The following is a 288,358-nucleotide window of genomic DNA, read 5'->3' on the forward strand; positions in this document are numbered from 1 at the left end:
GCTGCATAAGGTTTTCGTGCGTTATGGTCACTTCGCCGAGCATTCAAATGCTTTGACAAGGAAATGTTTCAAATTTTATATCCTACCTATGTAAGACCACACTTAGAGTACTGTATTCAAGCAGCTAGTCCATGTCTGATAAAAGACACCAACTCACTTGACCGTGTTCAGCCTGTGAGAACAGAATTAGTGAAGGATCTTCCTAAACTCCTTACTATGAGCGCTTAAAACGCCTAAACGTTTCCCCTTATCGTACCGTAGGACGCGATGTGATCTTGTACTGGCATTTCGTATCTTTAATTATGATTTGGGTGTCAATATGTCTTATCTGTTTTCTCCCTCCAGCACTAATAATCTTCGAGGTCATAGCAAGAAGGTTCTCATCGAGTAGTCAATGACTGCAACGCTTTACCTAAACAAGTAATATCAGCTCCATCACTGAATATTTTCAAAGAGAAGCTGAATTTTCACTGGAAGGCAATCTGTAATTATTAACAAAGGTTCACCAACCTATTATTCTTACAACTGAAGACTAAAAATCTTGGATTTTGGCGTAAAATTCACTCACCCATTTGGCCAGATAGCGTCTTGGCATCTTAGCTAATGTCAGTTCGTGATAAGAAAACTTAAATCGAATTCCTAACCCTAACCATCCGCTGTGAATCATAATCTTCATTCTTCAAACTGCTTTGCTTCCCTGGTTTAGTCCTTATTAATAGGTAGACACTCTCAAGTTCATTTTGGCGTCGCTCAAAGGTCGTCCATAAATTTCAGTCTCACTAATTTGTTAAGTTGATACCAACTAATGACAGTTTGAACGACAAAATACACCCTTTTAAACTGTTTATATACTCTTTTACTGTTTGTGTTGTCGGTTTACAGAATAAACATGTCAAACAGGAAAATTTTGTTTGACACATTCTTCACAGATTCGTCAACTCGGACGGACAATCAAGGAAAATAAGAGGAGAGAACAAAATAATCTGCCCAATTCAGTCGAAACATCACCTTACTTTTGTGAGCGTGAAAACATTAATAAGAGTATAGACAAATGCTATTGTACATACATCGCAAAGTCACTTGTTTGAATAAAAAATGACTGGAGAGGTCAGAATAATTCATCCGTTCTACAAATGAAGTAAGCAGTATTGGCATTTGATAAAATAAAAGCCGTTACACTCAGAATACGTTTTTCGCCACAATTAACATAGGACTTCAGATCATGGGATGCCGAAACTCCTAGATGGAGACCTCTTTAGTGAAGTCTAACAGGTCGCATGCTCAGTTTACAACATATCTCAGATTAACTGATCTACGCTTCAAAGCGTCAGAAGTGAGACAGTAGTAATAAAACCGCCTTTGAAGTCTGGCCAAGTTATCCTGAAGTGATAGCTTGACATACTTCCTGCAAAGTTCTTAATTTTGACATCTTTCACGGAAAGTAATAATTCAGAGGATGCTTGCTGAGTAATGACGTTTAAATAAATTAAAAAGAAGAGGCCCTGTTACTTAAACTTGGAAGGGTCTTAGCAGGTTATTCTATAGCCTGAAATACAAAGGGTTTATTCTAATCACGAGACTGATTATTTAAATGTAACGCAAACCATTCTATTGGGTGAGACTTGATACTTATATACTTGTGCTTGTTTATGGAACACATGATTGACGCCATTAAATGCTTTCGAAAAATCGGGTCATATTACACCCTATTTCTTCCCACAATCGAGTGTGATAGTCCACTTACCTACCGCCCTATGGCGACTGACAGTGCAGCAGTGGCCTATAGTCTCCATGCTTCTTAACTATACGAACTTTGTGGCCAAGCATATGACAGACGAGAATTCACTAACTGATACATCTGGTTGTCACTATGGAACGGATCAGTACAGACGATGATATGACTTATATGTAAGGTCTGATAGATAAGGTAGTCACCTTATGATAGGTCTTTAATTTTGTATTAGGTTTATTATTTTAGTGGCAAACATAAATGCACCATAACAATCGTGATATTAACCACACAGAGCTTTCCTTAAACCGTGCCTTCCATGCAAAAAGCAATTATAGATAAAACGATGTCACACAGTCCGTCGTATATCAGAGATTCCACAACCTACGAGGCTACTGAAAGAAGTGTTATTGACTGTTAGTCAGAAACTTCATTTGACCGATCAACTTTGAAAACCAATATGATGTTCATTTGCGAGACTCTTGTCTAGCAGCGGGTGGAAGGCTCTTTGACTCGGATTGTCTGCGATAGTTAAAATGTTTGGGAGAATTGCTTTACCATGAGCTCTGTGGTTCTGTGGCTAGATAATTACAACATGAAGGCTGGGAAACCGCGGTTTTAGCTTGTCGAAGAATACCTAACTGTCGGAATATGCTTTTAGAGTCTGGGACGAAATTGTTGATCGGATTAATCCTATAATATGGCCTATCTTTTCTTGGAGCCTCTTTAGGTTAGCCCCTTGTTTGTTTGAGCTGCCTGCATGTTATGTGTCACTGGTTCGTCTGTGATCCGCCCAGTTGTATCTTTCGAATTTCGACATTGAAAGAGTACTATTCTCCATATTTTAGGACCACTTGTGACTCATGAGGTTCTTTTGTTGGACGCATGTATTTATAGCAAATACGATTTTGCAGTAAGGACGTTTAGTGAGCATCCAAATAAAACAGAAAGTGAGTGTTCCAATCTACCTGCTTTGAATCATCCTTTGAAGCCGATAGATCCAACCACATAGAATCCCAACGTCTGTTACCAACAATATATTTTAATTCAGTTTAACAAATGTTAGATCCCGGTAAGAATAATGAATACTAACTTTTGGGATCCATTTATGGACCAATACTATGCGTATATTTTTATCGTGTAATTGTTAAGTAACTCAACTGTTCATATACATGTCCATCTCATTGTGAGCTTTATTTTGACCTATGAACTATTATTGTACGATTTGCCATTCCCGAATTATGCCATGTCTATTAATTACTACCTCCCACACTCAGCCACATTTGGCTAATTCTTGTACAAATGTTGTTTTATATTTTATGGAACGATGTGGTCTGTTTGGTTGATATATAAACCCAGTATGCCTGAAATAATCTGTTCGTATTGCAAAGGCTGAGAGTGGTGTTCTGAACTTAACTGGCTGGGCTAGGCGGAAAGCATGACTAATAAGGACTCCAGATTGCTCGTATGGGCATTATGCGTCACTGGTCCGGCCGATAATTCACTGCTCTCTAATTGGCGGTATCGTTACGTTATACACTAAACAGGGCACACAGATCACAAGTTATAACAACAAAAGAAACTGAAATTTATGGTAGTGTGACCAAATTTTCTTAGGAAAGTCATGATTGACAGGTCATAAATAAATATTTTATGAAATACCATCCTAACTTACAGTTTTGTCACCGAAAAACTGACCTTACATTTACAGACAACCATAGCTCTTTAATGAGGGTGAGGAACCGAACTTCAGTAGATTCATCACCTCCAGTATACACGTTTTCAGAGAAGTTGACTTCGGGATATCTAACTATTCAAAAGACTAGAATATGAGTATATACAAAATGAATGAAGTGAGTTAATTCTTTCAGCACCTGGTTGTCATACTAGTTGTTAGCTGTAGATGTTTTGTAGTCAGCTCCAACTAGATATCTCGAGGTGTTATACAATCTCACTGATCACTGATGAGGCACATCAAGATCAATAAACTCTTCATTGTAAATTTGATGTGCTAACAATCGGAAGTGGTAGCTGAAGGTCCCATTCCGAGTTTTCTCTCGTCAAGAGACAGACACACCCTTAGTGTTGTCAGCTCCTGATTCGTAATTTAAGACAGTGCCCATGTTTAATATACTCCAATCAGTTGAATATTTGTTTCACTTAATTCCCTCAGCTCATCTGTTATGTTTTGGGAACTTGAGATGTTCGCGTATAAACAGGTGATGTTTTTTATTTCAACTGCACGTATCAGTACCATGTTGATTCAGATTGACTTTATGGAGCCTACCAACTGAGCGCCCTCCTAATATGGAATCCCCATCCTTTCCAATTAATTCGGTTTTTGGCGTTTCAAAAGTGCATTGATGGGTTCCAATTGGTTTTTGTGCTCTGTTTCTGCTATAATCTGGCCTGTCCATATAGGTGCAGATTTTTTGTCTATCCGAGTTTGTAAGCTTAAAATGCATCCAGAGTTAGATCCATCAGTTTTGATGAAGGACTAGTATCCTCGTTGTAACGAACGAACTACCAATTTTCTATTTGGACTCAGAACTAACGAACCGAGATTTATTCGATTAGACCTGACTACGTTCTTCTGTATAGTGTACGAAGCGTTTTTGAGTTACTCGTATTAAATTATATCAAAACCCAAGCTCTGTGCTCAATTTAAACGGTTCTCTAGAAGGAACACTTACTGATTCAACAGCAAAATTGTCAATCACAGAACAGTAGATGAATAATGCAGAAAATGTGCAATAGTGACTTGATAAATAGTAAACGAACACCTGATAACCTGGGAACACCATGCTGTAGGAAAAGACAAAGAAATGTTTCAAAAATACGCACTCAACTATCCATAACGACAGACTTTCCAAGGATTGAAAACTCAATCCGTATAAACTGGTGATTTTTTGTACTTGATGACCGCCTGATTTCAAATTCTAAATATTATACGTTCGTGTGTGCTCATCTAGTTCTGTTTGGTTTATATTGTGTTATTTCAGGGATTCCTAGTTCCTATACTAGTTTAAATACTTCTAATCATCACATCAGGGATAGATTCAGTCAGCTGGATGAAATGATACCAATCAAAAGGACGACAAACTTAGTAACTCAAAATGTTCAGTAGAATAAGGATGAAATTATTTTCAGAATCCTAACAACATCCAAAAGTTGACTGTACTCCAGAAAATGAGAACAGGTAAATACTAAAAAATTCATAGGTACAATCAATAACAGAAAGAATGGGAGATATAAACAGTGAACAAATAGATAAACAAGAGGTTTAAGGCATACCGTGAGAGATTTACCCATGCACTTTCAATTCGTGAAGTGCGCGACAATCGCCTTATGGGAAACAATTTTATTTTTAACAGCTTGTAACAGAAAACTGAGTATTTGATGTTAATCCTCGTGCCAAATAACCTTTTCGACTCATGTTTGTAAACTTAAATTGGTTTCATTCCCCACAGAGAAATCCCCTTGTAAGCTAAACTACACAGTTAAGTTAAGGGAGGTGTTTCGTGCCTTAAGGTAACCCTCGTGCTATTGATAGAAGAAACCAGACAAGTAGTGAATAGGTTTTTATTTCGATCTTCGCGCAGTCACAGTGGGGCGTGGGGTTATTTAATTAGACAAACAAAGCCTCTCAACATCCAATATAAGATAATGGGAAATAAAACGCTTATACAAATTAAGGAAGTGAAAAAATATTTGAACTATATTGTTTTGGCACATGCTTGGTTGTTTGAAGTCGACTCTTAACCAACCAACCTAAGCTGTTACATTACCTTCCCCTTAGAATTGACTTCCGTAGGAACGTCCGTTCGATTAATGTATCTTATTTCCTCCGTCCTTTTTTAATAGCAAGAACTATTCGAACGGCCAGAATTTGTTTCATACACTCTTGTCTATGTAAGAAAAGCGGTTATTCTCCTTCTCATCCAGCGTGAAGAGTAAACGATATTTTATATATAGACCCACAATGGTAATCAACAGTAATACTGTTGGATTAATAACGCACATCACATGATTGTCTACCCCAAACATCCCTATCGTGTTAGTTAAGGGAGACGTTGCGTAAAAATTACGAAGAGCTAACTTAAAATTATCCATGAAACGGCACATCTTATGTAAAGACGAAAGTTTACACACTGATTACATCTGGGTGCTTGGGCTATGTTGTCTTGATTATGTCCCTCACCAAACCTTATTGCACTCCGTTATATTACATTTACCATTCAACGTCCATCGCAAATCTTCCTAATAGGTGTACATCCAGCTTGAAGTATTATGGAGTGAGGTATCAGTGTTATTCGCTTGTGACTATAAAACTTCCAACTCGTGTCTCCCTGGTGATGCTAGTATTATACATTCTCCCACAAATAAAAATTTGAATGTTACAGTACTTGTCACTGTATATATCGTTTTATGAACCTTTCGCATCTAATAAAAGAAATTCTATCACAATTTTTTATCCTTGAAGCACGAAGTAATCGGTGAACAGTGAAACACCGTCCTGAGTTCACCATTAAGAATTAATTTTCGCAATACGTGTTCATTATTTTCGGTCATATCAGAAAGGATGACTTTACGGAAACTAATTTGGAGAAGGGTAACTGATAAATCGCTTAGACCCAGAATTAAGTCGTGCTCTGTTAGCCGTAAATCATTTAATTTTCAGTACACTTAGTTCACAAGCATAACAGTATATTTGGGTTCTTGGTTGTTCAAAACTCTTGCCATGGAACATAGTATGTTTAACTAATGGATTCATTGTCAGTAAATAAAGCTCCCTAGTTTCAAACGCAATAAGAGAGAAACGGAAGTTCATAAGGCACCTTCAAACACCAACGTACTCAAAAACAAAAAATAACTACATCGACTATGAATGTAAAATTTGATGCTTTTTAAGCGACACACCGCATCTATGAGTCAGCTAAAAGTAGCACAAGTTTTTGGTGTAAAATTCTTCAGACACTTGTGTTCGGTTATCAAAGATCCGGTTATAACAATTTCAAAAGACGTTCCTACACTAACTTTAGCCTGATCGTTATTGTAGGAGATAACACAAGGTGTTTCACATTCTTCAAGAATATATAAGGTATTAGAACTCACCCTATCTACAAATCTACCTCTTAAGACGCAAAATTTAAATTCCAAATAACAAACGGTCTTTTCTGATGCACGGAGGGAAGAAACTTCAAACTTGGCAACACCGCTTAGCGTGATGTTCTCACATTTGCTAAGCTGAGGCACACTACCAGAAATTTGTAAGCTGACTCACATCACATCGATTTTCAAAGGGGGTAAACGCTTTAGGATCCAAACCACGTTTGGACTGCTGGACAGATGCCTGGATAAGTTGGATACGCGCCCTCGCCCGTTTGAAACCAAAACAAGGTAATTGGGTAAGATAGCGGTTCTATAATCTATCATAAATTTAAGTATACATTATTACCTAAACAAATATAACCACACAGCTATCCAACCAGTAATTGTTTAATTGATCAAATCTAAACTACAATAAATAAGAAAGTTGATAAAGAATGCAAGAAAATTACCAATCACCACAAATAAATGTTATTCTATCCTGTCTGGATAGATCACGTACAGATTCGTTCAAAAGGTAATAATTGGTCGCTCTATAACACAGAGTGTTTTCAATTCTGGAAGAGTGCTTCAATTCACAACCAAAATGCACAACTCCAGTCAACACAGGTCAAGCAATCAAAAGCAGGAACCAACCAAAATGGCTGCCGCTCAGACTTAGTATAAGGTAAAACAACATAAGTGCAGTTCGGGAAGAAACATGGGGAATTAGTGAAGGTGTGGTAAAAACAAAAACTATAATAAAATACAAAGATTAACAATTCAAATGTAGTCCAAAAGTTAACAATGTACAACTAAGAAGATCAATAGGAACAAAGTGCAAGTATATACATGGAGGGATTTTCACAAACACACAAGGCATTCAAAATGGATCTTACAAACGCAACGAACCTTCAAGCAGCTGACCGGTAGCACTTCTCTCTGTACTCTCAATAATCCCTGATAGAGGGCGGTATGCACGACTATTTATTACCTTAAACTTCTTTTCAACTCAACAGAACGGTTTCAAAAAATGTTTTCCTCGCATAGCCGAACTGCTGACTATGGTGAAGAGATGGACAATCCTCCTTGATCTCAAGGAGAAGGTTGACGTCATTTATCTCGACTTCTCAAAAGCTTTTGATGGGGTCAACCAAACGATTAGGTATCAAACCATCTTTAACCGATTGATTCACTTCACATCTAAAAATCGATAGTTTAAGGTTACGGTTAACTTTTTAGTGGCTCGTGGATCTGACTTTATTTTAGATCGTACGAATGTTCGTTATCACCTATCCTCGAACACAATTATCGACTTAATTCAAGTTAGTCAATAACAGAATTTAGACAAGTCAATTAATGGGAATGGTCGTTGAATACATATATTTTGTATGTAAAGTGAAAGCGATAGAACAAAGCGAAATGACGCGCAGAGGAGATGGCTGGTAAGCCGACTCATTTTTAGCCAGGCGTTAATCAATATTTATAGGCAGACAAAAATAAGCTACAGACATGTGATGAGTCATGGGATGTGATGTGTACACACATATACACTCAAATAAAAACAATCAAGACTGATAAGCGAATAATTAACGAGGTCAACACATATAACTCAAATAGAATGAGTAGATTGGTTTGTCCAGAAACTAGAATAAGGTATATGGGCTCCAAATAATGACCGACACTACAACTTCACCTTCTCTCATGTTATGGAATGTTATAGTGTGGTCACGTTCAAGAGCCTTTCCTCCCTTGATTTATGCGAACGATCTTCCACAGCAGGTATCGTCTGACTTATTACTTTTTGCTGATGATGTGAAACTTTGGAGAGAGTGATACGCAACCAAGAGGATAAACTGGCAGTTCAGGAGGATCTGACTCGAATTCAAAGTTGGGCAGATGATGACGGACTTACCGTTAATACTTCAAAGTGTAAAGTAGTCCATCTCAGACATGTTGCGGACTATAGTTACAACTTAGAAGACTCTTCTCTAGAAGTATCTGAAGTTGAAGATGATTTAGGAGTGCTGGTACCCTACGATTTGAAGTCTTACGCTAACTGTGACAAAAATGCCGTCCGAGTAAACCTTGCAGTGATAACGTTGAGGCGCATTTTCGGTCAGTTCGACGGAGGAAATTTCCACATAATCTCCAGCAGTTTTATTCATCCTTATTTAGAGCAAGAAAACATAGTATTCCTCCTTCACCCCGAAAGGATAAAGACACTCTGGAACGCACCCAACAGGAGGCCACGAAATCAGTTGGGGCACTCAAATTCAAGTCTCGTGAAGTGTCTCCAATCACTGAACCAATACCCGTTAGAGTACAGGCGTCCTAGAGGTGATCCTCTAATGGCTTACAGCATCCTTGACACTTCTGGAAATCCGCTTAAACACCTGCTTGAGCTTAGTTCTAATACAAACCTTGAGGGTAACGCCTAGAATCTGGAGACAACTCAGGAGAATTGACTGTAGACAAAAATTCTACTCCTTCAGAGTAGTCAAACACTGGAATTCGCTGCCAGATGAGCTAGCCCAAGCGACTTCCCAGGAGTTCTTTGAGAGGAAACTTAGCATACTTTTAAGGACCAAGGACAATATCCCACTATGATTTAACAACCTTTTTTCTCTTTCCTTTTTCATCGTTAACATACCTACGTTCCTGTCTAGAGGTGTCTGTGATTCACTGCTATTAGATACGGAAGCTAGTTAAGCGAAAGCTTCTTATATTCCGTCCAGAACCATCTAAACCATTTGGTACCAAACTATTAGAAAAATGTACATCGAAAAGGCAGATTATTTGAGGGCTACGTTGTGGTAATTTGCTACACACATGTCTGATCAGCTAAGGTCGTGAGGGATTTGATCATTTCACCGTATTATGTATTTCGTGCCTCCCCAGCAGTCTAGTATTACAAGTGAATTTGCCATGTTAGATTTAGATGATAGATAAATTACACTGAGTACTGTATAACATACGTTATCCAATCTAGATTGTATACTATAACAGGATCAAATTCTAAATTTTATGCAAAAGTTAGAATTTGACCCTGTTATATTATTGCTGAATAAGTAGTTTATGGATATGTTTTTATGTATAGCACATAATTTCACTGTTTTCAGACCTCAGCAACAACCACGGTAGGCTAATATCCATGGTAACGTTCCCAGTGTTCGTTGTAAAAATAAAATTTCTCCGTCTAATCATTCACTGGTAACGCTGATGTCTATTCTTTTGATAGAGCGTTCCAGTAGTTAATTAACTGATTGGGAACACGGATTCTTAACTTAGGTCAAGATCCGCTGATCTTGTTTGATCGTATTTTTCTGATATCTATTTCTGTAGTAGCTTTAGATTATGGTATCTGAAGAGCAAACAGATTAAATACGTTGATACAGAGTAGTAATGTCATGCTGTTTATCATTCTAGTATGTTATGGATAAAAGGGCTCTAATGATCCAATTATTGGTCACCACTTACCATAGGACTGAATCTACTTAGGTCGAAGGCTCCGGATGTGGCCCCCCAAGAAACCCATCTGCTTCGGTTTGGGCACCCGGTTACTTTCACAGCCCACACACAAACCATGTGACTTGTGCGGCGCGTGTGTATTCGGTGCCCCTATGTAGTAATATTTGTGTGTTTAAAAAACCGACAAGTGCTCGTTCGAATCCAATGAGAATTTAGATCCACATACCTGTCTAGAAACACTATGTTCTCCACTGTAATGCAAATTTTCAGAAGCTATGGTCTAGTTTAATGTGTGCTGGCATTCCGTGAGCAGATAAATCCTAACTACTTTCAAGATGTTGCTCTAAACATAATCACTGGCCTTCTGACAAAAAAACATGTCTGTGAGAAATTAAACTGACAATTCCACTGACTTAACACCAGAAGGCTCTATTCGTTCATCTGTTGTCCTCAATATGTCACTTGTGTGTAAATAAATTGTTAGTTATAAAGTTCGGCCAAGGTCTGTAAAGTAAGTAAACCGGTCACTAAATGGAGTAATAAACACTTTTTGACTCTAGTTGTGATGACTTATTGTTCATTTTGAACTACCGACTTACTGAGTTACTGCAGAAATTCCAAAACAAAAATCTTCGTCATTAAATGAAGACTTCTTAACAATCTACGAAATTTGTCGATGTTGATTTTATGTAGAAAGCTATTAAGGGGGAGAAAGCCCTGATACAGCTGAGGGTCGAGATTTTACGACCTCTCTAAGGTAGTTACTGCGTTCAAATCAATAGGATGTCGCCTACGAAAATTAGAAGGGAAAAACAGGCGTCTGTCCTGAGCCTACGTTAACAATCACTATGCAGTGTCCCGTCAGAAGTGACTGAAAAATTTGTATCGGAGTAGTTCTATGGATGCTGATAGTGGTGTGACAGATGAAATCAATTTACAAATAGTGAAAGCGTAAGTGGCTTATGCTAGTATGGCCTATCTTTGAGACCGTCATGATGTTAACCTGCTTTGAAAGGTCGGATCAACAATGTGTCAGTGAGGGAAGTTCTACTCTGCGCTTACAGAACCTGGTCTCCCCCTGTTCAGTTTGTTTAACTATTCGCTGTGTTAGATCATCGTTGGTGACATCCAGTGCCAACACATCATGTGTGTAATTCTGAAGTACGTCAATATCTGTTTAAGCACGGTGACGACGATCCAGTTGGTGTCACCATTAAAGCACTGACTGTATTCTTTCTTTTATCCCATCCCCCCTCCGTCTCTTCTTTCTTCAAAACTATTTCTTTTGATTTGTGTGGCTCAGTTTATTTTTCGGTGCTAGGTTTTACCAGATTCTATGTGAAGTAAGTAGTTGATAACTGAGGTTTTCAGGATGTTTTAAATTAAAGAGCTAAAACACATATGCAATCATAAAATTGATAAGAATGACAGATTTATGCATTCAATAACTGTAAATTATTTCTTATTTACTCATGTTGCTGCGATTGGCTCTGACAATTATTTTCGTTTTCATACTCTCTTAAAATGCAATGACATTTAAGTTGTTATGAATGTCTGAAGCTTTTGAACTCTTACCCTAACATACATTTTTTAAATATTTGTTAGGACATTAAAAATATTCAGGTCTAAATGATATTTATTTTGTACACTGCCGAATAACTTGATTAACTTATTTTGTGGTTATTAGTAACTGAATTGCAGTTATTCTTTATTATGTTATACATTGATTTCTCAATCACCTCATATCAGTTTTGTTCTGGAAAAGCTTTTGATAAACCTGTTTGCTTATTCAAATTTCAGGTAGCGGTTGGTATTCAGAAGATTATATTCATTCACAATCATGGTATTTGTTAGTAAGTTATCCACTCAAATTTTACTTGTATTTAAGGTTGGGCCAGTGATGGACTGAGGATATACGAGTTAGATGAAAATAAAGGGATTATTCAATTGGAATAGTATGTTTGAATATTTTCCATAAAGATATTTTAGCAAATCATCTACAACTGTGAAATGTTTATCTATCGCAAAGTCAAGCATGTGGATGGGTTACCTTGATGAAACTAGGTAAGGATTATTTAGTTTTGCTTTATACGTCACAGTGTAGTTATGCTTGACGTCAATGATCGATCTGTCGTTTCCACTATCCCTGTTGAGCCAGCTTCACGGATTCAACTATCACCGTGTGGAAAATTTGGATTCATCTACACGTCATTTAAAAGTAAGTTTTATTCCTTAGTTTATAAACTTGATTTTAATGAATAATAGTCGACAATGAACATCCATCTGGTTCGCCAAATATATTTGTATATGACATGATCAATAGAACAAAGCTCAAAGAGTATATTTTCCGAAGAGGTGATGGATGGTAAGCTTTTATTATTGATACGAATGATTCGCATTATTCAGTTAACTGAAAACAATCTTCCCATCCTTTATCACAAATAAAATTACAGCCAGTAGTTAATGTTTCCTTTTTGGACTGTTATGATTAGATAGGCTATAACACTTTGTTTGACATTCTTCTTACATATAATCAGTCATCAAGCAACCTTTATGCATTAACGTAATTAGATTACTAATAATTAAAATTTATATATGACACTATTGTTAACTAAAAAATGTAATTACCTTCACTCGTGTATGTTTAACACATTGTAACAAACTTTATTTCTAGTTATATTTAAACATCTCAACTGAGTTATAGATCACACATTTTTTGGATGAATGTTTATACTTAGCCTACATGTTTACATATAAATAGGATGGTAGAGTTAAAGCCTTTCAGCAAATAAACAAAAGTTATTTACTACTCCATCCCATTCGGAATTTGTGTGTGAAATTGTAGATGTTTGTCACGTTATAAAAAGTTTACTAAACAATCAGCCATAAACAACGTAAAAATTAATATATATGTGCATCGGTTTAAGTTGGCACACTCTATAAACACATTGAGACGAAATTGTCAATTCAAATCTCAGGGTAATAGATGTAGCAATAATACTAGTGGTAATGAAAGTGTTTGGGGACAAGAATATATTCCGATGAAAATATGGATAAGTGAGATAATAAAGTTTTTGTCATGTAATTTAGAAACTTGAAATCTGAGCAAAGGTAACCCGATCGTTGTTGATACCTTGACATGGTGGTCGGGCTTGCCTATCGTGATGAAACAACCGAGCTTTACTGGATGAAACAACCGTTCCTCAAGGTCCTACCATGTCAGACAGGTCGGTTGAAGAGCGGTAAGACTAAAAGCAACAAACCCAAGGTCCATCATTTTCATTATATTCTGCTCTATGCTTGTGAAACCGGGCCTCTCCGAGTTGAGGACGTTAGACGACTCTCTGTGTTCGATCATCGATGTTTCCGAAGGATTGCTGACATTCAGTGGCAACACCATGTCAGTAATGCAGAGGTTCGGCATCGTGTGTTCGGGCACAGAGATGATAATTCAATTGGTGTCACCATCTTGAAACACCGACTTCGGTGGCTTGGACATGTTCTCCGAATGTCGTCCCAGAGAATTCCACGTCGTGCATTATTTGCCGACTCTGGGACTGGTTGGAAGAAGCGGAGAGGTGGTCAATGCATGACATGGTGTCGTGGTATGAAAGAAAGCTACAAAGGACTGGCTTCTGTCGGTCCTTCATGACTCCCTGGTTGGGGTCTGAGAGATGGTGCAACACAGTGGCTAGAGAGGTTATCAGATATGGCTCAGAATAGAAACCAGTGGCGATCCTTCTGTAACCTTCTTTTACTTTCTTCATAAAAAGTGGTTGTGTCTCCCTTACCTGAAAGATTTCTGATTGTACCTTTGCGTTCCGTCATTACTACCACTCTACCTTACACCAATCTCTTCGTTATTGTTCTCTTTTTTTAGCGCTCAGCTTTTTTTTCTTTTCTATCTCTCTTCGAATTCTCATTGTTTTGTGTGGCGCATATATATTGGCGCTCTCTTGTACCAATATTTATGTGTTGAAATAAATAAACGGCTCCGTAAGAACTCGGAAGGATAGGGACACACGTCGTTGCCTTTTTGTCGTTTCTGCCTACGCTCCCACCGACTGCAGCTCAGATGAAATGAAAGATGAATTTTACAGAGAGCTATCTGAACTCCTTCAGAAAGCTAAACGTTCAGACATAGTACTCGTAGCAGGTGACTTTAATTCCCAGATAGGTAGTTTAAATCAAACAGAAAGGCATTTAGGTGGGTATTTTAGTATTCCGGCACAACGAACAGATAATGGTGATCGTCTGCTACAACTATGCTCAGACAATCGTTTATGTTTAGCAAACACAAATTTTAAGCATAAGGAGAGACATCGTCTAACACGGTGACCCCTACACCAAACCAACGATGGACTCAAATAGACCATATTGCCATTAGCCTTCGTTGGAGAGGGTCGGTAGAAGATTGTCGCTCATTCTGGAGTACCTGCTTGGACTCCGACCACGCCCTAATACGGGCACGCATCTGCTTGCGCCTCACTGGACGCAAAAAAGCCACAGTAAAAAGACCCATTAGAATTGAATTGTCCTGTTTGTTGAAGGCGCTGATAAAATGCAGTCTTTTGGTAGCACTGAGCAACAATGCCAGAATGTTTGGAATGCGCTTTTCCTCCTCTAAATGCAAGTTATTTCTTCAGGACTGGCCTGCATCAACACATGAACTAAGGACAGACAGTGAAGTAGTCGGAAGCATCCACAACTTCACTTATCTTGGAAGCCTGACCAACCCTAATGGGTTAATGTCTGGCAAAATCTGTACGCGGATTCAAAAAGTTCTTTTGGCTTTTGTTAACTTACATCACCTATGGCGAAGGCGAGATATCCGTCTATCAATTAAGGGACGAGTATACTGTGCGGCAGTCCATTCTTTTCTACTTTACGGTTGCGAAAAGTGGCCATTAATAGTAGATATTCGTGAGTTACTAGTATTCGACCACAGATGCCTTAGACCATAGATGCCTTGCTCGCATCTTCTGGGATCACTCGGTAAGTAATAGTTAGGTTAGACGTAGGGTATTAGGGAATGATGGTAAACCAGTTAATGAGGTTATAAATCAACATCGACTGAGATGGTTCGGCCACGTGTTGCGTATGCCTGAACACCGATTATCACGATGCGCAATGCTAACCGGTGTTGGGGATGGTTGAAAGAAATTTCGGAGCGGCCAAACCAGAATGTGGCATCAGTGCTTGAAGTCACTAACTTCTAGTCTGAGCCATGTCGGTAGATGCAGACTACTTGGTTGGGGTCCACGTGACTATCTTAACCAATGGTTGGAGACTCTTGGTGACATGGCTCAGAATCGATCACAATGGCGTCGGTGTATACACTTTCTGTCTTTCCTTAAACTAAGAGATTAAAATCACTTCATATCTTTCTTTCTGCTAACTAATTCTTTCTTCCTGTACTATATCCTTATACACAATCTTTCTTTTATATATTACCACCATTGACTTAACCACTCCTTTGAATCTGGTGTTCATCTTGCTGTGCTAATGATGTATGGCAAGGTGGACCGATGCATATATGTGCTTGGTCCTACGTTGTAGCTGACTGACTGTTTGAGCAAAGGTAAAAGGCCGCTTCACCTGCCCTATTTCAGGTAACTCTGAACTGTGTCACTTAATGTCTCTGATAATGTGCTACGATAATCGCGCGGACCCTAACTAGGTAGTCTGAAGTCCTTATCTAGTACTTTGCGTCCAACTTCAGACTTGCTAATTCAATAATCTCAACATGTGCGAGTAATGCTTCTAAGTCATCTGTAGTCAACTTTTAGCAACCCGCAAACATCTTCTTAAAACTTCCATGTTGACAGAAGTATTGTTTTCAAATATTCTAATTAGAGTTTCATTTGCTCTGATCTTTTGTTATTCCAGTTTTTATTGCATGCCAATATATATTGTTTCTTTATTGTAACATAAACTGAATTGCTTTTATTGGTATGATTTCACTAAGCTATTTATAAACTAAGTAATTCAAATATGTAAATTAAACGAATCATGCGAACCTTTGTTGATTAGGCTACAATTTTTCGGGAAGGTATGTTGACCAAGAGCGGACCTTGGTGTCATAACCAACCTAAATGTTCGCATGATAACCACACTGTCTTTGATGCGATTCCTTAATTCTCTCATATATTAAATTTACTAGGCAACCACAATGGAATTCTGATTCATCCTTTTGCTCGATTTTTGTCAATGGAGAAATTCATATGTATACAAACAATCTATTTTGTGAGTTTCCATGTGAAAATTGTACTTAATTTTGCTAAATCACTTAGCTTTTGCAGAAGAAAATGAGAGTAGTCCCTTATCCTTTGAACGAATAATGACCATATGTTTACTAGTGATTGATTTTGAGAGTAGCTTCTCAGACTTTGAGTGAGAAACTGTTACTCACCAACAGCATTGTATAATGGTTGCACAGTTTCCCAAATTGGTTGGATTTAAAAGTGTAAACCTTTGGATGTCGACTTGGTAGTCTGAAAACTAAGTGTGGTTGGGTCATGCATTCATACTGCTGAGGAGTTTCATACTGGAAAGAAAACCTGACCTGTGTTTACTGGGTCTTGGTGGTTGTCTAAGTTCAGTTCGTGATGTAACCTACAAATTTCAAAAATCTCCATAAACCACCATATTAATCAGGCGTACTTATAATTTTATTCATTATATCTATCATCTTACTTACTTACTTACACCTGTTACTCCCAATAGTGGATAGGCCGCCGACCAGCATTCTCCAACCCACTCTATCCTGGGCCTTCTTTTCTAGTTCCATACAATTCTTGTTCATTTTTCTCATGTCTATTTCCATTTCTCGGCATAATGTGTTCTTTGGTCTAACTCTTTCCCTTTGGCCTTGGGGATTCCATATGAGGGCTTGTCTTGTGACGCAGTTGGATGCCTTCCTCAACGTGTGTCCTATCCACTTCCAGCGCTTCTTCCTAATTTCTTCCTCCGCTAGGATCTGGTTTGTTCTCTCCCATAGTAGGCTGTAACTGATAGTGTCCGGCCAACGGATCCGAAGTATTTTACGTAGACAACTGTTAGTAAACACCTGTATTTTCTGGATGATGGCTTTCGTAGTTCTCCAGGTTTCCGCCCCATACAGTAGGATTGCCTTGACATTTGTATTGAAAATCCTGACCTTGGTGTTGGTTGAACATTGCAATATACGGTCCTTAATTAATCCAAATGTAAAAATATTTTATTTTTCTTTGCAACCTAACTGAGGTTCAATATTTGTCGGCTACACTTTCGAATTCTTTATCAAATGTCCCATGTTTTTGAAGCATTAAATTAAATACCAGAGCTTCACTCGAATGGCTAGAAGCGGTATAAAGTAACTTGCTAATTTTATTTTACGATAATAGTTTTTTGTTTTAAAGTATTCTCTCGATTTAAAAGTTTTTGTAAAATCGTGATTATTTACCTGAAAATAATGTCGAAGATTTCTCTAGACAACGGCTATTTTGATGTTTATTGCTAATGTTTCAGGCTATTGGTTTAGTCTTGATTTAATCATAGTTGTAGCGTTGCTTTCGGTCTTCACGGACAAGTATTGAATGTTTATGAGCTAATTTAGATTAGCTTTCAAACCATTGTGTTTTTTTCAATTCGGTAAAAATTTCCAATCAAAATTCTCACGTTGTTTTGTCTGTTCTGTGTGCCATCAATTTATTTTTAGTTAAACTGATTACATTACTAGCGAGTAGCATAACGTTTTACATGGTGATTTGTTAACCGGAATAGTACCCTGAAACACTCATAAAATTTTGTCGAAAATAGAGTAATCAATACTTGATTGATGATTTCTTATGTTTCATTGAATTGCGTTCCAAATATTTTCGTCTAATATATAAGTGTAGTGAATTATAGTAATGTATAACTCATAATGACTTTTATGGACGAAAAGGCTTTTATATGAACATTTGCCTATGGAATTTTTGGTTTATATTTGTCTTTTTAGAAAGATTTCGTCTACATAATATGATAGAGAAATATCTCAACTATCGTCTCATACGCCAGAGCAGAATTTGGTTGATAGGTGGCTTTTTAAAATCGTTCACCTTAAAGCAGTTACTTGTCCCATTCATAGAATATTACTGTAATCCAGTTAAAACTGTAAAAGGCGATTACAACTGATGATCCTAATCTACGTTTTGTATGCACATTTGATTGATTAGTATATAGGTCTACTAGATTGCTTGGGATATGTGTCTGATTTGCTGCTACTACGTTAAATCCATCCATGTTGGTGCAATCTCTGATATTTTTGACGTAATCATTTTGTTTGTACGTCTATAAAGAGTTATTCAGAAACTGGAAAAATATAACGGGTTCCATCCCTTTAATTATACCTTTGTAAAATCAGTCTTTAATAAATGATTTATACTTTCCACTACTGATTCTCAAATTTTGTTTATTATTCCCCTCATTCATGATCTTCATCATTTTGCCAATTTAAATCATTCTAGCTACCCTTACTTTCTTTCTTTTTCTAGTTTTGCAATGTCGAGGTTTTCTCTAGATAATTATGTAATTACTATCTATTTTTGTAAGCAAACATATATTTTTTTTAAACAGAATCTACTTATCCTAACAGCTTAGGTGTAGTGTAGTGTTACTACATTAATTTCATTGGTTTTGATCATTGTTTACCAATCACCTCTATTTTATTTCATTCTTCATCTCAGTTGTTAATTTATCAATAGCATTATTTTATACTTAATTATCTGGTCGTAGTGTTCTAAAAATATAGTTAAGAATATTCTTTGGTGTAGTTAGCGTATGGAGATTCGCTCAATTTATAGGTGACATTCATCACAGATTAACCTCAGTTGATATTTAACTAGTTCAATATTTCTTCAAATCAGTGGGTTAGTAATTCTGGTGATGAGAACACTCGGATATGAACTAAATCATATTCTATCTATTATTAGGTCAGTATATAGTACTACTAGACCTCGTGGAAAATTTGTAGCTCAGAGTTTACTGGGTTACGTTATATTAGTCTTGGAATCGCGAAAAATACTGAACTCATGAATAATGCTGTCTTTGTGACTATCCAAAATCAATAATTTAAAAGAAAATAATATTTTAACTGTTTTCACATAATTTCCTTCGAATTATTTTCATACAAACACCTGGTAATATTTATTGCCATTTTGTCTCCATCACTAAATCTCTAATTCCACAAACCGTATTCATGGTCAACTTTCCCATATATCCAATTGGAAGATCACAAGTTCAAATGAATAGTCCCAAGCACATACTATTAACATTCATGATTTACATGATTATATCTAAGTAAATTTTCAAAGTAAAGAATAACTCAATGTATGAATTTTATTAAATACATAACAAGAACGCTTAGACTGCACATTTAACTGACTGTAAATATCAGTGGATAAAAGATATTAAAATAATTACTGCAGGTTACAATTATCACTGTATATAAATATCATCATTCAGTTACTAAAATAATCACCATTAGAAATATACAGATTAATTCTTATCAGAAAATATGTTCATGTGTTTCATGCTTCTTTTCTTTTCCTTTTTTTCCAACAATCAAACAAATAATAGTTTTAAACTAGTTTATGTGTACTCTTATTTCATTTTTGATGGATCTTAGTTCTCTGAGCTGGATGCTTACATTCCTCAACGAATTTTCACTTATTTTAAAGAAAGTTTATTATATTTTATATTCTTGTCTTCTTTAAGGTAATAGATATTTATAAGCTAATAGAAGTGTTTTATGGAGTCACAAATTTTATACATATCCAACTTATTCAAAATTCATATCCATCAAATCAGGTGTCGCCGATAAAGTAGAAAAAATAAATACAGCTTCTGTAGTAAAATTAGATTAATTTTACTGTAAGCCTTGAATACATGTTTCATTGTAGACTTCTCTGATTCCCAATCAATTTAAATTTTTCATTAAGGTTTATTAACTGAGATCTTTTGAGCTGATGGCGAATATTTGTAATTCAGATGGATAAAGTTTGTGCCGATTATGTTGTTCAGAAGAACAATGAAAGACCCATGATCAAATCCATCCAGCTTAGAAAACGGAACTCCACGAAAAACTGAAATCTTTTACATAAGAGTTCTTAATATGTGTTAAACTTCAAGTAGGAATTTCGAATGCTATGTATAATTCTACTTATTTAATTTGAAAATGTCCTTGTACATTTAACGTGTTCAATTTAAACTTCTTTTTTTCAGCTGAAAAACCGTATACTAAATTATCACTAAAAGGTATCCGCCATTTTTCTATGAGTACTTCAAGTCAACCAAATCTTGCAGTGTATATACCCGGGGAAAAGGTAAATAACAAAACGAGGCGTTTATATGCAATCTACTTTTCCTTAAATAAGATGGCTTCTAAACAACCAAATTATCCATATTTTAATGTATTCAAGGTGTTCAGTAAATAATTTCTTAAAAGAATCTTGCATAGGGTATTCCTTTATCACCTTCGCTTCCGTTGGTACCGGTGTAATTTCTTGAGAATCTATTACGTATCTGAGGGATTTTAATGATTTTTTTTCGAGTTTGATCACTATAACATATTCACTCAAACTTTCAAATAACTATGTGAGGTTTTGCATAGGTTCCTCAGCCATTTTGCTTATTACTAATAAATCCGAATACGGACCTCGCCAGTAAATCGCTAAAATGTATGCACTTCAGTGGCGTTGTCGATCGGTATTCTGAAAAAAAATTGTGTAGGTCAGACGGGATTGTGATTGCTGTCTTCGGGATATTGGGTGATATCGGAATATGATAGTACTGTGGTATATGCTACTTATATTGACGTAAGTAGTATATTATGTTAGTCGTAAACAGGTCTGGCAGCAGAGAGATCGAAAGATAATGCAATTTGTATGAAAATGCAAGAACAATGAAGTCTGAGTCATTTTGAGACAATTGATGGACATTTCGCAAATTGAGCATTTACTTTATGATTGTTAGATTTTATTAACAAGTCCTGTAATTTTGTGTTAAATACATTCGATTGTCCCCACCCGTGTTCTGTTCACTACAGCACGCCCAAACTAATCTACTTTTGGAGAATATACGAGTTACGTGCATGTCGCTATTGAAATTGTCGATATGTGATGTAGAATATCTGTCCGCTATTGTGCGATAATCGCCATATGACCGAATGTTTTCCACTCTACAGCTCCATATGCAATGGAGAAGACCATAGGCTGCTCGAAAGACGTATTCTACCCATTTTCAGTAGCTTACCCAATTCTTCTTTATGTGCAGCCTCTTCGGACCTAATCTAAGTGGTTTAGCATTAACAAGTGGACCTTTCGTATTAATGTTGTAAGTAACAAGGTGTTAAACGTCTGAATTGAACTACATAGCTTTATCTACCTTCGGAAACCTTTCTAGTAGTTTAAAAAAAGAGTCTTGATATCTATTTGTTTTTATAAAAGTCATGAATATCGATTCGGTCATATGACTTCATTAATTATTGCTTCTCTTTTAGAAGTTACTAACTGGTTACACTTAGGACTTACTATTAAATTGACATGCAAAATATCTCTCTCGATGGTGGTTATAGAGATATCTTATGCCATATGCTTTCACCGGAACGATTTACGAAGAACAAGATTCAATATCAACTGTCTTGTTTTATTATTCGGTTCGCTTACAGGACACAAAGCTACTGTTGACTCAAGGCTATGTTTTTCCCCCTTGATGAGTGTCACAGCACTACAGAAAATTGTGCACCCGTTGCTTGTTAAAGAGTGCCTATTTCGTTCATCACTCCTCTCTATCCTACTCTGTGTCTGTAAGGCACGAAGTTAAATGTTGTAGTTATCTAGTCATGGATACCTTTTTAGGACTTCTATTGTATAGTGGGACCATAAAGAAAACAATCTTAAGTTTCTGTCCTGTTTCAATCAAACTTGATTAGTCATTCGGTGAAGTTGTAAAAATGTACTAAGTGAATAGCATTACTGGATGGTAAAGCTCTACGCTGAAATACATCTATGAATGATGAAACCGTACCATGATATTATTTCTTTTGGTCATTAACTATCGATCTTAGTTATATAAAGATATAAAGGCTTTAAAGATAAAGTCACAGATTGGTAGGAATCAGTGAATAGTTTGATCTCTTAGAGTCATGGTTCTAGATAATCATTCATCATTGGGTAGTCACCAGCTATTACCAGAATTTGTCCCTTTTCAGTGTAGTGGACGCTACCCACAAGATTGTTTATAAGTAATATGTTGCAGAACGTGACCTTAAAGTTGTAGGACGGAGTGAAGAGTTTCAGTACAGTGAAAGCACGGCATTGACAGAACAATTGGAGATCAGATGCGAAGGCAGCTCAGCTTTGTAACTTCACAATAAATATGGATTTCTTCTTTAAATAAATATTTAATCTAGAGCTTAGAATCCTGGGTAGTTTGAACTGCATGTTTGCTAGGAAATATATCTTATATTAGCATTTAATGCACCTTCAATATTTTAATATTTTGTTTTTTCATTGTTTTTTCCTATAGAACCAACCTTCTTTTGTCAGAGTTTATCAGTGCCGTGATAATCAACTGATTCATATTGCAAATAAATCGTTTTTCCGTGCTGATACAGTCCGACTATTATGGAATGATAAAGGAACTGATTTACTCATACTTACTTCAACAAAAGTAGTTCATATTATATGTGTTATTATAACTATTCGTACCTTTTTCACATGCCATATTGTTTGGTTATTTAACTTTTAATATGTAAGGGGTTCATGAAAATTATGGAGCTTCCTAGTTTACATCACAAATTGGCTTATATTATTAATAATAATCATGTCCTCATTAATAACTAATTCTAAGAGATGTTCTTCGGAGTTTGGATGAGACACTATGATCAACGATAGCTGGGGAATGTCGAAAATTAATCGAGCCTATAAATGTAAACCAGTATATCTTGACTCAATATTCCAAAGATGAACTACTTACCGTGAAATTCTAAGGTCATGGTTTCGATCCCGGTATGATCGTGGTTGTTCACTTACGAGAAATTGTATGGTAGAATATGGCGGCTGTTCAGTGTTTATTGAATTTCAATGGTTTTCTAACTAACGGCAAGCTGTGGTATGTTAACCCTTTTTTTCACGAATTTTTCTCATATATGTGCTCACTTTTAATTATTCTGGATTTACTTCCTTCTAGATTAGTGACCGAAGGTAATTTTTATCCTAGCACGCAACCCTAGCCGATAAAACTTTAATTCCCAAATAAAAATTATCGATTTACTTATATTCTCTCTAACTCAACTGGTTTATTTTACTTATCTGGTATGTCTACCGAACTGGTAATGTCTTGCGTATTAAATTGCCTTAAGTTTAAATCTACTATCCGCTGCAAATTTAATAAGTTTTATCATCTAGCCTTAACAGAATAACATACATGATTTTTAGTGGTTTGAACCACCGTGTTGTTGATAGGTCGACCGAATTTTGGCCAGTCTTAGTTTATGTGCATCATGTGCAAACTGCCTCAATTTAGCTTTCATGATACACGTTTATGTAGAAAAGATGAAATGTGGCTACCAGCGGTATCCAGGTACATTCAACTGATAAATCTCAAGCGGGACGAAACGTTTTTTCTGGGTTCTACTGCTAGCAATATTCCGTCCATTCGACATAGATGATTCCACTGCTGGTTAAGTATTAGTTCGGCAACTAAATACCCCTTCATTTTCTAAATAAAGATTTACTCTTAAAATTTTACCTATTCAATCATCAGCGGAATTTCTTACGGATTTTTCGTAAGTGATTCTATAAACCACAAAAGGTTCTTCAAGTTGAATTGAAATAATTTATTGAGGCAACAATCTGATTTTGTAACATTTGATTTCTATGGTATATTTTTATTTATATATGGTATTCGTCAGGACAAAAGTCAGAGAAACTATGAGAACCAGGAAGTACTGAAGGGACTGTACTTTCCTGGTACGGAAATCACCAATGTGAATACACAACCCTGCCGAGAATCAGAACCATGACCTTCAGATCTCGTGACAAACCCTTAACCTTTTGGTCACTGATTTGGAATCTAGTGGTTCATATTCAAGCTTCGATTTTGGGTTTAATGTCCTGGATGTAAAACTGTTGAGAATACCTATATCAAAATTTTCAAAGATGACTAGCTTTTCATTAGGTTATTGTTTATTGTCAAGAGATATCCACAAGCGAAAAACCTATATACATCATCATATTCGGTAGTTATAACTACGTTTTCAATCTCAATTATCATGTTAAGTTACTGTTTATTCATGGTACTTCTGATAGTCTAGATCAGTGTTAGTATCTAGCATACTTCATTTCTTTATTATAACATTCTGCTATCTACTAACTATTATTTTCAATGTATCGATTACTATCCACCATCAGTAAACAGTTACATGAAACTTGGGATCCATAAATTTTTCAGCATTTTATTTAATTTTCTTGTTGAAGCATTGTATGTTTTGATATCCAAGCATTAAGAATTTATTCTACGTGTCTTGTTTACAGGTTACTGACTTTCCGTCCACGGTCATATGATATCAAGGTTACAGAGCTTAATAATGGTCACATGTTTTAATGACAGTATACAAATATAAGTATTATTGCATTTGTAATTATCATGTACATAGTTGGTTATAAACCCTTTATTTAGTCAGATATTCAAGCATTGTCCATAGTAACTTTATTTGTTCTTACTTTTAAATAGAGTCATTGGGCCTCGTACTAAACACACCACTTTGTACACAATCATTACATATTACCACAAAGCCTAAACGTTTCAATTTTCATACTATCTACCGTCATAGTTGTACACTCTCAAGAAATCCTGCAAAAATAAATTTTAAACGATACAGCTAACCAGTGATTCTTGATTTTAATGGTTCTCCCACTGATTTCTATTTGTTGCAGAGTAGTTCACCCACTAAACTGTATGTTGTATCTAGTTTTCTCTCATTTTCTCATTGCGTTTTCTTCATTTCTTTTCTAAGCTTAGTGATGAAAGTTATTATGGGGATCAAGGTCTTTATTTTATATCAGCTAGTCGATCCGGTGATAGTGCGATTGTTCCAATGCCACGTAAAGGTCCAATTTATCAAATAGCTTTTCAACCAACAAATTATTCATCTTCTATGGTGAAAAAGAATAAAAATAAAAAAATTGAAGAATATTTTGTTGTTTGTTATGGATGTAAGTGATTCTTTTTCTTTTCAAACATGTACTACTGGGTTGTTTACATTAACGATTATTTATTTACAGAATGGACAGCGAATATGGAGTTGTACATCTACCTTCTTACTTTGACCTGTTACCACCCCTCTTGAGAGAGTTATAGGCGCTGTATCACATATCTCTAAACAACTCTCTTCCGGTCTCTTGTTTCCAGCTATCACCAACTACAATTAATGTTCTGTCTCCAATGCCCAACACCATGTGTTCTTCGGTCTGTCTGTTTTCCTTTAGCCTTGAGGATTCCAAATTAGAGCTTGCCTTACTATACAGTTTGACCGTTTCCGTAAACTATGTCCTACCCACCTCCACTACCTTTTTTAACTTCCTCCTCAACTCCCAGATTCTCTCCCATAGTCAGTTGTTGCTAGTGATATCCGTTCAATTGACATTAGGTATCTTGCGTAGACAATTATTTATCAATACCTGTACCTTTTTGATGATGCTTGTAGTAGTTATCCAAGCTTCAGCGACGTACAACAATACTGTTTCTGATATTTGTATTGAAAATTCTGATTTTGATGTTGTCAGACAGTTGTTTTGAGTTCCAGATGTTCTTCGATTGTAGAAACGCTGTACTCGCCTTGTCAGTCTGTGCCTCCACATCTGGATCAGATCCACGTTACTTATCAATAATGCCGGTCAAGTACATGACAGTTCCCACCTGTTACAGAGCTCCTCCATCAAGTGTGATGTGGTTGGTGTTCTCTGTGTTGTATTTCAGGACCTTGCTGTTTCCTTTGTGCATGTTGAGGGCCCAGTGGAGCTGGTCTATCCTCTCACATCTTGTTTTCTTTCAGCTTTTTATGCTTTCATTACTAGGTCCTCCACATATTTTTGCTTATCACCTGTAATGCTGTTCATCCTGTTGTAACGGGTGAGACTGCAGGTTTTGATAAGCAGCGTTTATTTATCGATCGATCACAGTGACAGGTAAACACGTAGTGGACGACCTAGTGCCTTCGTTGGTCCTGCTTCCCTGTCTATCCCAGCCAGTTGAGTCAAGAACGCAAGTCACGGCCTCTGAGTTATGAATCATTATATTCCGAACATACTTTGTTTATATACCAATCAAGCATACCACATCGTACCATAAAAATAGAAAACAACATTTTGTACAATATTCAACAAGTGAACAGATATCGACCAATAGAAAATGTCCATTTAAGGTCCAAGGACACCATTGGACTTAACATCATAATTATTGGTCTATTCCTTCGCATCCACAACACCTCCCCTTTTTTTGAAGATCCGGATTTTGAAATTTTCTGGGTTCATCCTCCCCCACGAAATAATGTTGGGTCCTCATATCCCCAAGTTAAAATTAATTTGACTTTATTTAACACATAATTGTCACATGGAACAGAGAAGTCACTAAAAGTGATTAAGTAGTGTGGACCAACGTCGCTTGATATGAGGTCATCAACGTTTGATTCTTCTGGAACATTATCATAGAATTCCTTGAAAAACTCATTTGTGGACAGTTGATCAGTGGGATAATTAACATCTATCAAAATTGTATTAAACTTCTGATCATCATTTGGTGCATCTAACACATTTTCTGGTACAAGAGGATCTAGATAATAAGATTCATCAGAATCTCCTGTTGTTGACTGATGAGGACCGTTTGGAGCAGCTAGACTCAGTATACTGCACGATTTGTTTCCTGTTTCCTAGTGAGAGGGTACAACACATCCATATGTTTGCTTCTGTATATTCGGCCTGTACCTTGAATTTCTCTCCTGTTTTTCTTGTTGATTACTGTCTCCTTGTTATGTTTTTATTTCTTGCATCTTACTTAAGATAACTAAAGAGATCCACTCTTTATGATGGTGCTTCTTATTTACCGGATCCTTCAGCCATGTCGAAGCTAGTTCTTCTTTAATCTCTCTCTAGTTGTTCTTCTGGTAGATTGTGTAATGCTTGGGACTTGCTTTTTCAAGTTTAATTGGTTTCTTCTGATTAGAAATTTTGTTTAGGAGCTTTTTTGGTAGGTGTGGATGCTAACTCCGTCTTCAACCCTCCCTCTTTACACTGGCCTAGGACTGGAAGTAGCCGTAGAGGCGTTCCATACTCACTTACTTACTTTCACTATGAACCGTCATAATTCTTCTAAATGAAGATCGTTAAACTCGGAGGACGGAGTTTAAATAATTTAATTTGTTTATTCTGGTTAGTGTTTTTTTTTTAGCAAATTTGTTTTCTACGGGATTGGGTTGCTTACCCCATGCCCAACCCTCCTCCTTTAATCGAGCTTGGTACCATCAGTAACCCCATAAGAGCTACAGGTGGAGTTCGAGGAGCTCCATACGTAGTTATTTAATAGTCATAGAGGTTTACATTTGAGATAATTTAGCTATTACTGCAGTATAATCTACTCATTCAACAGACACAGATCTCTTCTTTTCTTGTTTGATGTAACTTTACAATCAAAATGAATATGGTGTCTAGAAACTATTGTATAAGCTGATTGTATCTATCCGTAATGAAATTCTTAACATTCTCTATCAAATCAATGTACTTATCATGTGACCATTAATTAATAGATTTGATAACCTGGTAAATCTAGTTATATTGTAACTAATTTTTTTTTTAATATTAAGAATCATAATTAAATCAGTTGTCAGTTGTTGTTGATTCTAATCAATTGGTTATTGTGAAATGAAGTCATTAACGTTTATTGTATTCGTCAAAAATCGATTGACATAAATTTCTTTTAAGACATATTCATGATTGTTTCTAGTTGTTACACTAGTATAGTGTGGCAAAAAGAAACACCAAGTGTTATTTGTTACAAGTAAGTTAATGTATGAATTAGTGAAATCATTGATGTTTGGTTTGAATTGTTTAAAAAAGAATAAGTATTATTTAAGCTACGATTTTTATTACAATCATTATTCGTTGAAAAATTCCCATTATATTAAAACACAATTGTATGAACGAAGAATATTCTTTTCAATTAATAATCCATAAGATTGGCCAAGTTTAAGACAAAGTATATCATTTAAAATTATAATTTGTGAACCAAAGATTCTTTGTCGTTTAAAATAGGCACTTCTTCTTACCAAATTTGTCTGATGGCCATCCTGATATTTTCGGTCGTTGGTGAAGTGACAGCTATGGGAAGGGTTGTGTGTGCTGCTTTGATATCTAATGGGTTCAGTAGGTCCGGTCTATTTAAGAGTTCGAATTGCTCTACTCGTCGGCTTCACTGTTCTTAAATCTCAGTGACCGGCTTGCCTTCTTTGTCCTTGACTGGTCTACTATATTTCCCTGCCAGTTTATTTATTATATCATATAATTGTCTGATATTAACTTCTCTTGCAGCTTTTTCCACTCTTGTTGCTAGGTCGTTAATGTTGGGGTGATTAATATGAACTGTTAACTTAAATAAGTTTATACGTCAAATGAAATTGTGAGATATGTTATCAGAATAAATATGCTCAACATGGGATGAGCGAGTGAACAATGTAGTTACAAACCAGAAATTACGTAATAGGTAAAATAATGTGAATTGAGTACGAATTAGTAGATAAGGGTGGATGTTGGATAAATTTCTCGAAAATGTTGGCGAGTTTTATAATAATCATAATAATAACAATGATAAGATATATGGATAAGATATAAAAATGGACATTAATCAACTTCCATCATATCAGAAAATTGATTATTAACTAAATAGGCCCTGAAGTTGGCTAAAATAGAAGGAGTGGTTGAACGTAAAGCTCTGGCTTTTTGATCCGAATAGCAATTGCTTTAGCCGTCTGCAGGATTCTCAGTCTGACGGATTTAGGCAGACTGCTGTTAACATGATATATTACGGTGAAAGATTGCTCCATGTTGGCTGTATAGTCCGTTTGAACTAAATGAGCTAAAATGGAGCTGCTTAGCTACGCTGGGAGGTGCTCGCGAGCCCGAAAATATAAGTACCTAGAACATCTACCAATAGAACTTACTCCACAGGAGCAGTTGAATTGATGGATATAGAAAGAATTAACTAATCTAGGCAAGTTATCTTTCCATCTCGGAGTGATCATCGAATGTGTAGAAAACATTAATTAAAACATAAATATACGATCGTTTCATTGGTCCCGATCCAAATTATTATTTCATCTAACTCAGTAACCGATGTTAGATTTTATTTTTTATATTGCAAATTCTGCTAATTAGATCTTTCCTATCTAGAAATGAAAACCCAATGTTTTTATCACTGGTAAATGTTATAAACCTTCACACAGTAGATACTGTTCATAATTTTTAATTTATCGATCTCAGTAATTAACCATTGTGTATTGAAACTAGTTTTTTTTTCTATACGACTAGTTATTAAATTCATTATGAACATTTCAATTAATAAATATAATCTGATCAGTAGTTCCATCAAATAATTCTATTATTATTTTATTCTTCTCTATTCAACGTTTTAGTTACACCAGCATCTGTAACAATATTCAATTTGAACTGTGAACCAGTTCATGATTTTGGAACAGGTTCATGGAATGAAATTCATTTCAATCCTCATGGGAATCATATCCTTTATTTGATGATTAGTTTTGTGAATAAATTTACTTTCATGTTTATGTGTACATTGTAAATGTAATTACAGTTCTTTTTCTACAGAAAATTGTTTTAGACAATGGGAAACGATATCACAATAATTTTTATCTGGTTATCTTACATTGTTGAAAAACAATTTATAATTTTTGTTTATATAAATTAATAAGGAAATGAGTTCGAAATTTTTTTCATAGATACAATTTGGACTTTTCAGATGACTTAGCTCTTATATCTCTTACATAACAACAAAGACAATCGAAGACAGCCAGTTTAGCAGAATTAAGCCCTCAGCATACACAAGGGAAAGAGCGAGGTCCTGAAATGTAGTACAGAGAATACCAACCAAATCACGCTTGATGGAGGAACTCTGTAACAGGTGGGAACTTCCATGTGTTTGACCGGCATTATTGATAAGTAACATGGATCTGATCCAGATGTGAAGTTAAGGACTGTCAAAGCGAGTACAGCATTCCAGCTAAAATATTATGCTACTGTCGGTCTTTTATTCCCCGTATGATTGTTCAAATAACCCAATTTTATAGAGTAAATTCAGGTAGTAAGAAACAGTAATGAAAGTCTCTGCTTTCACCTTAACCGTCTCATTATTTATTTTTCTTATAGTTTACTATTGTTATTAGCTGGGCTAGGTAATTTGTCAGGCGATATGTGTGTTTGGGATTTTTCAACTCATGAACGTTTATCTTCATTTAAAACAACTGATGTGACAAGTGTTCAATGGTTACCAGATGGTGAACATTTAATATTTGCTACAACAACTCCAAGATTACGTGTAAATAATGGGTTAGTTGCATTTTTGTAGTATGTTTTCTTTTTGATACTCGAAGAATTTTTCGATTCTTGATTGTATGAAATACCGAAAGTCTCCCATTTTCGATGTTGCTTTATCAGACTGACTGTCTTTATACTTCTAAGTCTTCAAGACTTCCCCTAATCTCGTTCCTTTTCTTCAGGTACCTCAGGAAGAAAATTTTTTCCAAGATGTTGGCAGCTAGGAAGTGACAGTCACTCCCATCCAGCTAATAGCACTCTGGATCACCTCGTTCATAATCAAATCCCATCTTCATTACCTAGCTTTTCTTCCAGCTTTAACTTTTTTTACACCTACCTTCAATGGACTGTGACAAATCGCCCTTGTTATTGAAACTCTGTTGTTTAGAACTGGGATATGGTAGTTAGGTTACGATATATCCTTGTACAAACTAGATCAGTTGTGTTAGATCATCAACCGCTAATCCATCAAACTGACGAGATGTATCATTTTGTGATTTTTTCATTTTAATTTGTCGTTTTTATGTACTGTCGCCTTTTTTCCTTACTAGTTCTGATGTCGTTTTACGCCACTCATCTCTTCGCCCTTTATCATTCTTGTTGTGGTTGTACTACCTCATTCGCCAAATTAGAGATTTTCACTATAATAATAGAGGTTCTAGGTATTCATTGTTTTGTCCGGATTTATATAAGCAACTTTTATCATTCATTCCTAAATGTAACCATTCAGGATGAGCATTACATGATTATCATCTCTCCAATCCATATTCGATTCCAGAACATTCTCTATTGAATTCATTGTAGCATAAATCTAACATGAACTTTCTGAACGGAAAGTTTCCGTCAATCATAATAGCTTCCGTCTTAGTGGACAACAATTAATGTGCTTCGTCGTTAGTCCATCAACATCATTATCATTCTGTTTTTATTTTATGAGACTGCATAATTTTCTCTGCTCAATTTTTCAATCGATGATTTGTTTCACAGTCGCCTGTCCTTTATATTCAAATCCATTTGTTTAGTTTTGATTTTAATTCGCATCAAATATTTATTTATCATGTTCGGAAACTGTAAAATCGGAATTCTATCAAATCGATTAATTTTGTTTGTTTATCTATTTAAATTCATTTACTCATCGTGAAAATTGTGTGATTTTGTGTATTGTATTGATTAATTATTGACCACTGGCACCTTTGAAAGTTATTCACTAAAAGAAAAAGAAAACATCGGCGTTAAAATGTTCACCTTGCAACTAATGAATCATGGATTCGTTTATACTCCTCATGATATACTTCGGTCTGTATGGTCACCTAACACATTTGACCTTCGTGAAATAAGTTTGACTCAAAGAACCCATACGTTGTTACGTTATGTAATCAAATAAATTTTATAATAACGTCAGCATAGCTTATTCTTCCAGCCCTATTGATAGTTTGTCTTGTTACTAGATGATTCAAAATATAGTCAGAATATTTTCAGCTTGATGTGGAATCACTGTATACCAATAAACTTATTATTCTTATTATGATATTTTAGTTAATTTTTAAGTTAACCTTATTGTCTTAACTTTCATAGATTTGGGATATGGCATTATAGTGGTAAACAATTATCCTATCGACCAGTTGAACGACGTGCCATTCCTAGAGCAGCTACACCAGATTTACCCGCTGCAGTTGATCATGAATTATATCAAGTTTCAGTTATATTTCCAACAAAACTGGAATCTGCTCCTGAACCGAGAAAGTTTGAGTCTGTAAGTTTTCGAATTGTTTTAATTATGTTAAGAACTTTACTTTTTATTCACAAAATGAAACAGCATAAAGGTGAATAAACAAGGCTGTATTATTTTAGATGAATTACTTTAGTAACAGATTATTTATTTCTCTGAATACCAAACTTTACTTAATCGTCAGTCAATTGAGATAACAGTTAAAAACATCGGTAAGCAGAGAGAACAGTTGTCGTACTTGATATGGCGTCTAAAATTATATCTACCCTCTAAGTGTTGATAGCGCTTTCTAAGCAAGTTTTTTTTTCACATGATGAGGTTGCTAACCCCATGCCCAACCGTCATCCTTTACCTGGTCATGTGACCGACAGTAACCCTAGAAGAGCTACGGGCGGAGGCCGATCACTGAGATTCAAGAACAGAGGAACTGGTGGATGGAAGTCTTTGAAGAACTTTTGAATAGACCATTGAATCCATCAGACATCGCACCAGTACCTACAGATGTAACTACCAACGATCGAAGTAATCAGAGTGGCCATCAGAAGAATCAAGAGTAGGCAAGCAACAGGACCTGACAATTTACAACCTGAACTTAAGTTTATTGAAGTCAACCCAAATTCACTTATTCAACCATAACTGAACGATTGTATTGAATAATGATATATAGAATATATCGATTGTGAGTTCAAATCTCATTAATAAAAACAACATACATATCTATCTATTTGATGAAATGAACACTTTGAGATATGCTTCAATAACTATTATACTGCAGAATGCTAAGTGAATAACGCGATGACTCTCAAAGCGAACTGTGTTCGAGTTGCGGAGTGAACATCAACTCTGAGATGCAAGTACATCCAGCTGACGAGTCCCAAATAGAATGAAACGTTTGTCCTGGATCCCACTGCTGGCGATCATCCATCTTTGCTTGTAATCTTTGTGACTCATTAGCACCATCATATATTTTATACTCAAACATTTTGTTTACATAACGATATATTCTTATTTCTGTTTTATTGTATATAACAATCATTATTCCTTTCCCTTGTTAAAGGTTAATGTAGATTCAGTAAATAAGCGTTCTTCGGCTTACGTACCTCCGGTTCTTCGTAATCGTTCTGCAGTAGCTGTGCAATCATTGAAAGCATCCAATATGATTGATCATGGTAAAATTTCTACCCGCTCTTTTAGCAATAATAATTCTAACATTGGAAAATTGAATCCAAGCAAAAGTATGTTGGTTGTCCAATAACATTTCATTCTTTTTGATATGTTATAAAAACATAGTATTCTGATAAATCACTTATTATCGGAATAGGGTTTGTGAAGATTGTATTAAGTTTAGTAGTTGATTTTATGAATCGATTTAAGCTAGACCACCATTTAAATCTTGGAAACACTGGATAGCCATGTCGTCCTATTACGGGACTACTCAGCAGTGCACATCCACGATCTCACATGTGGGACTCGAACCCAGGACCTTTGGTGTCGCGCGCGAATGCTTAACCTCTAGACCACTGAGACGATATCCAATGGTGTTAATGTCTAACTTCAATCGATCCATGATCTTGTGCAACTATTCATCAATTGTATGGGGTAGATATATGTTTCTCCTCAACATGGATTGGATTCCACCGGTTACGGCTTCTCACTAGAACTCCAGGTTTTCAATGGTGATTTAGCTTAGATTGACTCATGAATTCAACTATTAATATTTCATATTATCTATTTTAATCCGAAATCTTTCCATGATATTAATTGGAAATAAATTATAACCTAAGCATATATTGATTATGTATGGTTAACCATCTTGTTTTGATACTCATGAATTAACTTATGTTGTGAACATTAAAAAAACACGTATATAGTGGACTTAATTCTGGAATAATTAGAAATCTTTGAATGAAAGTGCAAAGCGTTTTTTTTTTCATTTCATTAATCCTGGCTGAAAGTGTTAAAGTTCACTGAAATGATTTTTCCTATTTGTGTTAATCTATTTATTACTTTAAGGGTTGTTTTTCATATAAATCAAAAAATAATAACTATTTTATTGTTTGAAACAAAATCGGACATAAACACATTCTAATCCAACTAAGCCTCTTATTAAAAGTAAATAAAAATAATCAATAATTCTCATATACAACTGATTTTCCATGTATTAAAAGTCATAACCAACTAAATGACCTCAAATGTGTGTATATTGTCTAATATTAGTCATCGTAAACAAAGCATGTGACCTAGACCAATAAGTCTGTTTACAACATTTAGTACAATAATAGAAGGTCATACTGATATTTAGAAAAAAAATCCAACTAGGATTGGTTAAACGGATCATTGAATTTTTTTTACAGTTAACTGTAATGATTAGTAAAACCTTGGCAGTTGTAAAACATGTTTTAAGTCACTTTGTATGTATAACATGGAATTGATGCTTACAAATTCCATTGAACTGTTTAAATGTCAGTCAAAAAATTTAAACATCAAATCGAACTGTATGCATGAATAGTAATATATGGTTTCAAAATTCAAACTAAATGATTCGAACAAGAGTAGGTAGCATTAGACCGTTGTTTCATCCTACTATGTACATTCATATCATTAGGGGTTCAACCCAAGACATGTTTAGACTTGATGCTAATGTATTCACTATTTCGATCGAAAAATCAATTATGCCAATCAAGATTTCTAGTCACTAAATAACAGTCTCATAAAACAAATGCTATTCATTGCGTCCTGTACTAGTATGTATCTGTGAAACGTAGATGACACGTAGACTAGAAGTGTTTGGTCATGGGTGTCTCTGAATCTAACCAATGATGGCATATCGATTAATGAGGTTGTGATTTACCACTAATTTAGATGGTAGCGTCATTTGTTACTTGAACTGAACCACCACCTAAGTAGGTATACGATGCTGGCCTGGTTAGATTGGTATCCTTAAAGACATTTATTGTCGAATTGGGCCATCATGACTGATGTAAATTACATGGTTCCAATCACCCATGACAGAAGCGACCAGTAGGTGAATTCACTACGATACATAATTCAGCACCGATCATTGATACAATCTGTTTCCCTCCAAAGATGTCACGGATACGCAACGTTTAACAACACTACTGTCCGCAATCTCTTCTTACGTAATGATTTCGAAGTCAGTCAAGCAAACCAAAAGTCAAGGTTGATGTAACGCAAAAGCACGTGAGTCATATGATGTAATGTCTCAAAGTTTAAAATGTAAGCTTAGTTATCGTAAAAAATGCACAGCACTGGGTGCTCAAAGGTAATTGGGTGCAAATTCTTGACCGAGTACCTTCAATCATGGACGTATTCAAATAAACCAGTGTTGAAAACTTACAAAGCCATTTGTTGTAAGGAACATATTCGCCCCTTTATTTCTAAAAATTTTATCATCAATTCGCATTTCTTAAACTCGAACTCATCTCTTGTTTTCGAACATACTCATTATAATATTAAGCCTTTCCCATTATTAAAACGAAGACTACTTCGACTCAATTTGATGTTCACAACTTTCTAACTTCGTGTTGCCGTACTGATTTAGTTGTGGAAATTGGACCGCCACTCCAGTGGTCAGGAGACTAAGCGTTTGCGGCCGATACTGGATGTTTCGGTGGCGCACTCGTGAACAGAATCAGTTGTTGTCTTAGTTTGAAATCTCAATAACGACCATACTTTGTGCTCAAACTACGTAATAATAAACACCAACTAGTTTTTTTGTGATATAACCACGGAGTCTCTCAAGCTTACTTGCTTATGAAACATGGGTTTACTGTCCAGTACTAGACTTATTATGGTTCACCTTTCATCCCTGTGTGGAACTTGGTCCGCTAATTCACCTCAATTATTTTGACTACCTGACACTTTTTATTTCTACTCCATAAAGTCATGGGACTTAAGTGATGTCGAGTTCAATGAACTCTTTAAACCTAAAACTTCGTATTAGTTCTTTAATGAATGATATAAAATTAAGACATGATAAAATCACGTTTCGTAGAACTCGCTAGCTTATTTTGAATCTTGTTTAGCTAATGGTTCAAATCAGAAAACCGCATTATCTTCAAATAAACCTGCCCAGACTGGTGTTACGGATCCAACTTCATCCAATAATAAATGCGCTCACCCAGCTGCATCAGACCCAAAAAACCAAAAGCAAGTCAATCAGATATATAAAGTGAGTTCATTGTCGCATTCTATCCAATCTCTATATTTACATATGTTTGGTATTATGCCTACTACAACGTCACGGCCCCTTGCATTCTATCATTACTCCTACTGGCGCTTTCAGATAGACTGTAAATTAATATATTGATACTTTTGTTTTCACGACTTCAAACGATAAGTTCTTTTTAGTCAGCTAACAGTTTTTGCGCCCATTATATTCTTCTTTGGAGGTGGTATTCGTCACTGATGTGAATGTCAGTTGACATTTCTACAAAAACCAGTGCATAGTTTGGCTATGGCGGGTGTTACTATCGCTAATCATAACATTGTATTGACGGTAGTTAGTGAACGTTTAGCTTAAAATTATTCACTACTTCTAAGGCTTGTACTGTCCGCAACCTAAAAGCTGAACAATGTCTCATACATTCTTTTCGTACCAGAACAGACGTGATCGACAAAAGAAACTAGCACAAAGATAGCTGCAAATGATGAGTGACAGTAGTATCCTTGAGGCTTGGACAAACCAGTGTATTGTGATTGATTGCGGAGTGTCACTCGCGACTTCAAACTATTGATTCACATGCTTTACCTTATACATAACCCTTATCAATCGTTATTATACTTATGGATGTGAATTGACTCAGTGACCTCGATTAGTGTAGCTGTTTACCTACTAACTTCTATCCCTGGCTTATTAAATACACGACGTGTTTCATATACATGTGCTTGAATGACAGTGACACATTAGTTCGTGAAAAGAAAAGTAGAAAGCAAATTTAATCTCACGATTTAACTTTATACATCGACTCTACTCTAATCGATCTTACAACATGAAAGAATCTCCAGTCGTCTTAACATCGCCTAATAGAATTACTAACTATAAAAAATGGTAAAAGTCAAGTTGGATTACAAATTATAACAGTATATATCTACATTAAACCTTGGCGTAGTTATACTTCGCATTATTTCTCCTTGCTTAATAACAGAAACTGACGCAGATTGAGAAACTAAAAACAGAACAAGCATCCGGAAAAGCTTTGGCATATAACCAACTGGACAAAATTACGAGTGAGAAACAACTCCGGGATGAATTAGCTAAACTATGCTTATAAAGACCATGTTGAGTTTTTATTAAATTTTTCACGTATTTATTTGGAGTACATTTGCGTCGTTGTTCTTAACTGTGAAGATTAATAAGGTAAACAACCTAAGTGATCTAATACGAAGTTTTCACCATGAAAATTGTTACCCGAAGAGAATATAGCACGATTCTATATGAGTGCCGTTACATAATAAATCTGGCAATAGATCACCACAAAAGCTGTGGTGTAGTGAGCATTATTACCAGCATCTATGAAGAACGCCCACTAAAATGAGTCTGGAATCATGTGCAAGCATATCAACTCAACACTAATTGAGGGCTAAAATATCCACAGTTAAATGGTATCCATTAGCGGGAGACTGATTCAGACGCTTAAAATATGCTCTGAAACAATCACCTTACAATCCAGACCACATTGTTAAATTACACTTTCTAGTAAGTTGTTCAACATAATATCAGGTACGTTGAGGACTAAACGGAAGCAGTTAACAACATGCACATGATGCAATAACTTACTAGTATTTTAACCCTAGCTTCCTAAATTAAAGAGGGCACAGCACGCACGCGTTTATTTCGCCATCAAACGATTAGAGCCCCGTAAAGCAAATATACTGATGAATCTATTTAGCTTAACATATACGCCTGCCGCAGAGAACCTGCACACGATTAATGCATAGCGCGATTTAAAGTCAAACCAGTGCTTGGCGAATGAGGTAATTTGGCACTGATTGTGTATATTCTACGAATTATTTGCAAGAGAATATCCTGACCCAACGACTCATCGAATGGATTTTACCCAACACTACGTTGATGCAAAAGCATTTCTCGAGTTTAAAGGCTCGCAGGACAGTTTTTCTAAAAAACCAAGTTATTTTTTATTTAAAACAGATTATAGGACAAATTCGGAGTAAAAACACATGCTATAAGCGAAGCTTACTCGGACTGGGAGCAGTCACTAAATTTTTAATTTCCAACGAAAATTTATTTTAGATACATATAAATGCATATATCGTGATATCCACAGAAAAATGACTCTCAGCTAGAACAAGGTATTACGAGATAAAATGTACAAATTAGACATTAAAAATGCAATATGTACAACATAGATTGAAATTAATATGGGCTGGAGTAATAACCACCATTGTCCCTCACACCATATCCTCGACTACGATCCCGTTGATTGCGTTCTTCAAACCTCCTTGAGAAATCACCACCAGCCTAATAGCCAATTATAAAAAAACGAATATTAGTCTCTCTGAACAATATGCTTTCGAAGTAGTGTAAATCAATTAGAAAACGAAAGTATGGACTGTCAGACGATGTTTTGGTAACTTACCAACAATATGATCACTATGTACGTTGGCTCACAAAAACCCCACAACACGACCCCATTATCATTACGATAAGCTGCTAATATATCACTAATTGAGACCGTAAGGTATCCCAGCTAAGTGCACTATTGTATGTTCTATACCCATCACATCAACACAAATATAATAAACTAGCTACACGTGGAGTGAAAATAATATTAAGTCCCATGATATTATAAACGCAATTCGTATAAACGTGCGTACAAATTTGAACGATGGAAAATACAGTGACTTAGCGTGATTAGCATCAGAACGAAGAAAGAATGCATTTATAAAATCTCAAAACTTTGCAAATCTACATGGCTCGGACGTGTTGCGTTTGTCGAATTTCTTTGATGTATAACCTAGTCAGTATAATGTATATTGACATGCTGCCTTAGCATGTTTTTATGAACTTGAAAAATACCACTTTTATATGCACACCAGTTTAGCAGATTCTAGCATGTTGCAATTGAACGATAACCATTTCATCCCTGATACGAGGCATGTTAGGTATCTTGTTACCAAATACAACCACTTGCAAAATACTTATTCCATTAGTCGATATCAATGTGGAAGTCAGACTTCTGTTTGAAAATTGTTCAAGAATTTTAATCGCACTTTGTAAGACAGTGTAGTCATTCATAATTAACTTGGAGTCTACTGCTTATACGTTGGTCCAGGTGGCTACACATCATTGGTACGGAGATTGGATTTAGTCAGATGAGTGCTTAGGAGAGTTATGTGGCAGTAATGATACTGGTTAAGAAGGAACATTAGGAATGATACTTCAAGTGAGATTTACAAAATGCGTATGGAAGTGCACTAATACCAGTGTAGTCAAAGCAAGCAGTTTCCGTGACTTGACGCTGTACGTAACGTAGATAGGAACTAAACTGTGGTATGAACAATCTAACTGGCATTCACACTGACAGTATGACAAACACTACTGATACACCTTACTTATCTTTCAGATAATCAGATCAAGCCCTAGCTATGCAAAAACTCATTGATATGCGTGATACGACATTACTAACTCCTTCAGACATCATTACCAAAGCCTCAGAGTAAACCAAACATTTATTATTATACCCAACAGTACTGACCCTGGCCCCGTCGCGACCTCTACCTCTTCCACGATACGAACCAAACCCATTACTTCTATAACCATTTGAGTCATTTCTATCACCGCGCGCTCCATACTCCCTGGGACTTCGCCCGTAAGGACGATCCGCAGCATACGCACTACCCTGTGAATTTTGAGAATGCCTGATATACAAAACGTACCTTCACCGGCCTTCTGTCAGGCCCAGTGACATCGGAGGCCTCTACACCTTTGTCCCCCTCGACAACAAAAAATTCAACTTCTTCATTTTCCTGAAGGGAGCGCTGCATTTTCCCTGGGTTATTTCTCGAAATAGCTGTTTGATGCACGAATATGTCGGATGAGGTATCAGACCGAGTAATGAAGCCATATCCAGCCTTGACGTTAAACCATTTGACAACTCCTCTAACCCTGTCATCGGTCATTTCGCGAGCTGCATTGCGACTCTTTCTATCGCTCATATTAAACTAACCAAATGTCCTAGAGAAGCCCTTGTCGTCGGACTTCAAAAACAGCGGCTGAATGGACTGTCTGTGTCACTTTCATGTTTGGAGGCCATTTAAACAAGTGAATGAAGAGTGTGTGATTTAATGTGGCTGATGAGTGAATATAATGCCTCTTCTGAACTTATCAGCACTAAACTACTAGTTTATTAGGTTAATATGTTGGATCCTTGAGCTATTAGAAAGTAAATGGCACTAGTTCAGTTGCAATATGGGGAACTAAGATACACCAGTTAATGATTTAACCCTGAAGTATCAATATCTAGATATGTTATTGCTTTTCTAGTATGCTTCTGTGAGTGTCCAGTTTTCTCTTGAATCATTCGATTGAAGGAACTGATAGGTTCCAAAAATTGATGACTTGGTGTGAAATCCTGTATGGCACGAGGATATTGTTCGTCCTTGGTTTTTCTACTCGCCTGCTATGTCCTCTGAGATGCTATTGGAAGAAACAGAGAGAACATATTAGGTTTAAAATCACTTCTCATTATTCTATACATCAAAGTTAGGTCACCTCTTAGTCTGTGATAGGTCAGTGTAAAGAAGTCTAGCTTTTCAAACCGCTGTTTTTATGGTAACACCGAAATTCTGGAATTGCATGGATGGCCGCACCCTGTACTTTCTCCAGGATACCCAAGTCACCTTTTAAACAGAAGTTTGCAGCCTGGACGCATTTCTCATGTTTAGTTCTCACCGAGGTTGTGTTCACTATATTGAAAATGACAGTATCTAACTCGGTGGATGTCCGTCTTAAAGCCCAGAGTGTTCTGATCCTCTAGCTGCATCCCCCCGGCAATAAACCATGGCCTTAAGATCACGACTCACTGTCACCCTGTGATCCTTATGAGACCGTACTGCGGGTACAGGCACTTACCTTGTGCTGTGCCTTTTTCTCTTTGCATCGCGAAACTACATGTGGACTCATTTTGGCGCGTTGATAAGTATCAGCCACTCTTTAAACCGGTTAATCACATTATTTAAGTCTATCTGAAGTGCGCACGCACTTACTACTCGCCATATTTTTACATTGTCAACATTGGGGACTGCACTACACTTGGAAGATCATTTACATACAGTATAAAAAGTAAAGGACCTAAGACAGAACCTTGAGGTACTCTACTATGTACTGGTTTCCAGTTCGAGCACTTGGAATTTATTTTTATATTTCGTATTCAACTTACTAGAAAATCCTTAAGCCATATGAGGAGAGGTCCGTATACCAAGATTTTCCAACTTCAATAGCAGTCTATTTGTTGACACCTTGTCATATGCCTTACTGAAGTCTATGTAGACAACATCCACTGAGTTTCCGTTGTCTAGCGCCCTTATTCAATGCTCCTTTTCTATGAAGGGGTTTGTTGTGCAAGATAAGCCTCCTCTAAATTCATGTTGTTCGCTGCTTAACAAGTTGTTGGTTCCCACGAATGTCATCAGGTCTAAATTTTTCTTACTGTTGGTTACCACTGTTTTCATATGTTTGAACAAGAGAACATTAGGCTGACTTATCAGTTTTTTGACTTGATGCTTCAAACTCAATAAACGTTCCTCCTTTTAAACTGTAATTATAAATTCTGTAAACAAAATACAATTGTCGTGTAACGGTAAATATATCCTCAAAATAGTTCCCTAAGTACTCTACATTGATACTGACCTCTTTAGTTTTACGAAACACACCCAGCTGAAGGCGTTCAGCCACGCATTTGGACCATATCACTACTGTGCATCCGTTGCAACTATCAGCCATCTGAGGCTAAACACCTCCAGATACATTGACGGACTTCCAAATATATCTTCAAACCACTGCATTTTCGACTTCTGTTCACATTGAGTTTACACTCCTTGGTTATAAATGTGTTACATGTGAGGTCCTTGTCAAACTTCGAATAGCTGTGGCATCTCTAAAAGTGAGACCAATGTGATCTGTACACCAAATGACAAATTCTGTGTGTGTAAGATATCATCTTTCGATTTTTTTACATGTAGCTATATTGTTTCGATATTTTCGGATATTTCCCACTTATTTATATATCTCATCTTCGTCACGACGGAAAAACACTCAAGCTATTAAAGATTTGGACTCCCCTATCTATTTTTCAACTCATGCTACTCTGGTTCGAAAATATATAGGCTTGGTTCTGCTAAGCAGATGCTGACTACGTCGAGCGTGACATGGCAGACCCATGTATACAGTCGTCGCAGTATTGGAGGTATACCACGTCTAAGGCGCTTACTAGTGATGGTTCGAAACCCTACGACATTTAAAGAAATCTTTACTCAAACGTGAGTTCGTAACCAACAGACAGAGTAAGACCAAATTTTCCGCAACATCGAATTGCAACACTACTCAGCGACAAAGATGTGGCTACGTATACGAAAGGCCAGTGGTTGATCGGCCTTTGATGAAGACTTGTTACGACAACTCTTCTTGCCCCAGCTTCCTAAATACGTGCGATCAGTCCTTGTCACTTTTCAAAATAACTCTGCAGACGAACGGGCTGCATCTGACGACCAGAGTTTTGAGATCAGCAGAATCTCCAGTACCGAGGTTTTTATGTCAAAAAAGCTTCAACTAACTCTATATGACATCAAAAAACCTATGTCACACACACTAGTTATCTTAATACTCATCATAATCACAGACGCTCCGAAACGCCCTGAAGAAGTAAGTTGCAGTGCTCAAAGTGTTTCTAAACCACCTCAAATAATCTTAGAAACAGTTATTTATTTGTCTACTTGAATGGGGTTTCTGTGTGTCGGTTTCTGACTGAAATTCATTGATGAGAGCTAATGAAAACCCACAATTTAACTACTTCAGAGAAAAATGGATCAGACAACTTATTACTATGTCGAGGATTTCATCCACTTAGTTTGCAATGGAGTATTGCCCACAGGTTAGTTACCGACCCAAAGTCGCTGAACCAGTAATGCCACAAAGGCGACGTTAATTTGCCCTGTCGATCTGCATTAGGTTCCCCAACACTGGTTACACATTCATAAATTGTCATAATAAACCTGCGTATTTTTACAGAAGTTCCCAGATTTTCAGACATTTTGCTCCCATAAGATGACGTTAGTTTTATGAGTGAGGGGAGTGTGGTCATCGCATATATACTGACCTGACTCCACACACCGTGGAAGATATAACAGTCGCTGCGACACTTGTAGGTGATGTTCATACGAACTGCAGTAAGATGACTATCGGAATCCATAGATGATCACGTTTGTGATTTCTTTTAAAATCCTGACACACATGCTGTGTTTCGCCAGACTGAAGCGTGTCTGAAGGAATTGCTTGTTGTTAGTTTTATGGCGGTTAAGAGAAACTGTTCACGAGGTTCTACGACACATTTAGTAAAAGAGCTTTGTCTTGCGAAGCATTGTTTTCTAGATACAGATAACACAGGCTAACTAGTATGGTACTTGGTCACAGAAGTGAACTATGGTCCTCGCTTTGACTTCTATCATTGTGTTTTTATAAACGTCCTAGTGGTACATGAATTAACGTGGGTTATTTGCTCGAAAATACTCTCCTAAATAGTACCGACCGACTGGTTATCTGAACTTCAAACACATAGTGTAGGTTTATATGTGCTAGGGAAAGCGGATATGATTGGCCGCTGGGCGTGAACGCACAGGTGCTCAGTTAACTGATTCTTAAACGTTTAATTTTTTACCTGAAATCGACTTTTATTCTTGTCTAAATGTGAGGGACTGGTTGAAATTGTGTGGAATGATTCATTATTTAGAGTCTAACATGGTTCCCTATTATTAATTGTGGATCGAGTATCTGATATAACATGATCCATTCTATGAATCGCATTTCAATGGATTATCTAACCTAGCTGCAATATAAACCGGATAAGTCTAATTTGCAGGCGTTGTTTGAAACCTAGTTCAATGTTTTTCCGTGGATTTTTATACGTAATCATCATATTTGCTGAAATCGTTAGAAATAACCATTGAAGTTAGTGATCACATGAAAACTTTCTTTTGTAAAGCATAAACGCTCATTTAAACATATTCGATGGTGAAACGCTGCACTCAGTGGTAGAATGACAGTACTGCCAGTGCGATGAGTTACTGAAGAATATAAACCAGAACACTGGTTTTGTGCAGAAGGTTTTAGTTGCCCAAGATTTTCAACACTTAAGGGTTGGAAAACACTGTGATGTTTAAATAAGCATTTGATGCTATTTCATTCTTGTCTGTAATACACAGAGAAATAACGAATTAATGGGAAATAATGGGTCATTGATGAAGACAATTTGAGTTTTCGTTCATAGACGTTTCTATTTTGGGAACTGATATCTAACCAGTTAAGTTCATATTCCACTGATTTAACTTACAGTCGATTTTGAAAAGGCTTATGTTTGCGCTTTCTATATAGGCTATACCTCAGAAGCTGCATCAGAGATACAAAGATTCCGGGATCAGTTCGTAAGTTGTGACAGCCTTTTATAAAATTTAGTATATCAGAGATTGTTTGAGATGTCTTTCTGAATCCCACGAAAGCTGCTCTATGTGTGGACACATGAACCAACCATCATTTATACCTTAAATGCAACTACAAGCGATTCCCTGTAAGCAGAGTTTAAAGTCAACAGATTTTGTTGGGGTTTCTGTGTTCTCAGTAGCAAAGTGCAATCTATCCCGAAAATCAAATAACACCAGTGATGGATTTTGCGAACCAGGCTTTCATTCAAAAAACGTTTCTAAATTGTCCTTTGCAAATACTGTACGCTTTGCATGGAACTGTGGGCTGTAGTAGAGTACATTTTCAGGTTACCACATTAACCATTGGTCTGTCTACTATTAGAATGGAAATGTTACATATTTCGGTGACGAAATAATGGCTAACCCTGGTGTCTGCTTATAGAATACTGTTAAGAAAAGTTCGAATTCTACGTGAATTTTGACCTGAATGTGAACAAATGTGGGCTTATTTACATTGGCCACAGCCTTAAGCTAGACCTAGCTATATACGAACACAGTGAAACTTCTCAGCACTGTTCATAATTTGCGTTTTAGGTATAGCACCAGTCTGAACTTTTTCGTGTATATCACATCTCAAGTATCCAAACAAGAAAGCTAACTGGATGAGTAATAACAAATTTCAGTAACATCTAGTCGAGATTATTACTTTACAAAATGTGATATCCTAGTTTCCAGTAGTTGCCGACATAGTGACTCGAGGAGATTTGAGAAAACCCAAGATGGTTTATTCACAACACTTATGTATCGATAAGCTGTTTGTGAATAGTAATCGTTTAGGCAGCTGATTCAGTTCAACGTTTGGCTGATCACACGCTATGAGCCGAAAAGCTATTTAGAACAAATTGTTTATGGAACTAAAAATTTCCTTTTATATTTATTCTATTTATAGCAGCAAGACGAAGTAGATTACAATCACTAAGTGGTTCAGGTACTTGTCGCCTTACATTTTATTGAGCATTCCCTCAAGCACTGTTTTCTAAATGAGGGATATTAGAGATCTTTATTGACGTTCAGCCAAACATCCATTATTATACAGGAATGGGATACTACTGATTTTGATATAGCTTAATTTTCGTAGAAGCCTGTTATGTGTAACTCTGTAGTGGTATTGATTTGTATTCACATTATTTTTGAAGCCGATCATATTACTGTGGTGATTTATATTCAACATGTAACACACAGCAGCCAACAATGGTGAATTCGGAAACAAATGAATGGAGATAATACGGCGGGACCATGCACGCAGGTTCAACATATATAATCTCTTGAATTCGGCATTGATTATGTTTCACTCCACTAAAATCAAATGTGTTCTTAAGACATATTAGAAGTCGTGTTCCTGATTGTCAGGATAAGACGGGTTGCTAAGTAATATGATATGTAGGTGGTTGGTTGTTTGTTTGGTCAGACTAGTAAATAATCTGAAAGTGTTGGATGATTTATACACTCTCCTACCCTCATTATTATTGTCTTGTCGTCGGATTTCGCTGTGGGAATATACATACGTTCTAGTTAGGCCAGTCACGTATTCTTGATCTGAATTATACTGAAGTGATGAAGAACAGATATTGCAAGGGTATCTAGTGTAGATATTCGTATGAGGCACGTTTACTTCGCGCTCGTTTGTGTGGGCATGCGGAGCCATATATCATTTATTTTTTCACGTCAGTACAAATCTTTACTTTTAGAATTAGGTCTACTTTTAAGGTAGCAAATCTAAGCATACTAATAACGAACTATACCATACTTCTTTATTTTTATGATACACCTTTCTGTGTTCAATGAAGCCTACATCCATTATTTGCCTCAGTTTCTGTAGATCACAACAATTTTCTAGCGCTACTGTCACATTCGTGAGACGCGAATACCTTGTTTCATAATCATTATGGATTTCAGAGAGAATCGATGATCGTATTCCACCGATTCATTTTAAAACTTTTCTTTTTTCATGATGATTTCAAAATATTAAATGAGAAAGATTAGTTCAGCGAAGAGTTCTCTTTTCGGCGAATTCATTTTCAAAGCTGTACAATCGCAAATATATATACTTATTTTTACAGGATGATAATAATACTTATAATAAACTTGTTATTTAACCTCACTATCACCATGTATAACAAATTTATTATCAGTATTATTATCATCCTGTAAAAATAAGTATATATGTTTGCGATTGTACAGCTTTGAAAATGAATACGCCGAAAAGAGAACTCTTCGTTGAACTAATCTTTCTTATTTAATGTCTTAATGGGTGTATTCCCTTTATTAAAAGATTTCAGAATAGTTAACTCGATTCAATCTTCTACCAGTGAAAGCTACATATATGTAGTAATCCAACAAAAAATCACCAAGCAATGCGAATGAACGGCGTAATGGGATCTGAAAACGCACAGACTATTTTAATATGTAGGTGGGAAAAGTAAGGAATCCATCAGGGCTCAAACGAACGCTTCCAAGCGGCCAACTCCTAACTGCAAACCAGATTTACACCTCTTTGCAACTGAATAAGACTTACATTGACATTGAGACTTAGAATCATCAGCAGTTGTATTAGGACAGAAGCAACACTGTCAATAGAATATCCAGTCAAATGTTAGAATTCGCTGCCGGCCGAGCTAGTCTAAGAGACTTCCCAGGAGTCCTCTAAGAGGCAACTTGATCTATACTTAAGGTCTGAGGATAATATCATACTATGATTTACCGATTTCTTTTTCCTCTTTTATCGTCAACATACCTAGGTTCATGCCTCGAGTCATTCGTGGTCCCTTGCTACTAGACACGGAAGCCTGTTAAGCGAATGCTTCTTCTATTCCATCCACAACCATTTGAACCATTTGGTGAACAGTCGCGATTACGTTGTATCATTGGAGATTCGTTTTGTATCTTGTATCAATACGATGGCATCACTTCCTCTACTTGAAGGTTGGGGGTTATAAGACATGGTGTGAATGGACCCAAATAAACTTAATAATTGTCTTGATTAGACCGCTTCTGCAAGACGTCACGATTTGTCGAAGTGACCCATGAATTGTTTTGCGTCACTTCAACCTTCCAGCTCTCAGTAACCTTCATCGGTAAACTATGCTACTGGATCGTCTTCTGGTTTCGATCTGAGGCTTGTGTTATTGATGGTTGTTGTCTATTGCTTTTAATAGTAAATGTACGTGCATTGTGTACGACCACTGGGTCTTCCATCCACCTTCCCTTTTGATCTCATTCACAGTTCTCAAGCCACTCCGCATGCTGTCCTGATACACAAAGTGCCTTCCCCTTATACGTAAACGCATGCAAAGGTCATCAGTAGCGCTGTATTTAAAAAAGTGAGATCACCTGGTTACTTGATTAATCCACATCAATCTAGGTAAACACATTTTCTAATCTTAGATTGTGTGTCCTCGTCGTAGTGTTAAAAAGACGGTTGCCATCTTGTCGCAGCTAACTCTATTTAAAGTTAACTGTAACAAATATGGTGGATTGAGACTGATGGTTGTGCTGGAAAGTTGATTTTGGCAGAATTTGATTATTTATGTCAGGGCTTATTGTTGTGAATCTGGAGAATGCCGAAATCACAATCGAGCCAGAGTAATGTGAATTCATAGTTTCTTGTTGGCTGTTTATAATCATATTTACCTTAATTGTTGTTCTTGCTTCACTCATAGCGTGGAAATCGACAATTTTCGTACGAAAAACGGGAATGTGATATTAATGCACTTCATTAGTGGGAGACTTGGATGAATCGATCAAATGTGAACAACAAATTGTCGCGACCAATAGGCCCTTATACTAAGTCGTATTTTTATCGTAGTTGCCGATTTAGTTAGGGGAATAACATCCCTAAGTTCATGTTGATTAATATTCTCTTGTCCACTACAGATTGATGGAAATTAGTTTTTTACTGAACGGTCAGTGCATTTCGTAAGCGAAAATGCCACTAGTTTGGTGGTCATACTTGTTAATTCTCCAGTTATTTCGTTGGTTACTGTTTTATCGTCTATGTTTGGGACCGTCATTGTAGTGATGCAATGGATTAAAAGCAAAATGCATGTATTAAGATTATATCCGTTGAAATTCGGTTTCCTAAACCAGAAAACGAGGTTTAAGTATGTCTCTTAAACGGGTATCAGGACTAAATCCGTAGTCCCAAGAGCTTTTTGGACGGGAACGTAGGTGTTTGGAATTCCATTTGAACTAGTGAAGCAAATAAGCCAGGGCCTAATCTTTGATTCTTGGCTTTATCGCAATTATTGATATAGATATGTGACAAAGTCCCGAAAGTGATTTGCTGTTTAGTTTAGCCTGTCTTCGAGGGGCTTGGTTACTGGGTTACGTTTTTTGATCTGCAGTGATTTTATTTGTGGTGTGATCAGGGGAAAGTGGAAAGTACTGAGTGCTAGTGAAACATAACACCAAATCACTTTAATTATTTTCAACAGTGTGGTTAAATGTAGGTTGGTAAAGTGATGCGGAGACCTAGTGAACGATAAAGCTCAGTAATTAATTTTTAGACGTTTTACTCAACACTTCTGCATTTACATAGTTGTTCCTCAGATCCTATTTCGTAGAACCGTAACCTCACCATATTTTTTCACCTTTTTACTTTAGGTGCAAAGAACAATCATCAATACTCATGGACTTTCGTCAGAAACCTATATTTCACAAACTAAAGTCTTGTAGGTTTCTTTTTCGGGAAGTAAAATATAAAAATGTTCCACTTCATTGTTTTCTTCATGTTTCTTATTATTTACAGACTCCATGTTGTTTTTGACATGGGCTTTTCACAACATCTAAGCAAAACAATTTTTTATTTGATTATGTGTTGCTCAGTGTGTCCATTTAATCAAACTAACAAATTTCGGAATTTGTCTGGTAACTTCAAAGTCATGACTTTGAATGCCGCCTGACCTATCTCAGTCTGCAAATCCACACTTATTATTCTACTATACATCACATTTCAATCGCACAATTTTTAATTTAAATACTACCTTGTCAAAGAATTTTTAAATCGAATTTTAAAACCCACGTTAAATATTGCGTCTAGTGTTTATTCATTATATACATGTTCAAGCACTACTTTCCATTTGATATGCTTGATATATTAACTGGAGTAAGCTTCTAGAAATCTCTATAATAAAATCTGATTGTTTTGATCTGTAGCCCTATCTTAATAGATATAACTGAATAATAATGGTAGTTTTTAGTAAGACTAAAATTGATTGATTATTTATTTATTTTAATACATAAATATCGGTACAAGAGGGCACCAAATATATATGCGCCACAAAAAACAATGAAAATTTGGAGAGAAGGAAAGAAAAGGTAAGGAGCGTAAAAAAAGAACAATAACGAACAGATTAGTGTAAGGTAGTGTAATAATAATAATGGGGGAAACAGAAACGTACAATCAGAACAGATCTTTCAGTTAAGGAAGAAGCAACCACTTTTTATGATGAAAGTAAAATAAGGTTACAGCAGGATCGCCACTGGATTCTGTTCTGAGCCATATCTGATAACGTTTCTACTCGAGAACGTTTATATAGAGCCGAATTTCCACCATAGGCGAGCTGCTGTATAAGTCGAAAAACAAGGATAGACAGAGTGGGAATAAAAGAGAGTGAATAAATGACATAGTAAATAATAATAATAGTAACAATAGTAATAATAATGTGGATCGTTTGATTGTTAATTGAAGCAAGAAAGTATTTTCCAGAATTATCGACAGTTCATCATATTTGTATGTGGGCTGTGATACTGCCCGGGTGCCCAGACCGAAGCAAATGGTTTTCTTAGGGGGCCACACTCCGAGCCTTTGACCTAAAGGTCTAACCCACAAGACAGTGGAGCATCGTAAGGAGATGCAGTCCCATGGTAGCCGGTGACCAACGATTGGTTCATACGCCATTTGTTCCTTCAGGATACTGGAGCCCATGTGCACCATTGGTTTGTGATCCGGTTAAAGCGCCGGACATTCGCTTTTCGTCCTCTCATTTTCGTAAACGACCCCCGCCACGAGAAGGCAGTGAGTAGGACTTCCCTGGCAGAGGCTGTATACGTGTGGCCGTGTGAGAGTATTTCGAGAGGGAGGGCGGACTCCCCCACTCTCGGCCATACCAGGGCATTTGGGGGCAAGACTAAAATAACAATGTTGTTTCAAATATGCTTCTAGAACAGGTTAGAAAAGGAACACGATGATATAGAGAGTTGGTGAACAAAAAGAAGTAATTTAGCTAGTATTTTTTATCTCCGACTTCTCTTATTAGTTCAGGAATTTTCATGGATTAAACCAAACGGTTCTGATTTGTAATTGTTAAAGCATAGACAGACACCAAAACTTGTCTAGAAATATCAATAACTAAGGTTCGAGTTAGTTTATTGCATACGGTACACTATGTTTGGTCCGTTCATGTATAAATAAACTAGATATACTTTTCGTCCGGTTTCAAAATCTTTAATTCTATGTTATCTTAACATGTGAGCAGAGCTCTGAAAATGATGATCAAATGTCTGCCATCTTTAAATTTTACCCGACATTATCTTTCTCATGGGCAATATATTACTCCCATGATATAGGTGTTTATGAATTATTAGTAGTACATTGGTCGTAATGTTGAGATTGACAACCCAGCTTCTTTTACCGATGTGACTACCGTATATTAGATTCTCAGGACTAATGCAACTATCCAGATAATAGGTTTTTTATACATCAACGAGCTTATCAAAGTAAGTCTCTTGTGATTGAAGTTGATTTACATTGGTTGTTGCTATCAACATGGGAACCACTGAAAACCAGGGGTCGCTAAATATATATTTGTTTTTGGCATAAAACTCTGATTGTATTTTGTGGATATTTCAGCTCATATACACCAACTTGAGTGAGTATCAAGGTGCTTATTAGTTGCACCAGCATAAATTTACTGTAACACAATCATATATAAGTGCACACTTTTCGATCAAGACTGATTTCTTTTTTCCCTTATGATTGGCATCTTGAATGCTTAGAAAACGCTTTTTTAGTAACCTAACTATTACCAAGTGTATAATTTCTGATTTATTACCTGCTAGCATTTCAATCTTGAAACTGCCTTTTTTTTTCTAACAAAATCTAGCTGGATGGGACTATATCAAATGGTATGCAGATTCAACAAAGTTAGTTCCTGGTTGTACAAATCCTTTGATTTTAGCAGCACAACAATGCCCAAACATGGACGTAATCAAATTAAAAGTGGCTGTTCTCCTAATGATACCTTTAATAGATTTTTCCAATAAAACATTTGATTTCTCAAGTCTACACAGTATGATAGAAACTGTTGAACAAAACCGTGATGGCTTTTTAAAGGAAGTTTTTCATGAATACAGATCGTTTTCGAATTTTGATATTTATGATTCTAAAACGACCTCGTTCAGGTAAGATAATATATTTTAGCAACCTATGGATCTTTAAAATTAATTGGGTTTAGTACTCAGCACAGGCTTTTGGTGTGCTTTCTAACTATAGATTTATTCCACTGTACAACTAGTATTATGATATGATGTTAAATGTTGGTTCATTTGAACATTTCAGCTAATTTACGGCTTTTTTATAGTTGTTAAAACACCTTAATTTTTGAGCTTCAGTATTATATACCAGTGATTAATGCTAAAAAAGGAGAATATTAAGAGCGGTCATATGAATAAACAACAAAGATGGAGTAACCTAGTTGATAATAACAATGCTAGGGAACTGTATTTCTTTCACAGCATCGAACATCCTATATAATATTATAATTTGATTGGTAATGGATAAATCTAAACAGGTTTCTCTGTTTTGTTGTTGCACTTCTGTATCCTTCTTCAAAACTATCCTGAATAAAATTATGAGGTGAAATATTAATAAGACTTATGAGTAGTAACCCTAAATGTTTGTATTCCTATTTGCACCAATATTGTCCAGAAGATTATACTCCAAAAATATTGATGTTGAACTTTACTTATTACATATTCACTGTTAATCTGTCCTAGTTAGTATTAAGTTTATTGTGTAATTTAGTAAATATCACTTTTCCAACAGGTACAAGTTTGTACACTCGGCTTTAAGTCACTATTTATTTAAAGACAAAAAAAACAACACAGCCCCTAAATGGGAGAACATAAAGCAGAACTGTGATCTAGTTGAAGTTTAAGTGCTGAAACTACTAGACCATCACATCCTAACATTTTCGTTATATGCCAGTTTCTAATATAATCAGACGAACAAATGGCATGTTGATATATCCAGATTGTACCAGTTTTTCAATTATGATGTCTCCATGATTTATCCTATCTTCTCAATGAAATTGTTATCTCAATCTTTTCAGTTATTCTGAAAGCTCATACTTAATCTTATCAAATATTCACGTGCTAACCATAAGCATTTATTTATTTATTTGAACACACAAATATTGGTACGAAGAATCACCGAGTACATATGCGCCCCCGAATGCCCTGGTACGGCCGAGAGTGGGGGAGTCCGCTCTTCCCCTCGAAATACTCCCACACGGCCACACGTATACAGCCTCTGCCAGGGAAGTCCTACTCACTGTCTTCTCGTGGCGGGGGTGTTGTTTACGAAAATGAGAGGACGAAAAGCGAATGTCCGGCGCTTTAACCGGATCACAAACCAATGGTGCACATGGGCTCCAGTATCCTGAAGGAACAAATGGCGTATGAACCAATCGTTGGTCACCGGCTACCATGGGACTGCATCTCCTTACGATGCTCCACTGCCTTGTGGGTTAGACCTTTAGGTCAAAGGCTCGGGGAGTGGCCCCCTAAGATAACCACCTGCTTCAGTTTGGGCACCCGGACAATATCACAGCCCTCACACAAGTCAAGTGAGATTTGTGTGGCGCATATATATCTGGTGCCCCCTTGTACCAGTATATATGTGTTCAAATCAAAATCAAATCAATCACCTCTATGGATTTTAATTCATTTTTGTGTTTGAGTCCTAATGTGAACATTAGATTTGACATTCAAGCACATACAGCTGATAAGTACCAAGTGTGGAGAAACACTGATCCAAAATCTGACTGCAAGCTAATATCTTCCTCTGCTCAATATTAATCAAATCGCCATTCAAACTGGCTGCCTTCAACGTTCGCACATTTATGCAGGTCGGACAACAGATAGGGCTAGCTATGTCTTTGGAAAGTCTTAATATTGATGTTTGTTGTTTATTCGAGACTCGTATTCAAGACTCTGGCGAAGTACTACAAATTCGATCTCCATCTGTCGCTTCAAAAAGCTTGTTTTACGTGCGCTTATCCGGGGACCCTGTGGCATCTTCGTCTGGTCTTGTTGGCGTTGGTGTCGCACTAAGCGCTAGAGCTGAGGCAGCACTAGTCGATTGGATCCCCATTAACAGTCGGTTATGTGCTGTTAGATTAGAAAGTTCCATCAAAGTGAGAAGAAATCGGCGTGAGAAACGATGTCTTTTCGTCATCTCCACCTATGCCCCGACAGATTGCAGCCCGGATGCAATCAAGGATGAGTTTTACCACCAGTTGTCTGTTCTTCTCCAGAAAGTGCGTTCGACAGATATTGTAGTACTAGCCGGAGACTTGAATGCTCAGGTCGGGCGTCTAGGCACAGAAGAGAGTCGTTTAGGTGGCCGATGGGGACTCTTTGGTCGCAGGTCAGATAACGGGGACCGTCTACTGCAACTTTGCACAGACCACAACCTATTTCTGGCTAGCACTAACTTTCGGCACAGTCATCGCCGATGTGCCACCTGGCGTCCTCCCTCTGCATCTCAAGCCTGGACTCAGATTGTTCACATCGCGATGAGCTACCACTGGCGTGGTTGTGTACAAGACTGCCGCTCCTTTTGGAGTACCTATCTGGACTCTGACCATGCCTTGGTCTGCGCAAATCTTGCCTTACTTTTCAGTGGACAACGAAGTGACCGCCATCAACGGATTGATATTAGCAATCTGGTTGCAACTTCTGTTGCAAGTAAGTATCGAACCGAGCTAGCCTCTAGGCTAGCTACCACTCCACCGAAAAGTATAGATGAGCATTAGTTGCAATTGCATGACGCCATGAAAATGGCGGGTACAGTCAGTTGTGGGTTCGCGAAACATCCCGCTTATAAGCACTGGGTTTCTTCTGGTTCCTTACAACTCATTGAAGCCCGTCGATCTACTCCGGGTGACCGTGAGTTTGACCATAAACGAAGGATGTTACGTAAGGAAATTGGGCAAAGCTTGCGTAAGGACCGAGAAGCCTGGTGGTCGAAGCGTGCTAATGAGCTGGAAGCAGCAGCTGCATCTGGTAATTACCGGAAGCTCTTCCAACTCATCCGAGCCACTGGCAGTAAGAAGTCTGGTGTGAGCGAAACTATCTGCGAGGATGATGGGATACCAATCACTAACATCTATCGACGTCTTGGACGATGGGCAGAATTTTTCGAAGGGCAGTTCAACTGGCCTGCTGCTCCAGCAACATCGGTCAAACTGTCCTGCCCTCCATGGCCGGTGACGACTGATCCACCAAACGAGGAGGAAGTCTGCAAGGAACTCCAACTCTTGAAGCGTTACAAATCACCTGGCCCAGATGACTTACCTCCGGCTCTTTTTAAAGATGGTGGTGACTTTTTGACTAAGGAATTGACGACGTTGTTTACAAAGGTTTGGGAACTAGAGATTGTACCAACGTCATGGAATGAGTCGATAGTTGTCCCTATCTTTAAAAGGGTTCACGTCGTTCCTGTAACAACTATCGGGGATAAGTCTACTTCCGATTGCGTCCAAGCTATTGGCTTCCGTCATTCTTCGTAGGTTGTTCAAAACCCGAGAAAGATTGACTCGCGAGGAGCAGGATGGGTTTCGTTCTGGTCGAGGATGTATTGATCATATCTTCACCCTCCGCCAAATGTTAGAACACCGCCATATTTATCACAGGCCAACAATCGTAGTGTTTCTTGACATTAGGGCTGACTTTGATTAGTTGGACAGGACTGTTCTCTGGGATTGTCTATCGTAGGAGGGTGTGCCTGAGAAGTTTATTAACATCCTAAAAGCCCTATATACAAACACCTCAGGCAGAGTGAGGGCATACAACCACCTCTCTCCACTGTTCCATTCGAGCAGTGGGGTTAGGCAGGGTTGCCCAATCTCACCATTCCTCTTCAACTTTGCCATCGACGACATTCTGGAAACAGCTCTGATGGATGTAAGTAATGGCGGTGTGGATCTGTTGCCTGGAGAAAGACTTCTTGACCTTGAGTATGCGGACGATATTGTCTTACTGTGCGATAATGCCCAAGGCATGCAATCCGCACTTAATCAGTTGGCAATCAGTGTCCGTAGGTATAGTATGTGCTTTGCACCTTCAAAGTGCAAAGTACTTCTACAAGACTGGCAGGATTCCAATCCTGTACTCACTCTGGATGGTGAGCAGATAGAAGTAGTCGAGAAGTTCGTGTCTCTGGGTAGCTGCATAAGTGCTGATGGGGTTGTGAGTGATGAGATCAATGCACGTATAGTGAAAGCCAGAGCGGCTTATGCCAATCTGGGCCATCTTTGGCGCCTTCGTGATGTTAGTCTGGCTGTAAAAGGTCGGATCTACAACGCGTCGGTGAGAGCAGTTCTGCTCTATGCTTGTGAAACCTGGTCTCTCCGAGTTGAGGACGTTAGACGACTCTCTGTGTTCGATCATCGCTGTCTCCGAAGGATTGCTGACGTCCAGTGGCAACACCATGTCAGTAATGCAGAGGTTCGGCATCGTGTGTTCGGGCACAGAGATGATAATTCAATTGGTGTCACCATCTTGAAACACCGACTTCGGTGGCTTGGACATGTTCTCCGAATGTCGTCCCAGAGAATTCCACGTCGTGCATTATTTGCCGACTCTGGGACTGGTTGGAAGAAGCGGAGAAGTGGTCAGTGCATGACATAGTGTCGTGGTATGAAAGAAAGCTGCAAAGGGCTGGCTTCTGTCGGTCCTTCACGACTCCCTGGTTGGGGTCTGAGAGATGGTGCAACACAGTGGCTAGAGAGGTTATCAGATATGGCTCAGAATAGAAGCCAGTGGCGATCCTTCTGTAACCTTCTTTTACTTTCTTCATAAAAAGTGGTTGTGTCTCCCTTACGTGAAAGATTTCTTCTGATTGTACCTTTTCGTTCCCTCGTTACTACCACACTACCTTACACCAATCTCTTCGTTATTGTTCTCTTTTTTTAGCGCTCAGCTTTTTTTTCTTTTCTATCTCTCTTCGAATTCTCATTGTTTTGTGTGGCGCATATATATTGGCGCTCTCTTGTACCAATATTCATGTGTTCGAATTAGTAAATAAATAACATATGCGCCACACAAGTCACTTGATTTGTGTGTGGGCTGTGATGCTCCCTGGGTGCCCAAACCGAAGCAGGTTGTTTCCTTAGAAAAACACTCTTCGAGCCTTTGACGCAGAGGTCTAGTTCACAAGGCAGTGGAGCAACGAAAGGAGATGCAGTCGCATGGTAGCCGGTGATTAACGATTGGTTCATACGCCATTTGTTTACTCAGGATCCCGGAGCCCATGTGCACTAATGATTTGGAATCAAGGTTTCCCAACTTCCCTAGGTAGATCCTCGATATCCACCGACCCGGTTAAAGACATTCGTTTTTTGTCCTCTCAATTTTGTGAACGACACCCGCCGCGAGAAGGCAGTGAGTAGGACATTACTGGCAGGGCTATATACGCGTGGCTATTTGAGAGCATTTCGAGGAGAGCTGACTTTCGCCACTCTCGTCCGTACCAGGGTATTGGGTGGCTTTTCCTTCGTTTACATAACTGTCTGCTTAGAACTGAATGTGTAAAATAAACTTATCCTCATTATATCTCTTGTTTTGACGTTCTAACGTTATGTGCCGATGGAATGTTACGAAAGTAAGTATGAAATACATGAAAGCTAAACTGAAGTTAGATACGTGTATTAAAAAGTAGCCATCTAGCAGTATAATAACCAACAAATTATGTCGTATTAACCAGTAAAATGTTATCGAATAAAAATAACATCTGACAAACTAACTCATTAATTAAGTACACACTAATATACCTCGACTTGCACCACATCATTTATAAGATCTATCTGGCTTTCCGAAGTAAAAATATGACTTCAAATGATTTGAAAACATATGTGTCGTCCTAATATTCTATTTTACATGTTTCTGTTGTATTTAAAGTGTAAAATTAGGTTGTTATGAAAACGACGGAATGTTTATGCTAATTAATGCTTCATCTGGTCTCTCATCCGATCTTAGTTGAAATCGGTGGATTAGGTGAGTATCGCACAAATATTATAAATTATGTGTTGTATATTTCTTTTCCATTTCTTTGTCACTGTCCAAAGTTAAATGTATTTCGGTTTTTGACTTCCTCATCATCCAGTCTCAAACTTTATTGTGAATGTATATTAGGAAAGGGTTTTTATGTAAAACTGACTTGTATGTCCTACAGTTTAGTGGAAAAATTGTAGTCCGATATTGATATAATATTTATTATTCACCTAATATCATTGGACACAATATAATGTTTCTAGACTATATTCGTGGGTTCTTATTGATATGTAAAGGGACGTTGTATTGTCTCGAGTTTTTCAACAGACACTAAACTTTATTCCTTGAATCTAGTCGGTATCACGATTCCGTCATGAATTGTTTATAAGTAGTACTGAAATATTTGATTTTTATAGGGTTGGGATGAGCTTGTTTTAACATTTACTCTGTACGAGATGACCAATTAGAATTGTTTCAATCAACGTACATTCTTCAGGTTTCTCAATGACATTTGTGCATTGGTCTATTACATATGACTTTATTCTATAGTAAACGAACCTTACTTAATTGAACTTCCTACCTCCCGACCGTTGTTGCTACCTTGACGTGGTGGTCGGGCTTGCCTATCGTGATGAAGCAAACGAGCTATACTGACTGGAACAACTGTTCCTCAAGGTCCTACCACGTCAGAAAGGTCGGTTGAAGAGCGGTAAGACTAAAAGCAACAAACCCAAGCTCCGAAGGCGAAGTCGTACTCCTGACTGTACAGAGGTGTGACAGCAGTAAGGTGTTTCCTTCAGACAACCAGCATGACAGCGATGCTGCCTTCCCACAAGGAGGGGTGGGGTTAGAAAAGGTCGACCCTAAAAATGCACACCTCGCCTCATCCCACGGATATCCGTCTCCGGCGGTAAGGTCTCAACAAGTACGGAGCTAACACAAAAATTGCCCATAAAAAGGTCGTGTGTGACCGACCTCAAGCAGTTGTCCCTTGGGCACTGCGGTCACGCTCCCAGGTCACTAAGACCACCTCTAACTCTATTTCCTTTTCAGGTACCTTCAGAACAACCCTTCCACGGTGTGGGCAACCGGGAAGTGATAACCGCCCTCATGCCTCTACCAGCACTCAAGACCACTGTATTCATAATCAACCTCCCTCCTCAATTCCTATTATTCCTCCTACATCGACTTTCACCTCTAAACTTCCTTTTTCGGCTTCCCCCTCAAGTGTCACCATAGCCAACGGTTCTAGTGCTCAAAACACTGTCCCAGGTCTACTGAAACCTCACTCCAAACTACACATTGGAGCCTTCAACGTACGCACTCTATGTCAAATCGGTCAACAGGCTTCCTTGGCTAGAACCCTAGAATCTCGTACCATTGATGTATGCTGTGTCTCTGAAACACGCATACAGGATCCCAGTGTGGTCATTCACTTGACCTCACCTTGGCAAAACGGAGAGCCAACGAGATCCACCCTCCGTGTATCTGGTGACCCGACGGCCAGTTCTCGTGGACTGGCAGGAGTAGGGATAGCACTAAGCATGAGGGCGGAACAAGCACTGTTAGAGTGGATCCCCGTTAACAGTCGTTTATGTGCTGTTCGGCTAAACGGCTCCGTAAGAACTCGGAAGGATAGGGACACACGTCGTTGCCTTTTTGTCGTTTCTGCCTACGCTCCCACCGACTGCAGCTCAGATGAAGTGAAAGATGAATTTTACAGAGAGCTATCTGAACTTCTTCAGAAAGCTAAACGTCCAGACAAAGTACTCGTAGCAGGTGACTTTAATGCCCAGATAGGTAGTTTAAATCAAACAGAAAGGCATTTAGGTGGGTATTTTAGTATTCCGGCACAACGAACAGATAATGGTGATCGTCTGCTACAACTATGCTCAGACAATCGTTTATGTTTAGCAAACACAAATTTTAAGCATAAGGAAAGACATCGTCTAACATGGAGACCCTTTACACCAAACCAACGATGGACTCAAATAGACCATATTGCCATTAGTCATCGTTGTAGAGGGTCGGTAGAAGATTGTCGCTCATTCTGGAGTACCTGCTTGGACTCCGACCACGCCCTAATACGGGCACGCATCTGCTTGCGCCTCACTGGACGCAAGAAAGCCACAGTAAAAAGACCCATTAGAATTGAATTGAATAGCAAGAAAACGAAAAGTAGGTTCCAGGAACAACTGAGGTCACAATTAAGTAGTTCTGAAAACGAGGTTGACCCAGATGTTGCTTGGAAAGATATACAAACAGCTGTGGAAACAGCAGTGACATCTATCAGTGATTTAAACCACAGAGTTTTAAAGAACCAGTGGATTTCTTCAAAATCTATCACACTGATGGATTCTCGCAAACTTGTCCCATCAGGTTCCGAACATGATGAAGATCGACAACAAATCAGATCTAGGTTAAGAAAAAGTCTAAGAAACGACCGTGAGCAGTGGTGGGCAATGAAAGCAAAAGAGATGGAAAAGGCGGCGACTATAGGGAACACAAGACAGCTTTATATACTAATAAAGGAAACTGGAACTAATAAGTCAAGTGTAAGTGAGATTATTACGGAAAAAGACGATACTCTCATCTACTCCCAGTCCAGACGTTTAGAACGATGGGCGGAACACTTTAGGGAACAGTCCAGCTGTCCTTCAGCGACTCTACAACTACCCTCCATTCCCAGACAGTGTGAATGGAACATTGAAGTAGGTCCCCCAACTCTAGCAGAAGTTCAAAAGGCTATAGTTAATCTGAAACGAGGAAGGGCAGCTGGTCCAGATGGATTGGCTCCAGAGGTCTTTAAGGATGGTGGTCCAATATTAGGGATTAGGTTGACTAATATTTTATCTAAGATCTGGGAGTTGGACGTTATCCCATCTGACTGGTCACAATCACTTATCGTCCTAATATATAAGAGTGGGTCAAAATCATCCTGTGACAACCATAGAGGGATTAGTTTAACTAATATAGTATCTAAAATACTAGCCTCGATAATTATCAGACGCTGAACTAAGACTCGTGAACTGCAAACACGAGAGACTCAAGCTGCCTTCAGACCTGGTCGTGGCTGCATCGACTACATATTCACCATTCGTCAGGTTCTAGAACACAGGCATACTTATCGACGTCCGACAATGGTGTTCTTTCTTGACTTAAAAGCAGGATTTGACTCTGTAGACCGCGAGATTCTGTGGCAGTGTCTGTCATTGAAAGGCGTACCTCAGAAGTACATAAACCTTGTGAAGGCTCTTTACTTGGACATTACCAGTCGAGTCAGAGCTTATGGCGAAATGTCATCTGCTTTTGCAACCTCAAGTGGTGTCCGTCAAGGCTGTCCACTTTCTCCATTTTTGTTTAACTTCATCATAGACCTACTGATGGAAATAACATTCTCGTCGACTGAATTCCCGGGTATTGATCTCCTTCCAGGAGGTCCACTTATAGACTTAGAGTACGCAGTTGATATAATCCTGTTTGGTGAAGACGCTGACAAAATGCAGAGTCTTGATAGCACTAAGCAACAATGCCAGAATGTTTGGAATGCGCTTCTCACCCTCTAAATGCAAGTTGTTGCTTCAGGACTGGCCTGCGTCAACACCTGAACTAAGGATAGGGAGTGAAGTGGTCGAACGCGTCGACAACTTCACTTGTCTTGGAAGTCTGATCAGCCGTAATGGGCTGGTATCGGACGAAATCTCAGCACGGATTCGAAAAGCTCGTTTGGCTTTTGCCAACTTACGTCACCTTTGGCGAAGGCGAGATATCCGTCTATCAATAAAAGGACGAGTATACTGCGCGGCAGTCCGTTCTGTTTTACTTTACGGCAGCGAAGCATGGCCTTTAGGAGTAGAAGAAACTCGTAAGCTACTAGTATTTGACCACAGATGCCTTAGAAATATTGCTGGCGTCTTTTGGGATCACCGGGTAAGTAATAGTGAGGTTAGACGCAGGGTATTAGATAATGATGGTAAATCAATTGGTGAGGTTGTTAATCTTCATCGACTGAGATGGTTGGGTCACGTGTTGTGTATGCCTGAACACCGATTACCACGTCGTGCAATGCTAACGAGTGTTAGAGATGGTTGGAAGAGAATTAGGGGCGGCCAAACCAAAACGTGGCATCAGTGCTTGAAGTCATTAACTTCTAGTCTGAGCCATGTCGGTAGATGCAGACTACTTGGTTGGGGTCCACGTGACTATCTTAACCAATGGTTGGAGACTCTTGGTGACATGGCTCAGAATCGATCACAATGGCGTCGGTGTATACACTTTCTGTCTTTCCTTAAACTAAGAGATTAAAATCACTTCATATCTTTCTTTCTGCTAACTAATTCTTTCTTCCTGTACTATATTCTTATACACAATCTTTCTTTTATATATTACCACCATTGACCTAACCACTACTTTGAATCCGGTGTTCATCTTGCTGTGCTAATGATGTATGGCGACTTGGACCGATGCATATATGTGCATGGTCTTACGTTGTAGCTGACTGACCGTTTCAAAATGTGTACAAATACATATAACAACTTCAAGAAGTCTGCTGATCATCACTGTACATGTTAAACTGATCAGCGCTGATATGTCTATGAACACTTGTAATCTATTGCATATCTAATTTTTAATTTGTTTGTTACAGTTGGAATTGTCTGGTCTCATTGCAACAATGCAGACATTCGAATATATCTATGTTTGGGAACGTAAATCATATTTTATTTATTGTTAATTCGCCTACACGTTGGGTTTTATGTTGTTTGTATCATTGGTTGTTAAAACAAAAGTTACAAATATTATTCATGAGTTGGTATGCAAAAACTGCGAAGCAAAAACACAATTTTCAAAATGAGTGCTTTCTTTTTTTTATACATATTTCAAATCTTCTACACACTTTTAATTAAAAAATTTTACATAAACTTATTTTGATTGAAACATTGTTTTAACGATTGTACATCAGAATTTTCTAACATTGATTATACATAGCTTATATTTGTATATAAATCTACTTGTCAATTAATTTCTTGTCTTTTAACTACTTCTTTATTTGTGATTTACTGTCTGCGTCGACCAGACTGCTTTCATTTTTTTGTTTCACCGATATGCGGCTTAGAGTAAAAATATTGGAGTATAAGTATTGTTTAAATAAGACTATGTCATTTCAATGCAGTTGGTTAATTCGGTATTTTTCGACGACTGTAAAATCATCAACAATAGTGCATGGAGGTTACACATTAAAATTTTTCTATCTGTTCGAAATCTACTTATTTACTTGTTTTCTTACTTAGATAGTTGACGACCCTTTTCATTGTAGAGCAAAAACAGCTCTATTTAACCTACCACAAAATTAATAAATACACTATTGTAAACTACTGTCGTAGAATATACATCTTTCTGCTTTTAAGTGCAGTAATGACAAATTACTTACTTAAAAATTTAGTAGGATGTAATATTTGAAGAAGCTGTAGCCTAATGAAAGAGCTGTAATCACTTTGTCAATAAATGTTCTATAGAAAGCTTAAAGTATACAAAATTTAGATGGAAATAACCCGTAGGTGAAATTCTTGATAATATGATGAAAATACAAAGAAAATCGCTCGAACTCATTAAACTACAGTAAAATGAGTTAAGCTATGCCATCGAGCTATATAAATAATAATAATATGCTGTTGATAATTCTAGCTCAAAGTTTTTAAAACGAAAGAGATTTATTATAGGGCTTAAGGTGAAAAGTTTTATTGATATCTAAGGAAGGTTTCCAGTGAGTTGTTAATACAATTACTATATATATATATGTATGATTGGCGAAATTTTCGTACGTCAATAATCAGTGAAACAAAGTTAATTTAGCTTTGCTAAACAACACAAGAATTGTTTTTTGAGAATACATGTAATAAAGAAGGCCGCGTATGACTTTAAACATTCTATACTACTCATGTTGTAAGCTCTTTAGAGATAAGTGTGAACTTGACTAAAAATTTGTCAATTATCTATAAAACAGACTAAATACAGGTGATGGTGGTCAATGTGGAGCGATTCATTATGGAATTACTCGATATCTGGTTTAAGATTCCTTTAGAAAATACAGAGGCTGAAGCTTCCGAAAATAATAAAATGTGAGTGTTACTAGTGTCGTTGAACGACGAAACAGTCGACTTGTCTTGTTAACGATGTGCAGCAGCTCGTATTTATGGTTCGTCAACTATCTGGTAACTGTAAACAATCCCTCGACCAGACGAGCATGAATAAGTGACTTGCATCTACATCCACTAGCTTGCCTAATTTGTTAGTTACATGATATTTGGCGAAACATGTCTTCGTGTTAATGAGGATGTTGTCGGTCGCTGCAAATGTCTTTTAATTTCGCACTTGTATTTATTGTAAAAATCACGACGGCTATCACCGATAATAAAATGACAGGAAGTTTCAGTTTGATATTTTGTCAGCTGTCTGACAAACTCTTCTTTATTTGAAAATCAAACATCTCTTTGAAAATGTTCTCAACCTTGCTGTTTAAAAATAAGGATCGTAATTTGGTACTGACAGTTTTATTCATCCAGAAATGTACTCCGATGGACGGTCGGAACTATTTTTCTGACTGGTCGATCTGTTAAGAGCAGAAGAGTATACAGAAACAATTTTACACTTAAGAACTTGGTTTTAGTCAACTAAATATCATCCGTAATTAACGTGCTAAGGCGGTTGCAACACTACTCACGTTTGTTAACGATGCCAAAATCTTACTAGAAATGATAAACGCAAGTCCCAACTAGCATTTTACCGATATCTTTTTTGTGTCCTAAAAATCATTCGTCCAATGAAGTTTCTGATTACTGTTGTTTTAAGAGGGATATACAGTGAGAGGGTAATTAGTGGACTCAAGTTTCCTGGTAATTATTTGCAAGAATAATTTAGCCACTTTAAGCAGTGGTTTTGAAAGTAGTCACTGACACGGAATGTGTGTTCCAGGCAAATAATGTGTATATTGATATGAACGAGGTGCGGAGTATTACGCTATACTCCAATTTTACATAACGTCCTTGAATGGATTCTGTGAATGAAGATAATTTGTAATAGTTTTTCTTTGTCACTCTTGATCAAATTTATTTGCTTGTTGGTTTCCCGTATGTACCTGAAAGGCACAAAACCAACAATTAAAACTCGGTGTGATTTTTTCTCTAAGAGTACCAATATCTATTACATACATCTGTTGTGATACTTCTGCCCTCTAATTCCGATTCCTACTATTCTTCAAGCAATAATGAATATCCGAACTCTCATCATCTTTCATGTTAAATACATCTAACTCTTAACCTCATTAAAAGGAAGTAACCGTCCAAATTTAAATGAAATATTAGAGGGTGCGATTGGAGGTTATTCAATTGTTCTTAAGTGTGATGCCTACAAAAAATGTGGATAGTTGAGAAAAATTTGTAATCTAAACTGATATGCATTAGTTCTTAAAATTGCTTTTCAATTATCGAAAAATCAGCTTCCTCATTTCATCTGTGTATGTGGGAGATTAACCATTATCAAAGCGGTATAACATGGAAAATAACCTGCCATTTTATTCATACGGTAATTGGAAGATGAAGGACAGGCCACTTAAGAATAATTTGAACTTTTAGTGTTATTGCGACTTCACTGTTGCTACAAACTGACGAAATTATGTACTTGTATTTTACATTGCATTTAAGGTCTTTCTGTATTTGTGAATCGAGTGCTGTTGGCACACAATTAGGATTATGTTATATCCCGATGAGAATAATGAATGGTAACTTTTGGGACCCATTTATGAACCAATACTATACGTATATTTTTATCGTATAATTATTCTAGTAGCGTATCTGAAATTTCACATTTTCATTCATAAGTAATTAGCTAGCAGATTTTAACATTGCTACTTCTAATACTAGTGAATCTATGATGATCAGTTATTTAATAAATATCCATTACATAAGAGTAGTTTTCTGAACAGTACTTACACTTGGCTTATTGTAATATGTGATGATGATAAACTGTGAATATGAGACGTACAGGTATCCTACAGTACAAAACTAGAAGTTTTTATCCTCATAACTTATTTATAAGCACGTGAATATTCGCCATACTCTATCAGTGGTTTATCCATCATTTAATAATAAGAAACACGTTAATTATCATGCGCCTTTGCCTATATTCGCTTAGGTGTGAAATACAATACGCAGTAGAATGTACCATATCATAGCCCGTTTTAAACCTTCAAATGTCAGGATTCAACATAAGTCAAACAAAAAGAGAATACTTTGTGACTTTTGTCGCTAACCGATATCATCATAAGGATTATTTAAATACCATGAAGTAATTGACAGCTGTTTCGTACTTTCTCGTGACCCCTCAGATATTTCCACTAACGTCACTCGGAACATTTATTATTTGTGATGAACACGATGAATTCCGTTTAGGTTTCATAATAGTTGATTTTCGATAAAACTTGGTTTTCATTCAATATAATCCTTAAGTTAATGTTTCATTGGAGACTTTGCTGACTCTGTACGTTACACTTCCCATTAATAATAATAATAATCTTACTTTTCGACTACAATTCATATTAGTTTAAACAATCGATAGCACAAATCTGATGATTATTTTTCATAACTTTAATGAATAGTTGGCAGTACATCTAAACACCAGTTATGTTGTGTATGTATGGTAGAATACTGTTTTCAAAGTCGTTTACTAAAATCACATAAATTCGAAACATTGTTAGCTGATGATATGATGGGAGAGAAATAAGAAAAGACTACTGACTACCTACTGGGACCCGTAGTAAGAAAAATAGAGTATTTTGAATAACGTTGAAATTGTATCCGATGTCTAGTATTTATCTACACGAGACGATTCAGTCATAATCATTGATCTTGAGAAAGACTAAACATAAGGAAATATGGTTTTAAAGAAAGTTCTTTTGAAGGACAAAAACTACGAAACAATATTAAAGCTCAATATTTCAAAACATGATGGAATGTAAATGAATCACTTCCCGACCGAGTCCGTCAAGGCTGTCCACTTTCTCCATTTTTGTTTAACTTCATCATAGACCTACTGATGGAAATAACATTCTCGTCGACTGAATTCTCGGGTATTGATCTCCTTCCAGGAGGTCCACTTATAGACTTAGAATACGCAGTTGATATAATCCTGTTTGGTGAAGACGCTGACAAAATGCAGAGTCTTGATAGCACTAAGCAACAATGCCAGAATGTTTGGAATGCGCTTCTCACCCTCTAAATGCAAGTTGTTGCTTCAGGACTGGCCTGCGTCAACACCTGAACTAAGGATAGGGAGTGAAGTGGTCGAACGCGTCGACAACTTCACTTGTCTTGGAAGTCTGATCAGCCGTAATGGGCTGGTATCGGACGAAATCTCAGCACGGATTCGAAAAGCTCGTTTGGCTTTTATTTATTTATTTATTTGAACACGTGAATATTGGTACAAGAGTGCGCCACATATATATGCGCCGCACAAAACAATGAGAATTTCAAGAGAAGGAAAAAGAAAAAAAGTAAGAAGGGTAAAAAAAGAACAATAAGGAAGAGATTGGTGTAAGGTAGTGTGGTAGTAACGAGGGAACGAAAAGGTACAATCAGAAGAAATCTTTCACGTAAGGGAGACACAACCACTTTTTATGAAGAAAGTAAAAGAAGGTTACAGAAGGATCGCCACTGGCTTCTATTCTGAGCCATATCTGATAACCTCTCTAGCCACTGTGTTGCACCATCTCTCAGACCCCAACCAGGGAGTCGTGAAGGACCGACAGAAGCCAGCCCTTTGCAGCTTTCTTTCATACCACGACACTATGTCATGCACTGACCACTTCTCCGCTTCTTCCAACCAGTCCCAGAGTCGGCAAATAATGCACGACGTGGAATTCTCTGGGACGACATTCGGAGAACATGTCCAAGCCACCGAAGTCGGTGTTTCAAGATGGTGACACCAATTGAATTATCATCTCTGTGCCCGAACACACGATGCCGAACCTCTGCATTACTGACATGGTGTTGCCACTGGACGTCAGCAATCCTTCGGGGACAGCGATGATCGAACACAGAGAGTCGTCTAACGTCCTCAACTCGGAGAGACCAGGTTTCACAAGCATAGAGCAGAACTGCTCTCACCGACGCGTTGTAGATCCGACCTTTTACAGCCAGACTAACATCACGAAGGCGCCAAAGATGGCCCAGATTGGCATAAGCCGCTCTGGCTTTCACTATACGTGCATTGATCTCATCACTCACAACCCCATCAGCACTTATGCAGCTACCCAGAGACACGAACTTCTCGACTACTTCTATCTGCTCACCATCCAGAGTGAGCACAGGATTGGAATCCTGCCAGTCTTGTAGAAGTACTTTGCACTTTGAAGGTGCAAAGCACATACTATACCTACGGACACTGATTGCCAACTGATTAAGTGCGGATTGCATGCCTTGGGCATTATCGCACAGTAAGACAATATCGTCCGCATATTCAAGGTCAAGAAGTCTTTCTCCAGGCAACAGATCCACACCGCCATTACTTACATCCATCAGAGCTGTTTCCAGAATGTCGTCGATGGCAAAGTTGAAGAGGAATGGTGAGATTGGGCAACCCTGCCTAACCCCACTGCTCGAATGGAACAGTGGAGAGAGGTGGTTGTATGCCCTCACTCTGCCTGAGGTGTTTGTATATAGGGCTTTTAGGATGTTAATAAACTTCTCAGGCACACCTCCTACGATAGACAATCCCAGAGAACAGTCCTGTCCAACTAATCAAAGTCAGCCCTGATGTCAAGAAACACTACGATTGTTGGCCTGTGATAAATATGGCGGTGTTCTAACATTTGGCGGAGGGTGAAGATATGATCAATACATCCTCGACCAGAACGAAACCCATCCTGCTCCTCGCGAGTCAATCTTTCTCGGGTTTTGAACAACCTACGAAGAATGACGGAAGCCAATAGCTTGGACGCAATCGGAAGTAGACTTATCCCCCGATAGTTGTTACAGGAACGACGTGAACCCTTTTTAAAGATAGGGACAACTATCGACTCATTCCATGACGTTGGTACAATCTCTAGTTCCCAAACCTTTGTAAACAACGTCGTCAATTCCTTAGTCAAAAAGTCACCACCATCTTTAAAAAGAGCCGGAGGTAAGTCATCTGGGCCAGGTGATTTGTAACGCTTCAAGAGTTGGAGTTCCTTGCAGACTTCCTCCTCGTTTGGTGGATCAGTCGTCACCGGCCATGGAGGGCAGGACAGTGTGATCGATGTTGCCGGAGCAGCAGGCCAGTTGCGTTTGGCTTTTGCCAACTTACGTCACCTTTGGCGAAGGCGAGATATCCGTCTATCAATAAAAGGACGAGTATACTGCGCGGCAGTCCGTTCTGTTTTACTTTACGGCAGCGAAGCATGGCCTTTAGGAGTAGAAGAAACTCGTAAGCTACTAGTATTTGACCACAGATGCCTTAGAAATATTGCTGGCGTCTTTTGGGATCACCGGGTAAGTAATAGTGAGGTTAGACGCAGGGTATTAGATAATGATGGTAAATCAATTGGTGAGGTTGTTAATCTTCATCGACTGAGATGGTTGGGTCACGTGTTGCGTATGCCTGAACACCGATTACCACGTCGTGCAATGCTAACGAGTGTTAGAGATGGTTGGAAGAGAATTAGGGGCGGCCAAACCAAAACGTGGCATCAGTGCTTGTAGTCATTAACTTCTAGTCTGAGCCATGTCGGTAGATGCAGACTACTTGGTTGGGGTCCACGTGACTATCTTAACCAATGGTTGGAGACTCTTGGTGACATGGCTCAGAATCGATCACAATGGCGTCGGTGTATACACTTTCTGTCTTTCCTTAAACTAAGAGATTAAAATCACTTCATATCTTTCTTTCTGCTAACTAATTCTTTCTTCCTGTACTATATTCTTATACACAATCTTTCTGTTATATATTACCACCTCTGAATTAACTACTTTTAGGAATCCGGTGTCCATCTTGTTGTGTTAATGAGGTATGGCAACTTGGACCGATGCATATATGTGCCTGGTCCTACGTTGTGGCTGACTGACTGTAAATGAATCACTTAAACCGATTTTGAGACACACCAACTATCTGCAACGACTGATCACGACGATCCCAAACAGTCAACGACTTTGTGGATTGATACGTCATTTTTAGGAAAAGTAAAGAGCCGCTTCAAAATGAAGACAGTAAAGAAGAGATATGAAACAAACAAATGATAGAAAGACTAAGCAGTATCGTACCCTAGATTTTCCGAGGTTTGTCAGCTTGAATCCCTACAGTGTTCGCTTTCATTATGAGGTGAGGACGAACCCCATCCCGGAAATTTGATGACTGACTTACTACGTGATCATTATCGACTAGTTGTGACAGTATTAAGTCACGCATTGCCTCTGATAGACCCTGTACAAATCAAGAAGTTAGGTGCTCACTAGTTGTGTGGTCCTACTCTAGATATAGCACTTTTCACAGAGCAACTGAGTTGGTAACTACACATAAAAGAAGCGAAACCAGGTAACTTGTAGTATCGGTTGCTATGTTATGCCTATATAGCTTATTCTAGCTTCCAGACAAGCCAATTTACTCATTTTCTCTGACTCACATTTTCGCTCATTAACCTTGACTGTTTTTATATGAGCGTATGTGTGCACTTCTTACCCTATTCATCGCGTATCTGTAGCTTGCTTTTGTTCGGCTACAAATATCGATTAACTCTTGATTAAATATAGTTGGGTCATACGCCTTCTACACTGTGCATCATTTCACTCCGTTTCTTCGATTGTTTGTATCGATTAACAATTGTACGAAATACACGTATTCAAAATTCACTCTCGTATTTGACTTATTTAATTCCGTTATGCACTAACGCGAGTTAAGTCGATGACTATATACGAGAATAGTCAGGATGTATATTTGGACAGCAATTATTTGATAATAATCAGAAACTATCCATATGGAGTCAGATATAAGGCCACTAAAAACTTATCCTTTAGCTCAAGCATTACTTTTAGTTGACTACAAAAGATAGACTGAGACTACTTTTTCACTGCTCTCATTGATTTAGAATGTAGCACATTGCTAGTTATAGCTTCGTTACAACGAATCCTCATAAAGAGAGATTTACAAACAGTCTATATATATATATATATATATATATATATATATATATATATATATATATACCATCCCGTACACTGTATACAAGTCAGTATAAATTTTACCAAATTTAGTTACTTGTTTGTGGTGTTGCCTGAGAATATATTTCTAGCTCCTTGTGAGTATCGGGTTAAGTTTTTCCTGTAATCAATGGATAAGAAGTTAAGACGTTTATATTGAGATATAGGTGAACTTTTTATATATACACTTATACTGACAGATCCACCTTCTTTTCTGTTTGGAAAAAATTTCGGGAAAATAAAATTTGTCAAGTGCCTCCTCATAAATGAAGTTAACTTTCAAGTGTACACTGTTATATTACCCTAGAAGTTCTTATGTAAAAATCTGATGAATGTTGCAGCAGCAAAAATCAAGCTTATCAATTGGCTTAAGGGTCTCATTTCCTGATTTTGTAAAATATCTATTGAGATAGGGTTTGAACGTGAACTTTCTATTCACTCCGCCTGTTTATTGTGTGTTATTAAAGACGAGATGAGCGTTCAGTATACATCTTGGAAGTAATTCCTTAGGATTAATAATGGGAATTCTGATGTTGATTTGCTTTTTTGATGGTTGCTAGCACAAAATGCTAACCATCTCAGTGAATGATAAATTGATGGACAAAGAAGTAATATATAGAGATATATGCTTCCTCTCTAAATGAATATATTAAAACCTGGAAATGAAATCGAAAGCTTCCCTGACGTTTTTGTTAACATAAGACCACGAAGATTCCGGGGTGCGTCTCAGAGAATGAATTATATCCGCATTTTACGGAATAGATAATTAATATAGAACAACTCGATAAATGCTTTGACACAGGTTGATTTCACGTTGATTGTCATTATCAGTTGGCATCATAAAACAACCCACTTATCCACAAAATTATTCAATCTAGTTGTGAAATACATAAGAAAATGTAAGTTAGATAGTCACTTTGTCAAATATTGAAAGTCGTAAGTGAAGATGTTCGTATGGATATTCGAGATTGATTATAATAACAAGAACCCTTTACTAGTTAACTGGTATAATTTAAGGCATACCAAACTTATTGCTGAATATAGTTGTTAGCCGGATATACATTAAGGGTAACGAAAAGGTTCAGAAAACTAATATTGTAAGAATACTTCCAAAGTCCATGATGACTCAAAACCACTCATATCTAGCGTGAGGCCTGCCACGTATGTGCATATGTCCAGTTTGCCACTACACATGACAGCAAGATACCAGAGTTGTATAAATAATAACAGTATTAATAGAAGAGATTAGACGTAGAAGATATGTTTGGGAAAACATAGGTTCGTGGAATAAGAAAACCAAGAAACTTACTATGTAAAGGCAGATAAAGACTGAATACATCTGCGCTACGGAGAACTATTCAGAACCTTGTCACCCAAAGTCTCTAACCACAACTGGCCCCCTTTATATAGAAGTGAATGAGATAGGTACTATCAATACACTCCAAACTTATAAAACACGTGCTCTCAGAAGTGTATTAGTTGTTATCACTTCTCAACCAAAGCTATTTTCAAAGCTTCCAAGTGTTAAAAGCTATAAACTTGAGTACTTTCAAATAATTGGAAAGATGTTAACTGGTAAGTACACTGTTGTAAAAGCTTCGTTACATAATTTTTAAATAACTTTAGAAAACAAATAAGTTGTTTTCAAAATAATATTTAATATTCTAGATAATTTGAAAAAGATAAACAAACTCGAGGGAGTAAAATAAATTATGAACTAAAGAAAAGCATTTTGTTTTCAGAGAAGAACGAGGAATAGAGGAGGGATCGGTCAAATAAGCATTGATTCAATCTGGAGGTTTTAAGTTATATTTACATGAATTATTCATAAATTGATTAGTTACGCTGTCATTAGTAGAACTTTTGGAAATGAAGTTGGTTGATTCTTTTGTTACACAATTTGTAAGTATTTCTGACGAACCATTGTTTGTATTGACATTAAAAAACCCCATTAAATAAGGATTACACGAGTTTGAAGTTGGTGTATTTAGTGAGCTATTTAATACATTTCCTGAAGATGATGTAACATAATGAACTGAATTTAGCTGTGGAACTAAAAGTAATCGATTTGTGGCCATTTGTGCAGTTAAAAGAAGGCTAGAGGATAACGGAGTTAATGAGAGAACATTTTGTGATGGAGATACACTAACTGGAACATATACCACTTTTTTACATTCAGATGAGTTGGAAATGTTAGTTGCCTGAGAAATATTATTACAAAACGCTTCATTATTTAACGACACAGTATGACCATTTTGACCAGAATCTATAATTGTACTTGGGATGATATCAATACGATGCTCCAATTCATCAACATGATTCCGATTTAACAATTTAGGAACTGCGTCATTTTGTAACATTGAGTTCACTTTACTATTTTTATTGGATACATTTTTTAAATCACTAACGTATTCCTTTTTACCAAATGTATCACTGTTAACAATAACTGTACTATCTTCCTTCTTGCAACTTTTCCGACTATTTACATTTTTATTAACTTGCGAACTGTTTAAATCTGGCTGATCACTTTTCATCGATGAATTGTTTGGATTCACAGATGAACTTAGACAAGTCTGTATTAACTTTTTGCCACATTCCAATTCAATAATACCTTTTAATCTTTGTGTTGCAAACGTATAAACATGATTTGTTTCTGAAGCAACAAGTAATAATACTTCTGCACCGGTTAATTCCGCCAATTCCACAGCCTTTTTCATAAGTCCAGTTTTACGTTTTGAAAAAGTAGAATATCTCTTAGTACGATCAGAAATAAATTCAATAGGTATCTTTTGTTTTCCTTTGGTAAGTTTTTCACAAGAGTTACGTTCGTCTGTGAAACAAGGCTGTCGGGCAATCATATCAGTGATACCATTAACGTTGGCACATAATCTGCGCTTACTACCGGGTGGATGAATATCAGAAAACGATGTATCATCATTAACTTCAGAAATATTAATCAATTGAACGCTATTATTTCCTAATTGTGAGTCTAATTCACTGTCACTAGTAAAATTATAACTGTTATCTCCGCTGTTTGACAAATTTTCTGGGCATTCAGTGATGAATTTGTAAACATGAGGTGATGACTCTGTAAAATATATCCCATTATTGACCGAATGAGCAACACTTTCCATAGTTTCCATACTTTTCCTAGTAAAAAAATAAGCTGAATGCTGATTTAGAAAAAAGTTTATATAAATATCTAGACCATACATAACATGTTGAAGCAGGTTATATTGTTAATTGATGTGAAAATTTTAGAACATATTCGGAATGTTAGTTGTGAAATGGAATTTCAGATTAAGTGAAGATTAATATATGACACTTGTTAAATAAACAGATATTAACGAAGTAAAGTCTCACACGTATCAGACTGGCTCTCTGGTCACCAGAACATAGCGGCCAATGACTATCTATATAGGTACTTAACGCTTCAACATTATTTCATTTCTAATTTCAAATAAGGTGTTGATACCAATAGGTTTTGATAACCCCTTATTAAATTAAGTTTATACAAATCTCGAGAATTTCGAGATTCCTGTCAAAGATATTGACAAATTTCGGGATTTTTGTTCTAAATAGTCTCCGGGTTAACAAACCTATGGGAAATCGGACATACTCGAATTATATCTGCTAGATTGATAAAAGTAATGAGAATTTAATAAAAGCCGAGATATTTGCTAATATATAACAGCCTGTCATATATTCTTAGATCATAAAATGAGCAAGAATTTTTTATAACCATCGAATGCTTTATAGCTCTACCATTCCACCGAAAAGAATGGATGAGCATTAGTTGCAATTGCATGACGCCATGAAAATGGCGGGTACAGTCAGTTGTGGGTTCGCGAAACATCCCGCTTATAAGCACTGGGTTTCTTCTGGTTCCTTACAACTCATTGAAGCCCGTCGATCTACTCCGGGTGACCGTGAGTTTGACCATAAACGAAGGATGTTACGTAAGGAAATTGGGCAAAGCTTGCGTAAGGACCGAGAAGCCTGGTGGTCGAAGCGTGCTAATGAGCTGGAAGCAGCAGCTGCATCTGGTAATTACCGGAAGCTCTTCCAACTCATCCGAGCCACTGGCAGTAAGAAGTCTGGTGTGAGCGAAACTATCTGCGAGGATGATGGGATGCCAATCACTAACATCTATCGACGTCTTGGACGATGGGCAGAATTTTTCGAAGGGCAGTTCAACTGGCCTGCTGCTCCAGCAACATCGGTCAAACTGTCCTGCCCTCCATGGCCGGTGACGACTGATCCACCAAATGAGGCGGAAGTCCGCAAGGAACTCCAACTCTCTGGTCGAGGATGTATTGATCATATCTTCACCCTCCGCCAAATGTTAGAACACCGCCATATTTATCACAGGCCAACAATCGTAGTGTTTCTTGACATCAGGGCTGCCTTCGATTCGTTGGATAGGACTGTTCTCTGGGATTGTCTATTGAAGAAGGGTGTGCCTGAGAAGTTTATTAACATCCTAAAAGCCCTATATACAAACACCTCAGGCAGAGTGAGGGCATACAACCACCTCTCTCCACTGTTCCATTCGAGCAGTGGGGTTAGGCAGGGTTGCCCAATCTCGCCATTCCTCTTCAACTTTGCCATCGATGACATTCTGGAAACAGCTCTGATGGATGTAAGTAATGGCGGTGTGGATCTGTTGCCTGGAGAAAGACTTCTCGACCTTGAATATGCGGACGATATTGTCTTACTGTGCGATAATGCCCAAGGCATGCAATCCGCACTTAATCAGTTGGCAATCAGTGTCCGTAGGTATAGTATGTGCTTTGCACCTTCAAAGTGCAAAGTACTTCTACAAGACTGGCAGGATTCCAATCCTGTACTCATCCTGGATGGTGAGCAGATAGAAGTAGTCGAGAAGTTCGTGTCTCTGGGTAGCTGCATAAGTGCTGATGGGGTTGTGAGTGATGAGATCAATGCACGTATAGTGAAAGCCAGAGCGGCTCATGCCAATCTGGGCCATCTTTGGCGCCTTCGTGATGTTAGTCTGGCTGTAAAAGGTCGGATCTACAACGCGTCGGTGAGAGCAGTTCTGCTCTATGCTTGTGAAACCTGGTCTCTCCGAGTTGAGGACGTTAGACGACTCTCTGTGTTCGATCATCGCTGTCCCCGAAGGATTGCTGACGTCCAGTGGCAACACCATGTCAGTAATGCAGAGGTTCGGCATCGTGTGTTCGGGCACAGAGATGATAATTCAATTGGTGTCACCATCTTGAAACACCGACTTCGGTGGCTTGGACATGTTCTCCGAATGTCGTCCCAGAGAATTCCACGTCGTGCATTATTTGCCGACTCTGGGACTGGTTGGAAGAAGCGGAGAAGTGGTCAGTGCATGACATAGTGTCGTGGTATGAAAGAAAGCTGCAAAGGGCTGGCTTCTGTCGGTCCTTCACGACTCCCTGGTTGGGGTCTGAGAGATGGTGCAACACAGTGGCTAGAGAGGTTATCAGATATGGCTCAGAATAGAAGCCAGTGGCGATCCTTCTGTAACCTTCTTTTACTTTCTTCATAAAAAGTGGTTGTGTCCCACTTACCTGAAAGATTTCTTCTGATTGTACCTTTCCGTTCCCCCATTATTACCACTATTATTATTACACTACCTTACACCAATCTCTTCCTTATTGTTCTTTTTTTACCCTTCTTACTTTTTTTCTTTTTCCTTCTCTTGAAATTCTCATTGTTTTGTGCGGCGCATATATATGTGGCGCACTCTTGTACCAATATGTATGTGTTCAAATATATAAATAAATAAATAACCAAAATGATCACCTAAGGTGTAATGAACCATCAAATGTCAGTTTAACACAAACACTCCTTGCTTTAAGCCACGTTTCAGTAATCTAATAATCACGCAATCTTTACCACAAAGTCCAGTAATAATAAATAGCAATTAGTACGTAGGCCGTTCGGACGGTATGGGCATGTGTGAGTCAATAAAATTAGCTTTAAATTCGAAGGATCATTTGCAAAGAAAATCACGCTTATGAGATATTGCCACTGAGTGCGAGGAATGTTTAAAAAATAACGATTATCAAACTAAGAGAGAGCTGTTGAACATAGTTTAAAGAGATCAGACTTGGCTAACACTGTCGCACGTTAGCCGAAACATTTAGTGTCAGGTGTACTTTAGGATGAAATCGACAACATCCTGAAGTTTCTCGTGATGCTTTGGTTTTTACAACCAAAAGTAACATATTTTATACATCCGTTATCATACAACTATGAACAAAAATGATGTTCCAAATATTTGTTACAGCCTAATACCTATGGTACGTAAAGAAAATTCCTTAGTTTTTCAGAATTATCCTGCACTTTGACGAAGCCCAAAATACCAGGACTTTACGAACATTTATAGGTGATTGAGTGCCATATGACTAACCGGCATGTACTCATAATGAGACTATACCAATCATGGGCAAAATGTTAAAAGTTGGTCCTGAGTAATAAGTAAACAACACTAGTAAGCATACCATTTAAGGTTATCTACAAATTATCAGAAGGTAAGTAGAAATAATGGGAGAATATCCTATTATATTGATGTTTTGAAAATCGATAATTTGAAAAGGCCAAAATTCATATTGAAACACAGTATCTAGCGGAAGATAAAGAGCGGACACATATGTGCTACCTAAGTTACAACATGCGACGACTAGTGAGTAGCAAAACATGATAGTAAGCACACCGTGAAATTTTGATACTGAGAATAGGAAGTTAGGTGTCATAACGGGTAATTCATAATATGAACACACGAACCAAGATAAACCAGTTATGAAGATGTCATTTATTATTTTGAATTCACAACCCTTATGAAACTGACATTCGAAACTACATCAGTAGAGGGTGTATGTAGTCACCGCAAGTGTAAAAGAACTATTGGAGAAAAACAAAGTAAAAATAAATAAAACATTTTTAAGCACAAAGGGTTTCTCTACATAATTGCGATGCAAATACCCAGTCTGAATTTGCGTGCACTTTAACGTACGCGGATTTGGAGCTTTACTTATTAGATAGTTGACCACATATATCCTAAAAATTACTATATGCATATAGTAATGAAATCCCGCAACATCACTTCATAACTAAGTGACAAATTGTTAAAACTCCAAAGAATCTACACAGTAATACTTCAAATAAGATAAAGATATTTCGAAGTCTGAGATCCTAATGTAAACAATATTAAATTGACTATATTAAGGCACATTAGAATCGAGTTTATATCCTAGTAGAGGGGACCTGTCACCTATGCACTAAGATAAATGTAAAAATATCAACTTTTATCGACAGATAGAGATGATAAACGCATTCCGTTACAATAAATGCAAATTACAAACCTTTACGACACGAGAAACAAACTAATCCGCAACACTCAAAACATGCTCCTCAATCCAATATTCAATATCATGGGGACGAACAAGTACCTTCATTTCAATTTTTCTCTCTATTGTCTTAGTGTTAAGGAGTGGTCTCAGATACTCATCAGGTTCTATAAGATTTAGTTACAATTGTTTCGGCTGGTGAGTAGAGTCCGTAGACGAGTATTTGATGTTGCTTTGATCATATATTCCAGTATTGTTGGGAAGCTATCTCTTTATGTGCAACTGCTAAATTTCGAAAAATAATCAGGATGCATCCATGCTTTGTTCTTACCACTCAGCCTCGAAAATAATAACAGTAGTGACTTCTTAGCTCATTTCTTATATTTCAATGGAAGTGAAGCCTATAGTCATTCGAAGTACAGGCATGGCCATTATTATTAATAATGGCTTTGCTATTGAGAACTCAATGAGTTCTGGTCAAGCCACCTATCATACTGGACTTTTTATACGTTACATGACTGATCAGTTCATCGTACAGCTTCAAAGTCAGGAACGACCAACACGAACTAATAAATTGCACGCTGAGTTGTGCCGTGTTTCAGTGATTCCATTATGGGTTCACTAATCTGTGCTTACTTCTGTGCAGTCATCGAACGGGCCAAAGCACTCGTATACCACAAAAGATTATCCACGCTAGTGATTAACCGCGATTAGTAGACCTGACGCAAACCAGGACACACCAATCCTGTTCAATGTGATGAGTGACTTGTGTTATTCCTGGCTGTATAAGTTTCTCAGATAGTCTGACTGCGTTTTAAAACCATTGATGGATAGAGCTCCAAATTTTTAATGTCGCTGATAATCCGTGGGGATGTCTTATATCAGCTGACAGAATTTTTCAGACTGTCCCTGCAAACTTTCCAGATAAATCACAGTGTAAAGACGGCTTTTGGCGACCTTGAGAGTCTCTAAGCTGTTGAGGATACGGTCGTCATGTGGAAATAATTTGTTGTGAAATAATTTACTGAGTATAACCAGTTTTACATTATTGATGAACTCGTAGAATTATAGTCTACGTTATTATTAATGTCATTATAATAATAGACCTTGTCTTCAAATTGTAGAGTTGCCATGATGTGACTACCCAATCTATAAGGTCTTACGTGGAAGTCACATCTTTGTCTACACTGACTCGTCCTACTTCGGGAGAACACATTTCGGCTGGAAATAGAGTAATATATGTAATGTGAGTAAGAGAAATAAGCTACACAAGCATGCTCATGCCTAAAATGCTGAGCCATGCCAACCGACTGAATTCAAATGAACTCCCCCACCTTTATTGTTAAAATTCTCTTCGTATCAGTTGTTGAAAAAAAATCTTTTCGGCAATTATACGCTCGGCTTCAAATGTCGTGTGGTTAGGATTTAATGCCACGATAAACTCAGGTTCCCAGGAGGAGTTTGAACACTATACGTCTAGCATGTTACCATGCTCATATGGCTCGACATCATCTCACCTGTAGATTTATATAATGTCGAAAATTTCTCAGTCTAGACCGTTTAGCTTCTATTTTGTTAATGCGTAAACCAGTTGTCTGATCCACAATATGCCATTTATAAACGACGACATGACGGAGATTTCCAAGTCTGCAAAGACACTGACACGCTCTCCAATAGGCTGTGTAAAGTGATGTTCCTGATTTACATATTATTTAATTATTGGGAGGATAGTCGAGGTGTTTTTAATTCGAACATTCTGAAAATATCGTTTCCTCATTGCTCAATCCTGAATTCCGGGAGACCTACCACTGAGACTGAGAAAAATGTTGCTCGTTCAATCTGCCGTCGTACGTCTGTCCACTTTTGCTTCCTCTTCCTAACAATAGTTTTCCAGTTTGCCCATCCTTTACAACACCTCCAAAAGATACGTTCGGAATAATTAGAATTTCAAAACAGATATTTCAACAGTTTGGATACATTTGTATTACAATGGCTTTTGTTACATTTATAAGAACAGTTGCTTGCTATAATAGCGCTTCCTGAATCCACTGAGCAACGAATAGTCTGATTCGTTTCGAAGTGATTTTAGAACTATAAATAAGCAAACCATATTTTTTTGGTACTTCATTCCAGAAATATTGGCGCCCGAAAACTGACATATCCCATGACTCTGTGATGACAGTAGTTCCTAAGCACGTGATCTTTAAGGCTGAATATATAATTACTGGGACATTTATGCTCATAACAGTTTGAGAAGGTCGAAGACTGGAGACGTGCGAACTGTAATCGAAGTTGTGTGTCGATGCAGGCATGGTCACACTGTGTAGCCTCAAACCTTTGTATCGGATGTATTACTATCTTTTTACTTGAAATGTGTTCTTCAGAAGAGCTTGGTATCATACTGATGACTGTTGTGACAGGGGGCAGCCTAGACTACGACGTTACTTCCATATGAGATCTTTTGGATTAGGTAGACACATCATGACAACTCCGCAATTTTCGGGTTAGGTCTATTATTATGGTAATAAAGACGAATGTACTAATGACGAACTAGACAGTAATTTTAAAACTCTGTCCTGTTTTCATATCCATTTCGTGTGCAATGTGAAACATCTTACTCACCTGTACTAGCTTTATGATTCTCCAAGTCTGCATATAAAAAAATATATTTGGTCTTCCAAACATTACCGCCTTCGTCATCTCCTATCTCAACATAAATTCGCTTCCAAGCACCCGAAAACCAGTGTTGCCTTATTACGAAGAATTCGGTTGTTGAGTGAGGCAGAGTACTGGAAACATTGGCTCCCGATTGACTGTCTCAAATTGTGTTTAGTTAACACAAACGCATTGATTTCGGTCAGTCGCTGGAAATAAGATTTTAACTGACGCTTGTACATTATTTACGGTAAATGAAGATACAGCGTGCGAGTCATGAGAATTCGATTAAAAATTTTAATAACTAATTTGTTACTTTCCTGACATTTGTACGACCGTTTATGCTGACAGTAGCATTATTTCATCTGGTTGGTGATTATCGTCGTCACTTAGTAATGCTATTGCGATGAAGTTCCGAATTAGTCAGTTTGATCAAATCATGATGATTTGATGGGTATTGTGTAGTTACTCACTCTACGCATCTATAAAGTGCCATATTCACAGGGCCAGCAATGATATCAATACGTATGCAGCAGTGGTGATTTAAGTCCCGATGACAGCAACCTACGTAAGATGTATCCACGTATAAAGGCAAGTCTATAGCGTCACAAATATTGTAACGGGGACATAGAGGGAGAAAATGGACAATCTGATGTGTCATAAGAAAAACACTTTCTGAGAAGTGAAACCCTATGCAAAATTTGAGATCGCCTTTTGTCCTTCCACAATGAAACATCATCTAGTACCGAAATGGAAGAATATGTCATCCTCATACAGGTAAAATCGCATACAAATTAAAAGTGTCCCGTAAGATATCACTACTACCACACTCAAGATCTTGGACATAGACTTCTGGCCGGGGACTTGATTCTGGAACGAAAACTCACACAGGACACAGTTCGTTAAAAAGCTAACAGGTGCCATGAAAACGCACAAACTGATTTAATATATAGGTGGAAGAAGGAAGGAATCCATCAGGGCTCGAACGAACGCTTTCAAGCGAACAACACCTAACTGAATACCAGATTTACACCTCTTTGCAACTGAATAAGACTTACATTGACACTGGAACTTAAAATCATCAGCAGTTGTATTAGGACAGAAGCAACACTGTCAATAGAATATCCAGCAATGTTATTGTGATAGAATAAATTAAGGATTGCATCTGATTGGTCTAATCTTCGTTGTATCAAGATGAATACAAACTGTCCGGAATGTCAAACAGTCAGCATATCTCGTGTTTATGGATTAATAAAATAATATAATAGGAACAATAGATAAACAATTAAATATAGAGAGATAGATGAAAGAAAACTAGAAGGATTCAAGTGCGAGTCACTCGAATTAATCACACAACCTAGAGCAGACTAACCAATAGATTTGAACTAGTGGATTGACAGTCACATGCTGGCTTGGATATCGTATTCCGAAATTACCACATGATTATGTTCATTTAGCATGTTTGTATGAAATAGCATATTGAAGTGTTGTACAGGGAAGTTACTTAGGGCAGAAAGAAGGATCTGACACAAACAAAAGCTCTGGTTGAGGTACTTTGACGAAATGAGAGGACGATCTTTCTAGCTGAGTTCACCAACACACGTTAAGCTAGCTACAAATACCTGTATGAGTTCACAGGTCAACATAAGCCTTCTAACCCGCAGCCTTGTGCTATATAAGAGACTAGTGTCGAAGAACTTACCAGCCCTGAAATTTCAGATACTTTAAATGTCCGATTCGCTACGTAACTAAACGAGTCACTTATCCAATATAAACCCTCTACCACCCCAATTCCGAATGAAGGCTTTAGATATGTTGGAATAACTCCTGAGATAATATCAACCAAACGGCAGTTCATGCATCCAGTTGAACAATCAGTCTGTAATAATATCTGCCACAAAGTTACAAAGTCTTGGTCATTGCAGTTTAACTGGGTTTATGTGAGTGGTGCATACGCCTTGCTGAAACAGTCGCATAGTGCACGACATACGTCTGGGACTATGGATTACTAATAATTGTGAGTGATCATCTCCATACAGTTCTCTGACTCCACATACCTTCTTCGTCTTCTTATATGTGCATGAAAGTGGTCGTTTAGGACTTTATATCCTCCAAGGCCTTCACTTCATACCTTCTTCTGAAGGTCTTTAGAGCCAGTGAAAATATTTTTAGCTTTCCAGTGGTCCCAAGTTCTCTAGTTTCCAATGAAGTGAATTAATGGATTCTTTTTGCCGGGCCATAATAGATCATTTCTTGATGTAAGTGGTAGTGTCCAGGATACATACAATTCAAAGATGTAGAATGTATTTGCTAAACGTCAGCAAAAGAATTCGAATTAAATCCAACGTTTCTCCTGGCAATCTGGTTCAAGTTTTTTAAAGGAGATATAATCAAACATCAAAAATGTCGATTTGTTTATTCATTTGGATAAATCCTTCTGTCGTTCTCGCTTCAACATACCGATCTAGTGGGAAAGAAGGGTAATAAGTGAATGGGTAAGTTTTGTTTGGCTGGCACAGACGAATTGCTGACACCAGTCATGAAAGAGAGGTATAATATCCTTTGATACTTTTATGGAGGTGTGACATGATGTGGTGTTCTGTGACACCCACGAGGTAAGTGAACTTGAGACCTATCAACTATGACCCTGAACTCGGATCACACCTTGTTACTTATTTAACATGCGTCACTGGATGAAGTGTTGTCACTAAGTCTATCAAGCATTGTTATGATAGGTTTCTGACAACTCAGACCCTATATTCGTGCAGTATAAGGGTGGTGGCAGAATTCAGATGTCTGTCATTAGAAAGCCATTTGTTAGGATTGTGTGGCAAAAATAAGTTCTCTTCACGACAAATTTGTAAATCGAGCTTTTCGATAGCTCTTGCCTCTTGATTAATCCACATCAAGCTAAGTAATCACATTTTGTAATCTTAGATTGTGTGTCCTCGTCGTAGTGTTAAAAAGACGGTTGCCATCTTGTCGCAGCTAACTCTATTTAAAGTTAACTGTAACAAATATGGTGGATTGAGACTGATGGTTGTGCTGGAAAGTTGATTTTGGCAGAATTTGATTATTTATGTCAGGGCTTATTGTTGTGAATCTGGAGAATGCCGAAATCACAATCGAGCCAGAGTAATGTGAATTCATAGTTTCTTGTTGGCTGTTTATAATCATATTTACCTTAATTGTTGTTCTTGCTTCACTCATAGCGTGGAAATCGACAATTTTCGTACGAAAAACGGGAATGTGATATTAATGCACTTCATTAGTGGGAGACTTGGATGAATCGATCAAATGTGAACAACAAATTGTCGCGACCAATAGGCCCTTATACTAAGTCGTATTTTTATCGTAGTTGCCGATTTAGTTAGGGGAATAACATCCCTAAGTTCATGTTGATTAATATTCTCTTGTCCACTACAGATTGATGGAAATTAGTTTTTTACTGAACGGTCAGTGCATTTCGTAAGCGAAAATGCCACTAGTTTGGTGGTCATACTTGTTAATTCTCCAGTTATTTCGTTGGTTACTGTTTTATCGTCTATGTTTGGGACCGTCATTGTAGTGATGCAATGGATTAAAAGCAAAATGCATGTATTAAGATTATATCCGTTGAAATTCGGTTTCCTAAACCAGAAAACGAGGTTTAAGTATGTCTCTTAAACGGGTATCAGGACTAAATCCGTAGTCCCAAAAGCTTTTTGGACGGGAACGTAGGTGTTTGGAATTCCATTTGAACTAGTGAAGCAAATAAGCCAGGGCCTAATCTTTGATTCTTGGCTTTATCGCAATTATTGATATAGATATGTGACAAAGTCCCGAAAGTGATTTGCTGTTTAGTTTAGCCTGTCTTCGAGGGGCTTGGTTACTGGGTTACGTTTTTTGATCTGCAGTGATTTTATTTGTGGTGTGATCAGGGGAAAGTGGAAAGTACTGAGTGCTAGTGAAACATAACACCAAATCACTTTAATTATTTTCAACAGTGTGGTTAAATGTAGGTTGGTAAAGTGATGCGGAGACCTAGTGAACGATAAAGCTCAGTAATTAATTTTTAGACGTTTTACTCAACACTTCTGCATTTACATAGTTGTTCCTCAGATCCTATTTCGTAGAACCGTAACCTCACCATATTTTTTCACCTTTTTACTTTAGGTGCAAAGAACAATCATGAGTGACACTTTTTAACTTATGTAACGTGCATCGCTAGAATAAAGGTTATTGATATACCTGTTAAATTTTGCCACAATGTGTTTTTTCATTACTCACCGTGACATTAATTTATTATTATTTCTCTTTTTCACAAACATCTTACGGTACATAAGTGTTATGAAGAAACACTTTCGGGTTTCTTCGAAAATGTAATAATACGCAATTCTCAATAATGTTGGCATTATATTTGCCATATTTGGAAAAATGAGTAATAATAATTGAATAAAAATATATCAGGTTCTGTGTAATTGAGAATATTGAATTGAGTTTAAATAAGGAACGGAGGAAAATAGGGGGATAGAACTAAATGAGACGTGAAGTATGCAAGTAGTTTATTAGGCGTGTTTATGAACACAGAACAAGAATGAAAGGTTATGTATGTATCGTCAAATTAGTAACGAAAATAAAATAGAAAATAGTTAGGGAAAAAGGACTTATTATTGCAGTGAGATATGACGCTAGAATAAATGTTTTTGCAGTCATAGTTTGGAGTGATGCTATGAAAGTCTCAATTAAGTGAGAATGATAACGAAATATCAATATGTATGAGTCATACATGTGTAGTGAAAATAAAATGAGTCTGGGAAGTTAATTTAAGTGTAACACAAGTTATTGCCCTAAATAAAAACTTCGTAATGTTAAGAATAATATTTATTAAGAAGGAAAAAAGAGAGGGAAAATAAGTGAAAACCTAGTGAAAGGGTTAAACCATGATAATAATAATAATAATGGTAATTGTTTAATGAGTATCGACCTCTAAAGCAAACCAACAATTTAGAAAAGTAAAATAAAAATCCTTTAGTGAACTCGGATAAATACATGTAGATTTATGTAATAGTGTACAGAGTGAAAATCACGATTAATTGCAAAGGATAATCAAATATAAATTTCTATGTGTTAAATTTATTTGGTGATCATAAAATGAATCTGAGAAGTTAATCTGTTTAGGTGTACCGTGAGATAACTTGTTCCTAGTTATAGACTTTGAATATTTAGGAATAATATATGTTTAGAAGGATGAAAAGAATATCTTATGTGTCGAGGGATCAATAATGATATTCATAAAAGTAATACTTATAGATACATACATAAACAGACTTCATATATTAAGATGAACAGAGGGAAAATAAATTAAAATAGACGTTCAAAGTTTCAAAAGTTACGTTTTGCTTTTCAATCAGTCAGATGGATGACGGACCTTGGTTGCATAAATCATTATTAAAAACATTGATATTCAATAGATGACACAATCCACCTTCAAAAATAAAATCATCAAGAAGACTTCTGAACCGGTTGTAGTTTCACTGCAACGGAGGTCTATCCAATATATATTCATTAAGTTCGATTTAAAATCCAAAATACATAAGAGTACCAAGCAGCTTTTTGATCTAATCAGGAAGATATCGAAAGGAATGCTGTATATTAGAGTTATCGTTCAGCAACTATTAAAGTTTACTGTTCATTAAATTTCACGTTCAGAGGAACGGATGGGTATTATTCATGAAAAGATCAATACCAATAGCACAGCCTGAAGTTAAATTAGCACGCAGACTTGTTTCTACTGATGATTGCCTGACATCTATGCAAAAAGTTGATAAGACCATCAAACAAATCAAGGATTGCGAAGAAATAGGACTAGGCACATTCCAGCCGATGCATCGAGGCAAGATATAGATGTGACTGCAAAGTTGCTGTACCTCATCGTCAGAGAATTTCAGGGTTTAAGAACAGTTGCCAGCGCACTGGAAATCCACACCTCGTGAAAATACCGAATAAAGGAGACCCATGTTTCGTGACCTCGAAGGCTCTTTCTACCATCAATATCATAGAAAGTTTCTCAACATAGTGTTGCTGAAATAACTGAAAGATCCGATATACGCATGATTTCGTGACTAACAAATGGAGTTTCATGGGGACCGATCAAGTGCTAATCGAATCGCGACACAGACGACAAAATTTAGGAAGCAAATCAAATGGAACTTATCACTACACATCAAAGTCCTTGATTACGGGAAAGCATTCGACAGTATGGATATGAATCCCTTTTGGAACCGTCTTCAGCACCAGAGAGTAACCGGGATCGCCACTGTCATATGGAATTCTTAAGATAGACCAAACTGCAGGTTTATACATAGAGGTCACTTCAAACATGCAATTCAACTGAAGACTGAATTCACACGAACTTGCTTATTCTCACTATTCCTCCATCTGTAAATTGTTGACTCGATTATGAGGGACTCTGCATCTTAGGATAAGCCCCAAATGAATGTTGCAACGTGGATATCTTGGACGGTTCAAAATTTGTGTGTGATCTAGCAATTTCATTTCATAAACATAAACAGATGCAGGAAGTTGACGTCAACATTTACAAGGGAAGAGACAACATGCATGTGCACAACATAATGAATATCGACCAAGTAACACTTTGATAGATCTCATTGAGATTCAGTACAAGCCTACGATGCTCATGGATCTAGGAACAAAAACAATTAAGCTGCTTTAATGCAATCGGTTTTTTTCAAATCAGCAACAGTCATTTACACACAACACATCAAAATCCTTGACGGCTTGCACGACAAGACGAATTACTGGGAACTTGATATTCAAGGTAGAACAAACAACGCGAAAAGAATCGGTACAACTGATCATGCTATAGTAGAAAAATATAACCCTTAAACGCAGAAATTTAGCGAGCTGAAAACAAAAACAACAAGTTATAGAGCAAGCGTCATGAGCGAAATCAAATTCAAAAGAATTTGTTGAACGGTTGTCGCTTGTGAAGAGATGTTAGTAATGCTAATAGAAAGTTGATCACTCTTGTGAACGCCTTATCATACCTGATGACGATGTTCTGAAAGAGTTGGAAACCCGTACATATGTGAACCACTTCACTGATAAACGAAGTTAATCTGAGGTGGGTATGAATGCATGAATTGGCAAGTTAAGTGAAGTGAAAGACCTGTTAGTCATTGTCAAACTCATAACTTTCGTCACTAACGTTAAAACAGTCCCTCTGTACTAGGCCTAAATTCATTTAAATACAAAAATAATCTCTAAATGTATGCATGTATTTATGAACACCCGCCTACCTAAGATACTCTTGATCAATCGACCTGCAACCAACAACAATAATATACTGTGACGGGGAAGAAACCGGTTTCCAGCTGAAAGAGAAGTAAGGAGGGAATATTGAAGGTACGTAGGAAACGTTTTGTATAGATTATCGAACAACATCACAAACTAACCTCTAACTTGAAATATTCAAGGTAAAAAGGAAAGAAGCATACACAAAAACACATGTGTAGTGAATATTCTTGACATTAAGTGTACAGTTATTCAATATTTGTTGTGTTTAAACCTACCATAATTATGAACACACAATTTCATACTACCTACTTTGAATGTGGGTTCTGGATTATGTCTTGTTGAAGTTGCAGGCCTAATGGGAACAATACATTTCGTTGTGTTATTTCAAATTCATTACAGAGAACTGAGAATTTTTGAAAGACAGTCATAGGATTAATAGTACTTGGGAACAAGCCAAAAGAGGCTTTCAGGATAGAATTACTAGTAGATCCCTGGTCCGTAACACAGACACAATGAGTAGAAGAAGGATTATGCAAATAAGTGAACAGGAAAGTTATTTGGGGGGCTTTTCAGATTCGTTGTTTTGCTGGTAACAATAGAATTGCGTAGGAATACAAGAAAAGAAAGAACTTCAAAGACTGGGGCCATATGAATAGTTTAAAGTGGCATGAAAAAGGGACATTTAAGTTTCACAGACTTTCAAATCTATGAGGGATATTAAAACCTATCCGGAAGACACACCGAAGGAAAGGTGATGGGATCCTAAAGCACGACATCTCCTACAACCACTAATCAGCTTGTATTGATCACTTCATGACATATCAATAGCTTATCAAACATATCTTCGAATCTCTTCGTTTCTGAATCCTTATTTGTCTGGGTTGGCATATTTTGGTTATAAAATGTGTTGCTGGTTAAGGCACTGTCAGACTCCAAACACTTATGGCATCTTTATGTCTATCCTAACTTGTCAGGAAGCAGGCAGACATTTAATAGTTTCTGAGCTTAAAGTAATCAATCCGCGTTGTAGGCATTATTGCTGAACCACTTGCCAAGTTATTAAGCCGTTTTATTTTTTCGGTTGTCTCGTTCAGAGTTCCGTGTAAACGTCTAAATTGGTTTTTTCTCAGAGCAGAAGTATACGGATATAAACAAATGCTTTCTTGCTGTTCCGAGAAGTATAAGCAACAAGAATTCGAATAAAATAATTCAGGGAAAGCACAATGAAGCACGAAGTACCAAATTCACGGAGGCATGATCTTCGTTGTATGAGTCTTGACTTAATGAATTTCCTGTTATGCTCATCGCGGAACGATTGGATTGATCAAGAATTATAAAATCAAAACTTTCAAGTTCGCATGTAGGAAATTGAGTCAACTTGCATGTACCGTTGTAACCAACGAAAAAAGCACTGTAGTATTTAACAAACTCAGTTGTACTGAAGTGATATTAACGTAAGATTAATATCGGAAACAAATGTCTTATTTTATTTGTATTGAGACGCACTGGAAGCACCGTCAGTTGAATTACAATGAAGAATTCCATGACTGTAGCGGAGATGTATAGTTTATATTTTATTGAAATAACTTCACTGTATCGATTAGTCAGTGTATTTCAAATATTTGCCAGTCAACACAATAATGTAGTGTGATAAATCGACGGGTGGTTAGACAGGGAAAGGTATACTACAGGGATATAAAAACAAGACATTAAAGACAAACAGCTAAGCATAAGTTAGACAACAGAATTGAAGTAATACAGTTGGCTTTAACATGTCCTGTCAGGTAACTTTTTCCAAAATAGGTATACATTTGCGTGGACTCAGTATGTCTATACTAAATATTCAACTGCCTCATTGTTAAAAGATTTCAGAGTAATACAATATAGTGACTTGTTCATCTAAGTAGCGTATCACGATTTCAGTGAAGATTTTGACAGGCCATTTCATGTAGGACTTATGAGAATACTTACTGATTCCGCTATACCAAGACTATCACAAGCTTGGAAATAAAGCGAGAATAAACGAGATTCCGTATAACGTAGTGGTATGGGAAGCAGAGAGCCTTCACGTACCTTAGAGGTGACATATATGAACTTTTAGACTCCGATACAAACAGTTACATTTCAACAGCTAATCCACTTTCACTGAAGATGACAATACACTCGACCATTTCGAATGAGCACGTATCTAGTTGATGACGAAACATATCAATTTCTCATGCAAGAGCTGGATCTTCACATATATTTTCGCCTCAAAATTGATAAATGGTAAATGGTCTCATTAGTTTACATTGAATACTGCAAAGCCAAGGTCATTGAATTTACGCGCTTTTGAGAAGTTAATGCGATGGAATCTATTGATGTCTTGAAGAAGAACTTGGAACTTGCTAAAGAGCAGTTAAAAATAGTTGACAATGATATAAAAAGAATTACAGGACGAGACCCATCTGATAGACGTATAGGAGAAGCGAATTCCAAGCGTATACGTGCGCGGATAGCTGGAGTCAACCAATTAAGGTTTGTTCTTCGTTTCGTCGTATAATGGAAATAGGCCAGATTCTTCGGATAAAGTAAATGATGACAAAATGTAGGTTCTTATTGCTTACGTTAATTGTTTGAAAATAGCCTTCAGGATATTAAGCGACCTATTGATGATGATTTACGAGTGAGTTTAAAGTTGCATACGTTCATGTCATCTTGCAATTATTTTGTCTAAAAACTGTCGTAATTTATGCTTAGTAACAAATGTCTTTAAGATCTAACTAATCACACTCGACGTTCTCTAGGGTTTCCTGTGGTTTAGCATTTACTAATGAAGCACCGTGTAACCTTGGAAAACTGTTTGGTATTGACTTGAAGTACTTATATGATGGTCTTGTTTTAAAAACTGCTGACAAAGCGTGCTCTTTCTGTTGATATTGGGTTTAGTTTAAGAATTTTGCATTAGTTTTCTGTTTGAGTAGAGAACCTTGAGTTACGGCTGTTACGCAAGATTGTAGTTTTGATTGTAAGCATGTGGTGGGTGAGTGCAGAAACTAAATACTTTGTTGATCTTCTCGGCCTTAACCCGAATATGTTTGTAGCTAACAAATTTCCACCTTTAACAGAACATATGTTCGGTAAGGTTTCACCAATTTGCGCCATCAGTGGTACCGGCGAAATATGTCGATCTGTCATAGTAAACTTAATGTTGTTTAGCAGTTGGCTATCTATTAACTTATGAGTACGAAGCATGGATGTCGTCCTCCAGAAACCTTGTCAGTTGCTTTCATTTAATCACCAATGTATTTGAGGTACGTTCTGCTTATTGTAAAACCGTGTGTAAATGGTGCTGAGGGTTGATGTATAGTGCTAAATAGAAATCGTTAGTCTACTTATAAGTATGAACCATGTCATAAAATTCAGATCACGTGGTCGGGGTCCTCAGATATATATTTAAAAGCAAATTACAAGGACTGTTGCTCAGCTATTTTGATGGTTTTGCCCTTGACAAAGAGTGAATACATACATTCTGATTTTATACTAACAATGATGAGATTAATTTGTCTGGTTATTTTAGAAAACAGCCTTTTGAGCTCGACACTTACTTACCCCTCTTACCCCTCATCGAGGAGCATAGGTCGCCCTATTTAAATTGTCAGTGTGTGAGAATTGTTCTTAGATGTTAGTGTAATGAACCAAAATAATGTTATATTTCTCATGAGTTTATGAGGGAGTGATAGTTGCTTATCTCCATGGAATCCCCAGTAACAAAATCACATTCCACTCCATAAGTCAAACCAGTCATTAGTTATTTCCAACACAGAAGCTATTTAGCATAATTCTAGTTCAGTAACCGTCAAGTATGCCATTCGACTGCAATTCAGTGCACATTATTCGGCTTCACTAAATATGTTTAGCTCTCAGCTCCAAAAAGCAACAAATTACTACATGGCTAACTTCGTCACTAAAGGTAAAGTGGAGAAACTGATGATTCATAATACACAGTATGGTCAAAACACTTCTGGCAATTGTTGGAATTACTGAATAAATACTACTGTTAGGTAAATAATTGTTGCGGATTAGATCGTAAACCTACATTAAATAAAGTAGCTATGATGTATAAGGTCCTAATATTAATCCGAGTTGTGTAGTGGTGTATTATTTACGGCTTGGACCAAAGAACTAAGTTAATGCTTCGAAATTTATTACAACGATGAAAATGAATCCACACTCTATTCTTAAACTTGAATATCATTGACCCAAACCTTTATTCCCCTTCTCTATTTATTATCACCAGCTTTTTATTGTTAGTTTCTGTGCTTGAATCTCTGAGTACTCTTAACTTATTTAACTCTGTGGCAAGTTTTAACACTTTTCGCATAGTCTTGTGATGGAAATATGAGTGAATAACCAACAACCAAACACTTCGTTTCTCGTTTGAACAAATAATCTAAGTAGACCTGAGTTCTATAAACATGACGGATCACGAAACTATGTAGTGTGGTACTTATGTCTATGATTGTAACATAAATGACACTGTTGATCTTTCTTCACAGTCATATAATTTCACCATCGATCGAAGAATATTTCCATTTATTTATTTTTCTCCATCCGAATAGGTTTCTGTTGCATCCTCTGTTGTTCGTGTTACTGATACTCGTTCTAGGGAAGATGCAGCCAAAGAATTAAAAAAGTCAGACAAAGAAAGGTAAACATACAACTGTAGTCGTATAAATACTACATCATTTCATTTTTTCATCTGCGGTTTAATCTATGTAGTGAAGTGGTAGCCGATTAGTTAAAATACTTGACCTCCGTCCAGTATGTCGTAAGTTTAAACTCTGTCCTACCTACTTATTATTTATTTATTTGAACACAAATCTTGGTACAAAGGGGTACCAAACAAATGTACGCCACACAACAACAATAAGGCTGTGAAGAAATCAAGAATGTAAAGTGCATATAAAATATGGTGAACAATGAACAGAAATTAGTGTATAAGAGTGAAATAAAAATGGGAGAGGCAGTTCTGTTAGCAAAAGTACAACCAGAATTAATCCTTTCAGTTAAAGAAGTTACGTTCGTTTTCTATGAAGAAAGCAAAAGAAAGTTACGGCAGGATCATCACTGGCTTCTATTCTGACGTCATAAAGGCGCCAAAGATGGCCTAGACTGTAATAAGCCACTCTGGCTTTCACTATACGTGAATCGATCTCATCACTCACTCCACCATCAGCATTTATGCAGCTACCCGGATACACGAACTTCTCGACTACTTCTATCTGCTCATTACCTAGGGTGAGTGCAGGGTCAGAGTACTGCCAGTCTTGTAAAAGTACTCTGCACTTGGAAGGTACAAAGCACATACCATACCTACGGCCACCTGATTAGGTGCGGATTGCATGGCCTGGGTATCATCGCTTGGTAAGACAATATCATCCGTATACTCAAGGTCGAGAAGTCTTTCCCCAGGCAACAGATCCACACCACCATTACCTACATTCATCCAAGCTGTTTCCAGAATATCATCGATAGCAAAGTTGAGTAGGATTGATGAGATTGGGCAACCCTGCCTAACTCTACTGTTTGAATGGAACAATGAAGCGATGTGGTTGTATTTTCTCACTGCCTGAGGTGTTTGTATGTATGGCTTTTAAAATGTTAATAAACTTCTCAGGCACACCCTTCTTCAATAGACAATCCCAGAGAACAGCCCTGTCCAACGAACCGAAGGCAGCCCTGATGTCAAGAAACACTAAGATTGTTGGCGACTTGATGATTATGACAGTGTGCTAACATTTGGTGGGAAGTAAAAATATGACCAATATATCCTCGACCTGGACGGCAACCAGCCTGCTCCTCGTTGGTCAATGTTTCTCTGGTTTTGAACAATCTACGAAGTATGACGAAAGCCAATAGTTTGGACGCAATCAAGAGTAGACTTATCTCCCGATAGTTGTCGGATGTGTGACGTGAACACTTTAAAGGTAGGAACAACTACCAAATCATTTCACAATGTTGAAATGCTCTCTAATTGTCAAACCCTTATGAACAACGTAGTCAGTTCCCTAACCAGAAGGTTGCCACCATTTTTAGAAAGGACCGCAGGTAAGTTTTCTGGACCTGGTGATTTATAGCGCTTCAAGAGTTGGAGTTTCTTGCAGACTGCAGTCTCGTTAGGTAGATCAGTCGTCACAGGCCATGAAGAGTAGGACAGTCTGATCGATGTCTACTGGGCAGCAGATCAGTTGGACTGCCCCTCGGAAAACTCTGCCTATCGTCCAAGACGTCGATAGATATTAGTGATTGACATCCCGTTATCTTCATGGATTATTTCACTCACACCAGACCTCTCAGTGCCAGTGACTCGGATGAGTTGAAAGAGCTCCCGGCAATTATCAGATGCAACTGCTGCTTCCATCTCATTGGACCACAAGACTTCTCGGTCCTTACGTAATGAATGTTATCAAGTGAATCTGATATATCTGAACGTTAATTATATCAAGAATAATATTTTCAGTAGTAGTTGTCATTTGATTTCTGTGTGGGCCGTGATACTACCCGGGCACTGAGACCGAAGCAGGTGGTTCTATTAAGGGGCCACACCCGGAATCTTCGATCTAAAGGTATGATCCACGAGGCAGTGATGCGACGTAAGGAGATGTAGTCCCATGGTAGCCGGTGACCAACAATAGGTTCGTGCACCATTTGTTCCTTCAGGACACTGGAGCCTATTTGCACTATTGATTTGAAATCAGGGTTTTCCAACTCCTCTAGGTAAACCCTCCGTGTCCACTAATCCGGTTTAAGCACTGAACCTACCTAATTTGTATAACTAATGCTTACACAAAAAGGCCATCATCAAAGCCGAGTAATTAGACTTGTACTCGGCAAATTAGTTACATTCCTATTTATTTCCAAATGTTTGTTGTCATTTAACTGGATTCGGATGTGCATTTGGAATTAAATTACATTGAGCATTCTGAAAGCCAACATATCTGTAAATATACTAACAAATCAGTACTAGGTATATTTTGAAAATGTCGTAAACATATCTGTCACTTATTTCACCATCCTAACCCAACCTTTGGTACAGTTTTTACTGATCCTTATTGCTAAATGGAGCAGTTTTATACATCCTAATATGTATGAACTCTTTCAATCGAAGCTTCACGATTCACTCTATTTTTACGCTTAAGATCAATAGGACACTATAAGAACGTTTACATTGTATATCATTTTTCCTTTATTTGAATAGAGGACGCCGTATGCTTGGGATTCTTCAGGGTACATTGAAGCAGTTCCAAGCTGAATCTGCAGCTGCAATCAAAAAACCTCAAATGGAAAAACGACGTTTAGTTGATGCTAAGTTGGAAGCTCGAGCAAAAGAAGAAAAAGAAAACTTACGTCGTGAACGCGCAGAACTATTTCGTACTCGACGAGAACATCACGTTGAAGTTAGCATTCTACAACAAAAAATGAGATTATTGAAAAAGGTTTGTGTACTTCAAACGATCTTTTACATTATTAGAGTCATATCAGTAGTAAAAGAACATGATTATCTGTAAAAATCACCACGTATGTTACATAATGTGATTAGCTTGCCATTAGTAAGTGTCTGTTTACTCGGTTATAATTTCCTGAAGTAGGCATTGTTAATTATTATAAACAGTTAGGACTTATGCAAATCGCCAGCATATCTTTACTCATACCTTTACTGTCTTCGGAGTTCATTTCACAACATAACTTATAGATGTCAAATCGGAAGCAAAATACACAATATACTATATAATTATAAACACCTACTACTGAAGTTATTAGCTTTGGCGTAACCGTCTCATCACTATTTCCAAGTGTGTAGTCCCTAAACATTTCATTTGTACCAAAAACTGAATTTTCAGTCTTACTCTCATTTTCTTGATTTTAATTCCTTATATTTACAACAATTAAACGAGTCAGTGTTCTAAAGTGGCACACAAAACTAAAATGACTATAGCATTAAAAATAACATTGTATAACTTACGACACGGATTAAACCAACTGAAATTGTTTTATCCTTAAAGATTGGACATTTATTCTAAATAACACAAAAGTATGTGTGGTATGTTCTCAGTTACTTACGACCTACTAATTGACAAATTATGGATTTTAGAGCTTAGTGTTGACCACAGTATCAAATGCTATCACAATTCTGCCTAATTCATTTAAGAAATCTACTTTTATCATATTTCTGCATAGTAGATTTGGCTTCCACCATATTGTTATCATGTGAAACTTTTTTTTAATCTCATGTCTCAATAGGTAATCCTCTAAAAACCATACCTAAGATTTTTGAATGTTATAGATGATAATGTTGCAAATCTAAGCCTAACTAACTAACATTATTGACTTTTTTATACTGAAAATATTTCTTAGTTTGAGATATGGAAGGAGCAACAGGAAAAAATGAAAGGTTTTTGTCGTACTTCAAAACCACCATATATATTTTATCGCCCGAAAATCCACAATGAAGAGTCAAAATGGCGTATAGAAGTAACGGTTCGCGCTATAGACGGTTGGTTTTTATTTTTACACTGTCATTTATAAGAAACACGATACGCTATTGATTTTTGTTTATGAATTACATAAATACCTAATTCTAAATTCATTGTCATAAGATCAACATTCAGTTCACCTATGGCTGTTTACACTACTCTGCTAATTGAAATGATTCGCCTTTTTATTCCATCCATTCTCGTATTGTTATTACATTTTATTGATTAGATATAACAAGGCATGTTCTATTCATATGCAAGTTACGAAAAACGACCAACATAATCACAGGTCATTTTTAAGTAGTTCCTAAACTACTATCTCATAGTTACACCCTTCGGAGAAATTAGAGATTAACTCTTGTAAAGTGAAGTATGTGTTATGTCTTTCGTGCATGTTCATTTGTAATCTATTTTGACGTACTAAATTAAAAAATTCTGGACAAGATATATAACCACTTAATAGTTAAAGAACAAAATATTGTTAATCCGACTTGAGTATCACTTTGTCTATTGTTTAAATGATCTAAATTCAATATGTGAAAATTTTTGCCAATCGTACTCATCTTGATTATATTTTACTTTGTGCTGTTGTAAAATCTCTCAACATTCAACTTTAAGTTCACTAGACTTCTTAACAATAATCACTGGCGTTTTCTATATGCATATTGATTAATTATCTCAATCAAGGCGCAAACTCACTACACACGAAATAGTTTTATTCTATAACATAACAACAAAGCTGTTCCTTATTGATTAGCCCAAAACATCAGGATTACTAAAATGTATTTATAATCAAACATCTTCGTTCCAAGATTTTGTACTTTTCATACGACACTAGCTATTAGGTATAATAAACTTGCAACTATAAATTCGTTATAAGTTTGTATACTTGATGTGAAATTATAGTTACTGTTTGATTAATATAAGTATTACCCTTGGTACCGAAAACAAAGTGAGAGAAACCAATTTCAAACATACAACTCGAGTGTTGTTTGCAAGCGTATCCTACTTTTATTATCGGTGTTTCAGTTAGTGTCCTATTTTCAAAGTTAATGAAACTTTACTTCCGTATTATTTTTCTTATTCTTCTCCAAATATTGTGGAAGAAAAATTAGTTTTTTTCATACTCCAGTTTTCATGGTCAACTGCATAACTTGCTGAAAGGATAGATATTACAGTTAACAGTTTCTTTGTGATACCTTTGGTCTTGTTGTTGTTGTTAATCTTATTGTGTTAATATGCTATGGAAACACATCTGTGCCAGGCTATGCGTTAGTGTCAACTGACTGGTAACTGACTCTTGTAATCCACAATTGTTAACCCTTACAAGGTTGGTGTTTCACTTTTGTTTATTTTTTTTGGATGCCTACTTTTCCAGCTCTCATTGCTCGGCGTCGGAAAAAGCTCGAAACAGAATTTGAAGAAAATTTACAAGCGCGGCGTCGTATGGCTTCAATTAATAGTGATCCATCGGATAATAAAGTAAACAAAACTGAGGATTCTGACAAGAAGAATTATGATAGGGATGAACATGGAAAAAGCGATGAGCGATGGTCTTCATTAAATGATATTTCCAGCGAAGCTAAGTTTAACAGTTCTACGATTTCTACAAATCAACATCGTGGTCCCAGTTACACTTCACCGCGTTCATCGAATACTTTTACGAGCAAAAACTTCCATAATTCTCATCGTCAAGAATTAGAAGCTGGTGAACTATCGGATGGTAGCGAGACATTCGCTTTAGGAGATGAACCTCAACTAATGGAGGAAGACCAGCATCATTCTATGTATACAGAATCTCCAAATCGTGCAAAAAAACAAAACACATCTCCTTTATTATCATCTAAACGATCCAGTAGTCATCTATCATCACACAGTAGCCCAGTACGTTGTCAACCTCTGACTCAAAAACGTAAGTTATCCTCTGTTGGTGAATCTCATCCATCTGATAATGTGATTAAAGAAAAAGAAACAAACTAGACAGAACTCCACTGGAACTGAATAATTTCCAGTGTTCTCAATTACTCTAAACTCTTCAGCGAAATTATTTCCTGTTTTTATTTCTCTCACCATCCATCATCCACATACATGATCATTGTCATAGCTTTCTTTAAAAAAAAAGAAAAGAAATTGTGTTCCCACATCTTGTTTTCCTAATAAGGAATACAATGTATTTATTGTATGTATGTACGTATTAATGTCTCCACACTAGTAAACATTTTACTACTTTATTTTTTGTAAGCCTGTATTTCGCAAACACGTTGAAGTAATATAGAGTAATGTTATTACGTAATTTCCTTTTTGTTCTCGATTGTTTGCCAGCTGTCCTGTTGGTTTTTACATGATGTGCTTACAATCCTTAAATTACATGTTGTACTAGTAGATACTTTTGTAGTTCCGGGCTTTGTATTGGCTTGATTTAGCGTTTTCTTTTCATAGATAGGGATCGTGTGGTACTAACCTAGACATCAATTTCATTATAACGAAGAGAGTAATTTCTCGTGAGGAGGATATTGTTTCGTCGTAATTCTATGCACTTCTTGATAAGTTAGCATAAAACATCTTGATTATTGGACCTTTGGCTCTTTATATTATAAAAGAAAACACTAATGTTTGAGTTTGAAGCCCCATATGTTCTAATCAACTGAAATAAACAGTAATGTTATACAGGAGCTATCGGTTCAAATTGTCACCACTTAGAATCGAAGCTGTTCATGATATGATTAATGGGACAGAGATGGTTGTTACTTCAAAATTCACAACAAGTTGTCGGCTCAGTTGTTTAAATGTTAAGCGTTTGCGTACGAGACCGACAGGTCCTGGGTTCGAGTCTCGCGGGATGGGATCGTGGATGCGCACTGCTGAACTCAAATACTAAATTACTATAATATCCACAAAAACCCTTTTCTGAGAACTATTAAATCACCAGTTTGTTCTATCTCGCAGGCTTTCTAAATGATAGAATCGACCGATTCATGTTATTCTTTGAGACAAAAAGCAGCTTGTAACATTTTGTAGGTTGATATCTTTTAATCTAACATCTCAGTAGCTTCAAGCCACAGATTTCTTTTGAGTGATTTCAGCGTCTAAGTTGATTAATTTGAATGAAATTCAATTCATATAAATGAATGTTCCTAAGATCCCTACCCACCTTCGTTATCATTGTGATCAAAATGTGTCACTAATCAAATGATTGTAATAGTAGGACCTATCATATGATGAAATGGGCTTTTTTATCATCTCTCTAAGTCATATCCTTTTTTATGAAATCAAACTAGCTAGCCGACTTATGTGACACATGAATGTGAAGTTTGATATCGTGCATCCAAAACTGTACACACACGAACCACGGTAGTGTAATAACCAGCTTGTACATCCACAAGTGGTTAAGGATTCCGAAGCACTTAATGTTCAACTTTTGGGTTACGGGTTATAACTCGCACTAAAGTATGAAATGGTTTTGTAACGGTTTTTAATCGAGGAAAGAGGATAACAATATACAATGGTATTTATAGTATTGTAGATAGACATTTATTCATAAAACAGCTGTATCAAGAATTTTATCAATGTCCAAATATATTTGTTAGGACAAAATTCCCTAATTTACATGTTAATTAGCGGCCTTACGGATTTCCTCATTTGTTTTGGACTCTTGAAGGAAATTAAGAATGGATTCTTTTGCTCCCGTCAGTTTCCTTAATTTATAAACCTTAGCCAGTACTCAATAAAAAACAAAATCAGCGACTGTTATGTAAAATGTGTCTTCAATCTGTCAATTTTAGCAAAACCCTAAACATTTTTAACAGTCTTATAAATGCATGTTAATCTAAATAAAATATCCTGTGTCACCACTAATGATAATGTAGTGAACATTTTTCCTGCACACAATTTACCAGATGCTGTAGTGTTTTTGTTTCCTCAAAGGTCGTCAGAAGTTTGGGAATTCTTCTAAATTTTGTAATTCCTTTTCTCTATTTGAATGGGTACACTATTGGCATGCTCAAATGCCGAAGTTATGGATATTGCCATTTTTATGAAAGCGATACTTGTAAACTAGTTCGTGAAAACGATTTGTTTTCGGTGTCGCTTGCTAAGGTTTGAGTTATCTGATTTACACTGTTGCTGTAGGTAAATTAGTTTGGCTAGCGTAGTGCTTTTAATACTATCCTCAATAATCATCCAGAGCTTTACTAGAGCTTGTGAACAACAAACTAAGGAAAACTAGGCTCTATCTAGACCTGGATGTGTATATGTAAAACCAATGTTCGCTCTTAGAATGTACGGACATTTAGCCACACTCGAATATAGTTTTGTTTCTAAACCTTAATGCAGTATTCGAACCTTTTGATTGAGTGGTTCTGTGGTAGTTTTTATCGTCCAGATGCCTACCAAAAAAGCACATATACCTTGTGACGGCTCTACTCGACCGCTATTGGTCTAATCACAGATTATAGCGAGCCTCGGTCGAAATTGTGAACTTTTAGTGGTGTTCATCGGTGTCGTCCGCTGTCCCTGTTTTATTTGGTTTTGTCATGGGAAGCACAAGCTGTTCATCTAATTTTTCAGGAATTAATCTACAAGGAGGTTTGCTCATCTACTTAGAATCCACAGTTAACATGGTTCTACTTGTTATTCCATTTATTATTGTTTCTGCGATAACGATCATAATGATAGTTTCATTCACTACTATGAATTAGGTCAAAGTGAGGGATTCTCAACATCAACTATGCAATATTGCAATAAATTTCCCCTCAACACATATCTAATTGTAATTATTCAGAAAAAATATTTTATATGTGCTTCCCAGTAGTTACCTTCCATTCATCAATGCTGAAAATTTACTATCAGTTTTCTGGTGCTACATCTATTTTCCTCACCCATTAGGTATGAAGTTCATGAATCCCAATATATATTAATCTCTCGATTTTTTTAACAGGGTAGAAAAAGAGGGGAATATACCGACAAATGCAGTGTTTCAGTTTAAGATATTCAGCATTTAGCATCGTGATAGGTTGTAAGTTATTCATAGTACCGTAAAAGTACACTGATGCGATTCGTAATTATTTTATTTAAATAAATCCAAAACAAGGGTTTATTGCAATATTTGCTTAGTTGGAAAATGGATAGTCCAAACGTTTGAGCAGATTAATCATACCAAGACTTGATATTAGTCCATGAAGTCTGTCTCACTTGATCTGAGTGTTATTGCCAAGTGCAGATTTCGTTGTTTGAGTTCGCCAAATATTTACTAATCATTATTGGGAACCAAATTAATCTTCACTGCCAGGGATGCATTCATCTTCCATTTTGCCATAAATCTTTAATTTCATTTCATAATAGTCATTCTCGGGTCTTGTTTATTCCGTTTACCTTTTAGTTTTTCGTTACCATTAGTGTTATTCCTGCTCCTTTGTTTCATCTTATATATTCCACTTATACATACTCTTTTATGTTAAAGCAACTTGAGGGTTAATGCATATTTATCTTACGCTATTTGTGTTTGACCGACATTCAGTGACCTCTGTGTTCTAGATATTGGTGCATAGCCGTTGGCAGTTAGTTATCTTTTCAGAGTAGGTACAATAGAATGAACGTTATTAATTTTTTAAATTCGAGTTTCCATTTATATTTACTTTTAAAATGCTTTCTTCTGGTTAATTTTTTAACAATACTTCTCTGTTATGTGGCCGTACTTTTATTCCAGAACAATATACAACCCTAATCATCTATCTGTGTATTCCCAGTCCATATTAACTTTGAAAAAGAATTATGAAGTAGTATACCCAAAAAGATCAATGTATTACGAATGTTTGTGTGCATTTAAAAGGATCATGACTTAACGAAAAGAGTTTCGTATCGACTACATGTATAGAGCTCACTGTTTAAAACTGAAACCTTATTGAAAGTGCACAAATTAAAAATTGTACAAAAGTATATTGAACTATCGATTTTATCTAATAGATGGTAACTTAATAGTCAAGCCGCTTGACTTTTTAACATTAACCGTAATTTCAAGAGACGTTCCACTTATTCGAGTTTGACTACATTGATTAATATCAGCGACACACACAAGTTGTTTGACCCGAAGTCAAATGTGTGAATTCGCCCCTTGTTACTAAGCTGTCTTTTTATTCTGTTATCGTTTTAAGTGGCATAGAGTAGAATTGAAAATGATGTTCGCTAGTGCATCGATATATTATGTATTACTCATTGTTTTAGAAGAAATACCTCACATTTTGGAACATAATACACTGTGAATAATGAATTCTAATCAGAAATCTTCAGAAAATAGAAGTTTTCCATTAAATGTCAGTAATAATCGTCAAACTGTATTAAATCGTTTAAATGAACGTCATACACAGAGTCAAGTTGTTAATAGTCAACGAAAAAATGTTGATTCATTTGGTAATGGAAATATTCATGAGAATTTTTTACAACATTTCATTCAATACAAATTAGCTATTGTTACAGATTTAGAAGATATGACCAAAAAAGTACAAGGATATAATTTACCAATAAATGAACGTACTCAGGTTAGTATTCATTTATATCATGTGCTATCTGTAGTTAAAAGTGTTGTTTTATTAATTGGGTGGTGTTAAATACAAAATCATTTTTTAAAAAATCTTATCTGTTAAATTCAGTATTTTCTTTTCCATATTGTTGTAGAATACAACAGTCTACTGTAATATATTCGCTGAAATTTGTCACCAAATATCAGAAATGTTATTGTAGATTGTTATCTTGGAAACATGTTAGCGTGTAATACAGGTTATAAAATTCCCTGAGTAATTAATGTCTCTTCCTACTGGTACTCATACTCAAATGACCAAGTAAGACATAAAAGCTACCCAGTATTCTCTTTATGTATAGGGATATAATTGTGTCAGCAAACTGTCGTTTGTTAGTTATTCGATTTATTCAATCGTATTAGATTCACTCTCTTATCAATAGTATCGTGGTTTATGCTACTTATGTTGACAGTAGTAGCGTTAATCGGAAGTGGAACGTATGTCTGAAGAAAATTGGATAAATTCAACTGACGAAAACAGAAAGTCAATGTAATAATAAGAGTTGAAAGAATCATGAAGCATATAAAGGACAGCTGAAGGAAGATATGCAAATTACATATTTGATGTATGGTTTTCATATTATACGAAAGCTCTGTTATTTTGCATTAAATAATAAATTGGTTTTCCCCACCTGAATGTACGTTCACTACGGTATCCTCGGATATGTTGCTTTGGATGTAGGAAGTCATTCATAAATATATGGGGACCCAATCAGTGAATACTTGAACACCGCCGGTTAAGTCACAGCTTATAGGGAACTGTCATCCGAATTGATAAAATCGAATGGTATTCGTCAGGTTTATCCCCTTTCTCCATTTTTATTCGGTTTTTTTTTCAGGGACCTTCTTTTGAAGATAATGCTCTCTTATGAATTTTCAGGCATTAATCTCCTACTATCATATTCTCGTGTGTTGATTTCGATGTAGATGACAGTTCTGTTCAATGAAGATGCTGATCACTTCGAGCGATCCATTCAAGTTGGTGTTTAATGAAATTTCGTTTCACTTTTGCTGACACATGTCCTATGTATCGCCGGCGATATATTCGTCTGATAGTCAAAGGGCGAGTATACTGCTAAACAGTTCTCTCTTTTTTATTTGTGATAGTCCTATGTGGCATTTACAAATTGTGAACATTCGTAGGTTGCTTGTATCTGACTATGTATGTCTTGGAATCGTTGCTCGTGTATGTTAGGATCACTGACCGTGAAGTGCAAATGTCAGATGTAGAATACTAGATAAGCATGGCAATTCGATTGACGAGGTAGTGAATCTTCATCAACTGAGGTTGTCGCAATATTTGTTATGTATGGCTAACGACAGCCTACCTTGACGCACGATGGTGGCTGGTGTAGAAGTAAGTTGGGATACAGGTAAGGGTGGTCAATCCAGTATTATGACATAAGCCATTGAAGCCATTTTCTGCTGAATTGAGCCGTGTTCATAGGTCTAAAGCATTGGAGTCCATGCGATTATCAGGACTATTTGGTCAGAGAATTTGGGTTACATGGATCAGAATCGCTTTGATTTGCTTAATCATCTCTTTTCTTCCTAATCTTTTCTACTACTATAAATACTGTTTCTACATATACTAATCTTACATTTCACTGTGCTGTATTATGGCATGTTGAATGATATACATATGTGCTAAGTTCTTCGTTGCGTACGACTAACGATTCACATTATTCACTGTGACTAACGTTATATGTGCAATGTCTAATCGTTTATATTTCACTTTCCTACCCTTTAGTTTGTGGATGACATTTTAGCTCGTTTAGAACATATGCAGAATTGGTTGAATGAAGCGTCAATGTATCTTACTTCATTCGATAATGAACAAGCACGTTTAGAGTTAAAGGTTAGTTTTTGACTATATGTTTATGCTGTTCCATTTGAAAGTTGTAACAGTAACTTAGTAATAATAGCACTTATATTTCAACCACCCGATCATATACTGGAATACTGCTCCACTATTTTTTGGCTTTAGGCAACCATTATTTATTTATTTATTTGAACACAAAAATTGGTACGAGGATGCACCAAACAGATACGTGCCACATAGTTCATTCGATTTGTGTGAGGGCTGGGATACTACCCGGGGTCGTAATATGGGCCCTCAGTGAGCGTGTAGCATCCAAACTATTGAGTTAGAATATGGTCGTTTGGATTCCTAACCTTAGTTAATTAGTGATCTTGCTCGATCGTCATCTGTCGCCATAGTTTCCATCTCGTGTTTCCTTATTTTCAGCAGTTGTCCAAACAAAGTCAGTCTATGATGTGAAAATTCACATTTAACAACTCTCCACAGCATCCTATAGTAATAATTGCTTTAGTTTAACAGCTTCGAACATGTTCATGTGTATTAATCTCTTGTTTTTTTTTTACTTATTTAGAGCTTAAATGATCTATTTCAAGAGAAAAGAACAGAATTGTTACCTAGTAAGAAATTTGGTTTTTCACGTCAACAGACAACTAAGAAACAGGAAAATGGAAATAAAAATGAATCTCATCCAGAATCTTCAATTTGTAAATCGTCATCTATTGTCGCCCCAAAAAATAATGACTCAATAATTTATGATGAGCGTTTCAGTTTAATCAATATTACTGGCCCTAAACATTTTATTATACCAAATATCAATTGTTCATCGGATTCATTTATTTCACAAACTGTTTACTTGATTGATTTAATAGATTGTACAATTGAAATATGTCATGTATTTGGTAGTTTAATTGGTCGTCGTTTAAAAAATTGTAAAATTTATGCCTATCCTATTTCAGGTTCAGTATGGCTTGATGAATGTATTAATTGTGATTTAGTATTTGCTTGTCGTCAATTAAGAATACATCAAACATCCAATTGTCGACTTGGATTACATATGGCTAGTCGACCTATCATTGAACAATGTACAAATTTAAAAGTAGCTCCATATCAACTTGTTTACAAATCACTTGAACAAGATTTATCTACAGCTGGTCTATCAATTAATAGTAATTTATGGCATGAAGTTGATGATTTTAGTTGTCCTAATAGACGACTTACAAAAACTTCTCCAAATTGGTGTATAATGCCTGAAGTCGATTGGTCTTCATTATGCCCAAACAAAAATTAATATAATATTATGTAATTCTTTTCGAAATAAAAAAAACTGGTTTTTAAAAATGTATATGTACGCATGTATGAATGTCAGAAAAATTTGAATGATCTAATCTAAGAACAATGTAATTATTAGGATTTTTATTTACTTTGTTAACGTTTTTATTTGTTTTCTGTTCGACTATTTTGTACACTCTTAAATGTCCGATCAATCTTACTACCTCTCATTACATTTCTATTACTAACAGATAAATTTCTCTCAAGTGTTTTTCATTTGTTCAAATGAAATGATATGTATTCGTTTTTAATATATTAAAGATGACGATTTTCCTTTTTTTTTTGACTAACAGATTAAGTTTCTTAAAAGTTTTTCATAATTATACAATATCTCGTTTCATTCCCAATCGTAGCTGCTACATTGACGTGGTGGTCGGACTTGCCCAACCGAGCTATATTGGCTGGAAGACATGGTCCTGTAGGTTCTTCCATGCCAGGCAGTTTGATTGGAGAACGGTAAGACTAAAAGCAGCAACTCAAGGTCTGAGGGCGAAGTCGTACTGCTGACTGTAGAGGGGTGTGACAGCAGTAAGGTGTTTCCCTCAGACAACCAGCATCTGTAGCGATGCTGCCTTCCCACAAGGAAGGATATGGTTAGAAAAGGTCGACCCTAAAATATCACGCCTGACCTTATCTCATGAATTTCCGTCTCCGGCGGTAAAGCCCTTTGAGGAACGGAGCTAACAAGTTGAAAAACCCACGAAATGGCCGTGCGCGACCGGCCTCAAGCAGTTGTCCTTTAGACTCTGCAGTCACGCTCCCAGGTCGTTAAGACCAACACTAATCCTATTTCCTTTTCAGGTTCTTCAAGAAATACCCTTCCATGGTATGGGCAGCCGGGAAGTGGGCCCCCTGAATGCCCTGGTACGGCCGAGAGTGGGGAGAGTCCGCTCTCCCTCTCGAAATACTCTCACACGGCCACGCGTATACAGCCTCTGCCAGGGAAGTCCTACTCATTGCCTTCTCGTGGCAGGGGTGTTGTTTACGAAAATGAGAGGACGAAAAGCGAATGTCCGGCGCTTTAACCGGATTCCAAACCAATGGTGCACATGGGCTCCAGTATCCTGAAGGAACAAATGGCGTATGAACCAATCGTTGGTCACCGGCTACCATGGGATTGCATCTCCTTACGATGCTCCACTGCCTTGTGGGTTAGACCTTTAGGTCAAAGGCTCGGGGTGTGGTCCTGTAAGATAACCACCTGCTTCGGTTTGGGCACCCGGGCAGTATCACAGCCCACACACAAATGATGAACTCTTTATGTCTATGGAAATTATTTTTCTCGCTTCGAAAAACAATCAATTGATTCAAATTATTATCATTACAATTATTGTCATTATTAATACTATTATTATTACCATTATTGTCATTGTTATTATTATTATTATTATTTTCCACATTATTCACCCTCTTTTATACTTATACAGCGGCTCGTGTTTGGCGGAAATTCGACTGTATCTAAACGTTCTCGAGTCACTGTCCGGTTGAAAATTGTATGTTACCACCGTATACGAGAACTGAAGCAGTTTTTCTGAAACCACGTGCACCATTCAAACTGGCTGCCTTCAACGTTCGCACATTTATGCAGGTCGGACAACAGATACGGCTAGCTATGTCTTTGGAAAGTCTTAATATTGATGTTTGTTGTCTATCCGAGACTCGTATTCAAGACTCTGGCGAAGTACTACAAATTCGATCTCCATCTGTCGCTTCAAAAGCTTGTTTTACGTGCGCTTATCCGGGGACCCTGTGGCATCTTCGTCTGGTCTTGTTGGCGTTGGTGTCGCACTAAGCGCTAGAGCTGAGGCAGCACTAGTCGATTGGATCCCCATTAACAGTCGGTTATGTGCTGTTAGATTAGAAAGTTCCATCAAAGTGAGAAGAAATCGGCGTGAGAAACGATGTCTTTTCGTCATCTCCACCTATGCCCCGACAGATTGCAGCCCGGATGCAATCAAGGATGAGTTTTACCACCAGTTGTCTGTTCTTCTCCAGAAAGTGCGTTCGACAGATATTGTAGTACTAGCCGGAGACTTGAATGCTCAGGTCGGGCGTCTAGGCACAGAAGAGAGTCGTTTAGGTGGCCGATGGGGACTCGTTGGTCGCAGGTCAGATAACGGGGACCGTCTACTGCAACTTTGCACAGACCACAACCTATTTCTGGCTAGCACTAACTTTCGGCACAGTCATCGCCGATGTGCCACCTGGCGTCCTCCCTCTGCATCTCAAGCCTGGACTCAGATTGTTCACATCGCGATGAGCTACCACTGGCGTGGTTGTGTACAAGACTGCCGCTCCTTTTGGAGTACCTATCTGGACTCTGACCATGCCTTGGTCTGCGCCAATCTTGCCTTACTTTTCAGTGGACAACGAAGTGACCGCCATCAACGGATTGATATTAGCAAGCTGGTTGCAACTTCTGTTGCAAGTAAGTATCGAACCGAGCTAGCCTCTAGGCTAGCTACCACTCCACCGAAAAGTATAGATGAGCATTGGTTGCAATTGCATGACGCCATGAAAATGGCGGGTACAGTCAGTTGTGGGTTCGCGAAACATCCCGCTTATAAGCACTGGGTTTCTTCTGGTTCCTTACAACTCATTGAAGCCCGTCGATCTACTCCGGGTGACCGTGAGTTTGACCATAAACGAAGGATGTTACGTAAGGAAATTGGGCAAAGCTTGCGTAAGGACCGAGAAGCCTGGTGGTCGAAGCGTGCTAATGAGCTGGAAGCAGCAGCTGCATCTGGTAATTACCGGAAGCTCTTCCAACTCATCCGAGCCACTGGCAGTAAGAAGTCTGGTGTGAGCGAAACTATCTGCGAGGATGATGGGATGCCAATCACTAACATCTATCGACGTCTTGGACGATGGGCAGAATTTTTCGAAGGGCAGTTCAACTGGCCTGCTGCTCCAGCAACATCGGTCAAACTGTCCTGCCCTCCATGGCCGGTGACGACTGATCCACCAAACGAGGAGGAAGTCTGCAAGGAACTCCAACTCTTGAAGCGTTACAAATCACCTGGCCCAGATGACTTACCTCCGGCTCTTTTTAAAGATGGTGGTGACTTTTTGACTAAGGAATTGACGACGTTGTTTACAAAGGTTTGGGAACTAGAGATTGTACCAACGTCATGGAATGAGTCGATAGTTGTCCCTATCTTTAAAAGGGTTCACGTCGTTCCTGTAACAACTATCGGGGATAAGTCTACTTCCGATTGCGTCCAAGCTATTGGCTTCCGTCATTCTTCGTAGGTTGTTCAAAACCCGAGAAAGATTGACTCGCGAGGAGCAGGATGGGTTTCGTTCTGGTCGAGGATGTATTGATCATATCTTCACCCTCCGCCAAATGTTAGAACACCGCCATATTTATCACAGGCCAACAATCGTAGTGTTTCTTGACATCAGGGCTGCCTTCGATTCGTTGGACAGGACTGTTCTCTGGGATTGTCTATTGAAGAAGGGTGTGCCTGAGAAGTTTATTAACATCCTAAAAGCCCTATATACAAACACCTCAGGCAGAGTGAGGGCATACAACCACCTCTCTCCACTGTTCCATTCGAGCAGTGGGGTTAGGCAGGGTTGCCCAATCTCACCATTCCTCTTCAACTTTGCCATCGACGACATTCTGGAAACAGCTCTGATGGATGTAAGTAATGGCGGTGTGGATCTGTTGCCTGGAGAAAGACTTCTCGACCTTGAATATGCGGACGATATTGTCTTACTGTGCGATAATGCCCAAGGCATGCAATCCGCACTTAATCAGTTGGCAATCAGCGTCCGTAGGTATAGTATGTGCTTTGCACCTTCAAAGTGCAAAGTACTTCTACAAGACTGGCAGGATTCTAATCCTGTACTCATCCTGGATGGTGAGCAGATAGAAGTAGTCGAGAAGTTCGTGTATCTGGGTAGCTGCATAAGTGCTGATGGGGTTGTGAGTGATGAGATCAATGCACGTATAGTGAAAGCCAGAGCGGCTCATGTCAATCTGGGCCACCTTTGGCGCCTTCGTGATGTTAGTCTGGCTGTAAAAGGTCGGATCTACAACTCGTCGGTGAGAGCAGTTCTGCTCTATGCTTGTGAAACCTGGTCTCTCCGAGTTGAGGACGTTAGACGACTCTCTGTGTTCGATCATCGCTGTCCCCGAAGGATTGCTGACGTCCAGTGGCAACACCATGTCAGTAATGCAGAGGTTCGGCATCGTGTGTTCGGGCACAGAGATGATAATTCAATTGGTGTCACCATCTTGAAACACCGACTTCGGTGGCTTGGACATGTTCTCCGAATGTCGTCCCAGAGAATTCCACGTCGTGCATTATTTGCCGACTCTGGGACTGGTTGGAAGAAGCGGAGAAGTGGTCAGTGCATGACATAGTGTCGTGGTATGAAAGAAAGCTGCAAAGGGCTGGCTTCTGTCGGTCCTTCACGACTCCCTGGTTGGGGTCTGAGAGATGGTGCAACACAGTGGCTAGAGAGGTTATCAGATATGGCTCAGAATAGAAGCCAGTGGCGATCCTGCTGTAACATTCTTTTACTTTCTTCATAAAAAGTGGTTGTGTCCCACTTACCTGAAAGATTTCTTCTGATTGTACCTTTTCGTTCCTTCGTTACTACCGCACTACCTTACACCAATCTCTTCGTTATTGTTCTCCTTTTCTTTTGCACTCCTTAGTTTTTTTTTTGTACTTCTCTTCGAATTCTCATTGTTTTGTGTGGCGCATATATATTGGCGCTCTCTTGTACCAATATTCATGTGTTCAAAGAAATAAATAAATAAAGTGACATCAGCCTTTATACCCGTAACAGCACATGAGACCAAGTTGGTCACATTCAAATCCTTCCTACACCTCCTAATACCTCTCTTATCTCCATGACTAACCCTCCTCACGCCTCTTTATCACCTCGCATCGCTAGGGCAAACGATTCGAGTACGCGGAATGTTATTCCTGGTCTTCTGAAAACACGCTCTGAACTACACGTAGGAGCTTTTAACGTCCGAACACTGTGCCAAATAGGACAGCAGGCTTCCTTAGCTAGGACTTTAGAATCTCGCGCCATCGATGTGTGCTGCGTCTCCGAAACGCGCATACAGGATCCGAGTAGCGTTATTCATTTGAACTCACCATGCCAAAATAAAGAACCGATTCGATTCACACTTCGTGTATCTGGAAGCCTTGATTCTGCTTCCCGTGGCCTCGTCCGCGTAGGCATAGCATTGAGTCCTAGGGCAGAACTGGCTCTCTTAGACTGGGTCCCAGTAGACTCGTTTGTGCTCTATCCGACTAAACGGAACAGTAAGGACTCGGGAAAACAGGGAAACTCGTCGTTGCCTCCTCGTCTTCTCTGCTTATTTTCCCACTGACTGCAGCTCAGATGATGTAAAAGATGACTTTAATGCTCAAGTAGGTAAACTAAGCGATAGGGAAAGACACCTGGGTGGATCTTATAGCATCGTGGCTCAAAGAACAGATAATGGCGACCGTCTGTTGCAGCTACGCTCAGATAACCGCCTGTTCCTTGCAAATACTAACTTTAAGCATAAGGAAAAACATCTTTTAACATGGCGACCCCTAATTCGTCCCAACATTGGACCCAAATAGATCACATCGCTATCAGCCACCGGTGGAGGGGCTCGATAGAAGACTGTCGCTCATTCTGGAGCACATACTTAGATTCAGATCATGCTCTAGTACGAGCGCGTATCTGTCTGCGTCTTACTGGACGTAGGAAAGACGCTGCAAGGAAGCCTATTAGGGGCCTACTTAATGATAGTCAAGCTAAGAGTATATTTGAGGAACAACTAGAAAAACAGTTAGGCAGCCATGTATGTGATGCCCACCCCGAGGCAGCATGGAATGATATCCGAAAAGCTGTGGAAAAGGCAGTGATATCTGCTAGTGAGGTAAACCACAAGGTTAGGGAGCAACACTGGATCTCAGCAGCATCTATCGCACTGATGGATGCTCGGAAACTCATTCCACCTGGCTCTGAACATAATGAAGAGCGGAGTCAGCTTAAGCGCAAGCTGACAAGAAGTCTACTCAATGACCGTGAACAGTGGTGGGTAGCGAAAGCAAGAGAGATGGAAAAGGCAGCGGCAATAGGTAATAGCAGACAATTGTTCAGACTTGTTAAGGAAACCGGTATTACGAAACCGGCTGTTAGCGAAACACTCTCAGAGAAAGATGGACATATTATACATCCTCAATCCAGGAGCTTGGATCGATGGGCAGAACACTTTAGGGATCAGTTCAACTGGCCTTCAGTCACACTTTGGTTTCCCACGATCTCCAGTCAACCTGAATGGCAAGCTAATGTAGGTCCTCCGACTGTTTACGAAGTTGAAAAAGCCATAGGAAATTTGAAGCGAGGGAGAGCAGCAGGCCCTGACAGGTTTACTCCTGAGATTTTTAAGATTGGTGGTTCAGTATTAACAGTGAGATTAACTAAGGTCTTGGGTAGAATTTTGGAACTGGACGTAATCCCATCTGACTGGTCTCAATCACTGATTGTGCCAGTCTATAATAAAGGACAAAAGTCCTCTTGTGACAATCACAGAGGAATCAGTTTGACTAATATAGTGTCTAAAATATTAGCTTCAATAATAATTTGACGACTAACTAAAGCTCGTGAAGAGCAGACGAGAGAAAATCAGGCTGGTTTTCGACCTGGACGTGGTTGTATAGACCACATATTCACACTGCGTCAGGTTCTAGAACACAGACACACATTCAGACGCCCCACAATTGTAGTATTTCTCGACCTTAAGGCGGCATTCGACTCTGTTGATCGTGAGGTTCTATGGCAGTGTTTGTCACTGAAAGGAGTACCAAAGCAGTACATTAACCTTGCAAAGGCTCTCTACTCGAACACAACTGGTAGAGTGAGAGCATATGGCGAACTGTCATCAGAATTGATTACCTCAAGTGATGTTCGTCAGGGCTGTCCACTCTCCCCATTCTTGTTCAACTTTGTCATTGACGTACTTTTAGAGATAACACTCTCTTCATCTAAATTTCCAGGGGTTGAGCTTCTACCGGGAGGTTCACTTGTTGACCTAGAATATGCTGATGACATAGTTTTATTTGGTGAAGACGCTGACAAAATGCAGTCTTCTGATCACTCTAAGCAACAATGCAAGCATGTTCGGGATGCGATTCTCCCCCTCGAAATGCAGAATGTTGCTTCAGGATTGGGTTGCATCGACACCCGAACTAATAATAGGGAGTGAAGTAGATGAGCGTGTCGACCGCTTCACTTGTCTTGGAGTCTCGTCAGCACTTATGGTCTGGTGTGTGGCGAAATCTCAGCACGGATGCAGAAGGCTCGACTAGCTTTTGCCAACTTGCGTCATGTATGGCGTAGGCGAGATATCCGTCTATCAACCAAAGGACGGGTTTACTGCGCAGTATTTCGATCCGTCCTACTTTATGGCAGTGAAACATGGCCGGTAAGAGTAGAGGATATTCGTAGGCTACTAGTACTTGATCACAGGTGTCTTCGAAGCATTGCTCGTATATCCTGGGACCATCGAGTAAGTAACGTAGTTGTTAGGAAACTGGTACCAGGTAAGGAATGGCGAATCGATTGATGACGTAGTGAAACTTCATCAGTTGAGACGGCTGGTATATGTGTTACGTATGCCCAACCACCGACTGCTCCCTCGTGAGACGTTTTATGGTGTTGGAGTAGGTTGGGAGAAAGCTAGGTGCGGCCAGACAAAAACATGGCACAAATCCATGAAGTCACTGGCAAGTAGACTGAGCCATGCTGGTAGGTGTAGACTACCTGGTTGGGATCTGCGAGACGATAGCAACCGATGGTTAGAGGCCTTGAATGACATGGCTCAAGTTCGTTTGGAATGGCTGAGGTGCATCCACTCTCTGTGTTCTCCCAAATCCCGATCTTCTGAATTATTCGTGTCCCTTTTTTTCTCTTCCCATATTTATTTCACTGGATTATACTCTTTAAATAACATCTTCAAACACTAATCTTTCTGATTACAGCTTATAATTTTACGACATATAGCACTACGGGATTTGAATCGACCACTGCATCTGTGTGCTAATGTGGTATGGCAACTCGAACTAATGTACGTACGTACGTACGAAGTTCTACGTTGTTGATGACTGACTGAGTGATGCTATTGAGATTACGCCATCCGTTTACATGAGCTATGCATACTAAAGAATTATATTGGTTTTATAATTCCAAAAAGCGGTTCAATATGGGTGATTTCTTTGATTTTAAAAAGGAAACTAAAAATTCACCGAACTGACAAAATTTTGAAATAAAGTTATTACTAAAAGTTAATTTTCTCCATATGTCTGCAGTGTATTCTGGTTAAATGCCCATTTTTAAGAAACTGTAATCAAGTACATTTTGTTTGAAATAATATTTCTGATATATTAATGAAATACATAGCTTAACAGCAAATAGAATCTGGAATTTTGAACTATAGATTTCTCTCTGTCATGAAATGGGTTGCTCCTTGAATAGTAATCCTTATTTACAGACGACTGTAATGGATCGAATAGACACAGTAAACAGTTCATTGCATCAAAATATCTCTGAAAAACGAAAGCTCATTGGTTAGTATTTATTGATCGTTGTTAAGCGATTGGTTGATCTTTAGAATTGAACAGTTTTTAGTGACCCGCGATCTGACTCTAGTTAGATCGTTTCTGTTTGTTATTGAAATGTAATTATCGACTAAAATCGCGTTGGTGAATAGCGGAATTAAATAAGTCAAATACGAGAATGGATTTTGAGAACATATATTTCGTACAATCATTGATTGAAAAGTGAAGCAAAACGAAATGACGTGCAGTGGAGAAGGTATGTTAGTCAATTTAACTCAATTAAGCGTTACTCAATATTTATAGTCAGACAAAAATAAGGTATAGGCGTCGTAAGATAAGAATGGCACACACATACGGTCATATAAAAAACAGTCAGGATTATTGAGTGACAGGGTAAAAGTCTGTCCAGAGGCTAGAATAACCTATGTGGGCTTGACAAAGTAACAGCCTCTACAATGAAAGTAACCTTTTTCTCAGTAAATCCATGCATAACTCTGCCTGTAGCTCTTCTAGAGTTGCTGCCGGTCACAAGCCTGGGTAATGAAGAGGGTTGGGGGTTGGGTAGGCAATCCTATCCCGTTCAAAACATTCTTACTAAAAAACACTAACGTGCTTAAACAATTTAAACTCTGTCCTCCGAGATGAAGGAAGAATTATGACGCCTCATAATGAAAGCCGAGATTCTTCGAAAGTTGCGAGGTCGATGCCATTTCTAACAACTACAGCGATAATCAATATATTACATGGAATGTTCGGAAAATGTGAGAGATCAGGAAGATCAAACAAATAGCTACAGAAATGAGGAGATACAATTTGACGGTGCTCGGAATCAGTGAAACCCATTGGACTCAATCTGAACAACAAAGGCTAGATACGGGAGAGATGTTATTGTACTTCGATTACGAACAGGAAAATGCTCCACACATTCAGGGAGTTGCTTTGATGCTTTCCAAAGAAGCAGTAAAGCACTTATAGGATGGGAATCTCATGGATCCAGGATATTCAAAACAGTGAGGGAGGGAATCACAATGAATATTATCCAATGTTATGCACCCACAAATGATAGCAATGACGACGATAAAGATCAGTTTTACGAGGGGCTACAATCGATCATAGCAAAGTGCTCAGGAAAGGACCTGACAATTCTGAGGGGAGACCTAAACGCCAAAGTCGAAATGGAAAACACTGGGTATGAAAATACGATGGGGTACGACACGGACTGGGAGAAAAGAACGAAAATAGTGACAGATTTGCAAATTTATCTGCATTCAACAAAATGGTTATAGGTGGCACAATATTTCGACACAATTGCATGCACAAAGCTATATGGGTCTCACCGGATCACGCCATGGAGAACCAGATCAATCATATTTGCATCAATAGAAAATTCACAAGGTCAATTAACGACATGACAACCAGGAGAGGAACTGACGTAGCTTCAGATCACCACCTAGTATTTGCCAAGATGAAACTGAGGCTAAAGAAGCAGTGGACAACTGGGAAAACAGAATTACAAATGTTCAGTGCAGCTTTCCTCCGATATACTGACTAACTCAACCAATTCAAGATAGCTCTCAACAACACGTTCTAAGCCTTAAAGTATCTACTGAAAGAAGAAACTACTATGGAGGACAACTGGGAAGAGATCAAAGAAGCACAAACTTCAACTTGTCAGGAGGTTATGGGCCGCAAGAAGCATCATCATGAGAAATGGATTTCTATCGTAACCCAGGAGAAAATTCAAGAGAAAAAAAGGAGACAGCAATAAACAACAGCCAAACAAAGACAGAGAAAGTCGAGGCACAAGATGAGAACACTGAGACTAACAAGAAAGTAGAGAGAATTAGGACCGACAAGAAGAAATATGTGGAAGAGATGGCAACGACAGCGGGAAAAACTAAAAGAGAAGGAAGTATGAGACAGATATATGACACAACGAAGAAACTGACAGGGAAATATAGTAAACCAGAGACCAGTGAAGGACAAAGAAGGCAAGCCAGTTACTGAGATTCAAGAGCACAAGGACAGATGAATAGGACGCTTCGAGGAACTTTAATATACCAGCTCCACTGAATCTACCAGATATCGAGGCAGCACCTACAGATGTCACAATACCAACGGTCGGAGAAATCAAGAGTGAGGAGGCAGCAGAGCCTGACAATCTACCAGCCGAAGCGCTAAAGTCAGACACAGAAGTAACTGCAGACATGCTTCACACTCTATTCAGGAAGATTGAGGAGGAAAAACAAATAACGAAGGACTGGAAAGAAGGATACCTCATCAAGATACACATGAATAGAGATCTGAGAAAATGCGAGAACTACAGATGCATCACACTACTGTGAGTACCAGGAAAGTTTTGCAAGTGTTGCTGAACCGGATGAAACACGCAGTAGACTCCCAACTTCGAAATCAACAGACCGGATTACGTAAGAATCAGTCGTGCATAGACCAAATCGCGACACCACAGACTACCGTTGAGCGATCAACTTAATGAAACCCGTCATTATATATGGAATTCACCACTCTACATCAACTATATTGACTACGAAAAAGCACAAGAGGAAAAGCAAGATCCCCAAATACAACACACAGAACACCAAAGCACTCACACTTGATGGAGAAACTCTGGAAGATGTAGAAACCTTCACGTACCTGGGATGCATCATCGATGAACAAGGAGGATCAGATGCAGATGTAAAGGCGAAAATTGGCAAAGCAAGGGTTGCATTCCTACAATTGAGGAATATATGGAACTCAAAACAACTTTCAACCAATATCAAAGTGAGAATCTTCAGTACGAACGTCAAGACATTTCTACTGTATGGAGCTGGAACTTGGAGAAATACCACAACCATCATCAAAAAGGTACAAGTATTTATAAACAATTGTCTACGTAAGATACCGAATGTCCGTTGGGAGAGAACAAACCAGCTTCGAGATGATGAGGAAAAGATGCTGGAAGTGGATAGAACATACAATAAGTGTTAACTTCGAATCCTGAAAGGCAAAGGAAAAGTGGAAGACAAGGGATTGTTCAGCACGGAGTTGGATGGAGAATGCTAGTGGACGGCCTATGCTCCTCCACGAGGGTAACAGGCATAAATAAGTAATAACGCTATGAAAAAGATGTAACTTGTATTACGAATTGATCTTAGACTAGTTAAAACTAGATGGGACAGTTATTCGCCAGTGGTAATGATAGATGGCTGCACTATGTGGCGAATTGATTAGATTCGAACTTGTACATCATTAAACACTGGATTAATGGGCTGAAGACTACGTTATCACTGAAGGGCCCGACCTTCGATGTGATAGCGTATGTACACTAATGAGGAGTCCCATATTTGCAAAAAACATGTGTCGTTGCTCCCGGATTTGCAGTGGTTTTTTAAATACAATAAGTCTGTGATGTAAACTAAGAAAATTTAACAATCTCCACAAACCGCTATGCTAGTAAAAACATATATCGGTTGTCTGGATCTTCCCATTGATGGTGAAGACTACAAATGATCAATCTTTTTCAAGATATGTACATCCTGTCCAGATTTCTCCTAACTTTCCCCTTAATTTACAAGCATTTTAGGCAAAAATGGATTGTGGCTAGCAGTGGAATCCAGAAACCGCGTTTTATAATATTTGCAAATTGTCAGCTAAACTTACCTGCATCCCGGAGTTGGTCCAACAGAATCCAATCGAATTCCATACATACAACTTTGAAATATATCTGAATATTGGGAACTGAAACAGGGTCGATATTCATTCTTAGTATAAACGTTCGTTTTAAAGAAAGCTTTATTTTGCTATTGAACAATGAATAAAAAGACTGAGGCTCGATTTTTTATAACAAATTATGTAATAAAGTAGACTGGGTAAAATTAAATAAATGAAATTTTATAATTCGTAATACGACAGAAGGCTTTCTCAAATTCAAGCAAAAATACATGAACTGAACGAAGAGTATTTTTAAAAAATAAGAAATCATCATTACGGTCTGCAATTATAAATTCAAATTAATATTCCTGAGAGCATATTCAAGGTAAATACATCATTTAATACTACAGCGTATAAATTTAGGATTGTTAGTGTGGTGTGTGCTACTGACGTAGACAGATATAAGTAGTATATAGCACCAATCAGAAATGGGAGGCCTGGTAGTAGAAAGTTGGGAAGACGGATCAATGAGAACGGGAACAGATAGTAATCCTTATGCAAATGAAGGAACAGTAGAAGTTAAAACAATTGATGGAGTTTTTGCAGAGGAAGTATCGAATGTGTGGTTTTCACGTTTTACCAAAGAACTGTAATTTTGTACTGAAGTACGTTTGGTTGTCCCAGACTGCGTTCATATTCACCATATTAGTACCGTCCAATGGAATTATTGCTTTTTAAAAGATCTAGTATGCCATATTTAAATGGAATAGTTTTATATGCGAATTGATATTTTGAGACAAATTACAAATGATATAGAGTTAGAAAACTAACATAACTACACTTCAGATCAAAAGGTTTAACTGCATTAACCAGCTGAAACTTACAAAACAACTTTTTTTAGATATTTGTGATCATTAAAATCATAGTTAGTTATAAATTAATTGCTCTTTAGACCAAAAACAATACAAGGTCGATTATTTCGAGAAAGGATTGATAAACGTTGAGACATAACATCTATTTACAAAAGTCTACTGATAGATATAGAAAAATTAAAGACCACATGAAAGTGGGAAGCCAGCAAAAGCCCATCTCTCTCAACTGCAAATTTAAAGTTGATGACGTTACATGAATAATCCTGAGGCTCAAAGTTCCATTATCTAGAACCTATTGTACATTCAGACACACAAAGTAACTCAAGAATTGTTCCTTTAAATAAATTGGAAGCTCCTCAACAACATAAACTCTTTAACTGATATTTTCTAGTATTTCAGTATTATAGTAATTCACGTAATCAATTAGATTTAAGCAATAACATATAAGCGTCTTTGCATTTGGTTGAATTCCAGAGTAATTAAAGATCTCCAGGATTTTTCACGTAATTCTTTACTTTTTTTATGTAACTGTATCTTATTATATAGACTTAGCAACAATAAAGTTTATGAAATGCGTGGGTCACAGTTTATTACTTTTGCTTCTATACTATCCTATATATAGCAACCCATTGATTAAGTGATTAATGGGTTGGACTTTCAACCACTAAATCCAAGGTTCTCTCCTCGCTCCACTACAGTTTGGATAACGTGGTAGTGTCATTAGCCATCACACTGCGAGTGATGTTCATACCTGAGTGCCTGGTGAATTACTATTGTTATCAACCAGAAACATATTATCAATTATACGCCCATACGACTGGTGTTCGGATTAAAAATAAGGAGAAAGCTTGCGTTAAAACAACTCTTTAAAAAAATATACATATATATATATATACAAACCTATGAGAACTATACAAAATCAACAATCATGAACTAACAATCTTTAGTATTAGAAAAAAAAATAACAAGCAAACTTTTTTCTCATAGTGAGCAACAGGTTTCAGGTAAAGAATAAAAAGCCATGAATGGAATTCATAGTTGTTATGTGAGTAGTGAGAAACACTCATTTATCTACGTAACTACCTTTTTAGTTGTAAAATATACATACACATAAATTTAAAGAATGGAAATATTTCATTTCCTAAACTGACTGCAAAAAGAGAACGAAAAGAGTAGAAAAAACAACTGATCGAAAAATCATTCAATAGAAAATAATAATCATGTATAGTGATGATGAGGCAGTAGTTGATAAGCATGACATGAGATCTGATATATATCATTGTGAGAGCTCAAGAAAATTCCTACAAGCTGTTGACTCCTCGTCTTTAATAGTTGTATTTTCAAAACGGATAATTCTGAACTGTATGGAAATTTGGCAATGTGTGTGTGTAGGAGAGATCAGTATGACTACTGGTTGGTAGTGAATTATCATCTTGATGTTGAATGTACTGAGGAGTAGGGACCATAGTAATTTGACTTGGCACTGAGTCTGTAGATGCACTATCGGATGGTAAAGTGGCAAGTTCAAAACTTTTCTCTTGTATAGGCCAAACACCATGTTCAACAAGATTGATCAAACGACAACTTGTTGGGTCTTCAGCTGCTAATTTGACAAATACCAAATGTTCAAGGCACTTGTATGCGATGGATCGTAAAGGAGGTAATCTTAGTAGTAATTTTGTGAAACGGGAAGTATCTTGGGGTTGATTAGTCGTACAATACGAATGAAGAGCTGAATAAAGCTGCTCCCTGACAGCTTCTACGCGATGACGTGATGATAAGCCATTAGCATCTAAGAGAATAACGAGAGAAAACCAAAATATTAATTAGCAGTCTTGATAAGATCTACAGTGTTTGATTTCCAACAACATATATATACAAAAAGTTGGATGATGTAGGAGTTCAGATTAAAGTACCAAAAATAGGTGGGCAATGAATAAATCTAAAATCCGGTCGACGGGTACTATTGATCCTTTTGCTTGTAAGTTTACAAAAAATAGCTGTTGTCATGAAAAATTCAAAAGGGTGAATCGCGACAACCAGACAATAAGTGGACACCACATACGATCACTTTTCAAGTGTTTCAAAAACAACATACTTACGATGGATGAATGAAACAAAAGATTTAAATATTTTCATAGCTTACTTAGACACGAAAGTACGTAAATGGGTTTGAATGAGTGAAAGATATGGATGTTTAGAACACCGACGATCATAAATATATACCGTTCGATCAAGTTTCTGGAATAGACACTGATAGGTAAATGTAAAGTGATTCGATGTTTTCAAGTGAATAAATATAACAAACGAGTGTTCTTTTTAGTTCAAGAACTTTACATGAATTTCCTTACACGGTAAAGGATTTAACTACTTGATGAAAGGAACACGGTAGCTGTATTAAAAAGTGGAAAGGAATGAACAGTCATTTCTTTGGGTAAAAACTATTCTTATGGCTCTTGTGAGAAAACATGGTCTGATATATTTTTAAGGATCTATGGACACAGATCATGATCAGGGACAAGTTAAGAACCATCGAAGGAAACAATTCCCAGGGAAATTCACCAAATGTAAATAAGGATACAACAACAACGATAGTTTTTTACTTGAAGTATATCAAAATCTACAAGTGTTTTGGAGAAAATTACATGTTCCAAGACGATTATTAATAGCAGAAGAATAGACATAATACTAAGTCATCCATTCATCCGAATTATAACAACACACTCGAAAACAATAGCTTCAATTTGATTTCTTTAATTTACTATTCAGTACGGTGGAAACGATTATTAATAAATTACTGTAAAAAGAACTGACTGGATAACTCACCAGGATTAAAAAGAATAATAGCACGTAGTAAAGCTAATTCAGTTCTTTGTAACGATAAATCACGAAAACGTGCAACAAGTTCATGAAGAATTCTATCAACAAGAGGGCCTAGACCATGTGATTTAGCCACCTCTCTACCAAGATGACGTCCAATTGATAAAAGTAGACCGTCTCTAATAACAGTTGAATGATATGCTGAGCTGATTAGAACTAATTCAGGCCAAGCTTTAAAAAAAATAAAGTACAAATAAGGAACGAAAATAATCAATTATAATTTGATAACCATCAAAATAAAACATTATAATAAGTCTAAATATTTAGTTTCTTCATATAACAAAATATCATAATTTGTTCAATGAAACAAATTGACAATGATTGAAGGTTTCTAATTAATTAAATTTCAAATAGGTTAATATCTTAACCATAATACAATAACTCAAGTACAATAAATTGTATGAGTAAATACAAGTATATATATATATATTAACTGGAAGAAAGAAATAGTGAATCAAGTGAAATTGAAAATGACTTCGTTGTGTATAAAATAAACAATCTTGAAATAGATTTTTTTTTTGTTGTTGCAAAATTTGAGAATATTAGATGACTACTCACATTATTTATCATGAATTTTAAATAAATGTAATTTATATAATATCTGAGTATAAATTTATGAACTAGTGATAATTTCATCTACTGATTAAAACCATAGTTATTAGAAGACACTAGGAAACTGAAATAATGTTAAAAGTCAATTACATTCACTAATAAACTATATCTTAACTTAATCACTATAATCATTGTATAATTATGAGTTTTGTTAAATAAAAGTGTACTTACCAGCTTTTATTAAACAGAACTGATCATCAAAACTAAGATAGGCAGATGAAAATACTGGTAACTGACGAGCCCAATTAACTATTCGAGGTAATTGTTGTTCTATAGACTGACAGATTATGGTCAATGGATGTAAACCAGTATCATCATCACCAGGTATATCTTCATAAATTGCTTCACCTCTTTCTGATACAGCCAATTTAGGATCCATGCTTAATTCAGCCGAAAGTAAACATCGTAATGTTAAATTGGGTAGATCTGTTTCGTCGGATAGCAATACATCATTAGATTGAATACAGGTAGTTGAACTTTCTGATTTAACTTGATTAGATTGTACGCAGTCAGTAGTGGTAATGGTCATAGAAATACTAGGTGGTGAATCATGATTAATGTTCGGATGTTGATCAGTAACAACTGAGTCAGCAGATTTGTTACTAAATGCTGAACGACGCCCAGGACCTTTCTTTTCACTCTTTGGCGGCTTAGGAATTGAAGGCACTGGATTTGATGATGGTTGGCGATGACGCTCTTCTTGAACAGCTGAAAAATATAATAATATGTATCAATTTCTATTTTATGATAGCAACAGGCATTACATAAGAATATATGTAAATAGAAGGATATAATATATGTGAAGTGGGGGGGGGTGAGAAGAAGTTAGTGTAATTTATAACCTAGTACGCAAACCTGAATGTAACTGATCAGTTTATTCTTCAGACTGAAACCAGCCATTCTGTTTCATGACTTTATTGAAAAGATTTTCTTGACTAAATTCTGTTTTCAAAATATTTATCAATAATTAGACTAGCTGAGTTCATGGTGATCTATTTTGAGTTTAACATACAACTATCATTAAGATTTCATTGCTGACACCCTCCAGAAAATTGACTGATGATTTCCCGCCTAACAGAAACGATAAGCAATTTAAATAAGGATAGTTTGTAAGAATTTATGACTTTTGAATATAATATGGGTTAAATTACACCATTTTCGTCTTTGCTCCATTATGGGAAGCACAAGAACTACAAGATAATGAATTTAGTGATCATATAAGAAAGTTCACTAGAGCTAATATATCTGTCTGTGAGAAATTATCACGAGTTTGTGTAAAATGCAAAATTTCTACGCTAGTTCTATAGATTTTCTGTTTAGCCAACTATTTTTATGCGTTTAGTACAACCGTCTACTGGTCAAACTAGGTGAGTAGAATTAAGTATGAGGAGAAAAAATTCATTAAACATTAAATTTCTACAAAAAATTCCCTTCGGTTTGGGCACCTGAGCAGTATCACAGCCTTCACACATCGAATGAGATTTGTGTGGCGCATATGTATTTGGTGCCTCCTTGTAACAATATCTATGTGTTAAAATAAATAATAATAATAAATACAATAAAATATACAAATATTCAGTTACTTAATGTAGTTTACTGTATTTATAAATAGAAAATTTGACTAGTCTGTAGGTTACAGAAAAGTTTACATTAAAGTTCCGTTGGATGACCAAAACCTAAGGAGCTGGTATTTTTGAATTTGCTATCAGTAGCAATGTGATTATTTTTCTCTGAAAATCTGGTTATTTTACTCTACTATGTTAGTATCTAAACTAAGACAAGTTTTCAATAAGAACTTAGTTAATGGTTTTCAATATCGAAGAAAGATCCCTTACAAAGTAAATTCAGTTACACAAAACGCCAAATGCTTAACATCATGACTTACCTTCCTTCTTCATTCCCTTTGCTAAGCACTGCTCAAAACGGCAATGCTGACAACGTGTACGCTTCCGTCTGTCTACAGGACATTGACCTGATTCCCGACAAACATATACTAATTGTTTACGCACTGTTCGTTTAAAAAACCCCTTACATCCTTCGCACGAAATTACACCATAATGTTTGCCACTGGCTTTATCACCACAAATTACACAAATTGGATTCAAATTAGTTGTATTTACAGAAGTAGCTGATGAAGACTGGCTAGCCAATTCGGAAGGAATTTGTTCAAGGAAACATTCCCTACTCTCAGGTTTTGTCTTGTTAGGATCGACAAACAACAACGTTGGACTAAAATAGAACAAAATGCATGAGAATATTGATCAAAACATCATTTACGGGAATCGGTTGCTTGAAAACAATATAAGTAATGCCACAGTCCTCACGAATAGCGGAAGTTTACTGAACAAGTTTTGCAATATGATTAATATCGTGAATGATTTGACTTTGAAGTGTCTAGTGTTGAAAATGCTTTTGCCATGGATTTTGCAGCTACTGAAAGATATCAGTGAGATGTGTTCACAACCTCTAGGGAACTGAATTTTGCTCTATTTACCCTGAACCTGTAACCTTCAGAGCAGTAACCAGTGATACTATTGTTGAGATGTTTCGAAAACATATTACACTGAAGGGATAACTAATTAGAGCTAGTTTCATATGGTGCAAACTTGCTTAAAGAAGCTTTGAATACACCATGATAATAAATTCTAGTACAAAAGAGAAACCTAAGATTGTTTTCAATGAATCATTATCGTACCTCTGAAAAGAAATAAAGTGAACCATTGTTCACTTATTGTTACATAATAAACATTATAATCCTTTCAATAAGATGACATAACTAAGTTAATTTCGCTTTGTTTGCTAAACAATAAGTTCATAAGTTAAATATGATGACGTCATTTCAATAAATATCATTATATCAACTCATCTTTAAAGTAAGACTTCAAGCAAAACACAAAATTGATTATAATTGAAGACTTATGGTTTCAGAGACTTGATTAATCTGAAGTGAAATCAAATTAATAACAGTTTAATGGTAGTCTAACATTCATCCATTCATGATATCAATTGAAAGGCAACAATCTCCACAACACTATGCTAATAATTTTCATGTGCTCACTAGTGACTAGTTTCAAGAGTTTTCTGGAGTTTCAGTGAGAAGCCGATACTAGTGTATTCCAATCCGTGTTGAGTAGAGACAGGTATCTACCTCCAACAATTGGTGAATAGTTGTGCAAGATCATGAATCGATTGGAGTTAAACATTAACACCGTTGGATGCCGGCTCAGTGGACTAGATGTTAGGCGTTCACCCTGGATTCGAGTGCCCGCTTGTGGGATTGTGAATGTGCACTGCTGAGGAGTCCCATACTAGAACGAAGTGGCCGTCTAGTGCTTCCAGGTTTTCAATGGTTATCTAACATTCATTTATTCATGAGATCGATTGAAACTCAACAATCTTTATAACCCTATACTGATAGTTTAAGAATTGACTAGCTAGTTGGTTTTAATTTACTACTATGTTAAAGTCGATTTAGAAGTATTAGCTTCGAATCAGGAAGAAGTTAACGGTGAAAATCTCTTAGAAAATAGCTGATCAGTTATTCAGTTGAATTGATTTTGTTGATCATATATCATGAAATATAGCACAATAAGTGAATAAACTAGTGAATTATCACATTTTCGTTTAAATTAGAAGTGAATTTGAAGAGTATGTGTAGCAATCGGACTTCTACAAACTTTATTTCCACTTATGTCATCCATTTATAAGCTTGTGGATTATCTAAATACGTTGTCAATGCTTCCAATTTTTCGAAGAATAATACAATAAATTTTTAAAAATGATAATTGATTGCATAAGACATCTTGAGAAAATGGTTCGAAAATTTTAGGTATAGAACGTATATTGTCTAACAACAAAATTTATTTTGACTTTAATAGATGAAAGGTTTTATATCCCTTTTTAAACAGGCTTGTGTTAAAATGCTTTATATACAATGAATTTATACTTCATTTTGAAAAATTCCAAATAACAATTACATGTAGTCAACTTTGATTAATAAAATATAAAAAACATAGGCGGATGTTATTAGCTACAACTGAATTTTTAGCTCTTCTCTTGATTCGAAGTATAAAAAAAAACATCACCTAAACATACTTAGTAAAACTGCAGGTAGCACGTTTTACCAATGACTAGCAGGTTGACAAGTAGATTGAGTTAATACGTTGCGATGACCCTTAAAAATTGGTCGTGACAATACTTTTCTGCAAACTATATTGGTGTTTGTCGGTCAAATAGGTGTATAGATAACAAAGAATACTAATTAGGTTGAATGTAAAGCTAAACCGCCTGATATATAGTAGAAGCCAAAACTATACACCGCTGATTCATTTTATCAAAAACACAATAAAAGTAACATCATAGTTAAATAGATCTATATATATGGGGAGCGAGACAAAGAATGTGTATGTCAGTATAGGGTTGTAGAGATTATTGAATTTTGTTGAAATCATAAACCAACGTTAGACCAACATTGAAGGCATGGAAGTACTGGACGACCGTTTCGTGATGGTATGAGAAACCTCAGGAGTTTATCCATGGCTTGAATGAAATTCAACAATCATTACGACACCATACTGACAATTATCGTGTGCTCAATAGCGACTAGCTACGAGACAAAATTTCCGCAGTTCTGGTGAGAAACCATGACCAATGGAGCTAAACCGTGACAGGTGCGAGACAGATACCCACCGACGACAATGAAGGATGGTAGTGCAATGTCATAGATTGATTGAACTTAGACTTGTGCACTGCTGGATACCAGTTTGATGGTTTATGGGTTAAACGTTCGTGAGACCCTGGGTTTGGTACCCGCATGTGGGGTTGCGAGCGCTCACTGCTGAGGAGTCCAATATTAGAGCGAAGCAGTCATCTAGTGCTTCTAGGTTTGCGATAGTTGTCTAACATTGATCGGTTCGTGATTTCAGTAAAAGGATGTAGATATTGTTTTTAGTGTAATTACTTTACTAAGTACAGGGTTTGCGTATTTCACTTTGAGACAATTTTGCAGGAGATAGTGATACTACATACGTTTAATCTTACCATTTTTTCAACGATTTTGTTATTCGTAGTTTCAATTTCATCCCACTGTCGATAAAGTGTAGTAACTTGAGGTAATGAATATCTATCTCAGATCTTATGTTGACTATAACTAACTGACTGAATACTTGATATTCACGTGACCACAACAAATTGTATTTAGTTCATCACTTAGATTAATTTCATTAGTTTGAATTTAGATAACAGTACAAACTTATACAATAACTATATATAAGAATTAGAGGTTGAATTAGACCAGAAATATGCAATATAATTCCTCTTTACCCAAGCAGATTCAGTTTTCAAGCTGCAAAACCTAATCACCTCACATACTTAAATCTTAACGCTTATAGTAAACACCATCTTGTTAACGGTCACTTCACAAGCGAATCTCGGTGTTTTAAAGAATAATTTAGAAAAGCTTAAACCTTAGCATGTTTCTTTATGTCAAGAACATTCTATTCACGACTTTTTAATTAAAAATCGTGATTACATTTCACATCAATTTAATTAGTAAGTCATCAACAACATAGAGCCTGACAAAAGTATGTATTGCGCCAACTTGTCATGTCCCATTAGCACGAAAAGATGAGTAGCAATAGAGGTCGAAATAATGTAGTACCAATGACAAAAGGAGCAAGCGAGCATTGAGAATAAATTCCGAATAGACAGTGGAAGGGTATGTATGGAAAAGTATTGAAACTCAATATCTTGAGGATGATAAAGAGTGAATGGATCTGGACCGTTGTGAACAATTTTGAGCCATACCAAACAAAGTTTCTAAACATTGGTTATGATAATCACGTGGACCCTAACCAGTTAGTCTGAATCCACCAACATGACTCAGACCAAGGGTCAACGACTTCGTAGACTGGTGCCATATCTTCTTCTTCTAAAGAAGTCAAACATTGTCTAACGAGATGAGCAGTGGTTAGGTATAAAACACATCCTAACCACCTCAGTTGGTCAACACCCATCACCTTATCAACCAAATTTTCCACCCTGTGCCCAACCTGAACACTGCCAACTAAGTCGTCCCAGTGAATCATACTTTGAAGATACCTATGACTAAAGTTGTCCTTTATTTTCATAGACCATGTTTCACGGCAATAAAGCAATACGGAGCGGATCGCTGCACAGTATACATCCTCTTAGATCAGCAGACGAGCATCTTGCCCAAACCATAAGTGACGCAAGTTACCAAAGACCAACTAAGCTTCTAAACACACGCAGAGGTTTTATCAGATACCAGTACACCATGGTTGATGAGACTTCTACGTTGAGTGCAAAAGTTAACTCACTCAGCTACTTCACTGTCTATGACCAATCTGGAGGCTGATGCAGACCAGTGATGAAGCAATATTTTGCATTTAGTAGAAGAGAAGCGCATCCTGTACATCCTTGAAATATTGCCCAGGGCGACAAGAAGAATTTGGACTTTTTCAGCGTTTTCACTAAACGGAACCATGTTATCCAAGTATTCCAAGTCAACAAATATACTTCGTGGTAAACGATTATTTCCCAAACATTTAGACGAAGAGAATACAATTTCTAGGAGAACACCTATGACCAAAGCAAATAAGAGGGATTGTCAGCTTGGCTGCTGAGACTGGACCGCCACCCTACTGTTCTGAGGCGTTAATCTATAAAGATCGAATGTTTTCGCCCACCTTAGATCACCTACAGCCTTCTCAACCTTATTAAGAGTCAGAGAACTTGCGTCAAGTTGACAGGGGATAGAGCGTAACTGAAAAGTAGCTGGAGGCCAAATGAACAGTTCTCTCCTGGACTGAGATTAAATAAAGGTTCCGTATTCTTCCGAGACTGACTAAAAGCCGACGTTTAAATACCTGTTTTCTTCATGGTACGAAATCACCATCTAGCGTCACTTATCGCCGTCGCCTTTTCCATCTATTTTGCTCTCGTTGCTCACTACTGCTTATAATCATTATGTCAACTTTTCGTTGGCCTACACTTGAGGTGTCAGTGCTATTCATCATTTTCTGAGCCTGTCGGGATGAGTTTTTCGAGCATCTATCAGTTCAAAAGATGCTAACAAAATTTACTGATATTTTCTAACCGGTCGATCTGAGTTGCTGGTAGATCTTATTGATGTAGCTTACAGCTGTCTGAATATCATCCTAAACTTTTCCAGGAAGTGTCTTTCCACAATTGATTAGATGATTAGCTAATTCTTCCTGGTTGCATCCTTGACCATTTTGCCCTCGAATAGATATCTCAGGAGTCTTCCCGTTGCGACTTTTCTACATCCCGTAAAAAAAACATAATTGCGTGCTCTCACTAGGGTATAATCAGAGTCCGGTGATAGGCTCCGAAATGAGCGACAGTTTTCTAAATGGGCTCTCCACCGGTGGCTAATGGAGATATAGGTTGTGTCCATTACAGTGATGTTAGGGATTTCCAGGTTAGAAAATGTATCTAGTTATGCCTAAAGTTCCTACTTTCCAAAAATAAGTGATTGTCTAAAGCCAAATACGAGAGACAAACCATCGCTATCTGTTCGCTGGGCTGGAACTCCAAAAGACTACCTAAGCATTTTTCGGTCTGACTTAGCCTATCACCAACTGAGGCACTAAATTCAACTGATACGATTACTACGCCTGAAACTATGACTTTTTGGAAGAGGATGGAAAGCTTTCTATAAAACTCATCTTTTGCTCCATCGGAGATGCAGCCAGTGGGGTATAGACAGAAACGACGAAGAGACAATTGCACATGTTTCCGAGTTCTTACTACACTGTTTAGAAGGACAAAAAGTAGGCGACTGTCGATAGGAATCTAGTCAAGTCCCTATTCTACATCCAAACCTAGTTCTATACATGCACCGCCACAGCCACAAAGGATGGCGGTCTAGCATTAGCAGCGAGATTGACTGAGCTCTTAGGCAGAATCTGGGGTCTGGACGTAATCCAATCTGACTGGTCTCAATCACTGGGTGTGCCAGTCCCTTTTTTCCTCTTTCCAAATTTATTTCACTGGATTATAGTTATTGAATAACATCTTCAAACCCTAATCTTTCCGGTCACTGCTTATACTTTTGCTACCTCTACCACTACGGGATTTGAATCGACAATTACATCTCTGTGTTAATGCGGTATGGCAACTCGAACTGATGTACGTACGTACGAAGTTCTACGTTGTTGATGACTGACTGATAGCCACGAAGGATTGCTGTCGCGTCTACAGATAACACGAAGGGTGTTTGGCTTTGGCTCCCCATAGTGGCCAGATGAGTGAATGACTACGCTAGGAAAGGGTATGTGCACTTCGGAGACAGAATGCATCGATAACACGAAATTCTAGAGTCCTAACTAAGGAAGCCTGTTGTTCAATATGATATAAGGTTTGAATATTCAAAGCTCCAATATGTAATTTAGGGTGAGATTTTTGGAGAACAGGAACAGTATTTTGTGAACTCTGATTGTTGGCACTGATGGTGATAATGAGGGTGGAAGATATATTCAGACGTGAAGAATGGATTTGGTCGCGAACAATGTGGTCTTTAGTGGTTTTAGAGGAATGAGGACAGTTATACTTTCCAGATTTTCCACAGTATGGAGGGATATTTCTCTTTGAAAAAGAAACAGGGTTAGCAGTTGTCTTAACTTCACAGAAATATGACAGCATCGCCGAAAGGACAACATCTTGAGGTTGAGTAGCTTTAGATGTGCTAACTCTGTAATTTAAAGGCCTTGGAGTCAGGGATGGGATGTCACTTTGAAAGTAGAACCTCCCTTACTCTCTACCGTCCGTCGTGAAAATGCAGCATAGCTGTAGTTCCTGTCTCATCCTTGTACAATCAACAGTACGACTTCGCCTTCGAACTTTAGGTAGCTGATTTTAGTTACCGTTCTCCAACCGATCTGTCTGGCATGATAGGGCTTGAATAAACGAATGTTTCACCTAACATAGTTCATATGGTCATCACGAGGAAGGAATTAATCGCCACATCAAGGTAGCAGACATCAACTTGGTATTCACAATGACATAATGTTGGGATTGAGTGCATTAAATCAAATATTCCACTTATGAAAAGAATGAAAGAACATAGAGAATTAAATGTTACCGCTGTGAGATCTGTGCTTGGTACCATTAAGATTATTTGTGTAATGAGTATGTTTTAAACGTGAAGGTGTAGTTTATTGCCTAAGAAGCAGTTTCCAACCAATATATTAAAGGTTAAAAACGTACTTGGCATACAAGTCGTGTTACTAAGTGTTTCAGATGACAATATTCTATGATAAGAATAAAAAATCCCACACAGATACAAAAAACTCTAGCAGGAAAAAAACTTACGACTGAGAAACAGTAAGAGAATTAGTCTCAACTTTTGTAACTTGGGGTAAATAAGATGTGGAGGTTTCGTTTGAACTCCCAGAAGCAAGCAGACTAGTGAATGGTTCTGATACTACATTATCAGGGTACACAGTGTGTTGGTGAGTATCGGGAGGTAACATATGAGGAAATTTTTGAGGTGTGTTATAAACAAATTCCTGAAGATGAGTACTGTTAATTGAATCAGCTATGGGACAAAGATTAAGGTTGGTATCCGAAGTAACCGTACGAATATCAGTATGATTGTGAAGATCTGTTAAGAAGGATTGATTAATTATTTGAGGATGGTCAGTGTAAATGAAAGAGGGTTTTATATCGACATTTAAATTGGCGTTACTTGTGTCGCAAGAACTAGATTTTAGTGAGATTTGAGATTTGCATGAGGAATTAGTTATGGTTTGGATTGCTAAAAGGAAAAATAAAGATAAAAGAATGACATGATGTACAATATATTTAAATCTCTGAATAAAGTTCTCTGAAATTGAGTTGTATGATGAAACAAACGGGTTCATAAGCAACACGACTTAAATCTATGGAAGATCGACCAAGCTACCATAAATAATGGTCTAAAGATATTTGCTTTAGTCAGCTAATCAGTCACAACGTAAAACCTTGTACATATGTACATCGGTTCAAGTCGTTATACCCCATTAACACAGAGATGACATTGTCAGACTAAATCACAGAATAGTAGAGAAACTAACGGTATCAGTGGTAATAGAAAAGATTGGGGATCGAAGATATAATTCGAAAAGCAAATATGAATCAGTGAAATAAAAACGAAAACGTTATAAGGAATTTAGAATCTCAGAATTTGGGTAAGACAGAGAATGGACACATCTGTATCATTTTGAATTATGTCATTCAATTAACTAACCCCTCTTGTGTATCTTTATCACTACGCACCACCAATGCTAATGACTTGAAATGACGAAACGTTATTCCTGGTCTCCTGAAACTACGCTGTAAACTACATGTTGGAGCTTTCAATGTTCGAACCTCGTATCGATTAGGACAACAGGCTTCTTTAGCTAGGACTCTGAAAATGTCGTGCCATCGATGTATGCTGCGTCTTCAAAACGAGCATACAGGATCCAAGTACAGTCATCCACTTGACATTTGCTTTAATTCATGATAAAGTTTACAGTGCTCAACGGAATGCGATAAGGCGTAATATAACACGAATTAGTCACTCAAATAAAAACAATAAGGTCTAATGTGACTCTTAAATAGCTGAAGTGCTAAGTCCAATCTCCATAAGTAATGCTCCTGCACAACAGGGGTCGCAAAATAGAACTAGGCAGTTATTCAGTAGTTTTTGTCTCGAATTGACCAACACTGTGAGCATTAACAGTTGAAAGAACAGTTCGAATCTTCAAAGTCCATCAAGTCCTAATAAAACTTCAGTGATCCTTAAAGTAATCCTAAAAGAAGGAATATTTATGTAGCTAGTATTTATTAGATTGTATGAATCCAGGAATACGGTAAGAAATTTATGTATAATCGAATGGAAATACAGTAGATCAATCAATAATTGACCAAAATTTGGATACCCACAACAACTAAAAACAGAACTTACGATTATCAGAAAGAACTGTACTATCAAGCATATCATATATTTGCTGACTAGGTGAATGAGACCTATTAGACTGTACACATGTAAGAATATCTGGATCTGACTTAAGAATATCATTTTCCAGTTGGTTTAGTGGAGGAATTAAATACGAATGTGTATATAAAACGGATTCGTCTGAGACTCCATGATTCATATGAATGGCATCATGATTTGCGAAGACAGACATAATCATCCAATAAACAACTGATCTCCAAATTGTGTGGTTATTTTGCTAATGTAGGCAGAACAAAGAGCACTTCATATCTCATTTACACAAACATACCTAAAAACGAATATAAAACAGAAACTAAATCACGAAAGTAATGTATTAAGTAACACCCGGTATATTTCACAAAATAGGGGATCAGTACATTGTAAGTCAGATGGTCTAATCAAATTCCTATCTGATTTTATCTAAAATATAAATGCTGGTACAACTAGGCGCCAATACAATTGATTCGAAAATTTGTAACAAGGAGGGTGAGTATAATGAAAAACAAATGGATGAGAACAAGTCCATATTTCAAGTCAATGAGTCACATCTCTAGCACCACAACCAAGAAGTCGTGATCCATCAATACATGCGAGTTTTACAACTTTCTTTTAAACCATGGAGCCGTCATAAACGGACCAATGCTCTGCATTTTTCCCCCAGTCGCAGTGTCAGTAAATAAAGCAAGATGTAGAATTCACTGGGATAACATCTGTAAAACATGTCTAACAAGGCGAAGTCGATTCTTCAACGTGATGACGCCGAGTATTTGTCACTGCTCATGAACTCAAATTGCTTAACATTAACATTAATTAGTGTTGATAATATATATCAAGAATCCTTCGGAGATATTTATGATCGAATACAGAGAGTAAACGAACATCCCCAATTTAATGAGGCTGTGTTTTGCATGCATAGAGCAGCACACTCTCACCGATACGTTGTTGACCCGACCACAATAACCCCGCGATGACGACAAACATGGCCCAGATTGGTATAAGCCATTCTGGCTTTAGTCATATGTTCTTAAATTTCGTCAATCACAATACCAATAGCACTCACAGAACTACCAAGCTACACAAGCTTTCTGACTACTTTTAACGGATCATCAAAGGATGAGCTCCAGCACAAGCTTTTCCCAGTTTCGTGAAAGTACTTTGTATTTAGATGTAAAGTACACATCATACCTACGGATGCTGATTGTCAACTAATCAAGTGCGATTCTCGTGGCCTGAAATATCATCGCACAATAAAACAAAATCATTCACATACCGATGACAGAAAATTTTATGAAGATAAGAGATTCACATCACCATCGTCACCACCTCTATTATGTACTTCCTTCTGAGGAGTTTCCAGACTGCCATTGATGACAAAGTTAGAGAAAAATAGTGGGGTTGGGCAACTCTGCTTAGTCAGAAACTAATTCCTGTTCCTTTGGATAGTTTATTTTAACTGAACAACTTGTACTTTTTGTTGTAATACGGTTTTTCTAGAGATATATAGCATAGCATTTGAATGTTGAAAGGAGTACGTGAAAATAATGTTATGCAACACTGATCATCTGTTATGAGTAATGAAGTGCGAGATCAAAATATCTAAGATCCAATTATATTCTTTACTGTTACATGGATATGTGCCGACACAATATAAACTATATAGTCTCAAATAGTTTATGGGATCTACTGGAAAATAAAAAAGCCTAAAATTGAGAATCTATCGTATAGACAGATTAGAAACCTAGGGAATAACCAAATGATTTAGGGAATAATTATGTCCTAATTTGTATTTCATAATGTTTGCTTATGCACTTGCTGGAAAAGTGCGTTGGGAATTAGACAAAATTCCATACTGAAGAAATTTATTTTGTAGAATTAAATCAACTTTTCGAGATTAATCATATTTATGGCACTTTCCTCTAACGTTGAGATTATGTGGATAAAAGATGGATTTTTACACCAAATGCCTCGTACAAATGTAGTGAATTATGTAAGGTGTAATTAAACCAGAATACACTGACTTTTTTCAAATGACGTGTAATAAACTATCTCTAATTTTTGTGAAAAACTAGCGCAATCTTCTGCGTTTTTGAGCATTAACAGTTTGATAACTGCGCGCTTTTCGAGTTTGACGTGATTTCCCACCAATAACTGGAAATATTCACCCTTCCAATACTACATTGGAATATTTAAACGCTTCTAAGTATACATATTGAGTCTTCGTCTCGCTGGTAGACAACCATAACAACAAATTCGACCATAATCATACCAAGACTGAACAACTGAGCGGTAGGTATAGCCCTCTTCCTAGTTGCTTCAAATGAGACAAAAACACATCCATTTGCTTGCAAACAAAGGACTTGTAGATAAGTTACTGAATCCATGAGAAGTTGTTTACTAGAACGGTCAAAAATAACATGGCAATTTAAGTCTCTCAGGTTCTATTCTTGCGTAGAATATATTCACTTATCTCTATTATTTTCCTCCTCTGGAACTTTTTTCTCGAGTACTTCCTCCCTAAATTGTCTCACATTTTACCTTTTAATCTATTAAATGGCATGCACAGTAATAATGTTTTCACCATTGCTAATATTATAACTACAAGGACGACTATCAGAGGAAGAGGTTTTAATTTAGATGTTATTAATAAGTCAAAAATCCTCGTTTCTAGAAACAAGATCATAAGAAAGCTCAAGAAGACACCAGAAAAAATCTTCGGGAAATGTGTTCAACATGGATCACTCAACTTAAACGACGAAACTGGACTTCTCACTAAGTAATCAGGATCACACTCCTACCCAGGTCTCTACTCCTAGTAAGACTAGCATGCAAAACAGAAACAGGTCGTCCTAAATTGCTCGCATTGCCTACTATTAGAGAAAAACAGCACAAAAACGATAATTGAATCGCATGCCCGTCACCCGTAAAAACCAGTGACTTGTCATTTGAGTGTAAGTTTTGAAGTGGATGGGTTCACTTTCACTGCGATACAGCAGTACCTAGGCAGTACTATGGGTTTGCACTAAGTCATCCCTGTTCGTGGTTCTGGTACATTTTCTCAATTGTACAGAAAACACACCAACTGAACTAACAAAAGAGGGAGGGGACAAAGATGCTAGACAAAATCTTCTGATTCTGTTTAGTGTCCCAGTGTCAGAGAGTAGCTTATTCGACGGCAGGACAACCTTTGATAAAAATGAGTGGGACAAATAATGTACAATGATGGGAAAGAGTACCACTTTAGCCCACAAACACGATATGCAACAGTGGCGTTGGCTATCATGCAGCATGGACCTTCACAGCACTACGATTATTAGCGTTTTTAGGCTATCCCGTCAGTAACATCTCACAACCATTAAGTCTCCGCATCTACCTATAATCCTGAAACAGTGAGCATAAGACATTAACACAATGGTGTGAGACCTGTTCATGCACTCACTAGATTCGCACCAACTCCCAAGAGAATGGAAGCAGGCCACTCTTACTACAATCTTAAAAGGGGGGACAGAAAAAATTTAGTTACCGACCGATTGCATCAATCCTAATACTCTCGAAGGACTGGTGAATGAACAAATGAGGGAATATACGGATAAAAACAACATCCTCCACGAAGCTCGAAACGAGTTCAAGAAAGGTAGGTCATATGCAACCAATCTCCTCATAGTATGGGGAATCTGGACGACCTAATGGGACCATAAGATACCAGTTAATGCAACATTCCTCGATTTCGCAAAAGCCTTTGACACAGTACTTCATGTACTTTTCATAGCAAACATTGCAGTATTAATGGCCCACTTTTATCCTAGATCTGAAACTATTTAAGGAACAAGATAAATAGAGTGCACGCAAGTTGGGAGGTTTCAACATCAGGAGTTTCGCAAAGAACAATCCGCTAACAATTGTCTCTTCAGAGAGCGACCTCGAGCTTGTAACTACAGAGACTAAACAACGTTCAAATTACACGGAAGATGAAGCCAAGGCAAAAGCAACTCTATATATTATGCTCCCGAATGCCCCGTTACGGTCGAGGGTGGAGACAATCCGTCTCCCTCTCGAAAAGCTTCTACATAGCCATGTATATACAGCAACTGTCAGAAAATCCCTACTCAACAAGTACGGAGCTAACACAAAAATTGCCCATAAAAAGGTCGTGTGTGACCGACCTCAAGCAGTTGTCCCTTGGGCACTGCGGTCACGCTCCCAGGTCACTAAGACCACCTCTAATCCCATTTTTTTTTCAGGTACCTCCAGAACAACCCTTCCACGGTGTGGGCGACCGGGAAGTGATAACCGCCCTCATACCTCTAACAACACTCAAGACCACTGTATTCATAATCAACCTCCGTCTTCACTTTCTATTATTCCTCCTACATCGACTTTCACCTCTAAACTTCCTTTTTCGGCTTCCCCCTCAAGTGTCACCATAGCCAACGGTTCTAGTGCACAAAACACTGTCCCAGGTCTACTGAAACGTCGCTCCAAACTATACATTGGAGCCTTCAACGTACGCACCCTAAGTCAAATCGGTCAGCAGACTTCCTTGGCTAAAACCCTAGAATCTCGTAACATTGATGTGTGATGTGTCTCCGTAACACGCAAACAAGATCCTAGTGTGATCATTCATTTGACCTCACCTCGGCAAAACGGAGAGCCAACGAGATACACCCTCCGTGTATCTGGCGACCCGTTGGCTAGTTCTCGTGGACTGGCAGGTGTAGGCATAGCACCAAGTACGCGGGCAGAACAAGCACTATTAGAGTGGATCCCCGTTAACGGTCGTCTATGTACTGTTCGACTAAACAGCTCCGTAAGAACTCGGAAGGATAGGGACACACGTCGTTGCCTTTTTGTCGTTTCTGCCTACGCTCCCACTGACTGCAGCTCGGATTGAAGTGAAAGATCAATTTTACAGAAAGCTAAACGTTCAGACATAGTACTCGTAGCAGGTGACTTTCATGCCCAGGTAGGTAGCTTAAACCAAACATAAAGACATTTAGGTGGGTATTTTAGTATTCCAGTTCAGCGAACAGATAATGGTGATATAGTCCTGTTTGTTGAAGACGCTGATAAAATTCAGTATTTTGGTAGTACTGAGCAAAAATGCCAGGATGTTTGGGATGCGCTTCTCCTCCTTTAAATGCAAGTGGTTTCTTCAGGACTGGCCTGCGTCAACACATGAACTAAGGACAGGTAGTGAAGTAGTCAAACGCATCGACCCACAGAAAGCTGTAAAGGACTGGCTTCTGTTGAACTTTCAAAACTCCTTGGTTGGTGCCCTAGAGATGGAGCAAAACTGGCTAGAAATGTTATCAGACATAGATAAGTATAGAAGCCAGTGGCGATCTTGATGAAACTTTATTTTACGTTCTTCATAAAAGTGAACTTCTCTAACTGAAAATTTTTTTCCTTTTGTATTTTTCCTAACTGCACTGATTTTCTCATTATTATTGTTATTTCACTCATACAGTAATTTATGTTGGTTGTTGTCCTTCTTTATCATTGTATGCACTTTACATTCTGTATTTTTTTTGCGACCTCTTTGTTATTGTTGGGAGCAACGTACTTGGTGTCCCCTCGAACCAATGTATACGTGTTCAAGAAATAAACAAACTTCATGTGTGAAGAACTTGGCGCAATTATCCCAGAGTTGTTACCAACACTTCAAAACGTACGCAGCGCCTCAGCTAGAAGTCCACGATGTAGTAGTGCCCCAGTTCTTCGAGACACAAATCTCTTGAACGAAGGACAAAGATGGAAAGTTACATTTGTGGTAGGGTTAAAACATATATCGTACGACAGACTAACACCTGAGATTATTCTCGCTGGGCTACAGGGAGATAAGAGGTAATCTTATAGTGGAATACATATGAAGTAAACGAGACCACCCAACGCAAAGATATTACCAGGACATCATCACCACGCTTCTCCAGACAACCTTCGCAAGATTGCAAATCAAAAGGCAAACGCTTAGTTACGTTTTCACTTTACCCAAGTTACAATTTTCCTAAATTTTGAATGCTCTCCCAGCCTAAGTGAACACAGCCCCCAAATCCCCTGGTATGGCCAAGAGTGGGGAGAGTCCGCTTTCCCTTTCGAAATGCTCTCACATGGCCATGTGCATGGAACCACCGCCATGGAAGTCCTACTCACTGCCTTCTCTCGGCGAGGGTGTTGTCTACGAAATTAAGAGGACGAAAAGCGAAGCTCTGGCGCTTTATCCAGGTTGGTGGACACGGAGAGTCCACCTAGGGGAGTTGGAAAACCTTGATTCCAATACAATAGTGCACATGAATCCAGAATCCTGAGGGAACAAATGGCATATGAACCAATCGTTGGTTACCGACTACCATGGGATCGCATCTCCATACATTGCTCCACTGCCCTGTGGATCAGACTTTTATGTCAAAGGTTGCGGACGTGGCCCCCTAAGAAAACCACCTGCTTCGGTTTGCGCACCCGGACAGTATCACAACCCTCACACAACTTGTGCGGCCCATATTTATCTGGTGCCCCCTTGTACCAATATTCGTGTTCAAATAAATAAGTAAATAAGTGAACACAGCCCCCTCATTGGATAGCTTCGGGAGATTTGACAAAAGCCTGCTCACCCATGGATCACCATCTCCCTCTTGGACCAGCAGTGTCTGACACATGTCTTATAAATTACCACGGTTATCATGACCGCATAACTCGTAACTACTACTTTTATATTTTCAGTCTCATTTTCTTACACATCAATTAATTAAAGTGTTTATTTATTCGTGAAATAATTGTCTCCTCTCAATACTCGAATTGTCACTCTTATTGCAACCAACCAACCTCCTGACTGGTAACTTAATAGCTGCTGGCATCCGGAAACCCTACAGCCCTGAGACAAAGGCACTTAGCTACAAAATAAACAAAGCCACAAATGAATACCACAATGACTAGAATTATTGGTCAGGTGACTAGAATACCATCCATTTTACTTAATTAAATTCTAGGAACTGTACCAAAGCAAGAAGCAAGTACAAAGAAATCAGTTGATTCATACAAGCTTGTAACAGATATTAGATAGCAAATTGGGATTTACCTTACTCTGCATGACAGAAATAATGTGGAATTTCCACACATGAGTGAGACTATAATTTATGGCTAGACTAATTAAATTTGATATCAGGCCTTCAATCTTCGCGCGAATTTTATCTATTCATTTGGTTCGATATTATTTTGACATTATAAATTATGTCAGTTCGAGATGAAAACAATAAATCTAATTCCCAATCCTAATGTTCAACTGTAACCCTAACTCTAATTCTTCACACTAACCAATAACCCTCATTTAACCATAGTGAGTTTGTGGATATTCCATAGTTATTTTAGCGTCGCCCGAAGGTCGCATATAAATCGTAGTCTCATCAAGCGAAAATAATTAAGTGCATACAACCTAATTGTCGGTTAAAATTAAGAGCGTAGACTAGTTGTTTAGACTTTCAGACAAACAACCGCGACTAAAGGTGTCCCAGTACCACGCCAACGACTAAAGAAACGAAACCAACTCCATGTTAACCTACTTATCACTCGAGAAAACAACAGAAACCCTAGACCTTAAAACACAATAATCAAAAGAGAATTTTTCGAACCACACAACCGGAATGCTGATATATATATATATATATATATATATATATATATATATATGCGTCCTATTGCACTCGCAAATTTGCTGTAAAGTATCTTCCGTGAGCAAAAGAAAAGTAACAAATATGTATGAAAAAAACTAGTCGTCCAGTCATATTTATTACTAGATTACATACCGAGATTTGACCACAACCAACAAAAAACCTAAATCCGACACTAATGTGTAGAACGCGCCACTTCAAGAAGGAGATACAAGACAGATTCAATATACGATAAATAAATTCGTAAAACCTACATGCTTAGAATTATCCACTACCTGTAAATTTAATTACTAACCTGTATTCTACGTCATTTCGTCTGAACGAGGACAGTGTCAGTGAATGCTGCATAAAAGATCGTTTGTTATAGGTTTGTGGCGTCCAAATAAATAAGTTGGTTGTAACTGACTTTAAAGTAAATCATCTAACAATCCCAGCCAGTTAATCGGGGTGCACACCATAGAATCCTCACAGTTAACCTCAGTGGGTCATTTTTGAACACTCAGTACCTTTAAATTGACAGCAGCATACAAAGACCTCATTTATGTAAATATAAGGAGTTACTCAGTCATTATGTTATTCGGATTGTAAATTATTATGTATCAGTGTGAATTTATCTTTGATCTTCCCCCTAAAGCGATTTTCCAGACTCCACCAAGTTTGTAACTTACGAGTTATGTCAGTGTTCACAAAGTGATAGATCGTATGGAGCTATCGAAAATGAACGTTACGGTTAAGAGATGGGAAGAAAGAAGACAAAACCTGTCTTATCTTTATTTTAGAAAGGGTCATATATCTAGATTGTGTAACTCATGTTTAGAGTGTGACGTTGAGAACTGCTAGATTCAACATCATTCAGTGTTAGTGATGGTATTAATAACTATGTAGGGATGTTAGTTTGAAATTGGAGCTCATTGAAGATGTTTTTGAATATTATTCCGGTTAAACCGTATGTTTCCAATGAAACTTTCGATAAATCACACCCTCCTGCATAGCGTTTCTGATACTTCATTGGAAGGCGAAGAATTGGTCAGTTGATTTTCGAATGTAAAGAAGCCTTGGTAAACTTAACGAATCTGAATGTCACTACCGCCTAGAAATGATTGGAAGCGAATTCAGAGATATATTCGCCAGGTGCCAGTGAGTCTGCGGATTGCCAGCACAGATGATTCGTGTCAAATTAATGTGGGCTTTCTCGAGTTTCGTGCTTGTGAGTCCCCTCGGTCTACCGGTAAAAGAAACCAGGCTACTAGAGAATACGTTTTTATTCTTAAATCTCGGAAGGTGATGTATTGTGTACTTAACTGGTATTGTTTGGTGGTTGAAAGATCTGTCATTTCAGCACAGTTGTCAACTACTTTCATTTTTTCCTTGGGACTATATGTAAAGGAGATGCCCAACAGCTATTAGACGAATGGATAATACCTGGCTGTAGCATGTAGCTGAATTCACTTAGAGCGATTTTAGGCGCATCTAATGTTAGTCTTCAAGACCCAGCAAACAAAAGTGCGCCTTCAGTTACAGTTGTTTAACTTATCTTTAATTTACTTTTGAAAAGGTGAAGATTCGGCTTGGTTAGATTTGGAAATTCTGCTAGTAAATCCTGGTATTTTGCAGTTGTTGTTGGCGAAATATTAAAGAGGAAGAATGTATTTGTAGAATCTCAGCGAAAGAATTTGAAGTAAAGTAAGAATCAGTAATCTAACGTCTAGCGTTTTAAAGACCATATTTGGGATAAAGATAAACTGATGTATTTAATGTGAATGAAGACAAGTTATACAGAATGATCACATCTGCGATGCTGAGCCATGCCAATCGACTGAATGAATGCTCCCGCGTTGGTCTTCTCTCATTGTTAAACGTCTGAAAGTGAATGTTCTCAGTAATTACGTGTTCAACTTCAAAGATTTTGGGTTTATGATTCAGTACCACCACATAATCATGAGTATGATCATTTAACTATGCTTCTGAAAAAAACATCCTGTCGAATGCAAGTGATATTTATAAATAGTTAGATGTTTCTTTGCTTTGAGGATAGCAATAGTATTGCTGAGGTGAAATTAGAATGTGGATTATCTATTAGTAGTGAGTTTTGACCTTTAGCGCGTTTAACATAGAAGTGAGTACAGATGAAACTGAGATTTCAAAGGGCTCGATCTGAAGTGGAAGTTATTTCATAATCTGAATGAGTTTCACACAAACTATGTTGATAAAAGTAGTTCACTTGATTTTATGCTTTATAAAACATTCATACCGTCTCAAAAATGCGTCTAAAAATTTCGGTTAATTATGGACAAAGTTATTTTGGCGAGAATATGTTTCGTGATGAGTTTTACGGAAGCGGACGCCCCCTTCACCTTCGCTTACATGAACATCAATTAGCAGTCAAACGTCATGATACTTCCTCACTTATATCAATACACGTGACAACTGCGGACACTCATTCGATTGGGAAAATGTGGAAATCTTGAACAGAGGAAATTCCAAAAACACTAGAGAATTTTTAGAAGCCTAGCACTCAGGTCAGTCAGCAATCAACAAGCACACTGAAATCTTTCCAATTTATCAACCAATCAGGAAAATGATGCACAAATATGGGGACGAAAATCAAACCGTTGGGAGACACAACCAAAACAAAGAAGTAAACAATGACAAATTTAAGGTCAGTAAGAACCAATCAACATCGAGGTGTACAGAACAAGCTGTGAAACGCATATGGAGAAATTCGAACACTTCACTTCTACCTGAATTTTGTGCTGATGATGTCGTTCAGAAGAACGATGAAAGCTCCACGACCAGACCATCCAGCTCAGAGAACAAAACTCCATCAAATCCAATTGGTACTTTATCTGAATTTACAGCAGGAGAATTGATGTTATTATTATTAGTATTATTATTCACAAACATCTTATGGGTACATAAGTGTTGTGAAGAAACCATTTCGGGTTTCTTCAAAAAATGCCCTAGTACACCATTTTCAGTAATGTTGACATTATACTTGCCATATTTAAAAAAACTTAGAGTAATAATAGTAGAATATTAATAATAATAAATCTGGTCTGTGTAATTGAGAAGAATATTAAATTGGGCTTAAAGAAGGAAATGGAGAAAATAAGGGAATAGAAATAAACCCAAGCAACACAAAAAGGGGAAATAAAGCGGACGAAAGCGTAAATAAAGGGGAAATGTCGCTTTTTCCCCCTTACGTCGTGTATTTGGGGGAAATTTGTCGACAATTCTACGTAATGTACAGTGTTTGAATGAACCGCATCCAGAACTGAAGTTTTCATAAACTTCGACAAATTAAGGCACCACTTAATAAAAAAACAAAAGTATTGTCATAAAAACAAGGTACAAAATACGGAACCAGGCATTCGGTTGATACGCATATAGACTGAGTTCGTTTGTTGTTTAGCTAAAGTGTTCCGACATGCTTTGGAGCCATCACAAAAAACTTACGTGATGCAGGTGAGTGATGTGCTCTCAGATTTCCATGTTCATTGTAACTGGTTACCTTGTAAGGCCAATACTATGAGTTCTATTGAAGTCAGTGAGAATGTTCGTAGACGTAGGGCCACTGTGAACTCGTCACTTTCCCTTGGCTGTCATAGATCCACTTATAACAGAAGGTGGAATAAAATGAGAGCTGCTTTCATGAAAAAATATGACTTTCTTTCGTTCAGTGAGTTTGCTAATGAAAGCACCCTAAAAGGTAACTGAGTTCAACAATGTTGTTTATCAAATTGACAGAAGTAAATAGAGAAATCAGTTTTAATGAAAGTACTTCAACTATTACACCGTCCTCTAGCAACATCAATCAGAGGCTTTCAGATAATAGTGGTATGTACATTTAATTCATACGTGAGTATAGTTCTTATAGGATGTACTGAAGTGAACTTGTGCTCTCAAAAAATCGTGAATCGCAAAGAACTGATGAACGACTTTATGATGTATATAATGTCAAATACATCTCTGAGAATAAGAGATGCTGATCGGGTTCTGTACGGTCTACGATGTCTTATCCCGGACATACCGAAAAGCATCAGAGGTGTTCTGAAGACTTGTCCAAGTGTTCAGCCAAAGTTCATCGGCAGTGGGGTTTACTACCATCTAGGATTGAGAACCAGTCTGCTAAGATACGTTGAGCTTTGGTTGTGTACTATTGATTTTGACTCTTTAAATTTGTATGTCAATATAGATGTGCTTTCTATGTCTAGAAGCTCCAATCAACAGTTATGGCCTATACTAGGACGGATCATTGCCCCTTTTCTATCTACTGATATTGGAATCTTTAGGTGCTCCGTAGTTAGCCATGAACACACATGGATCTCGGTTAAGGACATAAATTGTAAATGTATGGCCATCAATTGTAGGAATTATCTAGTTCTAATCCCATTGCTGCATACTTGGCTGTAAATGCATTTTGTTTCACTAGTGTTTAATAAATGACGACAAATGATTTAATTAAGTCTTATGTTATTTTACGGCTGCATACGAAGTAACCTATATCTATTACTTAAACTTCAGGTGCCTTAACTCACCGCTTTCTGTGATCCTCTGTCAACGAAAAAGACCTTGGTAATCTCTGTGACATCGCGACACAAGGTTACTTTCACGATATCCGAGACAAGATGATAAAGCGTAATAGAAGAAAAGAAAATCAGGTATGTATTAATTTAAAGTGATAACCTCCCTACGGCTTTATGGTTGCAGTCAACAACATTAACAAACATAACCGTAAGTTCAGCTTCAAGTATTTGGCTGTGCCAAAGCAAGTCATTGAGATATGGTTGTGACTTTTTTTCTTTTTTTTAATTCAGAATTCACAGGACGACTACCTCAATTCTCAATAGCCGAACGAACGTGGCTTAAGGGAATAGTCCGTGCAATTGTTTTGATGTTCTACCTAGATTTCAATAAACATTATTTTTTCAAACAGCTTACTGTTTTACTTACATGGGAAACTGTTGAAGTGTTGAGAATGTGTGTTTGAGTGTCAGTTAACTTTTGGTTAAATACACATTCCTTATAAATAAAACATCACCTGTTCCTTCTTTTTCAGATAATTTCAAATAACAATGAATTAGCAATTGCATTGGATATGCAAAACAATCGATGCTTAAGCTTCGGCTCTAGTGTTGTACAATAATACGCTTTTCCTTTTAAATAAAATTCTTCAAAAATGTACCGCTTTTCCACTGCATTGCAGATATATTTTGGTCTGTTGTTGAAAATAAAGGCGAACATAGGAGACCTTTGGGGTTCTGTCAATGGATGGAAAATAGGGGGTTATGTGTGTATTAAGGCGAAAAGTAGGCGATTCTGCGGAAATTTAGGCGAAAAGTAGATAATTCGGCGGATATTTAGGCGAAAAGTAGACAATTCGGCGGATATACAGGCGAAAAGTAGACAATTCAGCGGATATTTAGGTGAAAATTCGACGATTCGGCGGATATTTAGGCGGTAAGTCGGTAATTTGTCGACAAAACGCCGAAGAAGGGGAAAATCCGCATTATTTCCCCCGGACAGTCGAAAAAGGCGACATTCTGGCGCGTTTTCCCCTCTATTTCCCCTTTCTTCGCCTTTATTTCCCCTTTTTGGGTTGTCTGGGAAGGAGACGTGAAATACGCAAACAGTTTAATTGGCGTGTTTATGAACATAAATCAAGAACAAACGACTATGTATATATCGTCAAATTAGTAACAAAAAGTAATTAAGAAAAAACAACCTATTATTGTAGTAAGATATGACGCTAGAATAAATGTTTGTGTAGTCATAGTTTGGAGTGATGCGAGGAAAATCTCAATTGAGTGAAAAGGATAATGAAATATCAATATGTATGAGACACATATGCACAGTGAAGATAAAACGGGTCTGAGAAGTTAATTTAAGTGAAGCACAAGTTATTGTCTTAATTACAAACTTCGTAATCTTAAGAATATTTATTTAGAGGGAAAGAAGAGAGAAAAGAAGTGAACACCTAGTGAAAAGTTTCATCCATGATAATTGCGTAATGAAAAACAAAACGCGGCTGAAATTATTGTTTGTAACGGCCTGTTTTAATATCTGGGCTACCTGTTTCTGCCATCTGATTATTTCAACAAGTTATCTGTTTTTTCATTTGTTTTAACTTATAATTATGTCCATTAATCGCATAACCTATTCAGACGCTTTTATGAAAAGCCTACAACCTTTCGCTGCACAAATTACAAAAAAGTACTATAAAAGACATCGTGGTGGTTGGCAATATGCGTTAAAGAGAATGAACATTAATCGTATGTCGATTCCCAAGCTGCTAAATTCTAACTGCCGATCACTAATCAACAAAGTGGACTATCTGCAATTCCTGCTAATGATTCACAGCATGACTGCCTAGTATCACTACGTGATTTCAAATTTTATCGTCAGGATCTACCAAACAATAAAAAGAGGTGTGGTGGCGGTTTAGACACGTTTGTAAACATAAACTGGTGACGATCTTCGTTTGTGTGTTTTAAGTTTTCAAATGACTTTATCGACTGTCTAACTCTAAGATGTCGTCCAAAACATCTGAATAAATACAAATATGTTTATGTTACCAGTATCTACGCGACTCCAAATTGCACATAATTTGCACTATCTGTTTTCGTTGATGAATCTGTAGTGGCATTGGACAATAGCCACACAATCCACAAAGCTGTGAACACGAGACTACTCAGAAAATAGATATTCAATATTTAACGCGGAGAAATACCTAACAATGGAGAAGGCGCGAACAATGAATTGAATGGACTAGAGTTGATCGAGTAGCATGGATCGGCCATGCAGGCGTGGTCTCTGCTGAATGTTACCTTATATCTTCTATTCATATTAAATATATTGTTCTTTCTCTAGCCTAACCTTGCTCTACATCATGTATTGGTAATTGATACGATACAGTGAGTTGGTGTAGTCGATGGTGTGACTTCCACGTAAGATCTTATAGATTAGGCAGTTATATCATGACAAATCTACAAATTTAGGATTAGGTCTATTATTAGAGCAGTACTAATATCATAGTAGACCATAGTTCTACAAATCCACTGAGTTTGCTGTTACTGTCTTCAGTGATTCACTTTCAGTTGTATGTGGTGATTTCAATTCATGTGACTGTAGCTTCCTTACGTCACTAGGTTACCAAAATTTAGTAGATTTTCCTACCCGTTTGGATGCTCATTTAGACTTCATCTTCATTAATGATGTGGGTAAACGTGCTCCATTGTCTAACTCCGATCACTGCATAATTCGTGTTCTACCTAAAGTATATGGAAAGCGTGGGAAGAGTAAACTCTTACATCAAACCAAGAAAGTCAAATATATGAATTGCTCAGAAGAAAATATCCGAAATCTGAAAAACATGTTTCATACGACTAACTGGGAATTATTTACAGATGACCCACTGGAAAACACTAGTGATGTTATCATTTGTTACCTTAAATTCTGTTTTAATATTTGTTGTCCCATTGAAACCATTTTTGTAAGTTTTGATCGACTTACATCTTCACAAGTAAAACGACTACGGAGGATGAAAGAAAGAATGTACAAGGAGAAGAACTCTAATGAAGTTCGTAAGCTGAATGGTCTGATAAACCTGGAGATTAGACGTCTCAACTGTATGTTTACTCATAAACTCTTGTCTTGCAAAAACTCTCCAAGTATGTGGAAATTCTTTAAAGAACTTACAGGTGACAAACAGTTTAGAAGCGATAACCAGCTGAATGTTTGTGACTTAAATAAGTCTTTTGTACGTCAGTCATCTGATGTGATGCTCCCTCTATCCACGGGTTTAAATAATAGCTGTGTTCCTACTTTCACTGAAACTGATGTACGAAGATGTCTTCAGTCGCTTAAATCATCTCGATGTTTGGGACCTGATGGTATCCCATATATCCTTTTTAAAAAGTGTGCTGACGTCCTATATTATCTGTTCACAAATACCTTTAACAGATCCTTCTCTTCTAATCTCATACCGAAAGTACGGAGAAAGATGAAGATAATTCCTGTACCCAAGATAGCATCTGGTGATAAGAATGTAAAATTTAGACCTATTGCAATAACATAACTTTTCCTGAAAACAATGGAAAAGTTATTAATACTTCCACTTCAGCCTGCGATAAAAGAGCATATTGATCGTATCAGTTTGCTTACAGATGCAAAAGAAGCATCTTAGATGTTGTTGCTGTTCTGCGTCACAATATAGTGTTCAACTTAGAAAAGGGTAAGAAGTATGTTCGATGTGCTTTTATGGACTATACTTCAGCTTTTGATTCTATACCAAGACAACGTGTACTTAACAAGTTAATCAGAGTCAATACGGACAGCTGGATAACCAACTGGCTATGTTCCTACCTCTCTGGAAGGGAACAGTACATTGTACTTGGAGGAAAGTGTTCAGAGTCTCTACTGTCTCATGAAGGTGTACCACAAGGAGCTGTTTTCTCACCTCTTCTTTTCTCTTTTTTTCTGCATGATCTGCCATCTTCCACAGAAAACACTTTTGTGAAATATGCGGATGATCTCACTGTATGTATGCCTATCTCTTCCTCTTTACACCCCATAGAAATGAATGAGTTTTTGTCTCGTATTGATTGTTGGTCTGCTGGTAATGGTCTCATACTTAGTCCGTTTAAATGTCAAGCTATTAACTTTAGCATGAGACATGAACGGAATATGAACACTATTTTGAGATCCCATAATGCTTGTACCATCGGAGACTCTTCGATGAACTCAGTGTCGAAAGTCACTTATCTTGGTGTCATCTTTTCCTCTGATCTGTCTTGGTCTTCCCACGTTTTATTGTTATCGAAGAAGGTTTTCCGTCTGGCTTACTACATAAAGAGATTGCATGCTCTTGGAATTACTTGTCATTTACTCTTACATTTGGTCAATTCTTGCATATTACCTATTATTCTTTACCGTTCTCCATTATCTTTTCCTGGGATTTTGAGAAAAGACTTTGTATTGCGGAGAGTGCTGAAGGCAGTTAGCAAGGTGTGTGGTGAATCTTTCGAAGTCATAATTAATATGGTTGTGGATAGACATTTAAAATCATGCAAACTTCTGGCAGGTGTTATTTTATCAGATACTAACCATCCCCTTCACTCTTATCTTTCTCCTTGTATATCTTCTGGTAGAACGAGACGTAATTACATTAAAATCCATGCACGCAAGCAAACGTATAAAAGTCCTATAATACCTTACCTAGCAAATATACTCTGTGACGAACAGGTTGTCAGAGTTAACCTAGTCAATAACCTGCATTCTTAACATGTCTCTAACTTGAAAAGTTGTACAGTTTTTCGGTTTTTTTTAAAAACCTTATTTATTTTTTTGTATTTGTTACTGTGTTTTTTTGTTGTTGCGTGAGTAACTTGTTGAAGTAGCCTGTGCTGAGAATTATATATTGTACCAAAATATAATATTGAATTAAGCCAGTAATAATAATAATAATAACAGTGCTACACACCGTGTAAAGACTAAGGCCAACCCGTATTTCCGAGACTGGTTTGTGAAAAGCTAAGTTTGGCCAAAAATGAATTTGCACATGTGACAGACTTGGGAATATTCTGGACATCAAAAAGCCCATGGACAACTACATTTCACATGCTCCCTAGAAAAGACAACAGTGACTGACATCTGACAGGAAACTATCGATAATTCAGTGGGGAGAGCACTCCCGCTTGCTATCTGTTGCCGTGTCTACGATCTGAGGGAAACTTTGAAAAGTACCAACGTCCTTCGAAAACCGACTTGGTTGAAGTGTATGATCGGATTCCTGTGGCTGCTGACGACATTCACATAATAAAATTCATCACTCCCTGAAGATCCTATGAATATTTGCATATCAGTTTCTGTTTGAAAAGTACTGCACAAACTTGTAGTGAATGGCCTTATGTCAAGCGCCCATAGGCTATTCTAGCTTCTGAACACCTATTTATCCATTCTTCTCAAGCTACATTTTGACTTTGTTACCACTTCACTCACTAATCCTGACTAATTTTATATGATCATATATGCGTATATTGTTTAATCTATTCATAACATGTCTGTAACTTATTTTCGTTTGACTAAAAATATCTGTTCTTTCTTAATTAAGTAGAGTCGGCTGACTTACCTTCTCCACCGAATTATATTTTTTTCACTTCCCCCTCTCCTCTTCTCTTTCTCCGTTTCAGTTCCTTGATAGTTCATCTGGATCAACGACTGTATGATATATAGGTATTTGTAGGATCCAAACTACGGTTTGGATGTTGAAGAATAGCCTCCCGTGACTTTAGACACGCGCCCTTTCCCGTCGAAATCAGAACAAGTAATCGGGTAACTAGCGGTTCTATAATTCATAATAAATTCAATGTAAATCGTTACCTAAACAAATATTATCACCCGGCTATTCAACCAATGATTGTTCAATCAATTAAATCTAAATTACAATAAATAAAGAAGTTGATAGAAGATGAGGAAAAATTACCAATCACAACCAATGAACGTTACTCTATCCTGACTGGATAGATCACACACAACAGGAGGAACAAATCAATATGGCTACCGCCAAGAACAAGTGTCAAGTAAAACAACGCAGATGCAGTTCAGGAAGAAACACAAACTTAGTGAATGCGTAATAAAAACAAAAACTATAACAAAAATACAAATATTAACAATTCAAATGTGATCAAAATACAACAATGTACAACTAATGTGATCAATAGGAATAAAGTACAAGTATATACATGGAGGGATTTTCACCAACACACAACACACTCAAAATGGATCTTACACCGGCCCCCAAAATCCCTCCATACCACACAAGCTACCTTGATGCCTACGGTCATGGTTCATTATATAACATGTCACACCATAGGAACGAGTAGGACTTACGACAGTACGCCTACTCGACCTAACTACATTAATAACACGAGGAACTAATTCGAGCCTTCAAGGAGGCATAATCTACGTATATCTCTCCTGACTAATCCACCGTTCGTACGAACAACCACTGTTCTAACTCTTCCGTCGTCATCTATTTCACAATCTTCAACTACGCCTAAGGGCCATTTTCCACGAGTCGATATGTCCGAAGCTACAATCACTACATCCCCTTTCTGAAAATTGCGGTGTTCAACTAACCACTTTTGACGTTTTTGTAGGGACGGTAAATACTCTCTTAACCACCTTTTCCAAAACACATTAGCAAGATGATTAATCTGTTTCCAACGTTTGTCATATTTATCTCTGATGCTACCTTCTTCGACTATTCCGTCACATTCTCTCAATAATAACAAACTATTTGGCGACAAGGCTAGTTTATCGTTAGCATCTTGAACGACCGGAGTTAAGGGTCGATCGTTCAATATCCTTTCAATCTCGATCAAATAAGTGTTTAAAGTCTCATCGGTTGGAGTCTGCTCTCTAGTTATCAACAATAACAGTCGGCGTATGGACCTAATCATCCTTTCCCAAACTCCACCCCTGTGGCTGGATGAGGGCGGGTTAAAATGCCACTGAATTTGTCTAGCTGACAGTTCTTTGTCTATTTTCTGTTGATTCAACTGTTGCACAAATCTCCTTAATTCAGAAACCGTACCCACGAAATTTGACCCATTGTCACTGTAAATTTCGGCAGGTTTCCCTCTTCTTCCAATAAAACGTAACAAGGCTATTATAAACGAATCAGTATTCAAACTATGTGTCATTTCAATATGTACTGCTCGGGTTTGCAAGCAAGTAAACATACATCCATATCTTTTTTCTAATGATCTTCCTCTTTTGACAAAAAGAGGTCCAAAGTAGTCTACTCTCATGTCTGAGAAGCTATACCATCCTTGTTGCACTCTACAAGCTGGAAGTGGTGCCATCAATTGTTGCCCTGTAACCATCGTATACCGCCGGCATGTCACACACTTTCCTATCACTCTCTTAACCGTGCTGGTTCCTTTTTTTATCCAATACCTTTTTCGAATCATGGCCAATACTTGTGACGTTCCTGTGTGCCCTTGTTCCTTATGATAATGTCTAATTATCATTTCTGTCACTAAGTGTCGACTGGGCAATATTATTGGATATTTAAAGGCATTTGAGAAATCTAAGTAACTTAGTCGGCCTCCAACAGAGAGTAACCCATCAAGCATTATCGGTGATAAGCCCTTCAGGTCATTGTGACTAACTACTTTACCATTGTTTTTAAATCCACTAAGTATTTCTCCACACACTTCTTTCTGAACCATCAACAAAATTTTACGCTTGGCGATGTCAAGTTCTTTGACCTTTAAACATCCTAGATGAACGGATCCTTCGTGACTCGGTGAACGAAGCACCATCAGAAATTCTATGAACCTTCTAAGCCAGGCTACGGCCTTGACTAATTTCAACCACTCGGAGTAATGAGAGAGAATAGGTGACATGTTGTGCTTTATACTACTCAAGTTAACCACAGCAGTTTTTCTAAACTCAATATCGTCAGGAGTAGGTTCCGGACAGTCAGTGATTGTTGTACAGAATTCACCATGCAGTAAGGTAGGACATTTGAACCAAGATTCCAGATCAGTCATTTTTTGTATACCTCTTGATGTCCAATCGGCTGGATTCTGTGACGACTTTACATAATTCGATTGTTCAACCTTCGTATACTGGTGCACCACAGAGAGGCGGTTGGCTATATAGGTGCTATATCGGTTCTCCATATTCTTAATGTAGTATAACACTATCATGGAATCTGTATGGAAGTTTACTTCGCAGAAAAAATTAGGCAGACTTCTCCGTAATACTTCACTAAGCCTCACACTTAACACCGCTGCCGCCATCTCAAGTCTCGGTATAGTGACTTGTCTGATAGGTGCTACCCTAGACTTGCTGTACAACAAGATACAATATGGTGGCTCCTTCAAATAGCTGACTCGTGCGTACGCAACTGCTCCATAACCAACTTCTGAAGCATCACTGAACAAGTGCAATTCCACTTTCGCGTCGGGTTCGTTGATTTTCCTCTTGATACCTCGAGCTACCGTGACGCGACCTATCTGACGCATAAAACTTACCCAGCCTAGCCACGCGGACATGTATGGCTCGTTGAGAGGCTGATCCCAGCCTATTTGGGACCTACATAATTTTTGCAAGAGAAGTTTGGCAGTAAGACAGACTGGAGCAATCAGACCCAGAGGATCGAACAGAGAAGAAACTATAGATAAAATACCTCTCCTAGTCAGAGGCCTTTCCGGTGCATCAAAGTAAAACTTAAATACATCTTGTTTAAAATCCCATTCTACACCTAGGGTTCGATGAGTAGTGTCGTAATCCGTTGACATTTCTATCAAGGACTGTTCTTTACATACATCAGGCAAGATGGTCCTTACCTCCTCCGAGTTGGTAACCCATTTCTTTAGTTTGAAACCTCCTCTACACAATAATTCACTTATCTGCTTGACGAAACTCTTTGCTTGATCACAAGTGGGAAAAGATACCAAGCAATCATCAACATAGAAATTATTCTTAACAGCATCTACGACATAACCATCATAACCGTCAGAGAATATTTGGGCCGTCTTATTCAAGGCAAAGTTCGCGCAAAACGGCGATGATATGGCGCCAAACGGATGAGATGTCATTTGAAACTCGGATGGTTCTTTCGACATGTCCCCCCCCTGCCACCACAGAAATCTTAAAGCTCCTCGATCAGACTCAGGGACCTTCACTTGCATGAACATTTCTTCAACATCCGCAGAGACTGCGATTGCTTCCTTGCGAAAACGCAATAATATGCACACTAACTCAGCAGTTGTGTCGGGTCCTTGATAAATCATATCATTTAGAGAAACACCCGCAAACTTAGTGGCACAGTCAAGGACCACTCTCAGTTTTTCTGGCTTTTTCGGGTTTATAACTGCATGGTGAGGCAAGTACCAACGGGGGCGATAACTAGGTTGCAATTGTATTTCAGGGATCTTCTCCGCATAGCCCTTAATAAAATTACTTTCGATACCTTTTGTATACTTGATATATAGAATGTCATCTTTCAACAATCTACGCTTCAAACTCTGTAGTCTACTGCTTGCCACTTCATAATTCCCCCCTTTCATATTTGGGTTCACTTTCCATGGTATAGGAACTACAAAATGACCATTTTCGAAGCGTTTGCCCTCTTCCACAATCCTTATAGCCGCCTTATCTTCTAGTGATGCTGATTTATCATTTGAATAAACACCAGAAAACTCTACATCATAAAGTTTACGTATTTCGTTCTCCAAGGTCTGTATCTTACTGGTATGATTGACCACTCTTTTCCTATATTCCGGATACGACGCAGGTCCGAAGACCGTCCAACCCAACAACGTCTTCACAGCGTACGGGCTTTTTCTCCCACCCAACCGCTGGTCTAACACCCAGTGTGCTTCTGGTACGTCGCAACCAATCAACAGCAGAACCTCTTCAGAGTCTAAGTTATCTATCGGTACATCCCTTAAATGTGGCCACTTAACTAGGCTGTTCACTGCCGACTTTGTTGGCTTATGACCTGGTATACCTGCCACAATCAGAGCTCCTTCACTCGTAACATGTTCAGATCGATCTAAAGAATATACCTCAAAAGGCGCACTCGTGACCTCCATTGTTCTATTACCGCCCACAGTCTCAACTACCACTGATGCTTCGTCTTCGCTCAGCCCGAGAGACCTCAAACAGTTTGACTTTATCAGTGTCACATCAGAACCGTTGTCCAACAGAGCATAACCCACAATCTCGGCTTTTCGCGATTTCAACCGTACGGGAATCATGCCTAAACACACTTGACTGATTAGTGATTTAGTATATCCGCAACAACTCAAGATACCAGGTTTCTCACTCTCGCTGTGCAACAAAGAATGATGTTTCTTTTCACAACCCTCAAGGTTACAACGCTTCGTCAGCTTACATTCCTTAACTCTATGTCCTTGTCTAAGACAGACGAAACAGATACCCTTGCTTTTAGCGTGAGACCATCGGTCTTGAACTGTAAGCGCTAAGAACTGTGGACATTTATCAATGGCATGGTCGTAGGAACACATACTGCATTTAGTTTTCATTGTCGAACTATTCCCTTGCTCTGATTGTACGTGACAGTTCGTCTTTACGTTATGTCCTTTTCTAGAACGGTTTGCTAACCGTCCAAATTTACTACAAGCCACTCTCGCACGCGATGCGATAAACTGAGTGAGCTCGTCGAAGGTCGGCTCCCTGTTATCTTCAGTCAATTTATCCACCCAGTCCGCCCACTGGGCTTGCATAGGTTGAGGCAAGAGTCTCACTATTCTTTCCAAGGTAACTAAGGAATTTAGATCAGAAGTATAATTCATCTGTTCCAAGACCATGGCACAGTTTTCCATTTTAATAGCCAAGTTTGATAGTTGGTCCCCATCAATATACTCAAAATTCACAGCACTGAATAAGTCCTCTAGTGTTTCTCGAGCAATTACGTGAGACTGTCCGAAAAAACGTTTTAAAATCTCCCTTGCTCTTTTATAGCCAGAGGATGCCTCCATCATGACGCAACCTTCAATAGCTGTTTTAGCCTTGCCCTTACAGTAGTGTATCAAATAGAGCAAGTGCTGGCTATCATCCGTGACTCTTGATGCTACATACGTCTCAAATTGCCTTATAAATTTCCAATAACCTCTTGGCTCTCCATCGAAATAACTCAGTTCAACCTTTGGTAGCTCTGGGCCAACAACATGGACTATAGGCGACATGCTCTTTCCTAGTAATTCAGGCCTTTGCTCCTCCTTTAAACTAAGGTTTTTTACATCATCTGACATCGAATTAAGGCTAGAATCACTGCCATGATAATTAACCCTATTTAAGTCTGAACCATGACCCTTAAGGACGTCAAAAGGCACTTGCTTGACAATAGGGGATTCTTCGTTAACATCGACGAACTTTGAGCCTGATCTCCTTCGACAATTAACTGGCATTATAAGCGACACGACCAATTATTTCCAGAAAATCCGTGAACGATTACCAAAGGATTTCGACCAAGTAATAATTGTTTAGAACTGTAGGATCCAAACTACGGTTTGGATGTTGAAGAATAGCCTCCCGTGACTTTAGACACGCGCCCTTTCCCGTCGAAATCAGAACAAGTAATCGGGTAACTAGCGGTTCTATAATTCATAATAAATTTAATGTAAATCGTTACCTAAACAAATATTATCACCCGGCTATTCAACCAATGATTGTTCAATCAATTAAATCTAAATTACAATAAATAAAGAAGTTGATAGAAGATGAGGAAAAATTACCAATCACAACCAATGAACGTTACTCTATCCTGACTGGATAGATCACACACAACAGGAGGAACAAATCAATATGGCTACCGCCAAGAACAAGTGTCAAGTAAAACAACGCAGATGCAGTTCAGGAAGAAACACAAACTTAGTGAATGCGTAATAAAAACAAAAACTATAACAAAAATACAAATATTAACAATTCAAATGTGATCAAAATACAACAATGTACAACTAATGTGATCAATAGGAATAAAGTACAAGTATATACATGGAGGGATTTTCACCAACACACAACACATTCAAAATGGATCTTACAGTATTCGGAATCCGTTTTCGTATTTGCCGTGGTTTTATTCCGTTGTTCACTGACGTGATTAAGGTCGAATATTATCTTCGAGGGTAGCCGTCTTGTGTGTTTGGATAGAAGTCATCATACGACATAACTAGAGTCAGATAATGAGCCATCAATGACTTTCTAGAAATTCATCGTTTACACTTATGTTTGTGGATGCTTGGTCCTGAGTCCAGACAGAGAATCCTACCTCCAGCATCCGGACCTTGTTTCCCAACGATCTCATAAATCGCATTACTATCAGCGTTCAGGAATGTCGAGGCGCAACCGACTCCCTAGATTTTCTCGGATATACTACTGGTTTCCAGGGCATCCGCCTTATGAAATACAAAGTAGCGGACATTCCGGAATACCCGAAACCGACTTTTGTCAAGTAATTACGCATGTATAACGAACTAGCAAGTTTTTACTAACGGTTCATACCGAGTTGTACGCCTACCATGATATCCTTAAACGACCAACCTCATGGAAATGCAGAATTCATCTGTTTGGACGACAACGCGATAAAAGCACTCTTCACAGATAATAAACCTATAGCAAAGGCGGTTATGCCAACACACACGAGTATACTGAAGCATCCATTAATATCGCAGTAGACGTACTCGACTCTGAAATCGGAGTCTTACAACGATGGGTAAACAACACCTGACAACCTCCGACATTCTTCTCGAGACGGTTGAAGGACATTTATTCGAGGTACAACACTTTCGGTAAGGAGCTCTAAGACACGTATTGTGCTGTACGGTACTCCCAACACTCTGTAGAAGGCCGAGAATTCACTCTCTTTGCCCACCACGAACCTCTTACCTTCTCCCCAAGCTCATCTTCAGATAATTACACCCCTCGAGAGCCTCGACAAATCGACTAAATTCCTCGGTTTACTTCAGATTTACAATGCATTTATTGAACAAACAGTTTGGTTGCGGACGCTTTGCCTCGTATAAATTCCTTGAAGGGTTTCCAGAGTTGAGAGACTCCTAAGTCCGCAATGATCTTCGACATGAGTTGTCAACGGCGACCCCTAGATTGAGAATCAAACTGGTGGGAATAGGTAAGAAAACTGTAATGCATCCACAGGTGGCGATCGTTTATTCATGCCGAAACATTTTGGACGCAGTGTTTTCAATACAATGTGTAGACTTCCTGGTCGAGTTAATTGTCCTACCATCAATCTCATAAGAGAACAATTTTGCTGGTCTGATATGAATAAACATGAATTACATGACTACGAACAATCACCTACCACACACAGGGCAACGGGTCCGTAGACAGCTTTCATCGACTGTTGAAAGCTTTACATTCGGATGCAAATCTATCGAAATGCACTGACATACATCCACTCGTGTTACTCCGAATTCGTAATCCAACAGTAGTTGACGTTGTATGCAGTGCAGCTAGACTAGTTTATAGCACGAAATTTGTGGAATTCGTGGATACCTCAATTTTTTTTCATGAACGTAGATCTATTCTCCTGCATACAAACGCGATTCATACAAGTAAACCACTTCTACTCGAATGTCGTTAACTGTTGTTTTCGTTCAACCCGCCTTACTATTTTGTGCGCACGAAGTATCCTGACAGTTCTTTAGAGTACAAACCTATGTACTATATCAGTGATAGGATCGGAACTTAAGGTGAAATCAGCACCAATCGGCTAGAGTCTAGTTACTTAGAGGAAAAGTTCTTTGACGGTGGTACCACCAAAACTTTCGAGAGATACAAAAATACTACGACTACAATGCAGTTCCTGGGAGTTAATGACCTTGCCGAAACATCAACGGTATCTGACAACCAGCCTACAACGTTTCACATCGGAAGGTCTGAGAGGTTCTCAGAGCACTTGGATGACAATCATATGTTATACATGTTAGACATTATTATATACTCTCCCGTGTTATGCCGCCACTTGGTTGGATTGCCAATTCTTATTGCGTGAAACAATAAAAAAATAACTCATTTAAATGTGATTCTCAACAGATTTTGTCGAAAAGTCTAATCAAAATATTTTCAATATGCTCATATATATGTGTTTATATTATTCTTTATAAAATATCCGAAAGAGGCCTTTTGTGTCAGTTTTCTCACTGCCTCATGATATACATAAACGTATAAATCTATTTTCTTCGTCACAGTAGACTGAGAAAATGATCTGACTGAATATGTATTTTTGATAGATAAACATACAGATGCTGATAATTGTGTTCATTGGTTATCTTGGTAACAATTTCAAAAACATGCACTTAAATGCGGTTAAATAATAAAATTGATATAGTTTTATCAAAGGATAGCATAATATCTGATGTGTCTTAGACCAATATTTTTGCACTGTGTTTAGTTAAATGGTATTTCGATAAGTCTTCACATCAGGAAAAGCGCGGTCTGGTCTTCTGTCACGCTCAGTTGTTTGTTATGAGGTCCGTTATCTACATGTTATTTCCTTTGTAAAACATTGGCTTTTAGCTGGTGTGCTAATAAATTTTTCCAACTTAGTTAACAATTTTCGGATCACAGTCGTTTAAATTCCCAAGTAGGATGTAAGAAAAATTTGGATTACTAGAACCATTTAGGAAGTGCATTATCAACAAAAATACACATTATCAGCTCTTGAGACCTAATTTGAATTAATGACCTAAGTATGGCATACCTTGCAATCTCATTTTGGGTTTTCTTAGCATGAATTATCTGTACTCCAAGATTAAATGAGAGCGAGACGATCCATCACTATTGTGAACTGATAACCGATTCAAACGTCTACTGCTATCTTAAGTCACATATCTTTTGCTTTTGTTATATCATGTCAACAGAGTCTGCTTCAGTTATATCACATATTCTTAATGTGATGAGGTTTCTGTTGATTGTTTCCTTGTGTAATGATAGTGTATGACGTAACCACGGGTTTCACTATCAATTGTATGTTTGGAGTGACGCAAACCCAACAATCATATAAACCCGAATAAACTAAAACTGAATTTTGAAGTTGTAAAAGGTGTGAAGGATTCGTAACGAATATGTATTTCCCTATAATTTATCTATTTAGCGTTTCTAGGTATGACGTCCAGGTACTGACGATAAATAATCCCAACATTTTCGAAACTACGTTTCGCACTAAATAAAGTCGGCCCTTACTATTCTCGCTCCAAGTACTACGGTTTGCGCAGCCAGGTAGCATAGTTATTACTGATTGTATATCATGTGAAAGTTTACACATTTATTCCATATTTCAACCACTTAACTCTGAGTTTCCCAATTCGACATACATCAGTTTTGGTGACCAGGAAATACACGTGACTCTTAAAGTTTGGTGTAACTCAAAGTACGCGAACATGTACGAGATTTCTTAGTCGCGTTAATCCAAACGTCCTACTACTCAAATTCTTCGTCAGATTCGAGTCGCGAGTATTAACCTTGTTATCTCATCAAACAGCTGTCGTGCTTATACACGTACATTTTTACGCTTCACTGCTTTTTAACAAGTTCATACATTTCTTTAGATAAGTTTCTTTAACTTGTTTTCTTATTCTCGATATATTCCCATCGTTCTCTGTAAGCCAGTTTTCTGACTAGACATTTACCGTGAATTCTAATTCATGTGTGTAATTACCCTCAATCGTTTGGTAATTATCTGTTTTTGAGGCTTTTAAATTGAAACTAGAAAACAGTTTAGAATACTCGCCTTTTAAATCTTCAATAGGTTGATGGATCGACTTAAGCATATTTCCATTTGCTAGACATATATTCTTGTACTTGGCTTCAACTAGTTTGAGTGTTTGTGATACTACCAGTCTACTCAGATAGAGTAGGTTGAGCAGGTTTCAAACCTTGATCTTGTTGAGGGAAGTCTGGAGGCCCTGAACACTTCCACTAAATATGCACTCACAAGACGTCCATTGAACTTTATTGTAATAACACTCAGAATACCTAAACTGTGATGTACTAATTGATCATTATCTTTGCCATTGATGAGTTCATTTGTTTCAGTGAATAGAGTTATTTGTATTCAGAACAACGTAAGTAAGAGACGTACAAGCATTTGACGCAAAATCTAGAAGGAATTACATGTTAAAGATTGTCAGTCGCTGGGAGTTTAGAGAAATATATAATTTTTCGGGTTATTATTTTATTTATTTTATTTTAAAACATAGATATTGGTACAAGGAGGCACCAAATACATATGCGCCACACAAATCTCATTCGATGTGTGTGAGGGCTGTGATACTGCCCGGGTGCCCAAACCGAAGCAGGTGGTTTTCTTAGGGGGGCACTCCCCGAGCCTTCGACCTGAAGGTCTAATCCACAAGGCAGTGGAGCATCGTGAAGAGATCCAGTCCCATGTAAACCGGTGACCAAGAAATTGGTTCATACGCCATTTGTTCCCACAGGATACTGGAGCCCATGTGCACCATTGATTTGGTTTGGGATCCGGTTAAAGCGTCGGACATTCGCTTTTCGTCCTCTCATTTTCGTAAACAACACCCCCGCCACGAGAAGACAGGTTATACGATAGTTTATATTGTGTTAAGTGAAAAAACGATTATCAACATTTACTTTCTCAGTTTTTTTCTGTATTTATATTTCACTAATATATTAATTTCGGCAAATGTTCCAGTAATTTTGTAGAAGATTCTGAAATCGAGACTAATTATACTGAAATAGTCGATGGCTTCGAGAAGTTGGAGTTAAAACCAGAACTTCTTCGTGGTATATATGGTTATGGTTATGAAAAGCCATCGGCCATTCAACAGCGAGCTATTAAGCCATCTATCGAGGGTCGTGATGTTATCGCTCAAGCTCAGTCCGGTACAGGGAAAACGGCAACATTTGCCATCAGCATTTTACAAAGGATAGATATTACATCAAACACTTGTCAAGCCCTTGTCCTCGTACCAACCAGGGAACTTGCAAGACAAATCCAAACGGTAATTAGTGTATCAATAATAAAATTTTTCAGGTTATGCAACGCATTGGTTCCTATCTAACCGTCAAATGCCATACATGTATCGGGGGGACAAGGACCTCTCATGATATGGCGTGCCTCCAACAGGGTCAGCATGTTGTTGTGGGTACTCCTGGTCGTGTTTTTGATATGATGAATCGTAATACTCTGGCAACCGCTAATATCAAGGTTTTCGTGTTGGACGAAGCTGATCAAATGCTTGATCGTGGTTTTGAACCCCAAATTAAAGAAATATATAGATTTTTACCTGACACTTCTCAAGTAATTACACTTCTGTATGATTTCATTTAACACTAGATCATGTTACTGTCTGCGACTATGCCGAAACCAATGCTTTCTATTGCACGGAGTATAATGCATGATCCTGTTCAAATACTGATTAAGAAAGAAGAATTAACATTGGATGGGATCAAACAGTTTTATATCAATGTGTGCAGAGAAGAATACAAATTAGAGACCTTAATGGACTTATATGGAATAATGAATTTAAGTCAAGTCGTTATTTTCGTTAACTCTGTAAACAAGTCCACACATATTTGTAATGAGCTTAGGCTCAAAAAGTTCCAAGTTTCGTGCATTGTAATTTGCTATATTGAACCTACTAAATGTTCTATTCTTTAGCATAGTGATATGGATCAAGAAAAACGTGATGCAGTTATGGAGGAATTCCGTAGTGGGAGATCACGAATTTTGCTATCCACTGATATTCTGGCGCGTGGTATTGATGTACAGCAAGTCTCTCTAGTCGTTAACTATGACTTACCTAGTAATCGTGAGACATATATTCACAGGTCTGTTCCTATTATATGATATAATTTTCACTTATACAGAATCGGGAGAGGAGGTCGTTTTGGAAGAAAAGGTACAGCCATCAACTTCATCACTGATTCAGAAATAGAAGCTCTGAGTGACTTGCAGCAATATTTCAACACAGAAATTCTTGAGATGCCTGATGACATTGTTGATTTTCTGTAACCTAAATTTGAGCCCACTTATACATTTAATATTTGTTCCTAGCTGAGTAACTTTCAGTCTTCATTGTTGGTTATCTGGTCACTAATTTTCGAGTTTTATTTTTCCATCTAACACCGCCCTTGTCATCACATCTTTGGGTGTTACTACTTCTGATTCTTCAATTTGTTCACTGCGGTGCTTAATTGGGAAATAAATTAGAATTCGCGCATTTCGAACTTCAGTCGTTTGATTTCATGTTATGTTGAAAGGTTTGTCTTCAGTTCTCAGTTAAAGGTAATAATAGTATTGAATATTGATGACTAAAATAAAAAACCTGGCTCTAACTTTTTTGCACCGGGCTTCTATTCCAGAGGTTACAGGTTCGTGTCCTGTTCAGGACGGACACCATTAACCTCCAGATGCCATGGTAAGGTCGAGGGCGGGGACAGTCCGTTCCCCTCTCTAAATGCTCTTACATAGCCATGTATATACAACAACTGTCAAAATCTCTACTCACTGCCTTTTCTCGGCGGGGTTGTTGTCTACGAAATTAAGAGGACGAAAAACGAATGTCCGACGCTTTAACTCGGTTGGTGGATATGGAGGACCCACCTAGGGGAGTCGGAAAACCTTGATTCCAAATCAAAGATGCACATGGGTTCCAGGATCCTGAGAGAAAAAATGACGTGTAAACCAATTCTTAGTCACCGGTTACCATGGGACTGCATCTCCTTAAGTTGCTCCACTGCCTTGTAGATTAGATCTTTAGGTCAAAGGCTTGGAGAGTGGTTTTCTAAGGGAACAATCTGTTTCGGTTTTGGGGCCCAGCCCTCACACAAATCGAATGATTCGTGAGGCGCGTCCGTATTTAGTGATTCTTTGTATCAATGTTTATGTGTTTCAATAAGAAATGTCCATATAGTTCGACAAAGTTTAATAACCGACACGTTTCGTTTACAAACGTTTTATCTAGTGTGATTTAAAATTGTGGTATTTCGTGAAGACATCAACTTATGTTCGTCCTTATATAGTAATCAACTTAATCTTATTAGCATGAGTTGTTTTTAAGGTCGTTTCGCGGAACAGATCTCTTCATATTAAATAGAGCTATTACCTTTTCAGACTGTATTCTAATTAAGGAACTGGGTTGGATTATGACTAATGGAACATCCATTTACCATATATTGCCATTCAGAATACCGTTCTAGGTATTGCTGGTCGTTTACAACAAGGGATTGTAAAGTTATCCTTAGATACTAGTGCTATACATTTGAATAAAGTGCTCAGCTATATTTTCAAGCCGATGGGTTTTCCATGGAATGTTCGTGAGTGATACATAGTAATGATGAACTTCTGCTTGGTAGAGGTTAAGGTCTAGTTAGATACACAATTGTATGTTATTATTGCATCGATTTATGTGTAATGACGGTTTATAAAATAGTGTTAGTGTACAAGTCATTAGAACCGTTAAAGCATTGTCGTCAAACGTTTTCTTCGGTTGGGATGAGTTTATTGTTTTCAGGCAATTTTCGTAGATTTTCCTAGTCACTGTATAGTAGTAGAAAAATCCGGTTGATTGCTACTATGGTAAAAGATATATTGATGACACTAACTTATTAGCAAATTACTTTTTAAGACTGGTTTAGTGCGTAGTACTTTCATTTGTTAAGTGGAAGGTCCGAGGCAGGGTTCACCTCTATACGACCAGACTCGGTATCGTTAGCCCTCATAAGTATGGTATCCAAACGAAGAAAAAATGAATGGCAACTGCTAGCAATTCTTATGAACTGTTATTACGTATGTCCTTATTGGGTAATTATTAAGTAACGAGTATGTGTGCACGTTCGCATTCCTTTATTCACGATTTTTCATTTCACCTGATGTTTACTGTTACGCGATATACTATTCTTAATTTATATCCAATCTTTTAGTTACAGCCTCCTTCACTGACACCCACATTTGGCTTGATCTTGTATAATAATTATTTTTCATTTTGTGGTGTGGTCTAGCCTACTTGTGCAATCTTTCTCTTATATATTACCACCTCTGAATTAACTACTTTTATGAATCCGGTGTCCATCTTGTTGTGTTAATGAGGTATGGCAACTTGGACCGGTGCATATATATGCATGGTCCTACGTTGTAGCTGACTGACTTGTATATAAAACACGTATGTCTGAAATATAGGATCCATGTAGCGGAGGCTGATATTTGTGTTACGGACTGGAAGGGCCATACTAGGGAATAAGCTACCATTATAAGACCAATAAGTATTCAAAGTTGACTCAAGGCTGCTAGTGCTAGTTGACATGTCATCAGTTTAGCACAAACTCAGGGTCATAAAATCCGGTATTCTGGTTATTGGTCCTGTCACGTGATATTTGAAGGACCAGAGGACAACAATAGACTATGGGTGTACATGAATCTTTACTCGTTAAAATGCTCTTTAGATAAAAGTTATATACTAGTTGTAGGTGTATAAGGAACGAGTCGATCAGATCACAACGATGTGGACCATAAAGCGGCTTTCGTGAATCTATGTTACAGAATTCTTAATGCATGAAGACTATTAGCTGTCTCAAAAGCTACCAGTCGAGCTAGAGCTCATGGCGAACTATCGTCTGATTTTGCAACCTCGTGGTGTCCGGCGATGTCGTACACTATCTCCATTTTTGTTCATTTTCACCATAGACTAACTGGTGGAAATAACTCTCTTGTCGACTGAGTTCTCGGGCATTGATCTCCTACCAGGAGGTCCACTTACCAACTTAGCATACGCAGATGTTATAGTCCTGTTTGTTGAAGACGCTTATTTATTTATTTGAACACATGAATATTGGTACAAGAGAGCGCCAATATATATGCGCCACACAAAACAATGAGAATTCGAAGAGAGATACAAAAGAAAAAAAAGCTGAGCGCTAAAAAAAGAGAACAACAACGAAGAGATTGGTGTAAGGTAGTGTGGTAGTAATGAGGGAACGGAAAGGTACAATCGGAAGAAATCTTTCAAGTAAGGGAGACACAACTACTTTTTATGAAGAAAGTAAAAGAAGGTTTCAGCAGGATCGCCACTGGCTTCTATTCTGAGCCATATCTGATAACGTCTCTAGCCACTGTGTTGCACCATCTCTCAGACCCCAACCAGGGAGTCATGAAGGACCGACAGAAGCCAGTCCTTTGCAGCTTTCTTTCATGCCACGACACTATGTCATGCACTAACCACCTCTCCGCTTCTTCCAACCAGTCCCAGAGTCGGCAAATAATGCACGACGTGGGATTCTCTGAGATGACATTCGTAGAACATGTCCAAGCCACCGAAGTCGGTGTTTCAAGATGGTGACACCAATTGAATTATCATCTCTGTGCCCGAACACACGATCCCGAACCTCTGCATTACTGACATGGTGTTGCCACTGGACGTCAGCAATCCTTCGGGGACAGCGATGATCGAACACAGAGAGTCGTCTAACGTCCTCAACTCGGAGAGACCAGGTTTCACAAGCATAGAGCAGAACTGCTCTCACCGACGCGTTGTAGATCCGACCTTTTACAGCCAGACTAACATCACGAAGGCGCCAAAGATGGCCCAGATTGGCATAAGCCGCTCTGGCTTTCACTATACGTGCATTGATCTCATCACTCACAACCCCATCAGCACTTATGCAGCTACCCAGATACACGAACTTCTCGACTACTTCTATCTGCTCACCATCCAGGATGAGTACAGGATTAGAATCCTGCCAGTCTTGTAGAAGTACTTTGCACTTTGAAGGTGCAAAGCACATACTGTACCTACGGACACTGATTGCCAACTGATTAAGTGCGGATTGCATGCCTTGGGCATTATCGCACAGTAAGACAATATCGTCCGCATATTCAAGGTCGAGAAGTCTTTCTCCAGGTAACAGATCCACATCACCATTACTTACATTCATCAGAGCTGTTTCCAGAATGTCATCGATGGCAAAGTTGAAGAGGAATGGTGAGATTGGGCAACCCTGCCTAACCCCACTGCTCGAATGGAACAATGGAGAGAGGTGGTTGTATGCCCTCACTCTGCCTGAGGTGTTTGTATATAGGGCTTTTAGGATGTTAATAAACTTCTTAGGCACACCCTTCTTCAATAGACAATCCCAGAGAACAGTCCTATCCAACGAATCGAAGGCAGCCCTGATGTCAAGAAACATTACGATTGTTGGCCTGTGATAAATATGGCGGTGTTCTAACATTTGGCGGAGGGTGAAGATATGATCAATACATCCTCGACCAGAACGAAACCCATCCTGCTCCTCGCGAGTCAATCTTTCTCGGGTTTTGAACAACCTACGAAGAATGACGGAAGCCAATAGCTTGGACGCAATCGGAAGTAGACTTATCCCCCGATAGTTGTTACAGGAACGACGTGAACCCTTTTTAAAGATAGGGACAACTATCGACTCATTCCATGACGTTGGTACACTCTGTAGTTACCAAACCTTTGTAAACAACGCCGTCAGTCCCTTAGTCAAAAAGTCACCACCATCTTTAAAAAGAGCCGGAGATAAGTCATCTGGGCCAGGTGATTTGTAACGCTTCAAGAGTTGGAGTTCCTTGCAGACTTCCTCCTCATTTGGTGGATCAGTCGTCACCGGCCATGGAGGGCAGGACAGTTTGACCGATGTTGCTGGAGCAGCAGGCCAGTTGAACTGCCCTTCGAAAAATTCTGCCCATCGTCCAAGACGTCGATAGATGTTAGTGATTGGCATCCCATCATCCTCGCAGATAGTTTCGCTCACACCAGACTTCTTACTGCCAGTGGCTCGGATGAGTTGGAAGAGCTTCCGGTAATTACCAGATGCAGCTGCTGCTTCCAGTTGATTAGCACGCTTCGACCACCAGGCTTCTCGGTCCTTACGCAAGCTTTGCCCAATTTCCTTACGTAACATCCTTCGTTTATGGTCAAACTCACGGTCACCCGGAGTAGGCCGACGGGCTTCAATGAGTTGTAAGGAACCTGAAGAAACCTAGTGCTTATAAGCGGGACGTTTCACGAACCCACAACTGACTGTAGCCGCCATTTTCATGGCGTCATGCAATTGCAACCAATGCTCATCTATACTTTTCGGTGGAGTGGTAGCTAGCCTAGAGGCTAGCTCGGTTCGATACTTACTTGCAACAGAAGTTGCAACCAGCTTGCTAATATCACCATTGGATGCCGGCTCAGTGGTCCAGTTGGTTAAGCGTTGGCGTGCGAGACCGAAGGCCCTGGGTTCGAATCCCGCTCGCGGGATCGTGGATGCGCACTGCTGAGGGGTCCCACAATAGGACGAAACGGCCGTCCAGTGCTTCCAGGTTTTCAATTGTGATGGTCTAACATCAATCGGTTCATGATCTCAATCAAAAACTTAATAATCTCCACAACCCCTATACTAGTAATATCAATCCGTTGATGGCGGTCACTTCGTTGTCCACTGAAAAGTAAGGCAAGATTTGCGCAGACCAAGGCATGGTCAGAGTCCAGATAGGTACTCCAAAAGGAGCGGCAGTCTTGTACACAACCACGCCAGCGGTAGCTCATCGCGATGTGATCAATCTGAGTCCAGGCTTGAGATGCAGAGGGAGGACGCCAGGTGGCACATCGGCGATGACTGTGCCGAAAGTTAGTGCTAGCCAGAAATAGGTTGTGGTCTGTGCAAAGTTGCAGTAGACGGTCTCCGTTATCTGACCTGCGACCGACGAGTTCCCATCGGCCACCTAAACGACTCTCTTCTGTGCCTAGACGCCCGACCTGAGCATTCAAGTCTCCGGCTAGTACTACAATATCTGTCGAACGCACTTTCTGGAGAAGAACAGACAACTGATGGTAAAACTCATCCTTGATTGCATCCGGGCTGCAATCTGTCGGGGCATAGGTGGAGATGACGAAAAGACATCGTTTCTCACGCCGATTTCTTCTCACTTTGATGGGACTTCCTAATCTAACAGCACATAACCGACTGTTAATGGGGATCCAATCGACTAGTGCTGCCTCAGCTCTAGCGCTTAGTGCGACACCAACGCCAGCAAGACCAGGCGAAGATGCCACAGGGTCCCCGGATAAGCGCACGTAAAACAAGCTTTTTGAAGCGACAGATGTAGAGCGAATTTGTAGTACTTCGCCAGTCTTGAATACGGGTCTCGGATAGACAGCAGACATCGATATGAAGACTTTCCAAAGACATAGCTAGCCGTATCTGTTGTCCGACCTGCATAAGTGTGCGAACGTTGAAGGCAGCCAGTTTGAATGGCGCACGTGGTTTCAGAAAAACTGCTTCAGTACTCATATTCGGTGGTAACATACAATTTTCAGCCGGACAGTGACTCGAGAACGTTTAGATACAGTCGAATTTCCACCAAAGACGAGCCGTTGTATAAGTATAAAAGAGGGTGAATAATGTGGAAAATAATAGTAATAATAATAATAATAATGACAATAATAGTGATAATAATAATAGTATTAATGACAATAATAGTAATGATAATAATTTGAATCAATTGATCGTTTTTCGAAGCGAGAAAAGTAGTTTTCATAGACATAGAGAGCTCATCATTTGTGTGTGGGCTGTGATACTGCCCGGGTGCCCAAACCGAAGCAGGTGGTTATCTTAGGGGGCCACTCCCCAAGCCTTTGACCTAAAGGTCTAACCCACAAGGCAGTGGAGCATCGTAAGGAGATGCAGTCCCATGTAGCCGGTGACCAAAAATTAGTTCATACGCCATTTGTTCCTTCAGGATACTGGAGCCCATGTGCACCATTGGTTTGGAATCCGGTTAAAGCGCCGGACATTCGCTTTTCGTCCTCTCATTTTCGTAAACAACACCCCCGCCACGAGAAGGCAATGAGTAGGACTTCCCTGGCAGAGGCTGTATACGCGTGGCCGTGTGAGAGTATTTCGAGATGGAGAGCGGACTCTCCCCACTCTCGGCCGTACCAGGGCATTCGGGGGCGTCGAAGACGCTGATAAAATTCAGTCTTTTGGTAGCACTGAGCAACAATCCCAGGATGTTTGGGATGCGCTTTTCCTCCTCTAAATGCAAGTTGTTTCTTCAGGACTGGCCTGCGTAAACACATGAACTAAGGACAGGCAGTGAAGTAGTCGGAAGCATCCACAACTCCACTTATCTTGGAAGCCTGACCAATCCTAATGGATTAGTGTCTGACAAAATCTGTACGCGGATTCAAAAAGCTCGTTTGGCTTTTGTTAACTTACGTCACCTATGGCGAAGGCGAGATATCCATCTATCAATTAAGGGACGAGTATACTGTGCGGCAGTCCATTCTTTTCTACTTTACGGTTGCGAAAAGTGGCCATTAATAGTAGAAGACACTCGTAAGCTACTAGTATTTGACCATAGATGCCTTAGAAATATTGCTCGCATCTTCTGGGATCACTGGGTAAGTAATAGTTAGGTTAGACCTAGGGTATTAGGAAATGATGGTAAATCAGTTGATGAGGTTATCAATCTACATCGACTGAGATGGTCGGGCCACGTGTTGCGTATGCCTGAACACCGATTACCACGATGTGCAATGCTGACTAGTTTTGAGGATGGTTGGAAGAAAGTTAGGAGTGGCCAAACCAAAACTTGGCATCGCTGCTTAAAGTCACTAACTTCTAGTCTTAGTCATGTTGTTAGATGTGGAATACTTGGCTGGGGTCCGCACGACTATCATAACCAATGGTTGAATACTCTGATGGCTCGGAATCGATCACAATGGCGTAGTTGTTTATACTCTTTGTCTTCCCTGAGAATAAATACTTTATACTTTTCTTTCTATGAACTGATTCTTTCTTCCTGCATCATATCCGTGTACGAAATGTTTTGAAGTAACCGCTTCTATGAATTTGGTGTTGGTCATCTTGTCATGCTATTGAGTTATGGCAACTTGGACCGATACGAATGTGTGCCTTGTCCCGCGTTTTAGCTGACTAATAGCTGTTGACATTGTCAAAACAAAATCACCTATTGTTATTCAACCGTTAATGCCAACGATGTTCAAATCCTCTATAAGAATAAAATAAAATCCTTTGAAGCCTTATCTGTATCCGTTGTTAGTCACTGGCTGTTAGGTTCCTTGTAGACCGTTTAAATTTTTTAGGAGGTTTCACTTGAATCATTGGAAGTTTCGGTATCCAATGCAGTTTCACAGTCACTATTTCCGTCCCCAGCAAGCGTTGGTTCTCTTTTGTTAAGCACCAAACTACCTAAATGTTCGTTTTTTAATGTAATAGGGCTCACTAAAGCAAGAATAGCGATTACTCATCAATAAACAGCATAGGATCTAGCAAATTCGCATAAGCCCAAGCCAACATATCACACTTTGAACACGTTAATTTAGAGTAGCTTTATATCTCAATCAGCAAGTTTCAAGTGGGTTTTTTCCAAGGAGTTGAACTAAAAACGCAACATCCATCATAAACTTTGCATGATGCAACTCATCACGGTGACCGTGCTGCATCAGTTTTGTGCCAAAATAAATTTTAAATCAAGTCCACGGAAAGTTAGTAGTATCAAATCACTTTGCAAATCCAAACATCTGTTTTGAAGGACTATCCACTGTGGTACTTTCGGTACCGGTAATGCAAAAACGTATTATCTACAATAATGTTGAGAGAGATCCTGTGTTTGTTGTAATGGACACTTAAGATAGTATTATTGTGTTGGGGCCAAGTACAATTCCTATAGTATACACTAGTGACCTGGAGATGTTTGCCAATGTACGTACTGTACTACTTAAAAGATATGATTTTTCCTGCCCCTCTGCTATGCCGTTGTAAAGCTTAACCGGTAGACAATACTCAAATGGATTGATGTATCTGATGTAACCCCATGTTATGGCAAGGTCGGTTGATTGCTTTTTCAACCTTTTCCAATCCATCGATCGTACCATATTTGGAAGTAGTATCTCCGTTCTTCAATCACTTAAGTTTCGAAATGTCGTCCGCTGATCTACTCCATTCTAAACTTCACTTGCGTTTACAATAATACTACACATGGTTCGCTTAACTGTGGAAACGCTCCCAAGGTAAATATGGTCGAATAATTGTAGATTCAATGTGGTGCCCGTCTGTATTTGCTGTAGTACGTTGGTGACAATAAAATGCTTTAGTTGTTGGTGTGTGTGGTTAGTTTAATATTTGGCAAGCGAGGAATATGCTAGACGATTTCAGACGTTCGCTTTCCCAGAAATCTGGTGCAAAATCAGACTCAGTTCCTTTTCAAACCAATGATAATGAGTTGTAGTGATAACTTGGGTCATGACACACTATTCCACACCATTCACAAGGTGAATTCACGCAAAAATGTAGATTGTATTTAAAAATACAAGTAATTCACATACTCCGTAAAAACAATAGCATGTTAATTATGAACAAATGACAATCAATACACTATATCAACTATTCTTATTCATCAAATTTGTTATCATGCATCATAGGCTACGGTCAGGCAAAATGTTCAGATTTATTTTGGTTCCTTATACTGTTCTGTGTTTATCCATTGTAATTTCAACTGTTTACTTGTGAGATCTAATTTGCAAATAATTTTCATTGTTTGGAAGTGTAGATGGATTTTATTAAATCGATAAATTTTCAATGTTATAATATCATTTAATTTTATTGACATTGGTTGAAAAGGTGGTGCATGCACATGTTTTTCTCCAGACCATTTCCATATCTTTGTGTATCTATCCAAAAGTTGCTTGAAATAGACACCTTCATTATGATTATACTGTAATCTAAAAGAAATAAATTCCCTTGTGTTAGTTACTGTCATGGTTTAACACTTCATGTATAAGTTATCATGGTCTATATACTTGAAAATAAAAATAGTTGACTAGTGGCTAAAACACTCACATATCATCTAAGCAGGTAGTAAGTTCAGTTTGGCCAGCTGGGTAGTATCACTAATAAATAAAAGCTGATTTCATGATACTGTATTTGGTAAATGCGTTCAAACAAACTGGCTAATAATTTCTAATCTCTGCGTTGCTTCAAACGGTAATAAACAAAGTCAATGTGTCAAACTTTCAGCTTTTTTCAAAAACACAAATGAGGTCCGATTTTAGTTTGAATGTACTGAATTTACATGTTAATTGAGCTGTTTGTCAATTTTATATAGTCTGAATTGTGTACTTATCCGTTGATAAAGATCTCATTTATATGCTATATTAAATGAACAACTAATAACGTCAAATATATTAAATGGATAACTGTCTTCTGATTTGGATGCGTGAGTTAAGATTATGTCTCAAATAAAATTCTTTCTGCAATCCATTCACTTGTTACTAGTTGCTATCAAAATTTTTAATGGTTTTCGCTAATAGGGAAACTGTCGAACAATAAGGTTATAAAAACTCACTGGTTGTTTCAAGAACTTTATTGTTCATTAACTGACTAATAACTCAATTGAACTATGTGGAGATATATAATGTCTTAATAGTTCGATATTCAAAATCTTCATTGGTTATTCATTGCGTTTTAGGGATCAGTCTCGTGAAGTAGTATTCTTCGTTAATAGATTCAGAAATACTTTTTCATATGGTGACAGTCTTAGTTACAGAGAAATATCGATTGTGGTTGGTTTCTGTCCCATATGTAGTGTTTTTTTAATTGATCTGCCTATTTGTACTACCCAGTGTATGGTTCGATTAGCTATTGTTTTGCTGAAATTGGTTTCCCTAATGGTTCAGTTCGTTACGTGTATTCAAAATGTCCTACTTAATTTGTGAGAATTTTCTGTTGTCACATAATGATATATCATTATTAGACCAATGTTGATCAAAATACACCCCATGGGGATATTTCGGCCTAACACTGCATTCCATCTTAGGTTGTCAAACCATTTAGATATCTGCATAACAGCGGTCGAAAGTTTAAAATTACTTTAGGGGAATATGACACTATATGATATTGAAAAGCGAATTCAATCTACTGTTACTACAACCGGAAAAACGTAACCATGTTCATTTCTCGACATCAAATACAAATAGTTTCGCCAGTATCTGTATAGGAATAAAATTGCTATGTTTAAGCACCAAAGAATGAATTTTCAAAGCGTTTGAGTCATTTATAAGAACATTGGCTAAAATTTAGACGAAAAGTTCGAAATTTGAAGTTGTATTTGAATAATTTCAGTAACTGGAATTTAAATGAAATATCCAAAAAAAACTACAAAAGGAGCAACCGTAATAAGTTAATGTATATGAGGTAATTATTGACAGTAACTAAACTTTATCATATTAATTTGAATTAAACAATAACTACCGTATATTGTTTTCCTTGTCATAAACTACCCCATGAATATTGCTATCGAACACACCAATTAATTGGCCAACAGTTGATTGTACATCGACATTGATCAATTTATTCATTTTACTGGTATTATTGTTTAACACTTTAAAAGAATTAGACTTTTGTTTATGATTTATTTTTGTATCTTCCTTTCGAACTTTTGTCATATTCAGATGTAGTAGATCATGTACAATGAATAGTAGACCAACTGGCTCATTATTATTAGTGTTCATTTCGCTAGGTAGAAACAAGATTGCTGGATTACCAGTTGGATAACTGAATGTTGTGAATATTTGTTAAGGAGTTTTGTATTATTTTATACCACAGAACAAAAAAATTGAGATTTTTATAAGGTTGTTCGACCTAAGGTACGATTGATTATGAAATAATATTCATAATTAGTTTCATAAACAATAACTTCTTGGAAAATGACTTACTAGGTGAGAGCTATATTATGTTAACAGACTTCTATAAGATGTATTGAGCAGAATATTTAATAAAGATTATATAAATTTACAGCTTTCATTCTGTCACTTTACTTGAAATTAGATGTTACCAATAAAAGATATTGATAAGCAAAAATGACAGTGAAAGAGTGATATTGAATTTCGTCTGGGTAGAATGTAGACGTTGCCTTGTTATTATTTATAAGGGATCAAACAAAATCGAGACCTGTGCACATACCTAGCTCTTGACTGTATTTTAGTCCCAATTACTCGGTTAACACAGAGAAAAGTACTTCTCATTTTATCTATGATAAATGACATTATAATCATGTAAAAAATATACTTTGAATATGTGAGCTATTGTTTTGTGGTTGACATAATCTAAAGAAACCATGTAAACCCAAATGCCATTGAATCCATATTTCTCTGTAGTATAGGACTCACTAGCGGCGCGCATCCATGACCCCCCTCAAAAACTGAATGCAGGAACTCCAAGTCTCGTGATGAGTGCCTAACCTTCATATATCTGAGTTGGAATCCGATAGCCCGGATCATTAGATAACCATTGAAAACCTGAAAGCGCTTAATGACCATTTCGTCCTACTATGGGACTTCTCGGCAGTGAAGACTAGACATTACGCATGCAGAAGGTTTAGCACATAAACCCCTGAGCTGAGACCAGTGGTGTACAAGTTTAAGTCCAAAAGGTCGACGGTATTGCTCAGCCACCTCTCATTCACAGAAACAAATGCAGATGAAGACAGTCAGTGTAGCGCCAACCTCTGTAGCAGTAGGTTCCAAAATTCACAAGGGAAAACCAAGATCCTAAAATACAACAGTGAGTACAGACCTAATCTCACTTGATGGAGAAACTCAGAAGAGGTGAGAACTTTTATGTACCTAGTCAGCGTCATCGATGAACAAGGAGGATATGATGCAGGCGTAAAGGTAAGGATTGATATAGTGAGAGCGTCATTCTCACAATTGAAGAACATACGGAAATCAAAACAGCTGTCGGCCAACTACTACAACCATCATCAAAAAGTACAAATAGTTTCAAACAATTGTCTACGCAAGATACTGAATGTCAGTTGGCCGGATACCATCAGCAACAACAAACTAACTTTCAACTGAAGAGGAAATTGGGAAGAGATGCTCGAGGTGTACAGGAAATACATTGCGGAAATCATCCAGTTGTATCAAGCGCTAACTTGAAATCCCGAAGGTAAAAACAAAAGAGAAGGACCCGATAACACATTGCATAAGGAATGGGAGAGAGACATCAAAAGAATAAAAAGCACTTGGGAACAACTTGCAATGAGCGCACGCGATAGTGTAGGTCGGGGGTTGTTGGTCAGCGGCCGATGCTCATTGAGGGGTAACAGGTTTAAGTAAACAATCATCTTCCATTGTCTTTGGTGAGTATATTCCTGTTACCCGACAAAGTTTAGTACAACTGCTCATAGCTTCTCACTGGAAATCCGAAAATTTCTTAGCAGGATTCTAAGACAGTCTACATGACAGGCGGATTTTAACTAGCCAACTATTAAAATCCAAGTAGCGTTGAAGAATTCTTTCGTTTGAAAATGGAACTCTCCAGTATTCGGCACTTGAAAATAACCGAAACTACGACTTAGTGATTTAGAGCAACGAGTGCGGTACCTTTAAATCGCTAAGTTGGCTTCCTCATCAGGACGTAAAATATCTAGTGAATAAAACGCTATATCAAGAAAATCCACACAATATTCACATTTAATGAGAATGATCAATTAAAATCAGCTCCTAATATTAACTATAAGATGATTCACATTTTTAAAACTAATTATATAAACACATTCAGTGAACAACTCAATAAGAATTTGGTATCGGCAGCTTAACGGGTAACAAAGCGTTTGAAGTGAAGGAAACTGGGTTTGTGTCTCAATGTGAACATCAACACTGGGACGTAGCTACATCCAGCTAACGTTCCCCAAATATTGGTTAGACGATCGCTGCGAGTCCTAAGCTCGGTACCTCGTAAGGTTTTTGTGCATGGTAATGAGGAGTCTCATAAGAAAGTAAAACAGCAGTTCAATGCTCTTTGCTTTTCAATCGCAAACCAACCAACAATCTGTGACATATACGGCGTCCAGATAAAAAACAATCTTCAGAAAACCCCTTAAAGCAAACCAATCATTTACACTTAATTATGCTTTGAATTACTAACCGGTCACAAAATTTAGCGAAAATATTAAGATAATATACTGTTAATTTATATGCTACTATTTATACTTAATTTAATTCAGCTATTTATTTATTCTGAAGTAGTGGTTTATATTAAGTCACGAAACGTCAGAAATACAATTTTTCTACTCATGTTGATAAAACAAAAAATACATTCATTATTTATTATAAGGTTTACATTCGATTGTTAAGTCAATATTCTAGTTCAGAACCATCACGAGGATTTAATTGAAAAGAAATTTTTCTTTGCTTAATTTGTAGTTTTAATATACTAATCGAAATACTTAATACATCAATATACTTTGCATAGTTACTATTAATGAATAATAACTGTCTGAGTATCAGAGTTATACATTATTTCTTGGCGACATATTAATATTTTTTTATTTCACTGTAGTCAAAGAAATAATGTAAAAATCGTGTTATGAGCTATTCTACAATCATTCAATTTATTCTCTATTGACATCTTCAAAATTTTAAAATTCTACTAAGCTCATTCATTTCCAAGGAAATTCGAGCTTATTTCGATTAAGAGATTTTGTGGAGATTAATTCTTGGATGGTTTCTATAATAGATCATTATAATTATGTAATCAATAGTAACTTTGTTGCTGATGGATTCTTGAGACTTCATAGAAAACAACTTTTAATACATTTTGGTCTCATAAATACTAGAATGTCATAATAATAAAAAATGTCATAAAGTTTATATTTGCTTCTAAATAATTCTTTTTTCCTTTCTAGTCTATACCAACAGAGTTTTTCAAATAAATAGAATTCTTTTGTATGAAACAACACTCAGGTGAGTTGTAGATATATAAACTTGTCAGTACATTCAAACTCATTGAATATCATTCTAATACTGATTTGTTGCTTGTATATCTGCAAAGTAGAGTAAGTTCGTGATTGAAATACTTGGTTGTAAGGCTGGAAACATGAACTATCTCCCTCTCACTATCTACTTAATTGTAGTAAACAACCAAATTGTTTTACCAGATTTAACAAAAAGTTATTCACCAATGTAGATTACATGAGTATGTATTTGATTATTGAAGCCTTAAGTCATTTACGTCTTCAATGTTCATTAAGTGTGCTGTATCCAGTAATATTGCTTATTTTTCTTAGTAGCTGTGTGCTGCATATTGCAATGTAATTTTCACTGAAGTTTTTATTTTAATCATCTCAAGTTGTCAGCATTTGTGTGTTACGGAAATTTCAGTGTAGCGCACCCCAATATTCGGGATGAAAAACGAATATTGTCAAAATCAGGGTTAAAAATATAATCCGTAAATTGAACGAGTATACATCACACCCTCACTAAATAAACAGAAAAAATGATTGAAGTTTATGGATACAACATACAATTATCGAACATTGATAATGTTGAGGATAACCTTAATTATTATGTAATGCTGTATTCTATGTCTTCAAAAGTTACAATTTAATGAAAACTATTGTAACTGCTTAAAAATCTTGTGACTTAAGACGATATCGAAGCAATCCGCACAGGATGCACATATGCCAACATAAGACTGATCAATTGCAGTCCTAAATAACAATGGGAAGATACAAGTAAAACAACACCAAGTGAATTTAAACTTCACCCCATTGCACAGGCAAATAGCTATCAGGACTCAGTAGCTAAGTGGATAACGCGATGGCGTTTGAAACGAACGGTACTGGGTTCGAGTCCCGGAGTGAGCATCACCTCCGCGACGCAGGTACATCCAACTAAGGAGTCTCAGATAGGACGAAATGCACGTCCTGAGTCTCACTCTTAGCCACTATCCATCTTTGTTTAATAAATGCTTAGTATTTGTTAGGAAATACTAATTTTCTCCCTAAAAAAGCATAAAAAAATAGACAAAGAGTACTTAACTTAGTTTTAGCTAGTTAGTACTTCTGGTAATTTATCGTAAATTCTAAAAGCACATATGTATTTATCTTTTTTTTTAATAGTCGAACACTTAAATTACCACTAATTTTGACAACTTTTGGGGAGCTTTAAAATGTTACTCATAACTTTCGATATAATCGTTGATATCAATAACCAAATTTTAACCATCGTGTTGTCATCTTGAGGATGTGTAGACTACTGAGTGTACAAATCTATCCAAGAAGTCAATGTCGCAAGCATTTATTGAACTATATATATGATGTCACTTATAATTATAACTGCTTCAATAATCCTAAATAAAAATTCGATTGTAGAAAGAACGATTTCGATTAGTAGACCTATAGGGTTATAGTACACATTGCAATCAATTTTAGATTGAGCCAAATAATAATATCAATTTAAATCTAAAAAGAATAAAACTTACCTGTTTGTCAATTTGTACAAATAATTCACAAAAGTACCATGTTCGATAGCTAACAGTTGAAATTTCTTGCTTAAAGCTACTTCAGTCAGTTTAAACACTGAATTTCGAAAGTCACTAGTGTTAAATTCGAACTCCCTAACTTTGACTCCATGGTTGATTCATTTTTCCTTTAATGATGTGTTAGATGTACTTCATCAAGTTAACTGTACCTGATCAACTTGAGTAAATATCAGTCATAAATAAATATTTCAATTAAGCTTAACTACGCTGTGGATGCAATGATAAATATATTAATACCTCTAAGGTTATGGCGGATACATGAAAACAAAATGCCTTTTCACCCAGTCAGTCATGTGCAGTGTAGAGCAAGACACATTTGTTCATCGATTTAAGTTGCCAGATCATATTAGGGTTACTTGATTATGCCTACTACTCATCGTGGAGGAGCATAGGCCGCCCACCGGCGTTCTCCATTAAACTGTGCCCTGGGCAATCCTTTACAGTTGCTATTCATCCTTTCAATGTATACTTCTGATTCCCGACAGTGTGTTCTTTAGTCTTCCTCTATCCCATTTCCTTTCAGGATTCCAAGTTAGGGCTTGCTTCGTGATGCAGTTTAGTGATTTACTCAATGTATGTCCTGTCCACTTCCAGTGACTTGTCCTAATTTCCTCCTCAACTGGAAGCTGGTTTGTTCTCTCCCATAGTAGGCTACTACTGACGGTATCCGTCCAAAGAACATTCAGTATCTTACGTAGACAATTGTTTATAAATACTTGTACCTTTTTGATGATGGTTGTGGTAGTTCTCTAAGTTTCAGCTCCATACAGTAGAAATGTCTCGACGTTCGTATTGAAGATTCTCACTTTGATGTTAGTTAACATTCGTTTTGAGTTCCATATGTTCTTCAACCATAGGAATGCTGTCTTTGCTTTGCCAATCCTCACCTATACGTCTGCATCAGATCCTCCACGTTCATCGACGATTCTTCTCGGATACGCGAATGTTTCCACCTGTTCCAGAGTCTCTCCATCAAGTGTGAATGCTTTGGTGTTCTCCGTGTTGTATTTGAGGATCTTGCTTTTCCTCTTGTGTATGTTGAGGCCTACTAATGCATAGGCTGCTGCTTCATTAGTTGTCTATATCTGTATTTGTTGGTGTGTATGAGATAGAAAGGTTAGGTCATTTACGAAGTCCGAATCGTCTAACTGCATCCAACCTGTCCACTGTATTTCGTGCTTTTTCTTAGATGTGAAGGTCTCCATAATCTAGTTAACCACCAGAAGAAAGAGACAGAGGGAGAGTAGGTAGCCTTGTCTGACTCCGGTCCTTACTTGGAATGCGTCTATCAGCTGTCCTCCATGCACGATTTTGCAGTTTAATCCATCATAAGAATTCCGTATGGTGTGGGCTATCTTCTCAGGCACGCCGTAATATCGAAGAAGCCTCCATAGTGTTACCCCGTCCATGCTATCAAATGCTTTTTGGAAGTCAATGAAGTTGATTTAGAGTGGTGAATTCCATTTATAATGACGAGTTTCATTAAACTGATCGTTCAACGATGGTCTGTGGTGTCGCGATTCGGTCCGCGTACGACCGATTCTTACGGAATTCGACCTCTTGATTTCGAAGTTGGGTGTATATTTTATGAATATTTTCACCTTGATTTTCACATTGAATGCAAAGTACATCCTAGTCCTAGTATTATAAACCAGTCGTTCATGCTTACTGATTTCTGACTAGCTGAATGAATAAAAATTTTCCAAGATCATTTGAGGGATCGTTTAATTTCAGTTGTATATTCTGCTATCACCATTATTTTATCCCTCCTCACGACTAATCGGTGATGCATCACAGAGTGAAGAAGGCTACTAATGTTTTGGAGATATTGTCAATGCTATACTGTTGAAGAGTTTCTAGTTAAGACGAAATAACATTTCTTCAGTTTTGCTTTTGTCTAGCTTTCAAGACTACAAAAGAAAAGGATACAATATGACTCCTGTATTGTCGTTATATTTTCGTAAAAATATTTCACCATTCGAATATGTATGTTGTATAAAATCAAGTTGTATTTCAATCGACTCATGTTTTACTTCATCTGAGTTGATATGCATTGATTTGCCTTCATTAACTAATAACAATTCGTCATTATTATTATCATTGTCACTATGTTGTACATGATTCACTGCAGTCCATCCTTGTTCAATATACTTACGATTTGATAATTGATAAACAATTCTATCTGTTTAAATAAGAAGGATACCAACAAAAAGAATATTGAATTAAGTTTTGTTCAAAAGTGAGACTTTATATTAAGTGATCTTGACGTAATAATTCATTATTTAAAAAAATGTTAGAGACAAACATTAGGTAATCGGTAGTAGTCGGATGGTAGCGTTAGACTTTATTTTCATGCTAGCTGGTGGTCATCATCAAGGTGTGCTTAGAATATAAACAAATAACTACAATTATAATAGCTTATGTAAACTGATTAACCAAGTACTTGTTTATGAACTCATATTGCATCCACACGGTTTGTATGTAAAGACTAGTGATACCATCCAGAATATCAAACTGAAATAAATGAGTTGAAACCTTCGGTCGACTCATGATCAGTATGAACTGACAACCGTATCAGGCATCAAACTCAGAAGCATCTAGCCTAGTGGCGAACTACGATGCTCCAGATCATGGTTATCTCGTGATCGAGAGGGACAGATATCCAATGTCGTAAACTGTGCACTACTGAGGGCTTGCATACTAAAAAGGAAGTTTTATAGTAATACCTTCGTTTCACTGATTTTAATTTGTGACAAAAGCCACTTACAAATCAAATAAATATTGGGAATGTTTCAAAAAACTTTCTTTGTTATTACAAAATCTATCCAAGTTTCTGCATTAAATTCTAACTGAAATCGTGGATCTCAATCAGTGACTTATATAATACGTATTATTGCTTTAAATAAACTGTCAGTCACCCAAATTTGTAAAGTTTTCGATGTACATTTTACTCATTGAAAGTTAGGTTGTATGTGGCTAGTAAAATCTAGATATGTCGTCAGTGAAACAGTTGTTATGGGGAGTGTCACTTACTAAGTGGTAATATTTTTAAGGATATCGATCTAAAATATTTACTAGATGCTTACAGTATCTAAAAACGTGACTGATTTTTGATTGTGAACATTTTAATTCCTGGTGAGGATTACTTCAAGGGTGTTGATCCATGACCCCATTTACTAATTTCAAGAGGTTATATCTGGAGTTTCGGTGGGTGGAGTCCAGCAATGTTGAGTGTCAAGTAGTTATCCAGAAAAGGCACTGAAAGATATCTATAAAATGTCACGAATTTATCCAAGTTGGAAGTGCGGATAAATTTTTGCCGACTTAGCCGTCTTAATGTTAGGCCCTTGTGATAGCACTTGAAAATCATGGGTTTGATCTCTCATGTGGTCATGAATGCACACTGTCGAAGAATCTCGTATTGAAGTGAGACAACCGCCTGGCACCGGGATTTCAATGGCCGCCTAATCAACATCAGTTCATAATGTAAGCTATTAGATTCAATAATGTTCATAAATCTCCAATATTAATAAAAAAGACGATAATCAGAGTAATCATAGTAATTGTAGATGGTTCGGCAATTTCTTATTCAAAATGAATAAAATTATGTTCATATTAGTTATAATTCTATATTTGTCCAATTTTAATAACTGTATTAGTATATAATAACTTTGTTCAAGAATATGACTAATGAAATTCAAGTTTTTCATCACAAACTGATGTAACTTTAGTGACTAATGATTAACGGATCCGGAACACGACACCATTATTGCTGAAAGTAAAAGATAATTTTTGAATGCCTATATTGTTTCAGGAAAGGAACTTTAAAATGAATCTTCTATCATGTATCCTTCTAATTTTGTTTTTATTCAAAGGGTGAAGTTTATGACTACACATAAATTGGTTAAAAATCGAAGTTGTAAGATCTCAGTCTGTAGAATGTAATATTTCTAAGAGATTACTCAAAAACCTTTCAGTTCCTAGTAGAATAGCATGAATTCATTTTATTTCGTTTGGTACTCGTCAGCTGCTTAAAACCTGTGATATTTGAAAATCATAATTACAAAACGGGTTTAAATTACTTACATAAAAGAGTTCAGTTGGAAGTTATTTTGAAGACACTTCAGTATAGTACAACAAGAATGTAAGTAATTTAAACCCATTTTGTAATTATGATTTTCAAATATCACAGGTTTTAAGCAGCTGATGAGTACCAAACGAAATAAAATGAACTCATGCTGTTCTGCTAGAACCTTTGTTTTTGCTGATTTACAAAACATCCATATGTTGCGAGAATCTCGATACTATCTAACCACTGAAGTAAAGTTCAATTTATGGTAAGTTGGGTCATTATAAAGCATCCTTAGTAACACATCCATATTATTTGTCAATTTGATAAAATTTACATACTATAGTTCACCTTTAACGATCCAGAAAATCTGCAGTAAAGCAAATTCTCAGTTCATTATGCCATATGGCATTTGGATTTATTAATGCGAAAATCCCAATTCAGATATGTACAGAAAGAAAAGACGGTTTCATTGATTGCTGATCATAATAACAGTTGGTATTACGCCTAATAATTTCTTTTATTAATATTCAAACCATTCTACTTATTGAAAATCATTAATGATATAATTCGGAATTTATAAATCTGCGAAATAGAACAAGGAGTTAAATACCAGAGAACATCTAGATTGTACGATAATTATGATACAGTGGGCAAGTTAGATATTAGTCGGATGCTAAGTGCACGCAATTGGCCAAGATATGACTTTCTATTCTAAGGAATGAGACACTCCACTGGAGGAAAAACGGTGATTCGGTTTGCCAATAAAAAACTTCTTTCTCACGCTCTCAGTCTTCACATTCAAATGAATGGTTGAACTCACGAACAGGAAGTTTGTTTATCAATTTTAGGTAGGACATCGCTCAATACAACAAACTACTTTAATACTGTGACGGATATTATAAAAGTGTTCAAGATAATTTATCATATGATATCACTGTATACTATAGAGATTTATAATGATCATAATAGAAGGATACTGTTAGCTTGAGGCAAATAAGTGGGGGAAGACGGAGAAGTATTATGTGAATTTTTACCGCGTACTTAATAAATGATTCAGTTATACTTTTTTCCATATTACTCTTATTGTAAACATTCATTTATTAACTGCTGCCATTTTTTTCCCAAGAATTTTTTTAAATTATCATCAATTGATCATGAACTTGTGATTCAGATTACATTCAGTGAATATACTAGTTGGTTATTTACTGTAATTTCTTATCTGTGATGTGTTATAATCAGAAATTAGGTGTACAATAAGCCAGTAAGTTTTTGATTCAACATGACCGTAATTATAGTATAAGAATATAAATTAGTTCTGTTTGCCATTTTTGTTTTCTAAATGACTACTGTAAATAACAGTTCTCGGTGAAATTAAGAGTTATGATAGAGGTCTTTGTTTAGCCACTCGTGTTTTGGTTGAAAAGAGGATCATTAGTCAGATAAAGTGAGAATGTTATTAGCAGATCCAAATATCAAGTGACCCGATCGAACGGGCAACAGAAGAAAGTCTGAACTTACAACTAGTACAGATTGATGATTGTATTCAACAAAATGATACAGTAGTTGATTACCGTCCAAATGAACCGGTAACAGGTATGAGTGCAACATGAACAACCCTATGCTAAAATTTATCATGTGCTCACTGGTGACTAGCTTCGAGAGAAAATTTCCGCAGTTCTAGTGGGAACCTGTGACCAGAGGAGCTAGATCGTATAGGGTATGAGGCAGTTACCCACCGAAGACAATGGAGGATGGTCGCGCAATGTCATGGATTGGTTGGAATTGGACTTGTACACTGTTGGATGCTAGCTCAATGGTTTATAGGTTTAGTGTTCTTGAGGGACCGAATGTCTTGGGTTTGGTTCCCATATGCGGGGTTGTGAATGCTCACTGCTGAGAAGTCCCATATTGGAACGAAACGGCCCTCTAGTGCTTCCAGGTTTTCAATGGTTGTCTAACTTTAGTCGGCTCATGAGTTTAAAGATATTCAATGGATTTATAGTACTGTACAAAGTATACCATTCGGTGAATATTGTTTACGTAATGGTCGTATTTTTCATTTGGTAATGTTAACAACTGCAATTGATCAGACTCTGTTGATAAACATACATCGTAGGCGGATTGCCTTGATATTTTCATTTAGTCACACATCCCTAAGTAGGAATAAACGGACGTCCTGAATTTCACCGTTAGATACAGTCAAACTTTACTGAAATTCACGTTCTTGTTTTGCCTAAGTTTATGAAAGGGAGGTAACTGAAGTATAAAAAAGACATTTTTTAACTACTGAGAATAACTTTCTCTGGGATATAATAAAACTTGAAACTTCTATCTGAATATTTTATATTCAAACTAGTGACCATTTCAAACTTGGGATAATGTACAGTATAGTTAAATTAAATGATTAATATTCTAAAAGAAAATTCAATCCTATATCATAAATCATTCTTATTAGTGAAGTCAAGATGGATATAAGCTTGCGGTTGAATCTATGAAGTCTGTTTCTTCCCATTCAGGACTGCTTATCAACTAGATGTGACTGCATCCATGTAATGATTTTCACTCCAATTCTCGAATCCAGTACATCTTGCTTCAAATATCCAGTGAGTGATCTATTGAGCTATTGAGTTCAAATATCCACTAGCTTGTGCAATGAGAATTAATTTTATATTATTCATGTTATCAGTTATTGAAACTATTCGTTGTAATTGTGAACTGTTTCATTTCACATGATATTGTAGATTATTATGTGAAACTTTTTAAAAAAAGATCATATCCAGTTAATCATTTACTTTCAATCTGATTATGTATTGATTACTTTCAATAAAAATAATATTTTTTTGTACCCATCAATTCTGTAAGTAATAAGAAATGATGGTATCTACACCACAAGTGTATCATTTTGACAGACTGATGTTATTCGACAAACCAAATGCTTCATTCGTGACATCTATGACTAAGAAACTGAGTAGCATATATCTAATTGCTGGAGGATCCATCAGTTCCCTCAATGTTGCAAGCATCTCTCGTTGGTAAATGCTAATTAGCACAAAATCTAGATTGACTATGGTTTCCCTATCATTGACTACAACCATTGGATATTGATCTAATCCGTTAAGTACAACAAAACAATAACTATGATAGCAGCGAATTCGAAATAAAATATTCACCAGCCAGTCTACGAAAAGCCAAAAAAACACCCGTCGACAGTTTAGTACTTTTATATAAGCATGGAAAGCGCTAAGAATTGGAGAATAAAATAAACGACTTACATTAAATGAATAAAACACATACAAAACCAAACAAGTATTCATAAACTAACCAGTTGTATATTCGGTCTCTTCATTATCGTCGTTATTTGTATTTCCAGTAGTATCAGCTAATGACCTAACATAATGTAAAATAGGAATTGATTATTGTGTGAACATATATGTTCATATGTGTAAAGCAATATTTAGTACAATAAATAATATACATAATTAACCATAAATCAATCCAAGTTGGTAGTGTGATTGATTAGATTTGGAATAAAAAAATGTAAAAATGTTATAATCTCAGGATGATGTAATGTAATTGGAAAGTTTGATTGTATATAGAATCGTATGTGAAAAATACTATCCAATTCAAAGTAATAATGTGAAACAGTTTGCTCATTGTATCTTTGATTTTGAATGATCTTTCTCTAATCAACTTTCATTTATTATTTAAGGAAAACTATTTTCAGATATTACAAATCTCGAAAAAAAAACAACTTACAGTTCTAAATTATCAGTTTACGGTTGTGAAAATTATTGACTTTAAGTTGATATCATAAATGGATAAATGTTAGACAACCATTGAAAACCTGGAAGCATTGGACATCTGTTTCGTCCCAGTATGAGATTCCTCAGCAGTGAGCATCCACGGTCCCACACGTTGGACTCATACCAAAGAACTTCGGTCTCATGTGAAAACGCTTAAATGACATAATACAATGTCTTTGTTATCATTTCATTCAATCATATTCAACGTTAAATTGATATTTACAAATTGATTATGAATATTTTATTATCTCCAATTTCTTGTAACTGAAATTACTATTAGAGTTAATTAAGAAAACTATCTTCATAGATATGAAATGATAAAATCACATGTGATCTAATAAATAATAACAAATGACATTTTCTAATGAAAATATTAACATAATGAATCTTTAAAAAATGGTAAATGGATTGAAAAGTTAATTGAAACGAGATCATTTATGATTCATCGTAAGTTCTTAAACAACAATAGAACAAAACAAACAAGCATGAAATATAACGATTCAAGAATTTTGTATATAATGATGATGTATTAAGATATTTATGATGAAATTAAGAACAATTTTCAATGACTTCATTTCAAAGAGGTGTTCAATAACACAGATTCAAAGTTGAACTATTTCCGAAAGTATAGTGTTATATTATCAAATATTTACGAATACATACACATATACATCTTTTTAAGAATATAAATTATATCAATCAGCCAGTCAGTCAGTAAGTCTACTATATACATTGTAGAACTTGGAATATTTGTGTATCGGTTCAAGTTTCCACATCACATTGGCATAGTGTGATAAAACTATCAAGACATATTCCACAGTAATAGAAGTAATTACAGCATCACTAGTAGATATAAATAATATTGTCAGAAGGGGTTTTGTGGAGATTTTAGAAATTTCACTGATTGAAATCATGAGTCAGTTGAAGCTAGACCACCATGGAAAACCTTGAAGCACCGGACGGTCGTTTCGTCCTAGTATGGGACTCCTCAGTAGTGCGCATCCACGATCCCGCACTATATTGATTGATACAAATTACGTTTAATCTTGATGTATGTCAAAATGGAAATTGTTTAAAATAAATACTTTACATATATATATGCAGTAACACCTAATTTGATGACCTATTTACATTCACATGTCCAATAGACTGTTATACATTATATTACTCACTGACGTTTGGACTAAATGATGAAATAAAGAAGCAACCAATTTATGGCACAGCCGTAGAATGATAAATGATTTTATTCTGTTAGTTTATAACATTTGGATAGAGTTCTTATTATGATTGTTTATTCTATTGACTCTAAAACAAACCAAGCGCATTTCAGATTAATAACCGATGATAATCTTAGTGTAACTTCCATTTATATCACATATAAATAGTAAACAAATACTAACTGTAATTGAATAAAATGTAATTTGATTTCTTAATTAAACAATATCACTAAATAATAAATAAGAACTTTTGTCTTAATTTGATCGAATAGTTTCACAGTATTTGAGCACGGAGTTAATGTGAGACATTTCCTTGAAAAAGTTTGGATCAGATTATCAGGCAAAACGTTAGATTTGCTTCATATTCATTCACTGAGATTTTACAAATGCATTTTCTTCCACTTTAATGTTTCACATTAATTCGATCAAATTTAAACAAAAAAGTTCTTATTTATTATTCTGCAATCGTATCAAAATATCATGAAATGTTTCTCATTTCTCTTCTTAATTTTTCTTTATATATTGTACCATTTTTCGATATCTAAACTGTGTCATGTCCTTTGGTCTGTCTACCCACTTTTGGTGCTGAGGTCATTTATCTAATCTAGATTAAGACCTTGGCGCGATAGACTGACTGACCTAACCTTGAGGCTAGTACGCGAGTTCGAAATGGCGTAGAGAGAAGAAAACTATTCTATCACCTGATTGGCTGACAAGCATGCGAATGAGAGAAGACAAGACAAGTGGAACACTAATCGATCTATTCCTGATTTCAGATTAGTGTAAAAAGGTACATGAATAAATAGGTGACTAAACCGACCACCACAACATACAATAATTAGGAAAAATACAATTATGTCCAAAGCTGGGAATTAGAGTAGAAAATAGGCGTGGCTAAGAAGAGGAGGCAACGGCTCAATAAGAAAATCTATAATCGAACACCTTGTGAGCACAGGTCACTCAATCAAGACAGACTCTGCGTTCAAAGTCATCTACAAGGTAAGTAGAAGCCTTTCTAAGACAATTAGACTGCATCTTCTTTGCATTGCCGAGGCAATAGCCATACATTTTGAAAAACCAGAATTATGTGTACAAAAAAGACTGGTACAACCTCTTCTTTTACCATGGTCTTAATGTATTAAAATTTTTTTTCTCTTTCTTCATACTCTTGTTTTTTTACAGCCACCTGCTTCACCTTCCATCTTCCCTTCAAATCTTCTATCCCCAACCGGTTTGTTTTTATTTCCACGATCATTCCGATTACATTTCATCTCTGTTTCAACATTTTATGTTATTTTATCATGCTGGAAAAAAATCCATCCTTACCCGATGAATACTTAAGCCATTAACTATCAAACTTTCCTTGTTTGAAAAATTTTTTTTCTAATACCTTTGTTTATTTAACCTCACTGTCACCATGTATAACAGAAGTTTATTATCAGTATTATTATCACCCTGTAAAAATAAGTATATATATTTGCGATTGTACAGCTTTGAAAATGAATTCGCCGAAAAGAGAACTCTTTGCTGAACTAATCTTTCTTTTTTATAGAAAATAGGATGCAAAATATCATATTTAAATTACAATAGATTCGGAGCAGAAAAGGGTATGGCAATGAATCATACACCGAACGAAAGCTTCTGTTCTGTAGAATAGATTAGGGACAAAAATAAATGTTAGTGTTTTACAAGCTTTGCATAAAATGAAATAACGTATTACAGTGAAGAATGAATAGAACAATAAAGAAAAATTAAAGCAAAATATAGTTGAATTTAAAAAAAAAGTAAAGTACAGTTTTGTCACATTTTTTAGTCATCCTTAAATCATCAGTACAAGGCCGTAGAGATTACTGAGTTTTAATTGAGATTAGGAACCAATCAATATTAGACTATCATTAAAAAAAAACTGGAAGCATTAAATGGTCATTTCGCCTTAGTATTGAAATCTTTAGCAGTTCACACCCACAATCTTGCATATGGAATTGGAACCATGGATATTCGGTCTCATGAGGACGCTTAAGCTTTAGATCATTGAACTGGCATCCAATGGTGTTAATGTCTAACTTCAACCAATACACGATATTGTATGACCATCTCCCATGACCTTTGGTGGGTAACTGACTCATTTATAAATTATTTGACGGATCATGACCAGGGTCAAAAGTATAGTGGTTTTTTTCGGTGAAACTATATTAAACAAAAAAGCTCGAATCATGCTAAGAGTGGCCTTGAGATTATGTCACTTATTAGATGCAGACAGTACGCAAGTCGTCAAAACCAAGAATCTGTGACTCGAAATATAGTGAAACTTCAGTGTATGTTGTGTTAGTTTTATGTAGTTTATGAGTTTCTTTTTTCAAAATGTATTATGAGTTTTTTTTGTCTTGAGAGAGATTATTTTAATTACATAAACTAATCTGTTCATGATAAAGCCAGATTATATTTAAACCCTTTATCTGGCCATAACTACGTTTCTGAATGATTTCTCTTACATGTCACGAAATTAGCGTAAAACATTATATAAAAGAATAACCTAAAGACGTCATGACACAGTAGTCTATGAATCATGTAAGTAAAATTCTTAACCTTTTTGATCGATTTTCTACAGTACCTGCGGTGCCTACAGGACTCTAGATAGGCCTCAGGGACTTCAATGATCTCAACGCGCCTAAATTTCTTTGTTTGATTCAGAAGGAAACATGTATATATACCTAAGATATTTGCACCTAAATATTTGATTCTGCCAATTACAGCTTTTTCGTCATTCTTCAGTCTCCTCATTCTCATAGTTGATTGAGCAAGTACATAGGAAATGTGTGTAATACTAATAAGTAACTTCTTTAGGTATCGTTGCAAACATGATATCTCTAAGATACGGAACTGGTATTCAACAGTTACAGTATTTTTAAACTCAGTCAATTCAAGATAATAACATACTATATGTAAATTTAAAAGTGTAATCACAACACAGAATTCAAAATATATTCAGACATACAACACCAATCATTAATGACAGATCATCAGATAAGTGTATAATATATACACCAGAAAAGACAACACTGTCTGTATAACCAATAGGAGACTATTACATAAACATACCTGATTGAATCTTGACATATTTATCTATAAACTGAATATAGTAATTTAAAAGTCAAACTGAACAAAGTTATATGAAACAGGTAAACAAATCCATAATACAAAACACAATGATAGATTTACTCTATTTTAATTTTTTTTTAAAGTATAAGATCTTTAGAAATGTTTTAAAGAGATTATGTATATCACAAAATTAATTCAGTTAGACAACCATTAGAAATCAGGGAGTGTTAGTCAATTAATTTGATTGTAACTTCTCAATAGTGTGCGTTTACAACCATAACACTGATGGAGACTAGAAAAAGCATTCTTCACGATGACCAAGTTATGCTTGGACTATTTTGACGGAATCCATTAGGACACGTTTTTTAACTTCGGTTAATTTATCACATCTATAATTATATGGTCATAAGTGATTAACATTAGTGAGAATTCTTTAAGTTCTGTTGAGAAAAAGTAACCTGTATAGTTCAACTACATAAGGAGTGGGAGATATTAATGATAGTACAGGATGATCGTTGGGCAATATTCCTAATTGACTGGAATTAGATATATGGGCTATTAGATGGGGACTTAGTTAGTCAAAAGTTTAATCGCTCCCTAATAGGCTTGAAGGTCCGATCCTCAATTCCTGATGGAGTCGTAAGTGCGCACTGTTGAGAAGTCCATTATTAAAACGAAACATTTGTTCAATGCTCTCATGTTTTCAATGGTTATCTAGTCGAAATCAGTTTGTGATATAAATCTACCTTCAAACTGAACAGTTTATGTAAATAACTAAATGAAAATATATCATATATGTATATTAACATTTTACTATATAAGTTACTAAACTTACTCTGAAGTTTCTTGCTGATTCTTCATGTCTATATATTTTTGGTCTTGATTTTGTATTGTTTCCTTTAAAGTTTCACTCACAGGTTTGTCAGTGTATATAAAAAGAAGAGTGATTTTTAAAAAAATACAAGTAATAGCTACAATTCCATCAGTAATTGCATATTACCGATAAAATAGTTAACCTTTATGCAATATCCTACATAGCATTACATTACCTTAGTTACAAAACTGATGAATAAGGTAAATAAAATAATTAAGTGAATAGATGGACTGTGGTTAACAGTAATGTCCGCACAGGACGGACATATGCCAACTAAAATTGCCATCAGACAAATGAAATAGGATAATAAAATGAGTAAGAGAAACAACACAATGCAAATATGTTCAAATTAAAATTATGTGTATTATTTAGGAGATAAAAGGTATCAGCACGTTAGTTAATATGATTCTTTTAAAGCCATGAAACTAATTAATTTACAAGTCTTAATCAGTAAAACTAACTTATATGGGCGAGCTAATCAGATATGAGGCCCAACTCAGTCAGTCTGAAAACAATTAATGTGAATGAATGATTTAGAATTAGAGTCAAGATGAAGGTTTAGGATTTATAATTACAATCATCATTTAAGGTTATGATTTAAACTTGGGATAAGGCTTTTTGGGTAGTTTATGTATACTCTAGTCATTATTCCTAAACCTTATATTTTAAATTGTAATCTTAACAAAATTCCCAAACTCTTCATCCCAATTTTAATAACCCTAAATTTGGATCTTAATCTTAACTCTAACCCTAAACTTAAATCATAAACTCTAAAGTTTAATTCTAAAGCATATTTCAATTTCCAACTTTCATCGTAAGTATCAAACAATGTTTTCGACATTAAAACTAATCATGTACATTAGATAGACAATAATCTATTTTGACATATGCACTTTAATCAAGAAGTAATCTTCTCGTCCTTTATTCACTCACCTTTATAAGTAAGCCTTATCATATTGATATTAACCTTTCAATATGGTATAAATTTAACCAGAACTCGATAAGTATTATGAAAATAATAATAATAATTAAATTATTTCAAATTCAGTAATTAGTTAAAACATAAACTATCAAGTGGTTTTAATATAGTTCATCATATTCATTTAATTAATTAATATAAATGAGATTTATATAAAACCTAAGTCACATCAAATTGATCTAGATTAGTCAGTTACTAACAAGTAATCAATATTATATGATTATTATTTTTGTTGTTGTTGCATGTTGACCAAATTATATATCAACTAAATTTATAACGTGATATGTATCGTTACTGATTGAAGTATATAAGATGACCATTATAGGGACCGTCAATGCTTATATTACAAATGATAAATCGGTAAAGAGTCAGTTAACTGTATAAAGTTATGCAGAAAAAAAAGTGATCATTTGAATACATAAACAACCTACATAGTTATTCATTATGATTTAAATAAAGTTCTTAGTTTAAAACCTATAAGGAGGATTAATTTTATTATTATTTGGTAAGAGTTAATTCACAAGTATATCGTGTTATTATTGTTGTACTGGATAATATTTTCTGTGACGGACAAATATTTAAATGATATTCTTATGAAATTTTTGTCCAACAAAGATTGGAAGCAAATAGATGGAATTATTTAAAAAAGATTTATTCACAATTGACTGATCACTGAGTGATGATCAATATCATGTGTGTCAATTCCTTCTTAGTGTAGATCGAATCCTGTCGACCAAGTTGCTATGTGGCCACTAGTCTAGGTGATTCGACATTGCGTGCACTATGTTAGTATAAAATGGTGGTTGTAGGTAGTCGACAGGAAACTTTGGACTCGAGTTTTGTGCTATTTGGTACTCGTCAGCAATGTGTACCTGACTGGAAAGCTGGGTGACACGTGATCGAATCCATCAGGGAGCAACAGTCCCCTCAAGATTACACGTACACCTGGCTGACGAGTGCCAAATAGCACGAAACCCGAGTACAAGGTTTCCTGTTGACTACCTCCAACCGCCATATTATCTCAAAAAGGATTTATCCACAATCTTGTGAAACGATCCAGTGAGAAATGGCTTAATTAGTTAGGAAATATGTTATAAGTTGAGATGTTATGCAATTAAGAATCAAATAAAAAATGTACCGTTTGGTTGGGATGAAAAAACTCTTGAAAAAGATGAGTACATGATTAGAAATGTTTAGTTGGAAGCGGGGACGAGCAGGGCATGTATATATATATAGACAACGTTTAATTAATGTAGCTCTTGTGTAGAAGAGGAGATAAAGAAAAGATGAAATCTTGAATTCTATTATACGGTGAATTACTACGTTTATTTTTACAGCGCAATTATTAAATACTTGATTGATGGTATTTTCCTATTATCCTAATTATAAACTTTCATTTAATTGATTAGTCGTTGATATGTGTTTCTCCATTCCAATATTATTGCTAATCAGTTATTCACTAGTTGTTCAGCTTCTCATGCTTTATGACTCGGCCATGCGCAAATTATAATTTCTTAATTGTGATGAGTTGTGGTTGTGTAATGAACGTACAAGATGATGACTTTTGTAATCATAATAATATAAGGTATTTCGGTTTGCTATGTTCATCTTTATATTCGTCATTTTTGGAAGGATAAAGAAATAAGTAAGCAACTAGTACAACGTGAAAATATGCCTAGTTATCTGTTGAAGACTTTAGCTGAGTTTAATTTTCAAATCATCTATATTTTCAAAAAATTATACGCGTATTAATGATCATCTTGAATAAATAGGATGATTGATATCTAAAATATAGTCTTAGTCGACTGTAAATAATGTGTAACAATCCTCCCTTAATTTAATATGAAATGGCTAGATATATTTTCCGCAACGTAATATCTATGTAAGATCAATATGTTTCTAATTTTGTACATTGTTAATGATTTAGTGAATACTTTACAAATATACTTTAGTGATCAACTTACTTAATAACTCTGTTTCTGATCCTGAAATTTTTGTGCCAGATTCATTGACTTGATTCTCTGATGCATCTTCTGTCAGATTATTTGATTTCTGTCTATTATGATCACGTCGTTGCTGACGATAACGTTTGTATAACATTTCAGAATAACTAACTGCCAAACGAAAAAGACGATGATATCGATCGCAACAATATCCTTCATTTGATAAATGAAATGGTTTTGTCAATGTAGACGACAGAATTCGGCCACAAAATTTACAGTTTTTACTACCATCTGCTATCGCAATTCGTTTAGCGTATGTTTGAGCCAATGAAGATAATTTCAACTGTTCTTGATTATTTCTACAACATATGTCTTTTACAACCTTTAAACAAGTGACAATCAATGCGAGAAAAAAAGTCAAGATTACATAATTGCAAAATTAGCAAACTTGAATAACGCAAATGAAAAGATGTCGAACCGAAAAACATGATTGATCTTAGATCAAATGAAGTAATTTCTTCAATGTTGATTGGTTACCATGACTCTTAGAATACTTGCTTCGCCTTGAAACCAATGTTCTGATTGGATGAATATGTGATAGACATATGTCTGTTTTTCATGTTTATGTTTTCAACCTTATTGGGTTGCGAAGTTTTGACGTGTCTTGTGCAACAGGATATAGGGGTTGTCTAGAGAATTAAAAAAAAGTCTTCTTTAATTAGTTCATGTTACTCTCACCATGTCATTAGTGTTTGTAGTGCTGTCAAAGTTCCATAAAAAAACCCGGATAAGATGGACTTACTTGAGTGTACGCTCAGTTAATACAATATTTGAATAAACACTTGAAATAAACCTCAAAAATATAAGTGAACACTATCCGTAGTGAAATGTTTGCACCATGTTTCTAGAAAAATATCCATTCAAATGTCAATTACTGAGGTTCTGTTTGGTTAATAACAACGACAGTATCTTTGAGTATTCTTTTTGAAAAACTTAGTGCCTCATTTTAAAAAGAAAAAAAGACTACCTATGACAGTAAGGATTTTGCAAAAAAAGGTATAGATTGTTAGAATATTGTGAACGATTGAGATGCTAGGTGGTTGGGAGGGAACTCTAGACGTATGTGTTATGCTAGTTGGGACTTTTGTCCAGACTGAGTACCTGCATAATTATGAAGGAAATTCTGTGGAAAAATAATTTTGTCTTAATATTATTTCACTTGAATTTTATTAAGGAAAGGTTATTTACAGACGTGTTCTATCCTACTAAGAATATCTTGACAACTTGAATGTGATCTCTACATGTTCAATGGCACGGGTTTTTGACGTCATTATCTGCATAACTTAGCCATTGGATTATATAACATGAAATTGGTGGGAGTAGGGCATTTGTACTCATTTGCTATCTACCTCTTGAGTCAATTGTCATTTCTGAATTTTCAGTAATCGATCATATTTGTTTTTGTTGTGTTTAGATCTTAATGGGTCTCGATATAATTCTTCCAGATCTATAGTATTCATTTTGTTAGTTTGACTTGAGTTATGGCAACTTGGACCGATGCACACTTGTGCCGGGTGTTAGGCTGATAGAAACTGATGCGAATTGGTATGAATAATGAATGAAAATGGAGAAAAAACACTTATTTTTTCAATACAAACAATATTGGTTGTCCATATCTATAATTTAAATCTATAAAATAAATTTAATTCAGTGATTAAGTACATTATGCACTCAGTCTTGAGGTGCACTATTTTGTATGAACACTAAAAAAAACCCGCTATTTGGCTGTGCAGTCTGTCAGTTATAAGCAATGTAGAATCTGTCACACGTATTCAAGTCGTCACACCACATCAGCAAAATGAGTTGAAATTATCAAGACAAATTCCAGAACAGTAGAAATGTGGTGTGTGCTAGTTATGTCGATGGATATAAGTAGTATGTATCATCAATCGAAAGTGCAACGCCTGGCAGTAAAAGGTTAAGGAGATCAAAGAAAAAAGAACGAGAACAGAGAATGATTGGTGTGGAAATGGAGGAACAATAAAGTTTGAGACGACTGGTTGACATTTTGCAACTGAAGTATTTACTGTACGGTTTTCAAATTTTACTAAGATGTTCTGTAATTTTGTATTAAAATACATTCGATTGTCCCCGCTTGTGTTCTCGTTCACTACAGTAGTAACAGTATCCGTAGAAGTGGACTAGATTTGACATAGACAATATGATCCGAGAAAGAGAATCAATCCGTGGAACAAAAGTATAAACATTTCAACACAGAGATTGAATGCATTTGTGTCTTTACGGTCGATTATGAGCCACCGTCAAATGTCCCCAACTGTCGGTTACAGTAGTCGCGCGCAACCCATTTAGGTAGTCTGTATCCATCTACACAGCCCATCCCAACAATCAATGATTCCATGGACTGATGTCAAGTCTTGGCTTGACTGTCCAAATCAAACTTGTTCAAGTCGGATCCGAACCTGTAATTCATTGATTGAATGTTAAGTACAAATTAATCAGTAGGATCAGTGCTCTACATTCCAACATACATATTACAAGATAATGTTGTAACGTATAGTATATTGGATAAAATCGTGGTTTAATTGTAATGGCCTAACTAAAGATTTGGTTACATAATAAATACTTAAACACCTAAAGGATTATCTACTCAAGGAAGGAGCAACTGTCTCAGTGACTAAATGTTTCATTACAGATTAAAGCCATCACTGTAATAAATAAAATATTCAATCGAATATTATGTACCTATCAGTTAGTACGAATGATTAAATCAAGAAGTGAATCTAAGTCATAAAGTAACTCATGATTTTCCCATTTTGGTTATAATAACAAATGACTTTAGGTCTAGCACATTCTCTTACTCATCTGACTAGGTCAGCACAACTTAAAGGATTCAACAGGCGAGGCCGAAAGCAAAGAATAAACTTCATGTCTGTCTAATTAAGTCTGGCCTATCAAATAACCTTGCCTTGAAATCTACTCCAGAAGGAATTGATATTTGCTCTATTGACCAAATCATTCGGGAGAATATTGAATATATACGAAAGCATATTATAAAGTGACTATCACTGGTCACTGGACTTCCGTCTTTAAAGTGAAAATCGTGGATTTTTTGGAGTTAGACATGAACACCGTTGGATGGTCTAGAGGTTAAGCGTTCACGCGTGAGACCGATAGGTCCTGGGTTCGAATTTCGCGGGCGGGATCGTGGATGCGCGCTGCTTAGGACGAAACGGCCGTCTAGTGCTTCCATGTTTTCCATGGTGGTCTACCTTTAATTGACTCACGAATTCAACTATTAAATTACTAGAATCTAAAATGTCATTAAACTTTTTTGATGTCTGACTAATGAAATTTTGAGATAAAATAACATTACTAGTTCATTAACTTACTTGTAATATATAAGGAAAATTAAAATTATTGTTTACATTTTGTTCATTTTTTACACTTTTGAAATTATCAACTTTATCCAAACTATTAGGAATATTAACATAAGCATAATTAATCCAATTAGATATTGGTTTATTTATCCATTCACGATTTGTATATTCTTCTTTAGTAGGATACTAAGTGTAAAAGAGAATTTTGAAAGAAAAAAATTAATTAAAGCATAACAAATCTGTAAAAAGAAAAAAATATGGTGTAGCATGGTATAAAGACAAGGAAATGGTGAAAAACACTCCGAGATTGTGTAAATGAATGTTTGGTGAGACCTTTGAGTGACGTTAAAGTGACTTTGAGTGTGTCTACCTACTTACTAGGGCTAAATAAGGGTTATAAATCAGTTTGAAGAATAAGGATTATGATTTATAGTTGATAGTTAGGGTTAGGAATTAGATTTAGGGTTTTCATCACGAACTGATATCAGCTATAATGCCAGGATTTTATTTAGCCAAATGGGTGAATGAAATTCGCGCCAAAATCTAAGACCCATTATCGTAAATCTGATTGGTTCGTCCATAAATTATAGTCTCGCCATTATTAAGAAAAACTCTATTTGTTATAACAGAATAAACGTATAACATGTACAGATTTTACATTATATATGAATGGGTCAGTTTCTATTTTTATTCACCTTATTTTTAATAAACTAACGAATAAATAATCATTTTTACGCACAAATTTTCCATATCAACTTGATGACAATGATGGTTCTCTTATAAATTCATGACCATAACTTATTAAAAGATTTCTTTATCAAGATTTTGTAAGTGATGATACATTTTACATAAAACTATTTTTGCTTACCAGAAAGAAAACTTTAGTGTGATACATAATGACAATCAGAATAATTAGATTATTTACTTATATTTCTACAATATTAAGATTAGTTAATTGGTTATCAGTCTAGTAAAACCAATAAAACTATTCAACTCCAAGATGTTTCTCCTTCGTTCTGAAATACTATTGATACATACAAACTATCCATTGTCTGAAAAGTGGTTTTAAAATCACATGACTATTTCAAGAATCATTTAATCTAATGCCTATACTACACCTTTGCCGAGTGGATCTCGTTAGAACAATCATGTGTTTAGTTTTGAAACAATTAACAAAAGAGTAATATTAGATTGTTTCGATAACTTTCATGTCCATTTAACCTTGATTATTTATAACCAATGGTTCTACTACTTTGATTAGATATTTTGTGCAAAACAATAATCACATGATCGTTTAATTTGTTGACAGTTCTGATGTTTGTAACTGATTTTGCCATTAAGACAATATAAATAATAGCTTGGAATAAAAATAAACATACACAGGAAATAGAAAAACTATACAAATTAAAACTGAATTCAAAGAACATCACTAACTATGTACATCTGATTCAAATTTGTAACTACTGAACTACACTTTGTTGTATACTAATTGATCAAACGTATATATTTCGGTTACGTATTCACTTCAAATTGCTTAAAAAAACAGTCCTTAAATGGTTGTAAGAATTTGTATGTATGTATGCTAAATAAAACTTTGTAAACATTACGGCCAAAATGAAATGGTTAACAATAATTTAAACTTTATTCTGGGATTAACGGTAAGCTGTAAATTATAAAAAATACAGAACAAATGCCTTTAACTCAATCGTACATGTCATAAAAAGAAAATTAATTCTATTTTGCCATCGTCCTTTAAGAGTGTGATGTGTGCTACTCATCTTGACAGATATAATTAGTATGTATCATGAATCGAAAGTGAAATGCCTGGCAGTAGAAGATCAAAGGGAACGAGAACAAAGTATGGTTAATGTGGAATTGAAAGAACAATGAAGGCTGAGACGATTGACTGACATTTGTCGAAGGAACAGTCAAGTTTGAAGCAATTGATTAACATTTTGCAAATGAAGTATTTACTGTATGATTCTCAGATTTCACCAAGATGTTCTGTAATTTTGTATTAAAATACATTCAATCGTCCCCATGCGTGTTCTTGTTTACTATAAGAGTACTAATTGGGCAATATTTTCTATGAAGAACAATAGACAGACATAGATAAGATGTTAATTAGTTAACATTTTTAATCTACATGATAATTCTGTGTATCAGGAAATTTTTAGCTTAGTTATAGATGTCTTCACACAGGGCTACTGACAAGGGATTAAACCAGATATAGAGATTTATTTATCATTATGACGTCAAGGAAAGACTAGAAATCAGATAGTCAATAAAATCTAAGGATCAGTATGGGGGTTGTGGAGATTGTTAAGTTATTTGATTGAGATCATGAATCAATTGTTAGACCACTTTTGGAAACCTGGAAGCACTGGACGGCCGTTCCGTCCTAGTATGGGACTCCTCAGCAGTGCGCATCCACGATCCCGCCCCCCGCGAGATTCGAACCCAGGACCTATCGGTCTCTAAGAAGTTCGAAATGGTACATGAGTTATGTTTATTAACTATATATCTCCACTGGTATATACCATGAATTAGCTTAATTGCTAGCGTACTCTTTACTGATTCTGGAACATTATAAGCTATTATAGACTACTTTATAAACACATGGTGAGAATCTTCATCAGTGAAAACCGGTGTACATTTTACCCATGATATCTCTTACTAAAATCTAAATTTAGGTAGGTACATCATTGTTAGAAAATTACTTATACGCAATAAATATCTGGATTGAGAAAATAGTTTTTATTTTTTTCATGTTAATTCATCGGTGACATAGTGTGTGTTGGCCAGAATTTTTAATTTTCAATTCACTACTAAGACCCCCTAGTTTATCTCTATATGTATCAATAAAAAACCTACCATTGTCATAAAAGAATTTGCTTTCAAAGATAGGAAGGTCAAATAATTTTAAACTGGATTTGTTGAGCGAATCAGACATTTTCAACAGTTTACCGAATGTAGATTCACCTTGCTAATATATACAAACAAGTATGAAATAAAGGTTAAAATCTTTTGGCAACTGCTTTCAACTGTTAAGCTAAGAAATGAACGTCAATTCTTAGATACTCTTATTGGTTATGACCATTGCTAACGAATCAAATTGCTGCTTAAACGCCCACCACATCAACCTCGTCTTATGTGTCTGTAGACTGTCCTTGTTGCGTGTGACCTTCCAGTTGAAGGACAATATCATACCATATTAGTGTGGCTGAGACTCATAATTTTCTATTCATTTCTATACGATACGCAATACTGAAACAGATAAAGTGGTCAGTACCGTGTTTACAGTTCTGATAGAATATCTGCTGGACGAAATAAATCCAACAACTCCCTTGATTATTTATCGGTTTTCTTGCTGATATGTCTAATAGACTTACTTCTTCCTTATCAGAAGACGACTCTGGTGCACTTTCCACTCCATATTCATCGTCCACATATTTAGCCGGAGCAATGAGTTCGACCGGAGTTTTGCGAAATGATACAGATTTTCCTGGAAGAAAGAATTCATCTAATATGAATGAACATACTCATATTATCAAAATCCATAATTTCGTTCTCTTCTCGATTTTCTGTGTATTCGTCACCCAGAATATCTATATCTTCAGTTCCTTCACTTGTAACAGCAACTACTAAACAAATTATTCACAAATTTTATTGCAATGCTGCTCATCTACTATCTGAGTCAACTTCAAAAGGTATATACATATCCTCTTCACGTGTCTGAGTGGACTGACACTTGAATGTTCGTTCGACGCCATCATAGCATAAGATAGAGTAATATTCTGTCTCCATGATGTGTAAAGTTAAACTAATGAATATTTTTTCTTTATAACGAAGCTTAATCTGAGAATAATGAAAATGGGAGTTATTTCAGTCATGACGGAGTTCTCGTAGCTAACTATGACAAAAAAATTGCTTTTGTAAATAAGTTATTTTTGGCACTCGCATTGTTGCATGACACAAATTTCAAAATGAAAATACCAACAGCAGCTGTAGCAAAAAAACGTGATACAGTATCCACTGATCAGTAGATCAGTGTAAAAAGTGAACGATAGAACGTGGAAGACGTTTGAGTGATCGTATATAAAAATATCAACTGTAAAAAGAAGGGTAAGACAACATACTAGACTTCCAACTAAGTATATAAACCAATCCACATAATAACACCATAACATAGAAGGTGCTTAAACATCCGATATTCTTAAATTTAATGGGAACCATGTATTAATGCATGTATATCATAAGATTGAAAACTTGATCACAAGAATAATGATAGCATAAACAATGTGAAAGCCCCTACAATTTTTAGATTTTCAATTCAAATTAACTGCGTTTAATAGCTAATAACGGTCAATGTTGGTTTAGAATAGATATCTGGAGCAAAATATGTTGAGATCGTACCATTTTCTAGCCCAAATTTACAGCATCTATACTGTTAAGCTGAAATGATCCGATTTCTGGTTGAACATAATACAAGTGATTTTCTCACTATAGCATATTGTTATCGTCAATTCAGTATGAAAGCCGGTGGATCCTGTTAGCCACTGCAACTATTGAAAATTCCATGAGCTAAAGACTACTTAAATAGTTTGCACAAACTGAAGCAGCTTTTAGTGAGCATTGTTTGCATAAAGCCTTAAAATTACACACACTTGGACTTTGTGTTTTTTATCATCGTCCCAGCGAAAGTGGAAGATATCGCTGACCAAGTCTCGACGATGCCATACTATGATTAATTAAAAGCATCAGTCATAATATGTACTTCGGTTCTTGAAGAGAAGCGGTCATAGAAGTTGTTGGTTGTCTTTAATTCCAACAAAGAGTAGCTATCACTTGCTTGCTCATGTGAACTGCTATTGAACTTCCTCATCCGAATCTGACCTATATCTCTCAGACGTAAAGACAAAAGCATTACGTCTAAAATCCCACTTTCTGAAATACAAAATCAAATAAATTTGGATCCTTCCGATAGTTAATGCTTTATAACACTCCTGTTGATATATTTTCTACCTATCTCAAACTTTTTCGATTCTAGTGTACCCCAGGGCACCATCTTAGGCTTTCTATTTTTCCTTCTCCACGTTAATGAATTACCGCTGTTGCCTAAGTCGTCGAAATTATTGTTTGCGGATGATGCGAAAATCCAGAGAACAATATGAAGTGAAACTGATTGTTTGGATCACCAAGCTGACATAGATGAATTAGTTGGATGCGCTTGAGGTTGGGGCTTAGAAGTTAATTCTAGCAAGAGTGTGTTCATGCACATCGGACACGGTAATAGTTATCATTATAACATTGATGGTACATCTCTTCCACGCGTTCAAGAACGTAAAAACTTAGGAGTAACAACAGGTCATGACTTGAAAACAATTACACATTGCAACGCAGCTGCTGCTAAAGGTTATCGTGAGTTATGGTCACTTCGCCGAGCATTCAAATGCTTTGACAAGGAAATGTTTCGAATTTTATATCCTACCTATGTAAGACCACACTTAGAGTACTGTATTCAAGCAACTAGTCCATGTCTGATAAAGGACACCAACTCACTTGACCGTGTTCAGCCTGTGAGAACAGAATTAGTGAAGGATCTTTCTAAACTCCTTACTATGAGCGCTTAAAACGTCTAAACTTTTCCCCTTATCGTACCGTAGGACGCGAGGTGACCTTATACTGGCATTTCGTATCTTTAACTATGCTTTGGGTGTCAATATGTCTTATCTGTTTTCTCCTTCCAGCACTAATAATCTTCGAGGTCATAGCAAGAAGGTTCACAAACCGCGATCTAACAAGCTTAAAGTGGGGTCCCGTTTTTCTCATCGAGTAGTCAATGACTAGGACACCTTACCCGAAAAAGTGGTATCAGCTTCATCAGTGAATATTCTCAAAGAGAAGCTGGACCTTCATTGAAGGGCAGTCCGTCGGGATTAACACAGGTTCATCAACCTACTATCCTTATTACTGAAGAATGACTTAAACTTGTTTTAGGACATTGGCCTAGATACTCTACCCGTTAGATTCTGTAACCAAAATAAGTAATTATTCAAATAATTTTTTGATGTACATCAAGGCTATAGCCAAAGAAAGCCAAAGAGGGAAAATAAAAACGAACACTGAGAAAATACAAGGGAACGCACCAAAAAGTTTCCTTTTTAGCCCGGCGTAAGGAAAAAATGGAACATTTCCCTCTTTTCGTCACCCTGTGTTGGCAATATTACTGCGCTGATAGCGAATAGTTTGTCTTTTGCCCTAATATCCACCTAAGTAGACAATTCGATGTAGATTCAGCTATATTTCTGACCCAGGGCAACAAAAGAGGAAAAAACACAATATTTGTTTACGGTAGGAGATAGAAAGGATTTCCTGATGCGTTTTCCCTTTTTCTCTTCCTCGTTTACTCAGGTAATTTTCTTTTTAGTCTTCTTCTCGATTTGTTTGGGTTATATTGTCATACACCTTAAGTCGATTATCCATAAAAGAGCACGAATAATGTGTCTGTATGGACGAAGAATGAAGATATGTGAATTATCTGGTTTCATGTTTTATAGTCGAGAGTCTGGCTGTAAATATTTTCATAAATCTCAGATTGTCAATGTGGGCCATAATTACATCACTAATACAGCGATGCTAAATACATCACCAGTACAGTATGTTTTTTTAAAATCTTGGAACAATTCCTTTTCACAGGATAAGCAGTACTAGTAATAATGGATTATATATATATATATATATATATATACAATATGTACTAACACCAATTTCGAAAATGTTAACATTTATTTGCCCTTCTAATCGCCGATAGTGATTCGTTGATCAAGCAAATACCTCAGGCAAACAATAAGCAGAGCAAGTCAATTCATAGGCAATCATTAACATGGAATAATGAGCAACAATCAAGGAAGCAATGTCCTATTTCGGGAAAATTTCGATAGGAAACAGTTCTTTTTCTGAAGTTCATGGGTCTTCATTGGTGAGCCAATAATCTGAAGTTTTGAAGATCTTCCTGTGAGTTTCAGTCTTTTTGAACCTTCTATATTTTTTCACACATGTGAAATTTTTTTCTTTTGATTTTAAGTACCTCGTTCTTATTTGGTAATATTAGTGATTGCATCTATAGAGGTAAATTTCACAGATTTTGACTGTGTAAACCTATGTTCTATTCCTCTACACTACATGACTAGTGCTGCCTAAGCGGAAACAGTAATTCAGACCAGTCCTATTTAGTCTGTCAGGTCAGTGAAATGTCACTGAGACCTAGCCAAATCATCCAACAGTCGGGTCTCTGAACAACAAACGGTTCATCGATCCTCTTCAATAGCAAGGAGAAACAACACACACTAATTAGTTGCACAACTTGGACAGATACAAGTGGCAGTAATCTTACTCTGTTTCTTATAAATATTCTTAATAATAAATTTATGTTAAACGTTGTTTGTACTATAGGGTCTTCAAAGTGGCCATATCACCAGGTTACGAAGAAAAGATAATTTTCGTCAGGCATTAACCGCAATTTACGCCATTTTCGTCTAGCCTGAATAGTCCATCCATCACCTATACAGATCGAACAAACTAGTGATCTACACTGAGCAAGTGTTTGAGCTACGCAACTTAGTAAGATAATTATCTTCACTAATATGTGTTTTCGTATGCCTTCATCGCATAAAATTGTCGATTAGTGCGATGTGATATTTAGGATGGGAATTTTTGCTATACTGCGTACAACTTGAGAACTAGTATGCTTGAACCCTCGAAGTCACAAGTTAGAAGACAGAAGACGAGTGAAAAAGAATCTTATTCCATCCAGTGTTCATATATGGTGTGTTAGTATGAAAAAAATCATCACAATCATCCAGTCTGCATGCGGCGGTTTCTAGCATTTTTTCCAATCGGGAAGCTGCACGTCGAGATTCGGGAATGTTCTTCCAAGCGATTACTGGATGAAATGTCTTCGGATCTTCTAACACTTTTCAGAGCTTCCTTTAGTTCACCGGGAACCATCCCCACATGCGAACATTCACCGCATAATCGCAATATTGATTAGTTTGTAGACCTAACCAAGTAACTCAATCGACAATCAGTTATCACAATTATTTAACAAACACCAGCAGTATTTAAATGATTCTGTGTAATGTTTGTTAAAATAATAACCACCATTAAGTATAGCCGCGAAGAAACGTAGATGCACATCAGCCTGTGAAATATTCAGTTAATGTAAGCAATACTTACTACAGCGAAGACTGCATCTTCTGTAACAATTCAATGTTGCCTGTAAGCTGGCACGCCACATACAACAGACTGTCATCTGAAAATAAACTATTATTATTACTCAACTAGACATTGATTTCAACTTTTTCTCCCTGATTCCCTTGACTTTACAAGCTATATTATATATCACAAACTGCCCCCTAAAATTGTATACTACTTGGCCACTGCCTGTCTTACTTGGGATCGCTGATTTTCATGATCACATAGAAAAGAAAGACGCCAAAAATTTACAGTGGATTTAGACTATAATTTTCCGCAATCCTAGATCGCATTTTGATTGTTCATTCAATCAATGGCACGCATTTGGCTTGAATTATTTCGTGACACATACCTATGCACATATTTAGCGCCATGTGAACGCAAGTATTAACTGGATAACACACCGCATTTGATCGAAATTCTCTTGGATTAATGGATCATATATTAATATATCGTATCAGATAACTGACTGCTCCAAATATTCATTACGTAAATGCTAATGTACCACGGGTTAGTCTCATGATTGCGTCATGTGATTATTCGCTATGTTTATGATACCTAATAACATTTTGCTGTTACTTCCAAAGAGACTGGTCTTATCTCATATCCCGTGAAGTGGCACTCAAAACCATATATATTCATGCTTCGTATGGCGATATACTGTGGATAAATTTTTCGCAAGTACACAAACAGCTCCCACTTAAATATTTACTGGATACACCGTCGTAGCAGTGTACGCAATATGTCACTTAACTCTAGATAATAAACCTTCTACACCAGCCTTTTACATTTGGCAAATAGATTAGCTGAACTCCAGTATTACCAAACAGACGTCTAAGTTTCTGACAGTCTAATTTCGTCAACAGTATTTGATGACTCCTCCCTAACCTTTAGAGATAATTATTAGATAATAAATCCAAGTATGGTGGCCTCGTGAAAAAAACTCCGGATCATGCGTTTCGCTATACCATAGTTTCAACACTGCCTTAAATATAAGGATTTTAACCGTTCGTGAAGTTTAATCTTTTGCTCTTAACCCGCTATCTGACAAGTACCTCACTGAAATTCAGGGAAATCGACGGTACATTTTAGCCTAGTTTTACTAAATAACCGTATGGTCTCAGATGGTTTTTCAAGGATAAGTCCAGTGAACAGCTTTCAAGTAATGGACTTTACTGTAACAGATCGGCTCAAATGAAACCGACTGACACAGATACGGCAATTATATTGTGAAACTTCCACAGGTAACGGTTGCTTAATCGGGTCGATTTTATGTCATCGACACTTCTTTTGCATGTGGCATGGTTCGCCTCATGCATGCGCTTGAGTGACTATCAAGTTCGACTTTCTGTGACTCAGCTAGCAATACCTGAGATGTATTTGTTTCGAAACAACAGAATGGCTGAGATAGACGGAGCGGTGTAGCCTCGTACCTGCGATCTTGCTTGGAAGTACATCAAGTGCGAAACCAAGAGTTTGTGAATCTTGATGTAGCTGTATGGTGCTTAGTAAGATTGATTAACACCTTGATTTGTCTCGGATTCACTCATATCCTGATTCTAGAAGAATTCAATCTTCCTTAAGTCGATTTCGCTGAACATACGTGCGTTGGAGGCGACAACTCTGCTGAATCTCGATTTTTCAACCTAATTGAAATTTTGTGATTATTCGGAAACGTCAATTCAGCAACTCGTCGAAGAAACTGTCAGGCACCGTCGCGCTTAGAATGAGTATTTACAATCGAAGAATTCCCCAATTGACGGCCTCTCAATCCTGGCTTCTAGGTGAAAGCGATCACGCCGTCATAGCCTTCAGTTTTATCAGCAAAACTGATCTAAGAAATCCTAGCGATAACAGGTGCCGGAATTTCAAGCGTTTGAATGCGTCATCTTTGCAGGACATTCTACAGCAGGTGGGTTAGAAAACTGACCCTCAACTTGACGTGTACGCTCATTTGGATTTCTTAATGTGCAGTCTGCTCCGTAAACGATCGCCAAAGCCTACACGAAATCTGAGATCTTTAAGAAATGTACTACTAGGCGGGATGAAAACCAATTTGTAACAATAGAAAACAATTGAGGGAACAATGCACAGACACAATAAGAGAAAATGAGTTTCGGTACCAAATAAACCTGACCATTAAATTTGTCTCCAGTACGAAAAGCTCATTTCTTCATTCAGCCTCTCCTCCACAAGCCAAAACCTGAGTTTTCCAATTGTCAGTTCCCATTGGCCCGACAAACACTGGCAGTGATACCACTGACCTTCTGTCAGAACAGTACTCTCAGACATTTCAACCGACTCATGCTAGCGATATTTTGATAAGAACTTTACCTGAAACTCAGCAGGACTCTCAGAAGTGAGCTTGAGCGCTGACTTGGTGTACCGGAAACAGCAGACTTCTCCTGGTTCAGATGTGGTTCATTCTGCTAAACTGAAGAAAGCAGTTTCAGTGTTTGCGACACCGCTTTGCGTGATGTCCTCTAGCTGCCAACCTGTAGCACTTCTCTCAATAATCTCAAAAGTTACGGATTTTCTGGTTTTGGATGGTCTACAGAACTACTTACTATCCATAAACTTCTGTTCACACCCACAGCACGGTTTTGATAGCATCAACCATACATGTCTTATCAGTAAGCTCAAACGACTATTTATAATATCACCTCTAATTAATTAGCACACTCTATATTTAAAAAACCAACATTTTAAGGCGAGGGTTAACTTCACTTTCTCTCACTCTATGAAATAGCCTTGTGGGTTCCCCCAGTGTTCAGTGCTAGAACCTCTTCTCTTGATCTATGTAAACGGTCTATCACAACAGGTAGGGTCAGACTTATTACCTTTCACTGACGATGTGAAACTGAAGGGAAGTACGAAACCAAGACGGTAAACCAGTACTCCATGAGGATCTGACTCGACTTCAAAGTTGGACAGATGACAACGGACTTCAAAGTGTAAAGTAGTATATCTGAGACATGATGCGGACTACGAATGCAGTTTAGGCAGCTCCCCTCAAGAGGTACCCCAAGCTAAAAAGGATCTAGGGGTGCTAGTACCCTATCATTTGATGTCTACGCCAACTGCGACAAAATTGCCTCCCGAGCAAACCTTGCACCGGTAACATCGAAGCGCATTTTCGGTTAGTTCGACGGAAGAACTTTTCACATAATCTTCAACAGTTTTATTCGTCCCCAGTTAGAGTACAGCAACATAGTACCTCCTCCCCCACTCCAAAAGGATAAGAACACTCCGGAACGTATTCAACAGCGAGGCATGAAATCGATTTGGACATTCAAATTCTAGTCTTATGAAGAGCGCCTCCAACCGCAGAATTCTTACCCATTAGAGTACAGGCGTCTCAGACGTGACGTTTTGATGACCTTAAGCATCATAAGTGCTTCTAAACATCCGCTTACGCACCTAATTAAGCCTAGTCCCAATACAAATCTTCGGGGCAACACCTAGAAACTGGTGACACAACACAGCAGAACAGACTGTAGACACCCAACTCCTTAGGAGTAGTTTAATCTTGGAACTCCCGCCGGCTGGGTTGGTACGAGCGACTCTCCAGGAGTCATTTGCGAGAAAATTTGACATACTCTGAAGGGCTAAGGACAGCATCTCTCTCAGGAGTTAGTATTTGTGAGTTTTATGGAATAGGACAAAACTTGGGTCCTGAAAGTCCTCAGAAAAACCGCTTCTTGAAGGTTACATTTGCCACAGTTGAAGAAAGGAACCTGATTCTAGATAACTCACGTAAACTGATTGGATCCGGAATATATGTCCGTGAGGATCTCAGCCTAGCTGATCGTATTAAGGGACGAGCTGCGGAAGTGGAAATAAATGAGCGTCGCCGAAACAGTGAAAGAAACCTCGTTATTAAGGGTTTTCAAATTGTAAATCTTCGGAGTAAAACGATCTCCAAACCACTCTGGGTAGTAAGGGGAAGTCCTCCACAGACTTAAAGGTATGCTACATAAATGCTCGCAGCCTAGTAGATAAAATGGCGGAGCTCGAGTCAATGGTACGACTAAAGAAACTCTTCTCTTATAGATCTAGTCTTCACACACGGCGATGATGTTGGTCAAGTGACTTTTCTCCCACCACTAGGGAGGAGTGACCATCCAGTCATCTCATTCAAATTCATGTCTGAGATCGCCTGCCAAACAATCGCGCCGGCCCATCCTGATATATGGAAGGCAGATATGGAGGCAATCAACTCCTCAGCATCGGCTGAAAACTGGGAAATTAACTCAAGGGCATCAGTACAAGAGGCATGGACTCTTTTCAGTCAGTTATACAATCGGGTCACTCAACCATACATACCCTGGACAGTCCCAAAGAAGAAGAAGCACGGCCATCCCTGGACAGGCCGTGATATTCGGCGTTTACTAAGACAAATGAAGAAATGTTGAAATGTTGCCATCCGCCTTGGCACAGCAGGTACGATGGAACGCTACAGATCGGTAAGAAACAAGTGTATAACAAAAATTCGGGAAGCTCAAAGAAAATATGAAATGCAGTCGGCACAATCTGCACTCAAGCAGCCCGAGAGAATATTCTCGTACATAAACAACAGAACATGGATGGATCATTGGATTCCCAACCTAATTAAAGAAGGGAGAGAATCTGAAATGATAGAGTAAGATCAGGGAAAAGCAGAGGCTATGGCTGACTATTTTGGGGCAGTTTTCACTCAGGAACCTCCCATAGACAAAGAACCAGACCAAAATAGAGAGTCAACAAATCACCTGCTCACCGTGGACTTCGATCAAGACTATGTGCTCAAGGCTCTTAGCACCTTAAACATGGAAAGGTCAACAGGACCAGATGAACTACACCCCAAAATCTTGAGACATATTGCACAATATATCGCGGCCCCACTGACTGTGATATTCAATATGTCACTTGACCAAGGTGTTACTTATGGGCTGGAAGGACGCGATCGTCACTCCCATACATAAAACAGGATCAAGACAAGTTCCATCAGACTACAGACCTGTAAGCCTCACCAGTGTTGTAGTTAAAATATTGAAAAGAATAGTCAAACGGACCATAATGGCATTTGCGGAAACCAATAACTTGCTTAACATAGAACAACATGGTTTTAGAAATGGTCTATCTTGTACAGCAACCCTCGTTATAGCAAAGGAGTTTTGGATAAAGGCGCTAGACAGCGGAAACTCAGTGGATGTTGTCTACATAGACTTCAGTAAGGCTTTTGAGAACGTGCCAACTAATAGACTACTATTGACGTTGGAAAGCCTTGGTATTGCCGAACCTCTTTTAAAATGGATTGAGGATTTCCTAGTAGGTTGTAGACACAGAGTAAGAATAAATTCCAAGTGCCCCATCTGGAAACCAGTACTTAGTGGGGTACCTCAAGGCTCCGTCCTAGGTCCTTTACTTTTAATAATGTTAATGATCTTCCAAGTATGGTACAGTCTCCAATGTTATTATACGCTGACGATGTAAAGATCTGGCGAGTAATAACTGGAGACACAGAGGCATGTGCTCTTCAGGCAGACTTAACTAATATGACTAACTGGTCTAAAGAGTGGCTGGTGCCTATAAACGCGGCAAAGTGTGTCTACATGCACTTTGGGGACTCAAAGGTTAATAGGTAGAACATAGGGAAAGTTCCATTACCCGTGGTCCGGTCTCATAAGAATCTAGGGATATCAGTGAGTCATGATCTTCAGACGACGGCCGATTGCCGGGAGATCGCAGCCAAGGGGTTTCGAACCCTCTGGGCTTTAAAACGGACATTCTCTAAGTTAGATACTTCCATGTTCACCACAGGTTACGCACTCTTAGTGAGAACTAAGCCTGAGAAATGTGCTCAGGCTGCAAGCCCCTGTTTAAAAGGTGACTCGGATATCCTAGAAGAAGTACAGAGGGCAGCTACCCGTGCATTTCCAGAACTCCGGGGTTTACCATACAAATAGCGGCTTGAAAAGCTGAACCTCTTTACTCTGTCCTATCGCAGACTAAGGGAAGATCTAATTTTGATGTACAGAACACTGAGAAATGACTTCGGACCTGACTTATTCTCTCTTTTTCTTTCCACTAGATCAGGACATCTCAGAGGAAATAACAGGCGAGTAGAAAAGCCAAGAACGAACAAAATACCCGTGGCATACAGGTTTTCACACTGTGTCACCAATACGTGGAACCTGCTGCCCGAAGCATTGGTGTCCGCACCTTCAATTGACTTTTTCAAGAGAAGACTGGACACTCACAGAAGCATACTAGAAGAGGAATAACATAGGCTGTAGGCCTTCCGTCCTTACTACACAAATCTGAATCTATAATTCATCAACCTGTAGAATAAGCTCATGGCGAATGCACTGCATCTAGAAGTTATCCGGGTAGAATCAAAAAATTAGACTTGTAAATTTTCAAGGACTGCTTTTGTGTTACAAGAAGCATGCTGATGTAAGTGATTTATTTAACCATCATTCGAAAAGATGTTGAACCTTGAATATTAGGGTTACGATTTCGTTGAAGAATTCGATTCTTGGCCTCAATGTCCTTGACGTCGGACAATGATATTATTTGGCCATGGCAATACAAGTTTCCGCCGTTCTTCACTCTTCAACCAAATGCTGAGACCCGTCGCAAACAAATAAATGCGTGGTGTCAGTTAGTCCTTAATTATTTTCAAAGTAAAAAGCAATTCTCACTGAGTGTTGCAAGTATTCGTGATCCCTCCTGTCCTCTCTTTAATAACAAAAGTATTCAGCGCTCAGCAAGCCCAGAATTGATCGACCTCATTTTGACTGAATTGCATAAGCGTGGTAATCTTGAGTGGGTTGACAGGTAATTACTTAGTTATTTTCCTAGGCCAGTTGATCTCCGGGTCAACTTCTACTTCTATAGATGTATAAATATCTAGTAAACATCTAGTGAAATTATTTCTCTTTCTCCGTAGCAACTTAACTTTGATTAAACCAACATAGTTATTTTAATTATAGCACATACAGAAACTCGAAAACAGCGTACATGTGTTATCCCTTTTTTGCTTACTTCCGTGTGTGTCTGGTGTTCTGAATGAGGTAACCGAAAATGCGGACGCCGTCTCCGGTATTTGTTTTCAAGTTGACTGCTGGGTGATAGGATCTGTATCCTTAGGGATTTTGTTCGTTGTCGGGTTTCAAATTCGTATGGTTTTGTCCTATTACAGTTTTAAGAAATGACAAGTAAGGTTTAAAATCGTTCTCGGAATTCTTTACACTACAATTCAGTCTCCCTGTAATTTGTAGTATTGTAATGAAAGAGTAATTTTTAAAGTAACCTATGTACTCTTCACAAAATCCAAGTGGCCTTTTATATAGGGCCTTGCGACCTGTAAAGAACTTTCCTATTCAAGTCTCACTAAAATTATAAAGGCTTGTCTTAATACCTATACACTTTTAAGATTCTTAGTACCTATTTTCTATGTTTATTTGGATGGAGCAGCACTGATCGGGACTCGCCATCTCTTGGATCACATAAGCAGGACGCCGATGTTGCATTGAAATATATAAATACTACCAGTAGTGTTGGTTAGCGTAGTTTTGAAGACGAAAAGATGTGATTATTGTAGCAATTGGTGGTTATGCATAAAAGGTTGGACATAAGGATATAGTACAGGAAGAAAGAATTAGTTGGTAGGAGAAAAGATATAGGTCGACTTTAATCTCATGGTTTAAGGGAAGACAGAGTGTATACACCTACGCCATTGTGATCGATTCTGGGCCAGAGTTGCGCGGACCTCAAGCAAGTAGTCCACATCTACCAACATGGCTAAGGCTAGAAATTAGTGACTTTAAGCACTGATGCCACGTTTTGGTTTGGCCGCCCCTAACTTTCTTCCAACCATCCCAAACACTAGTCAGTATTGCAAGTTTCTGATCAAAAAGTTCCTGCCTAGATCCCCATGTCTGTTAGATCTGTTCTTTATCGATTGATTACATTGCAATAATATAATATATAAAGTAAGGACTACTGTAAATTTTTATTTATCAGTGACCTTTCCCTGATTTTGATACGATTCTATTGATGAGGCTTTATCTGATTCGCCATACTCTAATTATAAATAGACCAAGATAAAATATTTAGACGCTGGTTTCTTGTCAAAATAAAATTTATTATGTTTTTCTATACAGAATACTTGATAATTAACCGATTTTCACAGTAACGTATCATTAGTTATCATATTAGGCTCCCGTAAGTCAGTCAGTCAGTAACAACGTAGAACTTCGTACGTACGTACATCAGTTCGAGTTGCCACACCACATTAGCACAGAGATGCAGTTGTCGATTCAAATCCCATAGTGGTAGAGGTAATAAGAGTATAAGCAGTAATAGGGAAGATTAGGGTTTGGAGATGTTATTTAAAGAGTATAATCCAGTGAAATAAATTTGGAAAGAGGAAAAAAAGGGACATGAAGAATTCAGAAGATTAGAATTTGGGAGAACACAGAGAGTGGATGCACCTGCGCCATTGCAAACGATTTTGAGCCATGTCATCCAGGGTCTCTAACCATCGGTTGCTATCATCTCGCGGTCCCCAACCAGGTAGTCTACACCTACCAACATGACTCAGTCCACTTGTCAGTGACTTCATGGACTTGTGCCATGTTTTGGCTCCCGTAAACTTAATGTATAGGCAGTATTTCAACATTTAACTTGCTCTGTTGGTCAATGGTAAATGATTTCTACACTGACAAAATATACTTGACTTTTATTCCAACCTTTAGGTCTCATACCAATGCCAAGATCATATGGCGGACTCCTGAAGAATGGGCTGATATTATAGCGAAGTGGGCCCGATCCACTGGTCACGGAAATTCAGTTTGCACATTTTACGAGTTGACTGACGGTGACGATACAAAGCAAGAAGCTTTTCATGGTTTAGATGTATCTGTCTTAACAAATGCATTAACTGTCCTTCAAAAACGAGGTCAAGCTGAAATAATGGAAGATGAAGGTGTAAAGTTTTACTGTTAGTCTGCTTTATCTATAGTCTCCAAGTAAACTTTACGACACAGTAATATAGTGGTTGTCTTTTTGGAAAACCCCTTTATCTTCGAAGCGGGTAATCTCAAGTTCATGGGTTTATTTTCACTTCCACCTATGACAAAACTGAAAATTGTTCTTTGATTATTCTAACCATCGTACATAATGTTAATGTGGAACTTTATATGAATCCGATTTTGAAGTGTGTTTTTTGTTGCACGAGGTTTCAATAATGATCCAGTACCCAGTCTAAAGTGAATTGTGAATAATTCTGTTGACTCTGTAGACTTTTACTTTAGCTTTCTTTGTAACTAGTAATACTTCTTAAGTATGGTTTTTATTGAGTTTAACCTGTATGTAAATATATGTAATAGGAATGGGAAATTCCATTTCATCAATTTAATGGAAACTTTCTTTTATAGTTAAAAGACTTTAACTGACATTGTTGTTATAATTGTTATCGTTATTTAAATTGGCTGTGTTTATGTTTCTTAGTTTTGTAGGTTCTCATTTTTAGTTCTATGTTGGGTGTTATTTATTTATTTATTTGGACACATAGATATTGGTACAAAGGGGAACCGAATAAATATGCGCCACACAAGTCACTTGATTTGTGTGTGGGCTGTGATACTGCCCGGGTCGAAACAGGCGGTTTCTCAGGAGGCCATACCCGGAGCCGTCGACCTAAAGATCTGATCCACAAGGCAGTGGAGCCACATCAGGAGATGCAGTCCCATGGTAGCCGGTGACCAACGATTGGTTCATACGCCATTTGTTCCGTCAGGATCCTGGAGCCCATGTGCACCATTGGTTTGGAATCAGGGTTTTCCGACTCCCTTAGGTGAACCCTCAGTACCCACCGATCCAGTTAGAGCGCCAGGCTTTCGTTTTTTGTCCTCTCAATTTCTTAACGTCCCCGCCTCGGTAAGGCAGTGAGTAGGGCTTCCCTGGCAGTGGCTGTATACGCATGGCCATGTGAGAGCATTTCGTGAAGGAAAGCGGACTCTCCCCACCCTCGACCGTACCAGGGGTTTTGGGGGGCACTTAGTTTTGGTTCATTATTTGAAAATAAAATGAATATTCACTATTGCATAAAGATTTCAGCATATTGAATTTACACTTAGCTGCAGATGATACCCTTGATGTGGTGTTCTTGATTATCCATCGTAGTGACCCAGCTGAGTTATGTTTGTAGATGCGCGTTTTTCTCTTAGTGTCCTAAAAATCATGATGTGGTTATTTGGGAGGTAATAAAGCTAAGAGCAGCATATTTCAGTTTCGAAAGTGAAATTGTACTGTTAAATATACTCGACTGTGATGGTAGTAAAATACTAAGTAGATTGCATCTTTAGTAACGGGACCTCATCACGCATTAGGTAAGCGGTTAATTAAAATCCACCTCGAAATACCGCCCTTTGATCTCAATATAATCACAGCACTGACAGCAAGTTCTCTAAAGCACTGGGATAAAATCATTCATTCTTAGAGATCATATGCGATCTGCTGCAGGCCATTATCCCTTGAGGACTGCAGTCACGTTTTGAAATCGACGAGATTATCAATTTTGATTCAATTTTCCTTGTTTTTGTCGTGATATTATATTCTATGGTATAGACAAAGAAATTAATAGCCACCTAGACACTTCTAGTAGCATTCGGGTTTATTATATTTATCAGCAACTTCACCTCTTACCCCTACTATCAGTCTTTCCTCTCTATGTTCATTTTTTTCCATATGTACCTCCAGTCTTAACGAATCGGGCCTGAGGAATGTTGTTTGGTATGGTAACCTAATAGACAGTCTTAGACCAGATTCAGTTAAACAATATCCTGCATATTGTCCTCTTAAATGGAAATGAATAAACTAGGATAAAATGTCTTCCTCAAATGCCCCTTGTCAACTGTTTACTTTTATCAGGAATCTACTTAATGGATGGAGAGAAATATCATTCGTTTCCTCGACTATCGAAGTAAATGAGGTTATGGGATCAAATATATCATATCTCGACCAGGTATCAATAGACTGGCTCAATGAAAGGGTGATACTCCCTTTATAACACACTTAGACATTATGTTTTGATCCGAGGATATTTCTCACTTTGGATGCTTAATCAAAGCAATAGCAGAACCTATTTAGCTAGATGATGAAAACGCTAAAGATATATTAACACTTTCTGATGTGATTCCAGAAATAGTTTTTACCGTTACTAGATTGTTTGAGGTGGTCAGACCGATAATTTACCAAAATTGTAAATTTCGAAGCACAAAATCTCTGGATAATTGATTAAGTGTGCGAATGTTTAAGAGTGTATTAGGTAATTGAAGTTTAATGTATGTACAAGGTACCTAGGAAAATAATGTAGCTGTAAAAATCACTTACCATTTGACAAGTTAGTAATTAAACATGAGAGTCAAGCTCACGACTGATGATTATTAACTTCTGTTTTTTGTGATACTCTCAATTTAACGCAATAGCATAGTGGGGTCCGCGATGTTTCATATAGTAGCCTCTTAGTGGAGTGTATATTAGTGTTGCAATATAGATAATCACGTGACAATAGTTTAGAGTTGACTGTATGGATGATGGTGAAAGGTTCGATTGAGTAGCCCAGGAAAAATTTGACAAAATTACTAACCAAATGATAGAAAGGCTGTTAATCTGCACAACGAAACTAATTGTTCACTTTTATCCCGTTTATGTGATTAAGTTCGTAAGTTATTGGACAATGCTGAACAGGTTTAATGTAAATGACAATTCATCATCAGTCAATCACAATCTTATTTGTTGTTGTTCAACTATGAAATATTAAAAATAGGGAAATGGCTTTTAGAATAAGCTTCATAAAATGTTTACAGAAATAAACCTGACAAAGTTGTTATCGAGTTATATATATATATATATATATATATATATATATATATATATATATATATATATATATATATATTAGAAGCTTAATTCTTTGAATAAATGCAAACAAATGTTCGTAATAGTTTGGTAGTGAGATATTGATAATACGTCATATAATGCAATTAATCAATGCTATTCAAATCCAAGTCATGGAGCTGCAGATCAATATGTCTCTTGGGAGGTCATTGTCTGTGTGATCTACAGTTAGAAAGATGAGAGTGTTCCATAGATTATGCTTCTGTTGTCGAGGTAAAACAATCTTAAACACCTTGAAATTTTCAATGATAAAAATAAATTACGCTAATGATCCTGAGAAATATATGTTCGATCACTGTCTAATTACATTTTCACCAATCCAATTACAGGTTTTCTCATCGGGTCCAAATTTTCTAAATATCACCTGAAAATTCAATGAACTATGCCAAATATATGAACAGTACTCTGTGGTTTTCAGTAGTCATCTAGCCAAAAACCATTCTGTAATCTAAACGATAAATTATAATAGCTTGTTCATTTTGAATAGCACAAACCTCCGTGAAATAATAATGGTGTAATCTTAATGTTGATTCGTTTTACTATACCCTGAGGAATCATTCAAAGAAACTTAGTGATTCCTACCGATCAGACCCAGTCATAAGCAACATAGAATCTGAGACATATATGCATCGGTTCAAGTTGCCACACAATATTAGCACAGCGAGATGAAATGATCAAAATTAATGCTAGATTAGTAGAAGTGGTAACAGAATCGGTGCTAGTAGAAAAGTTTAGGCATAAACAGTATTATACAAGAAGAAGGAACGAATCCGTGAGATAAAAAGTATGATATAATCTTAAAACTCAAAATGTAAATGGAGATAAAGAGCTGCTGCCTCCACACCACTGCACCCGATTCTGAGTCATTCCTCTCAACATCTCGCTCCGACCACATCCAGGTAGTTCGCACCTACTAACGTGGCTCAGTCTAAGTGATCGATCGAACCAAGTTTACTAAGACCGAAAAGAGAACTGAACAAAACAATGGATTGGGTAGCAAATCTCAGTTTCTTTTAAGAAAACACAAAGGATAATTCATTGATTACTTCCGATTTATATGAACTTATGCTTCTCATAAGCTTGATTACTGAAAGTAGTCTTTTATTCAAATTTGGACATGTTTAACTTTCAGTTTTGTCAAACCAGAGTTGGTTAGATGGCTATGTCATATGATCGTACAGTACTGTCTACGACATATCAGTTTGTTAAAGGTATCATGAATACTGATAGTCTTGACGGAGTTATTCTCACTTGATGCTAACTCTTTATTTGCTGGTGTACCTCCAACAAAAACTGTCTGTTTTGTGTATAAAATGTAAATTATTAGAACACCAGCTTCCTATAGTCTAAGTTACGCATTTGGGTTTTCCAAAGAAACATGATTTAAATATATCAGATGAATTCATGGTATCTTTTGATGTAGCAAGTACATATTAAGAAGGGCCTATACATGGTTTTCTAAACATATTCCTAGGAACCAAAGACTTAAACAGAGTAAGGTCGTTAGAAGTGCAATTACCCGACAACTTTTGGATAGTGGACAAGAAGTGGATGTAATTAATTCATTCAAAACAATTAACAGACAAATAACATCAATCTTACTCCGTTTTGCAGAGGCGACTGCTATCAAACGTTTCAGACCTGACCTATGTCAAAAAAAGGAACTTGTAATTAGCCTTTCCCTGCCATATTGATCGGAGGTTCATCTAATAACCTTTGGTGATATTAACTTTTCATCTTTTTTCAACCACACCTGAAACCTTTTGTCTTGGTTCTTATTTCGTCTTTTGATATTCATCCCTCACATAGTCATACTAATGTTCACATATTTGTTTATTATATCATCTTGAGCGATTACACAATCATTTATTAGTTTCGCTATCTTTACATAGCCTCTTTTATCTTGATTATGATTACTGGTAATTATAACAGCTGTTTTACTCTGCATTATAACTTCCCAAAACATAAATACACATCGATCTTAACTATGTTTATTTATACACTTTGTATTCGTATTCTTCTTATTCTTGTGATTTCGGCTACGCTTCGAACATTTTTCTAAACTTTACAAACTAAAGTATGATAAACATTTTAATAATGATATTAATTATTGTAGTATTAGGCTGTATGCAGGTGATAAGAAACCATGGAATAGATTGAATCCATTTTTCTCTGGAAACTTTGCTGTTCTCCCTCTGTTTAGATAATTTTATCACTGTAACTGTATTTTCTTGCTACTTTTAAACAGTTAGTGTCGTTTCTTCTGTGCTCACTGAACATTTATTTTGTAATGTCATGAAACAAGACCGGTGAATCAACGTTGTGACTTGAGCCAAATATTGATTTTCGCCACTGATAATACTGTTTACTACGGCTGCGAAATACTTCTACGTGATACTTATTGTACCGCAACAAGATTGTTTGTTAACCCACGAAAATAAAACTACAGAAGCAGGCTGGTTTATTCACCAAACACTAATTAAATAACATCAGCAATTATAATGAGCAGGAATGGATGGTGGCTAGCAGTGAAATCAAGTACATGCTTTCCGCCCTGTTTGGGACTCATCAGCTGAATATACCTTCATCCGAGTTTATGTTTCTCTCGGAATTCAAACACAGCACCGTTTGCTCCAAACACCATGGCGTCATCCACTTGGCTACTAAGCTCAGTTTGCCACAGGATTGTGCAATAGGGTAAAGCAAAAAGAAACTGATCAATTTTAGTCCTGAAAATCAATGGAGTAATTCAGATAACTAATATAAATGAAACAATAATAATCCACATATCTCTTAAAATTTTTTGGTCGAATAATAAATTTAAGTAAATTGAACCAGTAGTTAATCAATGATCTAATTTATGTACAAAATGACAATGATAGCTACGCTATTCAGTCAACTTGCTCAGAGAACAAAACACCAAAGTAAAAGCCATATTACTCTGTTGGATTTCAGATAAAATGATTAAATACTGTCCAGGATTCTGATCTAGTGACCGAATGACAAGTGAAGTCTCAAAATTAAAGCACAAAATTTGTCTGAAAAATTGGTAGTAATAGAGGAAGACCAATACAAATAATAAGGTTTGCAAACTTCATACCATGAGGCAGCTGAAGTTTTGATAGCGTTCAGGGCACTACCAAATAGATGTGTCCTTAAAAAAATTTACAAAATATACTCTAAAGTGAGTGACAGAATTGAGCTGGGTCAAACCAGTACTAGCTGTTAACGGAGTCCTAGGTTATGCAAGTTATGTCAGAAATTTCGAATAAAGCTTGAACAGAGAATTGAGAAGAATAACATGAATTCATTTTATTTCGTTAGGTTCTCATCAGCTGCTTATAACCTATATTACTTAAAATAAAAATCTTTGTAAAATTAGCATAATTATAACAGTTAAATTGGATATCTATCATCATGGTGAAATAGTAAGAGTGAAGACATAATGATGCACTTATCAAAATAATGTTTCATAGAACAGAAAGGATATGCACTATTGATACACTAGAAGAAGAATTAATGAACGTGAAAGAATGTCTAAGGAACAATTGGTATTCAAAGAAATTTTTGAGAAATACTGAAAAGTGCTTAAAGAAACCACACTAGACAAGAAACTTAAATTCATTCAACTTGAATTCAAAGATGACGATGTCGCAGCGACAATAGGTAGAAGTTTAAAGCAACTTCGGGAAGTGTAATGAAAAGACGAAGATTATCAGAACTATGTGATATATTATCGCAATACATTCCGGACAGTCTGATCACACATATTCTTATTAAGAACATTTATATACAAAAATAAAGGGTCAACTAGACTAGAAATGGAGGATAAGAAGAGACAAAGATAATAAATAAAATAATAAGAAAAACAATTCGAAACCTCATCATACTCGATAATGAGTTAATATTACCAGAGTAGGTTTAAGGTGAGAACAAACTGTTTTTGAATATATAAAGGGAGTTTGAATTTTCTTATGGTTGTTTCAATAAGCCTTAGTATACGCCCTTTTATATACAGTGGTTCAGACAATTTACATCAATTGAACAAATGCTTAGGTTTCACTCTTGAATGAATTCTGTATAGCTTCAAATTATATAATCGATTAATTCTAACTGATTAGTATGTAATACTAAATACCAGATTTCATATATATTTCTAAATATTACTGAAAAACAACTTGAAATGATAACATAATTGCACATTACCTTTCAGTCAAATAGTTGGGTAGATATATGTTGTTCTAATTTACATTATGGGACTTTTTAAAATTCGAGTAATACGCACAAATATCGATTGTAGGATGTACTCCACAGTCAATCAATGAATATCGTGTATACAGTGATTTTTACTATCTTGAAGAGAACAAGAACAAAAATGTGAGCAGAATAACATGACTTCAATTTATTCCGTTCGGTTCTCCTTAGCCGCTTCTCAACCTTCGAATGGGTTTTTGAATATATTGTTTTATACAGAATTAGTAGTTTGACTACACGGTAAGTTCTGGCTAATTCAGTGTTAAGTCTTCTATTGATTGTGATTGTAACGTCATCAACTTTGAAGTTGATATTTCCAAAGGTTGATTTCTTATTGATTGAAGTCGCACCCGCCTAGTTTTTCTTAGATTTTTTACATTTTTCAATAAATTTTTGTGGGTAACAATTATCTCTTAGACAGTTTTCATTGTTAATCAATTCTCCTTCGATTTTTTCGGTGGTACATATCCTTTCTACTCTGTAAAATAATTTTGAACAACGCTTTCCTGCCACCTTTGACTAGTCACATCATGAATAGTGATTTCTCAAACAAAAAGAATGAATGCTGCGGGTGTGAATCACACAGGGAGCATCAATTCCGTTAAGATTAAAGGTGCTCATTATTGACGAGTGACAGCCAACACCAAAACGAAGATTTAAGAGGGTTTCGTCATGAATACTTCGGACCACATGACATCCTAGTCAGCTTTTTGTGGAGTGGTCGCACAAAATGGCATTCAGTTCGGCTGCAGTAAATGTTGTCTGTACCGTCCTTATTAACCTCTGATTCACAATTTCTTCTGTAGCATCATTTAGGAAAGCCATCAATAAAGACTGACTACCTAGATTCGTCAAATCCATGTGTATTCACTAATTCAACTGCCATACGGGGTGTACAATTCGGCAAGTTCGTCGTCCTATAACAGAACACCATCCGTTTTGATTGAGCAAAGGACATGTAAGAATGATTAGAAGTTCTATTCTCGCTTTTTTTGGTGGACAAAGGTCATCAGGTTTACTCTAATAAAGCTTTTAAGGTGATCCTTAATATTCCATCAAATTTACCATATAGTTTACTAGTTCGTCTTTTGTACATTGCTGCGGCTATCGGAATCTATGTTGACAAACTTAACCTTTGAATATAAAAAAAGTTTGTACAATGAGTCTGGATAACTTGGCAATCGACATAAAAGCAAATTCTTAACTGAACGTTGATATGACCCTTTCCTTAAAAAATATTTAAACTATTTTCTTATTGCTTCCATTTTTTGTATAATTATTGAGTAACCCAACTACTCTATGAGTATTGTTTTTTAGTGGCTAGTACTATATCAAGCCGATATAAGTTATTCTAGCTACTGGTTAGACCAATTTATTCATTTTTCTCAAGCTACATTTAATCTTATCATTTATTCGTTTTTTATCCCTGACTGTTTTTTATATGATCGTATATACATATTAAATGCTTATTCTATTTTATTTTTATTCCGTTATTCACTAAGATGATTTACGAGGATTAGCGGCATGTATATTTCAATAACAATCACCACATGATCTAACTGGTGTCAGATACAGGGTTATTAATATTCAGTCACTAGTTCTTCAATCTAGTGTAAAAATCAATATATGAATATTATAAAAACGAGTGAATTGTTAATATTTACATTTACGTAAAGAAAAAATGTCTTGAAAGTTTCAAGGTAAGTGATTTTGTAGTAACAACATAATAACGAATATTTCATTGTTAAAATTTAACCCGTAATTTAATGTTCATTTAAAAAAGTATATTACATCATATATAAATTGTAGCTGTACGTTAAGACTAGTGATTAAAACTTGAAGAGATTAAAGTTAATTATTTCATTATTGTAGTTTATTTTTGCTGTTGCTGTAAACAGAAATTCTCCCATACTTCCATAAACACATATTCACCTTAATTTTTATTTTCAAGATTTCTCGAATTACCCCATTGTTGATATTCTCGTATATGCAATAGACTGTCTGAACTCAGTAGATAGGTAGATAACATGTTGACATCTGTTTCAAGAGGTGATGGGTTTGAATTTCGGCGTGAATATCATCTATGGGCGCCAAGTATATCCAAATGACGTATTACATATTGGATGAAATGTGCATCCCTAATTGTATTGCTAGCAACAATCCACACCTTCTAGAGTGACACATGCATTTGTTTATTTTACTGATTAATGTAATTTAGTGAATAATTTGCATCGTTATATTAGAAAGTGCTTTCAATATATTAGTTACTGAATAATTATATAACTATATAAACACCTGAATTACGATTATTAACAAATTAGTCATATTCTGTTGTTCATCTATTTAGAAATGGCTGTAAAGTATACAGTGTTTAGCGTATCAGTTATCATTTGTAAACGATACTGGTGTTAATGTTGGATGAGGACAATATTTTATCAGGAATGGTAATTGATTTTTACTGACTGAATGGTTATGGTAAATATTTCCCAAAGCTAATATTTCTAAAATAAAGTTGTTTGTAACTGGAGTTTTTCATAACTATAGAATAAGTATTTGAAAATTCTGAAATTTTTGATACACTTAATCACTCATTAATAAGAATAACCAACTTATTTGATTGTATTCAACTAGAACAATATAGCACTGAACAAAATCAACTTAAATACTACAAACCAGTTTCCAGTTGAGGAGGAAATTAGGGAAAGACGATGAAGGTGGTTAGGAAATACATTGAAGGAATAATCAAACTGCATCATGAGACAAGTGTAACCTTGGAATCCTGTAAGGAAACGGAAAAAAAAGAAAGACCAAGGAACACATGGAGCCAGGAATTGGAAGTAGACATCAGAAGAATGAACAACAACTGGAAGCAACTTGGAACAATTACCTAAGACAGAGTCCGTTAGAGAATGGTGGTGAGCAGCCCATATTCCTTCATGAGAGGTTATAGGTGTAAGTTAGTAAGTGAGTACTACGTAACAACTCTGTTATACTGAATACAAGAAACAGTACTTCAAACTTGTAAAGGATCTTTTTCACTTACAGATACACAAGCAGACTATTAGTGAAACTATATAATTTGCTGTTAGTTTTTTTCAATACATATAACAAAATATATTTAAACTTATATGATCGACCGATCATTTAGCTTGATGGAACATTAAAAGTTCAAATGAGTTAGTTAATAGTCGAATTATATAATAAACTAACTGCAGGTTAGTTATTAATTTAAGAAAAAAATCAATAGATTTATTCCACAATATCAAAGTTTCATATATTCTCTTCTTCTATTATCTCTTTGTAAAAAATAAATTCATAAACTTTTAACCAACATATCCAAATCACCTTATTCCCATGGTTTTACTATAGAAACTTTTAATGAAAAAAATCTCTTCATCCATTGAATATTACATTACCCTAAGGGAGCCTATATATATAAATTTGATTATTCCTAATTAAATATATACTCTAGAAGTTATTGAGTGGATTGAACTGTAAAAAAACAAGATCTTGTTCCCTTTTCTAGGTTTTGATATTTATCCATTTCTTATCGCAATAATGATAATAATAATAATAACCATTACTAACATTATTATTATTGTGATTACCTTTGCTGTTACTCAGTAAAAGTCGCTCGTCACACCTATTCTTTCCATGTTTAGAAAAAAGGTTCTTGATTTTATTAAATCATTTAAAAAATAAAAAAACGAAATAAAGAAATGGTTTACTGATAAGATCATCGATTGACTTTAATTCAACAACTATTATAACGAGGGAGAATAGAACTATTGATGTATCATACTGTGGTACACTTTATCAGTACATATTTTAAAGCCTTGTAGAGTTTCAATTCAAGATCTTAAGAAATCTCGATATGTGCCGAAATTTCCAAATGATGAATTAATATCCTTTTCTACTAGTACTAAATATTTACTCATTAGTAATCAACTTTATGTACAAATTCCCGGTAGTCTGAGGAAAAACCTGTAAGGTTGAAAATGTAAATCATTGAATGACTTTAACAAAAAAAAAGAACAATTAGAACTTTCAAAGTAAAAATTTAATGTTAGATATTGTTCTTTGCCTAATATCTAGCTTAAATAAACTCAATCACAGTTATATTTCTATATCAGAACAAATTTCTCATATAATTTAAAGACTAGTGTTTGAACGAAGAATATTCTTTTCGATAAATTCTCTTCAGGTTCTACAAATCATATATCCAAATTAATAGTCCGAAAAATGGTCAAGCAAAGTACATCGTTTAAAGTATGTGAATTTAGGATTGTGATAAACAAAATACAATAAAATAGTTTCATACACATAGTTCCCTTTATCATTTTGAAAAGAGCAAGAACAAACATTCTAGCAGAATAGCATGAATTCATTTTTATTTCGTTGGTTCTCGTCAGCTGCTTACAACCTGTGATATTTAAAATCATAATTAATGGGTTTAAATTACTTACATAAAAGGGTTTGATTGGAAGTTATATTAAAGACATATTCATATAGTATAGCAAGGGTGTAAATAAATTTAATAGACTGAACATTGTAAATATATGCCTTATGTGATGAAAGAACATTGTGACAACAGTTCAAACGGTTAGAAACAAATGAACCTTGATAGGAATAAAATGAGTACAGTTCAGTTGATAAAATAAGATAGTTGGAATAAAACTCAATGGTGTAATAAATGCAAGAAAGAGTTTAAAGAAAAAGAAAAAAAATTATTAAGATATAACGAAGGAATATTAATCACCAAGGCAAGGAAAGATTAATAACCATCTCCTTTTGAACACATAAATTAGGCTTTTGGCGCCTGATAGCAACTGCTTCAGCAAACTTCAGAAGACTGGAGTTTGGCTGCTTACTAAACACCTTGATTGATTGTAGGGTATTGACCTGATGTCCTGTATCAAGAAGATGTTTGGTGGTTGCACTATTCAGAGTCTTTCTTTCTCTTGTTCTGAGGCTTTTTGGAACATGTTCAAAAAATCTGAGATATGCCCTCCTTTCTGTTCGACCAATGTAGCTGCTTTGGCAGGTACACGTAAATTTATAAATACAATTGGCGGTAACATGAAAAGGATGCTTATCAACTTTTGATTGAGTTATTGAGCATGTTGTTTTATACAGAATTTGAAGTTTGGCCGCCGGATAAGTTCTGACTAGCGCAGTATTCAGTTCTTTCATCACATAAGGCATATATTTACAATGTTCAGTCTATTAAATTTATTTACACCCTTGCTATACTATATGAATATGTCTTTAATATAACTTCCAATCAAACCCTTTTATGTAAGTAATTTAAACCCATTAATTATGATTTTAAATATCACAGGTTGTAAGCAGCTGACGAGAACCAACGAAATAAAAATGAATTCATGCTATTCTGCTAGAATGTTTGTTCTTGCTCTTTTCGAAATAAAATAGTTAATGTTGATATAACTCAGATAGAATGTTAACTTGAATCTGCGTATATGTTAATTGAAATTTAAGATTCATGATCAGAATAGATATGGGTCAGATAGAGTGAGAGAAATAATAGTGTAATTACAATTCGGTCGAATGTTTCGTGGAAGGCTATATTGTGTGAAAAATTAGTAAGACGTAATGAGGAGGGATGAATGTGAAGTGAATGAATCATGTATAGGAAAGATTAATAATGATGTTTAACCAATAGCAATAATAATAATAATAATACTTTGCCCTTAACCTGGCCATTTTTCGGATTATTAGTTTGGATATATAATTGTAAAACCTGAAGGGAATTTATCGAAAAGAATAGTCTTCGTTCAAATACTAGTCTTTTAATATGATGGGGATCTGTAAACGTTTCTCATATATCAACAGTTGAGATCATGAGTCAATTGAAACTAGACCACCATGTAAAATCTGGAAGCATTGGACGGCCGTTTCGTCCTATTGTGGGACTCCTCAGAAGTGCGCACACACGACCCCGCCTCGCGGGACTCGAATCCAAGACCTATCAGTCTCGCGTCAGGCGCTTAACCAACTAAACCACTGAGCCGGTATCCAACGGTGTTAATGTCTAACTTCAACTAATCCACCATTCTCATATATGTGAAAATTATATTTCAATCGCTGAGATTATTTCAAATATAATTTTCATATATAATGACTTCTCTATACTGGGCGTCCAACTTCTATCAAACTATTCGTTCTAATCTTGATGAATATTCGTATAGATTCTCATATAATTATTGACATTTTCTTAAGTTCACTACAAAATTAACCATTTTCTTTTGAGATTTTCTTTAAATGTACAGTTTATCTAATTTTTTTCTTCTATTTCATATAATGCTAAAAATAGTAAAATCTATTCTTATGGTGAGCAGCATTTTTGAGTGTTTTAGTTGTTGTTGTTGTTTATATTTAACAATAAAAAAATTGTTTTCCATCAAATAGGAATTGCTGATGTATATTGTGAATAGATATTTAATAGAAAAAAAAACTTTTTTTTAAATACCAGTCAAGAATATTGTTATTCTTTTTCAAATAAGGAAACATTCATAATCTGTTATTTTCAATTATGTTTGGTTACTATGGTTATGTGAAAGTGGATATAATTGTCAAGTCTAAAATAATCACATATACTCAATACTGTGTGAATTTTTCTTAATATATTATAAAATTCAATTTTATAACAATGATATTCATTGAAGATTATGCGTTAATTAAATGAATTAAAGTTAATATTACTAATGAATTAACTCCCCCTGGAGCCCCTCTGTGACTACTGCCGGTCCCAAGCCCGGATATAGACGGAGGGTTGGGCATGAGGCTAGTGACCCCATTCCATAGAAAACTAACTCGTTAAAAACAGTAACCAGAAAAAATTATTCAAACTACTTAAACTCTGCCCTAAGAGTTAGAAGGTCTTCATTTAGAAGAGTTATGACGCCTCATGATGAAAGCCGAGTTCCTTCGGAAGCCACGAGGGTGATGCCTCTTCTGACAACCAGAGCAACCATTTATTTAGGTACATGAAATGCCCGTACAATGTGGGAAACCAAGAGAGTCTTCCAAATCACTGCAGAAATCATTAGTGAATTCTAATGTATTTAAATGATTAACATGAGAGAAATTCAATTTTATGACTCACGATCTGGTTATTGCAGTTTAACAAATCTTACATTATTTGTTAAAGTTTCTACATAAATTATTATTCATAGCTAGGCACATAAATTGTATATACTAGTTGGTGGAGCTAATCTGTGTCGGGTAGAGACAGGTATCTACCTCAGTACAAGAGAAGATGGTCGCGCAATTTTGTGAATTGATTGACGCTAGAGATTAACACCGTCTGATGCCGTCTCAGTGGTCTAGAGGTTAAGTATTCGTGCACGAGACCTAAGGACCTGCGTTTGGATCTCACGAGCGGGATCGTGAGTGCGCACTGCTGAGAAGTCACACAATAGGACGAAACGGCCTTCTATTGCTTCCAGGTTTTCAATGGTGATCTGACATCAATTGCTTCATGACATCAATAAAAAAATCAATATTGATTTTATAATAATGCGTATTTAAAATGACGTATAAAATTTGTAGCTCAGGTGAAAGCCCTTGGTGCTATTCAATGTTTTGAGTTAAATGGTTTATTTACAGAGTTTTTATTGTTATTGTAGAAGATATCTTCATCTCCTACTTCATGTAGAAGTGACCTTCCTAGTTAATCCTTACACTACAGGTCCATTCACTTAAATGGTTTTCTGATTGATTGTCTTTAACGGTTTAGGATTTTTCATCTGAATGCACATACATTTTATGATATTCATATGAAGACTCATATCTAACAGTGAAAACAGTTTGTACCCTGAAGAGTTACCCATTAAATTAATTACACTGATTATTATTAATTTTACTTTTGTTTCTAAAGATAGTGAGTTGTTTTTATTCTATAGTTTTGCGCATTTTGAAGTGGCCTATAACAGTAAACCTATAACTAATTCATGATGCTGTTATTTATGTTGTCTGTTTTCGCTTTCTTTTTTTATAGTTGTTACCAGAATTGCGCTTCAATACTTTATTCATACTTCGAGAGGATATTCTAGTCCTCCTACAAAGAATTACGGGTTTCCAACTGATGTTTCATATTATCATATTCCTGATGACAAATGTTCTACCAAAACAATTTATGTATCGCGTCATTTTAAACAGTTTACCCTTATATCCTCTTCCACTACATGTTACATTCCTTACCGTATCATCATGATCGCTACTGTAAATTGACAAGCATTTGTAATTACTTCCTAATGCTGTTCCAAATAAATACTGTATAAATCGTGTGTCTATGGATTGTGTGGTAGTTCACATAAATTGGTTTGAATACAATTGACAATAAACTGAATTAATTCACTTATAGACCCTACAATGAACAAATATCAAGAGAAAGAATGATTGGCTAACAAAGAGAGTCGTTTCACATAGCAAAATAACACACTGTATATAAAGTATTTGGTACAGAATAAAGATGATTAAAGTTTTGATGTGAGGTTTTAGTGAGTGTTAGTTTAACTAGTAGGTGATATTCATTACCTTGTGAATTCAGTGAAGATATCACTAATACTCAAGGGTCAATTAACAGCTGTTTCGTTTTATTATGTAACAACGACTTCGCTAAATACTGAACTTTAGATTTTAACGTCTGACCAGAGATATTCTGTAGGAATCTAACGATGTACTTTAGCAACTTAAGTTAATCTGTAATCATGGAATGTCACTGGTGACGACCGTTTCATTTCCCATACCTCTGAACTTTATAGGTCACAAATTTCATTAAGGATACATTTAAAATTAAGTAACTAATTAGCTCAAAGTCATAAATGTACACTACTGAAGAGTTCTACATTAAGATAAAGCAGTTGTTCAAAGATTTCTGATAATCATTATTAGCTCACCCAATTTTAATCTGTGATAAATACCACTAACAGATAACTATCAATCATGTTAAACTTCAGTAATTATAAGCTTTAGATTCCTTCAGTTAATTCACTAACCGATTGTACTGTGATTTAAATATCAGGATATTTTATACTTTATCATTTCATATAACACAATACATGTTTAAGTGTTTTGTGATTATTACAGTGAATATTAGAACTAAGTAATTAATTCAAATTTGATACATCTTAGAAATCTCACTGGTTGAAGACATGAGTCAATTGAAGCTAGACCACCATAGAAAACCTGGAAGAACTGGACGGCCGTTTCGTCCTAGTATGGGATTCCTCAGCAGTGCGCATCCACGATCCCGCACCCCGCGAGATTCGAACCCAGGAACTATCAGTCTTGCGCGCGAACGCTTAACCTACTGGACCACTGAGCCGGCATCCAACGGTGTTAATGTCTAACTTCAACTAATCCACGAAATTGAGCGACACATCCATCATTGTTACTAGTGAGTTACTATTACACACCAGACGTGGTCGAACTCCAATGGTAACGGATTCTCACTAGAACTTCAGGAAATGCTAGGACGATACGATCGTCCAGTTCTTTCAGATTTTCCTTGGTGGTCTAGCTTCAATTGACTCATGATTTCAACCAGTGAAATTTCTAATAATCTCCACAAAACACATTTTAAAAAGTAATTTCAATCATATTACTGACATCATTTAAATAATTACTTCATAAATATTTCATCCTACAGTATTAGGTAATGATAATGAAACAATGAATCAAATGGATAGATCTCAAGTTCTTGAAGGTTAGAGTGTAATGATTGTCTTTTCCAATTTCAATCTTACATATATATTTCATTATTATCATGCCTTATTTCGATTGTAGACTATTGCATAATATATATATATATATATATATATATATACATATACATATATAGATGTTATCTTTTCTATAGTGATATAATATTCACTACATTTAATGTTTAAATTACGTGCATATTGTTAGTTTAATGAGTAGACTAATACTTTTAAATGAGATAGTTATCATATTTCTTTTAGGGTATTCTTCTTTTATTAAAAAAAAAGATTTTGTCTTAAATTAAGTTTCATTTTTAGTTAGTCAGTTTTTTTCTTTTTTTTCGTTTTTCTTTTTTTTTCTTTTTCAAAACATAAATTAATTACAGTTCACAATAAAATTAAATAAAAAAAAATTATTAAAGTGGTTTTTCTTCCATCGTAACAAAACATTAATTCAGTCAATGGCTGTTTAATATTGATTACTTAGTATTCTATATTATAGATGTTGTTACACATAAAGGTAAACAATATTGACGTTTTATTTTTGTTTATTATCCAAAACAAAAATACATTTCATATTTGTGTTTATGTAAATAGTTGAGGGTTTATATAAAAAGTGATTATACTTAGAAAAGTTATAGTCTGATAGTTCTGATGAAGTCACGTTTATGAAGTATACGTAAAACTATTGCAGTTAAGTGATTGTGATTAGTATAGAACTCGTTTGTCAATTAGAATAATTTAACTTACAGATACATACTACTTTTTTATGATTTAACACATAGATATTGGTACAAGGAGGCACCAAATACATATGCGTCACACAGATCTCATTTGATATGTGTGAGGGCTGTGTTGCTGCCCGGGTGCCCAAACCGAAGCAGGTGGTTTTCTTAGATGGCCACACCCGGAATCTTCGGTCTAAAGGTATGATCCACAAGGCAGTGGAGCATCGTAAGGAGATGCAGTCCCATGGTAGCCGGTGACCAACGATTGGTTCATACTCCATTTGTTCCTTCAGGATCCTGGAGCCCATGTGCACCAATGGTTTGGAATGGGGATTTTCCAACTTCCCCAGCTGGAATCTCCATGTCTACCAACCCGGTTAAAGCGCCGGACATTCGCTTTTCATCCTCTCAATTTTGTAAAAAAACACCCCCGCCACGAGAAGGCAGTGAGTAGGACATTCCTGGTAGAGGCTATATACGCGTGGCCATGTGAGAGCACTTCGAGAGGGAGAGCGGACTCTCCCCACTCTCGGATGTACCAGGGCATTTGGTGGCACAGATACATACAGATTCTTAGATTAAAGAATGAAAAATTATGTGTCATTGACCGACTATTTGAAACTATAAAATGATCATGAAATTATTAACTAGGTAAATATAATCATTTGTGTACTGATCTGATGAACCTTGCTTTTAATATATCAGAAGATTTTTTTTCTTGCTGTAAACATTCATAAAACTTGAAATTACAATAAATTAATCAATACTAGCTAATACAAACTGAAATAATTTCACTAATCTTTTTTTAGTAGTACAGTCCTCTCCAACAAAAGTAACCATGTAACGTTTGTTTAAATTAATCTACATCATAAGGTTAACGAATTTATCACTATCCTGGAAACTGTGTTTAAATCAGTCTTCTTCTATAGTTTCATTTAAACCATCAAACTATCTAAATAACTTATCATACGTGAACTTAAATGTCAACCAGTTTTATTACTTACTTACTTACGCCTGTTACTCCTCGTGAAGGAGCATAGGCCGCTCACCAGCATTCTCCATCCAACCCTGTCCTGGGCAATCCTTTCTAGCTCCGTCCAGTTGTAATTCATCGTTTTCATATCTGCTTCTATTATCCGACGCAATGTGTTCTTTGGCCTTCCTCTTTTTCGCTTCCCTTCAGGATTCCAAGTTAGGGCTTGCCTCGTGATGCAGTTTGACGATTTGCGTAATGTATGTCCTATCCATTTCCATCGTCTTTTCCTAATTTCTTCTTCAGCTGGAAGTTGGTTTGTTCTCTCCCACAGAAGGCTATTGCTGATGGTATCCGGCCAATGGATGTTGAGTATCTTGCGTAGACAGTTATTTATAAATACTTGTACTTTCGTGATTGTGGTTGTTGTAGTTCTCCAAGTTTCAGCTCCATACAGTAGAACTGCCTTGACGTTCGTATTGAAGATTCTTACTTTGATATTGGTTGAAAGTTGTTTTGAGTTCCATATATTCTTCAATTGTAGGAATGCGACCCTTGCTTTGCCGATCCTCGCCTTTACGTCTGCATCGGATCCTCCTTGTTCATCGATGATGCTTCCTAGGGATGTGAAGGACTCCACATCTTCCAGAGTTTCGCCATCAAGTGTGATTGGATTGCTGTTCTCCGCTTTGAATTTGAGGACCTTAGTTTTCCCTTTGTGTATGCTGAGGCCTACTGATGCAGAGACTGCTGCTACACTGGCTGTCTTCATCTGCATCTGTTCGTGTGTACGTGATAGGAGGGCTAGGTCATCTGCGAAGTCCAAATCGTCTAATTGATTCTGAGCTGTCCATTGTATTCCGTGTTTTCCTTCAGATGTTGAGGTCTTCATAATCCAGTCGACCACCAGAAGAAAGAGGAAGGGAGAGAGTAAACAGCCTTGTCTGACTCCGGTCCTTACTTGGAATGCATCTGTCAGCTGTCCTCCATGCACTACTTTGCACTGTAGTCCGTCGTATGAGTTCCGGATAATATTGACAATCTTCTCAGGAACTCCGTAGTGTCGAAGAAGTTTCCATAATGTCTTCCTATCTACACTGTCGAATGCCTTTTCATAATCAATGAAGTTGATGTATAGTGATGAGTTCCACTCAACTGATTGTTTGACGATGATCCGTAGTGTTGCAATTTGGTCTGTGCACGACCGATCCTTACGGAATCCAGCTTGTTGATCTCGAAGTTGGGCTTCTACTGCGTCTTCCATCCGGTTCAGCAACACTCTGTTAAAGACTTTCCCTGGTATTGACAGTAGCGTAGTGCCTCTGTAGTTTTCACATTTGCTCAGATCTCCTTTCTTTGGAATATTGACGAGGTGTCCTTCTTTCCAGTCCATCGGCACTTGTTCCTCCTCCCAAATCTTTTTGAATAGAAGATAAAGCATGCTTGTGGTTGCTTCGATGTCTGATTTCAGTGCTTCAGCTGGTATGTTGTCGGGTCCCGCTGCTTCCCCGTTCTTGATTTGTCTGACGGCCATTCTAATTTCTTCCGTAGTTGGTGGATTGACATCTATAGGAAGATCTATGTGTGCTACTTTGATGTCCGGTGGATTCATTGGAGCCGGCCTATTCAGGAGTTCCTCGAAGTATTCTGCCCATCTGTTACGCTGTTGTTGAATTTCGGTGATTGGCTTGCCTTCTTTGTCTTTGACCGGCCTCTCTGGTTTACTGTATTTCCCTGATAGTTTCTTCGTTGTATCGTGAAGCTGTTTCATATTTCCTTCTTTAGCAGCTTTTTCTGCCGTCGTTGCTAGTTCTTCCACGTATTTCTTCTTGTCGGCTCTAATGCTCCTCTTCACTTGTTTGTTTGCTTCTATGTATTCAGCTTGTGCTTGACTTTCTCTGCTCGTGTTCGGCTGTTGTTTATTACTGCCTTCTTGTTCTTCCTTTCTTTGATCTTGTCCAGTGTTTCTGTAGAGATCCATTCCTTATGATGGTATTTCTTTAGACCGAGAACCTCTTGACACGTTGAAGTTAATGCTTCCTTGATGCTTTTCCAGTTGTCCTCCATAGTAGTTTCTTCTTCTTTCAGTAGATCTTGTAAGGCTTGGAACCTGTTGTTGAGAGCTATCTTGAATTCATTGAGTTTGACAGTATCTCGAAGGAAGGCTGTATTGAACCTTTGTATTGCTGTTTGTCCACTTTTCCAGTTCTTTTTTAGCTTCAGTTTCAAGTTGGCTACAACTAGGTGGTGATCTGAAGCTACGTCAGCACCCCTCCTGGTTCTCACATCTTCCATTGTCCTTCGGAATTTTTTGTTGATGCAAATATGATCTATTTGGTTCTCTGTAGTGTGGTCCGGTGAGATCCATGTAGCCTTGTGTATACGCTTGTGTGGAAATATTGTGCCTCCTATGACCAATTTGTTGAATGCACATAGATTTGCAAATCTTTCTCCATTTTCGTTTCTTTCTCCCAGTCCATGTCGTCCCATAATATCTTCATATCCAGTGTTGTCTATTCCGACTTTGGCATTTAGATCTCCCATCAGAATAGTTAGGTCCTTTCTTGAGCATTTCTCAATGATTGACTGCAGCCGCTCGTAGAACTGATCGTTAATTTCGTCGTTACTATCATTGGTGGGTGCATAACATTGGATAATATTCATTAAGATCCCCTCCTTCTTTGTTTTGAATGATGCTTTGATGATTCTGGATCCGTGAGATTCCTATCCTACAAGTGCATTGCGTGCTACTTTGGACAGCATAAGAGCGACTCCCTGAGTGTGTGGAGCATTGTCCTCTTCGTGACCGGAGTATAGCAGCATCTCTCCCGTAGCTAGCCTTTTCTGTCCAGCTTGGGTCCAGTGGGTTTCGCTGATTCCTAGTACTGCTAAGTTGTATCGCCTCATTTCCATTGATATTTGACTGGTCTTCCCGGTTTCCCACATTGTTCGAACGTTCCATGTACCTATAAAAATTTTTGCTCTGGTTGTTAGAAGAGGCATCGGCCTCGTGGCTTCCGAAGGAACTCGGCTTTCACCATGAAGCGTCATAATTCTTCTAAATGAAGACCTTCTAACTCCCAGGGCAGAGTTAAAATGGTTTGAATTATTTTTTCTGGTAAGCGTTTTTTTAGCGAGTTAGTTTTCTACGGGATGGGGACGCTAAACCAACCCTCCTCCTTTACCCGGGCTTGGGACCGGCAGCAACCCTATAAGAGCTACAGGCGGAGTTCAACCAGTTTTATGGATCTTAAGAAAACTATTTGACCAAAGTATATAATTACTACAATAATAAATTTCTTCATTTAATAGTTGAATACATAAATCTTTTAAAGCTAGACCATTATGGAAAATTTGGAAGCACTGGACAGCTGTTTTGTTCTAGTATGAGACTCCTCAACAGTACGCATCGATGATCTCACCCACAGGATCTCTACAAAAACCTCTTGCCAAATTTCTTTATAATGTACATTCTTCTCTATAAGCTAGACAGCAAAATAACAACTTTTCTCTACAAATCACTGTCATATATTTTCCAAGATAATTGAATGTAACTTTTTTTACATGAATGAATCTTTAAACATGATATTCATTTCTAATAACATTCTGTTATTTAACTGTAAATAATATAAACTTAATAAATATGCCAAAAAGCAAGCAAACAAATAAACAAAGAAACAAACAAACTGAGATTTGGAACGAAGACATAACTTTCTATTATACCTATCTCTTTTCAATCTCTATTAAATTATGATCATGTTAGGTATAATAATAATAATAATAATAATAACAGTTGAAAGTACGAGTTACATTCATCTGATCAACTAATTCATTTGATTTTCAGTCTAATCTTTACTTCATTTAGCCTCAGGTTAATACATCTAATGAAATGTAATAATTCCATTGAGAAACAATTTATCTAAGAAATTACTATTATTATCTGTAGTGAAAAAAATAGCTCTTATAACTTACAGCTTTTGAATAATGATATTTAATTCATCTTATTTATCTTTTGAAGAATTAATAAGTAGTTAGAAAACAATATAAGTAGTATTAGTTTATGATGTGACAAAAATATTATAACTGAAATAATAATGATAAGTAACGGCGGCCTGCTTGAGCATCTGGGCTACCTGTTCCTGCCATCTAGATATTTCAACAATTTATCTATTTTTGTTTGTTTTAATATATCATTATGTTTATTAATCGCATAACCTATTCTGCAACGTTTCTCAAAAGTGTACAACCTTTTGTTGTCAAAGTTACAAAAAACTCAATAAGAGACAATGTGGTTGCTGGCAATATACAACGAAAAGAATGCACATTATTCAGATGTTCATTTACTGAACTACTAACATCTAGCTGGCGATCACTCGATATTTATCGCCAGGACCGACCAAGAAGAAAGAAACGGAAACTTGTTGAAATACTTTACGCTGAGAATTCTATATTGTACCAAAAATATAATATTGAATAAAGCTGATAATAATAATAATAAATGGGTTTAATAAATGATTAATTTGAAGTAGGGAATAATATAATGAATACACAAAATGTCCAATTCAAAGTTGGATAATTTTCATTTAAAATAAAAATTTATGAAGTATATTAATGAAATACTTCCCGGTAAACTATGGTATTTATAAGGATGAGACAATTTGAGTTGATATATGCTTAATATTCAAATACCACGTATAATGAATATCAGAAATATCAGTGTATACTGCCCAAAATGATAGGGTAAAATTGTTTTCTTTTTTTTAAACCATGGGGTATAAATGATGGTGTGAAACGTATCTAACAGGCAAATCGATACTATCTCTAAATTTTAACCTTAAACACTTATTTCTGAAACAAATCACACCCCAATGGTAGTATATTTTATGAAATGATTAATCAGGCAGTACTTTTCATATTTTCACCCAAAATTTATTGATCCATATCGCTACAAATCAGTTTAGCATTGAAACTGTTATTTCTTTGTGATTAAAATCTCAACTGCAATCTCTTAACCCTTATCCTAAATACTTAATCCTAATTAGGAGCAGTATGAAGACGCTAAAAAATCTATTTAAGGTCTTATAAAGGTTTGAGAAGATGAACATTCTTTGCTATACTATAGATTATTGCAAACATATGAATTGCGGTTGGAATTCAGTCACTAATATCAACAATGTAACAACTCAAGCCATTAACATGAATGATGTAAAATTTACATGATTTTTCAGTGCAAAATGAAGCAGTGATTACCGATAACATTTTATGAAAGCTATATTAACTAAATAAAAAAAGTGATTGAAAATAGAAATTCTTATCCAATGGTTTTACATATATCGTGTTCGTATATCAATCATACTTACTTACTAGCGAGTATTCCTACATTAGGACAATCGAATTACCTATATCGTGTCAGTTACTATGTTAAACCCGTATAACTTATTCTAGCTTCTGTACAGGCCAACTTATCTATTCTTCTTGAGTCACGTTTTGATCGTGTTAGTTATTCACTTATCAACATTGACCGTCTCTATATGAGCCTATGTGTGTGTACATCTTATCCTATTCACCATATGTCTGTAGCTTATTTTTGTGTGACTATAAATATCGATTAACGCTTGATTAAATGGAGTTGGCTCACTTGCCTCCTCCATTGCGCATCATTTTGTTTTGTTCCGTTTTCCAATCATTGAGTGTACGAAATATACGTATTCAGACTTCATTCTCGTTACTGACTTATTCAATTCCGTTATGCACTAAGTCGATGATTATATATGAGAATTGGCGTTATGTATATATCAATAGTAATCAATCATACAATCTAATTAAAGTCAGATATAGGGCCACTAAACTGGTAACCTCTTCAACAACATCGTCCGATTTCGTCGATGTCTAAACAAAGGGCTCCACTAAACCTACATAACTCTCACTACTTTTTAAAATTACATGATGAAAACTATCTTGATATTATTAAAATAATGTATATGAAACTTATTACTTTTATACTTTTGTAGTGAAGGAGAACACAGGTGAGTACAACCGAATTATATTTGACAATTCGGTTGTAAGAGTTACTTGGTAAAAGAGAAGAACCATACTATAATACTTAATTTGCAAAATGTTCAATAACTGTCTCTGACTTCATTGTTCTTGCATTGCCATACTAATTGCTTCCTATTCCCGCTCTTCCTTTCCTGATCTTCCCCATCTTCTGCCGCTAGACATTAGATTACTGACTCGCGTCATATACTACTTATATCAATATAAGTAGCACGCACCACACTTTCTTTACTATTTCAATGGTTATTTACAGTATAATCCAATATTATATATAATTAAATAAGAAAATATTTATACAACATTTTCTGTATATATTCAAGTGTTACGATTTAAATAGGGGAAATGATCACTTCATAGAATCATGTTAATTTTTATAAAAGAATATCTCTTGAAGAAATTTTGTTTTCATTAGACCTAATTATATTGAATCATATTTAAGTTAATTTATTTAGATCTATTTTAAAAACAATGTAAATAGTTTCCTATCTTCATTTGTACAAAACCCTGTGATAATAGTTCAGTATAAAGGCTTTGGAAAATATAAATCTAAGATTATATGTTTATTAAATCACTGTAATTTAATAAATTATGTTAACCATTGATCAAATTAGAGGAATGTTTTTCAGAGTATACAAATATAAGAACTTCTAGTATTCAGTGTGACTATTAATATTAGTAACAAGAACTAGTAAGGTAATGTCTTATGTTAATACATAACGTGACTAAAAATAGTTTATTTTTATATGGGCTACTCATAGAATGTAAAATGATTAAGTTATAAATCTAAAAAGTCTAATAATAATTAATTACAAATGGTTATAGTGAAAAATTCATTATTTAACAAGCATGAAATGTAATTGATGTATGAAATTAGAAAATGGATTGTATACATTCATATTTTGTAATAATAACTAGTGAGAAGCTGTAACCAGTGGAGTTCAACCACGTCAAGAGTGAGATATATCATCAATTGTAATAAAAAATGATTGTGTTAAATCGTGAATTAATCAAAAATGTTAACTACTGGATACCAATTATATGACCTTAGGCTTATGTGATCTCGGGTTGACTTAATATTGGTCCTGAGTTTGATCTCAGGTGTTTTCGTGGATGAGCACTTCTGAGTCTCATACTAAAGAAAGAATGTTTTGAAGTCATTTTCAGTTTGCAATAACTGCTTAAATAAGGTCAGATAGGGCTGGAGAATTGCAAGATTATCACCTATAATTTATTGTATCTTACACTTTCGGTCTGCTTTCTATTGTTTATGTTATTAAACTAATATTACACTTAATTATCAATTCAAACGTATTTGTAACAATTTCAAATTCAAGTGCATTAATCATTTTTGTATTGCATATTTGAATCTTCCTATAGATGTTTTGGACTGTAATTGATCAGTCTCTCATTGGTATATATGCATCCTATGCGGATTACCTCTTTATTACCATAAGTCACAGGCATTATAAGCATAGATGGACGGTGGCTAGCAGTAGAATACAGGATATGCGTTCCAGCCCGTTTGGGGACTCGTCAGTTGGATGTGCCTAAATTCGAGTTGACGTTCACCCCGGGATTCACTTCAAACTCCATGACGTTATCTACTTAGCTACTGAGTTCGAATGGCCATTAACTTATGCAATGAAATGACCAACCATTTTCATTTTAGTATGGGACTCAGAAGTGCTCATCCACGAAAACACCTGAGATCAAACTCAGGACCAATATTAAGTCAACCCGAGATCACATAAGCCTAAGGCCATATAATTGGTATCCAGTAGTTAACATTTTTGATTAATTCACGATTTAACACATTCATTCTCCATTACAAAGGATCAGCAATATCTACTCAAACCAAGGATAAGTTGCCCGAGTTTGCATCCTTAATAAGGATCTTCAAGTTCAGCTACTCCTGAGGAGACAGATGTATTTGGTGTACTATCAGACAACCTAACTAACGGACGGATAAATATCCCTCAGCATGGGCTGGAAAGGACATGAAAAAGACAATACTCAGCTTTATCTCGGCACATCTGGTTGACAGTTGTCTTATAGTAACTAAAGCCTAGTCATTCTATTTATCTAGGTTTGACCTACTTCCCAAGTCAGACTGTTGACTAGAACATTTGTTATTTCACTACTTTTATCATCATTAGTACACCTATCTTCCTACTATCACTTTAAACTCCTTACCTGTCGTGCGTAATTATACAATCCAGTACGTGGGGCCTGAACCTAGGACCTCCGGTCTCGCACGCGAACGCTTGATTTCTAGACCTGCAAGCCGGCATCCAACGGTGTTAATGTCCACTGAACCAATCCCCGATGTTGTGCGACCATTTTTCATTGTCTTCGGATAGTAACTACCTCACACTCGAGACGGTTAACTTTACTGGTCTTAGCTTCCTACCAGAACTCCGAAAATTACCTCTCGAGACTAGTCGCTGGTGAGCGCATGATATTTATCAGTACAGGGTTGTGGAGACTCCTGAGATTCATAGAGATCACATTCTTATACCGATATTAATATATAAAGCCTGATGATAATTCAATTGAAAACAACACTCTTCAATTATATGTGTTGTTCTAATTTACACAATGGGAATCTTTATTATAACTTAGGATCACCATTTTTAATTTATAATAGTTATTCCGATTCAGTACTGAGTAACCTATGTAACAGTGACTCACAAATTTTAATGTACATAGTATCCATCAGGCCACTTCTAGAATACTGTACATTTTAATAAGTAGTGTTCGTATAAACCATAAACTCAAGTTCGTATTCTTTGGAATAATTCTGATTGTAAGCACAACTCGTCTATGGAAGCCACGAATAAACTATCAGTCCGTTCTGTTTTACTTTACGACAGCGAAACATGGCCTTTAAAAGTAGAAGACACTCGTAAGCTACTAGTATTTGACCACAGATGCCTTAGAAATATTGCTAGCGTCTGCTGGGATCACCGGGTAAGTAATAGTGGGGTTAAATGCAGGGTATTAGGGAATGATGGTAAATCAATTGGTGAGTTTGTTAATCTTCATCGACTGAGATGGTTGGGTCACGTGTTACGTATGCCCGAACACCGATTACCACGATGTGCAATGCTAACCGGTGTTGGAGATGGCTGGAAGAAATTTAGGGGCGGCCAAACCAAAACGTGGCATCAGTGCTTGAAGTCACTAACTTCTAGTCTTAGTCATGTTGGTAGATGCAGACTACTTGGTTGGGGTCCGCGTGACTATCGTAACCAATGGTTGGAGACTGTAGGTGACATGGCTCAGAATCGATCACAATGGCGTCGGTGTATACACTCTCTGTCTTCTCTTAAACTAAGAGATTAAAATTGCTTCATATCTTTCTTTCTACGAACTAATTCTTTCTTCCTGTACTATATCCTTATATGCAATCTTTCTTTTATATATTACCACCTCTGAATTAACTACTTTTAGGAATCCGATGTCCATCTTTTGTGTTAATGAGGTATGGCAACTTGGACCGATGCATATATGTGCCTGGTCCTACGTTGTAGCTGACTGACTGACTGACGAATAAACTAACTCTATTCTTAAACTTCAAGTTATTAGATAAAATAACTTTTATATTCGTTAATCGAATCCATTACACATAATTACCAAGTTATAGTATTCATAAAGACTTATCGAGAGTAAACTTATTCTAAATTGAATCTCTATATAAATTTTCGAGACTCTAAAACAGGTCGCCACAATCTATCGGTAAAACAAAATCACTGTCATTGATTAATATCTCTCTACTGATACTGTTCAAGAAATTACTACTTCAGTGATTGTATATATCTCTTCACTGGTGATAGTATAGGGACATTAAACGTTTGATCACTGTTATGACTCAGTACACTTATTAGGTCTTTCTTCTTAGGGACAGTTTGCACTTAAATAATACTTACCTATATCACCAATTAATCAATTGGTGTAGAAGATGTTTGGTGGCAGAATTATCATAGCAATTCTTTTCTGTTGTTATTCTATACTCTATGCTCTAATTTTTCCTCCATAGTTGTAGAATACTTTAAGTATTCTATAAATGGACTGAAATCACTCTCGAACATACTACACAATATGAAGTCTGACTCCGTTTTCCAAGAGAATAGTTGTTTTGAACTGATGCATCACATTATTATAATCTCTATGACAAATATCTTTTTAAGACAATTTACAAATCATGTGTTTCTAAACAATGCAACTATATACCATTGTACTTTGAATGTTGTATTCCTTTATGTATCGTTTAGATCATGCCTTTAGATTGGTATTTATTGTGTAAATATTCTCAGAATATAATTTATGGGATATTAAATTTTATTACGATCCTGTTAAAATAACCAACTATCCTGTCTATATATCAAATAAAATGTAAATTCAAACATATTTATGGTAATAAATATCAAAAATGTAACGATAATATTTGAAATTTTGCTTATTCACCATTTTGTTTTTTAGTTTTTTCCTTCAATTTTATTCGACTAATTGAAAATATTGACAAAAAAACATTTTGTAGTTTCCATGTAAATTTATAAATGGTGTTATCAAAGACCAAAAAAAAAACGAGAAAAGAAAAAAAAGGGGAAATCAGTCATATGTATATCATTCTGATGTTATATAATCCATTAACTATAGATCATAAATATTTTAGAAAAAATATATTCTCAATAAAATTTTCTTGGATAGAAATGTTGATTTGTCTTTTAACTAGTGAATTAATGCATAAATTATTCGTCATAACAAATTAGGGGTGTGTGTGTGCTTTTTTTTTAAAAATGTACAAAACATGTTACCTTTGAGAATGAAATATATTACGTTATGTTATAACGGTTGGATTTCCACGTTTACATGTATGAGACGTAAATTTACTTTAGATGAATATCTGCACTAGATTCTTTCCCAGTGTCTATTCTACATGACTTCAACATAACTTAGATCAAGAACATGTGACGCATTCTAACAACATTAACATGATTGGATGCCGGCTCAGTGATCTATAGGTTAAGCGTACGCGCGCGAGACCTATAGATCCTGCGTTCGAATCTAGCGAGGTAAGATCGTGGATGTGCGCTGATGAGGAGTCACACAATAGGATGAAACGAACATCCAGTGCCTCCAGGTTTTCCAAGGTAGTCTAGCTTTAATTAACTCTAGATCTCAACTATTATAATTTCAACATATATATATATATATATATATATATATATATCATAGATCAGATATTTCCGCAGATTCTTTTTTAGACGTTAGGTTCAAGCATTTCTTTATACATATACCTTCCCACTTTATTTTTCCGAATCATATTCTAGATGTCTAGTATTCCCCATCATGATTTTTTAGTGAACTAGTTAATTTTGTTTCGTTTTATTAATACGTACTAATGCAAACTTGAGCTAGAGTACATTGATGCTAGACTCTATGTTGATGATAGCTGACTGACTGAAATTCGATAAGAATTGTTAGTTAGGCAGATTTCGAAATAAACTTCTAGTCCTTTGTTTTATGCTCATCAGTTTACCAGTATATTTACCTCATTTTGGGTATACCTGAAAACTGTGAAACAATAGATTCTCTCGTCCTTGTGTATGATTATTCAATAGTGTACACCCAAGACCTTCAATTTTCATTTCGAATGATCAAACAGTGGGTTGGGGTTTAGTGGTCATTTAACGTGTGCAATATGATAAAGTCATTTCTTTACATTATCATGATACAATATTTATTCATGCTGAAAGAGAACTTTAAACGATTGTCTCTACATACCATTGCTAACACTAGCTTTTCGCATTTATTGTACCAGAATCTTTGGATTAATTTATCAGACTTTCTGAAATTTGCCTTAACAATATTGTATGCATGTTGACAAAACAAAGATGAGATGTTGGATAGTTTTTGGAAGCTAGTATCTAAACTTGAACCTAAGTATTTTGCTAGCTTCCATTCATCATCATCATAGTATGACTGAATTGTTGTAGAAAATGGTGTTCCTTATGGAAATGAACGAGGATACAGTAATGAACTATTATTTTGCCTTAGTTTGTTACGTTGTAATGTTTCCAAAACTTTCAATTGTTGAGATCATGAGTCAATTGAAGCTAGACCGTCATGGAAAACCTGGAAGCACTGGACGGCCATTCCGTCCTATTGTGAGACTCCTCAGCAGTGCGCATCCACGACCTCACCTGGCGAGATTCGAACCCAGAACTTACTACAGTACTACTATGGTACTTACTATAGTTGGATAAACTGATAACATCATGACTAATATGAGGACAATTTTTTTCAGATTATGTTTTTAATTCAGAAAAATATTGATTAGTTTACATTAGATTTGTAGTTCTATTTCAAATTTAGTTTTATTCATTTATGTTTCTTTGAAATTTAATATTGAATGGATTCACTTGACTACTTTTCCCTGTATTACTAATTAATTAGTTTGAATGTTAGTTTGTTATCAACTGACTATAATTGAAATTGTATTGGGATTACACTTGTTTATCTACTTTTCTAGTGTATATATAGCATTTTGCAAATTGTTGTTTTGTTCTAATTTAAAGCTGTACAATAATATATTTTATGAAATACAGCACAGAATATCCAAGTAGAGAACGTAACTTTAAGTCATTGGTTCCATCTTTGATCAATTTAACGTCTATGGAAATGATTACTAAGTGACCAGAAATAAGATGAAACTATTGTTTAGAATCATAAGCCTTTCAAAAGTCTTCTAGTTAATATGTTGTTGGCAACGAAAAACTCCTCGAAATAATAGTTTTCCTGAGTCATTCGATAGAACGATAATTATTTATTGATTAGTGAATATAATAGTGTGATAGATTCCTGAAGATCTAGTTATTAAGCCTGACTGGTAATATCAATCACTTTACAAATGGAATACATATCAATTGATGACACTGAATGATTACCATATTAAAGAACACTTTTTTTCAAAGTAACTCATTTACTAGGTACAGGTTTGCTCAATTGACTTCAAGTCACACTCCATGTGTAAGGGCTTATGATATTACTGGATTGCTCTAATAAAAGTAGGTATAGTGTGGTTTGGACTGAAGATATATTAGATTAAGTTTAACAGTCTCAACCACTAGGCTATTATGTTATGAAATAGACACTAAATAATTAAAAAACAACTCTATTACCTTAACATATTGCCTACTAATTATTTTAAAAATTGAGAAAAATATATTACCAATTTTTTTGAAATGAATTACTGTAGGAAGGATGAAAATTCTTTAATCCTGATAGTAATAATAACATTGTAAGCGGATTATTTCAAGTTCTTTAGAAATCAAAAATTGTACCACATATGAATTTAAGTGAGTTATATATGAGAAAAAGTAACCGTTTTATTATCACAAGGGTATTTTGTGGAGAACACCATGACAAAAACATGGAAGCACTGGACGGCCGTTTCGTTCTAGTATGGGACTCCTCACTAGGGCGCATACACGATTCGAACTTAGGATCTTCGGGTTCGCACGCGAGCGACTAACCTATAGACCACTGAGCCGGCATCCGACAGTATTAATGTTTAATTTCAACCAATCTCACAACAGATACGTGGATGCGCACTACTGATGAGTCTCATACTAGGACGAAACGGCTGTCCAGGGCTTCCAGGTTTTCTATGGTGGTCTAGCTTTAACTGGTTCTTAAACTGAACCATTAAACTATTTTATTGTTGCAAGAATTAAAATCAAAATTCTTCTTTTTTGGTTTTTCTTCCGGATAAGATAATACATATCTCTTATCGTTTCCACACTAAATGGGCGAATGATTTCTTGAAGTATTTATTTAATTGAATACAATTAGTTTTTCTAAATTAATGAATGAATGAGTAAAGCCAACACTAGGTAACATCATATTGTCAATAAAATGATCATGTTCTAATCACATAGTAAAGCGTACATTTACGATAGAAAACATATTCTATTCTGAAGGTTTTGATCGATTCATTTTAACGCTGTAACAGTTTGCCAATCTTGATTGTTGAATATTAATGGAATAAGTTTTCCTTTTTAATGATTTGTCGTTTCTCTTATGATTCAAAAATGTACCTTATGTATCTATACCAATGTGTTCTAGTGGAATAGATCAATATTTTCTCCATTCCGCTTCCGGTACGACTATAAGATTAAATTCTACATGAAGCATTTGTTCAATAGACTTTCGGTTTCTTTGTTGATTTCAGTTCATAAATAAAAGTTTAACAACTTATGTTTGTTGAACCAATAGGTCCAGATAATGTGACAAATTGATGTGTAAAAATGTCTAATAAAGTTATAATCTAGTTAAAATCAAACACTAATCTTTGTTAAACGAAGACTGAAAACCAGGAAACATTGAAGAGGTATTTCGATTTATTATGACAATCCCTCAACGGTACATATCAACGATTTAACTACAGATCAAAATCAAGATATTCAGGATTTATATCGAGATTATTTCTTAATGGCATCATTGATCAACTATCGTACACATAACATGAATGAACCCAACTGGTCATGGTTTCTCACTGGAATATCGGAGATTATCTCTTCAAATTAGTTACCAGTGTGAATATTATTATTATGATTATTATTGCTATATAATAATGTGTATAATTTAAACTATTAAATCGTTAGTCATTTAAGTAGATCTCAATGAAAAATTCATTAATTAAGAAAAGGATTTCATAAAAGATCAAATTTCTCTTCTGTGTTATTCGAGTTTGATTTCTTAACATTAAATAATAATTCATCACATAATAATTAAAAATTCTTTCATAATTTATAAAAATTTTGAAACAACGACTATGTTTTCTCTACTTTATTTTTTTCTCTCCTTCAAAACGTGTTTTGTCTCCTGTGCAATGAAAGATATCTAATTTCTTGTACATACACACATATATATATATATATATATAAACAAGATAGAGAAGTCGACGTATATCCATGTGAATTTCTTGTCATATTTGAAAAAAATATGTTCAATTCTCTCGGGAAGTATAATTGCTTTATTGTTGTTTTATCTTTTATTTTTAATAACTTATTATTTGCAGTCCAGTTCATATGATAAGATGGAGACTCAGATAGCAAGTGTGTACACGTACACATGTAAATGATAGTTTACCATATATATATATATATATATATATATATATATATATATATACTATATGGTTAGTAAATTGTTTGATTCTGAACATTGATATGCATGTTTCTAGTGTACAAATCCAATGTACTAATTGACTAATAAGATTAAGCCTGGGTAAGAAGCTCTGTTGTTAAATTGTATATGTGCGAACATACATGAGTCATATCTTGACCAATAGCTTGTATGCACGAACACCTGACACTTGATATTTAGCGGTGAAATAACATGTAAGTGTAGACAACTGATATGTTTAAATTGGCCCGAACTATTATTCGCTTTTCTGTGTAGCGTAAAAGCTCACATCTATATTATTTTATGAGAAACGTTTGTGATATGTACACAATAAAGATAATCTAAGATATTGTCTAAGATACTGTCCATAATTCTAGGTAGAATTAGATTATGACTAACCCTGAGATTTAAATAGAGTATTTTGTTTTATTGGCGTTTCTTAATTAGTGGGTATTGCATAATAGGGTTGATAGAGACTGATCGATTGCGGTCTCAGATAACAACAGTGGGAAATCAACATTCTTCAACGATGTTTTCATACACGTTAAACAAGTTGGTGATTATGCTTATTCATTGACTTTGTGGATAACTCAATGGAGTTTGAAGCCATAAGTAAAATGTTCTAGTTTCGATGTGAAGATTAATACTGGGCTTCAAGTATATTTAGCTGACGACCTCCAAATAGGGTCAAATGCACAGTCTGATTTCTATTGACAGTAAAATACCAAATATACTGGAAATCCTGACTAAATCCCATTACTGAGGTAATCTCTATCCCCAGGATGTTCATATGCCAACATGAGACTGATCAATTGCAGTCCTAAATAACAATCGGAAGATACAAGTAAAACAACACCAAACGAATTTAAACAGTATAGCTATTAGAAACAATACTTGCTATTCTAGTTCTATGAAGTATTTATTGATAATTGTAGTTTGAACTTGTTGGTTAATAAATAATTGTATCTTAGTCGACTGTTTATTCCATCTCAACACCCAACATTAATAGTTATTTAGTGTTCTAGATTAAAGGAGAAGTTATTCAACTAAACAAATCAAAGGGAATAACTGATGAATGTTTTACATACAACTGTTTTATTATAAGCATACATTTCAATTGGTAAATATTATCAAGAAAAAGTACATTAATATCAGAAACGATTATAGTGGATATTGTAGTAATTTTAATAGTTAAGATCATGAATGATATGAAGCTAGATCACCATGGAAAACCTGGAAGCACTGAATAACATTAACATCGTTGGATGCCGGCTAAATGATCTAGAGGTCAGGCATTTGCGCGCGAGACCGATAGATCCTTGGTTCGAATCTCGCGGGACGGGATCGTGGATGCGCACAATAGGACGGAACAGCAGTTCAGTACTTCCAGGTTTTCCATGGTGATTTAGCTTCAATTGATACATGATCTTAACTATTTAAAAACTACATTATTATTCTTTAAAAAATGGCAATGTGTATAAACTACCTACTTTTTTATTTAATGAAAGAAATGAACATTTACTCACATTCAATTTTCTTTTTCTCTTTGACAAATGACCTAAAGAACAGATAGATATTCATCATTATTTTTCTTATTAAACAATGTATGTTTCTTTTTTTAATTAAAAGTCTATACCGAAAGAAAGAAAGAAAAGAAAACAATTCACTTTATATATCAAGAATTTGTATTCATAAGATACGATCATCTTTTTGTCTCAATTATTATCATCATAAAAATTAGTTGTTTAATATATTGATTTTTTTTCCTCATTGATAAACACGAAAGAAACTAATTCATATCTCTATGAGTGATAATTACAGGTTAGTTTTCATGTGACTGATCATTCACATTTCTAATATTGAATAAATTACGTAATTGATGTGTCAATCGATTAGAATAATTCAAGGGGAATTTTCAAATGTAAGTTTCTTATCAAATGATATTTATCAGGAAATATGTTCTGTATTATCGGTTCCACAATAGATGAATATCAGAATTTCCACTCATTTTTTTTTTGAAAAGTACCACGCTTGATGTCTTAAGCTAATTCTAGGCATGTACATCGATACAACTGATGATTTATCTTAAACTGATTCTATCAACGTCTTTAATACATTCCAGTCTCTCTTGGTTGACTAAGGTAAGTCCGTTCGAATTGAATAGCGTTGAAAATGTTGACTAACTCAACTTTGAACTCAGTAGTGAAGTCATCGTGATACTTATACGTCCCTAGTTCAAACTCTGGTATGATCAATAGTCCATTATAATTAAATTCCTGTAGACACTGAGCAATGATTGTCCTTTGAAGTCAGTTTGATTGATCTTTCATTTTGTGTCAGTGATCAGAGCCATGTTTATACATTTTTGATGGTATTTGTAAACTATTAAGATGGGAAATCAATAGTACCTTATTAGTTTCACTAAACTGTTGGTGGTTTTTTTCTCTCAGTATTTATATTAATGTAAACAGCACAAAGTGATCTAAACTATAATTAATTAGTAGTACTTACATTAGATGAATACTAACATTTATTGATTTAAATTAAAACTGATTTATTCACTATAGTTTTTTAATTAAATATTTAAGAAGCATCATGATTTTTATTCGGGGAATTTGTTTTGGTGTTTTATTTTGAGGATGGTTGATAACGATGTGAATATCAGACAACAAAATGAATATTGGATTTGTTAGCTGAGTTTTATTATTTTATACTTTTAAACTATTAACTCCACAAATCAGAATATCAGTATATGGGTTGTGTAGATTCTTAAGTTTTTGATTGAGATCGTGAACTGATTGATGTTAGATCATCAATGAAAACCTGGAAGCGTTGGAAGGCCGTTTTGTCCTATTGTGGGACTCCTCAGCAGTGCGAATCCACGATCCCGCTCATGGGATTCGAACCCACTCTCGTGCGTGAACGCTTAACCTACTGGACCACTGAGCCGGCATCCAATGGTGTTAATGTCTAACCTCAACTAATCCAAGAAATTGCGCGACCATCTTCCATTGTACTGAGGTAGACACTTGTTTCTACCCGGCACGGATTAGCTCCACTGGTCATGGCTTCTCATCAGAGCTCCGAGAATTTTCTCACGAAGCTAGTCACTAGTGAGCAAATGTTAATTATCAGTATAGGGGTTGTGGAGATTGTTAAGTTTTTGATCGGTTCATGATCTCAATCAAAAATCAGAATATGTTGTTACTATAATCAACCAAATTAGTTGAAGACTTTTAGAAAAGTGAATTATTTGCCTTACATTTCGAGCTGGAACTCTTCACAAGCTGATCGGAAATCAAGCTTAAGACACTCAGATTTTATGACAAATGCTTATTTATTAAAATATTCAGTCAGGACTTAGTGATTTACATCGCCGACTTCAATCAGTTTATGATATCGTACAATATGATTGATGGGTAACTGTCTCTTATTAGACATGACTGGATTCCATTCGTTAAAACTTATTACTAGAATTCTGACACTTACTCCTCAAAGTTAGTCACTAGTGAACACGTGATGTAGTGTGTGTGAATACCTGTGTTGTCCTGTACTAAGACTAAACAACTATCTTGCTCTTCTTGGTTTTCCATGGTTATCTAACCAAGGTGAACATTCATCACAAACCTCTCGTACATATAAAGTGAATTATGTTTATTTACAATAAACTTGACTAAAATTACATGTTATGTTAAAGACTTCAATACTAAAATGTAGTAAAATTAAATATCCTCTTAAATCACCTTTTATAAAACTATTTCAAATACACCATACTTACTCACTATTGTTAAGGAAAATATTTATTATTAAAAGTATTTAATATTAAACTTGTTAATTACTTTCTCTTCCATGTGACACGGTACTAAACCACATTGTATAATAATCCAAATATTTTAAAACTTGTTAATAGAATCTTTACATGATCATTTCATAACAAATGATTTCTGTTTTTACTTTGTCAATTGAATAAAACTAGATATCTAACTCATGAAATATGAGATCTATTGAAAATCAAGCAACATGGAAAAGCTAGTTTCTCTTTGTTTCATATACTGTATTAGTGCTTTGCTATAAATCTACACAAGATGAAATCTATGAGCAACAAGTTGGATGATGAGTATGATTGACATCTTTAGAAAATCTGACATCATAGTATAAACTCTTGTGTGATAAAATTAGATAATGTTTGTGTTGCTGTACAATCTTTACTCTATATCAGAAAAATTGTCTAAAGTTGTGAACCCTGAATAAAGAATTCAAATTAAATAATTTAACAAAATTTTATTAAGTGTAAATCTCAAAGATTCTAATCTCAATTCTATGTAATATCATAGGTATGCACTTTTATGAAGACTTAAACTGAAACTAATCAGCTGTTCATTGTTTTACTGGATTATACATTTAATGTCAGTCTATGATAAAAACCATTATTTCAACATTGTATATGATACTGTCTACAATTCGATGAGTTGTTACAAAACTATTAACAATTTTCTGATTTTACACAGTTTTAAATGATATTTTAGCTGATATTCTATGTTGAAATCAACACTATGAAGAAAGGTATTAGTTCATTTCAACCGTTTATTGGTCAATATCATTTGTAAAGAAAAAATGAATATCATGAGTCAATTGAAGCTAGACCACCATGGAAAACCTGGAAGCACTGGACGGATAGGTCCTGTGTCCGAATCTCGTGGGTGGCGGGATCGTGAATACGCACTGCTGAGGAGTCCCATACTAGGACGAATCGGCCGTCCAGTGCTCCTAGGTTTTCCATGATGGTCTAGCTTCAATTGACTCATGATTTCAACCAGTGAAATTTCTAAAATCTCCACAAAACCCCTTTTGGTGAAAAAATGAATAGTCGAATTTCTAATTTATCAGTTAATCACTGTATGTCACTTCTGAATATTATTGTTCATTAAGTTAACATTGTTTGTCTAAAATAGTGAATAATATGACATGAAATTGTCATGTTGAACTATAAGTTTGTAAATGAAAATATCTACGCAATTTTATTGATAACTTCTTTAACACTTTTTATATTTATCCTAATTGTTTATCTAAAATTGTAATGTTACATTTTTTCAAGTGAATACATCGATTGTAACAACAATCAATGTCAGTTAAAGGTTAAATTGTGACAACTTCAAAAATAGAATTTGAATAGTTCGCCTTTTTTTCTCCATGACAACGTTTCTTTCTTTTTGAAATTATTTTTATGATTACTTTTCAAATATTTCAAATATAAAGATTGTTTGTTTAAATGAAGTGGAAACTTTTGTTTGTATGAAACGTAATTGAAACAAATGTTCAATATTTAATAAGTTGGTTGAAATTATCGGTTATCGTGATTGATTTTCATACTTAGAATCGAATACACTTTATTGTTACATAATTTTTTTCTAGGTTACATACAATATAATTGAGAAGTTATAAAGTGTTTACATAGTACATACATATATAGCCTTCAATCGTTTTATTTCATCTATCGGTGTGTTCTGTAATGCGAACTGTTTTCTTGACTGCCTTGAAGTGGTCGATCAACTCCTCGCTTTTGATGCACTGAAATTCTTCAATCTGTCTGACAACTGTTGCAAACTTCAACACCACGTTTGGCAACACACTAATTACAAATATCCTTGTGAGTAGAGTCCACTACAATGATATTGATTACATTTTTAAAAATTAGGACAGAGCATATAGATGTTTAACTTTAAATTTATCTGCGTAAATTAAACTTCTCGATTTATTTCGACCCATAAAATTCAGCAATATTATTCGTACGATTACAGCCCTATATAATCGAGATGTGAAAGATAAATAAATGTCAAACAAAAGGAATTACATAAATAAAAATAATATATTTGTAATATCCCAATGAGTAGAAAATTAGATTTTCTGACGTTTCGTGACTTAGTGTAAATCACTTCTTCAGAGAATAAATAAACAAATTAAAATTAATCCAAGTTTAAATAGTACAACGGAACAATGCAAGAATAGTATTTGATCAATCAAAAACAGATCTGAACAAGTTGATGTCTTGTCATTTCTGTCAGGGTGATTCATAGGTGATATGTATGTAACTTTGTGTGTATATGTATGTGTGCATTGTTTAAGAATGAAAACTTGTGTGACCTTTATGGTAAGAAAGGATAGAGTTTAAATTTGTAATATGATAGTGTGAAATTGTAAGTACGATCAGACTGAATGGTTAGGATAGATGGTCCAAGTAGGATGTATGGTAAGGCCTTCTTTTCTATTGAGAGAAGTGGGATTAAGCATTATATAGAACGCCTCAGCTACCCTCCTTTCTTTGTAGTTGGAAAAGCCTTTTTGCAATATTTTGATATTTTTAAAATAGATTTGGTGGTTGTTGAAAATGGCAGGTTTAAGTCAACGACGATATACCCAAGAGTAATCCGCATGATAAACTAGCCAGGAAAGTAAAATGAAGTTTTTTGTAGTCAGCACTCGTTTGTCACCTTTTAGTTTGTCATTAATCACTATATATATATATATATATATATATATATATATATATATATATATATATATATATATTAGTAAGCATCTAGTTCTATGGTTCAAAAAGGATCTATAGCTTTTATGTGATAGACAGAAATAGAATATTCTGTGCTAAATTGAGCCAACCATCTAGATCTACTGTTATTATTCGTATTAAGTAATTATAATCTTCTCCTTACATCATCTTGGTTGTTCATGTTCACATTTCCTCACGGAATTAATACTTTAACAAAAAATTTTCAGATATATACGACTGTAGAGCTTGATAATAGATTCGTTGAAAAGAGATCTCTTCGCTGAACTTCGTGCTTGCAATTATCACTTTCTTCAATATTACAGATACACTCTAACAATGAGTACTTATTAGCACGAATGATAGATCAAAAGTTTCCTATGAAATACCTTCAATCATTTAACATTGAAACAAATTGTACACGAAGTAGAGTCACTTAGACTTGTGGCCGCACTGAAACGTGATGAGTAGAATTCGATCAGTAGTAAAGAAATAGACACATATCACACTATTTACTGCTCAGTAATTAATCAATTGTAAACGTGTAATAGACACTGACTTTGCTTTCAGCGAATTGTAAAAAAAACAAACTAGAAATGATGTCATAGCTTAAACGTAACAATCAAACTTCTATCAATTCATCATTCCAAAAATTAATAATTTAGCGTGATTTTAAATGAGAACTGACTAAATAATTGAGTAAAGAATTTTTTCAATAACATGTATTTATCACATTAGTTGTACATGACGAATACACACACCTACAAATTAAACTAACCTATAGGAAATTCAATTATTAATACTAGACTTGTGTACACCAGTAACTTACTTAAAGATGAATTCCTGGATAAAGTTCTAGTTAAAGGTTTATGTTGAAAACTTTTCTTTGTATAATCTATTAAATTTGAACAAACTACTTACTTCTAGTAATCAATGTAATATCTCCAAAATAACGTTATGTGATATGATAGGCAATCAATATACCTAATATTTAAGCTTTAATTATATTACTTAGTGCGTTATCTACGATATTTAAATTCTACAGTTACCGTTGATGAGTTCAAAAATTGGACGAAACAACCGTCTAGTGACTCCTAGTTTTCAGTGGTACGTGAAATTGGATCAATTCTTAAGCTATGTAACTTAGAAGCAATAACGTACTTTGCGAAATAGAATCAGCATATTATAACCGCATAGTGATATTTATACGTTCACTTCACGTAATAAATGAGAAGGGTATCCAAGTAGATAAGTGAGTTGGACGATTTGAAGTTATATTGATATATCAAGTTTTTAAAGTCGGTTCGCATCTCAATGTTTCGTCTACACTAAATCGATAGTCAATATGACGCACCATGATATTAAGCAAGATGAAATAATGCATTGTATGTAGAGCAGTAATTGGTGACAGCGAAATGGCTTATCGAAGGAAAGTGTGCAGAAGAAGATTCATTCATATCGTAACGTCAAAACTTGGACACTAAATGAGGTTGAAAGCTAAACATTTAAATAGTTATGAAGTAAGATAAGTCACATTGTAAACCCTAAATCAAATGAAATCGCCATTGTCAAAATACTGGATTTCATCTCATGTTTTGGATCATAAAAGTGGACTATTGAAGCTTAATTAAATAACTTTGTAACATTTCATGGTTTTCACCGGGTTTTCCAGCTTATATTAATTCTTCTTTCCAACAGGTATACTTAGTAAACTCAAAGTAACCATGTTTCAAATGTTTACGCGATAAGTTATATCATAAAGAATGTATTATCAATAATTTGGATATAAAAAGGTTACTCATTACAAGCCAAACATGTTATAAAAAATAAAGGCTAAACAAAAGTTGTATAGAAAATGAGAACACAATCGGGGACAACCGAACTAATTACTCTCTATTCCCGTTCTTTTCTCTTTGAATTTCTTAACCTTCCGCCGTTAGGCATTCTACTTTCGGTTGGTGATACATACTACTTATATCAGTCGGCAACAGTAGCACACACCATAGCTGAAGTGCTTTTAAAATTAAAATTGTGTAGACAGATAGACCGGTGACTGAGAGAAACCAGTTTTTTTTCTTATTATTAACATTAGAAAATCAATACACATATTGCATACCTTACTCAAGCACATATAGGCACACATTTTTGATTTGCATATATACATAATATTTATATACAATATAGTTGCTATTCATTAATAAACCTGTCATTGATTCATTCATACTTAAATATGATTTTGATAAGCATAGATAGATTTGATTATCATAAGTTAGTAATATGAACATGACATCATATATCTCAATGAAATATTTTCAAGAATAAACATTAATATTATTGATTAAGATGATCAATTAAGAGGAAGAAGTTCCAAATTGTCATATGTTTTAATGAATAACATTGACTGAAATCATTATCAACAGCATATATGTACAAAAGTATATGTGTGCATGGAAAATCCTTACAAGTATTCTTATATTAGATAGTAAATATTTTTTCAAATCATTGAATGCTTACAGTTACCCTAAATAAGTTGTTATTTGTAAGTTGTCTCATAAAACTATATGACATTTAATGAATTATATAATCAAGTTGACAGTTTGTTATAAATAATCAAAGTTTATGGAAAATTTTCAAAATATAGTCTAAATCATGAGTTGATTTTTAGCTGAAACACCGTTGAAAATCAGAGCTTCTTCAGTAAACAAGTTTAGTACTAAGCCATTACAGTATGACAGATCGAACGAAAGATATGTGGGTCTCTTAAATCGAACAGTAATTTACGAAATAGGTCAAATGCGAATACATAATGTATACATTTGACTTTTTTTGAGATCAACATTTAAGACTGAATTGATCAGAGTAGAAAACTATATATATATATATATATATATATATATATATATATATATATATATATATATATATATATATATATATATATATATATATAGTTTCCTCGTTACTGATATTAAAGACTCAATTTTGAACAGTCTGTATCGCCATATATTCGGATTGTCTTGATAATACTTTCTAGGTACAGGTTTAAATGAAGTGGAGTTGTGACTAACAGCAGAATCGAAGAAGTAAAATTTGCTCTATATGAAATTTATCAACAGAAGTTATTTAACTTCAGACTATTTGAACTCAGCAGTTTAATGGAAAACGTTTCCGCACATTCAAAATACAAGGTACTTTGTTTGAATCCTACTAGGAATATCAACAGTGGGATTAAATTATATGCAGATAGTGAGTTTCAAATGGACAAAATGTATGTTCTTAGTTCCAATATTTATTTATAAATAAACGTTTTTACAAGTCAATGATAACTGAATCTTTTCAGTATAAACAAATGAATATGAAACACTTCTAAAAGAATTTAATATTGAAAAGCGTTTTGGTTTATATTTAAATAACAAAATATTGAATTGAATTCTATCAATTTAATATTCAAATCTTCTTTATATTTGATATAAATAAATTAAGTAATAAAAAAGCCATTCTTTTATAAGCAAAGAGTGAACATCAATACTGAGATGCAGGCACATCTAGCTGACGAGTCCCGAATAGGACGAAACGCATGTCCTAGATTTCATTGCTAACTACTATCCATCTTTACTTATAATGCTTGTGAATTAAGACAATATCAAGGCAATACGCATAGTATACATATATGCCAATAAAAGACGGACCAATTACAGTTTCTATACATTAATGAGAAGATTCAAGTAAAACAATACCAATTGAATTCAAATTATTGTTTTTCTTTTTTTTTATTATTCATTTAATGAAATAAATAATATTTTCAATGAACAAAGAAAAAATAAAAGAAGATATGAACTTTGATTTTAAATGTTCATTATTCAATTGACCTTCAATTTATTTAAAGTTGAACAGATTGTTGTTTTTAATATATATTTACTTATTCAAATAAGTTTAATTAGTTTTCAGGCTGATGAATATTTTGACCCTAGAATAAGATTTATTTTCTAATTTTAATAGTGACATGAAATGAAATGGATAATTTATTTATTATTTCTTCTTCTTTTTCTTCTTTTCCCATTTCTTCTTCTTCTTCTTGTTGTTATTAATTAAAATTAATAAAAAATAATTAAGTAATTTTGTTTAAATCTTATTATAAAACAGAAATTAAATCTAATTTCAAGAAAATGATATTAATGTTTGTAAGTTGAAAAACTTGATCATGCAAATCTCATCGAATATTGATTATTAAATTATCAGATGGGTATTGTGGATATTATGGTAATTTCAATGGTTAAGTTCATGAGACAGTTGAAGCTAGACCACCATGGAAAACCTGGTTAAGGGCTCGCGCGCGAAACCAGTAGGTCCTGGGTTCGAATCTCGCAGGGGGCGAGATCGTGGATGTACACTGTTGAGGATTCCCACAATAGAACGAAACGGTCATTCAGTGCTTCCAGGTTTTCCATAGTGGTCTAGCTTCAATTGACTCATGATCTTAACCATTGAAATTATTAAGTTATCATTAAGATAGTTAGAATAGTTAGTATGGTTACATGAAAGTGTCCATAGAGACGGAGTATAGCAATGTTTATTAACATTGTTAGTTATATAAAGTATCAAACATACTTTTTATGTTCCAAAACAAATTTCTAGTCTTAGATATTTAGTCATCTATTAGTCAAAGTAATTTATTTATTGATTTTGTAACAAAATTTTTATACTTATACTACATTAATGACTAATGTTAACTACTGTTGACTCAATACATTTAATATATCTGTTTACTGAATATTTAACATGATATACATCTTGTTGTAATCTTGGATGCCATTCTGATCATTTTTAAATTAATGTTAAGTGCATGAATAAATCTTCTATTATGGTCTTGTCAAATATATTCTGTTGAACATGTAAAGCAAATGACAGTTTTTCCTTAGTCATAACAAATTACAATATTATAATTAATATCAATGTTCTATCAAGTCATCACATGAACCAAACCATCGTAATAATGAATTATTATACAGAAGCGTATGATTCTTACTGTTTTCTTCTTAATCCTATATTCTATTCTTTCGCTTCAATTTGTCTGATTTCTTAATCAGTAAATGTATGATTAGATTATAGTTTAAAATGTATTACGCTAATAAATCACCAAAGTTTAGTAAAATAGATGAATTGTGTTATAGTAATTATTTGGTTTGAATTCAAAACAAAAACAAACTGCAACTGGCTGTTCTAACAGGGAACATAAAAGTAATATAATTCAGTTCACCGATAAATATACATATTATTATCACTTAATTATTACTAATTAATTATGTATCATCTACTCATTTCTCTGTTTTGATTGTCTATAGAGTATGATTTCTTATTTTAAGTTACGATATGATTTGGTGATTCATACATATAAACTCATAAATATTTGAGTTATAATCACTGGGCGCCTGAAATATAGGTGCACAGAAACTTGACTTTTGTGTTCCTTCTTATTAAACCAGAGACTAGGATAGAAGAAAAAACATGAAATCTGAAACATTAGGAGTCAAGTGATCTTGGTCTTAGTCTAAGATGTAATTATGTCAGTCATAGGGTGGTCGGTCAAAATGTATGGAATATTACAAAATTTTTATCAACGAATATTTTCAACTGATAGTGATTCACGTTCTCATTCATAACCCATTTGATCATCTAATCATTTTGTTTATAAAACGTAGTCATTCAAAAAAAAAATCTATTAAAAATAATACACTGAACATATTAAAACAATTTCCTAAAATCCATTCATTCAGTCCTGGGTTGAAGTGTCGCTTATGGGATCATGGAGGCGCATTGGTGTCAAGTCCCATACTAGGACAAAATGGCCTTCCAGTGTAGCTTAGATTGACTCGTTATTTCAACTAACAAAATAAATATTTACTAGTCAACTAAGAAATTCCTCCTGAAGCCTTTCTAGGGATACTGTCGATCTCAAGCCCGGACAAAGGAGGAGGGTTGGGCATGCGGTTAACGACCCCATCCCGTAGAAAACTAACTCGCTAAAAAAGACGTTAATCAGAAAAAAATTATTCAAAATTATTCAGTCAATTAAGATCTATTAGGATTGATTAAATCCTGATTACATAACTTTCAATTTTTGATTAAACACATTTGTAGTTTGGTAATATTGTTTAGGATGTTTCCTGTAAATTAACCAAAATAAGAAACTATAAATTCCCTTTTTTTTGTTATAAATGTTAATGAAACGCATTATCTTTTGTTAAATCATAAACATCTAATATTACATTAAGAAAATTATTAATCTAATTAATTTATAAACACATTAAATACTTCATTAAATTTATGTAAACGGATATTCATAGTTGCAATCGATAGAAATCTTCATCTCAAATTACGTTACTTACTTACATACGCCTGTTACTCCTAATGGAGCATAGGCCGCTGACCAGCATTCTCCAACCCACTCTGTCCAGAGCCTTCCTTCCTAGTTCCATCCAATTCTTGTTCATTTTTCTCATGTCTATTTCAATTTCCCGGCGTAATGTGTTCTTTGGTCTTCCTCTTTTGCTTTGGCATTGAGAATTCCATGTGAGAACTTTGACGCATTTGGGTGCTTTCCTCATGGTGTATCCTATCCACTTACAGCGCTTCTCCCTAATTTCTTCCTCTGATGAGATCTGGTTTGTTCTCTCTCATAGTAGGTTGTTGCTAATAGTGTCCGGTCAACGGATCCGAAGTATTTTGCGTAGACAACTGTTAACAAACATCTGTATCTTCTGGATGATGGCTTTCGTAGTTCTCCAGGTTTCCATCCCATACAGTAGAACTGTCTTGACATTTGTATTGAAAATCCTGACCTTGGTGTTGGTTGACAGTTGTTTTAAGTTCCAGATGTCCTTCAGTTGTAAATATACTGCTCTTGCTTTACTGATCCGCGCTTTGACATCTGTATCAGATCCACCATGTTCATCAGTGTCTCAGATTACATTATTTCTGCCAAATAGAAGTTATCGATCGGATTAATTTATTTTATTTTTTTTCTTTGACTATTTTGAATGTAAAGAAAAAATATTTCATCCCAACTAATTAGTTATTGTCATTTGGTTTGGTTATTTACAGAGGTTGAATCATTTTAGTGGTAAACAAATAATGTAAAATTTTGTAAACTATTTGAAACTGTTAGTAAGTGATAAACATAACTTACCAGATGCTTTACGGTGGCCATTAGAATAAGTCAATTTTAATATGACAAATAAATGCAAAAAGTAAGTGTGGTTAACTGTTCTTTGTCATGATAAAGATACATATAATGAATTCAATTCCAATTTTATATAATATAAGAGTTTACATTGTGAACTGACCTTAATTAGATAGTCATCGAAAATAGGGAAAAGTGTTTCACCTGGATATAAAACTCTCCAGCACCTCATATACATAATCACATCAATGTGTATTAATATAAGGATCTTGTGGAGCTTAGTTGATTCAAACATAACCAAATCTCCCCTATAATATAAAATATTTTTGTTTTACTTATCATCTGACATTTTTTATTCATTAGGTTAATATTATTTTAATTACTGAGTATAGTTATGTAATCACTTTCTTGGTTATTTTAACTGTATCCATTACGTATATGTCCAAATATATGTAATCTAATCTATTTCGTTTAAATTTCATGATTTTTAATATACAAATACATAACAGTTTCAACCCAACTGCCAGAAGTCAGATTTTATATCATTCTACTCTTTATACGTCTTGATGCTCAAGGTTAAATAATAATCTCAAAATTATTAAATAATTAAAGTTTTGATGGAGTTTTGTTCTCTGAGTTGGATAGTTTGGTCGTGTTGCATTCATTGTTCTTCTGAATGACATCATCTACACAAACTTCATGTAGAAGTGATGTCGTTCAGAAGAACGATGAAAGCTCTACGACCAAACCATCCAGCTAAAAGAAAAAACTCCGTCAAAATCATTCAACTGAGCTAGAAATCTTCTCCACCATCTCAATAATTAAAGTAGGTTTACTCCGTGTTTCTAATCATGTTACTATCATTAGTATTACTCGCACTGTTCCTTTATTCAGAAGCGATAAATATCTTTAAAATTGAATTAATTTATTTCATTTTCCAAGTTTCGTTTCTTTTTTCTACCTTTATTTATAATTATCAAAGAAACCAAATGTAGAAAAGTACTATATATACATACTAAATTTCTATCAATTAAGTTCAACGATCATTTTTGATGGATAGGTAAGTCATCCGAAATTTCTTATCGTCGCCAATTCACCGGCACCTTCAACAGTCACTTTTATGTTATATTTTAGCACTGTTTGAAACGTTTTTGTTAATTACTGAGTTTACAATCATGCTTCAGTAAGTACGTTATGAAAAGCAGGAGTGGTAAAATTTTCATGTTACAGTAAAGAAACAAGTGAACTGTATATATTCAAAATAAAATTTCGATACCGTGAACATATTGGTTAGTTGAATTATTACATTCGTTTAAATATTTAGTGATAGAACTTCTAATTCTTTCCTCTCACTTCCGTATAACTATATGTTCTGGTATGTGTATTGAAAGCAAACGCTTGTAAAGGCCTACTTAACTTACTCTGCATGAGGGGATGAACTAGCAAATCCACAGAGAGATGAATAGATGGAAGATCTTATCCTTTGCGGATACGCAAAACAGAATTCTGCCTGTTTATGTTTGTCGTAGGTTTGCTGCATAGAGCGTTCATGAAATTCCTATGGAAAACCGATTAACAATTCTGCTCACCATAATATTATAGATATGTATAAGAATATATCGTTAATACAGGATTTCTAGTTTTATTATTACAGCTTTCTTTTATGTTTCTATCGATGAGTAGGCTTGAATAGCCAATTTCAGTTAACGTTTTCCTAAGGACCCCAGACTATAACCGAATCTATTAGACACTAATGGTTTCCCGCATTCAGTGACACAAGGGCTGAATAAGATTCCTTTTCCCACTTTATGAAACCTAGCTATAGACGTTGGCTAGGAAACTGTACAGAATTCAATTAAGTCTATTCAGAAACCCTAGGTAACGATAAAATGTGTGTACGAAAAGTTTAATTATCAGCAGACCGAAGATCTTGGGTTCAATCCAGGGTCATGCATGCCCACTTTCAGGGAGTCCCATATTAAGACAAAGCTACCACACAGCGCTCTCAAGTTTTCAGTAGTCGTCTAATTTTAATTGATCATTGATGTTGATGAAACGATCTGATCAAAAATTTCATACACAGTTTTAGTTATTCATATTTTGAAGAAAGTAAGAACAAAGTTTTGATCAGAATAATATAAATTTGTTTTATTTCACAAAGTTCTTATTATCTGATATACAACCTGAAATATTTGAAAAGTCAAATTATAAATTACGTTGAAATTTGCCTTGCACACAAATGAATTCAGTTGGAAATTGTTGTCAGAGCACATCTGTAGAATGTAAAAATAATTCGAATGAATTTATGAGACTAAATATTTGAAAAAATATGTCATGTGTATAAGAAAATTCTACCACACTGATAGTAACAAAAGGCTAAAGAGATGAAAATGAGTGGTTACGTAATGAACATATGTCAATGATAAGTAAGAATAAAATAAGTTAGTTAAAAATAGAACTACTGAAGTGGAAGAGAATTGAGAAAAATGATCAACTGAAAGAGTTGAAAGAAAGTTTTTAAATTAGCGAAATAGCATTTATTGTAGGGAAGCATGAGAATACATAAAACAGTTTCCATTGTACATTTGTTATTAGCGTTTATTCAATACATGACCACTTATTTCTAACCCTTTAGTTTTTTGTCATTATCAGGACTGTAGAATATTCTTTTACATACGATATATTTATAAGCAAAGGTGGATAGTAATCCAGTGTAATCCAGAACACCCGATTCGTCCTATTTGGGACTCATCAGATACTATCCACTATCCATCTTTGCCTATAGTGCTTGTGACGTAAAGCAATATAGAGGCGATCCGTACAGGATGCATATATGTCAATAAGAGACTGATCAGTTGCAGTTCTAAACACCAACAAAATTACAGAGTTCTTTGATAAAATGTGAAAACCATACATTCGATACTTCCTCTGCAAAAACTCCATCAATTGTTTTAACTTCCACTGTTCCTTCATTTGCATAAGGATTACTATCTGTCCCCGTTCTCATTGATCCGTCTTCCCAACTTTCTACTACCAGGCCTCCCATTTCTGATTGGTGCTATATACTACTTATATCTGTCTACGTCAGTAGCACACACCACACTAACAATCCTAAATTTATACGCTGTGGTATTAAATGATGTATTTACCTTGAATATGCTCTCAGGAATATTAATTTGAATTTATAATTGCAGACCGTAATGATGATTTCTTATTTTTTAAAAATACTCTTCGTTCAGTTCATGTATTTTTGCTTGAATTTGAGAAAGCCTTCTGTCGTATTACGAATTATAAAATTTCATTTATTTAATTTTACCCAGTCTACTTTATTACATAATTTGTTATAAAAAATCGAGCCTCAGTCTTTTTATTCATTGTTCAATAGCAAAATAAAGCTTTCTTTAAAACGAACGTTTATACTAAGAATGAATATCGACCCTGTTTCAGTTCCCAATATTCAGATATATTTCGAAGTTGTATGTATGGAATTCGATTGGATTCTGTTGGACCAACTCCGGGATGCAGGTAAGTTTAGCTGACAATTTGCAAATATTATAAAACGCGGTTTCTGGATTCCACTGCTAGCCACAATCCATTTTTGCCTAAAATGCTTGTAAATTAAGGGGAAAGTTAGGAGAAATCTGGACAGGATGTACATATCTTGAAAAAGATTGATCATTTGTAGTCTTCACCATCAATGGGAAGATCCAGACAACCGATATATGTTTTTACTAGCATAGCGGTTTGTGGAGATTGTTAAATTTTCTTAGTTTACATCACAGACTTATTGTATTTAAAAAACCACTGCAAATCCGGGAGCAACGACACATGTTTTTTGCAAATATGGGACTCCTCATTAGTGTACATACGCTATCACATCGAAGGTCGGGCCCTTCAGTGATAACGTAGTCTTCAGCCCACTAATCTAGTGTTTAATGATGTACAAGTTCAAATCTAATCAATTCGCCACATAGTGCAGCCATCTATCATTACCACTGGCAAATAACTGTCCCACCTAGTTTTAAGTAATCTGACTAAGATTAGTCCGTAATACAAGTTACGTATTTTTCACGACATTATACATTATAATATATTTTTATACCATACAATAACTGACATTTAATATCGGTAATAATAATAAGTAATATAATCAAATTAGATAAAAGAAAACAGAAGAAATATCGAAAGGAAAATTAGCTGTTAATTGGATAGTGAACAACCTTTCTTAATTTTCCATTTATAACTTGTTAATTTTCTCTTGTTCAAAATGGTGATCAGTATATTTTGTCACACAGTATTGACGCCATTCCACAAGTGTTATTCTGTTGTTCCGTACAGATATGAACAAGAAAATTCAGTGGTATAACTGGTGGACATAAATTTTGTTGTTGATGTTACTGTTGTTGTTACTGATGACAGATATCAAAGAGATAAAGAGAGAAGAATTAACAAATGTTAATAATTATAAATCGATGCAATTCCGTTACTTCTAACAACTGTCAAATAAAAGACGATGGAGATCGATAAAAATGTGATTGTACGCATTTTCGTTTAGACGGAAAATAATTGACAAATCATATATGAAGTGATAGAAAAAAAACAAATATCAGGCGTAACAATGATGAGAGAGAGAGAAATAGAAAGAGCTTAGATGTCTCAAGTTTAGTTGTCTAAGTAACAAATAACTAATGATGTATGTATGTTCATTATCAAATTCCACATAATAACAGACTATTCCCAAAGAATAACCAAAACGTTTGAAAATCAATTAGTTAAATACTGTTTTAATACATTTTGTGAAATCATATATACACAAAATGTTACCAAGAGATAATTGAAAACTAAAAGGTAATTTACGTATGTAGTTAATGATCTTTCCGAGTAGTATGTACTAATCAAGTTTATGGGGTAAGACCATAATTTATGAATGAGTCAACCAGATTTAATATAAGAGGTCTTGAATTTTTGTTTGAAATTCATTCATTTGGCTAAATAACATTTTGGCATCATAGCCCATGTCAGTTCGGGATGAAAAACCTAAATCCATTTGTTTACCCTAACGTCCAACTGTAAATCTTAATACCAACTCCTCAAACTTGATTATAACCCACATTTAACCCTAGTACATAGGTCACTTTCGCTTGAAGGCCATCCATAAATAATAGTCTTACTATCTATTGTTTTATATATGCAGTCATATTTCTATTACTTTTAATCATAAGTTTTCTAAAATAATGAATTCGATAACCAATCGGGTAGGAATGAAATGCCTTATAATCTTAAGCGTATATCATATCACCTGCTAACTGTGTTAAGATGAAAATATTCTCCAAGGTTCACATGAAGATACGATAATTACCACAAAATTAAGTCGAAAAATTTATGAGTGAAGAGACGAACAATCATATTAATGTGAATTATTTTTATAACTAGTTAATCGTTAACTAAAAGTCAACACGTTGAAGTTCATGTCATTCCAAAAAATTGCATTAACAGTCGGTGTATAAAAATGTTTACTAATTATACTTAAGTGATGCATATTTATTCATTAGAGTTAAATATTCATTAGCATATGAATGAATTACTCTATATACATAATAATATACATTCGAACTCATTTCAGTTATAGTGAAGTTTACTTCATTATTATTAGTATTATTAATTCAAATTTATTTTGAGCATTACACTCACTGGAAAGAATTGCTCATGACAAAGATGGATAGAGAATACTGATAGGTGGCCTATACTCCTCCACGAGGGATAACGGGCGTAAGTAAATAATTACATTCCCTATAAACTCAGTTTTATTTGATTATAATATGTGAAACTAATAATCGTTTATGAGTAGCGGAAATAATTTTAAAAACATATCCCAAATAATTTGTTTTATTACCGAATAACTATAACTCGTAACATACATGAGAATTAAACATAAATAAATGTAACGATAAACGATCACTTGTTTTTTGAAATAAAAATGTAACAATGATATATTCAACAAGTGGGAGATATTTTACATATTCCAGAACCAACAATAAAGAAGGTTTTAATCCATGTGTTTAATACAAATTAAGTATTTTGTGTATATACATGCGTTTTTACTTTATGTAACATATGTTCAAGTATCAATTGATTTACTAACCAACTTAAAGGGATTTTATTGATATAACTTCCAATGTTCTCAACCAAGTTCATTCTCATCTATCATAAACAATGGATACTATGGAGATTTTAATCAGCAACTATTGTTTCCGTAATCTAAAGAGGTTAATTATTCACGTGATTGTTTTTGTTTCCTATCTCAACTATAAGTGCATGATTTTGAGCTATATATATTTCCTTATTTTCAATTATCTGTGATTTACCATAATTCCCTAATTATTTCACAGGTATAGCCAAATCCATCTCAGTAAATTTAATGATGATGATGATTATAAAACGGAATATTAATATGGGATACAAAGAAATTATATCCGTTGATAAAGGTAAAATCTTCACTGTATTGATTATCTGTAAGCTGTCTCAATACACGTTCTTAAAAATACTATGAATTGAAGACATTACTACAGACTTTACCCAAATAGTATTCTCAAAGTTTTATTTCAGTGTAGTTGTTGCAGACACATCATTTCTTTTGAAATAAGGAATAAATATTGTTTCATTCCCTAAAGTGTGTTTTACTGATTAATCTCTTATTTACAATAAATGCTTTAATAACAAATTGGCAACTCTCTAAAATTTTAAAATCATCAAATATAACTAATCTAATTTAGTGATACTTACATAACAATGAGTACTTGGACGAACAGTTATTTCATACTCTGCAAAGCATGGACGTAACTGTGAGAAACTTAATTGGCTAGAGTTGTTCATACTTCATGAAACTTATGGGAGGCTTCTCGTAATCACATCAGATCAATAATAGTTTTGTAAAGAGTCAATACATTCATACGGTCATTCATTATAGTCAAGGGAAATAAACTTGAATTATTTGTTTTTAAAGATGAAGTTGACCTCTTTATACATTTTTAGCCTACATAATATCATTTTATGCAACAAAAATTCAATTATTTCATCTCCATGGTATCCATTCAAAAAGGCGACTACCAGAAAGGTGATCATCGAAAGCGGTAATAACATTTTTGAGGTTGTAAAATCTGTTCGATTTACCCTCTATCATTTCACATCTACACATAATTCAGTCTCTTACCTTTACATTTTCGGTCACCTGAAATTGACTAACAAACTCTTATTTTATCGGAAATCAAACATACATACAAACATCTCTCAGAATAGATTATTTACTAGCTGTTCAAAATAGACATGTGAGATAACACGAGTGGGGTAATAAGATTAACAAATTATTGCCAAATTCGAAAAATTTGAGTATTTGTTGAAAATAGACTCTTCATTAGACTTTTTGAAAACGATGTTTTTGATTTATCGTAGAGGTGAAAGGATAAAGGGTAAATCAAACATATTTTACATTCTCAAAAGTATGATTTCCCCTTTTAACACTCGCCTTCACTAATAAATGTTCGCTTACTCTCACCTTTATTGATGTGAACCTATCTCGATATTCTAGGCTACTATATTGTGTTCTGTTATTATCATCTTTATTATATGTATGTATGTAATTTAAATACTCTAACATGATGAAATACATTCCTACAATTTTACTAAATTAGTTCTAATAAAACATCTTATGTTAGTTTTCTTCTATCTGGAATGAAACAATGGTTTGTCAGTTACATATTTTATAAGTGGTTAGCTGATAATCGACATGAAAATTACTTTTTGAAATGTACCATATTGATTAATAAAATGAAATATCTTAATTAGTTACCTAGATCTCATTATTGTATAACAATGTTCATAGGTTTATGTTGCTTGTAAATAAAGCCGTAATAAAATGTCGTTCATTCAAAACAACTAATGTTTTCGAAGATAACTAAAAGGGCTTAATATTTAATTGTATCGTAAAATTTGATTTGTACACCGAAAGAAACAAGGAAATAAATGGTTAAAGCTGTTTAGAAAAAGAAATGAATATGAGCAAATAACTGATCATTCATTGTCAGTGAAATTTATTCCGAATGTGGCATTGTGGAGATAAACTAATAAGTTGATTTCGTTCATACATTTAGCAGATAAGTGAATTTACAGTATAGTTAACAGAATATTGACGGAAAGACTGATATAAAGTATATATTTATGTTAATTAAACTAATTGAAAGTTTGGTTAAAAATGAAATTATCATTGAAATTAAATTAATATTTACAAAACTTCCAACCAGACAGTGACTGAATGCTCACTAATCAATACCTTTGATAGGAAATCCAGGAGTCTTAAGATGTTATGTATAGTTAAGTTAAGCCATAACTACGTTGAGTTATTTATCCACAGATCGATCAGCGTTGTTTACTAACAAGTTGTCTTATTATCGTGAAATGAAAACTGAGATATTGATTTTTAGCTTGTTGGTCAAAAATCCTCTTGGATTCATTCAATTCATCAGATTCGTCTTGTATTTAATATTGAACTATTCAACTATGAATATACCCATAACTTGTGTATCATTTATTTTGAAATATTGATCAATTTTATAAATAACGATAACTTTTTCTAAGATTCGCTTATATAAATGAATAAGTAATAGCTCAGTTCTGAATCTACTTTAGCTAACTTCTTCTTTGAGTACTTAAACAGTTAAAATTTCGAGAAAGAAACAGAAAGAATTTTTAAGCGAGCCTAAAACCAATCATAGTTTGTTGATCTCAAGACCAATTCATGTCAATGGGCCGGAAAGATTATTAAGGTAAGATGAAGGTCCCGGTAAATGATGAAAGTCAATTTCAAAAAACTGATGATAAAGAGCGACAGAGTAGACGAGATTAAAACACAGTCAACACTGGATGTTGACTCAATGGTCTGGAGACTAAGTGTCCCTGATGGGAACATGAATGAGTACAGCTGGGGAATTTCGTACTAATATGGAACAGTTGTACTGTGGCTCATGGTTTTCAGTGGTGATCTAGTTAAGATCAGATGATGATTTAAACCATGGAAACTAACAGACTTATTTAGAAAGGTTAAACAAAGTTTAATCTGAGGAAGCTCATTTGAAACACTAAGACTTCATAAAAATACCAATGCTTTGCGATTTGCCTAAAATATATAAAAGGAAGCATGGTTATTCGATAAGTGTCAAATATTAGTATAGAGTCATGATGGAAAATCAACTCAAAAGAATTTTCGGTCTGTTTTTTGCATCTTTTTTCAAACAAGTTAACATCTTTGTAATCTCTTTAAAAAATATTTGGCATGTAGGCAAAATACTTCAGAACCCTGCATCATATTTTGGCTGTCTGTAAAGATGATTTTTTTTCATAAATCGTCTTTAAAATATATTTGGCTGTATTTATAATCGTTCTTTACTGTAATATGATAATAAACGATAAATGAATTGCTGTCTTCAGTGATGTGCCTTTTCTTAAATCGATTAATTTTACTACTGGTCTGTTGATTGTCATTTAATTTAAAAGTTAAAATATTTTAGCTATCCATGATCCAAGTTTTATTGTGATAACATGCTGTAACTGTGACGGCAGCTGATTAGAGGACAGCGAATTATCGATCGGACCAAAGACGCGCAAACACGTAAGAACGGCCTAGGGTTCTGATTGGTCCCGCTTCCCTGTCTAGCCCAGCCAGTTGAGTCCAGAACACAAGTCTCAGCCTCGGAGATATGAATCATTATGTTTCAAACACACTCTGTTTATAAATAAAAATAATATATTTGTAATATCCCAATGAGTAGAAAATTGAATTTTTCTGACGTTTCGTGGCTTAGTGTAAGTCACTTCTTCAGAGAATAAATAACCAAATTAATTTGGTTATTTTTATTTATAACAATCAACCCAATGCTCAATTTATTCGAAATTATCAAATCAAACCTTGGTAGTGACACCTACACTCTGTTTATATACTAATCAAGCAGACCACATCGAACCATAAAATAGAAGATAACATTGTACAATATTGACCAGTAGGAAAATGACACGTGAAATAAGTATTGACCAATAAGAAAATAATACCATCTCCAAGTCCAAGAATAGCATTAGACTTAATAGAATAATTTTTGGGATATTTTCCTGAATATCCCAACATAATATTTATTTGTTATCTTATGAATAGTAGTTCTAATTGAGGTGACTTCTACACTTATTATAGTTCGATAAAGGCTAGTAATAGAATCTAGGACGCGCATTTTATTCTGCTTCAAAGTCGTCATATGAATATATCTGTATCCTACTGTTGATGTTCACACTGACACTGTGACTTAGTATCCTTTACTATCAACGCATTATTCACCGAGATATAGAGTCCATATTACTACTGTAGCGTATGTATTATCAATTTTTCGGGTCACATTTTCCTTCATAACCTTCGAACAGATTAGTATTTTTCAATGGGGGTTTCTTTGTGTTAATAATCTAATTAAGTACTATTAAATGATGTATAATATGTAAACGTACATTACGATTTGTGCTTGACAATTTACACCTGCTCTTACTCGCCATGTTATGTAGGGATACGACCCCTAACTGAGGGTCTGAAAAGTCGGAAAAATGAGAATTTCGCAAATGCGATAAAAATGATCTCGGTAGTCTAATAATAGTATTCTGACACAAAAATGGATCTTAGGAGTTCTTTAAGCCCTAACGCTTCCGGTTGGGTTATTTCGTTCATTACCCTACATATGTGTTGTGTGCAGTATAAGCTATGTGGCTATGTGGGGCTGAAGGTCTAATATAAGACTGTAGGTTCGCCATTGATATTGTGGATGGCTTGGCATTACTTTGGCAAGTTTTGCTGACTGTTCATGCACAAAATTGATCTATTAGTTGACCGATTTCATTCATACTGGTGGTTGCTTTTCAGTGTTCTCAAGGGCCATTGTAACTGGGACATTGTAAAGCATGTTGCGATTGCTAACATTAATGAATTTGACTGTCGCATAAGCGGAATAGGTCAACTTTGGCCTGTTCGTGATGTGCATAATTGATTCACGCGATCATTGATCGAAATGACTATACATGTGACGTGAATGTGTATATGAATAGTGCGAATGGTCCATCAGGGTTTCGCCACAGGATTGAGCTGTACTATTCAGATGGTAGCGTTATATATGGTGTCTGGTTCTCCTGAAAACCAATGTAAAACTACCCTTGCCGACAAGGGTATATTATATAACTATGTAACGCCAATTAGAAGCGGAATGTTCGTTAGCCGAAGATTAAGAAAATTTAATTGAAAGAAACAGGAATGTAAGCAAAAAGCAATTGTAATAACAAAAGAAATGAAAGAATCATGCAGCATGTAAATGACAACTGGAGGAAAGTGTGCATATACTGTATTTGTTGTCTGGTTTTTAAAATCTTATGAACGCACTCTGTAATTTTGAGTTGAACAATAAATTAGTCTCCCCTACCTCAGTCCTCGTACACTACACTACTAACATTTACCCAAGGTATGCACTTTATCTGTTTAAATCCTTATTAAAAACTGGTACTTAAATGGATATCAAGTGCCCGCATGCCGATAAAAGCTGATCAGTTACAGTCTTTAACATAAAAGACGAGTAAATGCAAAACTTTATAAATATAACTGGTTATATTAGAGTGACAATGTTTAAAGTAATAGAAGCATACACTGAATTTCTGCAAATCTGAAAATAAATTTGTTCTAAATTGATTACAAAATATAAGTGATATGCAAAAGAGCAATTTTTCCACAATTATAGACATATTTTATGAATAAAAAAATGGAGAATATGGTTTTTTAAATCATTAATTGCATTCTAGGGGAAAATTGACTCAAGTTACATGGATTTTAACGAGAAATAAAAAAACCCCACTTAGATATTTTGTGATAAACGTTTTGAGTTTATTATTTAGGGCGTCTAAGCATGAAGACTTTTGTAATATCCTTAGTATTGCAGAATGATAAATATAAACGTATATAAACATAAATATATATTGTTAGTATCTCTCATTTCCTACGTGAATTTAATGACTCTCATTGTTTTACAAATTACTAGTCTTGTTCGTGCTACCGGGTTTGTATCTTCATCAGTAGCATTTGTGTGTATTTCACAAGTAATATGCTTGGGTTATTAATGGGGTATACTGTTAGACTAAAACAGAAAATATGGAATGTCTGTTATGGTATTCCTCAATATTTTTCTAGACTACATTTTATTTGTAATACCAATTAGCTAAGTTTCGCAAAGTTAGCTAACTAAAAGCAGTCACTGAGCATGAGATCTCTGGAGATTGAAACATGGTGGGTTTACAGAAGTCAATAAGCTACAAACTATAATTTCAGGCTTCCTAGTTTCAATCATCCAACACTAAAATATATTGAACTTCAAGCCAATTCATTTAGACTCTAATGTGACCCCAATGGAATTCGATAAATATTAGCGACTAAATGACATCTAACCTAATAGGTAATTAATTAGCATAAGGGAAATAACATGATTTTCGAACTGCTTTTTATGGTTGACATCATGGGTTGATCTTGGTCAGATAACTACTGATAACTATGTAATTACTGTAAAGGTGTTTTGTCTTAATATAGGGATACTTGATATTATGCATTCACGACACCTTGAGTTATCGGATGTCACAGACAGATCTCAGCCTTTAAACACCTGGCATCTGATAGTTTACATTAATAAATTTGCCGATTCACAATCATCTTCCAGTCTCATTCAAAGGTAATTACATCACATTCGAGATGCTTGAACTTCATTGATCACGTCTTCTCACTAGGACTTCTGGATTACCATTCGAAACTAATCGCTGATGATATTTGTGGTCCATGTTTATTTTCTAACTAAGCTTAGTACGTGATAAACACTATAAAGTATAACAATCTCCACAAATCCCCTACAATACTGACTCCTCTTTTATTTCGATTTCCGACTACGCAGTAATTTGTCAATATTCAGTAAGATAATCCCCTTCGAATGACTTTCATTTTTACAGCATTATTCATACGATGTTATTATTTAATTATAGAGTGTGATTATGAAGCTGTTGATGGGATAACTGATAAACTACATACATAGACTTAATCCATTTAGCTTATATTTTACTCACTACTAGTCATCAACGCAATATGTATGTTAAATTGAGCAAATAGTATTCATATTAGAAATGTTAATATAATGTTACTTTATTCTAAAACTGTGTTTATCATGTCCAATTGATAATAAACTATTCGAATAGATCTCTACTTTTGGTTATGTTTTTATAGCTTAAACAGTTTACAATTTGCTAATTAACATTTATGTTGATCTCAGTAGCTCAGGAACTAAAAAGTCAGACATTTTTCTTAAAAGTGAAAATGTACTTATCAATGATAAATGTAAACAAAAATGCTGAATACTACAATTTAAATCAATCGTTTTTGGCTTTCAGACAAATAATTATGTTGAAACTTATATTAAAGTGCTTATTTCAATTTAAATTAATTTTTGGATTTGTCAGTTACCATATAAATGTGATTTGTATAATTAGTTATTCACTGAGTAGTTAGCACTACCACGTTTCTCTAGTCCTGCAGAGTCAATCGAACTCCACTGATTACGTCACAATGTAGTCATTAGTCTTATGAATTGACATCGTGTATACTATGTTAAGTAGTTGGAGGTAGCCAGTAATAAACTCTGAATTAGTATAAACATAACATTCATCACTACTAAGTGATCAGTCAGTTGTAAATAGCTTAATTCTAAAAGAAGTCACTCGAGATCAGAATAGCTCAATGGTAACGCCTCAAACTGTGAATCTAAATGAATCGAATTCACTTTGTTAATGGATTTCAATTAGTATGAAGCCTAAATTAAGCAGAGTTTCATAACTATTGCCTCTAACCACCAAAACAGATATGACTTGTTTCTATATTATCTAAGTAGTGTTTTATTTTCCAAATAGTGTTATCAATTATTTAATAATATCAGATGGGTATTGTGGATATTATAGTAATTTTAATGGTTAAGATCATGAGTCAGTTGAAGTTAGACCACCATGGAAAACTTGGAAACACTGGTTGGCCGTTTCGTCCAATTGACTCATGATCTTAACTATTAAAATTACTATAATATCCACAAGAAAAACCTGATACTACTTAACATATGCTCACTAGTGACTGGCTTCAAGAGGTATTTCCTGGATTTCTAGTGAGAAGCAGTGACTAGTGGAGTTCAGTTGGGTCTGTTGTGAGATAGTAACTCACAGAAGACAATGGTGGATATGTCGCTCAATTTTGTGGATTAGTTGAAGTTAGACATTAACACTGTTGGATGCCGGTCAGTTCAGTGGTCTAGTGATTAAGTGCTTGCGTGCGAAACCAGTAGGTCCTGGGTTCGAATCTCGCAGGAGGCGAGGGGGTGGATGCACACCACTGAGGAGTCCCACAATAGGACGAAACGGCCGTCCAGTTCTTCCAGGTTTTTCATGGTGGTCTAGCTTCAATTGACTCATGATCTTAACCATTGAAATTATTTATCAGTTGTGATCATATGATAATTTTCAAAATGGATGATTAAATAGTTACAAATTTAACCAATTTTAATAAACTTATATCAAAAGTAATTAGGAATATTTCAATTTGATAATTACAAAGTTCCTACTTATAACACTAAGACTTGATCATTTAATAGAGAGGAAAAAATTATTCATTCAAATGTAAGATAATTTTGATAATACCATATAAATGTTAAATGTACGTGGGTGTTATTTAATATATATTCCAGTTAAATTATTCTTTTTAAATACAAATATTTGTCAGGAAACTAAGAGTATCAATAGTTTTAATACTGTAAATAATGATAATAATGTTTTTTTTTCTTTTCTCTGTTAAACGTTGTTTGCATTTTTCTCATATCGTGGAATAATTCATGCCAGATGTTTTAGTATTGTACAACTTTTCTCTTTTTCTTTCCCTCTTTCTTTGTCTCTCTCTCTCTCTCTCTCTCTCTCGAGTCTTACACACACGTTTGACTTTATTTCGGAATATTATTTACTCAGACAAACAAAAACAAGAAAAAAAAACCGGATTTTTTTATTAACGTGTTAATTTCTAGTCAGATGCATTGATTTTACCATAAAATTTACTCCTATTTTCTTTTTTACTACCGTTCTGTTATTAATATCACAAAGAGAAATGTTCATTGAGTAAAGAAAGAATATTGTAAAACCCATATGTTTTGTTTATATTGAAGTTTCAAAAAGTTCTCAACAGTGTAAATCTATGGACTTATACATTTTAAGTTTTTTTTTTGGTGAAATTTTTGAGCATGATAATACTAGGCAAGGAAAAAGTTGCCGACATTAATCGATTTCATTTGTTCTTTTGTTGTATGGTTTTAATACCACCTTTTAGTGTATGATTCTCAGCAAGATAGATATAAGTGTACAATTATTTAGAATATATGTATTTGTTATAACGCTCGGTTTTCTTCATCTACATGAATCGGACATTAATTTGCCTTAGATGAATATCTACACTAGATACCTTTTCAGTGTTTATTCTAAAGAACTTCAACATAATTCAGATCAAGAATATATGATTAGTCTGTCTAGAATGTAAATATATTTCCACACCAAAAAACCGACAGCAAACCGTCAACAAGCACAATAATAATAAGGATAAGAGAATATATAACTTATCAAGTACCTGTCAGACTATTTACTAGTCTAACTAAGCAAACAATCAATCATTATCATCCTCGTTCACACATCAGTATTCCAGCTAACAGTGGGACAGAGAATATGAATTTTGCCTAATTTGGGAGACATCAACTGAATGCGCTTGAATCTCAGTGTTGAGAGTCACATTATTACCTCAACTTAGTGACTTACTTTTCAAATGCCAGTGTGTTATCCACTGAACTACTGAATCCAGGTAGCCAATTGATCAATGGGTATGAAATTTATATTATTATTATTAATGACTTGATTTAGTAGTTGTTGGTATTCAGTACTTCGTTTCTGTTAGCCTATGTTATCATATGTACACATAGTCCTTCTTTCTACAGCAGAATGTTGGTTTTCGTTTGTCAATGTTATCATTAGAAACAGGATACAGGTGTATTCAAGTGATGACTTATAAACAGGATTTAATTAGTATACTGGGTCTCATTGATAGCCACAACTGATCTGTTTTATTTAATTTGGTTATATTGAGGCACCCCTCATAGGATGCACAAATGTCAATGAAGACTCATGAATATTCAGTCCTAAATATTAACAAACAAGATTGATCTGAACAATTGTACACTATTTTCACGATTAATCTGTACATGATTTGATCTACTGCATGACTATCGTCGCACTACCAGTGTAATTGGACTAGATTATGAACGTTTTTTTCAGTAAATTGATCTGTAAGCTAACGAAATGCGAGCAAATAGTTGATACTTAATTTGTGAAGATTAATTCAGTTAGATTTTTTAGGTTGCAATGCACATGTAGTGAACGAGAACTGGGTATAACCAATTTACTGTTTAATACAAAATTCCAGGATATCTTCGTAAAATGTGAAGCTTTATTTACTTGCTCCTGTTACCCCTCATCGAGGGGCATAGGCCGACAACCATCATTCACCGTCCAACTTTGTACTGGACATTCTTTTCCATTTCTTTTCAGTTGCTATTCATCTTTTTCATATCTACTTCCGATTCCCGACACAATGTGTCTTTCGGCCTTCTTATTTTCCGTTTCCCTTCAGCATTCCATGTTAGTGCTTCCCTCGTGATGCAATTTGGTGATTTGCTCAGTGTATGTCCCATCCACTTCCAACATTTTTTCTTCATTTCCTCTTCAGCTGGATGCTGGTTTGTCCTCTCCCACAATAGGTTGTTGTTGTTGTTGGTATCCGGTCAACGGACATTCGGTAACTTGAATAGAAAATTGTTCATAAATACTTGTAGTAGTTCTCCGCGTTTCAGATCCATACAGTAGAACTGCCTTGACGTTCGTATCGAAGATTCTGAATTTTATATTGGTTGACAATTATTTTGATTCCCATATGTTCGTCAATTGTAGGAATGCCGCCCTTACTTAACCGATCCTCGCCTTTACGCCTGCATCAGATCATCCACGTTCATCGATGACGTTTCTCCGATAGATTCCACATATTCCAGGGTTTCTCCATCAAGTGAGGTTTGGGTGTTGTTCTCCGTATTGTATTTGAGGATCTTGGCTCCCGTGTGTATGTTAAGGCTTACTGATGCAAAGGCTGATGCTACACTAGTTATCTTCATCTGCATTTGTTCGTAGTATATTGTCAGGTAAGACTTTTTTCCCACTACTGATTTGTCTGATGACCATCTCGATTTCTTCGATCGTTGGTTGAGTGATAGCTATAGGGCGGTCTTAGTGTGCTGTTTCGATATCTGGTGTATTTAATGGATCTGGCTTATTCAGGAGTTCTTCAAAGTGTTCTACCCATCTATTCCCCTGTTAATAAATCTCAGTGTTTGACTTGTTTTCTTTGTCCTTGACCGGTCTCGCTGGTTTACTATATTTCCCTACCAGTTACTTCGTTGTATCACAAGGTTGTCTGATATTTCTTTCTGTTGCAACATTTTCCTCTGTCATTGCAAGTTCTTCCACATATTTCTAATGCTTGTTTTCGCCTGCTTGTTTGTTTCTGTGTATTCAGCTTGTGCCTTGACTTTCTCTTCCTAAAATGTGATAACCATACATGAAACACTTCATTTGCAAATCTTCCATCAATTGTCCTTCACATTCTGAATGATTCTTCTAGTTCACAATTCCTTTCTATTTCCCTTTCTGTTTTCTTCAATTCGATCTTCTTAGCCTTCTGCTGCTTGGCATTCAACTTTTGATTGGTTTTACATACTACGTATGTCTGTCAACGTAAGTAGCATACACCACATATGTATAGTACTCAGAAGTCTATATATATATATATATATATATACTAAAGTATTAATGAGAAAACAATTTTTTCGCACAAACCATAAATAGTAATGGAAAAAAGACGAATAAATCATGTGACGATCAGTACATTATTCATTTATCTTCTGTCGAAAAATATAATACTTCAAGTTGGTTAAACTAATTTCTTTAATATTAGTGTAATTATAACCATCATAAAAGTTAGTTATTCTGGTTGATTGTTTTTTCTCCGCGTGATTATTACAATAATGAATAATGATGTTCTCTAGAAATCGCCCAAATAATGAATAAACTTAGTCATGCATAAACTCCTTTACTTTTCAATAGAATTCAATATATGTTATGTATTATATGAGAAGTTTTGTTTACATTTTCACTAGCTCAATACATTTTCTTTAAGATAATGTTAGCCACGGATTAAAATGTCGATAGTAATGAAAAGAATAAATATGATTATGTTCCTTATTTTCATGAGGAATGCAATGTGAAACAATAAGTCGTCAATAATTATTTGCTACAAAATTAATTGATTTAGATTCGAAATGACAGTTTTAGTTTAAAAATTAAAAAGATATTGTACTAACCTAGTATATGTTTGGATAGTGTCTAGAAGTAAAACACTGGGTGTCTGTGTATCGTCGGGTGGATACGTCTAAATCTCGGTGTTGATATTCATAATGAGACTCAAAAGCAATAGTTACTGTTTTCGAGAGCAGTGCATTATTCACCAGCCTACTGAATCATTTTGATTATAAACATGTCAAATAATAAGTAGGATGAGAATAATTCTTTGTTGAAAGGCATAAACTAGAGTTTACTATGTCGTTGATGTTTGACTTATTCATCGTGTTACACCAATATCGTCCTTTTTTGAAAAAATTAATACCTGCCTAGTAAGTTGGAATTATTTTCAACAGGCGAAGTGATTGTTTGACTTTGTGACACTACTCAGACCCATAGATTCCAATCAGGTCTAGACAATTTTACATATAAAGAATTAGCCATTCGACTTTTCATAATTAGGCAGAGATATTCATGGTTGTGCTGGAAACTTCGGCAGTTTGATCTGAATATCAAGGCTTCGTTCTGCCGTATATCCTTCAGTTTATAACAGACTTAATTTTCATTTATACATATATTTTTATTCAAGCGAGTAAGAACCACATCACGTAACAGTCCACATGGCGAATTTATAATTTATGGTCGAACCAATCAGATTTAAGATATCAGGTCTTGGATTTTAGCGCGAGATACATTCACCCATTTGGTTAAATACCATTTTATCATAATGACTAATGTTAGTTCGTGATGAAAACTCTAAATCTAATTCCTAACCCTAACGTTCAACTGCAAATCTTAATCCCTATTCCTCATTCTAAATTATAATCCTCATTTAACCTCAGTAGTATTTGGACATTCCAAAGACATTTCAGCGTTGTTCATGGGTCGTTCACAAATTATAATCTTACCGTCCGCATTCCAAAAATAATATGATACTTTATCAAATGAAGCATTTTCAGAAATTGAAAGGCATATATTAATTTGTAAAGTAGTGCATATGAATAATGCAATAAAACAAACGTTTTGATTACATATGTAGCAACTAATTAAATGTACTATATTATAAAAAGGAATCTAATTTATCTCCTCAAAAGTAAGGAGATATGTAATAAGGGTCGCCTTCAACTGTCTTTTAAAAAACTAATCAAAATTGTTCTTGAATTCGTTTTATGTTTTACAGTAAAATCACGCTAGCTTGACAATATAAATAATTGTATTCAGTTTCGGTTGTTCATATACACACAATTCTTATTTAGAATTAATTAACATATACCAGTGATTAAAAATTTTATTATAGTTCGTAGGTGGTATTTATTACCAATTGATCTCATTTGGGATATCACTAAAAACCGGAAAGTACTGAACAATTGTTCGTTTGTAGTATAGAACTTCTCCAAAGTGTCTACATATATGACCAAGCCAAGGATTTAACTTAGGACTTACAACTGTTTTGATACTATTGCAAACGTGAAAGTATTGAGTCGAAATTTAATGGCTTTCATTTACAAGATCTACTTTCAGAAAGATGTAATAGGCTACGTCAATATAGTCATATCACATACTTATATGCACATCCTAAGTCAAGGTCAAATGATAGGTGACTATTATTGAAAGATTTTGCTCACTTACCACTGAACTTGTAAACATTTTGATTCATTGGCCAATACAGCTCTCTATTGTTTATCTTCTCATTCAAGTACAAGGTCGAGCTGAAGTATGTTAAGTGTACAAATAAGTATCAAGATCAAACGGTCGCTCAAAACAATAATAATAAATATTTGTGAGTGAAATTACAGGTTACTAGTGTTTCATGTTCTGTGATTAGTTAGTAAAGCCTAGAGTATACTTTTTTACAGTGAGAATTAAGTACATTTTACTGATTATAATAATTCCAGAGTGATAAGTATCAGGATGTACGGGAATAATGTGACTGTCTAACTTGCATCAAAGTCAAACCATGCGATAAAATACAAATTGAGATTACCCTATCAAAAATCTAAACAATGTCGTTTCTTTATTATCCATACAGAACAGATAGAATCCCCCCCACATAAATAATTTATTTGAATATAAAAATGATCGATCAACAAGATGGAGCGATTGCTTCGTGTTTCTGTATCAATCAGTCATCTTCGACGTTAACGGTATTCTCTATTCTCTAACGTAGGAATGATCAATCATGATGAATAATTTAAATAAAGCTCAATAATATTTCAATGGGATTTAAAGTTAATTATTTATTGTAAATGAATAATCTATCGATACTAGTTGTATCATCAATCTACATTTGACTATATAAAGTACAGTACAGTTGAGTACAAAAAATTAACTTGTGTTTTATGAGTTAAGTTTCTTTGTATACCACTTTTAAATGTATCGGTTTATTATCTGATATTTGTTTTTTTTTCTATCACTTCATATATGATTTGTCAATTATTTTCCGTCTAAACGAAAATGCGTACAATCACATTTTTATCGATCTCCATCGTCTTTTATTTGACAGTTGTTAGAAGTAACGGAATTGCATCGATTTATAATTATTAACATTTGTTAATTCTTCTCTCTTTATCTCTTTGATATCTGTCATCAGTAACAACAACAGTAACATCAACAAAATTTATGTCCACCAGTTATACCACTGAATTTTCTTGTTCATATCTGTACGGAACAACAGAATAACACTTGTGGAATGGCGTCAATACTGTGTGACAAAATATACTGATCACCATTTTGAACAAGAGAAAATTAACAAGTTATAAATGGAAAATTAAGAAAGGTTGTTCACTATCCAATTAACAGCTAATTTTCCTTTCGATATTTCTTCTGTTTTCTTTTATCTAATTTGATTATATTACTTATTATTATTACCGATATTAAATGTCAGTTATTGTATGGTATAAAAATATATTATAATGTATAATGTCGTGAAAAATACGTAACTTGTATTACGGACTGATTTTATTTAGTGTAATACCTTTGTAGTTCTCACATTTGCTCAGATCTCCTTCTTTCGGTATCTTGATGAGGTGTCCTTCTTTCCAGTCTGTCGGCACTTGTTCTTCATCCCAAATCTTCTTGAATGGAACGCGAAACATACTTGCATTTATTTCCATGTCTGACGCCAGCACTTCAGATGGTATATTATGAGGTACGGCTTCTTTTCCATTACTGATTTGTCTGATGACTATTTCGATTTCTTCGGTCGTTGGTGGAGTGACAGTTATAGAAATATCTGTGTGCGCTGCCTCGGTATCCGTTGGGTTCAGTGGAGCTGGCTTATTCAAGATTTCTTCAATGTGTTCTACACATCTGGTCTTCTGTTCTTGAATTTCAGTGATTGTCTTGTTTTCTTTGTCATAGACTGTGAGAATCGTCACTCTGGTTTACTATGTTTCCTAACAGTCACTTCGTTGTGTCACAAGGTTGTTTGATATTTCCTTCTGTTGCAGCATTTTCCTCTGTCGTTGCTAGGTCTTCCACATGTAGCTGCTTGTCAGCTTTAAGGCTCTTCTTCACTTGCTTGTTTGGTTTTGTTTATTCAGACTGTGCCTTGACTTCCTCTGTTCTCGTTCAGCTGTCGTTAATTACTATCTTCTTTCTCTCTTTCTTTCATGAATCTCTTCCATGGTTTTCATAGATATCCATTCCATATGATGATGCTTATTTCGGCCCAGAACCTCTTGGCACGTTGAAGTTAGTGCTTCTTTGGTTCCTATCCAATTATCCTTTATGCTACTTTCTTCTTCTTTGAGTCAGTCTTGTAAGGCTTGGAACCCGTTGTTGGGAGTTATCTTGGATTCTTTGAGTTTGTCAGTATCTCGAAGGGTAGCTGTATTGAACGATTGTAACGATGTTTATCCAGTTGTCCAGTCCTTCTTTAGCTTCATTTTTATCTTGGCCACAAACGGGTGGTGGTCTGAAGCCATATCAATTTCTTTCCTTGTTTTCACGTCTTCCATTGACCTTATGAACTTTTATTAATGCAAATACGATCTA

The 288,358-nt window shown here is 36.0% G+C and overlaps 10 protein-coding genes across 17 annotated transcripts; 6 read left to right on the plus strand and 4 right to left on the minus strand.

Annotated features, from left to right (window-relative positions):
• The first annotated feature begins 9,614 nt into the window (after positions 1 to 9,614).
• Positions 9,615 to 37,974, plus strand: EIF2A (Eukaryotic translation initiation factor 2A). The gene is made up of 16 exons (XM_051218410.1): positions 9,615 to 9,666; positions 12,089 to 12,141; positions 12,177 to 12,243; positions 12,278 to 12,352; positions 12,388 to 12,506; positions 12,554 to 12,653; positions 16,452 to 16,534; positions 20,534 to 20,634; positions 22,838 to 22,981; positions 25,329 to 25,527; positions 29,994 to 30,095; positions 30,750 to 30,924; positions 32,488 to 32,665; positions 33,699 to 33,876; positions 36,688 to 36,833; positions 37,810 to 37,974. Exons 2-16 carry the CDS (start codon positions 12,129 to 12,131, stop codon positions 37,933 to 37,935), a joined length of 1,806 nt encoding a protein of 601 aa, XP_051073395.1. The 5' UTR covers positions 9,615 to 9,666; positions 12,089 to 12,128; the 3' UTR covers positions 37,936 to 37,974.
• Positions 37,975 to 38,885: 911 nt separating this feature from the next.
• Positions 38,886 to 40,937, minus strand: YBX1_2 (Y box binding protein 1; the record flags this gene model as incomplete). Of its 4 annotated transcripts, XM_051212831.1 has the most annotated exons (4): positions 40,852 to 40,937; positions 40,562 to 40,812; positions 40,381 to 40,524; positions 38,886 to 39,143 (listed from the first exon to the last, which is right to left on the minus strand). In XM_051212831.1, exons 2-4 carry the CDS (start codon positions 40,802 to 40,804, stop codon positions 39,039 to 39,041), a joined length of 492 nt encoding a protein of 163 aa, XP_051073396.1. In that variant the 5' UTR covers positions 40,805 to 40,812; positions 40,852 to 40,937. The 4 variants fall into 4 exon arrangements, with proteins under 4 accessions (XP_051073396.1, XP_051073397.1, XP_051073398.1 ...); XM_051212830.1 differs by having other exon boundaries at positions 38,947 to 39,143; positions 40,562 to 40,937; XM_012937911.2 differs by lacking the exon at positions 40,852 to 40,937 and having other exon boundaries at positions 39,039 to 39,143; positions 40,312 to 40,524; positions 40,562 to 40,851.
• Positions 40,938 to 48,262: 7,325 nt separating this feature from the next.
• On the plus strand, positions 48,263 to 64,227 carry MS3_00004867 (uncharacterized protein). 2 transcript variants are annotated; one of them, XM_051212841.1, is made up of 6 exons: positions 48,263 to 50,046; positions 52,480 to 52,519; positions 52,558 to 52,580; positions 52,627 to 52,777; positions 58,559 to 58,654; positions 63,297 to 64,227. In XM_051212841.1, the coding sequence occupies exons 1-5, from the start codon at positions 50,004 to 50,006 to the stop codon at positions 58,638 to 58,640; spliced, it is 339 nt and encodes a 112-aa protein (XP_051073400.1). In that variant the 5' UTR covers positions 48,263 to 50,003; the 3' UTR covers positions 58,641 to 58,654; positions 63,297 to 64,227. The 2 variants fall into 2 exon arrangements, with proteins under 2 accessions (XP_051073400.1, XP_051073399.1); XM_051212840.1 differs by having other exon boundaries at positions 48,263 to 48,737; positions 49,979 to 50,046; positions 52,480 to 52,777.
• Positions 64,228 to 71,884: 7,657 nt separating this feature from the next.
• MS3_00004879 (uncharacterized protein) lies at positions 71,885 to 79,291 on the minus strand. Its single transcript, XM_051212856.1, has 2 exons — positions 79,233 to 79,291; positions 71,885 to 75,024 (listed from the first exon to the last, which is right to left on the minus strand). The coding sequence occupies exon 2, from the start codon at positions 75,015 to 75,017 to the stop codon at positions 73,662 to 73,664; it is 1,356 nt and encodes a 451-aa protein (XP_051073401.1). The 5' UTR covers positions 75,018 to 75,024; positions 79,233 to 79,291; the 3' UTR covers positions 71,885 to 73,661.
• A 10,846-nt stretch (positions 79,292 to 90,137) lies between these two features.
• MS3_00004901 (uncharacterized protein) lies at positions 90,138 to 108,436 on the plus strand (the record flags this gene model as incomplete). Of its 2 annotated transcripts, XM_035733852.2 has the most annotated exons (9): positions 91,519 to 91,688; positions 91,723 to 91,758; positions 91,797 to 91,836; positions 93,773 to 93,861; positions 96,412 to 96,649; positions 97,569 to 97,707; positions 99,066 to 104,220; positions 106,009 to 106,116; positions 106,652 to 108,436. In XM_035733852.2, 7 exons carry the CDS (start codon positions 91,519 to 91,521, stop codon positions 99,665 to 99,667), a joined length of 1,314 nt encoding a protein of 437 aa, XP_035586144.1. In that variant the 3' UTR covers positions 99,668 to 104,220; positions 106,009 to 106,116; positions 106,652 to 108,436. The 2 variants fall into 2 exon arrangements, with proteins under 2 accessions (XP_051073402.1, XP_035586144.1); XM_051212875.1 differs by having other exon boundaries at positions 90,138 to 91,688; positions 93,773 to 96,649; positions 97,569 to 104,220.
• An 11,538-nt stretch (positions 108,437 to 119,974) lies between these two features.
• Positions 119,975 to 142,885, minus strand: MS3_00004912 (uncharacterized protein). Its single transcript, XM_051212889.1, has 6 exons — positions 134,979 to 142,885; positions 133,361 to 133,805; positions 125,892 to 126,235; positions 124,178 to 124,714; positions 123,341 to 123,565; positions 119,975 to 122,306 (listed from the first exon to the last, which is right to left on the minus strand). The coding sequence occupies exons 1-6, from the start codon at positions 135,205 to 135,207 to the stop codon at positions 121,855 to 121,857; spliced, it is 2,232 nt and encodes a 743-aa protein (XP_051073403.1). The 5' UTR covers positions 135,208 to 142,885; the 3' UTR covers positions 119,975 to 121,854.
• Positions 142,886 to 146,045: 3,160 nt separating this feature from the next.
• Positions 146,046 to 147,815, plus strand: MS3_00000049 (uncharacterized protein). Its single transcript, XM_051207973.1, has 3 exons — positions 146,046 to 146,375; positions 146,414 to 146,503; positions 146,544 to 147,815. Exons 1-3 carry the CDS (start codon positions 146,126 to 146,128, stop codon positions 147,077 to 147,079), a joined length of 876 nt encoding a protein of 291 aa, XP_051073404.1. The 5' UTR covers positions 146,046 to 146,125; the 3' UTR covers positions 147,080 to 147,815.
• A 13,710-nt stretch (positions 147,816 to 161,525) lies between these two features.
• EIF4A2 (Eukaryotic initiation factor 4A-II) lies at positions 161,526 to 168,216 on the plus strand. Of its 2 annotated transcripts, XM_051212905.1 has the most exons (6): positions 161,526 to 161,700; positions 163,893 to 164,202; positions 164,235 to 164,501; positions 164,538 to 164,819; positions 164,862 to 165,031; positions 165,071 to 168,216. In XM_051212905.1, the coding sequence occupies exons 1-6, from the start codon at positions 161,696 to 161,698 to the stop codon at positions 165,213 to 165,215; spliced, it is 1,179 nt and encodes a 392-aa protein (XP_051073405.1). In that variant the 5' UTR covers positions 161,526 to 161,695; the 3' UTR covers positions 165,216 to 168,216. The 2 variants fall into 2 exon arrangements, with proteins under 2 accessions (XP_051073405.1, XP_051073406.1); XM_051212906.1 differs by lacking the exons at positions 163,893 to 164,202; positions 164,235 to 164,501 and having other exon boundaries at positions 161,647 to 161,700.
• A 3,541-nt stretch (positions 168,217 to 171,757) lies between these two features.
• On the minus strand, positions 171,758 to 206,367 carry MS3_00004934 (uncharacterized protein; the record flags this gene model as incomplete). 2 transcript variants are annotated; one of them, XM_035733849.2, is made up of 10 exons in its annotated part: positions 204,633 to 206,367; positions 204,486 to 204,587; positions 204,336 to 204,448; positions 200,956 to 201,129; positions 197,567 to 197,927; positions 195,373 to 195,469; positions 188,953 to 189,017; positions 183,488 to 183,740; positions 176,483 to 176,785; positions 174,681 to 174,954 (listed from the first exon to the last, which is right to left on the minus strand). In XM_035733849.2, exons 1-10 carry the CDS (start codon positions 204,748 to 204,750, stop codon positions 174,681 to 174,683), a joined length of 1,860 nt encoding a protein of 619 aa, XP_035586141.1. In that variant the 5' UTR covers positions 204,751 to 206,367. The 2 variants fall into 2 exon arrangements, with proteins under 2 accessions (XP_051073407.1, XP_035586141.1); XM_051212924.1 differs by having other exon boundaries at positions 171,758 to 174,954; positions 176,483 to 183,740; positions 188,953 to 193,780; positions 194,585 to 197,927; positions 204,486 to 206,367.
• Positions 206,368 to 215,728: 9,361 nt separating this feature from the next.
• VPS25 (Vacuolar protein-sorting-associated protein 25) lies at positions 215,729 to 218,605 on the plus strand (the record flags this gene model as incomplete). Its single annotated transcript, XM_012937915.2, has 2 exons — positions 215,729 to 216,021; positions 217,944 to 218,605. 2 exons carry the CDS (start codon positions 215,729 to 215,731, stop codon positions 218,191 to 218,193), a joined length of 543 nt encoding a protein of 180 aa, XP_012793369.1. The 3' UTR covers positions 218,194 to 218,605.
• Positions 218,606 to 288,358: the final 69,753 nt, after the last annotated feature.

The sequence above is a fragment of the Schistosoma haematobium genome, chromosome 1 (genome assembly GCF_000699445.3).
Source record: "Schistosoma haematobium chromosome 1, whole genome shotgun sequence".
Lineage (NCBI taxonomy): Eukaryota > Metazoa > Platyhelminthes > Trematoda > Strigeidida > Schistosomatidae > Schistosoma > Schistosoma haematobium.

What these genes read in the sequence shown, in the direction of transcription:
- MS3_00004912 (XM_051212889.1), bottom strand. Translation starts at nt 135,207, where the DNA reads ATGATTATGTCTGTCTTCGCAAATCATGATGCCATTCATATGAATCAT. An exon ending in TACAGTTCTTTCTGATAATC is followed by an intron (nt 133,806 to 134,978) that starts GTAAGTTCTGTT and finishes TTTTCCTTTTAG; the next exon opens with CAATCCAAACCATAACTAAT. An exon ending in TATTATTCTTTTTAATCCTG is followed by an intron (nt 122,307 to 123,340) that starts GTGAGTTATCCA and finishes TTATTCTCTTAG; the next exon opens with ATGCTAATGGCTTATCATCA.
- EIF2A (XM_051218410.1), top strand. An exon ending in GGTTACCTTGATGAAACTAG is followed by an intron (nt 12,353 to 12,387) that starts GTAAGGATTATT and finishes TATACGTCACAG; the next exon opens with TGTAGTTATGCTTGACGTCA. An exon ending in TTTTGTTGTTTGTTATGGAT is followed by an intron (nt 25,528 to 29,993) that starts GTAAGTGATTCT and finishes TCAACGTTTTAG; the next exon opens with TTACACCAGCATCTGTAACA.
- EIF4A2 (XM_051212905.1), top strand. An exon ending in TTGCAAGACAAATCCAAACG is followed by an intron (nt 164,203 to 164,234) that starts GTAATTAGTGTA and finishes AAAATTTTTCAG; the next exon opens with GTTATGCAACGCATTGGTTC. An exon ending in TTTTACCTGACACTTCTCAA is followed by an intron (nt 164,502 to 164,537) that starts GTAATTACACTT and finishes ATTTAACACTAG; the next exon opens with ATCATGTTACTGTCTGCGAC.
- MS3_00000049 (XM_051207973.1), top strand. Translation starts at nt 146,126, where the DNA reads ATGCAGGTGAGTGATGTGCTCTCAGATTTCCATGTTCATTGTAACTGG. An exon ending in TAATGAAAGCACCCTAAAAG is followed by an intron (nt 146,376 to 146,413) that starts GTAACTGAGTTC and finishes TCAAATTGACAG; the next exon opens with AAGTAAATAGAGAAATCAGT. An exon ending in GAGGCTTTCAGATAATAGTG is followed by an intron (nt 146,504 to 146,543) that starts GTATGTACATTT and finishes TAGTTCTTATAG; the next exon opens with GATGTACTGAAGTGAACTTG.
- MS3_00004867 (XM_051212840.1), top strand. Translation starts at nt 50,004, where the DNA reads ATGGACTTTCGTCAGAAACCTATATTTCACAAACTAAAGTCTT. An exon ending in ATTTCACAAACTAAAGTCTT is followed by an intron (nt 50,047 to 52,479) that starts GTAGGTTTCTTT and finishes AACAAAATCTAG; the next exon opens with CTGGATGGGACTATATCAAA. An exon ending in TCTAAAACGACCTCGTTCAG is followed by an intron (nt 52,778 to 58,558) that starts GTAAGATAATAT and finishes TTGTATTTAAAG; the next exon opens with TGTAAAATTAGGTTGTTATG.
- MS3_00004879 (XM_051212856.1), bottom strand. Translation starts at nt 75,017, where the DNA reads ATGGAAACTATGGAAAGTGTTGCTCATTCGGTCAATAATGGGATATAT.